Raw genomic sequence first — 243,823 nt, forward strand, 5'->3', positions numbered from 1 at the left:
ATTGGCTGTTGCTGCATATGAAAACCATCCTGGAATTCAGTGGTGTGAAGTAACCATTTCATTAGACAGATTCTGTGGTTTGTGAATTTGGACAGTGCATAGGAGGGATAGCTTGTCTCTGTTCTTCCATGTCTGGGGCCTTAGCTGGGAAGACTCAAAGGCTGGGTCTAGAATCATCTGGAGGTTCCTTGACGCACATGTCTGGCATCTGGACAGGGGTGACTTGAACTCTGGACTCAGCTGATAGTATCAACTGAAGAACCTACACATGACCTTTCCTTATGGTTTGGGCTTCCTCACAACATGGAGGCCTCAGGATAGTAAAACTCCTTACGTGGCAGCTCAGGTCTCCAGCATGAGTGTCCCAGGAAACAAGAAGGAAACTGCATCATGCTGTATGAACTAGCTTCAGAATTCATGTAGTTTCATTTCCTCTCAACTGTATTGTTTGAAGAAGTAAGAAGTGTGCCCAGTTTGTTAGGGGAGGGCACATAGATCTCAACTCTCAATGGGAAGAATATCAAAAAATTTTGTGGCCATTAAAAAAAAAAAAAGGTCACTGCCCATTCTATAGTTGAGGCATCTAAAAGTCAGAAGGTATCAATAACTTGCTATGTAAAGTGTCTAAATAAATTATAGACTTGGAATTTTTGAGCTGAAGAAAGCCTTAAAGATCCCCTAATCCAAACACTTGTTTAAATAATGAGGATGTTATCAAGAACCAGAGAGATTCTATGACTTTCCCAAGCTCACACAACTGTGTAATGGCAAGGCTGGGATTAGATCCCAGGTCATCTGACTAACAAGTGCTCTCCCCACCACACAGAATGAGTATCAGCAACTGGATGACACCCACTCCAAACAAGTCTCTCACTCATGGAAGAGAACTTTGGAAAGGCAAATGACACCAGCAGTAACATCAAAGACTGCAGAAAATAGTAACGGCCACCACTCCTGAAAACATGAGGGATAGAGTAACAGCTGGGAAATCCATCAGTATCCCAATTCTTGAATAATATTGCCTTCTATTTGATTAGCAATATATCTCTTTCACAGAGATACGTGTTTAATCACAATAATAACTCTAAATATTAAACAGTTGTTCCCGTTTTTTTCCCCCCAAGGGAAACTGGGGATCAGAGGAATTCAGTAACTTGTCCAAATTTGCCTAATTAGTAAATGGCGTGTAGGCCTCCCCATCAGGTCATCTGGCTGCACATCCTATGCTATTTTTTCCTAAATAGGAAAACTGTTTTAATATTTAATGTGTAACATACATAGTTAGGGGTATCCTGGTTCTATGAAAGTTTGTATTGTAAGAGGAAAGGGGGTGAATGTCATGGAATGCATCACAGAACAAGGACACAAAGCCAGCAGTTTTGACTGCAGCCCCTGAGCTCATCTAGTGAACTTTCCACTTCCCAAGCATGTCCTCTTTCCTTCAGAAGAAGGGAAAAGGAGTAACAGGCAAGCAATGCTATTTCTGCTGCCAGCAGTGCACCCCTCGCACCCCATGTTACAGGCTCCTACCCACGGCTCCCAGCCAAGCCAAGCAGAGGCTTTCAGAGATGGGTATTTGCTTCCTTCGAGAAGCAAGGCAGGTAAGGTGTGGTGCCTTCTGGAAATAAGACCTTAGAGGAGGAGACCCTGGAGGTGATGTTTGTCTCATAAGCTTGAAGGGTTGTTAACTGACCCCACAAGGTGATTTTAGAGATGGAAGGAAAAAGGGGATTAATAATATAAAATATAAATAATAGAAACAATAAAAAGTTAATAATATAGTTATTGTTATTATGTCTGTGTAGATGTTTATGTACAAGTTCTTCTCTATTCTGAAAGCTGAAGCTATTTTTGCTCTTGCAAAAATTTGGCCATGATTTCTCAAATAGTTTTTCGTTTAGAAAAGTCTTTATTCTATTTCTTGATTTTGATGTTTAAAAATACTTAAACGAAAGCAGCAAAAACACTAGAACTTTATTTGAACTCTGATCATGGAAATCTCATTTATATTATCTTTAGCACCTTTTTTTTTAAAGATTGTTTTGATGTGGACCATTTTTAAAGTCTCTATTGAACTTGTTACAATATTGCTTCTGTTTTATGTTTTATGTTTTGGTTTTTTGGCCAAGAGGCATGTGGGATCTTAGCTCCCCACCCAGGTATCAAACCCACACCCCTTGCATTGGAAGGCAAAGTCCTAACCACTGGACCGCCAGGGAAGTCCCTTTAACACCTTTTTAAAATAACTCTCATGATCAGAACATTCTGTGAAAATCTAGATAAGGCTAAACTTGTTTAAATGCTTAGAGCTCATGGTACTTAACCAAGTAGATGTGGGGAGCACAGAAGACAGAGCCCTTTCTCTATTTAGGAAACTGAGACTTGGGGCAATGCACAATGTGATTTGAAGCATATGTGTCTTCTTTATAGCAGCAAATTCCATTGAAATGGCCTCTCCTCTCAGCTAGTTAGTTAAATATGCAGCTAATGTTTCTCCACATAAAAGTGCACCAACTCTTGTCCTGCTAGCTAGGAGAAGGGTAACGGAGTGTGCCAATTTGTGAAAAGCCCCAACTAAATCCTTTTAAATTAAACTCTATAGGTATCTTGACGTGAGTGGATGCCAAAAGATAACTAAGGCAGGAATCCATGCATTGGCAAGAAGCTGCCACCAGCTCAAGTATCTGGACCTAAGCTCTACAGGGATTAGCAAAAGAAGGTAGGAATTTTGCAGATTATCCTTTTTAATCCAGTTTAAGAACTTGAATCATGAGTTTATCCATTTCAGCTTAACATCTTAAGGGCACTGCGAGTCTGTAATGTAGATTATGATATGATGGGCCAAAAAGATCTCTATAGATGCTAAATGAAAATATGAGTGGAGATTTGTCTAATCAACTGAGGGGAAAGTTGTTTGCCAAGAGGGATATACACCAATGATATATTGTATATAGTCTGGTATGAACTACTACACAAACTTGGAATTATAATATGATAATAATTATTTACTTTTCTAATTAATTGCTCATTTAAGCAGTTCCTGCTTCATTTATAGGAAATCTATTTTCTTTCTCTTTGGTCTGCCCCTTCGCTAAATTATACTGGGACCCTGGAGGCTTACACAGTCGCAGGAGGAGGGAGGGTCTGTCCAGCTTCACCCAAGTGAGGAGACTAGAAACTCATGAGTCCACTACTGACCTTGCTTCCTGCTTCCACAAAGGGAGATGCTGAAAGTCATCCTTCATGGTTCAGTAGATTCCAAGGTGCCCTGATGCAGTGATACTTAGGGAACTAGATCTCCATTGAAGCCAACTGGGTTCTTTGAGGGAGAATAGTCTCAATACCTCAGGCTGATGCAGCATGCCCCAAGACTGGGGTCTCAAGATTGTACCAATTGGTGTTTAGTTCCTTCAGTTCCCTTACACAGCTACCTCACAGGGTATTGGTTGACTGATTACATCCGGTTCTGACACCTGTCAAATCATGGTTCCTGAACTGTCATCTTCCTTTCCCTCCAAGTCAGCATTTCTTTCTAAACTCTCAAATCATAATCTCCCTTCCCCAGGGTATTGGAAGTAATAGACTGATGGAAGCTTGAGTCATTTCAAAGGGCCCTACATTTACCCATCTGAGGGAGATTCTCATTTATGCTTGGGCATGGGGCTACTTCCACTAAAATGTTAAGTAAAGTCAAATGTACAATGTAAGAGACAAGCAATTGTGAGTACCATTGTCAGGGTGCATGTCATTCTTGTAAGTAATCTTTATTAACCAGAACCCTTGTTCAAACAGCAATGTATAATCAGGTATAATTGACCCATTTAATGTTTAGAAGTGCCAGCCCCAGATGGGAGGTAACCACTAGCCAGATTCTCCTTTTTAAATACTTTCATTACGTTTTGGTCACGTTTGCTAATTATCAGGATTCTTTAAAAAGAAATCTCAGTATTAAGGAAATATAGTGACTTGCTATGTCTCTTTTATACTGTCCATACCCAACCTTAAGAGCTAAAATAAACCTGTAACTTTCTAGCGTGATAAACAAGATAAGGGTTTATAAACTGGTTTCAGATAATGACAAAATATTTCCAGGAAGGGTCTAGACAGTGCTTTCCAACAGATTTAGAAACCAATCCACATGTATAATTTTTTATTTTCTAGTAGCTGCATTAGAAAAGTAAAAAGAAATAGGTGAAAATCTTTTTAATACTAATTTTATTTAAAGTTAATATATTCAAAATATTATCATATCAGCATGTAATCAATTAAAATTTTTTTTATTCTAAGTCTTCAAAATCCAGTGTGTATCTTATGCTTACAGCAAATTTTAATTCAGACCAGCCACATTTCAAGTGATCAAGAGGCACATATGGCTAATGCCTTTGATATTATGTGGTACAAATCTAGACTATAGAATCTTAGAGAACAGGAATGACATCTCAGTGTGTTTCAATTCTTCTTTAGAATATTAGTCCCACAAAGCACCTGTGGGAAAAATAGTTTATATTTAAGTAAATTCAGAAACATGTAGCACATTATCTTCTTCATAGAGATTTATGATAGATGACTTTCATATCAAAATCAGTGAGACATTCCACAATGAGGACACTTGCTAAACATTGTTCAACCTAATGTTATACAACTTACTTGATTATGAGACTATTTTTGGGGTAAAACATCAGTTAACATTCATGGAGCTATCAATCTGTAAATATGCTTTCAAAATGCCATCTCATGCTAGAACATCTTTTTTTTTTTTTTTTTTTTTAATTTTTTAATTAGTTTCTGCTTTATAACAAAGTGAATCAGTCATACATATACATCTGTTCCCACATCCCTTCCCTCATGCATCTCCCTCCCTCCCACCCTCCCCATCCCACCCCTCCAGGTGGTCACAAAGCACTGAGCTGATCTCCCTGTGCTCTGTGGCTGCTTCCCACTATCTATCTACCTTACGTTTGGTAGTGTATATATGTCCATGCCTCTCTTTCGCTTTGTCACAGCTTACCCTTCTCCCTCCCCATATCCTCAAGTCCATTCTCAAGTAGGTCTGTGTCTTTATTCCCGTTTTGCCCCTAGGTCCTTCATGACTTTTTTTTTTTTTTAAATTCCGTATATATGTGTTAGCATACGGTATTTGTCTTTCTCTTTCTGACTTACTTCACTCTGTATGACAGACTCTAGGTCTATCCACCTCATTACAAATAGCTCAGTTTCGTTTCTTTTTATGGCTGAGTAATATTCTATTGTATATATGTGCCACATCTTCTTTATCCATTCATCCGATGATGGACACTTAGGTTGTTTCCAGCTCCGGGCTATTGTGAATAGAGCTGCAATGAACATTTTGGTACATGTCTCTTTTTGAATTATGGTTTTCTCAGGGTATATGCCTAGTAGTGGGATTGCTGGGTCATATGGTAGTTCTATTTGTAGTTTTTTAAGGAACCTCCATACTGTTCTCCATAGTGGCTGTACCAATTCACATTCCCACCAGCAGTGCAAGAGTGTTCCCTTTTCTCCACACCCTCTCCAGCATTTATTGTTTCTAGATTTCTTGATGATGGCCATTCTGACTGGTGTGAGATGATATCTCATTGTAGTTTTGATTTGCATTTCTCTAATGATTAATGATGTTGAGCATTCTTTCATGTGTTTGTTGGCAGTCTGTATATCTTCTTTGGAGAAATGCCTATTTAAGTCTTCTGCCCATTTTTGGATTGGGTTGTTTGTTTTTTTGCTATTGAGCTGCATGAGCTGTTTATAAATTTTGGAGATTAATCCTTTGTCAGTTGCTTCATTTGCAAATATTTTCTCCCATTCTGAGGGTTGTCTTTTGGTCTTGTTTATGGTTTCCTTTGCTGTGCAAAAGCTTTGAAGTTTCATTAGGTCCCATTTGTTTATCTTTGTTTTTATTTCCATTTCTCTAGGAGGTGGGTCCAAAAGGATCTTGCTGTGATTTATGTCATAGAGTGTTCTACCTATGTTTTCCTCTAAGAGTTTGATAGTTTCTGGCCTTACATTTAAGTCTTTAATCCATTTTGAGCTTATTTTTGTGTATGGTGTTAGGGAATGATCTAATCTCAAACTTTTACATGTCCCTGTCCAGTTTTCCCAGCACCACTTATTGAAGAGGCTGTCCTTTCTCCACTGTACATTCCTGCCTCCTTTATCAAAGATAAGTTGGCCATATGTGCGTGGGTTTATCTCTGGGCTTTCTATCCTGATCCACTGATCTATCTTTCTGTTTTTATGCCAGTACCAGACTGTCTTAATTACTGTAGCTTTGTAGTATAGTCTGAAGTCAGGGAGCCTGATTCCTCCAGCTCCGTTTTTCGTTCTCAAGATTGCTTTGGCTATTCGGGGTCTTTTGTTTTTCCAAACAAATTTTGAAATTTTTTGTTCTAGTTCTGTGAAAAATGCCAGTGGTAGTTTGATAGGGATTGCATTGAATCTGTAGATTGCTTTGGGTAGTAGAGTCATTTTCACAATATTGATTCTTCCAATCCAGGAGCATGGTATATCTCTCCATCTATTTGTATCATCTTTAATTTCTTTCATCAGTGTCTTATAATTTTCTGCATACAGGTCTTTTGTCTCCTTAGGTAGGTTTATTCCTAGATATTTTATTCTTTTTGTTGCAATGGTAAATGGGAGTGTTTTCTTGATTTCATTTTCAGATTTTTCATCATTAGTGTACAGGAATGCCAGAGATTTCTGTACATTAATTTTGTATCCTGCTACTTTACCAAATTCATTGATTAGTTCTAGTAGTTTTTCGGTAGCATCTTTAGGATTCTCTATGTATAGTATCATGTCATCTGCAAACAGTGACAGCTTTACTTCTTCTTTTCCAATTTGTATTCCTTTTATTTCCTTTTCTTCTCTGATTGCTGTGGCTAAAACTTCCAAAACTATGTTGAATAAGAGTGGTGAGAGTGGGCAGCCTTGTCTTGTTCCTGATCTTAGTGGAAATGGTTTCAGTTTTTCACCATTGAGGACAATGTTGGCTGTGGGTTTGTCATATATGGCCTTTATGATGTTGAGGAAAGTTCCCTCTATGCCTACTTTCTGCAGGGTTTTTATCATAAATGGGTGTTGAATTTTGTCGAAAGCTTTCTCTGCATCTATTGAGATGATCATATGGTTTTTCTCCTTCAACTTGTTAATATGGTGTATCACATTGATTGATTTGCGTATATTGAAGAATCCTTGCATTCCTGGAATAAACCCCACTTGATCATGGTGTATGATCCTTTTAATGTGCTGTTGGATTCTGTTTGCTAGTATTTTGTGGAGGATTTTTGCATCTATGTTCATCAGTGATATTGGCCTGTAGTTTTCTTTCTTTGTGACATCCTTGCCTGGTTTTGGTATCAAGGTGATGGTGGCCTCGTAGAATGAGTTTGGGAGTGTTCCTTCCTCTGATATTGTTTGGAAGAGTTTGAGAAGGATGGGTGTTAGCTCTTCTCTAAATGTTTGATAGAATTCGCCTGTGAAGCCATCTGGTCCTGGGCTTTTGTTTGATGGAAGATTTTTAATCACAGTTTCAATTTCAGTGCTTGTGACAGGTCTATTCATATTTTCTATTTCTTCCTCAGTCAGTCTTGGCAGGTTGTGCATTTCTAAGAATTTGTCCATCTCTTCCAGGTTGTCCATTTTATGGGCATAGAGTTGCTTGTAGTAATCTCTCATGATCTTTTGTATTTCTGCAGTGTCAGTTGTTACTTCTCCTTTTTCATTTCTAATTCTATTGATTTGAGTCTTCTCCCTTCTTTTCTTGATGAGTCTGGCTAATGGTTTATCAATTTTGTTTATCTTCTCAAAGAACCAGCTTTTAGTTTTATTGATCTTTGCTATCGTTTCCTTCATTTCTTTTTCATTTATTTCTGATCTGATTTTTATGATTTCTTTCCTTCTGCTAACTTTGGGGTGTTTTTGTTCTTCTTTCTCTAATTGCTTTAGGTGCAAGGTTAGGTTGTTTATTCGAGATGTTTCCTGTTTCTTAAGGTGGGATTGTATTGCTATAAACTTCCCTCTTAGAACTGCTTTTGCTGCATCCCATAGGTTTTGGGTCGTCGTGTCTCCATTGTCATTTGTTTCTAGGTATTTTTTAATTTCCTCTTTTATTTCTTCAGTGATCACTTCGTTATTAAGTAGTGTATTGTTTAGCCTCCATGTGTTTGTATTTTTTACAGCTCTTTTCCTGTAATTGATATCTAGTCTCATAGCATTGTGGTCGGAAAAGATACTTGATACAATTTCAATTTTCTTAAATTTACCAAGGCTTGATTTGTGACCCAAGATATGATCTATCCTGGAGAATGTTCCATGAGCACTTGAGAAAAATGTGTATTCTGTTGTTTTTGGATGGAATGTCCTATAAATATCAATTAAGTCCATCTTGTTTAATGTATCATTTAAAGCTTGTGTTTCCTTATTTATTTTCATTTTGGATGATCTGTCCATTGGTGAAAGTGGGGTGTTAAAGTCCCCTACTATGATTGTGTTACTGTCGATTTCTCCTTTTATGGCTGTTAGTATTTGCCTTATGTATTGAGGTGCTCCTATGTTGGGTGCATAAATATTTACAATTGTTATATCTTCTTCTTGGATCGATCCCTTGATCATTATGTAGTGTCCTTCTTTGTCTCTTCTAGTAGTCTTTATTTTAAAGTCTATTTTGTCTGATATGAGAATTGCTACTCCAGCTTTCTTTTGGTTTCCATTTGCATGGAATATCTTTTTCCATCCCCTTACTTTCAGTCTGTATGCATCTCTAGGTCTGAAGTGGGTCTCTTGTAGACAGCATATATATGGGTCTTGTTTTTGTATCCATTCAGCCAATCTGTGTCTTTTGGTGGGAGCATTTAGTCCATTTACATTTAAGGTAATTATCGATATGTATGTTCCTATTCCCATTTTCTTAATTGTTTTGGGTTCGTTATTGTAGTTCTTTTCCTTCTGTTGTGTTTCTTGCCTAGAGAAGTTCCTTTAGCATTTGTTGTAAAGCTGGTTTGGTGGTGCTGAACTCTCTCAGCTTTTGCTTGTCTGTAAAGGTTTTAATTTCTCCATCAAATCTGAATGAGATCCTTGCTGGGTAGAGTAATCTTGGTTGCAGGTTTTTCTCCTTCATCACTTTAATTATGTCCTGCCACTCCCTTCTGGCTTGTAGAGTTTCTGCTGAGAGATCAGCTGTTATCCTGATGGGGATTCCCTTGTGTGTTATTTGTTGTTTTTGCCTTGCTGCTTTTAATATGATTTCTTTGTGTTTAATTTTTGACAGTTTGATTAATATGTGTCTTGGCGTATTTCTCCTTGGATTTATTCTGTATGGGACTCTCTGTGCCTCCTGGACTTGATTAACTATTTCCTTTCCCATATTAGGGAAGTTTTCAACTATAATCTCTTCAAATATTTTCTCAGTCCCTTTCTTTTTCTCTTCTTCTTCTGGAACCCCTATAATTCGAATGTTGGTGCGTTTAATGTTGTCCCAGAGGTCTCTGAGACTGTCCTCTGTTCTTTTCATTCTTTTTTCTTTATTTTGCTCTGCAGCAGTTATTTCCACTATTTTATCTTCCACCTCACTTATCCGTTCTTCTGCCTCAGTTATTCTGCTATTGATCCCATCTAGAGTATTTTTTATTTCATGTATTGTGTTTTTAATCGATGCTTGATTCATCTTTAGTTCTTCTAGGTCCTTGTTAACTGTTTCTTGCATTTTGTCTATTCTATTTCCAAGATTTTGGATCTGGGAAATAGAATCTTGGATCATCTTTACCATCATTATTCTGAATTCTTTTTCAGGTAGACTGCCTATTACCTCTTCATTTGTTAGGTCTGGTGGGTTTTTATCTTGTTCCTTCTCCTGCTGTGTGTTTTTCTGTCTTCTCATTTTGCTTATGTTACTGTGTTTGGGGTCTCCTTTTTGCAGGTTGCAGGTTCGTAGTTCCCGTTGTTTTTGGTGTCTGTCCCCAGTGGCTAAGGTTGGTTTAGTGGGTTGTGTAGGCTTCCTGGTGGAAGGTACTAGTGCCTGTGTTGTGATGGATGAAGCTGGATCTTGTCTTTCTGGTGGGCAGGTCCACGTCTGGTGGTGTGTTTTGGGGTGTCTGCAGACTTTTTATGATTTTAGGCCACCTCTCTGCTAATGGGTGGCGTTGTGTTCCTGTCTTGCTAGTTGTTTGGCATAGGGTGTCCAGCACTGTAGCTTGCTGGTCGTTGAGTGAAGCTGGGTGCTGGTGTTGAGATGGAGATCTCTGGAAGATTTTCGCCGCTTGATATTATGTGGAGCTGGGAGGTCTCTTGTGGACCAGTGTCCTGAAGTTGGCTCTCCCACCTCAGAGGCACAGCACTGACTCCTGGCTCCTCAATTTGGGATGATTTGTTGTCTATTCATGTATTCCACAGATGCAGGGTACATCAAGTTGATTGTGGAGCTTTAATCCGCTGCTTCTGAGGCTGCTGGGAGAGGTTTCCCTTTCTCTTCTTTGTTCTCACAGCTCCTGGGTCTCAGCTTTGGATTTGGCCCCGCCTCTGCGTGTAGGTCACCGGAGGGCGTCTGTTCTTCGCTCAGACAGGACAGGGTTAAAGGAGCAGCCTCCTCGGGGACTCTGGCTCACTCAGGCCGGGCGGGAGGGAGGGGCACGGAGTGCGGGGCGAGCCTGCAGCGGCAGAGTTCGGCGTGACGTTGCACCAGCCCGAGGCGCGCCGTGCGTTCTCCCAGGGAAGCCGCCCCCGGATCCCGGGACCCCGGCAGTGGCGGGCTGCACAGGCTCCCGGAAGGGCGGTGTGGACAGTGACCTGCGCTCGCACACAGGCTTCTTGGCGGCGGCAGCAGCAGCCCCAGCGTCCCACGCCCGTCACTGGGCTCTGCGCTTTCAGTCGTGACTCGCGCCCGTCTGTGGAGCCCCTTTAAGCAGCGCTCTTAATCCCCTCTCCTCGCGCACCAGGAAACCAAGAGGGAAGAAAAAGTCTCTTGCCTCTTCGGCAGCTCCAGAGTCCTCCCTGACTCCCTGCCGGCTAGCTGTGGCACATTAGCCCCCTTCAGGCTGAGTTCTCGCCGCCAGCCCCAGTCCTTTCCCTGCGCTCTGACCGAAGCCCGAGCCTCAGCTTCCAGCGCCGCCCGCCCTGGCGGGCGAGCAGACAAGCCTCTCGGGCGGGTGAGTGCCGCTCGGCACCGATCCTCTGTGCGGGAATCTCTCCGCTTTGCCCTACCCAGGTATGTGGGGAGTTTCTTGCCTTTTGGGAGGTCTGGGGTCTTCTGCCAGCATTCAGTAGGTGTTCTGTAGGAGTTGTTCCACGTGTAGCTGTATTTCTGGTGTATCCGTGGGGAGGAAGGTGATCTCCGCGTCTTACTCTTCCGCCATCTTACCCGGCTAGAACATCTTATTATCTGGCATTTGGAGGGAAATAGTTTGTGCCACATTTGAAGATTTTCATAACTGAAGTTTTCCAAGATGCATCAGTGAAAATTGCAGAGTAAAGACCTTCAAAAATGTGCCCCTCCATCAAGGCAATGAAAAAACTGGCAAAAGTTGTCAGAATCAACTTTTTCAGAACTCTGACTTGAAGCAACCCTGGACACATTTATACAAAACAAAACAGCTGAATCTCTGTAGGAACAGTGAGCTTTGTAGTGTTTTAACTTACCCAAGTCCAATTCCCCCTCCCCAGCTCAGTCATCACCTTAAAAATAACAGTCCACATTCCTGGTACTAGAAGAAGCAGAGAGGACCTCATTCCCAAAGAATTGTCATTATTTCACCTGTCTAGTGAAATAATGGAAGACCTCAATCAAAAGGTTTGTCTTTATTTTGTCTCATTCAAACTTGGGTGCTAAAAGCTTCTCCCCAGGGAGCATTTGGTAAATATTTTAACAGCACAGCTGCTTGAGGCAGTGGAGAACAGCTGACACAAATAAGACACTAACCAAAAAGGTCAAAAGGAAAAGCTGAAGAATGAGATGTATATGTGTAAAGCTATGTGCATACTCAGGAAACACCTGAGATTGCCCATAATACTCACCACTGGCTGACCTTGAGGCTCTGTGAAAATATGAAGTGAAAGCTAAGGCAGAGTTGGAAACTACATGGCTGAATGTAGAAGGCACAGGGAGTCCCTTGGAGAATGTAACGGTTCCAGACATTTAGGAAACATTCTGTCCAGTCATTGGCTAACCACTAAACTAACTGAGCAGAGACTTCACAGCTGCATATGATAAAGAATACAGAATTTAAAGAATTAGTTTGGAGAAGTCACTAAACAACAAACACCAATAAGAAGTATAAACAGCAACAACAACAGACTCTGGGGAGGAGGAGAATTTAATTTTCAGAGTTGCCATATTATATTATTTTAAATGTCCAGTTGTTAACCAAAATTACATGACATGTAAAGAAATGAAAAAGTAAAGCCCTTACAAAGGGCATTGAATCAACTAATAAAAACTGTCCTGGAGGAATCTCAGCTATTGGGCTTCCTAGACAAGGACTTTAAATCAGCTATTTTAAATATATTCAAAGACCTAAAGGAAACCGTTTCTAAAGAAGTAAGGGAAAATCTGATGACAATGTCTTTATCAATAGGAAATATCCATATCAATTAGAAAATACCAATAAAGGGAATTATAAAAGGGAACCAAATAGAAAGTATGGAGTGGAAAAGTATAATAATTGAAATGCAAAATTCACTAGAGGGGCTTAACAGCATATTTGAGCAGGCAGAAGAAAGGATCAATGAACTTGAAGACAGGTTAACTGAGATTATCTAGTCTGAGGAAGACAATGAAAAAAGAATAAAGGAAAATGAACAGAGCCTCAGAGACCTGAGGGGAATCTTAAAGAAGATCAACATACACATAATGGGAGTTCCAGAAGGAAAGGAGAAAGGGGCAGAAAGAATATTTGAAGAGATAATGTCCCACATTATCCCACATTCCAAAATGTGATGAAAAACATTAATCTACACATCCAAGAAACACGATGAATTCCAGGTAGCATAAACTCAAACAGATCCATATTTAGATAAATCATAATTCAACTCTTGAAAGACTAGTACAAAGAGAGAAGCTTGAAACCTACAAGAGAGAGACAATTCATCACTTATAAGTGATGTTCATTAAGATTAAAAGCTGATTTTGCACCAGAAACTCTGAAGGCCTGGAGTCAGTAAGAGGATGTAGTCAAAGTACTGACACACAAAAAACTCAACCAAAAAATTCTAAATCCAGCAAAACTATCCTTCAAAAATGAAAGAGAAATTAGAACATCCTCGGATGAACAAAAGCTGAGAGAGTTCGTTGCCAGCACACCTACTCTACAAGAAATAATAAAAGGGTTCTATGAGCTAAATGAGAAGACAATAAATAGTAATGTGAGTCAACAGAAAGAAAGAGCACTGGTAGTAAATATTTATTACTAGGTAAATATAAAAGACAATACACACATATTTTGTGTTTGTAACACCTTTTTTTTCTATCTGATTTAAAAGAAATCTGCATAAGGCAGTAATTATTAATCCATGTGATGGGCTCAGAATCTATAAACTTACAATTGTGACAACAGCAGTATAAAAGATCAGGGTGAACAGGGCTATATGATATCAAAATTGTATGCTATTGATATTAAGTTGGTATTGATTCAAACTCGATTTTTATTATAAATTCATATGTTAATTGCAATTCACAGAGCAACCATTTTGAAAATAACGCAAGAAAAAAGTAGAAAATAAATTACAAGGGAATGAAATGGTAGATTAGGAAATATCTATTTAGCATGAAAGAGGCAGTGATGAGGGGACAAAAGAACAAAAAACACATGGACAGAGAAAACAAATGGCAAAATGATAGACATAAATCCTACATTTTTAGTAATTAAACATAGACAATATAGCCCTTAAGGTAAAATTATTAGAGACAAAGGCATTTCATAACGACAAAAGAGTAAATCCATCAAGAAGGTACAGCAATTCAAAACATATACACACTAACAACAGAGGCCCAAAATACACAAAGTGAACTTGGCAGCATTGATGGGAGAAATAGAGACTTCAATATCCCACTTTCCATGATGGATAGAACAGCTAGCTAGAGAGAAGATTAGCAAAATAGTAGAAGACTTGAACACCAACTAGGCCAAGCAGATCAATATGCAGAGAGAGAACACTCTAGTTAACTAGATATAACAGATATATTTATGCATCTGATATATATAAAACACTCCACCTAACAATAGTAGAATAACATTCTTAACTGGATATGGAACATTCTCCAGGATAAACCTTATGTTAAGTCATAAGACAAGTTAATAAATATAAAAGGATTGAATCATACAAATTTTGTCCTTTGGCCAAATGGAATAAAAGTAAATAATCAACAGAATAATAAAAATGTATAAATATGTGTATTTATAAATAGTATTAAACAATACTATATAATCAATGGGTCAAAGAAGAAATTACAGTGGAAATTAGAAAATACTTTCGGATCAAGGAAAATGCAAACACAACATACCAAAACTTACGGAATGTCACACCAGTCAGAATGGCCATCATCAAAAAATTTACAAACAGTAAATGCTGGCGAAGGTGTGGAGAAAAGGGAACCCTCTTGCACTGTTGGTGGGAATGTAAATTGATACAGCCACTATGGAGAACAGTATGGAGGTTCCTTTAAAAACTAAAAATAGAACTACCATATAACCCAGCAATCCCACTACTGGGCATATACCCTGAGAAAACCATAATTCAGAGTCATGTACCACAATGTTCATTGCAGCACTATTTACAATAGCCAGGACATGGAAGAAACCTAAGTGTCCATCGACAGATGAATGGATAAAGAAGATGTGGCACATATATACAATGGAATATTACTCAGCCATAAAAAGAAACAAAATTGAGTTATTTGTAGTGAGGTGGATGGACCTAGAGTCTGTCATACTGAGTGAAGTAAGTCAGAAAGAGAAAAACAAATACCATATGCTAACACATATATATGGAATCTAAAAAGAAAAAAAAAAGGTTCTGAAGAACCTAGGGGCAGGACAGGATTAGAGATGCAGACATAGAGAATGGACTTCAGGACATGGGGAAGGGGAAGGGGAAGCTGGGAAGAAGTGAGAGAGTGGCATGGACATATATACACTACCAAATGTAAAACAGATAGCTAGTGGGAAGCCGCCGCATAGCACAGGGAGATCAGCTCGGTGCTTTGTGACCACCTAGTGGGGTGGAATAGGGAGGGTGGGAGGGAGACGCAAGAGGGAGGGGATATGAGGATATATGTATACGTATAGCTGATTCACTTTGTGATACAGCAGAAACTAACACACTATCATAAAGCAATTGAGGCAGTGGATGCATTATTTCTGTTCACATCTTTCATCTCAAAGGCATCAGTACATACTTCTCACTCTTCCTCCAAAACATATTCCATATCATCTGCTTTTGTCCAAATCCCGTTTCGTCTGGCTTTGACAAATGTAAGAACCTTCTGATTGGTGACCCCTACTTCTACTTGAACCCTTCTATAAATTGTTCACTACACAGCAGCAAAAGTGATTTTTACAAAATATAAAGAAGACTCCTTTGATGAGAAATAGTGCAGGGCTTCTCATTGCATTTAGTACAAAGCAAACAAATTAATTTCTTTCCCATCTTTATATGACCCTATAAGATACATTTCTTTGAACTAACTTAATACCAATTTTCCCTTTTCCCTCTAGGCTCTCATCTAATGATGCTTCTTAAATTCCTAAAAAAAGTTAAGCCCATTTAGCACCATAGGGTCTTTCCACGATCTAGTTCCACTGCCAGGAATTGGCTTTCTCAATCTTTGTATGGATGTCTTCTAAAGATTATTTAGCTTAAATGTCACCTGTTAGGTCTTTCTGACCCCTAAGTCTAAAGTAGCCAGGCAGCCCTCTCCCTCTTGGAGTCTTTTCCTTTTTCAGGAACTTCATGGGAGAGGAACAAATTTCCTTGGCATATGTAATTACAAATGATGGCAAGTATTATGAAGGGAATTATGGAGTATTATGAAGAGTGCTATGGTGTACACATACTCTCCTCTGTGGTCCTACCTGTGACCCATGGGGGCTACCCACATCTTTCGATGATATTGACTCAAGTGGCTTAGTGGCCCGTGAGTGGTCTGGAACAGTCTAAAACCAGGCTCTCACACACATTTGTAAGCCATATTTGCATATTCATTAGCTTGGCACTTTGACCTATTCTTTATAGATAATAAGGTACCAGGAGCAGGTACTTTACTACTCATTCCCCTGAGCTGTGCACTAATTACAAGACTAAATGGTTGAGATTTAGAAACTGGGTGTCATTAGCACTAAATAGACAAGATTGCTCCAATGTCTTAACTTGAAACTCATTATTATTCCTCTATTTTATTTTTTGTAATTACTTTAGGAAATTGTAACAAATCTATTCTGGATTCCTTTGAGAAGTGATATAATTCCTAGAAAGAGAAGTAGCTTGTGTGTCAGAAAGAGGGGAAGAAAGGCCAACACAAACATAGACTGCACATCTACTGTGTGCTAGATTGTTAGGCACTTGTTATATGCTCCCAAACTGCACTGTAGATATCTCTTACACTCATTGCAGTTAATTTATATGATAATTTGATTAATGTCTAATTCAACAAGTAGATAATCAGTAAAATTAATGCAGGGATTTTTTTTTCTTTAACTTACTACCTGGCACTGTGTCTAATATGTAGAAAGTGTTGGAATAAAATTTTTGAATGTAAAATATGAACATATGTTATTTCATTTGATAATCTCAGTAATCCCATCAAGAGGTAGTGTTTCACAGACAATACCACCACCCAGAGATAAAGATAACATTTTGTTTCATGACACATATAAAAGTCTTGTGGACAAATAAAACTATGTCTACGTAAAACTGTTCAATAGGGCTTCCCTAGTGGTGTAGTGGTTAAGAATCTGCCTGCCAGTGAAGGGGACATGGGTTCAAGTCATTCCTCTATTGATGGACATTTTACCATCTCTTGGAGTTTCTAGAAATATACTTTTTGTTTTATTTCAAATCCTTCTCACCTCTAGAAAGCCAAGAAATGGTATACCCAGAACCTCTGCTCCCTGACCTTATAACTTAGGGTGTGAAGGGTCTGCTCAGGCTGCTATAACAAAATACCATAGACTGGGTACCAGAAAGCAATAAAATATATTTCTCGCAGTTTTAGAAGCTGGGAAGTTCAAGATCAGGGTGTCGACATTGTTGTGTTCTGGTGAGAGCTCTCTTCCTGACTTGCAGATCGAAGCCTTTGTGCTGTAGTCTCAAAAGGGGCGTGGGGGGAGGAGGGGGGAGAGAGAGAGAGAGAGGACTCCAACGCTCTGGTGTCTCTTTTTATAGGGGCACTAATCCTATCATGATGGCCTCACCTTCGTGACCTCACCTAATACTATTTACCACCCAGACACCCCATTTCCAAATGCCATCTCATTGGGAGTTAGGGCTTCAACGTATGAATTTTGCGGGGACATAATTCAGTTCATAACAGAGTGACTTTTGTCTTCGGTGTTCCTGCTACTCCTCCCTGTAATCTGGCTTCTATTGCAATACCCACCCCTTGATAGTCAGATATGCCTACTTATTCCTTATTGGGTTCCAGGCCCCAGGAAAATCAAGGGATGTAACAAAATACTTGCCTTAAGTGACTGATATTCTATCGCAGTTACTCTCTATGGTTGCCACCTTCCAAGATAGCCCCCCCAATAGTCCCCAGCACCTGTTATTCATACCCTGTGTAGTCCCTTCCAACAAAGTACTAGCCTTGCTCTGTGTGACCAGCAGAATACAGCAGAAGTGACAGTATCTCATATCTAGGATCAGATGACAAAAGATTGTTGGCTTCCATCTAGGGCAGCTCTTTCTGTCTTTCTATCTGTCTAATAATGTCTAGTAATGAAATAAGAAACATAGAGGAGATATTGGTTTGGGATGTATGCAGGGCCACATGCACATTATTAATTACTGTTTGAAGTTTTGCAGCTTTTTTTTTTTTTTTTTTTTGCGGTACGCGGGCCTCTCACTGCTGTGGCCTCTCCCGTCGCGGAGCACAGGCTCCGGACGCGCAGGGTCAGCAGCCATGGCTCACGGGCCCAGCCGCTCCGCGGCATGTGGGATCTTCCTGGACCGGGGCACGAATCTGTGTCCCCTGCATAGGCAGGCAGACTCTCAACCACTGCGCCACCAGGGAAGCCCTGCAGCTTCTTTTTAATGATGCTTAAATGATTTTATCTCATGAAAATTGAGATTTTATATCTGTAACTGATAATAGTTTAGAATAATTGATATATAGACAATCAACTCCCTATGATTATAAGAAGTCAATGGACTCCCCAGCTTCTGGGTATTATTACTATTACTATTTTTAGTTTGTAGTGGCGTGGGAGGGCATGGTGGTAGCTGTGGTTTACTGGAAGCAATTTACTTTCCTGGGAAGTTAAATGATGTTCTTGTACCTATTTGTTGTTATTGGTATATATCTTTTAAATATTTCATATAAAAGACTGCTTTGTTGTTAAGTCTTCTTTGTGGAATCACAAAGCTGAGTATTCTAGAATAGATGCAACAGTATAGTTCCTGTTATTTAATTTAATTGATATATTTTAAATATATAATAAATTCAAAATAATTATGATGAGCTATTTATAGTGAGGGATAGAAAACAATGTCCAAGACAAGTTCTTCCCTCAAGGTACTTATCATCTAATTTGAGAAAATAATGTCACACACACTCATGGGGAAATCTAAACGGCATGCACATCCTTTGAAGAAAAAGGAGATTGCTGGAGCTTTAGGAGTGGGTTTAACCTCAGTCCTTGAAGGACTGGTAAGATTTAGGTAGGCAGAAAAAAGGAAAAGGGACTCCAGGTGAGAGCAAATTCTTCCACATTGTGATATAATATATATCACACCTGCAAGGTGCCTAGGGCAGGTATTCCCACCTACTGAATAGGACATTTTAAACCAGAAAGCAACTTGAGAACTTACCAAGTTAGCTAATGTAAGACAGGGATTGGAAAATTGTAGTCAGCTGCCTGTTGGTTTTTTTTAACATCTTTATTGGAGTATAATTGCTTTACAATGGTGTGTTTCTGCTGTATAACAAAGTGAATCAGCTATACATATATCCCCATATCTCCTCCCTCTTGCATCTCCCTCCCACCCTCCCTATCCCACCCCTCTAGGTGGTCATGACCTACAAACTAAAAATGGTTTTTACAACTTTAAATTGTTATAATTTAAATGGTTATACAAAAACCTCTATTATACCTTTGAGTTTTCCTCTTAGCCTGTGATCAAATACAAACTAAATCCTGCAAAGCCTAAACTACTTACAATCTGGCCCTTTAAGAAAAAGTGTGTCGACCACTGATTTAGGATCTTCATTATCAAATAAAACATTTTTGGATTATTATAATGAAATTAAGATATGGAATTATTACAATACACTTAAATATGGATCATCCTGTAAATATAGTTTTGTATCTGTCTCTTTTCCATCTAAACTTATACCATGTTCTTATTATTCATCATTTTTTCAAAAACATTATTTTGATGCTTGCTTGCTATTCCATTATAGAAATTTGAGATAATTTATTTAAATATTATCCTATTGTTGAACATATAGAACGTACAGATTGCTTCTAATTTCACTCATGAAAAATACAACAGTAAAAAAATCCTTGCACATAAATATTAACATCTTTTAAATTTAATTTATATAAAGCCCTAGAAGCAGAATTACTAGTTCAAAAGTCACAAAATGAACAGTTTAAAGGATTTCAAATGAATATTGCTAAATTGCCCTCAGAAAGGCTGTATACTTTATTCTTCCAATAGTAATGTATGGAAGTGCCTAATTTTGCCACACCTTTGGAAACTCCAGTGCTCTCCTAAATATTTAGCCAACATTATATAGAGGGTGTCTTATTTTAATTTGTTTTGCTGATGATTCTTGACATTAATTTTTTTAATATTCTTAATGGCATTTTGCATTTCTTGATTTATATGTTATTTTGTGTGTGTGTATGTATGGATTTTTTGCCCCTTTTACTATTCAAGCGTACATCTTATTTCATAGATTTGTACATATTCTTTAAAAATGTTCACGTATTAATGCTTGGTCTTTAAAATATTTTGTGGGTGTTTGTCCAAATATATCATTTTATGAAAAGTTTTTCAGTTAATTCTCTTGGGTTTTCTTGATATACTGAATATATTTTAAGGTAGAATATATGATTATGTACAAAATATACATGCTTTTAAATGTCACAATGATAAAAACATAAAGTTCTTAAACTTGAAAATCTCTAGTTAAAGATAATATGTAAGACAATCATTCATCAATTCAGGAGAGTCACACACAAAGCTCTTTATGGAACTCATCTGCCCTAAGGAGGCGTTTAAGTTGTGACCCACTGACGTTCTAAAAGAAAGAAAGTGATTGTACTTTGTTACTTCCTGTGGAACTGTGTGTTTATTAGATACAGGGTCCAGGAATGGATCTGAATGAAAAAAAAAAAACCAAGCCACATTGAAGAGACATGAAATCAAACTACTTGGGTATTTTTCACTCATTTACCATAGATGTATTTACTGCAGATACATAGCACTACACTTGCAGATCACCCGGCTCACGAATTTCTGTTGGGTTTACAAAACTGATATGCTGCCCCCGCTCTTTGCTACTTCACAAATGTCATCCCTCTTTCTAGTTATACTTCCATCCATGATCTCTATCATTTATGCAGCAGTTGGTAGACCGAGTAAACTTTTGAGTCCTACAAACTTTTATATGAGAAAAATTGAACAAAGTAAATAGAAAGGAAGACATAATAAATTTACTTCATTATAGCCTTGAAGCCTCATTTTAATTGAGGCCCAATTTGTTATTCATGTTTAAGCCCTAAGATGGAAATTCTCTCTCTCTCTCTCTCTCTCTCTCTCTGTCTTTCCTTTTGTCTTTCATCTGTGAATATCTGGGTAAAGATTGTGGTTATGGTCCCGTCCCTTTGATCAGCTTGCTATACATATAAACTTACTAAAATATAATAAAGAAAAAAGTGAATATGGGGTATTCTGGGGCTAATGATAAGTCACTGTTAGATTTTTACTACTGATTTTGTCTATGAGATAAAAGTAACACCCTTGGGTGAATGCAGAACAGACAAAAGGGTGATTCAGTTAGAACAATAGTTTTCCTGTGTTACCGATGGTGCTGGGCTTCCGTGAATGATAGACAGGTCAGCTCAATTCCCTAATTAGGAGATCATCTTCATTTCAGAAGGAGGCTGTGTCTCTAATTACACTGATACGCAACAGAGTCTCCAGAGAGAGCTTCAGAAGGATAGAAGGTTGCCAACAGGCAGAACTGAAGACACTTTTTTTTCATTCTGGCTCGTTTCCAAAGGCCAAGATCACACTAATTAAAGCACAGAGGAAAGAATGACCCCTGATTTAAGAGCTTATTTTGCTGCATTTTCCCTTTTTTTCTTAATTTATTTATTTACTTTTATTTAATTTTGGCTGCGTTGGGTCTTCGATACTTCATGCAGGCTTTCTCTAGTTGCGGCGAGCAGGGGCTACTCTTCGTTGTGGTGCACGGGCTTCTCACTGCGGTGGCTTCTCTTGTTGCGGAGCACGGGTTCTAGGCACGCGGGCTTCAGTAGTTGTGGCGCATGGGCTTTGTTGCACGACGGCATGTGGGATCTTCCTGGACCAGGGCTCAAACCCGTGTCCCCTGCATTGGCAGGCAGATTCTTAACCACTGTGACACCAGGGAAGTCCCTTGCTGCATTTTCAATTTCCTTCTGACATTGAGATTACAGGCTGTGTGTTTCCTGGTAACTATGACAACATCCCCATTTTTGTTGTTGTTGTTGTTGGCTGTCCTGGTACTCTCTTAGAGGATTATCTGCTTCAGGCTTCCTCAGTATCTTCCATTTATATTTTACTCCCATGTCTTGAATAAAACATTCACTACAAACGTTTGATTCAAATGTGAATTCAAAACCAGTTACATTGCATTGTTTACTGCACCCAAGCCAGTACTTCAGTAGTTTAATTTATAGAGAGATGATCGAGTAGGTAAATATATGACAGCCACTTGGACATGCTGTTGTGTCATTGTTGTACCACAACTCTTGGAGCAGTGGTACCTCTTGAGCAGAGCCTGGCTAATTTTAGCAGGATTTACTCAATGATGAGTGAAAAGAATGTTCTATTCTAAAAGTAATAGTGATGGGGACTTCTAATGGTGGTTGAATAATTTGAGAGAAACATGTTACGGCATTATAAAACCTGTCCCGACATTGCATTTCTTACATCAGCGAATTTATTTTCCTAGAAGAAAACGTGAAACACCAGTCTTGTGCTCATGAAAACACTCAGTAGAAATCTGTGTCTGTATCCCATGGGGCAATCATGAAGCTTTTATTTTAACATCTAGGTTCAGCCCAGAAATGAATAAGAACAGTCATACAAAAACAGAGTCACGTCTGTTCATTTACTAACAGACTATCGGGAATGAGAGGCAGATTACTTTTTGTGTGAAGCAACATGATTTCTAAGTAAAATGTTTAGGAAAAGACTCATTTCATTCTTGTGCAAGTAATATGAATCATTTGATTCATTGGAGAGGCAGGATTGGTTTAGAGTGTGGACTCCGGGGTCCAATTCCCTGGTCAAAACCCCAGCTCTTTTATTAGCCGTGTAACCTTGGGTAAGGCACTTAAATCTCTCTGTGCTTTAGTTTCCTCATCAGTAACATGATAATGAAAATAATCGCAGCCACCTTAGGATTGTTATAGGGATTAAGTGAGTTAACCTAGGAAAAGATTTAGGGTCCTGGCACAAAGACAGTAGTCCATGTTAAGCATTATTATTTGTTTATAATAATATTAAGTTTTTCTTTACTCCAAATAATAAGTACTATTCATTGGACATAAAAGTTCATGCTACTGCTTTAAGGAAAGGTGGTTATTTCTTCTTTTAAAAAGGATTTTTTAAACATTTTTATTGGAGTATAATTGCTTTACAGTGGTGTGTTAGTTTCTGCTTTGTAACAAAGTGAATCAGTCATACATATACATCTGTACCCATATCTCCTCCCTCTTGCATCTCCCTCCCTCCCACCCTCCCTATCCCACCCTTCTAGCTGGTCACAAAGCACCGAGCTGATCTCCCTGTGCTATGCGACTGCTTCCCACTAGCTATCTATTTTACACTTGGTAGTGTATATACGTCCATATATACACTACACTCTCTCACTCTGTCCCAACTTACCCTTCCCCCTCCCCGTGTCCTCAAGTCCATTCTCTAGTAGGTCTGCATCTTTATTCCTGTCTTGCTCCGAGGTTCTTCATGACCTTAAAAAGGATTTTTTGAAAAGAAAGAAAAAATTTATTAGTATTACTCAGCTTGAGTAAACCCATTATGAAGAATTTTGAGTTTTCATTATTAATACACGGAAAACTTATTTCTTCAGTAGCACCAGTTTAATCACTCACTGGAACCCAGTGAGATCCCAGAATTTCAGTATTTATGGATATTACCATGAAATTTAAGTAACTGTATGTTATTAATTTGAAATTAGAGAAAATTTGCATTTAAAGATGACAGAAATGAGAGTTTTGTGTATGTATAATGTGTCTTAACATTGAAAGGCATAGATGTCTTACTAGATACACATGCTCTCACCATTATGGGAACTTGGAGAATTATTTTAGAGAAAGCCTGTGGAAGCTTTTTCTTGCCGCTGTTAACGTTAAGAAGCACCTTCCATGGTATGCTATGTGAAATGTTCAAAATCTCTAACCTGGGTCATCTTTGATAGTGTGCACAGACCACATATACTATCTGGGTCTGTCTTCTGGGGAGCAAAGATGATAATACTTAGGATTTAAGTTTGAAACTTACTTTGGGGCTTCCCTGGTGGCACAGTGGTTGAGGGTCCACCTGCTGATGCAGGGGACACGGGTTCGTGCCCCAGTCCAGGAGGATCCCACATGCCGCGGAGCGGCTGGGCCCGTGAGCCATGGCCGCTGAGCCTGTGAGTCCAGAGCCTGTGTTCCACAACGGGAGAGGCCACAACAGTGAGAGGCCCATGTACCACAAAAAAAAAAACAACTTACTTTGCTTTTAATGTTGGCATGGCCACATCTCTATGGGACTATCTTATGTTTCTGTTTATGCTCTTCCGAGATTGATGACTACCCCGTTTATACAACGGTTCTGGGGAAGTGGAAACATGTTTGCTCCAGGCCTACTCCTTCACTTTGTTACTATTCTCCCCTCTCACCTGTCTTCCTACAGTCCTCCAGTTTTTGTATTGAAACCTAGTAACTAGCCTAACAGAAGAGTTTGAAATGGACAGAAGAATTAATGCTTTTGGAAGGCATACATATAATATTGAACATGGATTTTGTTAAGTCAGAATTATTATTTTTAGGAAATCCAACCAGAAGACCAATTTAAAAATGTTTCTTAATAGAGATTTTTGATGTTTCTGTCAATAGACTTGTTTTCAAGAATCTGTTTCTTAGAAGTATAATTTGTTTATATTGGTGGAATCACTGAGAATGATTCTCTGGCATCAGGTTTTTTTAATCATCATTTCACAGGTGAAACTAATATGCGGCCAAACTGTGAACCATTTTTCCAGGTCAGTGGTTTTCAGATTTTATGTGCATCAGGATCACCTGGAAGACTTGTTCGCTTGGTGAGCACCACCCATGGAGTTGCTGATTCATAGATCAGGGGTGAAGTTCTAACAATTTCCCAGGTGACGCTAATGCTGCTTGTCTGGGAACCGTCCTTTGAGAACTAGTGATTTAGTTTTACAGAGAGCCCTTGTTCTGAAAGAGGCTCTTTGACTCCCAGGATCTAGGTAAACATTTGCTTAAGGTTGTCAAAATTCCATGCCGGGCATTTTGACAAATTCTGGGGTGGGACTTACGCTCTTGTGTTCCCTCCTGTCTTCTCTTGCCTCTTGGGTTCCTGCTCCCTCTCACACAGTCAGTATTAACTCAGCCTCTGCTAGTTCATATGTGAGCAAAATAAACTCCAGTAAAAATGTTTCAGGGAACCCTAGGAAGGGCTTACAACACTTTCACAAGTCCTTCCACTGGTTCCCCAGTAGCCTGCACCTCGCCGGCTCCAGCCTCTCTCCATTCTTCTGCCTTCTCTCTCTCCTCTCCACTGTCTTCCTTATTCACCTGTCAGGAAGAAGAAAAATCCATCCTTATCTATGAAAAGTGGCAGAACTATCACATTAGTTATTCCACAGATTCTTTTCTCCTGCAAGGTTTCCATGACCTCTCAAATAGCAGAAAATATATTAGTTCCTTTGTACTTCAGAATTCATAAAAATGTTCAGAAAAAATATTTGGAAAAACTTAAATGAAATACCTTTCAGTTATTTTGGCCTCTGTCCTTGGAACATCATTTACTAGAATTATACAAGCTAAGGAATTAAAAACATTTCAGAAATTACCAGAGTTGAAGTTACCATTTCAAGTGTTCCATATTTCAAGAATTATTTTATTAGTCCTAGTGAAATCTGAGCTCTTTGAATGAAATTTAAGATTTTTGTAATAATCTTTCATGAAATGGGGGAATCCATAGAACAAATGGGGAATACAAATACTTCTATACGGGGCCCTGGAACTTTTTAGGTTTCAAAACAAACAAAATATTGGAATAGTCTGTGGAAATTCCTTTTGCCAATTGTAAATATCTTATAAAAATTAACTAATAATTTGTTTATTACTGGAAGACATGAATTGAGAGCTTAAAAGACATAATGAAATCTATATTGTTTTAAAAAATCACCTCTAAAGGCATGGCATTCTCAACAGATGTGTTGGTGGGTAAGAATTCTGTCTCACTGTATGGTACAAGTGTGACCTCTTACTTATTTTTTTAAAGCTAACTTTTCATTTTATTCACTCATCTTCTATAACATTAAAGACTTGCAAATTAAGGAATACATGTAATAACATTAGAACTCCTGATTCTGTATTTCCAATTGCTACATTAGTAAAAAAAAATGAGCGTCCTAGTTCATTGCTAAGCTGAGGCTCTTGGCTCTTGGTGAAAGAACCTTATATGAATATCTCATCCTTTGAATTCTAAATTATATAATGCTTTCCAGAAGACTAGGAATGGCTTTAGAATTTTATAGATCTCTTTCTGACTGACCTAGTTTGTCTCATTTTGTACTTCAGGGAATAGGAGCTTTAATCATTTTTTGGTCTTAAAAAAGGCATTTTACAGAATTGGGAACGACTTTCAAGCCACACAGAGATGCACATTTCTCCATTATTTTGGATAAGTATAAATGTATCTCTGATCTAACAATGCACACACTACATTCCCTAGAGCTAAGAGTAATTTTTTTAGCTTATACTGATTTTTTAATAACTATAGAATCAAATATTTGGCTGTTAAGTTAAACTAGTCCCTGCACTCATCAGATCTCTGTTCTTTTTTTTTTTCCAATTCATCCGCCCTCCCCTTCCCCCTTTGTGTCCACCAGTCTGTTCTCTCTGTCTGCATCTCTACTCCTGCCCTGGAACTAGGTTCATTTGTACCATTTTTCTAGATTCCACATGCGTTAATATACGATATTTGTTTCGCATTAATATTGTGTATGATATTCTACATGTGTTAATGTATGATATTTGTTTTTCTGGCTTACTTCACTCTGTGTGACAGACTCTAGGTCCATCCACATCTCTACAAATGACCGAATTTCATTCCTTTTTATGGCTAAGTAATATTCCACTGTATATATGTACCATATCCTCTTTATCCATTCAACAGTCGATAGACACTTAGGTTGTTTCCAGGTCCTGGCTATTGTAAATAGTGCTGCAATGAACATTGGGGTACATGTGTCTTTTTTTTTAACATCTTTATTGGAGTATAACTGCTTTACAATGTTTTGTTACTTTCTTATGTATAACAAAGTGAATCAACTATACGTATACTTATATCCCCATATCCCCTCCCTCTTGAGCCTCCCTCCTACCCTCCCTATCCCACCCCTCTAGGTGGTCACAAAGCACTGAGTTGATCTCCCTGTGCTATGCGGCTGCTTCCCACTAGCTATCTATTTTACATTGGGTAGTGTATATATGTCCATGCCACTCTCTCACTTTGTCCCAGCTTTCCCTACCCCCACCCCTGTGTCCTCAAGTCCATTCTCTATTTCTCTGTCTTTATTCCTGTCCTGCCCCTAGGTTCATCAGAACCATTTTTTTTTAGATTCCATATATATGTGTTAGCATACAGTACTTGTTTTTCTATTTCTGACTTACTTCAGTCTGTATGACAGACTCTAGATCCATCCACCTCACTACAAATAACTCAATTTCGTTTCTTTTTGTGGCTGAGTAATATTCCATTGTATATATTTGCCACATCTTCTTTATCCATTCATCTGTCGATGGACACTTAGGTTGCTTCCATGTCCTGGCTATTGTAAATAGTGCTGCAGTGAACATTGTGGTACATGTCTCTTTTTGATTTATGGTTTTCTCAGGGTATATGCCCAGTAGTGGGATTGCTGGGTCATATGGTAGTTCTGTTTTTAGTTTTTTAAGGAACCTCCATACTGTTCTCTATAGGGGTTGTATCAGTTTACATTCCCACCAGTAGTGCAAGAGGGTTCCCTTTTCTCCACACCCTCTCCAGCATTTATTGTTCGTAAATTTTTGGTGATGCCATTCTGACCAGTGTGAGGTGATACCTCATTGTAGTTTTGATTTGCATTTCTCTAATAATTAGTGATGTTGGGCATATTTTCATGTGCCTCTTGGCCATGTGTATGTCTTCTTTGGAGAAATGTCTATTTAAGTCTTCTGCCCATTTTTTGATTGGGTTTTTTTTTTTAATACTGGGCTGCATGAGCTGTTTGTATATTCTGGAGATTAATCCTTTGTCTGTTGCTTCGTTTGCAAATAATTTCTCCCATTCTGAGGGTTGTCTTTTCATCTTATTTATGGTTTCCTTTGCTATGCAAAAGCTTTTAACTTTAATCAGGTCCCATTTGTTTATTTTTGTTTTTACCCTCATTACTCTAGGAGGGGGGTCAAAAAAGATCTTGTTGTGATTTATGTCAAAGAGTGTTTTTCCTCTAAGAGTTTTATAGTGTCTGGTCTTACATTTAGGCCTTTAATCCATTTTGAGTTTATTTTTGTGTATGGTGTTAGCTAGTGTTCTAATTTCATTCTTTTACATGTAGCTGTCCAGTTTTCCTAGCACCACTTATTGAAGAGACTATCTTTTCTCCATTGTATGTTCTTGCCTCCTTTGTCATAGATAAGGTGGCCATAGGTGTGTGGGTTTATCTCTGGGCTTTCTATCATGTACCATTGATCTATATTTCTGTTTTTGCACCAATACCATACTATCTTGATTATTGTAGCTTTGTAGTATAGTCTGAAGTCAGGGAGCCTGATTCTTCCAACTCCATTTTTCTTTCTCAAGATTGCTTTGGCTATTCGAGGTCTTTTGTGTTTCCATACAAATTGTAAAATCTTGTTCTAATTCTGGGAAGAATGCCATTGGTAATTTGATAGGGATTGCATTGAATCTGTAGATTGCTTTGGGTAGTATTGTCATTTTCACAATATTGATTCTTCCAATCCAAGAACATGGTATATCTCTCTATCTGTTTATGTCATCTTTGATTTTTTTTCATCAGTGTTTTATAGTTTTCTGAGTACAGGTCTTTTGTCTCCTTAGGTAGGTTTATTCCTGAGTGTTTTATTCTTTTTGTTGCGATGGTAAATGGGATTGTTCCCTTAATTTCTCTTTCTTATCATTTGTTATTAGTGTATAGGAATGCAGGAGATTTCTGTGCATTAATTTTGTATCCTGCAACTTTACCAGATTCATTGATCAGCTCTAGTAGTTTTCTGGTGGCATCTTTAGGATTTTCTATGTATAGTATCATGACATGTGTAAACACTGACAGTTTTACTTCTTCTTTTCCAATTTGTATTCCATTTATATCTTTTTCTTCTCTGATCACCATGGCTAAGACTTCTAAAACTATGTTGAATAATCATGGCAAGAGTGGATATCCTTGTCTTGTTCCTGATCTTAGAGAAGTGCTTTCAGCTTTCACCACTGAGAATGATGTTTGCTGTGGGTTTGTCATATATGGCCTTTATTATGTTGAGGTAGATTCCCTCTATGCCCATTTTCTGGAGAGTTTTTATCATAAATGAGTGTTGACTTTTGTCAAAAGTTTTTTCTGCATCTATTGAGACGATCATATGGTTTTTATTCTTTAACTTGTTAATATTCTTTAATTTGTATCACTTTGATTGATCTGTATATATTGAAAATCCTTGCATCCCTGGGATAAATGCCACTTGATCATGGTGTATGATCCTTTTAATGTGTTGTTGGATTCTGTTTGCTAGCATTTTGTTGAGGATTTTTGCATCTATGTTCATCAGTGATATTGGTCTGTAATTTTCTTTTTTGTAATACCTTTGTCTGGTTTTGCTATCAGCGTGATAGTGGCCTCGTAAAACAAGTTTGGGAGTATTCCTCCCTCAGCAATTTTTTGGAAGAGTTTGAGAAGGATAAATGTTAGCTCTTCTCTTAATGTTTGGTAGAATTTGCCTGTGAAGCCATCTGGTCCTGGACTTTTGTTTGTTGGAAGATTTATAATTACAATTTCAAATTCATTACTTGTGATGGGTCTCTTTATATTTTCTAATTCTTCCTGGGTCAGTCTTGGAAAGTTGTACCTTTCCAAGAATTTGTCCATTTCTCCCAGGTTGTCTATTTTATTGGCATAGAGTTGTTTGTAGTAGTCTTTTATGATCCTTTGTATTTCTGCGGTGTCAGCTGTAATTTCTCCTTTTTCATTTCTAATTTTATTGGTTTGAGTCCTCTCCCTTTTTTTCTTAATGAGTCTGGCTAAAGGTTATCAATTTTGTTTATCTTCTCACAGAACCAACTTTTAGTTTTATTGATCTTTGCTATTGTTTTCTTCATTTATTTCTGCTCTGATCTTTATGATTCCTTTCCTTCTACTAACTTCGAGGGGTTTTGTTGTTCTTCTTCTTCTTTCTCTAGTTGCTTTAGGTGTAAGGTTAGATTGTTTATTTGAGATTTTTCTTGTTTCTTGAGGTGCGATTGAATTGCTATAAACTTCCCTCTTAGAACTGCTTTTGCTGCGTCCCATAGGTTTTCGGTTGTTGTGTTTTCATTGTCATTTGTTTCTATGTATTTTTAATTTCCTCTTTGATTTCTTCAGTGATCTCTTGGTTATTCAGCAATGCACTGTTTAGCCTCCATGTGTTTGTGTTTTTTACAGGTTTTTTTTCCTGTAATTGATTTCTAATCTCATAGCGTTGTGTTGGAAAAGATGCTTGATATGATTTCAATTTTCCTAAATTTTCCGAGACTTGATTTATGACCCAAGATGTGACCTCTCCTGGAGAATGTTCTGTGTGCACTTGAGAAGAAAGTGTATTCTGCCACTTTTGGGTGGAATGTCCTATAAATATCAATTAAATCTATCTGGTCTATTGTGTCATTTAAAGCTTGTGTTTCGTTATTTATTTTCTGTCTGGATGATCTGACCACTGGTTTAAGGAGGGTGTTTTAGTCATATCACTCAATCTGAGATTTAGTTTTCTTGTCTCTGAAATTTGGAAACCTACCTCATGAAGGATGTTTAAAGGATTAAATATGATTGCATGGTGGCAAAATAGGAAAAGGATCCTGGGCAGAGGGAACAGCATAGAGGAAGTATGGAGTCTTAACATGAGTGCTTAAAGTTTGGGAGACAGTATAGCTGGAGGCAGGGCACATGTGCAGCAGGTATGGGGATAGAAATGGGCTCCTATGGAGATACTTAAAAGGGAGGCCTAATCTCTTTTTGGAAGGTCAAGGAAATGATATCTAAGCTGAGGTCTAAAGCAGAGAGGGAGGATATCTGGTCAATATGGTAGACTGAGCTGAAGTGACAAATATCCCATACCACTTCAAATATACAGTGATGTAGAAAAAAAATACAACAAGAAGGGTGTGATATGAAGCCAAACTCAAAGCAAGGAAGCTATGGTAGATTAAAGATGGTGACAAATTCTTTACTACTACCCATCTTGTTGAGAGGTGGTGACTGTTTACTCTCCCCTTGAGCTGGGTTGCCTTGGTGACTAGCTTGACCAGTAGAAGATGGCTGAACTAACAGTCTGGGACTTATGAGGCTAGGTTGTAAGAAGTCTTGTAAGTCTTGTAAGAAGCTTTGGCCCAAAACTCTTTGAAGAGTTCTTGGAGTCCTGAGGCACCATGTAAGAAGCCCAACTATCTTGAGGGAAAGACCATGTGAAGAAGCCCTGAGACTATATGGAAAGTGACAGTTGGATTAAAATTTGAAAATTCGTCAATATAATTTACCACATTAACAGAATAAGGGAGGGGGGAAAAGCCATGATCATCTAAATAAATGCTGGAAGCATCTAACAAAATACAAAATCCACCCATGATAAATATTCTCAGCAATGTAGGAATAGAAGAGAACTTCCTAAACCAAATAAAAGGCTTCTACAAAAAAACCTATAGTTAGCATCACAATTAATGGTGAAAGACTGAATGATTTCCCTCTGTGATTAGGAACAAAGCAGGCAATCTGTTCTTATCACTGTAATTCTATATTGTACTAGAAGTCTAAACCAGTGCAATAAAGCAGGAAAAAGAAATAAAAGACATATAGAGATGAAGAAGTAAAACTATCCTTTTTTTCCCCACAGATGACATGACTGTGTATGAGAAAATCCTAAGAATTACACCAAACAGTCACTAGACCTAACAAGTGAGTTCAGCAAGGTCTCAGGATATAAGTTCATCATAATACCAAAACCAATTGAATTTTTATATGTTGGCAACAAATAAACAAGAGATATATCATGTTCACTGATAGGTAGACTTAATATTAAGATAACAATTCTGCCAAAATTGATCTATAAGATTCAACACAATCATAGTGCCAGGATATATTTTTGTATAAATTGAAAAACTGATCCTAAAATTTATATGGAAATACCTAGGACCAGGAATATCCAAAACAATTTTGAAAAAGAGTAACAAAGTTGGAGTATAACAAAGTTATAGTACAGTACTTGATTTTGAGACTTATTAAAGCAATGTAATCAAGACCATATGGTGTTGGTAAAAGGACAGATATACAAATCAACAGGACAGAATAGAGAGTCCAGAAATAGACCCACACATATATGGTCATTTGATTTCTGATAGAGGCCATTCAATGGGAGAGGACAGTTTTTTTTTATGTAGTGCTAGAAGAACTGGCTATCCATATAGAACAAAATAAACTTCAACACTTAACTCACCCAATACACAAAATTCACTCAAAATGGATTATAGATGCAACAGTAAATGATAAATCTATATTTCTAAAACACATAAAGAATATCTTTGCAACTCTGGGTAGATGAAGATTTTTTAGGTGGTCACAAAAGTATAAACCATAAAATAAAACACTGATAAGTTGGATTTCATCAAAACGAAAACCATCTGCTCTTCAAAAGACACCATTAAGAAATTGAAGAGGCAAAGGAGAGAATGGGAGAAAAATTTCAAAGTACATATACATGACAGAGGACTTGTTTGCAGAATAGATGAAGAATGCTTACAACTTAATTAGATGGCAACCCAATAAATAATGGGCACATGACTTGAATAGAGATTTCCTTAAAGAAGATACAAGAATGGCTGATAAGCATATGAAAAGTTGTACAACATCATTAGTCATCAGAGAAATGCAAATTAAAACCACAATGGGATATGAGCACATATCCATTAGAATTGCTAAAATTAAAAAGACATACTACCAAGGGTTGGCAAGAATATGGAGCAACTAAGTAACTAGAACTCTCTTACACTGCTGATAGGAATGTAAAGCCAATCACCTTGAAAAGCACTTAGTTGCTTGTAGAGCTAAACATATACCTACCATGTGATCCAACCATCTCACTACCAGGAATTTACCCAAGAGAAATGGACACCTGTTCCTTCACACAGACTTGTACAAGAATAGTTATGGCAGCGTTATTCACAATAGTCAAAGTCTGGACATACCCCAAAAGCCAATCAACAAAGTGATGGATAAACACACTGTGGTATATGTATATATAATGTACTCCTATTCATTACTAGAAATGAATGAATTACTGAGATATACAACAATATAAATTAATCTAAAAATTATTATGCTGAGCAAAAGAAGCCATGCATGTTAGAGTACAGGCTGTATGATTCTATTTACATGAAACTCTAGAAAAGTCACAATTAATCACAGTAAATCTAACCCCTCAGGTCCTAGCCATAGGGCCGTCTCACAATACGGCAGCTACTACTTCTTCAAGACCAGCAGGGTAATTGTCACTCCAGGCTGCTCAGAGTCTTACATAACATAATGTAATCACAGGAATGACTCTCCCATCCAATTCACAAGGCTTGGTCACTTTGAAAAGGTGGGGATTATTCAGAGCATGTACACCAAGAAGTGGGAATATGGGGGCTACTGAAGAATTCTGCTTACCACAGTTGGCCTTGTTCTACTGTCCAAAAGTTGAGATGGATATATTTGCACTGGACTCAATTTCTCTCTATTTCCTGCATATATAATATGAAATGCAAACTTTTGTCTCAGCTGAGAGGCGCAAGATGTATCAGATACATGGTTTACCAATGTGGGGAAATGACATATGAGCTTTGCTTGGTCATCACATAATGGGATCAGAAGTTTGAAATTCAACACTTCTCACTCAGTTCTAGTACTGGAGGCCGACTCTGCTCTGGTCTGTAAAATGGTGTTTGATACTGTTTGGAGCATTATAAGAGATACTTAATTTTTTACAGTGAAAGGTTTACCAAAGTCTGACTGCCAGCACATACATACATATAACAATGCTATCTATTGATTACAGAAATGATAGGCAATCAAAGAGTAAGTTCAACTGGGTCCATAATTCTTTATTTTCTAAAAAAAAAAAAATCTGATGTGAATATGATAAAATGTTCCTATTTGTACTTTCTGTCTTTGTGGATGTTATTCTTTTTCCGTATTTACATAAAGAATAAGTAAATCACTATGATATAAATTTGCTGACATATTCTTCTTTGTAAAATATTCAAAATTTTCCTATAACTTCCTTAGGAATAGTAAGCCTTGAGTAGATACTCATGAGAAAACTCTTGCAGGGCTGTGTTTGTTTGAGACAGTTTGAGAGAGTTCCTGAACCTACTAATTGGTTCCTCAGTGGTATACCATTACTTGGATATCTAGTTCCATCTTAACAGGCTTATCAGATCTTTCTGGGTCAGAGTAACTTCAGTGTTAAGTAAGGCTCTGAAGAAGGCTCTTGTACCTGTAGGGGCTCCTATAGGGTAGATTACAATAGGCTTCTGTTAAAAGCCTCTCCCATTTACTGGGTGAAGAAGAGGTTAAGGGGTGGTGCTCATTCCCAGCTATAGAAAGTTGGATCAATTTATGATGTAGTGGCAAAGGATAATTTCTCGTGACTCATCATCCTAGTCATTGTCTATCACAAGATTTCCCAAAGTATGTTATCGAGAGCACAAACTCTGTGGAAAGCCCACAGAAACTGAAACAAAAACAAAAAACCCAAAACTAAAAGCTTCCATGGTCAAATACATTTAGGAAATATTAGATTAAACAAGTACAAACAGCTTTCTTTATCTCATCCAAGAAGGGATACAGTAGGATTCTTTTCCAAATGTATTTGTGTTTTAGAAATGTATTTGATCACAGTAGTATCTTTTCACTCTTTTGAGAAACATGCTCTAACAAGATTATCTCTGATTTTTAAAATCCTTGAGCAGCCACAAAGCAAGCTGATCTTTCTAAAAAGTCATGCTGATAACTACAAGCAAGCTCTCCTTACCTACCAATTCACTGGCTCTCAAAGGCTGCTCTGTTATCTCCAATTCCTCACTAGCTGTTTCTGGATGCTAAAACAGAAAAGAAATGCCTCCTATTTCTTTCTTTTCCTCTCTTTCCTCTTAATTCTTCAAAAAATTAGAGACAGATTATATAACCTTGGCCTTCCCCTGAGTATATTGCTGGAAATATTCAAAAGCACTCCTTAGTACCTTGTGAGGTACTTTAAACACTTAAAAATACAAAAGGCAACTCAATAGGACTCCTTTAGGAATCTTTTTATAAGCTCAAGATGTGAATGATTCCTCAATAGAACAGACTAGAAAGACCAGAAATAAGCTCCAATACATACAGGAATTTAGTATATGCTAAAGGTGGTGTTTAAATCCATGGAGAAGAGATTCTTGAATAAATGGTGTTGAGACAACTCGGTAGAAAGCCAGAAAAAAATAAAGTTGAATCTACAACTCACACCTGACCCAAAATAAATTCCAGATGAATCAGAGTTCTAACATAAAAAATAAAACCGTGAAAAAGACTAAAAAAGAAAAGAAAAAAACATTCCTATGGCCTGAGCTGACATAATACATGCTCAGCACTGTCCTTGTAAGTGACAGGCCGCAATGAAATTGACACTTTGATAGGAAAAGCAGGATCCAGCTCTTCACCTGAGGCTGGGAAATGGTTTGATTAGGCAGAAGAGAAAAAAGCTAAAAGATGTTTGTCGTCATGACAATGAGAAGCTATTAAGTTAATCATGTAATCAAGTGTGGCATATCTGGGGGACAGTAGGAGCCCTGATGGAGATAAAAGGGAGAGACGTTTGGATATATAAGATGGGACCAGACTGTAGAGGAATTTGGATGCCCAGATGAAGAGTTTACCCTTGAGTCTCTGGGGATTGATGAGCTAGGGTGCAGGATTTCTCAATCTCAGGACTATTGACATTTTTGACCAGATAATTTTTTGTTATAGGTGGCTGGGCCTGTGCATCATAGGATGTTTAGCAGCATCCCTGGCCTATACCTACTAGATACTAGCATCTCCCCCTTTTCGAATTGTGACAACCAAAAATGTCTCCAGATATTGCCAAATGTCTCCTGGGGAACAAAATTACCACTGATTCAGAACGACTGAGTTCCAGAATGACAGAATAATTGATGTTTAAGAAGCACTGTCCAGCTGTGGTTGTAGAATGAACAGGAAATCAAGGACAGGAGCCCAAGAGAATGTATTAGAGGCTAGGTATGGTATATTGTTATAGTAAGGGCCCCCGATAAACTACATCTCCCTGTATCCATGACCTTGTATAATCCCCTCCTCCATGACTTAGGGCTTGGCCATGTGACTTGCTTTGATCAATGGAATATCAACAAACATGACACAAGCTGAGGCTAGAAAAGCATTTGTGCACTGGGGCTTACGCTCATGAGACACTGCCACCATATGACAAAGCCGGTGCTAGCCTCCTAAAGACATATCCAGCTATCAGCCAGCACCAAATTCAGACATGAGTTAGACACTTAATATCATGCAGCCACAATAAAGCTATCATGACTACATGATCCTAGGCAGGCCAGCAGAAAAACCACCTACTGGAGCCCTGCCCAAGTTGATGGCAATGAAATTATGAACAAATAAAATGGTTGATGTTTTAAATCACTAGGTGTTTGTTGTGTTGTTATGTAGTGATAGATAACTGTTACAGTAGGTCTGGAGCAGATTCACATCAGTGGAAATGAGATGTGTACACAAGACATTTGGAATAATCCATGTTTCTTGACGACTCTTCAATGAAGGGGCTTACAGAAAGGACAAAGCAGGTGAAAGAATATAAGAATTTACAATTGAGTGCAAAGGTCAGAGTGAGTTAATGAAGGAAGTTGCATGAGCAGTCTTCAAAAAAAGCACTTCTGCCTAAGCAGTTAAAAATATTATTAACTCATCTATTTTGAAAAATACAGCTATTTATTAATTGCTAACAGAATAATGATAATATTTCAGTGATTCGGTTTAATAAGTAGATTTGTAAAGCTTTAAAGGCATTACCAAGCTAGCCATTTCTTTTTTTTAATAAATTTATTTATTTTTGGCTGCATTGGGTCTTTGTTGTGGTGCGCAGGCTTCTCATTGTGGTAGCTTCTCTTGTTGCAAAGCACGGGCTCTACGCACGCGGGCTTCAGTAGCTGTGGCTCACAGGCTCTAGAGCGCAGGCTCAGTAGTTGTGGCCCACGGGCTTTGTTGCTCCGTGGCATGTGGGATCTTCCAGGACCAGGGCTTGAACCCATGTCCCCAGCATTGGCAGGCGGATTCTTAACCACTGCGCCACCAGGGAAGCCCCATTTCTTCTTTATATGGAAAAAATCAACCTTTAGAATAAACAGGAAAGCACATAAACTCAAAAATCGGTAACAGGGCTTCCCTGGTGGTGCAGTGGTTGAGAGTCCACCTGCCGATGCAGGGGACACGGGTTTGTGCCCCGGTCTGGGAGGATCCCACATGCCGCGGAGCGGCTGGGCCCGTGAGCCATGGCCGCTGAGGCTGCGCGTCCGGAGCCTGTGTTCCACAACGAGAGAGGCCACAACAGTGAGAGGCCCGCGTACCGCAAAAAAAAAAAAAAAAAAAAAAAAAAAAATCGGTAACAATTTACATTGCACTGATAATAAAATTCATTTCAATGTATTAGGTATCTACTTGTACAGTACTGTATTCACTTAGCGATTAGATTGCTAAGTCCAGGGCTTCTAATGGAACACCTCTCATAATTTACCAGTTAAATTTACAGATGGCAATTATCAGTGGTATTTACAGCTTGACAGATGCTGTGAGTGTTGATTTTATTTATTGTACTATACAAGAAGAAACAGTTCCTCAGATGTTTAGCACTTAGTTTTCTGTTTAAGAACACAAGCTTGAGGAACTGTGCCAGTCAAATCCTCTATTTTTATTATATCGAAAACAAAATAGCAAGCAATAAAGAGAATCCAGAATGAGAATAAGTGAAATACAGAGTCATAACTAAAAGAAATGGAAATAACTAAAAGAAAATCTAAAAAGTGGCGGAGATTGACGTGAATAAAGTAAAAATAACCCAAATGCATTTTCACAGGCTATGAGAATCACCAAAGGGAACATATACATAAATCATGACAGAGTGAGGGTCTCTTGGAAATAAGACAAGATTTTTTTAAAGGATGAAAATGGATGAATTTTAAAGATCTTATACCCATGAAGCAGCCAATATTAAACAATAGCATTGTTGAAATAAATGTTTAAGATCAAAGGGTAACATACATCTGCATAATTTCCATAAGATTGGTTGAAAGGGAAAAAAAAGCTACCTCAGTGCTTGTTTAAATATTGCTGCCTGCCAAGGATTTTGGTTATTAATTTTTTCTCAGGTTGAGGAGACAAGGACCGAGAAAAATTATTTGGATTTGAGCATCTGGAAGACCTATGTGATTCCTACTGTGCATTAACTTAACCTTAACGTTGGAGGGACATGCATTAAAGAAAGCCAGTAAAATCAGAGAATGGGGTCTTCTGGTAAATCTCATACTTTGGTTTGTAAGAAAACTTGTATACACGGAAGTTTACCAATTTTCCGGAATCAGAAAATAATAAAATACACATAACGTTAACCAATTTGGAATCCTACCCCTGCCTTCCTTTCCCCTCTCTATCCAGTGAGTTAGCTTCTCATACCAGCTCTCGATTTACCCGAGCACACACTGTTTATGCCGAAGGGCCTGGCAACGCTTCTGTCTCACCCCCAGTTCTGGCCGGCCTCCCCAACTCCAGGAGCCCCAAACACAGGTTCCAGAGGCCAGCACGGAAAGCACAGCCGGACTCTCGAAGGCGTGGGAACCGGAGCGGGGCGCTCCTCCTCCCAGGCTGGGCGGAGCCGGGCCTCGCTGGGTAAGTGCGTGAGGCCGCGCCGGGCGCTCAATCGCGGCGGGCGCTGCTGCGCGGTGCGCGGGGCCAGGGGCGCGGTCGCACCGCTCTGGGGCTGAGCCCGGCCAGGGTCCGCGCGCGGAGCCTCTCGGAGCGCACCGTCCCGACCCACCCAGGCGCTTCGCCCCGCCCCGACGTTCCCGCCAGTGGCCTAACCTGCTTGACTCGCCGAACTCGCCGCAGCCCCCGGCGGCAGCAGGTGGCCTCGGACTAGCCTCTGTCACCGTTGCCCGAGTGGCCCGCGCGGCCCGGAGCCCTCTCGGTCGCCCCCGACAGGCGGGATGGAGCCGGACGGGGACCTGGAGGAGCTGGCCCGGCTGCGCTCCGTCTTCGCCGCCTGCGACGCGAACCGCTCGGGGCGCCTGGAGCGCGAGGAGTTCAGCGCGCTGTGCGCGGAGCTGCGCGTGCGGCCGGCCGACGCCGAGGCCGTGTTCCAGCGGCTCGACGCCGACCGCGACGGCGCCATCACCTTCCAGGAGTTCGCGCGCGGCTTCCGCGGGGCCCACCGCGGGAGACGGCGCTGGGGCCGGGGGCCGCGGGAGCCCGCGTTCACTGCGGCCCTGGTGGGGTCCGACCCCGGGGACAGCCAGGAGGACGAGGGCGACGAGGACGCGGCGGCGGCACTGGCCGCCCACTGGGACTCGGCGAGCCCGGGCCAGGCTTGGCAGGACTTCCAGGCGCGACTCGGGGACGAGGTCAAGTTCATCCCCAGGTGCGTGTGTGGTTTGCAGAGCGGAAGGTGGTGGTGGTGTTACCTCCCTGGGACGCTGCCATCTCTCCCTCTTACACTCGGAGTGTGCAGACCCAGTGGACCCCCCCCCCTCTGTCTCTCTCTGTCTGTCTCTCTGTCTCTCTCTGTCTGACTCTCTGTCTCTCTCTGTCTCTCTGTCTCTATCGCTTTCCTCCATTCACCGACGCACTTTTTTTTAAACATCTTTATTAGAGTATAATTGCTTTACAATAGTGTGTTAGTTTCCGCTTTATAACAAAGTGAATCAGCTATATGTATACATACATCCCCATATCTCCTCCCGCTTGCGTCTCCCTCCCACACTCCCCATCCCACCCCTCTAGGTGGTCACAAAGCTCCAACCAGGGTCCTTTTTTTTTTTTATCTTTATTGGAGTATAATTGCTTTACAATGGTGTGTCAGTTTCTGCTCTATAACAAAGTGAATCAGCTATACATATACATATGTTCCCACATCTCCTCCCTCTTGCGTCTCCCTCCCTCGCACCCTCCCTATCCCACCCCTCCAGGTGGTCACACAGCACCGAGCTGATCTCCCTGTGCTATGCGGCTGCTTCCCACTAGCTCTCCACCGACGCACTTTTAACTCTTCCAAGACGGGATCTCCTAGAGTTAAGGAAAAGGAATGCGTTCCGAGTCACAGTTCGGGGAGAAAGTTTCACTTGCTCATTTCTCAGTTTCACAAGCCAGAGTGAAATCCACAGCGTCCGGAGATTGTTCCGGGACGCTGGTTTAGGAGCGCTCCCCGAACCTCAGAGACTTGATTACATCACCTCCTACTCCTGGCCTCCAGGCTGCACCCGGAGCAGCAATGCTCGGTGACCCGGGCCGCTAGCCAATTTGCCATTCTCTATGGTGGTTTTTGTGTTTGTTGTTTTCCTGCTACTACGTAGAAAACAAGACATTGTTGCGCATTTATATTGCTGCACACAAAGATTCACCAATGCCTACTATGTGCTAGGCATTTTACAGGTTAATTCGTTTAATACTCAGAATAACCTTGGGGGTGGACGTTCTTATCTGTGATTAGTGGAGAAATTTAGACCTAAAGACGTTAAGGGACTTGCCCAGTTACTAAAAGAGCAGCATTTGATCCCAGATGTTGTGAATTTAAAAACTCTCACTTTTTATACCACAGAATAAAATCATACAGTAAACTCTCACTCTTGTGTCTGCGACAGAAATAACATAGTATCAAGTTACTTAATTCTCAGGGGGAAAGGGGATGCCTGCAGGTTTGGGGCATGGTGGGAAAGATATTCAGGTTTTATTGAGATTAATTTGCATCTATCTCTGCCTAGAGTCATGGTATGTCTTGAGCTATTTTCACTTCTTCCTCAGGCGCTACAAACATCTTAATACTGTAAAATGTTTTTCTGCTCTCTGGATTTTCATTGAAATTTTATGCATCTCTGGTTGTCATTATTAGGAAGATCTGAACATTTTGCTTGGCAGTTCACATATCTGAGACATAAGACTCAGAAAAGGAAATAGCCCTGGAAGGCAGCAGTGGCCTGGCTCACCCATTCACCGCTTAGACCTGCAGGGCTGGGAATCCTCACTTCCTCCTCCGCCCAGCTTCTCCCTCCTGTTTGGAAAGTTCAGGAATACTGGGCGTAGAAGGTTACTCACTGCAGTATAAGAGAGATTGTGTAGAGAAAGTGGGCGTGATACCCATCTTTTCTGTTATTTACAAATGAGTGAAAATGCAGTGTCTCCACCAGGGAAGTAGAAAAATTTAAACTTTGCTATAAGCCATACACTTTGAATCATCTTTCATCTGTAACTTGGTTTGGGTCCAGCTAGTTTAAAAAGGTAACAATATTAAGAATAAGAAAAGGTAAGACCACACCATATTTTATACACACACACATACACATACACACACACAGACACACTGAACTACTTTTCAGAGTTGCTAAGTCTCAGCAGCCAATATTTGACACTTAACCTTTAAATGATGAAAATGACCTTCTTAGGATCAGCATACAACCAGGTCTTAATATTATTGGTGACATTATTATTATCACGATGCCTTTCCGACTCTTGAGATGTTATTAAATATAATGGCACCAGCGTCACCTGGTAGACTTGTGTCCTAAGCCCCACCCCCGTCTTCTGCGAGATTAACAAGTACAATATTTGCCTTCCTGTACTCGTTCAAGTGGAAAAGAACTAAACTGAATTGCTTCACCTGATTGTTACTATGGCAGCCATTAGCTGTTTTGGTAAATTGAGTTGCTTCTATTCTACTTCCTCATACAGCTGTTCATCTTCCCTTCCTCCCATTCAAATGTGATAAAAATCTTTCATTATTGACAATGTCATTGCCATTATTTCAGCCAAATTAATTCTGCAAACGTTGAGTGCCTGTTTTGTGCCACTGTCTTAGGTACTGTCCTAGGTACTTGGAGACAAAGAGAAGGAGGAGATGTGGTTCATGCCCTCAAAAGTTCATAGTGTGGGTGAAATATTTCTCAAAAATTTCCTCAGAGGACATGTAAAGGCAGGAGAGTTATTTGCAGGAAACTCCGTGTATTGTGGACATAACCCAATAGACTGCCTGCAAGCAGGAACTTTCTTTGAATTCTTGAGTTTTTACCTTAAAAAAAAAAGAAGTCATGTTCACTTTATAATATACTGGGGCTTGGTTTAACATAAAATATTATATATTCTTCCAGGGGGAAAATTGTCTCTCTGGGAAGGTGTGCCATTTCATCTGGTTCCTTAGTTTCCCACCTGGCACTCCATCTTCCCCCAGGTGGCACCCTGTCCCATGCCTACCCTAGGGGGGTATTTGTGTACAGTTTAAGCAGAACAGATATCAGATATAGGAATGTTTGGTGCCTGCAAAGGCAAAACGTGGTAGTGATTTCCATTTCAAAGATCATTCAAACTCTTAGATCAAAATATTAAACAAATTTGGGTTAAAGTCCTCAGTCATCAATAATTGTAATATTAGAGAGAAAATAATCTTGCACTGTGAAAGAATAAAAATGGTCTCTGGGTGGTGTGTTAAATTCTCAAGTTGGTCTTCTCTTAGAAACTGAGAGACTCCTTTCCTTAAAGGTTGGGGAGGGGAGTATCCCATCATGTGACACTGTTAACCTGAGCTGGGCAGGTGTAAATGGTCCAGAGGGTCAGGATGGGCCGTTACCACTAGTTCCAGTAAGCTGAAACTAGGTCAGCCAGCAGGTGAAACCAGAATGGGCAAGGCAGTGTAGTTACGTAAGAGAATTCCGGAAGGAGGATTGTATCAGGCCAAGAAAAATCCATGAAGTGGGAAGAGAATGTCTGGGGAGAAACAGAGAGCAGAGTGTAATTACCTAGTGAAGCCAGTTTCTGGTGTCAGGGGCATTATCTTGGTGAAAGGGAGGTTTGTATCCAGTAGGTACTCAATAAATGTACTCAAATATTTGCTGAATGTTCTTTGATTCCCTCCTTCATATACTGAGAATGCAGTTAGTTCATGCTGCATGCATTCTCTTCATTTCTCTTGTTGGTTCCGTCCCTATATTTGCACATTCTGGTGAGAGCTGTTGTCTTCCGAGATTGGCAAGGAGAGAAGGATATAGGGTGTGTGTGTCTGTGTGTGTGTGCATTGAGCATTCGACTGAGGCGGGGTCATGACAGGAATTAACCTCTCTCCTCTAGTCAGAGCGGAAGCTTTCAGAATGTTCTCAATTCCATTTGTAGTGATGAGTGTCATCTGTGGGCTGATTCACTTTAACTTAGAACCCACGTTCTCACAAACAGAAACACGAGGGTCCAGCTGGCACCAGAACCACAGCGGACTTGTGAATGGGCACCAGTTTTGCCACAATAGCCAGATTAGGCCCAGGGTGGGTGGGTGCCTCTGGTGTAACAGGGGTTAGCGTGATTGGGGACCTGCCAGACAGGGCTGGGGCGGGATTTGTTCAGGCACCAAAATCAGACCTGTGTGGTCAAGCTGTTTCACATGATTTGTGCCCTTTCTACACACACAACGTTGAAGAAGAGTCTTCTGTTGAATAACTTAGAAACAGGAAATTTAATTGAGAAGAACCAAAACTACCCACATGTGAACTTTTATATGGATTGTCAAAAAGGTTTACTTCGGCATGTCCATGTAACTATGAAGATGATGTCTAAAATGGAGAGGAAAAGCAACAGGTGACACCAATCCCACTTAACTAGGACGTTTTAAAAAAACACGAAGCTACAAGTAGGCAGAGGCATAGTTTCATGGTCAGGGACTCCTTTACATTTCCCTTTCTTGGGGTCCACTTTAGGGCTTTTGCCTCTGATCGTCTTCTTGTAATAATGCAGTTGCTTCATAAGCCCGCTTCACCTTCATGACATGGTGCTTGGCAGGATGGGAAAGGGAGAGGAAAGATGGACGCAAAGAGAGAGGTAAACACGGAGAGGGCTGGAGACACGGAGTGAGAGGGGGACAGGGTGAGAGGAGGCAGAAGACAAGCAGACAGAGAGACTGATTGATTAGACAGTGCCTCAGTTTCCCCTCTCTTCCCACTCAGTGAGGGTATGGCCCTGAGACAGCTTGGGATGCGAGAGTTAAATCAGCTCTTCTCTGTTTGATCTCAGCTCTTGAGTATTTTCCACATGTGAGCATCTTGGTGCTTTGGACTGTGTTTTTAATGTTTGAAGATAAGTATATTTTTTTCATCCATATTGCCAGTTATATCTGCTGCTCATCCAAGGAGATAAAGATTGGTTCCAGCCTTGAGACACCATAGTGGGTTGGACTTCAGTCCTGGAAGAGGTTCAAAGATGTTTTTGACTGTGTGTGATGCTTACCTTTGGCACTGGCTTTGAGGCCTATCAGCATGCTAGCCACAGGCTCTCCAGAGATTTCCTGCCTCTTCTGCATTCAGAACTGGGGATATATATGTGTGTGTATGTGTGTGTGTGTGTGTGTGTATATGTATATCTTTATATGTCTCTATATATAGATTATATATATCTTTATTTTCTAACTGTTTCTGGTCTGTTGCTTTTTGTTTTTCCTCTTCAGTATATCCTCTATCACAATTATGTGTCATTACGCTACTGCTGAGTGGGAGACACCTGTCCATTTAAAGCACAGCTCTTCCTTGAACCATCCAAACCTTGCTCCTGGGCCCAGCAGGAGTCTCTGTATGGCTTATTTTTTTATGAGCTCTGGTTGCTGGTGGTGGCCCCTTCTGGTTCTGATATTTGAATTTCATCTCGAGGTAGTAATTTCTTTTTGGCCTCCTGGCCCCAGAAAGGTATTCTGGCCTCCCATCCTTAGAGGACTGCCAGTTTTGGCCATACAGACAGTGGCCTGCTCTGACCCTCAGATCTCACTGATTGTTCAGAGCTCTGCTGGCAGGTTTTGGTGAGAGATTGTTTACTCAGCCCTTATGGTATGGGTAAAAAGAAAAAGGCTTAAGATGGGGTGTCATTGGAAGACTTCCCTCCAAGGACCACAGACTCTTCTCTAGCTTGTCTTTTTGCCTGAAGTTTTCATTTACTTCTCTCCGGAATCACTGTTCAAATACATGGTCACTTTGAGCTTGTAAAACCTGTTTCTTGATTTCTTCCCAGATTACATGATTTTATTTCATTTGTAAAATGGAAGTAGCTGAATCGGGCTGATCTGCCTTGAATGGAAGCTTAGAGGCTGATGGCGGAGAAGAGAGCCTTTGATGATGGGGGAGGTTAGGATGCTGAGGTGATTCCAATGTCTGCTTTTTTCTCCTAAGAGGATATACAGTTTACTTTCTTGCTTCATGTGTAGCTTGTGAAAGCTTAGTTGCACCTGACAGCAGTATATCGTTGGAGGGAAGAAATGGGAAGAGAGTATTTATTGTGGGTATTTGGGCTGCTCCTCTCTGACTCTGTTAGTCTCATATCAGGTTGTAAAATGGAAAGTAAACACTGTTTCCCAGAGGAAAGCTGTAATGATGGAATGACACGTATGATTTCTTTGATACTAATTCCTCCAAAAAAAAAGTTTCACTGCTTCAACTGGTAAATATTTGGGGTCTTCCAAATTATAATTGCCTTTGTCAGAGTAATTATAAAAAGAGAAAAGTGAATTTTAGCCCTTAAGGCCTTAGTCTATATGTCTTAGAAAAACAAGACATATAGATGCAGTAGCTCAGACATGTTTCTTTCATTCTTTCTCTAATTCCCTCGGTATTCATGTGCCTGCCAGTGTCCCAGGCACTAGAGAGACTCCTTCGTAGACCTGACCTTCAAGGAGCTCATTGTCTCACGTTTTTGTTGTTGTTGTTTTTTTTTTAAGAAGATGTTGGGGGTAGGAGTTTATTAATTTATTTATTTATTTTTGCTGTGTTGGGTCTTCGTTTCTGTGCGAGGGCTTTCTCCAGTTGTGGCAAGCGGGGGCCACTCTTCATTGTGGTGCACGGGCCTCTTACTATCGTGGCCTCTCTTATTGCGGAGCACAGGCTCCAGACGTGCAGGCTCAGTAGTTGTGGCCCACAGGCCTAGCCGCTCCACGGCATGTGGGATCCTCCCAGACCAGGTCTCGAACCCGTGTCCCCTGCATTAGCAGGCAGATTCTCAACCACTGCGCCACCAGGGAAGCCCCGTCTCACGTTTTTAAATACCTAGGAGTTTCTGACATGTGAAGGACCTGAGATGCGGTATAATAAATGCAGAAAAATACCTCAGGGCACATCTCCAGACTATGGACATTTCACGTCAGGAGTGTTTCTCAGTCTTTATGTGTATGCTTGGCAATCTTAGAAGACTAAACATTTATGTTTTCATTTTATGTTATTATATGATAATATAAAACAAATTAATTTGAGCACATTTGGAATCACCTGGATGACTCTTACATGACAGATTTGGCTACACTGTTTCAAAACCTGCCTCTGTGTTTAAGATTGTATGGCATCTGTTCCTTGTCATGGGCTGATGAGGAAGGCACAACAGTGGACTTGGTGCAAATGATGTGTCCATGTAAATTGAACGTGACCAACAGCACAGGGTGTTGGGTTGTCTGTGTCCTCAATGGAAAAGTGATCAGGGAGTGGGGTTTTGATCCTGTAAGTGTGGCTGGAAAACGCAGCACACAAGCTGCCAGGACCATACTGACACTGGCTATGGGGGTGTAGTTTTAGTAGAAGTGCATCCCTTGTCAGTTTAAATGAATGTTGCTAATTCTCATTCCACTGATTTTGCAAATGCGTGTTGGTCACATAAATGTCTGGGAGCTATAAGTATAAGGGGTTTATATCTGGTTTATGTTTGTTTATAGTTAAGTGACATAATATAAACAATATTTACATCAACTCTGGAAGCCATAGGAGATATTTTCTTTAATAAGGTCTACATGTTTATCAAGTGTGAGAAATACTGTTCTAAAAGGACTTGAAATCCTCAAGAACTGTATAAGATTGAAAACATTAGTTTCTCTGTTTTTCATTGCTTATTGATCTCGTCCGTCATTTAAATCGAGGGCATAATATTGTGGAATAAGTTCATCTTAAATTGTTCCCAGTCTTAAGGATCATTTTTGTTATTTGCCCACAGAGGAAACTCTTCTTGCCGTTTTCCTATGTCATTCATTCACTCCTTCATTTAAAAAACTTTTTTTTTAATCCATGTGTGCCTGGGACTGCACCAGGAATGAGGTGCTTTAAAATGATATCCAGTCAAAAATCAAAAGTTTCTTAGACAGTTTCTCTCTCTCCAGAGGTGATGGCACCAGTGAGAGTAATGAACGGGAATAATCACAAGGTGGGTGGTCTGGGTCCTGCTTTCACTGGGGGTCAGAAATCAAGCAGACCAAATTGACAGATGAATGGATAAAGAAGATGTGGCACATGTATACAATGGAATATTACTCAGCCATAAAAAGAAACGAAATTGAGTTATTTGTAGTGAGGTGGATGGACCTAGAGTCTATCATACAGAGTGAAGTAAATCAGAAAGAAAAACAAATACCGTATGCTAACACATATATATGGAATCTAAAAAAAAATGGTTCTGATGAACCTAGGGGCAGGACAGGAATAAAGACGCAGACATAGGGAATGGACTTAAGGACACGGGGGCAGGAAGGGTAAGCTGGGACGAAGTGAGAGAGTGGCATGGACTTATATATATTACCAAATGTAAAATAGATAGCTAGTGGGAAGCAGCCGCATAGCACAGGGAGATCAGCTTGGTGCTTTGTGACCACCTAGAGGGGTGGGATAGGGAGGGAGGCACAAGAGGAAGGGGATATGGGGATATAAGTATACATATAGCTGATTCACTTTGTTTTACAGCAGAAACTAAACAATGTAAAGCAATTATACTCCAATAAAGATGTTAAAAATAATAATAAAGGCATTAATTTTTTTAAAAAAAGAAAAATCAAGTGGACAAACTAAATTCAGGGAGTTTCTTCCTCTCTTCAGTAGAGCAGTTATCTCCATTTATGTTGTGTGGTGGTGTCACAGTTCCAGCAAGAGAGACTCTAGGCCCTGTCAAATTATCTCCACGTTCCCTCCTCTTACCACCCTGTGGGCTGTGACTGATGTAATGGAGGGGGGCTCACAAACTTTGAAGCCTTCGGGGCCAGGCAGGTAACATAGACCTGGTGGAGTGGAGTTGGGGCCCAGTGGCAGCCTCTGCTTCATATGCTGGGGGGACGGACAGATGCTGCCATGCAAGACATCGGCCCAGTGTTGCCAGCGACGCCAACTTATAAAGGATGGTGAAAAATCCAGATTTTAAGTAGGAATCTCCAGTTTTGCATATTCCATGAAGGACAAAGCACAGAGGCGGGAAAGATACTTTTTCCAGTTTGCAACCCCTGTTTCCTACCTGAGAATGTGCCCTAGTAAATTCAAGTGTCAGGCGTGATCTTGCTTTGAAGGTTCGTGTTGATGTGAACATGTGGTTCCATGGTACCCTAACTTAGAATTTTAATCATGCTACTTCTTCCCCTTCCAAGTTTGTGGGATAGTAGTTTGACCCAAAGATAGTCTGTCTTTACTCTCTTTTTTGCTCTTGGGTGTTCTTGTAGTTTCCTGAGTTACCTTGTTCAGGCTTAACAGATGTTGCTGTACAGTATTTACTGCCTCCAGATTTGCTGCCCTGATGGTGTGTCCTTGGAGGAGGAGGGCTGAGCTCTGAAAGCATTGAGATGTCCAGAACACCTTTTACCCTGATGTCTTTCTTTCTCTTCATTTGAAGCTGAAAGTATTTGTCACAGTTTTAAGATATGTTAAAAAAAAAAAAAGGAATGAAATAAAAATAAGGGAATTTAGTGATGAGAGGTTATATTTTCTGGTACCACAGTGGTATTTCCTTTCATTATTGGAATATTTTGTCCTTCAGTCAAAAAAAATTTTATGGGGATGAAAAGATGCTCATCACTAATCATCAGAGAAATGCAGATCAAAAGCATAATGGAATATTGCCTCATACCTGTTAGGATGGCTGTTATCAAAAACACAGAAAGTAACAATTGCTAGTTAGAATGTGGAGAAATTGGGACCCTTGTACACTGTTGGTGGGAATGTAAATTGGTGCAGCCACTATGGAAAATGGTATAGAGGCTCCTCAAAAAATTAAAAATAGAATTATCATAGATCCAGCAATCCCACTTCTGCATGTATATCCAAAAAAATGAAATCAGGATCTAGAAGAGATATCTGCACTCCTGTGATCATTGCAGCACTAGTCACAATAGCCGAGAGGTGGAAACAACTCAAGTGTCCATTGATAGATGAATGAATAAAGAAAATGCGGTATATACATACAATGGAATATTACTCAACTATACAAAAAGAAGGAATTTCTGTAGTATGTGACAACACAGATGGACCTGAGGACATTATGCTAAGTGAAACAAGCCAGTCACAGAAGGACAAATAATGTATAATTCCACTTATATGAGGTATCTGAAGTAGTCAACTCTTAGAAAGTTGAATGGTGGTTGCCAGGGGCTCGGTGATTGGGAAATGAAGAGTTGCAGTTCAGTGGGTTATAGAGCTTCAGTCGTTCAACATGAAAAAGCTCTAGAGATCTGCACAATAAGGTGCATGTAGGCAACAATACCATACACTTAAGAGTTTGTTAAGAATAGAGATTTCGGGCTTCCCTGGTGGCGCAGTGGTTGAGAATCCACCTGCCGATGCAGGGGACACGGGTTCGTGCCCCGGTCCAGGAAGATCCTACATGCCGCGGAGCGGCTGGGCCCGTGAGCCATGGCCGCTGAGCCTGCGCGTCCGGAGCCTGTGCTCTGCAACAGGAGAGGCCACAGCAGTGAGAGGCCCGCATACCGCAAAATAAAAAAAAAAAAAAAGAATAGAGATTTCATGTTATATGCTTCTTAACCACAAGAAAAGCAGACATGGAATACAAAATTTCTTTTTTACAGAGATAAGAGATTGGGATAGCTACAAGCTCTGTGTCTCATATCTTTTTGGATCAGTCCCAAATACAGGCTCTGTCAAGGTTTGTCCTTTAAATGTATTCACACCTGTCGTTTTCAGGTGACCAAGCAGAAACACTCGAAATAATGATACCTTCTGAGAGCTCCCTCCCACCACATACACACTGAAGGCAACCGCTCTCTTCAATTTCAATTTTTTGGGGGCATTTTATGGGCATGTTCAGCCATGATACCCCCTCACGATCATTACAATTATGGAGCATGCTCAAGTGACCATTTTGTTATAATGGTATCTCTGACCTAGAGTGTTGGGTTTTTTTAATGTCTGGATAGAAAACAAGTGCAGATGAGTTATTCATTCTGAAATCTGGTTGCAGCGGTGGAAGTTTCACCTGCTGTGTGCCTCTTGTGGCTGCCTGGTCCAGAGGTGGAGGGGTGGTGGGAGGTTGAGGCAGCCGGCGCTGGCTTGTTGCCCATCTCTTTAGGCATGGGGGTTGCACAGTGCATCCCCTGGCGTGACCCAGTCACCTCGTAATTCTTGCTCCTGTAGAACAGTTACAGTCTGCTCTGGCTGAGGTGGACGAATTCCTGAGGAGTCAACCAACATTTGCTTAGAAAATCCATGTTTTAGGATGTTCATATGTCATGTTTTCTAATGGACATGCCATAAACTAGTGTTTGTGTTTGTGATGCAAATATGTTTTCTTTTCCTCCTTGGGGATCTGTTGGCATAGCATGTACTTCAGTCTGGCAGAGATGGTTAGCCTGGGGATGTCAGTGAATGAATTACAGTGCATGCATTTCTACTCTAACACAGCACATGTATTCCAGACAAACCTCATGTTCTGCAAACACACAAAGGACATATGGACCAAAAAAGTAGGGATGGGGCTGATCTCTCCATATCTGTATAGCTTTGCAACCAGCATACTCAAAAAACCAGTAACAATCTGAATAAGATATTAGCACAATAAAAAAGTCACATTAGGGCCTCCCTGGTGGCGCAGTGGTTGAGAGTCCGCCTGCCGATGCAGGGGATACGGGTTCGTGCCCCGGTCTGGGAGGATCCCATATGCCGCGGAGCGGCTGGGCCCGTGAGCCATGGCCGCTGGGCCTGCGCATCCGGAGCCTGTGCTCCGCAACGGGAGAGGCCACAGGAGTGAGAGGCCCGCATACCGCAAAAAGAAAAAAAAAAAAAAAAAAAAAAAAGTCACATTAGATGCTTAATAGAAACATACGACAGTCCAGGGTACCAGTACAGAAAAACTGTAAATGTTTTAATGCAAGTATAGGATTTTTCACTTTGTTTTTTAAGGTGAAGGTAACTTGGTGGATGGAGGTACATGGGTTGTGGCCGCTGGATTACAGGAACAAGGACAGAATGCACAAAGACAACGCATGTGTACCGTCTGTGCTGGGAGGAAGCCCCCGCGGAATGGGCATTGTGTCCAGACTGAGTTCACCTGCAGCCGGCTGCCTTCAGCTGTGGTAATGGGCTTGCACTTGGTGACTGTTACTTGGGCACAGAGCATCGACATGCTGGGAATTGCAACTTCCACTTCTGCGTCATTCACCTATTGACCTAAGGGATGAGCTAATTGATGCTATAGGAACATGTACTGTGTCCGAGCAGTACTAGTCTTGAGTGAAAATGCATGGGAGGCTAAAGCAAGGCACAAAGCCAGAAATGAGGGTTAGATTGATTCTGTGTGTACAGGTCCGGAGGTTTTATATTGGTCAAAAAGGGATAGTGCATTGCCTCTCTCCTAAAAGATGACAGTGAATGAGCTGTCTTCAGGCTAATAAATATCTGTCCACAAAGGTCCACAGATCTGTTGGATAGGCTGTTACAATCCTAATGAACCCTGGTGAGAATTATGTTATGTTGTAGGTGAGCATTTGGGCCATTAAAAAGTGACCTATTCTGTTGAATAATATTTTATACAGTATTTTTTTTTTTTTTTTTTTTTTTTTTTTGCGGTATGCGGGCTTCTCACTGCTGTGGACTCTCCCGTTGCGGAGCACCGGCTCCGGACGTGCAGGCTCAGCGGCCACGGCTCACGGGCCCAGCCGCTCCGCGGCATGTGGGATCTTCCCAGACCGGGGCACGAACCCGTGTCCCCTGCATCGGCAGGCGGACTCTCAACCACTGCGCCACCGGGAAGCCCAGAATAATATTTTAAATTAAAGTTCTTATTTAGCAACTGAATAAGAATTCAGTTCTTATTGAATTCAATTTATTCAACCAAGTAAGCTGAATAATCTTATTCAACTGTTTTAAGCAGTACTAGCATATATTCATGGTGAAGCTGGTACATTTGTTTATGTGATTAACCCCAGGAAAAGTACAATGATATAAGCCACTGTGTTAGTTAGTTAGAGAAATAGAGCCAATAAGATGTGAGCGTGTGTGTGAGCATGTGTGTGCGTGTGTGGAGGTGAGGGGGCGTGGATTTATTTTAAGGAATAGGCTCACACGATTGTGGAGGCTGGCAAGTCTGTAATCTGCAGGGTGGGCCAGCAGGCCGGAGACCCAGGGAAATGCTGATATAGCAGTTTGAGCCCCAAGGCAGTGGGCTGATAGAATTCCCTCTTCCTTAGGGGTGCTCAGTCTTCACTGAAAGGTCTTCAACTCACTGGATGAGGCCTGCCCATGTTCTGGAGGGTAATCTGCTTTACTCGAAGTCTAACTGATTGAAATGTTAATCTCATGTACAAAAGACCTTCACAGCAACGTCCAGACATGTATGACCAAATATTTGAGCACTGCAGCCTAGCCAAGCTGACACATGACGTTAACCATCGCAACTACTAAAAAAAGTTTTCCAGATACTCTGTTTTTGAGATTCCCTATGCTATGCGAATTGGTTCTGGTGAGATCAGAGAGCATTTTTTTATTGCTTCCAGCTTATAAAATACGCACCAGAAATTTTTCAAATATTTATTTGAATCTGGAAAAATCCCTATACATATATTATATTCCCCTTGTACCCCTTCCAAATTCCTAAACACTTCAAAACCACATATCAAATTTCAGGGGTGGTTTAAAGTTATTAATATTTTTCTATCTGCCAAGAAGAGGCTTACCCTCCCTGTGTTCATGGCTCTGAGATGCCCCCTGGGAGAAGAGGGCTTCTTCACCCTGGTGTCTACCCCTCCATTCTCACCCTACAACCTCACTCATCCCCCAAATATCCATAACTCCACACTGAGCCCCTCATGGAAGAGACATCTTGGATTTAAGCAGCCTCTCAGCCATCTGGCAAGTCACGCCAGCACTTTACATTGCTGCACTTTCCCAGGCAGTTCTGCTTGCTTGCTCGCTTCCTTCCTTTACCTCCTCTCCCTCTCTCCCTCCCTCCCTCCCTTCTGCAAATGCTGTGGGAAAAGCACTATGCTAAGAAGTCCAAAGGTGAAGTTTTCATGAGAAATTGTACAAAAATCCCTAGAGTAGGAACAGGTTCTTACTTTACTGTCCCCAACTGCTAGTTTTTGTCCCTGAGTTGGTAGAGCTAACAGGGATGCAAATTGAGAGGCACAGGGAAGCCCAAAATGTTCCACCAGATACAGGTCCTAAAACTCAGCCATAAGGAAGCCGTGAGTTCCATGCTCAGTTTCCCAGGACAGGCATTATTCAGCTCCCAGGAGCTCTGCAAACGCTGGTTTTAAATCACGTCTTTTCTCAGGCTCTGCAGCTCAGGGCCTCAGACCAGCAACACTGGCCACACCCGGGAGCTCTTCCAGCAACGCAGACTGTAGGCCCCACCACAGACCTACTGAAGCATCTGTGTTTTAACGAGATCCCTGGGAGACTCGTGCATGTCTTCAACTCGGCTGAGGAAATGAGAACTGAGGGTGTGGAATGCAGCCACATTTGGTTGGGAGCTGCTATTCAAAAGGTAGAAAAGCCCCGGAAAGAGAATGTGGAACTGAGGTAGAAAAGATAAACATCCCGTGCTTCACATTTTGCCTTGGGTTGCCTCTGACATGAAATCCAAATTGTGAAGTGTTCATGACTGAATTTCCCATGAAGATAAAAAATATATACTTCCTCGAATATATTGTGTAATATTTTGTGAACGTGTTCTTCAGAGACAAATACACCTACAGAAGAGTGCAAGGAGCTTGGTATACGGCTTGCTGACTCTTCACAGATGGAACACTCTCATATTCGGCGTCCAGATCTAGAAACAGCACGCACCTAGAAGCCCCGGTGCTTCCTTCTAATCACCACAGCCCCTCCCTGACCCCCAGGCATGATTTCTTGGGTGTTTTTTTTCCTTACTACATAGGTTTGGCTTCTTGCACTCACCATTATGCTTGTGAGCCTGTAGTTGTAGATCTGTCATTTTCTCTACTGTATTCATTGTGTGAAGATATCACAGTTTATCCATTTTACTTTTCATGGCCATTTGGGTCATTTCTACTTTGTGGCTATTACATAGCATGCCGCGATGGGCAGTCCATCTCTTGGTAAGCATATGGACTCACACAGTGCCTTGCTTTTAATAACTGTTTTCAGAATAACTTCAGCTCTCCTTGCTAACTCAGGGTCATCATTATGAAGCTGCGTTTCATCCTGGGTTGTGGTGTAGCATATCCCCAGGATTTGTGGGGATGGTAGTTCAGTTTGGCTTTTTGAGTTCCTGTGTGCATTTTCTGTTCTTGCTGCCAGGTGACGGTTTACTATTGTCAGTTCTTCCTTCCTTCCTGGGTACCTTTGTTTACTGAAGACGCAGAAAGCAAACTGATCAGATGTATTAGAACTGTGTTCAGAACCCCTTTGAATGCATGTTAGTCCTGTGCCAAGGAGGGGGCTCACAGGCTGCTCTTCGTTCTCTCCTGACTTTGTCTGCTTTTGTATTCTTCTCAGGGCCGGATGCCTGAGCTTCAAAGGGCTGGAGTGCTGCCGTCGTTTTGAAATTAATTTTTTTTGGCGGTTTTATTCCTTTTCCATTTTTATTTATATTTTAACTCCTTGCCCCCTTTCGTTCATTTTGAAAGTTCCCCAAGGTAGACACTGTAGTTCTAATTGTCTTTGTAGAAATTATCCCATGCAGAAGAGGTCCAAGAGGGAGGGGATATAGGTATACACATAGCTGATTCACTTCATTGTACAGCAGAAACTAACACAACATTGTAAAGCAATTATACTCCAATAAAAAGAAAAAGAAAAGTAAGCACAAAACATGGATTTATATTATTATGAATACATGTGAGAAGTATGCACCTAGCCAAGAGTAGGCATGGTGTTATGCTGAGATGAATCCACAGAAGTCTGGCAAGTCTTGCACCTGGGTCTTGGGCCCCAGACCAATAGTTGGTTATTGATTATTGATTATTTTTAATGCTCTTTTCTTTGAGTCTCGGGAAAATGCTACAAAAACTGTACCTGGAGGTAAACAGATACTGCTGCTTTGTGAGGTTCTCCTTGTCCACTCAGGCCGATTATTGTAATAACCTATTACAGCTCCTTCTTTAGTACCACTTGTATTTAAAGCAACCATTCAGCTTTTATTTCTATTTTGTTTAGTAGATTTTAGGCCAATTCTACACTCCAGAAGGGATGTTATCCACACAGGTGAGAGAGGGCAGCTCATACCTCAGGGAAGCAGAACTGGAAACAAGGGCAAAATAATGGTTTCAGATGAAAAATGTAAACTGAGATAAATGTAAATGCACAGTTGACTGAAATTGCTTTTTCATTATCTGATGAACCAGTGAATTAAGATGATGGCTCGAGAAAAGACCGGTTTCTCTTTTCTTGGCTCTCCAGAGGGGTTGAGGTCAGATTCCTTCAGGAGATAGTGTTTGCAAATCTGCAGGTTGGTTGCTCTTCCAGTGGACTATGGCTCTGGGAGCACAGAAGTGGACTAGTTTTCAGGGCAGCTGATCCTGGTATAATGTGGAAAAGTCCGATTTTAATAGCTTTTTTTGGCTACCTTCTTTTTTAAATCACATTCCAGAAAATCACCCTTTGGTTCTTCAGAAAATCAAATGAAAAAGTAATTAAACTCCCCTGCAGGTTGCTAGGGAAGCAATGAACTGCAAAGTTGATGAGCAGTGGAGTGTATCTCAAGAAACTTCTATCTTGTGGAAAATATACCCTGGGCATCGTTGAATGAGACCAGGAACCTCTCAAAGGGTTTTAACTGTTGAAATGTCAAAATTAAAGATGTCAACAACATTTTATTTTAGAGGGGAAGTGTGTTCAAGAAAATTTGTAAGAAAATCTCTACAACTAATTTTGCGTTATTTTGATATTTTTTCATCCATCTCTGCATAAACAGAGAGACTGGAAAACCTTTATTGGTTTTTCATGGTTAGGTAGCAAGGTAGGTAGGTAAAAGTCAATGGTTAGGTAGCAAGGTAGGTAGGTAAAAGTCAATGATTCTTAAAAGTAGATTAAAATTTTTTCTGTGATATTTTTGTACCGTAACTAAACAAACACTACATGTATACAAATAGTTTTAAGATAGTTCAAAGTCATAGAAAAGAAATTCTCATTTAACTACATGATTATCAGGGCTAACTCCTAAAACCTTTCAGAAAGACTTTTAAGAAGGCCAGAGCAGGTTGTGTACAATCTCCAACAGATTTCCTTGCCAGTATCATGTATACTCAAGCATAAGGTCGAGATTTAACTGTTGAAGACAATGTGACTGTAGCTTATGCACCTAACAGTTATCCTTTCATGATATCAATAATAATTTAGAGTTAAATGCCAGTCATTCAATAGTTAGTAGCAGTTATTCAATATATATTAAATACGAATTCAAGAAGTAAGTTTACTTAAAAAACTAAAAATAGAACTACCATATGACCCAGCAATCCCACTACTGAGCATATACCCTGAAAAAACCATAATTCAAAAAGAGTCATGTACCACAGTGTTCACTGCAGCACTGTTTACAATAGCCAGGACGTGGAAGCAACCTAAATGTCCATCAACAGATGAATGGATAAAGAAGATGTGGCACACGTATACAGTGGAATATTACTCAACCATAAAAAGAAACGAAATTGAGTTATTTGTAGTGAGGTGGATGGACCTAGAGTCTGTCATACAGAGTGAAGTAAGTCAGAAATAGAAAAACAAATACCGTATGCTAACACATATATATGGAATCTAAAAAAAAAAAAATGGTTCTGATGAACCTAGGGGCAGGACAGGAATAAAGACGCAGATGTAGAGAATGGACTTGAGGACATGGGGAGGGGGAAGGGTAAGCTGGGACGAAGTGAGAGAATGGCATGGACTTATATACACTACCAAATGTAAAACAGATAGCTAGTAGGAAGCAGCCGCAGAGCACAGGGAGATCAGCTAGGTGGTTTGTGACCGCCTAGAGGGGTGGGATAGGGAGGGTGGGAGGGAGGGAGACGCAAGAGGGAAGAGATATGGGGATATATGTATATGTATAGCTGATTCACTTTGTTATACAGCAGAAACTAACGCAACATTGTAAAGCAATTATACTCCAATAAAGAAGTTAAATTAAAAAAAGTTTACTGCTGAGTGAACAGATAGAATTCACTTATATCCCAGAATATGCTAATTTTAGGAGAGAAAATGAGTTCTTTGCTGGTACTCATGTTTCTGTGGTATATAGTAAGAAGTCTTTGGGAGATTTTAGACAAGCAAATCCTTATCTTCTATAGAAGCTGGTGATGGGTTATCTATGTAATGCAATATTTTAATAAGTCCATGTTGATCTTCATAAAATCATGTGATTTAATTTGTTTTTAAAACTCACATATATATAATAATATTTATAAACTTAAACATTATTTTGTTTAAAATGCATCCTAATTTATTATTGAAATATATTTAGGATTCACCATATTGTTTTAGCCATTTAGCTTGGATGGAGTTCTGATTTCAGCATCCTCAACCCACAAACACACAAATCTGAAGTGGAAGAAAATGAAGCGGTCTCTGTGTATCAGAAATATTAGTTAGAAATCCCCACAGGACATTTTCTCCAGTGATGATTTTTGACTCTCTTCAGCTTTCTTAGTGTATGTTATATAGCAGATATTGGCTGCTTCCCTGTTGGAAACAGTGTGAAAGGAGAAAGGGGAAAATTAAATCAAGGCAAAAGGCAGCCAGCAGGTTGAAGAGGAGTGTATGCCCTTGCATGTAGATTTTAGATGCAACCCGGTGTGCTTCTAGAATCTCTCCTTTCTCACTGTGTTCAGAAGGGAATTGACCCTTTTCAGTTTGGCAATCAGATATACTAGTTTGTCTCCTTCCTGACCCTGTGCCCAGCCAGTCTCATCTGCTCCCTCCTCACCACTGTCTTCTTTACCCTGCGTGAGGCAGAGTCCTTAGCCTGCCTCAGATCCAGTACAAAGCTCCACGTTCTCCACTCCACCCCGCACTGTGTCCGCCTTCCCTAGGCTCCGGCCTCATTCATTCATTAATGCAGGATCTGTTGCTGGTCATATCTCTGGGTGCTGCAAGGGATGTGGAGACTGATAGGGTAACTGGAAAGATAAAACATCCACAAAAAACTCAGTATATAGAGCTTCAGATAAAATGTGGCATGGGAAGGATTTCTTGTGGTTGAATCATTCAGAGCAGGCTTCATGGAAGAGGCAACTTTTGAGAGAGCCTTGACTGATGTGCAGAGTTTGATTTCTAGATAGGAGTTACAGAAAGTTTTGGTTTTGATCATAGAGTAAGATTAAAATATTCTTTGACTAGGGAGAGATAAAGCTGTTTCCCAACTCTTTTCAGTCTCAAAAATTGAGAAAAAAAATAGTTAAGGAATGGGATAATTTGAAATCAACCAAGATAACATATTTGTCTCCTTTTTTGAAAATTTATATATTGTGTGTTGGGCACTGTGCAAAATATTCGAGGACAGTGAACACCTAAGAGTGTTTAGAAGATAGGACGTTTGAAGGAAATGAGATAGGAAAGTAGAGTGGCTGTAAAATTGGTTCTCCAAACCAGAATTTTCCTATGAATAAAATGAGATCTAATATACTTAAAATTATCTAATATTACTGAAATATTATTTTGTCTGAAAATTGCTTTTATTATATATGTGGTCCTATAAAACAGTTCTATATAAAATTTTTTTAATAAATAAAAAATAAAGTTATTTCTAAAATATATAAAAATTTTTAGGTACATTAGTGCAAAGAAAATCTTTTAATAAATATGTGAACATTTAAAAATTGCAAAGCAGAGTAGTTTTGGAAAATATTTAAGTATTTTAATCTGTTGATTATTCATCTATCTCTAAAACTTTTCTGAAGAATATATATTTTTTCCAATGTGGTCTTATTATGCTTTTTTCCTCCATAAAATTGCTTGTAATCTTCTTTGGAGTTACATTTTATGATTATTAAATTTGAAATTGTTGACATCAGCAATTGACTCTTCTCTGTGGGTCATGTTTTTAATTAAGAAAATTATTCTGTGTACAAGGGCTGAAGAGCACTTCAAGAGCAAATCCTGTGATAAGGTTAGAGCAGATTCTACTAAACAGAGGATATTCTCAATTTTTTTTTGGTACTGACATGTATGAATATTGACTTTTGTTAATATTTCAGCCCTTGATTGTCACAAGTTCTGTTTTTACCTCCCTTCAAAGTACTTTCTTTGACAAATACTTTGACAAGTTTCTTAGCTTTTATAAGACAAGACTTGTAAAATAAATTATCTCCATTTATGACTCTTTTGAACATTTTCCCGTACTTAGATGCTTCAAAATTGTAGGCCTTTTCAACTTCATTTTATTTTGGTACAGAATATAAATTTAAAAGATGTAGATGCTGATGCTTCTTCAGGAGATTTGTGTCTTCTGGTTCATGTGGTTAATGATATCACTCTAATTCACTATAGTGGAGGATAAATGCTGACAAACTTTCTTTTAATAAGCCTATTTTTAAAGAATGTTTTCAGGTTTACAGAAAAATTGTGAAGATAGTACAGAGAGTTCCTATATAACCTGCACCCACTTTCCCTCATTTTTAACATTTTGCGTTGGTGTAGTAATTTGTTAAAATTAATGAAATGATATTGATACATTATTAGTAATTAAATTCCATACTTTATTCAGATTTCCTCAGTTTTTCCCTAATATCCTTTTTTTGGTTCCATCATTCCATCCAGGACACCACATTATACTTAGTTGTCATGTCTCCTGAGGCTCCTCTTGGCTGTGACAGTTACATATTTCAAGCAAGCTACACGGTTATCACCATCATTCTTGAGGAAAGGAAATTTGGTACTGAACTTTTTATTAAGCATGCATCTTTGTTTGTCTTGTGGGGTCATTGCTGCTAAAAGGATTTACTGCAAAATGTAAAAGCTTTACCATCCAGTAAAATAACTGGTTATACATTTAAAACACACTAAAAATGGTTAAATCACAGTAGCGAAAACATTCTAGTTACTTTCTATTGCTCTGTGGCAGGACTCTCCAACTTGTGTTTTCGGTACCTATTTCCTGTACACTGTGCCTGTAATTTCCCAATTTCCCATTGATGTGGCCAAATGGCTGCCCGGCAGCACTGTGCATCTATCTGCGGGTAGCGGCACAACTGGCTGGTTTTCCAGGTGGCCCGCAGTCAGACCCCTCCATCTTTCTCCATCACCATCGAGACCTGTAGGAGTTATCTGTCTCCAGCTTCTCTTGTCCAAGCTTAATTTGTTTTATCAGTGAGTATTCCTGTTTCCTGCTCCTGAAAGGAAAGTCTTAGTTACATTGTATCTAGAGAGAGTCAGGAAAGGAGAGATGGGTTTATCACTGATGGTCTTCTGATTTAGCGGCGCATTAGTGAGAAGCCTTTTCACTGCACACATGTCTCACGCTACCAGGTGAACGCTGAAGGTAAAAAGCGCACATCCACTAACTCACCCTGGTTTATTTTAATGCAGCTGTTAATGACTTTAATGCTTAAGAAAACCTTTAATGTATAGTTAGTACACAGTTTAATAACAATTACTACCTGTTAATGCAACTTTTTGATTACAGAAAAGGGGAAGTTCTGGATAAATGCTAAAGGACAACAGGCTTAAATTGGAATTGTTCCTGGCAAAACTGGGAAGGTGATAGATGCTGTCTAAAGGGAAAATTTAGCATAGAAACTGATATGGCACTCTTTATTTTCTCCCCAACCCCTATCTTTCCTGTCAAAATAGAAATTTTCAGTGAAAAATAACTATAATACACATAGTTGCACTAACATTACTAGATTAAATGCCTACATTTAACTTGACTCAAGGTAAATTGATAGAAATATTGGGAGAGTGAATGTGCATTATAAAGTAAGAACTCTGAAATAAAGACACATATTCCCACATATACCTGCCCACTGTCTACATATATAAGCACATTGATAATGTGATGTCCATAAATGAAAAACTTTGATATGGACTTAGGGACAGGGTGAGAGCAAAGGCCTGTGTTCCTGGGTACAGAAGGGTTAGGTCTGCATTGCCCCATCCCCATTCCTGTGCTCAGGGCCTTATGCTAATAGACTATAACAGGGATCAAAGTAAGGCCCATTTGGCCCTCTGCCTATTTGTGTAAATAGTTTTATTGGAGCACAACCAAGCTCATTCGTTGATTGTTGTCTATGGCTGCTTTCATGCTACAATGGCAGAGTTAAGTAGTTGCAACAGGGATGGTAAATATTTTATATCTGGTGCTTTAAAGAAAAGGTTTACTGACCCCTGGACTATATAAGCTTTGCAGACTGACCTCAGAGCATGACCCAACTCTCACTTTTCGGTGTCCCCTGCCCTGGCCCCATAAGACAACATTTCAGTCCAAGGGGCTTCCACACCACACGGCTTTCTTCCTTTCAGCCCTTTTCCAATACACAACATAGAAGCAGACAGGAGATAACCACCGACTTCTCTCTAACTCATTGGGGTAGAGGAGTCGAGAGGAAGCTTGACAATAGCTAATGTTTATCAATTACCTACAGCATGCCTCGCACTGTTGTCTGTGCTCCAGTTGGGTTAATCCTCACATTTCGCGGTAGGTTCAAGTACTCTACCCACTTTATAACTGAGGAAACTGGAGTTCAAGAGGTTAAGTGTTTCACCATGGGTCACAAGGCCAGGATGTGCTGAGGAAGCATGTGAATTTAGCCAGGCCATTACATTTACCCCGTGCACTCCTCCTTCCTGGCTTCAGGAGCCCTCAGCTGTTTCAAGTGTGCCATCCTTAAACCTTCAGCACAGTGCCTCTTGCTGGCTCTGTCTTCCTCCCTCCATTGGCAAACTCCCAGTAACTAAATTTCAGTGATTTTAAATAGGAAGCAATTTGCAATTTGAAATGTTTCTAGACTTTGCATAAATCTAGTTAACATGCTCACCTTCCAGGAAGTTTCCATTTTAAAACCTTTTGGGAAGTGTTTCCCAAATAAGTACTTAGGCAAGTAAAATATTTTTTCAGGGTGACATGAATCCAGGAGGAATTTTACCTGCAGGAGATGTATTTGGGCTGGGGGTCCTGGAGTAGGCAACAGTGGTTGATTACCTGAGCTAGATCATCCTCTGACTCAGCAGCAGCAAAACAGCTGAGAAAAGCCCAGGCCACTGGATTGGCTGTGTTTCCCAGTCTGTGGGGTTAGTGGCACCAGGTTGAATAAACCACTGTTTGTTTTCTCTAGAAGGGAGAGCCAGATCACCATTCTGTAACTGAGTTAATGAAGAGCAAAACCTGTTGTGAGAAACAGGTGGCCAGTGTGAGGCTGTTAGTGGGCAGAGGTACATCCTGTCTGGAAAGCAAGACTTGAACCTCCAAAAGAGAACTGATGCTGCCCTGTTCTAGCAGCACAGCTGGATTTTGGCTGTTGGAATTTATTTTCCAGTCAGTTGAGGTTTATTCTGAAAGTATGTGTACTATGTAATAAGAGTACATTTTGAAATCATTCATTTTCACTTAACTTGTAAGGGGGAAAGAGGCTAAGCCTTTCCCCCTCAACTGACTAAATGACAGTATGGTTTGTTCAGGGCAGCCAAAAAGATCAGTTGGTGTCACCTGAATAGGAATATACTCATTATCCTTATTCCCAAAGAGAAATAAACTATCAGATTTTAAAAAGACTTTATTATTATTACTTGTTGTTGTTGTTGTACGTGGGCCTCTCACTGTTGCGGCCTCTCCCGTTGCGGAGCACAGGCTCTGGACGCGCAGGCTCAGCGGCCATGGCTCACGGGCCCAGCCGCTCCGCGGCATGTGGGATCTTCCCGGACCGGGGCACGAGCCTGTGTCCCCTGCATCGGCAAGCGAACTCTCAACCACTGCGCCACCAGGGAAGCCCAAAGACTTTATTTTTTTAGAGCAGTTTTAAGTTCACAGCAAAATTAAGAGGAAGGTACAGAGATTTCCTATACACCCCCTGCTCCCACACATGCACAGCCTCCCCATTATCAACAACTCCCACCAGAGTGGTACATTTGTTACATTGATAAACCTACATTTTCACATCATTATCACCCCAATTCCTTACTTTACATTAGGGTTCACTCTTGCTGTTGTACATTCTGTGGATTTGGACAAACGTACAATGATATGTAGCCATCATTATAGTATCATACAAAGTATTTCACTGCCTTAAGAATCCTGTGCTCCACCTATTCATCCCTCCCCTCCAACCACTGGCAGCCAATGATATTTTTACTGTCTCCAAGTGTTTCCTTTTCCAGAATGTCATGTAGTTGGAATCATAAAGTATGTAGTCTTTTCAGATTGGCTTCTTTTTCTTAGTAATATGCATTTAAAGTTCCTCCATGCCTTTTCACAGCTTGATAGCGTATTTCTTTCTAGTGCTGAAAAATACTCCATTGTCTGGATGCTGAATAATATTCCATTGTCTGGATGTACCACAGTTTATTAAAATCCATTCACCTACTAAGGGACATCTTGGTCACTTCCAAGTTTTGGCAATTATGAATAAATCTGCTATAAACATCTGTGTGGACATAAGTTTTCATCTCTTTTGGGCAAATACCAAGGAACACAATTTCTGGATCATATGGTAAAAGAATGCTTAGTTTTATTAAAATTTGCCAAACTGTCTTCAAAGTGGCTGTACTATTTTGCATGCCCAGTAGCAATGAATGAGAGTTCCTGTTGCTCCACATCCTCAATAGCATTTAGTGTTGTCAGTGATCTGGATTTTCGCCATTGTAATAGGTGTGTAGTGATAGTTTGTTGTTGTTTTAATTTGTATTTCCCTGATGACATATGATGTAGACTATATTTTTTCATTAATTTTTATTGGAGCATAGTTGCTTTTTTATTAATTTTTATAGAGTATCCTTTTTATGCTTATTTGCCATCTGTATATCTTCTTTGGTGAGGTGTCAGTTAAGGTCTTTGACCAATTTTGTAATCAGGTTGACCAATTTTGTAATCAGGTTGTTTTTCTTACTGTTTTAAGAGTTCTTTTTATATTTTGGATAACAGTCCTTTATCAGATGTGTCTTTCTCCCAGTCTATGGCTTATCCTCTCATTCTCTTGACATTGTCTTTTGCAGAGCAGTTTTTAATTTTAATGAAGTCTAGGTTATCGATTATGTCTTTCATGGATCATGCCTTTGGTGTTGTATCTAATATGGCATCGCCCTGTCTGAGGCCATCTAGGTTTTCTCCTAGGCTTATCTTCTAGGAGTATGATAACTTTGCATTTTACATTCATATCTGTGATCCACTTTGAGTTAGTTTTTATGAAGGGTGTAAGATCTGTGTCTAGGTTCATTATTTTGCATGTGGATGTCCAGTTGTACCAGCACCATTTGTTGAAAGACTGTCTTTGCTTCATTGTGTTGTCCTTGCTCCTTTGTCAAAGTTCAGCTGACTATATTTATGTAGGTCTATTTCTGGGCTCTCTATTCTGTTTCATTGATCTGTCGATATGATAAGATTTTAGTTGTCTATACTTTTACACATTCTATAATAAAGGAAAGTAGAAGGTAGTGAAAACTCCTGAAGTCCCACATTTCTGGATTAAATTACAGTAGACTTAGATTTACCTTCCTATCTGCAAACCTGTTTCAAAATCCTTCGCTTAATTCTCTGCTGCAGCCAAAACTTTGAGAAGTTGAGAATGGTTAAGATGTACACTTGATCATGTTGTCTCTTCCTTTAAACCTTCCAGCGCCTTACCACCCTCTCAGAATAAATGCCCCTCTTCCATGTCTTTCCTGTGCTTTCAGGCTCTGTGCAGTCATCTGGCTCTTGCTAACTTCTCCCCCAATCTGGTGCTGCTGGTGCCTCCCCCACTCTAAGCTCTTCAGCCTCACCAGCTTCTTCCATTTACAGGAACTGCTGCGGGCCCCTCGCCTGCCCTCAAACCCCTCAACCTATGGTTATTGGTTCCTGGAACAGGCCACCCCCACCCCACTTCTGCCTAGTTGGCATCTACTCATCTTCCAGGTCATCAAACTGCAAGGCTTCGTCATGTTCACCTGCTCTATGCCATCAGAGCATCTTGTACTTAATCTTCTTGGTGAGCCTAGTGAGGGAAGATACTCAGTATGTTTCTTAGCATTTTATTTACACGATCTAACATAGTGCCCTTTGGATGGCCTGGATATTTAATTTCCCGTGCTCAGATGTTAGGGTCATAGCGTCAGTTTTCTTCCAGCCATCCCTAGTGTAGGATGATGTACACATTTAATACTATTTGCTTTTGTCTACAGACAACCATTTAGGGTTTTAGATCTATGTAACTTACAGTTTGAATAAATTGGTTACCTCTCTATTTCGGTGCTTAAGGCAGCAAGACTCTGACTCTAAGGGCCAATTTTCCTACCAACCTTACTGGGTCACTGTGTTCTTTAGCCTGGAATGATGTTGACTGCACTTGACTATTTCCCGGGGGTGTCCTAAGACCAGAGGTGTCCAGGCATTCTAAATACTGGCCTTACTACATTACAAATACATAAACATCGATAAATATGTGCTCTTCTAAGTAAAATGTAAATCCTATGGAAGTGTGTGACATTTAAAATTTTTACCAATCTTAATTATACCTATTTTTTTCCTCCTGAATTCAGATAATTTATCTCTCAGCTTCAGTGGGAATATTTGCAATTTACAATGCTTGTTTCCCAGGGATCATTTTAAAATTTTAAGTTGTGAATTTTTCATCAGCAGTTTGCCATTATCACTCTCTTTCATACAAATCGTCTTGTAATTTATTGAACAAAAAGATGAAAAGTCTCAGATCTTAAACATCTAAAACCAGTTGGTAATCCAGGGTGTGTCTTTCTCATTTCATTTGATCTCTTTCCTTAAGATATAAATTAGATTATTTTTAGCGTGAGTGGCTCTCTCCGAACAGAAGCAGAGACTGTTTTTCATCTTGGCTGACTAACGTGTATGACCTGACCCTTAATCTTTACCCAGTATTTGTCTAGTACACCTGTAAACAGGTTTGCATGGTATTTGTGAATCCAAGCATAGTTGTCTTATATGAGGCCCTGGACTTAAGTCTTGTCACTACCGGGCACCCTTTTCAGCACCCAGAGGCACCACCCTGGGTGAGGGTCAGGAGAAAACAGAGCTGTGTGTGCAGCATTGTGTGGTCTGCTTGTTTAACCTTTGACGTCAGGAGCAAGGACACTGGGAGAGACTGGTGACTCCTATAATCTCGGGAACAGAACAAAAAGACTGTCTTGGTACCAAGTAATGGCACCCAGTCTGTTGAGCTAAAGAATCCATAGGTGTTTAGCTGCCTGTACAGGGCAGAGCATTTAAATCTTACATAGAGGGACCACGTATTATCTTGTTAAGATAAAGTATTTTTTGTTTTTGTTTTGTTTTGTGCAACAGGTGTGAAAATCGCCACGTGCAATGCATTGCAGTCTCTAGACATAATCCAGATGGTTCTCTAGTTTCACAGATAAGGATCGAATGAACCAAGCAGACAAAAGGAGGGGGAGAAGGGAGTGTGCCTCACTGTGTATGGTAGTGCTTTCCCCAAATAGCTTTAGGTAAATAAGAATTGATCAGATTATCTCATCTTAATCTTAGTTGTGCCTTCATTCCTTAAAGGAGTCCCTTTGTAATGTAGATGGTGCTTGTAGCAATAATACCTATCCTCTAAAATAATTTTCAAAAAATCTTGGTACATCAAAGTTTTCTAAATGGAGACATGCACTTGGGATGCACTTTTGGTATGAAGAGCTAGTTCCTCTGGAGCCAGATGGGCTGAATTGGAATCCTAGCTCCGATACCAGAATGATACTTACCTCTCTTGACCTCAGTTTCCTCTGTGGTAAATAGGATACTAGTGATAACTTCTTCATAAGGCTGTTGTCAGGATTAAGTGAATAGTACATTTAAAAGCTGAGATCACTGCTGGGACTGCATATGTAAGGTGCTTAATAAATGTCTGCTTCACTATATGAATGCTTCAGAATAGTCTTTTATTCCCTTGAAAGAGAATGGATGGTGGCAGTAAAGACTCACCCTGGTCATAGAAGTTTTATTATTTATTTAATATGAAGCTATCAAGGAAGGAGGTAAGAAAGTAATTTAATCTGGAAGGTGATGATTAAAAAAACAAATTAGGGGGCTTCCCTGGTGGTGCAATGGCTGAGAGCCCGCCTGCTGAGGCAGGGGACACGGGTTCGTGCCCCGTTCCAGGAGGATCCCACATGCCGCGGAGCGGCTGGACCCGTGAGCCATGGCCGCTGAGCCTGCGTGTCCAGAGCCTGTGCTCCGCAATGGGAGAGGCCACAGCAGTGAGAGGCCCGCGTACTGCAAAAAAAAAAAAATTTAGGAAAGTATGAAGCCAACTTTTTAAGTTCAAGTTGAGTTTTACAAAGAACTTCCAAGCCTTAGGCTCTACAAAATGGAAACATTTCTTTCTCTCATATTGGGAAGATTGATGTGGTCAGGCATCCTTCCCGAGCAGTTTCCCTCCGTGTGGTGATCCAAACATATTTCATCACATGGTTTCGCCATACTGGAGTTTTTCACTTCAGCCATGAGGATGAGGAAATGAGGAGGGAGGCAGAGAAGGAGAGGGCTGGGAGGAGAGGGGAGAAAGAGAGAGAGAGAGAAATAGATATGAGAGAGGGATAATGAGAATGCATAAGAGCTGAGGATCTTACAAAGGATTTTAGGGGCCAAACATGGAAGTGGCATGCACATCACTTCTGCTCCTATTCCTTTGGCCACAACTAGTCACATGGCTCCAACCTACCTGCCCAGGGTTCTGAGGAGTCAGTTCTCCCCTGTGTGCCCTATAAAAAGAAGCAGCATAGATGAGTATCCAGCTAGCCTCTGACACAACAGTTAACCATGTAACTTATTTCCTGCTAGTGGCAGACATTTTCTATAATTAATCTATTTGTACACTTCACTGTAAACTATTCCTGAAATTCTGTGTAATACCAGGACCAGCAAAGGACTCAAGAGAATTTACAAACATTATGTTCCTTTCTTATTTTAGACATTTTCAGAAATTCAGGGAATTTTCAGAGACATCTGCTTCTGAACATTTTATTGCTGTGCAGTTAGCCAAGAAACAAGGACTCTTGGTGACAGTATCTTAATGGCAATCCTTGACAGTCAGGTCCCTATTAACGAGAAAGTTTTTATGCTTTGTATACCGCTGATGGTCAGTAAATGACAAGAGACAAGGAAGTTAATGATCCTGTTGTACATTGAAATTACATGGAACAATGTAAGAATAGAGGTTTTTTTTTTCTGCTGTTTAATAAATATGGCTCACTACTGTAGCCAGTATTTGTACTCAGCTCTGACAGGAAGATTGATGGCAACTTTCTATGTCTTATATCACCAAATAAAGTGACTTATTCCTGCAGGTTTATTAATAATATTTCAGTTGAGCAGTTCTTTTCAATCATAATTGGCCTCTGCACACATTGAGTGGTTTTTTTGGTTTGTTTGTTTGTTTTTGTTTTTTGGGGGTTTTTTTTGCGGTACGCGGGCCTCTCACCGCTGCGGCCTCTCCCGCTGTGGAGCACAGGCTCTGGACGCGCAGGCTCAGCGGCCATGGCTCACGGGCCCAGCTGCTCCTTGGCGTGTGGGATCTTCCCGGACCGGGGCACGAACCCGCATCCCCTGCATTGGCAGGCGGACTCTCAACCACTGCGCCACCAGGGAAGCCCCAAGCAGTTTATTTTTAAGAGAAAAGCTGGGAGAGTTTATAGCTACGTGGACACACCTCAGGGCCATGCCTAAATAAGCTTTGGGTTAATATATACCTTACATTTTGAAGTGTTTCATAGTTCTGTGTACTGATTTTGAATCCCATTTCTTCTGCCAAGGTTCAGATGTTTAACACCACTGGGAAGCAATATAATGTAATGGTTAACCATGTGATCTGAAGTATCAGACTGAGTTTGAATCCCAATTCTGCCACTCAGTCACTATGTGACCTTGGAAATGTTCACTGTTTGCTATGATTGCCTAGATATTTCTGATAACAAATATCAGACTGGGTGGCTTAAACAACAGACATTTATTTTCTCACCATTCTGAAGACTGGACGTTTGAGATCAAGGTATTGGCAGGGTTGGAGGTGAGAGCCTCTCTTCCTGGCTTGTCAACGGCGGTCTGACTTTGTCTTCACATGGCCTTATCTCTGTATCACCCAGAACATCAGCTCCCAAACTTGAGTCAAGGACACCACCAGCCTCACTGACTCACTCCTTTATCCCCTAGCAGAACAGCTGCCCAGTCTTACCAGGTTTTCTTTTGAAATGACTCTGAAATATTTGTCTTTTACAAATGTTAATAATAACAAGTATGAGGACTCTCACATATAAATATAATATATATGAAATAATTTTTAACTGACTATAAAACAATAGGTATATGTACTTTTATGATCATAAAGTCTGAAGTATGTCTTATAGGGATTGGTGGGACATATTATTAAGTAATTAGTTTGCTACCTAACTTTTTTTCTGTAAATCTATTTAACTTTCTATGAAAGAAAAAAAACCCAGCAGTGACAAAAAAATCCTTCCCTATCAATCCTTCCCTGTGCATGTCCACTGCCCTCACTGGCCTCCATCTTCTAATATTAAATCATCACATTGTACACCTTAAAAAATCACACTGTACAACCTAAATATGTACAATTTTTATTTGTCAGTCATATCTCAATAAAAAAATGGGGAAAAAATGAAGTTGCTGTTCCACTGTTAAAAATATAATAATAATATGAAGAATAGTGCAATAGCATCTCTGACTGCTATCTTCCCTCCATTCTGGTCATTCTATTGTTACATTTTTCTTCCTTGGTTCTTATGTGTCTCTTTCCTAAAAAATATTCTGAAATTTTGACTTTTTTTATTCGGTTTTATTTAATTTTTAATCTAATTTTTTTGGCAGAAAAGAGCAAGTTAGTACCTTGTATCAAAACATCAACCTCGTGGAGCCAAGACTAATTCAGCCATATGAACATGTTATAAAGAACTTTATCCGTGAGATCAAACTTCAAAGCACAGAAATGGAAAACCTGGCCATCGCAGTGAAGAGGTATTGTAGTCTTTCCTGTCTAAGGGGCAGAAGGGGTCCTTTAACTGGCTCTCTGACCAAGTGGCACAAAAATGGAACTGCATTATCATATGGTATGGGGGGACGACCCGAACCTGAGGAATCTGGAGCTTTCTAAACTAAGCCAGCATGAGGGAAGCTGAGTCAGACAGTACTTTGTAGGGTCAGCCAGCAATCCATCAGCAGGTCCCCATGATCCTATCATATAAACCCTTCAAGGCCTGTGATTCCATATAGAACAGTTCAAAGAGATTCGTTATCTTATATCCAGCCACTTGAAACATACAGTATACTTTTCATCCAGAGAGGCAGGCAGACTCCATTTGAAGCCTGGCCTTGTCACTGACAGAAGAGTGACTTTGGGCAGGTTACTTAATCTCCCTGAGTCTCAGCTTCTGCATCTGCAAAATGAGGCTGTAAATATTCACATCCTCGGGGTGTGGAGACCTCATAGTGAGGCTTAGGTGAAGCACTTGGCACTGGGCCTACCACGTGGTGGGTACTCGGCAGTGTTTCTTTCCCTCTCTCTAACCCTCCTCACCAGCTTGACCTGAAAGCCTAAAAACTGTTGAACCCTTACTCTCATACAGTTTATATAAGCCACAGCTGGCTTACATAGGATATCTTATTGGTTTTAACAGCAACCCAGTGCCAAAAGAGAATTTATATGTGTTGCAATCCAAACATCAGCCTCTTTGTTCCCTGGAAGACCACACTCCTTTGGCATATATTGGGAGAGAGGGCGTTTTGTTTGTCACAGTTCCTGGGTGTTCCGCCCCATAGATGCTTCTCACCTTCATGTGCTCTGCCACCAGCAGCTCCCAGTGTGCTGTGCACCGCACTGGTCTCTGCCCAGCACTTGTAAACGGCCCCTTTCATAGGATGCCCCCCATTTGCATGGGGGCAGGTGAAGGCCGTTCCTCTCTCTTTAGTCTTTCCCTCCACATGATGATAAAACTATCTAGCTGGCCCTGTGAAGTAATTAAAATATAGAAGAGAAAATGTTTTAAAACACTGATGCTAAATAGGACTGTTTTTATAGTCCTAGAATCATACAAGAGTTGAACTATTCACAGGGGGTTTTTAAGTGAACATTTTCAGTTCCTGACTCCAATCTTTTCCCTCAAGTTTGCCTACTAGAGGCTTTCAGTGGGATCATAGGGCGGTCCTCAGATCATAAGTTTCTGTAGAGCATTCTGGGGTGTGGATCAGAGCCCCAGATTTGGCCTCCTTTGAGGGGTGACTAGCAGACACACATACTGAGTTTTTAAAGAGTCCAGTGAATATCTGTGAAAACACACTAACTCCCCTGAACACACACAGGTACGTATACACAGACCCACACAAAGATACATGGGACACACACACACACACATTCACACATAACCTCTAAGTATAGTCCTGTGTAAACCCATAAGGGAAATAAAGAATGGCCTTCTCTTCCCTCTGCTCTCATTCCCAGCCGGGCCTCTCTGCTGTGGACCGAGTGCGTCACGTGATGTGGAGCTGATGGTGCTTCTCTCCTCCCAGCTTCTGTGCTCTGTGGGTGGGATCCGAAGTCGGGCTCTGTCCTAAGCCCAAGGCCTCCTAAAGGCCGCTCTCTGAGCTGACAGAGACCTTGCCGAGGTGTTTAAGTGACTACTGTAAATATTCCCTTACATCCTTAACTAAGGACCATGCATCCCCACCTCTTTTTTTGGTTAGGGGAGGGCCTCAGTCTTTTTGCTCAGCACTTGCACCTGAAGAAGGTGTTCCCAGTGTCCTGGTAGGAGCCCTGGACTAAGGTTAAAGTGGACATTCCCAACATGGTAGACGCTTTACTGGGAATTGGGAATTGCTGGGGCAAACAGTGTGTCATTATAGACTACCCTGATTTACTCCCCCTCCCCCAAAACTAAGAAAGAAAGAAAAAAGAGTTGTTCAGAAGTGAAAAAGGCAGACGGAACACATTTGGGAGAAGTCCTAGATGCCCAGATGTTTGGGACTGGATGTCTAGAAGGAATGGCTGGAAAAAAATGATCATAACAAAGGGAGAAATGGATGTGTGGCTTAGCTATTCCCAGTCCCAGAGTTGACCAAAAAAACCCCGAAAGTTGCTGTGGAGATACATAATGCCTAGATTTCAAACATCAAGTGTTTGTAAACGAACTAGAACTAGCTGACTGTCCAAACTTGGTTAACATAACCTCGGGCAGGCTGTAAGGTGAAGAGGAAGTTAACAGGAGCAGAAAATAGTGATAAGTCACTCAGAATTTTACTTCCGGGTCTTCCCTCCACCCATCAATGCTTGTTTGGAAGCTCATGTAGAAATTAAATTAATGCATGAACAAATTGTGTTGGAAGGGAGTAAATAAGTTGAAAGCAGGTAGGATGGTATAGCAGAAGCTATCAGACTGGAAGACAGAGGCCTTCTACTGAGGTCCTGTTTCTACTTTTATTAACAGCATGTCATTGGGCCAAGTAAATTGACTCTAAATCTCATGGTGGCTGCTTTCAAGTCACTTACAATCTAGTTGAGTAGGCAAGACATATGCATGTGAAAATTTAGATAACTGGACACAGAGCTTAGAAAGAACAAAAAATAAAATTTTTAGGGCTTAATCTGAAGCTTCAATCATTGTAAAGTGACAGGTGTCTCCATACTAGACAACTGCTAAATAAAACTATCTGGGTATCTTCTCAACGAAATTTTCTCATTTCTAACTTTCTGGCAGATCAGTATTCTCTGCCTTCACAGAAATATGATTTATTGATTGTATTAATAAAAGAAACAGGAATTTTCTCAAGGGCAACTATATCTACATTCTAGAACTTTAGGGAACCAATCAGAAATAATTTTTGAGGTCTCTTCTTTTTTTCCCTTCTAACTATGGCATTTAGCATTGTGTGTTTCCTATGATAAAATTTCAAAATTGTATCTAACCATCTCTTTGCCATGGAGTTCTTTTCTTGTCTGGGATTGTAGCTCAGTCATCGCAGCAAAAAAGGTTTTCAGAATTTATTGAGAGCCTCCCAGCAATTTGGTATCTTTATCTGTTCTTTGCTACAATCTAGTTTAATACCATTTAATCTACTCTATTCCATTTATTTAATATCTAGTTTTAATGTCCCTTTACACCCAACTGATCGAATTGCCAACATCATTTTATTATGTGGAAGGAACAGGGAATATTATTTTAAATGGTATGTTTCTCCTCATCTGTAAAATAGAGAGCTTGAAATAGATGAGGTCACAGTTTTCTGTTCATGTTACAAGGCCAAGAGTATAATGAAAAGGTGTGCATCCTCTTAAATTTCAGAGCCCAGGACAAGGCAGCCATGCAATTGAGTGAATTGGAAGAGGAAATGGATCAGAGGATTCAGGCTGCAGAACACAAGACACGGAAAGACGTGAGTTTGTGGGATGGCCCCTTCATGCGACGAATCCTCAGAGCACCTTTTATGGACAGGGCACCGGGCATCCTCTGGGTGCAGCAAGTCCAGACTGCCACAGGCGCTCTCAACAAGGGCATTGTTAGTGCTGGTGGTTTTATCGGGGTGTGGGGGGGGGGGTAGAGTAAGGAGAGGGGGAGAGAGGGAGAGAGAGAGAGAGGAGAGAGGGAGAGGGAGGGAAAGAGAGACAGACAGTGACAGAGACAGAGACAGTAAGTAAGTAATCAAATAAAGTGGCTAATTTCAGATGGCAACAAGCACAGTAAAGAAACGGCATGTGTGATAGACAGGCTGCTTCAGGTTGGGAGGTCAGGGGCCTCTGTGAAGAGGGGACAGGAGAGCTGAGGCCTGAAGGAGAAGGCAGAGCCCGCCTTCCTAAAGGATGGTGGCTCCACCCTTAATACCACTGTCTTGCTGCCCACGTCCACCGCTACTTTAAATCTAGATTACAATGAAGTTAAAATGCTCTCTGCTAATTTTGGTGTTGTTTTACAATGGGATATACTTTTACTCATCAATATAGGAACTCTTGTAGTTGAAAGTTGGGTGCTACCTTCAGTGATTTCCATAGGAGAAATAATTATCTTCTTCCCTTATGAAATATATTTGGGTGATTGATGTTTACTGAAAACAGAAAATAGACATATTTCTTTGAGGAGCTAACATCAGGTTGAACATTCCCTTTTTTTCTATTCATTTTCCCCATTAACTCTGAGAGGCAGAAAATTGAGTGAGAAGGGCCTGGGGGTTGGCATCCAGTAGACCTTAGTTTGCCTCTTGGCTCTGCCCCGTCTCAGTTCAGTGGCACTGGAAAAATAACATAACCTCTGAGCCTTTGTTGTTCCAGCTTTAGATGGGATAATGCCCCCTACCTGCTTTAAGGAGGGTTGAGCCTGGGGATCTGTATGCGTGCCTAGAGCAGTGCCTGAGGTATGGTAGGGGCACCGTGGCCATTGCTGTTCTGCTCTTTTCCGGTGCTCTGCGTACCTTGTGTCCTTTCAGATTCTTCACCTTAAATTGCTTTACTACATGTATGCCTTCGGGTCTCTTGGTTGTCTTATCTCTTAATAACACATTTAATAACTGTTTGGAAGTCATGTTCACAGAGTGAATAGCTCGGAGTCCACGGTCCAGCTTTATTACGATGATTATCCCATTCTTTTGTTAGCGCTTTATTTCTTCTAGTCTAGAAACAGTAACATCCTATTTTTTTCTGCCTTTTTCCCTCTCCATCCATTTAATCTGTGCATTCATTCATTCATCACACACTTATCAAGCATATGTGTTATTCTGTCATCAAATCTCCGCCTCTTCCAGCTAAGCACTTCCCAAACTGGTTGTTGGTGATGGATACCTGACCATGGCCCTACCCCTTATCACTTCATGTTTTGTTAATTATACCATCTTCCTCATTTTCCTTGGCTCTGGTACAGGGGTGATGAATACATGGCATCTTTCTCTGTTCCACAGCAATGGCATAAGTGGCTAGTGAGTCACTGCACAGATGTGGTCTCTGAAACCTCAGCACACTGCTGCCAATAGAGCAGCTTTGGCCCTGGGATGACACCTATTTGCCAGTCTGCCCCAGTCTCCTAGTCTCTGGAATAACACATCCACGCTGACTGAAGGTTTTCCCTAACTCACCTCCACTAAGCATGGCTTACCTTGGCTCCCCGCACACAGTTCTTCACCCTGCAGCTCTGGCCTGGCTCATTGCTCTGCTTTCACTCCAGCTGGGTTTTTTTTTGCCTTGATAACTCCTCTCCACTTTCCTAAATTTTGCAAAGATCAGGGAAAGTCTCCCCTTCTCCCCAGTGCCCTCCCCTAGTCCTCTAGCCACGTTCACCTCTTCCTGACCTTGACTCCTCTTGCACATATAGTGTTTATCCCATTGTTTCAGTTAGGGTTTTAAAAATATATTGTAACAGCTTTATTGAGGTATAATGGGCATGCAATAAACTTGTACCTACTCAAAGTGTAGAATATGATAAGATTGGATATGTGTATATACCGAGAAACCATCACCACAATCAAGATAAAGGTACGTTCACATACTGTTGGTTTCCATGCCCCTGTGTCGTGACATCCTTCTTTGCCCCTCGTCAGGCAACCATTTTATGTCTTCTTTGGTGAAGCATCTATTAAAATCTTTTGCTCACTTCTAAAACTATGTTGTTTGTTTTCTTATTATTGAGTTTTGGGAGTCCTTTATATTTTCTGATCTATAAATATTTCCTCCCAGGCTGTGGCTTATCTTTTCATTCTCCTAACAGTGTCTTTTGAAGAGTAGAATTTTTTTATTTTTATGAAGTCCAATGCATCATAGATTTAAAGTAGCGGTGGACGTGGGCAGCATGGATATGTTTTTTCTTTCATGGATATGTTTTTGATATTTAAGAAATCTTTGCGTAACCCAAGGTTGCAAAGATTTTCTCCTGTGTTTTTTCTATAAGTTTTATTGTTTTAGATTTCACATTTAGGATCTGTTTTGTAAGGTATGGATCAAAGTTCTTATTTTTTGCATATGCATATCTAATTGTTCCAGCCTATTTGTTGAAAATACTATCTGTTCTCTGCTGAATTGCCTTTGCACTTTGTCCAAAATCAGTTTTCTGTATTTGTGTTGGGTTTATTTCTGGGCTCTCCATTCTGTTCCATTGATTGATTTGTCTATCTTTATGCTGGTATTACATTGTCTTGATGATTATTGCTTTATGTCTTGAATTATTAGTTCCATAATGAGTCTAGTATTAGTTCTTCGCTGTGTTCTTTTTCAAAGTCGTATTGGCTATTTTAGGTCCTCAATTTCCGTAGAATCAGCTTGTCAATTTTGAAAAACAACAACAACAAAAACCCAAAACCTGTTGGGGGTTTGACTGGACTTCATTGCATCTACAGATCAACTGGGGGAGATTTGGCATCTTATTAATAATGAATAATCCACAAACCTGATATATTCTCCATTTATTTAGGTCTTATTACACTCAACTCCACTGGTTATAAACTTAAAACTTTTTTTGAATACAGAACATAGGATATTAAATTCCATAATGTGTTAAGAGAAAAAGGAAACTGAAAGATATTTGGGCTCATGGGAGCTGCAGCCCCTGACCTCCTGGAGTGCCCTTTTGCCATTCTCTGTACCAGGGGTGACACACATGAGAAGTACCAGCCTATGGGGCAGCACTTTGCATAGAAATTTGCAGGTGATGTGGTTTGAATTTAGATAAGGTGTAAACTCTTGGAAAAACAGTAAACCCATCAGGCCTTCCTGAGTCCTGATGACATGATAGGATTCAGCCAAGCACTGGGGCCCTTGATTGTGCCATAGCTTTTAATTAAACACAGCAGTATTTAATTAGCTAGTTAATTGATGTGCTGCAGCCCTCTATCACAGTTGAGTAGTGGTCTTAGAGGTGTCACCCCAGGTTACGGTGTGTATGTAGGTTGTGGGATTCTGCAGCTCTTTCAGTCTTGTAAGTTTCCATTCCGGAAGTGCTGGCCATCTAAAGTTTGGTTACTTCTGTTTTACCTTCTCACTATCTCTGTGTAGGAGACTTGGGGTCAGTCTTAGTTTGACACAAAATGTTTCTCACCTACAGGATTTTGAAGAACCTATTTAAATCAACAAAATCATTTTTTTTTCTTTCAGGAAAAACGCAAAGCTGAAGAAGCCCTCAGTGACCTCAGGCGTCAGTATGAAACAGAAGTGGGAGATCTACAGGTGACAATAAAGAAACTCAAAAAGGTAGGTATGTGGCAGCTGGACTTTGAGGGGTACTTTCAGTATCTCAATGTGTCTACATTTTTAGCAACTAAAAACATGTGGAATCATATTGAAGCAGTGGATAAATCAGATTTCAGAATCAAATTGGACTCCTTGGCAAGGATTTTTTTTTAAAGGCCTGTAATTTCTGTTTCTAAGGGCAGCCTATCTTCTGCATAGATCTAATAAATATTTCTGGTCCCTTGAACAGTTGTCCATCAAACCTCAGTTTTCTTTCCTTGGTCTTTACCAAGTGCCCTCAAGTCCCATCTGTCTAGTGGACTGTCTGCTCATGACAGCAGGGACACTGTCTTTCCTGGTCATGTAGCCCTACACTCAGCTTACCGCAAGGTATATGTATTCAGTGAATATTTATTAAATGAAATGAATATTTCTCTTCTCTGTGGAAAGTTCCAGATCTAGAGGACCACTGATCAGCAAGAAGTGGGAGAGAACCTGTTGACATGAAAGCAGAGGTGTGATTGGTTTTGGCCTCTGGTCTATTTGGTTTCTAATGATTAGGGTCCATTTCACTCAGTGGTATGCTGGTAGATGTTTAACAACAGGCTCTGGAGAGGGGAGGAAGGGAGGAGGCATTTGTAGCATTTGCCGATCTTCATGGTATAAATATTCCCACCATTACCGATTTCAAGCTACCAAGTTGACATCACTGAATGCAGAGTTTGGGAAGAAATGCTTAAAATAAATAGGCTCTCGCCTGCTGGCACACATTGGCTCCAGCATAATACTGGATTCACTTCCTGCATGTGGATGGTCTCCATAACTAATGGAAATACCTTAGCTAAAATGAAAATGGGTACTTAAAAAATAATCGTCCCCGAAAGTGGCATTGTGAATTTAGGCACATCACTTTGCTTCTCTGGTTGTTCATATGATAACCTTTAACGCTCCTTCCAGTGTTTATACCGAATGAGATTAAGTGACAATTAATGCATTTGTGGGTTACTGCAATTCAAACCTCTGGAATTATTAAGAATTCTCCCAGTATCCTTCTTGGAAAAGTATTATCAACGTCAACTTTATATCTGATTTCCAAAGGTCATTAGACCATAATATTATTCTTGTATTACAGAATTTGAATGGACCAATCCTTTGCTTAATGCTAGAGTCACAGATTCTCCTAGTCACTGTCCTCAATTATTTCTGTGTCATCCAAATCTTTAAGAGAATGTTTGCAAGAGGAGACACAGAGTTGTTTTTTCATATAGCATATGATGAAGACCAAATAGGCCCTGAACAGTAAGAGTCAGGAGTGACAAGACCCGAGTCCTTATCAAGACTGTGCCAATTTCCGACTTCCCTGGTGTTGCAGTGGTTAAGAATCCGCCTGACAATACAGGGGACACGGGTTTGAGCCCTGGTCCGGGAAGATCCCACATGCCGCAGAGCTAACAACTAAACCCATGCGCCACAACTACTGAGCCTGCGCTCTAGAGCCAGCGAGCTGCAACTACTGAGTCCGCGTGCCACAACTACTGAAGCCCACGCACCTAGAGCCTGTGCTCCGCAACAAGAGAAGCCACCGCAATGAGAAGCCCGTGCACCGCAACGAAGAGTAGCCCCTGCTCGCCGCAACTAGAGAGAAAGCCTGTGCATAGCAACAAAGACCCAACGCAGCCAAAAATAAAAATATTTTTTTAATTTAAAGAAGACTGTACCAATTTCTTCTATAACACCTGGGACAATTGGCTTCATCGTTCTTTTTTTTAAATAAATTTATTTAGTTATTTATTTATTCATTTATTTATTTTTGGCTGCGTTGGGTCTTCATTGCTGCACACGGGGGGCTTTCTCTAGTTGTGGCGAGTGGGGGCTCTTCATTGCGGTGCACAGGCTTCTCACTGCGGTGGCTTCTCTTGTTGCAGAACATGGGCTCTAGGTGCACAGGCTTCAGTAGTTGTGGCACGCGGGCTCAGTAGTTGTGGCTCACGGGCTTGGTTGCTCCGCGGCATGTGGGATCCTCCCGGAGCAGGGATCGAACCCGTATCCCCTGCCTTGGCAGGCAGACTCTTAACCACTGCGCCACCAGGGAAGTCCGGCTTCATCGTTCTGATCATTAGCTTCTCATCTGTAAGATGGGATTAATAATAAACTGTCCTGTCTAAACCACAGTGACTGACATTTTATTGACTTTGTAGCTTATTAAGGTCTTCTTCATAATTTAAAAAAATCAAATTCTTAAACTTTCTCTGAGAAAAGTGCAAACTTCCCACTTTTACAGATGAGAACACTGAGTTCCAGGTTAAATAACTTGCACAAAGTCACTCAGCTAATAAGCAATGGGTTGTCTTTCTGTCTTTACACAGTTGGTACTTTCTCACTTATACCAGACTTCCTGCCTGCCTGATAGGGTTGTTCTGCGAGAGAGTAAGAGATAATTTATGGGAGAACATGTTAAAAGCTGTAAAGGAATATACAGAAGTTTACAGATTTAGTATAATCGCCAGACATTACCTTATGCCAGTGGTTCTGAGAAACTCATTTTTTTCCCCACAATTTTTTTTCTCTGAAATTGGCATGATCTTAAAATCAGTGGCTCTTTCGGCTTCAGCCACTTGAAAACCTTCCACTGATGCCATCTGGCAAGATGAAGAAAGTCTATCATCAAAATACTTAGATTTTGATGAAATATCGCATTCATTTTGATCAATGCACGCATATTCTATTAATGGACACCCACAAATCCCCACATTTCCCAAGGGATGTAAGCTATGTGTAAGAAAGACATTTTTGTTATCCATGTTAGGGATGCTTCTGAGCCAATTTAGTCTGGTAATACTCAGTAATCAACCAGGAAGTAAAGCTCATTTGTGTATTTATATAATATTGTGTGTGTGTCTCTAACTTCATACCATACTTAAATATTATTGACTTAAATCATTAAATAAGCATTTTTTGACATCACCATGAAGAAAACATAGTTGATTTTTGACACCAATTCTGCTCTTAAAAATCTTGGACTCTAGTAAGAGAGTTAAAACACTCATAAGTAATTATGATATAGAATAGCAAGTGTTAAATGCAGATAAAGTTTAAGAGAATATAAAGGTCCAGACTCATACACAATATAACTGAAAAAGGGGGGACTGAATTGCTTGATAGTTGAATCGTTTCCCCAAAATGGCTTTTCAATTGTTTCAAAGAAAAATATACACACTACTATATATAAAATAGATAACCAACACGGACCTACTGTATAGCACAGGAAACTATACTCAGTATCTTATAATAACCTATAATGGAAGAGAATGTAAAAAAAGAATATATATATATGTGTGTAATTGTACATAAGTACATATGTATAATATGTACTTTACACCTGAAACTAACACACTGTAAATCAACTATATTTCAATTTAAAAAAAAAAGAAAAAAAAGGTACCTTGGCAAAAAAAAGAAAATTCATGAAATAAGAAAACCCCTTTTTTAAATGTTTAAATTAGTTAAAGCAAATTTTCAAACCCTTCTGGATTATATACAATTTAATGATTTATAAGGTTGTATAATGTTGAAAATTGGAGACTTCTAGAATTCCCGTATCTATATGCACATATATTCCTAAACTTAACCAAATCAATTCAAAGTGAGTTTGTAAATGCCCAACTTTATTTGCTTTTTCAGCTAGAAGAACAATCAAAACACATAAGTCAAAAGGAAGATGTGGCTGCATTAAAAAAACAAATTTATGACTTATCAATGGTAAGAATTAACTTTTCACTTACAGTAATATATTTCCTGTTAGACTACTGTTTCCTAAATAAAATCATGCTATGATTTCAATGTTCCAGGAATAAAAGCTTAAAGAGAAATTAATACTACAGTTAGAGAAAGTCTTTGAAATACCTCTGACTAAAGGTATTATATTTATGCAGCCTTTTTCCCTCAATGATACCTATTGTAAATGCTTTTCTTTTTTTATTTAAAGCAATAATGGCATGGCCTTTAAATTTTAAATAGTTAACCCCTGCATTCTTTTTTTTTTTTTTTGCGGTACACGGGCTTCTCACTGTTGTGGCCTCTCCCGTTGCGGAGCACAGGCTCCGGACGCGCAGGCTCAGCGGCCATGGCTCACGGGCCCAGCCGCTCTGCGGCATGTGGGATCTTCCCAGACTGGGGCATGAACCCACGACCCCTACATCGGCAGGCGGACTCTCAACCACTGCGCCACCAGGGAAGCGCCCCCCTGCATTCTTATAACATCAACTTTTATCTGTTTTCCCTGGCTTTGTAAGATGAGGTATTATTGCCCTGCCCTTCCTCCAACTTCTGTCTGTCCCTTTTCCATCTTCTGCTGACCATATCTTTAGTTTCTGTTGCCAAAACTGATAACATCTACATCTATTATATTATCGTCATTTTCTTTGTTTTCAGGTTGACTCTAAAAGTTGAAAACCAATAATGAACATTTCCTTTATCGTGACTCTAAATATTCTCCCTGCAGAGCCAAGAAGTGAGCTAGAATTGCAGTTCTTTCTCTCCAGTCATTATCCCTGTGCCACTCAAAAGAGAAGGTCCCCCAGCTTTGTGGTCAGATAAATCCCCTTTATGCATTACCAGTTTCAGATTTTGCTACCTCTTAGTTGGTTTTGTGCTTGGATCACAATGTTCTCGTAGAGTTGCTTACTTCTCTTGGACTCTCTGGTGGAGTTTTTGGTTTCTTGTAAGAAGAACCTGCCATCTTCACGATATTACCTATACCTTGCAACTTCTTATTTATTCTTTCCAGTACATGGAATTTGTTTTTTTTCTCCTTGAAAATATTAATTTTGGAGTCCAGGAAATTTCAGTTCTTATTGGACTGGCTGCTTTTTAAACTTGCTACCCAGATGTCATCTTGGAATTTCTGATCATTTTAGGTAGCTGTGGTAGGATTCCTGTACAGCTGGGCAAACATCTGTTTAGTTCAAGGCCTCCCCCCTGGAAGATGGCCTTCCTCAGAGCTCTATGTGTGAAGCTGGCTGTCAGACATAGGACCCCAATTACCAGATGCACGGGGCCTGGATGTTCAGAGAGAAGCCTTAGCTTTCCTTTTGGGAATCATTCAGTTATTTTTAAAAAGACGAACCCCATCTTGTTGCCTTTGGAATCAACTCTGGCTTATCTGCTCTTCTTTCTTAGGGTAAGAGCAGGTAAAGGCTCGAGAGCTACAGTTTTAATCTCTATTTCCAGACCCCCTTCTCACTCTCTGGGGTTCTGCCTGACCAGTTGTCTCTTCTTTGTTCTACAGCAGAACCTTCAACACACATCTTCTGGACCTCCTTTTCCCCTCCTCTCTTCCCTTTGTCAGCACATTGCCATCCAGTTTCCTTTTTCCAGCAATATGTTTAAATCACTTGACTGCTGATGGGCCCCTCTTCCATTCTTTTAATTTTTATTGGTTTATTTCCTTTGGTATTTCATGTTAATGGGGTCTCAAAAGGGGAAGAAGACAAATTCATGTACCCAGTCCACCATATTGAACTGGAGCCTCCAATGATTTTTTTTCTTCTTTCTCTTTTTTTTTTTTTGTTTTTAAGAAAAATATAGAAATCTCCTAATCACACTGGCTTATTTTCAAGTGCAAAATTAAAAATGTTAGGTGATAGGATTTATTGTGAAAAGTAGCCAGTCTACCTGGTAACAGGTATTGTTAATTCCACAGAGTATCTATCAGTAGTTCCACAGCTCTCATTAAGTAAAACAGATGTTTAAATGTTTGGTCTCCATTAATTTGCCAATAACATGTTAAAGTACATCATGATAAACTCTTGACTGTTGTAGTTTCACACCAAATGTCAAATATTTTTTAAAAAGCTTTGAGGATTTAATTTTTGACACTTTCTTTAATACTTTATGAAAATTTCAAATTACCTTGAATTGATAATTAGTTCTTTGAACACCAAGATTTGAAGACTTGCGGAGGGGAGAGAGTGATGTGTGGGAAGGTTACACTACACTTCACTTCACTTCACCCGGGTAGAAACTCTGAGTCTAATGACCTGCACTGTGCCTTTCCTCTAGGAAAATCAGAAAGTTAAGAAGGATCTTTTAGAAGCACAGACAAACATAGCCTTTCTTCAGAGTGAATTAGATTCTTTGAAAAGTGATTATGCTGATCAGAGTCTGAATTCTGAAAGGTATGAAACTTCACATTTTACTTTTCAGTTTGAGTGGAATGTTTATTTAGGTAACCATCCATGTGAATGAAGCTCAGTAATAAAGGGTTATTTATTAACTTTACTAATATGTTCTTTGCTTTCTAAAGATTTTACTTTTAGTGTCAGATTTCCTAGTGATTTTTGTGTTTTCAATTTTTTTAATTATTGGCTGCTCAGGAAAGTGCAGGGCTTAGTAATGTTTGAATTAACTGGCAGCAGAAGAATATACCTAAAGTGTCAAGAGGCAGCGCTAATTGAAGTGCTTTGAAGGTAGGAATCCTGGCCCTACAACAAAAAAAAAAAAAATAGAAAATGAGACATCTTAGGCAAGTCATTTTATTTTGCTGTGCTTTAGTTTTGCAGTATGGTGTTAATAACATATGACCTAACACACATGTACCCACAGAGGCATGTAATTATATATAAGGAAGATACCCATGTATATTTATATAGGGGTATTTAAAGATAAAATGCATCTATATGCATTAGTATATGTGTGTATCCCCTAGTACATGTATACTTGAGAGAAACACCTTGTGTTTTGTTTGTTGGTTTGCAGACTTTAATCAGAATTAAGGTCCTGTAATGGAAAGCAGTGAAACATTTATTAAGTGCTTACTGTATACAGGTCCCTGAACTAGATAAGGAGTTATGAGTGTGGAATATATAAAAAAAGAAAAGACGTGGCCTCTGCTCTTTGAGAACTTCAAATTTAGTTGGGAAAAATTAAAAGTTAAAAGGGTTATGGAGTTAAACAGCATAAGAACTCAGCAGTGTCAGAAACAATACCACTGCAATGTCACAGGTTGGGTTCATTGCCATGAGATGGTAGACAGAGTGTTCCTTTAGTCCAGAAAGGTGGAGACTTTATAAAAGAAGAGATACTTGAGATGAGTTTGTCAGCAAGCAACACAGGTCACACTGACAATTGCCTGGCACTGTCTTTAGTACTTTACTAGCATTAACGCATTCATGGTTTCCTATGAGATAGGGACTTTCCTTATCCCCATTTCACAGATGGGAGAAGAGTCTCAGAGATGTTCCAGGTGAGGCAGAACCCAAAGCAGGGGCAAGGACATGGGGAAGGATAAGACTGGTTTGGGGAACAGTGGTCATCCTGGTGGACAGAAAAAGATATTTGGAATGGAAAGGCAAACGTTTAAAAAAAGATTAAAAAGTATAAAAGCTAGTTTAAGGCTATGATGTAATGCCCCAGAATTTTTGGCTAAGGAACTTAAATTCCTACAGACAATTGGGAAACTTTTAGCCTCATCAAGAGAGCAAGTGGACAGCTTATTGTAGACAAAATTTGACAGCCTGAGGGTTTTTGGAAGCTAGTGATGGGGTTTTATCTGCTTTGAAATGGGGCAGGTGTGAGGTAGGGGCTGGAGGTAAGTGGCTGATGTTCTGAGTGGACCTTTTAAGGAGGAGGCCGGGGCTTCTTCATAATAAAGCAACAGAGGAATCTGTTGAGCGTGAGTTTACAGTGAACAGAGAAAGCCTGGTCCTGTGGATTCCTCTGTGGCTTAGGGTAAGGCAGGGAAGGCAGGGAGGGCAGGGAGGGCTGGGCGCACAGAGGTGAGAAGGAATCACAAGAAGGGAGAATATAGCTGGGGCTGAAGTTGCATATGGCTTGGAATGAGCAGAGAAGAGTCTGAGGTGAGAGAGTGAATTGGGTGGAAGGGACTGGTAATGTGAGTAGCTGGGGAGAGGGGACTTAGCAGAACATCAGGGGGTTCAGTCCCAGTGAAGAACAGAGTCAGGTCAGTGGGCTGGGGTGGAGGAGCTGGTGGGTGCGGGGAGGGGGATGGGGGGAGTAGAGCCTTGCGAGAGGAAGCAGAGGCGTGGGTGTGCTAGTGGGTCACAGGAGGAGAGGAGGCTGCTGATGTCTCAGAGGAACCGGGCAGCAGCACAGAGAGATAGAAGACCACGGTCAAGGACACAGGCCTTCGGAAAAGGCGGAAAGAGGTCTGGGAGGGTAGGTGTCAGTAAGGCAGGACTGAACATCTAATCCGCATTCAAACATAAAATATAATTTTACAGGGATCTGGAAGTAATCCGAGAGTACACAGAAGATCGAAATAGTCTTGAGAGGCAAATTGAAATACTCCAGTAAGTTCTCATATAAAGTCCTCATCACATTTACATTTAATTATATTTTGTTAGTAAAACAGGTGCCACATGTAACACGAGTTGCCATATATCAAAGGCTGGGTTCGCGGCTCCACGCATGTCCCTTCTCGACACGGTGTGTTCAGCACGTCAGCTTGGCTTTCTGATGCTTCTCATCCTACGTAAACTATTCAAATCCAGGGACTAGAGTATAATTCTCTAAAAGTCCTCGCAAGTCAGGTGATATGTCCGGCACGTCTTTATGATACCTTTATTTTACTGTAAAGGACAATGGCCCTGACCTCATCAGCTTTCTCTGCAGCTCAGCACACTGAGAGGTTTCAGGCGTCTCACATAGTGCATGTCACATCACTAGGCATACACGATCATTCTTTGGCAATTTATTGTGTCTGCTTAGCAGTATATTTTTCTTTTTTTTTTTAACCTCTTGGAAATATTATACCTGCTTTGTCAAATTTGCAGCTAAGTTTTAGGAATTCCATCCTCTGAGACCTTCCCCGCAAAACCTCCCCCTTTCCCACTGCCCCTTTCTCTCTTTTTCACCTAGGCAGTATTTTCTTCTGGTTTTAGTTCCCCCAAATGATGTCAGGTCAGATTTGACAATTTTTTGTCATCATTATGAATGCTTATTACATCTCACCTGTGGCAATGATAGAGTTGATATATTACAAGAATCCTGTTAATTCATTTATTCATTCATTCAGCAGGTTTTCACTCGGCACCTTTTATGGTTCAGGTATGCCAGGAGCTGAGGATACAGTAGCAAGTAGGCGAAAAAGGCCTCTCTCCTTATGGGGCTAGTCTAGGGGAAGAGGATGGAACCCGATCAATACTTACAGATGTTAGATGCCAAAGGAGAGGCAGGGGCCAAGGGGAGCCGAGTGTCTCGTAAGGGCATCCTCCTAACCAGGAAGGTCCAGGAAGCGTCTGACTGCTGAAGGATGAATAAGCCTGAAGCAGGGAAATAGTAGCCAGTCTCTACAGCAGAGACTTCATTTGATAGAAGAGGTTGCTCAGTCTCTGATAGCTTAAATGGCTGCTGTAAGGCATATAGAAAGTAAGTGCCTGAGTTGGGGTTTGAACCCTGAGCCAACATTGGAGCCTTTAACTGGTATAAAACAGTGTCTGGCAGTACAGCACCATGCCACAAGAAGGATGCAGGAGTAGCCAGGAGAAAGAAGTGTGACATAACACAGCATATCCGTGCAGGGGGGATAGAGAGTAGGTGGGGCCAGCTGGCTTCAGGCCTTTAGGGAACAGAGACCTGCACCAAACCCATCCAAACAGTGGAGCTACCTGAAGGAGCAGTGGGTTCCACAGCATAGCTGACTCACTCCTAAAATGCCTTGAGACCTCTAAAGAGAGGTGACACATTGTTAAGTTGCACTTCTAGTAATGAATTATGATCTCAGTTTATGAGGTTTGAAGGGAAGTGGTAGAAAGATACAAGCGGTGGTAATGCCACGTTCTGAATATCACAGCCTGAAAAGAAGTGGTGACTTTCACCCCCACTAATACTTTCCTTATCTATTTATTTACTTTGTAGAACAGCTAACAGGAAACTGCATGACAGTAACGATGGCCTAAGGAGTGCCCTTGAAAACAGTTACAGCAAGTTCAACAGATCCTTGGTATGTGATAGAATTTAATAACGCATTTCATTCTTTCTCATGGTAGAGTATTTTGATAAAAATCATGTATTTTCTTAGAAGAGAACTTATAATAATGAGAAACTATTTCATATAATAAAAGGAGACATTTTCCCAACTTAAAAAATATGCTATTCCTCTGCATAAATAAATGTCTAGATGTTAGCCAACTCTTTGTTCAATGTTCCAGAAAACCAAAGAAAGATGTATAAGGTGTGACCTGAGTCTTGGAAGAGTTTATAGTATAGTAGGGAGTTAAGATGTGCACAGATAGCAATAATAGAAGAAAAAGTGAGATGTCTCATGGAGGTTAAAATACATATTGCCCAGTTGAGAGGAGAGAGAGAGGGTGCTTCTGGCTGAGGAGTTTATTTAGACCCATTGGTTTGTTCTTTCTGGTAGTGAGATCATCAGAGTGGAGGCCTTGGGCTTTAACCCTCCTACAGAAACGAGCTAAGGCCCATTTGGAATTTTGAGGACCTTTCCCTAGACTACATGTGCCAGAAAGCCTCTTCCCCCACTTTTGGGGGTCAGCTTCAAGGTTGGGGTTCCAGTGCCACAGCTTTGGGTATGGATGAGTCAGTCACTAAGCCAAATGATGGTTTGAGAAGAGACAAATCCACAGTCGGTATTGCAGGGTCCTGGCAAATCTGGGGAACCAGGATTCCCCTTTATGGCTTATATGGTAGGGTTTGGACTTAAGACATGATGAGGAGAGAGTCCTACGGGCAGTTGTTGCAGTTTTTCCCTTGATTTCTGTGCTTTCGTTTTCTCATGTAAGACACCAAACTTTTAATTACATTAGTAAACTAGTGTGCTACAGTTTTTTAAAATGTACATAGGGCTTCCCTGGTGGCGCAGTGGTTGAGAGTCCACCTGCTGATGCAGGGGACACAGGTTCGTGCCCCGGTCCGGGAAGATCCCACATGCCGCAGAGCAGCTGGGCCCGTGAGCCATGACCGCTGAGCCTGTGCATCCGGAGCCTGTGCTCCGCAGTGGGAGAGGCCACAACAGTGAGAGGCCCGTGTACTGCAAAAAAAAAGAAAAAGTACATAAAATTTTTACATGGAATAACAAAATATTACATATGTATTTTATGTATTACAGCGCATAAATAATATATCACCAGGGAATACAATTTCTAGAAGCAGTCCTAAATTTAATGCTCATTCTCCTCAACCTCTGGGCTATGACAGGTATGTTAACACCTACTTACTTTCTGTTTAAATTCTGGAACAGAGTTAAAAGGAAAGTACATTTCCTTACAGGTGAATTAGAATAACAGAATATATTTGGGGCACTAATATCTGTTTTCTACTATCTTACTTTAAATTTCTGAAACATGAAACATGTAAAGATTAAAGTAAAAATGTTTGAGAGAGTAAAGTGATTTCTTTAAGATGTTATCGTGACTTGGTTTTATGTATGCTTACCCTTACCTCATGCCTATTAAGTCTTGTTTCTTAGAAGTGCCCTCAGTAAGAGGTGTTTCAGGGAAGCCAGTGGAACTACCATATGTGATGTTGTGATATACGCAGTATATGATGTTGAGACTCTTGGCACAATCTGTAAATGTTCAATAGCTCAGTATAATATTATGCAAGCTATGTTCAAGGAAAGGCAAACTTTCAAAACAAATAGAAATGTAGCAAGTAGATGTTTATGCGCTAATGTATTAAAGGAGTCACAGAGCCTTCCCAGAAGTGAGGATTTAGCTCTATTTTTAATCAAATGAAGTGAAATATTAGCCCTGTTATAACTTGAGATCTAGCAATAAAAACTGAAAGATTACATTTGTGTACACATGTGTATACATATACATGTCCAGTGTCACTACTTAAAAGGCTAACTTGGAGTATGTCAAAGTTTGATGGTAGACGTGAGTGCATAAACTGCAGGTCTCTGGCTCTCCATTTCTGATGCCACTTTCATAATTTATGTTCCTTCCCTTTTCATTTGAGGACTTTTGGTCTAAAGAATAATGTACTTAGTATCTTGGCATTAGCAAGATGGCCATATCCCCTTTCAGGAAGGTCTGTTTCCAAGGCTTACTGGTAATCACTTTTAATAAAATTCTATCCAAGTATCAGATGTTTTTATTATTCACTGATTTGTTTAATAAAAATTTTGAATAGTTTATCTATTTGTAGGCAACTGGCTTCTCTGTTTTTGAGAAATAGATATTACTTTTTTTGAGTTTAAAAAGGTATTATTCTTTATTTTTAAAAATAGTGATAAAATATACATAACGTAAAACTTACCATCTTCACTATATTTAAGTGTACAGTTCAGTGGCATTAAGTACATTCACATTGTTTTGCAACCGTCACCACCATGCACCTCCAGAACGTTTTTCTTTTTTCTTTTTTTTCCACACACACACTGTATTTTATTTTTACAAGAGATAAATAAACTGACACCAAGCATTGTAAATGGATGACCACAACAAAAGCAACGATGATTGCAATTACCAAACACGAAACACACTCATATTATGTCATAATCTTGACATTCAGTCCAGTAATCCTCCACTGTAACAGCTCCTTTACTTTGCAATGAAAATTGATTTGTATATTTTTTGCCTCTGAGTCCTTGTGGGATTTTTTTTTATTCAAACAGAAAGTCACAAAAATTATAATCATCCTCATCAGTTCACTCAGTCCCATGTAATTAATTTTTTTTTCATCTTGATCTTTTGTTAGCGCTTTTATGAATTCATCAGTTTTCCATTAGAGTTCTGAAAATGCTTCTTCATTCAGTTCAGCAGTATAGTCAGCTACCAGAAACCTGTACTTGTCAGAGTCTTTTCCATGAATTCCTTGAAGATGAAACCCTTTTATAGGAACATTTTTGCAAAAGCATCAGAGTACACCCAGAACTGGCTGTAAATGACAAAAGACTTAAAAATGACCATGGTTAAAGATTTGATGAAAGTTCATAATAATGCAATTGACAAGGAAATTTAGTTATTTCTGAGATATACATTTTAAAGTAATAACTAGAATTATGACTTATAACATTATACCAGAACATACAAGATTTTTGGAAATTTCATGTAATGTCTGAAACATTTATATTAACATATTTCCATACAAATAATCCAAAGAAAGTTTAGTATTAGTTGTTTTGTTTGTTTGTTTATATTGCAGGTTCTTATTAGTCATCAGTTTTATACACATCAGTGAATACATGTCAATCCCAATCACCCAATCCAGCACACCACCATCCCCACCCCACCGCGGTTTTCCCCCCATGGTGTCCATACATTTGTTCTCTACATCTGTGTCTCAACTTCTGCCCTGCAAACCGGTTCATCTGTACCATTTTTCTAGGTTCCACATACATGCGTTAATATATGATATTTGTTTTTCTCTTTCTGACTTACTTCACTCTGTATGACAGTCTTTGGATCCATCCATGTCTCAACAAATGACTCAATTTCATTCCTTTTTATGGCTGAGTAATATTCCATTGTATATATGTACCACAACTTCTTTATCCATTTGTCTGTCAATGGGCATTTAGGTTGCCTCCATGACCTGACTGTTGTAAATAGTGCTGCAATGAACATTGGGGTGCATGTGTCTTTTTGAATTATGGTTTTCTCTGGGTATATGTCCAGTAGTGGGATTGCTGGATCATATGGGATTGCTGGATCATATGGTAATGCTATTTTTAGTTTTTTAAGGAACCTCCATAGGTTCCTTAAAAAACCTATGTATCACTTATGAATATAGATGCAAAAATCCTCAACAAAATATTAGCAAACCAAATCCAACAATACATTAAAAAGATCATACATCATGATCAAGTGGGATTTACCCCAGGGATGCAAGGATTTTTCAATAGCAATGTGATGCACCACATTAACAAACTGAAGAATAAAAACCATATGATCATCTCAGTAGATGCAGAAAAAGCTTTTGACAAAATTCAACATCCACTTATGATTTTAAAAACTCTCCAGAAAGTGGGCATAGAGGGAACATACCTCAACATAATAAAGGCCATATATGACAAACCCACAGCTAACATCATTTACTCAAAGGTGAAAAACTGAAAGCATTTCCTCTAAGATCAAAAACAAGACAAGGATGCCCACTCTTGCCACTTTTATTCAGCATAGTTTTGGAAGTCCTAGCCACAGCAATCAAAGAAGAGAAAGAAACAGAAAGAATCCAAATTGGAAAGGAAAAAGTGGAACTGTCACTATTTGCAGATGGCATGATACTACACATAGAAAATCCTAAAGATGCCACCAGAAGACTGCTAGAGCTCATCAATGAATTTGGTAAAGTTGCAGGATACAAGATTAATATACAGAAATCTGTTGCATTTTTATACACTAACAGTGAACTACCAGAAAGAGAAATTAAGGAAACAGTCCCATTTACCACCTCATCAAAAAGAATAAAATACCTAGGAATAAACCTACCTATGGAGGTAAAAGACCTGTTCTTGGAAAACTATAAGACACTGAAGAAAGAAATTGAAGATGACACAAACATATGGAAGGATATACTGTGTTCTTGGACTGGAAGAATCAATATTGTTAAAATGACCATACTGCCCAAGGCAATCTACAGAGTCAGTGCAATCCCTAACAATGTAATCGCTAACAAAATACCAAAGGCATTTTTCTAGAACAAATAATTTAAAAATTTATATGGAAACACAAAGGACCCTGAAAAACCAAAATCATGTTGAGAAAGAAGAACAGAGCTGGAGGAATCATGCTCCCTGACTTCAGACTACATTACAAAGCTACAGTCATCAAAACAGTGTGGTGCTGACACAAAAACAGACACATAGATCATTGGAACAGGATAGAGAGTCCAGAGATAAACCCACACACTTATAGTCAATAAATCTATTACAAGGAGGCAAGAATATACAATGGAGAAAAGACAGTCTCTTCAGTAGCCAGTCCCGGGAAAACTAGACAGCTACATGTAAAAGAATGAAATTAGAACATTCTCTAACACTATATGCAAAAATAAACTCAAAATGGATTAAAGACCTAAGTGTAAGATCGGATACCATAAAACACATAGGGGAAAATGTAGGCAGAACACTCTTTAATATAAATCATAGGAGTATTTTTGGATCCATCTCCTAAAACAAAGGAAATAAAAGCAAAAATTAACAAATGGGACCTAATTAAACTTACGAGCTTTTGCACAGCAAAGGAAATTATCAACAGATCAAAAAGACAACCCACTGAATGGTAGAAAATATTTGGAAATGTATGACCAACAAGGGGTTAATATCCAACATATATAAACAGCTTATATAACCCAACATCAAATAAACAAACAGCTGAATTAAAAAATGGGCAGAAGAACTGAATAGACATTTCTCTAAAGAGGTTGCTGATGGCCAACAGGCACTTGAGAAGATGCTCAACATCTCTAATCATCAGGGAAATGCCAATCAAAACCACAATAAGATATCACCTCACATCTGTCAGGTGCTATCATCAAAAAAAATGGTATCATCAAAAAACACAAATAACAAATGTTGGCAAGGATGTGGAAAAAAGGGAACCCTCATACAGTGTTAGTGGGAATGTAAATTGGTGCAGCCACTGTGGAAAACAGTATGGAGGTTTCTCAAAAAACTAAAAATGGAACTACCATATGACCCAGCAATTCCACTTCTGGATATATATCTGAAAAAAACAAAAACACTAATTCTAAAAGACGCATGCAGCCCAGTGTTCATAGCAGCATTACAATAGCCAAGATATGGAAGCAACCTAAGTGTCCATCAACAGATGAATGGATAAAGAAGATGTAGTATATATATACAATGGAATACAACTCAGCCATAAAAAGTAATGAAATTTTGCCACTTGCAGCAACATGGATGGACTTGGAGGGTGTTATGCTAAATGAAAAAAGTGAGACAGAGAAAGACAAATACTGTATGATATCTCTTATATGTGGACTCTAAAAAATACAACAAACTAGTGAATATAACAAAAAAGAAGCAGACTCACAGATACAGAGAACTAACTAGTAGTTACTAGTGGGGAGGGGAGGAAGGGGCAATATAGGGGTAGGGCAGTAAGAGGTACAAACTATTAGGTATAAAATAAGCTACAAGGATATATTGTACAATGTGGGGAATATAACCAATATTTTATAATAACTGTAAATGGAGTATAACCTTTAAAAATTGTGAATCACTATATTGTATACCTATAATTTATATAATAGCGTACATCAATTATACTTCAATTAAATATTTTTTTAATTAAAAGCATCTTGTAAATTTAATTTTATTGCTTTTGTGGCCTTATTGGATTTTAAGTTGTATATCTGTTTTAGTTTTGAGATTTTTCTAAGAACTCTAACAAAAATATAACTTGTTTTGTATTTTTACATATTTAATTGTAATGAAAATATTCTTCAGGCAGATAAGAATAGTTTACTTTTAAAAGGGTATGTATATAAGTTGAGTTTGAGAAAGTCTGATCTATACCTATATTTTTTAGATTCTGTATTTTCATGGAAGTGATTTTTCAATCAGGATTTTTTTCTCCTTCATTCCTTATCAAAAATATGAATAGGTTAAAAAAATAAAGTTCTGACTAATCATGACATGGAGCTGAATTTGTACTATATTATAATGAGAATGGTTTCTTTAGGTTCCTTATAGATTGACCTAAAATCAGTGTCAGAAGGAGAGTTTTATAAGTGATGAGACAAACAAAAAAATGTACACAAAAATTCACACACAGCCAGCTAGGTAGATTGAGATGTGGTATGAAATTCCTGTCCCAGGAGACTTTATAATTGAGCAGCATATTTAGAAAGAGTTAGGTGATTAAATTACCTTTTTAGTTAACTTTAAATATTTGATAATGGCACCAAAATATTTTTGACTTCTCAGATTTATATGGCTTATATTTGTATTTATATTAAGATTACCCTCTCTTTTCTAAGAACATTCATCTCTTATTATTTCTCGTATCTGGAGACTTATATACCCTGCCCATTTCCTCTTTCTGATGACATCATGTAGGCCAAGTGGCTAGGATGCCCAGTGTGTAGTAGGAACTAAGTAAGTTGTAACCCTTGTTTTATTTCAGTATAAACTTAGATATTTATGGGAATCAAATGGAAAAGCAAAAGTAAATGAGGTAATTAACATTTATAAAATGTTGGAGTTTCCCAAGTGGAAAGATCCATAGAAGTCAGGAGTTCTAGCCTTTGTATGGGGCATCTCCCTATGAAACCTCTCCCATAGGAGTCTTTCCAGACATGTCCCCACTTAGTGGCAGAAAATTCATCTCGTATGCCAGACCATTCCAGGGCCACACATTTCTGATTGCCTGTCATTTTTCACCATGTTGATTAGAGATGTGATTCCCAGAAAAGTTTATCAGTTGGCACTGAGACAATATAGTCTTCCTGTGTCCGCTCTTCAAATATTTGAGGAGAGAAACCATTACAACTTAAGCCGAGTGCACTGAAACATTTCTCAGACTGGAGGGTTTAAAGTCTCAGGTCATAATAGAGGTATTATCCAGAAATGGACATGCTGTTCAAAATATGGTCTGACCACATTAGAATAAAAAGGTTCACATGTTCTATGTACATTTTTCTTAACACAACTTGAGATTGCATTTACATCCTGGGCATTCTAATTCTTTTTGTATCAGGAAATAAAGAAGGTGATTTTTTTTAAATAACTTCCTTTATTAAATGTTTGATTTAAATGTCTTTATCTTAATTGATTGTTGCATAGAATGAACTATTGCTCTGAGCATTTTATTTCCCCTGTTGCTTAATCATGGAATACACTGTGGCTCTTCGCAAGAACGAGAATATCAATCAGTCTTCTTGATTATGTTGCTGTCTGATTCCATTGCTGTGTCATCTTGAGCATCACCAGCCCTCAGGTACAGCAGTCCTCTCCTTTGTCACCAGGTCATCCCACTCTTCCTACATGGATGAGGACTGTGACTCTCTGGCCCTCTGTGATCCCATGCAGAGGATAAATTGTGATATTGACAGCCTGCCTGAGAGCTGCTTCGACAGCGGCTTGTCTACCCTGAGAGATTCCAATGAGTATGACTCGGAGGTGGAGTACAAGCACCAGAGGGGATTCCAGAGGTCACACGGCACACAGGAGAGCTTTGGGGGTGATGCTTCAGACACAGACGTAAGCCCCAAAGTCATTTCTCTCCTAGGCCTGATTTTCCATAGAAATACGTATCTCACCCCGTTTGACCCTTATCTGTCATGGGCATTGTTTTAAAGGTTATACATGTGAAACATAGTTGGGAGAATGTTTCTCCCTATCAAGTTAGGGAAAACTCTCACAGATTTCCTTTTGCAGCCACTCTGTTCCATAATTGCATTGACTGTTGATTCAGCAGCATATTTTTCTTCTTTTTATTTCATGATGTATGTATGTAATGAAAGACTTTGGTTTTTAACGGCTGACTTAAAAAAAAAACAAACAAAAAAACAGGTTCCTGATATAAGGGATGAAGAGACGTATGGCTCAGAAGGCATGGCTTCCATCCTGGACTGGAAGCCGCAGGAGTCTGCTAGTGAAGGCAGTGTCATTAGCTCCTTGAGAAAGCCCATCTCAGCACTTGCACCACAGGTAGGTGGTTTCAGAGACACTTTTATTCATGAACACTGTTCATCTTCATGCCATATAACTTACTAGGAAGAAAGCTGGCACTACCTTTGTCACTCACTGTGGGTTCCTTCCCCTAGACAGACATGGTGGATGATAACCATAAATCTTCCAGCTCACAGAAGGCTTACAAGATTGTGCTGGCTGGGGATGCTGCAGTAGGAAAGTCAAGTTTGCTCATGAGACTTTGCAAGAATGAATTTCAAGGAAACACAAGTGCCACCCTGGGTACAGTTCCTTTTTCCATGGATAATGGGAAAATGACCTTCTTTAGGTTGATTCTATTTTCGTTAGGGATTATATACAGACACACGGATCTCTCTCTTGATCTCTCTCTTTCTCTCTCTCTGTATAATAAATATGTATATAGGTAGAGGTGTGTGTGTGTGTGCACATGCACTTGCACACACACGTGTCGTCCTCTATAGAATAGCCCTTTGTTTTGGCTAAGGCCTAAATTTGGGAGAGGAAGACTAGCAAAGGACTTGAGGTATCTGCTTACCCAGTGAGATCAACCAAACAAAGTTTAGAGCCAGAGATGACAGATTCATTTATTCAGCAAGCATATCCTGAGTCCTGCTGTGAGCCACATACTGTTGTAGGCACTACGGATACACAATAAACAAAGTCGACTAAATCCCAGCCCACAATGAGGGAAATGGATGAAAAACACATTTTAAAAAATGAGGTTTGGGAGAGGTGCACTTTTACACAGGGTGCCCAGGGAAAGCCTTTCTGATCAGGTGTCATTTGATGTTGATAAAGTGAGCTTATCGATAGCCAGTTTGTCATTAAGGTCAAAATCATAGCCGGGTGTATGTTCCCTCCCCTCCTTCACAACGGAATACATGAGTAATACCTCTCAGAACAAGGAAAAAATAGGGTCCTCATTTCCCAAATTTGCATAGTAATCAGTAAAAGGAATTGAAAGAAGATATGCAAATTATCATTTACTTTTCTTCCTTATCTAAAGAGTTCTTATTTTGATAACCAGAAACCTTAGAACAGATTACCTTCTTCACAATGGATGTCCTTCTAAATTTATGGTTCTCTGTTACACCCTTCAAGATAACAAAGCTGAAGGTTCACTTCAATTTGATTCATAAAAAGCCTACAATATTTGGTTCGGTTCCTAGAGAGCCTGGCATATATATACATCATATACATGTACTTATATACATATACATACACATGTATATACCTGTATATATACATATACATAGGCACATTTATGTGCATGCACACACACAGATATAACTGAGTCCATCTAATTATGTGGACACATAAAACATAGATTTTCCTTTTGTCCATAGATTAAATCCTTCCCCAAGTCAGCCAACCTGCAATAAGCATCTGCACGCACATGTGTGGTCTGACTTATAATTAGTATGTGAAGGTCACTGTCCTTGAAGGCCAGGTTCATTCCTCTCTGTCTTGCCGAACTTTGGCTTATTAGATTTGTCTCATCCTAGAGAGGGCTTGAAAGTAAAAACCAATGGAATTATTTACATCGTGTTTTCCATGTTCTCTTATATTCCTTTTCAGGAGTTGATTTTCAAATGAAAACTCTCATTGTAGATGGAGAGCGAACAGTACTGCAACTCTGGGATACCGCTGGCCAGGAGAGGCAAGTGCTTTCCATAATGCTTTGGGTTCCGCTGAGTTGCACAGACAAGCCTTGTAGGATACTTGGGGGTTTTTGGGTTTTTTTTTTTTTTTTTTTTTTTTTTTTTTGCGGTACGCGGGCCTCTCACTGTTGTGGCCTCTCCCATTGCGGAGCACAGGCTCCGGACGCACAGGCTCAGCAGCCATGGCTCACGGGCCCAGCCGCTCTGCGGCATGTGGGATCTTCCCAGACCGGGGCACGAACCCGTGTCCCCTGCATCGGCAGGCGGACTCTCAACCACTGCGCCACCAGGGAAGCCCCCTTGGTGGTTTCTGTACTCATATAATTCTGATAGAGCACGTTAGAATTTCAAGAATGCTTGTTTTTTTCCACATCCTTTCCTCCTTCGCTGATCCATCAGTCATGTGAAGAGGATCTTTAAGCTTCCTTTGAATTGGTGAGCCACTGAGAAAAAGAGAATGCCCTATCCTAAGGAGAAAATTTCGGAGAGGCTGCATTCCTGAATGTGGCAACAGCGTGAGGAGCTGCATAGCTGGGGCACCACAGAAGATGGAGAGGAGGACCTGTCAGTTCCCCGGTTCAAGGGCAGGGACACAGACCATTGATAAATAGCAGACTCGCATCTGGCCACAGACAGTACCCTGTCTTTCACTGCTGATGGCCAGAGCATCAAGCATAGGTTTTAATCATATCTAACTCTTAGGGAACAGACTGTATCCAATTGTGCACCAAACAAGTATGGGGGTACCTGCCGACCTCTGTAACCAGGCACCATTCAGGGTGTTTAGATGCAACGGTGAACAGGTGGACACAGCCACCTGCCCACATGGAGCTCATATTTTCTAGCAGCATTTGAAAAATATGTGTGGTTAACATAGCTATTTAAGATCCTGTAAAATACTGCACTCAGTTTAGGACAGATAGGGTGAGGTGTCCTCTTCGCCTGGTGAGCCCCCGACACCCTGTGTGTGTGCCCTGTGGTGTTCCACATGGTTAGTTCTTCTACCACCCACCTACAATACTCCCTACCCACCAGCCAAAAAATAATTTTTCTCTGATGTGCCTCTCCTTCCATCCTTCACACACACCCTTCTGTGTCCCACAGCTGGGTTCTGGTAGTGTGTTGCTGAGGCTGAAATTTTTAGAAATTATGATCTCAACCTTGTCCTGGCTATGCTCTGGGGTTTGTAGACTTTCTTGGGATTATTTGGTGGAGAAAATGATTGGCTTTTCTAAATCACTAGCCCAGATTCTTATCCTGTTACCTTTCACCAGGTCATTCTAGGCCTCGGGGATGACTATTTCACAGTAAGAGGTTGCCATTAGATTCTTCTCAATGGGGGCTTGTTTTAAAAGATGAGGGAAAAGGGTGAGCATAAAGGAGATGAAAAATGAGGCAGCACCAAACTGACTGATGAGAACCATTACGTGCTTTTCTCTCTTCCAGATTCAGAAGTATTGCCAAGTCTTATTTCAGAAGAGCAGATGGTGTTTTGCTGCTGTACGATGTTACGTGTGAGAAAAGCTTTCTTAATGTACGAGAATGGGTAGATATGATTGAGGTAAGAATTCAAAACAGAGAACCAAAAAATTACATAGGAGAGCTACAGCCTGTCTCAGGAAATGCTGTTTCTCTTCTTTGTCAAAACGAACTCAATTACAAGCCACTGATCCAGGCTCTCAGGAAGAACTGGATGTGAGAAGCGGGATTCCCAATGGCACTTGGCAGTACTGGTCTCCTCCTCAGTAGCTGGGCAAGTTCCCACAGAGCTAAGGACACTACTAAAGTGAGCTTCTGGGGTGGGGAAGGTGGGGGAAACTCCTGGGTTTTCTTTTTTTTTTTTTGCGGTACACGGGCCTCTCACTGCTATGGCCTCTCCCGCTGTGGAGCGCAGGCTCAGCGGCCATGGCTCACGGGCCCAGCCGCTCCACGGCATGTGGGATCCTCCCAGACCGGGGCATGAACCCATGTGCCCTGCATCGGCAGGCGGACCCTCAACCACTGTGCCACCAGGGAAACCCTCCTGGGTTTTCTTATAGATATAATCAGAACCTGATTAGCAGCAACTGAAAATTCAGGCAACCCAAAAAGGGGAAGCAGCTCTCACAAACAAGGGGGGTGATGGGGCTGGGTGTGTAGTGTGACTAGAGGTGTAATAGGGGTTTCCACATGTGCTAGAAGTATAGGTGAAACACTACCTGGGTGTGAGCTTGCACCAGGTCCAAGTTCTATAGGAACTGTGTTCTCAACCTTATTCTGGCAGTGATTTGGGTCTTTACACACCCCCAAGGTACTACTGAAATACCAACTGGTATTTTAAATGTGTGGTAACTATCTGTGCTTTCTTTTGGTCAAATGAGATGGTGTCTTCCATCTGAGCCACTTTCATATCCTTTGTTTCATGGTAAATAATTTTTTAAAGTAGGAAATGATTTTGCCCACATGTAGTGTGCTACCAACGGTTATTAATCACCATAAAACTACAGTTCAAGCCATGGTTCAGCATACTCTTGGAAAAAAAAACAAATCTAGTGGTTAATACAATTTTTCACGTACGTCTATGATCTATAATTTTTAACGGCATTAAGTGCAGAGGTGGCTGAACAGAGAACACTGCTGCCTGATCTCAGGTTGGCCTCTAGTTTCTTGAGTTGGGCCTATTTCATACCCTATAAAACACCAGAATGAATGTTCTCTTTCTAACTAAAGAAATGATGCAAGAAATGACTGATTGAAATTGGCAATAAGACTCAATGATGAATATAAATAAGCATTTTGTTCAACTGAAATATCATGACTTCAAATTATTATAAATACATCGTAAGGGTTGACATTTATGTAGTATTTTTATTTCACAAAGTTTTCCACATGTTATATTCATCTCTGTAACATATCTGAGAAAGGAAGAAATGTAATGTTATTCTCACTTTTTATGAGAAACCTGAGGCAGAGAAAGTGTATGACACTGGCTTTTAGTTATTTAGAGGTTAGGAGTGGAAGAGGAATTGGACCTCCTGATTCAACACTGGTTGCTCCTTTAATTAAGCTCCAGAGTGAGCAGCAGGTTAAGAAAAAATCCATTGATGTCAAGAAAGAATCTCCGAGGTAGTTAGTGCATAGAGGAGAGGGATCTACTCAAGGGAACAGATTAACCTCCATGGAATAGGCTGGTGAGTTCAGAGAAGAACAAATGATCCCAACTAACTCATACCCACAGATATTTAAGATCTATAGCAAAACGTTTTATTGTTGAAACTGTTGGACTTGGTCTTCATTTTAAGACTTTGGATTATACTCAAGAAAAGGAGGCACAAAAGGCAGGGTCATCCACAGGGTTGAAATAGCCCCCTCAGTGACCAGCTGTGGCCTGTGCCAGGGGCCCTACTGCCATAATTTGCTAAATGATTAAGCACCTACATGTGGTAAGTGACCTTCTTAGCTATTCATGTTACCTTTCATAGGGTCTAAAAAGGAAGAAAACTGTATTCAAGATGAATTCTTGAATTTGTTATTGGAGAAAAAATTAGATACCACTGGGCATTTGACTTTCACTTATCACAATGAACCTTCACCACGGCTCACCTTTTCTAATTTGCGGAAATTCCATGGGGGCAATTTATATAGCCACTATAATATAGGTCGGAACTAACTGTGAGGTTGTTGGGATAGGCAAGAGGATTGAGAAGCAGTAGAGTGTCAGTGGTGAATGAACGCTCTGAATAATACACTTCAACTGAAAACCACTGGGTTGACTGGTTCAGGATGGTGGAGTAGAAGGACATGCACTTACTCCCTCTTGTGAGAGCACCAGAAGCACAGGAAGACACTGGAACTCACCAAAAAAGATACCCCATATCCAAAGACAAAGGAGAACCTGCAACGAGATGGTAGGAGGGGCACAATCACAATAAAATCAAATCCCATAACCGCTGGGTGGGTGACTCACAAACTGGAGAACAGTTATACCACAGAAGTCCACCCACTGGAGTGAAGGTTCTCAGCCCCACGTCAGGCTTCCCAACCTGGGGGTCTGGCAATGGGAGCAGGAATTCCCAGAGTATCAGACTTTGAAGGCTAGCGGGATTTGATTGCAGGGCTTCGACAGGACTGGGGGAAACAGAGACTCCACTCTTGGAGGACACACACAAAGTACTGTGCGCATTAGGACCTGGGGGAAGGAGCAGTGACCCCATAGGAGAGTGAACCAGACCTACCTGCTAGTGTTGGAGGGTCTCCTACAGAGGCAGGGGATGGCTGTGGCTCACTGCAGGGACAAGGACACTGGCAGCAGAAGTTCTGGGAAATACTCCTTGGCATGAGCCCTCCCAGAGTCCACCATTAGCCCCACCAAAGAGCCTCTAGGCTCCAGTGCTGGGTTGCCTCAGGCCAAACAACCACCAGGGAGGGAACCCAGCCCCCCTCATCAGCAGACGAGCAGATTAAAGTTTTACTGAGCTCTGCCCTCCAGAGCAAAACCCAGCTCTACCCACCACTAGTCCCTCCCATCAGGAAACTTGCACAGCCTCTTAGATAGCCTCATCCACCAGACAGCAGGCAGCAGAAGCAAGAAGAACTACAATCCTGCAGCCTATGGAACGAAAACCACATTCACAGAAAGATGGACAAAATGAAAAGGCAGAGAACTATGTACCAGATGAAGCAACAAGATAAAATGCCAGAAAAACAACTAAATGAAGTGGAGATAGGCAACCTTCCAGAAAAAGAATTCAGAATAATGACAGTGAAGATGATCCAGGACCTCTGAAAAAGAATGGAGGCAAAGATTGAGAAGATGCGAGAAATGTTTAACAAGACCTAGAAGAATTAAAGAATAAACACCTAGAAGAATTAAAGAACAAAGAAACAGAGATGAACAATACAAAAACTGAAATAAAAAATACACTAGAAGGAATCAGTAGCAGAATAACTGAGTCAGAAGAACGGATAAGTGACCTGGAAGACAGAATGGTGGAATTCACTGCTGCAGAACAGAATAAAGAAAAAAGAATGAAAGGGAATGGAGACAGCCTAAGAGACCTCTGGGACAACATTAAACACACCAATATTCACATTATAGGGGTCCCAGAAGGAGAAGAGAGAGACAAAGGACCTGAAAAATTATTTGAAGAGATTATAGTCGAAAACTTCCCTAACATGGGAAAGGAAATAGCCACCAAAGTCCAGGAAGTGAAGACAGGCCCAGGCAGGATACACCCAAGGAGAAACACACCGAGACACACAGTAATCAAATTGACAAAAATTAAAGACAAAGAAAAATTATTAAAACCAACAAGGGAAAAATGACAAATAACATACAACAGAACTCCCGTAAGGTTAACAGCTGATTTCTCAGCAGGAACTCTACAAGCCAGAAGGCAGTGGCACAATATATTTAAAGTGATGAAAGGGAAGAACCTACAACCAAGATTATGCAACATGGCAAGGATCTCATTCAGATTCGACGGAGAAACCAAAAGCTTTACAGACAAGCAAAAGCTAAGAGAACTCAGCACCACCAAACCAGCTCTACAACAAATGCTAAAGGAACTTCTCTAAGTGGGAAACACAAGAGGAGAAAATGACCTACAAAAAAAAAAACCAAAACAATTTAAAAATGGTAATAGGAACATATATATCGATAATTACCTTAAATGTGAATGGATTAAATACTCCAACCAAAAGACACAGGCTTGCTGAATGGATAGAAAAACAACACCCATATATATGCTGTCTACAAAAGACCCACTTCAGACCTAGGGACACATACAGACTGAAAGGGGACTGAAAAAGATATTCCATGCAAATGGAAATCAAAAAGCTGGAGTAGCAATACTCATATCACATAAAATAGACTTTAAAATAAAAAATGTTACAAGAGACAAGGAAGGACACTACATAATGATTAAGGGATCAATCTGAGAAGAAGATATAACAATTATAAATATATATGCACCCAACATAGGAGCACCTCAATATATAAGGCAAATGCTAACAGCTATAAAAGAGGAAATCGACAGTAACACAGTAATAGTGGGTGACTTTAACATCTTACTTACACCAATGGACAGATCATCCAGACAGAAAATTAATAAGGAAACAAAAGCTTTAAATGACAAGATAGATCAGATAGATTTAATTAATATTTATAGGACATTCCATCTGAAAACAGCAGATTACACTTTCTTCTCAAGTGCACACAGAACACTCTCCAGGATAGATCACAGCTTGGGTCACAGACCAAGCCTCAGTTAATTTAAGAAAATTGAAATCATATCAATCATCTTTTCTGACCACAATGCTATGAGATTAGAAATAAATTACAGGGGGAAAAAAGTAAAAAACAAACACATGGAGGCTAAACAATACGTTACTAAATAACCAAGAGATCACTGAAGAAATCAAAGAGGAAATCAAAAAATACCTGGAGACAAATGACAATGAAAACACGACGATCCAAAACCTATGGGATGCAGCAAAAGCAGTTCTAAGAGGGAAGTTTATAGCTATACAAGCCTACCTCAAGAAACAAGAAAAACCTCAAATAAACAATCTAACCTTACACCTAAAGGAACCAGAGAAAGAAGAACAAACAAAACCCAAAGTTAGTAGCAGGAAAGAAGTCATAAGGATCAGAGCAGAAATAAATGAAATAGAAACAAAACAATAGCAAAGATCAATAAAACCAAAAGCTGGTTCTTTGAGAAGATAAACAAAATTGATAAACCTTTAGCCAGACTTATCAAGAAAAAGAGGGAGAGGACTCAAATCAATAAAATTAGAAATGAAAAAGAAGTTACAACGGACACTGCAGAACTACAAAGCATAATAAGAGACTACTGTAAGCAACCCTATGCCAATAAAATGGACAACCTGGAAGAAATGGACAAATTCTTAGAAAGGTATAACCTTCCAAGACTAAACCAGGAAGAAATAGAAAATATGAACAGACCAATCACAAGTAATGAAATTGAAACTGTGATTTAAAATCTTATAACAAACAAAAGTCCAGGACCAGATGGCTTCACAGGTGAATTCTATCAAACATTTAGAGAAGAGCTAACACCTATCCTTCTCAAACTCTTCCAAAATATTGCAGAGGAAGGAACACTCCCAAACTCATTCTACGAGGCCACCATCACCCTGATACCAAAACCAGACAGATACTACAGAAAAAGAAAATTACAGACCAACATCACTGATGAATATAGATGCAAAGATCCTCAACAAAATACTAGCAAACAGAATCCAACAACAAATTAAAAGATCATGTACCGGGCCTCCCTGGTGGCGCAGTGGTTGAGAGTCCGCCTGCCGATGCAGGGGATACGGGTTCGTGCCCCGGTCTGGGAGGATCCCATATGCCGCGGAGCGGCTGGGCCCGTGAGCCATGGCCGCTGGGCCTGCGCGTCCGGAGCCTGTGCTCCGCAACGGGAGAGGCCACAACAGTGAGAGGCCTGCATACCGCAAAAAGAAAAAAAAAAAAAAAAAAGATCATGTACCATAATCAAGTGGGATTTATCCCAGGGATGCAAGGATTCTTCAATATATGCAAATCAATCAGTGTGATACACCATATTAACAGATTGAGGAATAAAAACCATATCATCTCAGTACATGCAGAAAAAGCTTTTGAGAAAATCCAACACCAGTTTATGACAAAAACTCTCCAGAAAGTGGGCATACCTCAAGATAATACCTCAACATAATAAAGGCCATATATGACAAACCCAAAGCAAACATCATTCTCAATGGTGAAAAACTGAAAGCATTTCCTCTAAAATCAGGATCAAGACAAGGATGTTCACTCTCACCACTATGATTCAATGTAGTTTTGGAAGTCCTAGCCACAGCAATCAGAGAAGAAGAAGAAATAAAAGGAATACAAATTGGAAAAGAAGAAGTAAAACTGTCACTGTTTGCAGATGACATGACGCTGTACATAGATAATCCTAAAGATGCCAACAGAAAACTACTAGAGCTAATCAATGAATTTGGTAAACTTGCAGGATGCACAATCAATGCACAGAAATCTCTTGCATTCCTATACACTAACAACGAAAGATCAGAAAGAGAAGTTAAGGAAACAATCCCATTCACCATTGCAACAAAAAGAATAAAACATCTAGGAATAAACCTACGTAAGGAGGTAAAAGACCTGTACTCAGAAAACTATAAGACACTGATGAAAGAAATCAAAGATGACACAAACAGATGGAGAGATATACCATGTTCTTGGATGGCAAGAATCAACATTGTGAAAATGACTCTACTACCCAAAGCAATCTACAGATTCAATGCAATCCCTATCAAATTACCAATGGCACTTTTTACAGGACTAGAACAAAACATGTTAAAATTATGGAGACATGAAAGATCCCGAATAGCCAAAGCAGTCTTGAGGGAAAAAAACGGAGCTGGAGGAATCAGACTCCCTGACTTCAGACTATACTGCAAAGCTATAGTAATCAAGACAAATGGTACTGGCACAAAAACGGAAATATAGTTCAATGGAAGAGGATAGAAAGCCCAGTGATAAACTCACCTACCTATGGTCAACTAATATATAACAAAGGAGGCAAGGATATACAGTGGAGAAAAGAGAGTCTCTTCAATAAGTGGTGCTGGGAAAACTGGAGAGCTCATGTAAAAGAATGAAATTAGAATACTCCCTAACACCATACACAAAAATAAACTCAAAATGGACTAAAGACCTAAAGGTAAGACCAGACACTATAAAACTCTTAAGAGGAAAACATAGGAAGAACACTCTGACATAAATCACAGCAAGACCTTTTTTGACCCACCTCCTAAAGTAATGGAAATAAAAACAAAAATAAACAAATGGGACCTAATGGAACTTAAAAGCTTTTGCACAGCAAAGGAAACTATAAACAGGGAGAAAAGACAACCCTCAGAATGGGAGAAAATATTTGCAAATGAATCAATGGACAAAGGATTAATCTCCAAAATATATACACAGCTCATGCAGCTCAATATTTTTTTAACTGACAGTTAAAAGGTATGACTTTTTTTTTAACATCTTTATTGGAGTATAATTGCTTTACAATGGTGTGTTAGTTTCTGCTTTATAATAAAGTGAATCAGTTATATATATACATAGGTTCCCATATCTCTTCCCTCTGCGTCTCCCTCCCTCCCACCCTCCCTATCCCACCCCACTAGGTGGTCACAAAGCACCGAGCTGATCTCCCTGTGCTATGCGGCTGCTTCCCACTAGCTATCTATTTTACGTTTGGTAGTGTTTATATGTCCATGCCACTCTCTCACTTTGTCACAGCTTACCCTTCCCCCTCCCCATATCCTCAAGTCCATTCTCTAGTAGGTCTGTGTCTTTATTCCCGCCTTGCCCCTAGGTTCTTCATGACCATTTTTTTTCTTAAATTCCATATATATGTGTTAGCATACAGTATCTGTTTTTCTCTTTCTGACTTACTTCACTCTGTATGACAGACTCTAGGTCCATCCACCTCACTACAAATAACTCAATTTTGTTTCTTTTTATGGCTGAGTAATATTCCATTGTATATATGTGCCACATCTTTATCCATTCATCTGTTGATGGACACTTAGGTTGCTTCCATGCCCTGGCTATTGTAAATAGAGCTGCAATGAACATTTTAGTACATGACTCTTTTTGAATTATGGTTTTCTCAGGGTATATGCCCAGTAGTGGGATTGCTGGGTCGTATGGTAGTCCTATTTTTAGCTTTTTAAGGAACCTCCATACTGTTCTCCATAGTGGCTGTATCAATTTACATTCCCACCAACAGTGCAAGAGGGTTCGCTTTTCTCCACACCCTCTCCAGCATTTGTTGTTTGTAGATTTTTTGATGATGGCCATTCTGACCAGTGTGAGATGATATCTCATTGTAGTTTTGATTTGCATTTCTCTAATGATTAATGATGTTGAGCATTCTTTCATGTGTTTGTTGGCAGTCTGCATATCTTCTTTCGAGAAATGTCTGTTTAGGTCTTCTGCCCATTTTTGGATTGGGTTGTTTGTTTTTTTGATATTGAGCTGCATGAGCTGCTTGTAAATTTTGGAGATTAATCCTTTGTCAGTTGCTTCATTTGCAAATATTTTCTCCCATTCTGAAGGTTGTCTTTTCATCTTGTTTATGGTTTCCTTTGCTGTGCAAAAGCTTTTAAGTTTCATTAGGTCTCATTTGTTTATTTTTGTTTTTATTTCCATTTCTCTAGGAGGTGGGTGAAAAAGGATCTTGCTGTGATTTATGTCATAGAGTGTTCTGCCTATGTTTTCCTCTAAGAGTTTAATAGTTTCTGGCCTTACATTTAGGTCTTTAATCCATTTTGAGTTTATTTTTGTGTATGGTGTTAGGGAGTGTTCTAATTTCTTACTTTTACATGTACCTGTCCAGTTTTCCCAGCACCACTTACTGAAGAGGATGTCTTTTCTCCACTGTATATTCTTGCCTCCTTTATCAAAGATAAGGTGACCATATGTGGGTGGGTTTATCTCTGGGCTTTCTATCCTGTTACATTGATCTATATTTCTGTTTTTGTGCCAGTACCGTACTGTCTTGATTACTGTAGCTCTGTAGTATAGTCTGAAGTCAGGGAGCCTGATTCCTCCAGCTCCATTTTTTTCCCTCAAGACTGCTTTGGCTATTCGGGGTCTTTTGTGTTTCCATACAAATTGTGAAATTTTTTGTTCTAGTTCTGTGAAAAATGCCAGTGGTAGTTTGATAGGGATTGCATTGAATCTGTAGATTGCTTTGGGTAGTAGAGTCATTTTCACAATGTTGATTCTTCCAATCCAAGAACATGGTATAACCCTCCATCTGTTTGTATTATCTTTCATTTCTTTCATCAGCATCTAATAATTTTCTGCATACAGGTCTTTTGTCTCCTTAGGTATATTTATTCCTAGGTATTTTATTATTTTTGCTGCAATGGTAAATGGGAGTGTTTCCTTAATTTCACTTTCAGATTTTTTATCATTAGTGTATAGGAATGCAAGAGATTTCTGTGCATTAATTTTGTATCCTGCTACTTTACCAAATTCATTGATTAGCTCTAGTAGTTTTCTGGTAGCATCTTTAGGATTATCTATGTACAGTGTCATGTCATCTGCAAACAGTGACAGTTTTACTTCTTCTTTTCCAATTTGTATTCCTTTTATTTCTTCTTCTCTGATTGCTGTGGCTAAAACTTCCAAAACTGTTGAATAATAGTGGTGAGAGTGGGCAACCTTGTCTTGTTCCTATCTTAGTGGAAATGGTTTCAGTTTTTCACCATTGAGGTCAATGTTGGCTGTGGGTTTGTCATATATGGCCTTTATTATGTTGAGGAAAGTTCCCTCTATGCCTACTTTCTGGAGGATTTTTATCACTAATGGATGTTGAATTTTGTCAAAAGCTTTCTCTGCATCTATTGAGATGATCATATGGTTTTTCCCCTTCAATTTGTTAATATGGTGTATCACATTGATTGATTTGTGTATGTTGAAGAATCCTTGCGTTCCTGGGATAAACCCCACTTGATCATGGTGTATGATCCTTTTAATGTGCTGTTGGATTCTGTTTGCTAGTATTTTGTTGAGGATTTTTGCATCTATGTTCATCAGTGATATTGGCCTGTAGTTTTCTTTCTTTGTGACTTCTTTGTCTGGTTTTGGTATCAGGGTGATGGTGGCCTCGTAGCATGAGTTTGGGAGTGATCCTCCCTCTGATATATTTTGGAAGAGTTTGAGAAGGATAGGTGTTAGCTCTTCTCTAAATGTTTGATAGAATTCGCCTGTGAAGCCATCTGGTCCTGGGCTTTTGTTTGTTGGAAGATTTTTAATCACAGTTTCAGCTTCAGATGCAGCTCAATATTAAAAAAACAAAAAAACCAATCAAAACATGGGCAGAAGACCTAAATAGGCATTTCTCCAAAGAAGACATACAGATGGCCAAGAGGCACATGAAAAGCTGCTCCACATCACTAATTATTAGAGAAATGCAAATCAAAACTACAATGAGGTATCACCTCACACCAGTTAGCACGGGTGTCATCAGAAAATCTACAAACAACAAATGCTGGAGAGGGTGTGGAGAAAAGGGAGCCCTCTTGCACTGTTGGTTGGAATGTAAATTGATACAGCCACTATGGAAAACAGTATGGCGGTTCCTTAAAAAACTAAAAACAGAATTACCATATGACCCAGCAATCGCACTACTGGGCATATACCCAGTGAAAACCATAATTCAGAAAGACACACGCACCCCAATGTTCATTGCAGCACTATTTACAGTAGCCAGCTCATGGAAGCAACCTAAATGCCCATCGACAGACGAATGGGTAAAGAAGATGTGGTACATATATACAAGGGAATATTACTGAACCGTAAAAGGGAATGAAATTGGGTCATTTGTAGAGTCATGGATGGACCTAGAGACTGTCATACGGAGTGAAATAAGTCAGAAAGAGAAAAACAAATATCATATATTAACGCATATATGTGGAATCTAGAAAAATGGTACAGATGAACCAGTTTGCAAGACAGAAACAGACACAGATGTAGAGAACAAACTTATGGACACGAAGCGGGGAAAGCTGGGGGGTGGAAGGCATTGAATTGGGAGATTGGGACTGGCATATATACAGTAATATGTATAGAATAGGTAAGTAGTAAGAACCTGCTGTATAAAAAATAAATAAAATTGTTTTTAAAAAACCTTAAAAAAACCACTAGGTTACAAAAGCTTATAAATAAAATTATGTCCATTTACCTGGCATGAATAATTTATTGATTGAATATTTTGGGTAAAAGCTTAATGGAGACACTTGAGATGTGAGATGTTTTTCCGACTTTTACACATTCAAAAATATATTGGGCATCCCTGCTTTGTGCATGTACTGTGCTAGTGCTTGTAGTATATCCATTAATAAAATGAAGAGCCCTACCCTATGGATCTTGTACTCTAGTGGGGAAGACATAACATGCCACAGACATAAATAAACAAAATAAATAGAATGATAGGAAGTGCTAGATATAGGAACCAAACGAGGCCAAGGTAAAGGACCTTATGGTGAGGCAGTGCGCTACAGGTAGTGTAGTCAGGTTAGTCACACCAGAAGGTGATATTTGAGTCAAGACTTGAAGGAGGTGGCAGCATTTATCTGTATGACTTTAAGTCATTTAGATACTCAGATTCTTGGCTTACCTAAGTGAATATTTGATGAATGGCTTCCATATGATGCCCCCTTGAATACCGAGCAGTACCCCACCAAACGCAATTACTTAACACATTAATGGGTAGGGCATCTAGTTTTGAGGAGGGCCTTTCATTTCCTTCTCCCCTTCGGTTTTACTTCACTCTGATGCATTCAGTTGGAGGAAAGTGGTTTGAAGAGAAAGGAAGTCGAATATAATTTCATTGTTTTTTTTTATGTACTCTTTTTAATTTCCATATATTTAACATTTTGGGGGCACTTCATTTCTTCTTGTGGATTCAAGTTACCATCTGTGTCATTTCCTGTCCACCTGAAGGATTTCCTTTATTATTTCTTAAAAGGTAGGTCTGCTAGCAACAAATCCTCTCAGATTTTGTCTATCTGGAAACAGCTTTCTTTTGTCTTCATGTTTGAAGGATGGTTTTGCTGACTCTATAATTATTTGTTGACTTTGTTATACAGCAGAAACTAACACAATATTGTAAAGCAATTGCACTCCAATAAAGATGTTAAAAAAAAAAAAGAATCCATACCTAGACACATCATGGTTGAACTGCTAAAAGCCAAAACAAAGAGAAAATGTTGAAAGAGAAAATTCACTCATTGTGTACAGAGGAACCACAATACAATAATGACTCATCATCAGAAACGAGTCCAAAAGGCAGTGAAGTGGCATAATTTCATTGTTTTTGAGGCTCATTTCTTGATGCTGTATCAGGTGTGGTACCAAAGTGGATGAGCACCTGGATGTTTTTAGGCATCACAAAGAGTCATTTCTCAGTGAGGGCTGCTGCTTCGCTTGTTTAGGAGCTATAAACCTGTTTTTCTAGTCAGGTTGTCTTCTGTTCTCATCATAGCCTGCTCAGGGGGATGTGTCCTTACTGACCCCTTCGTTTTACAGATAGGGAAATGGAGGCAGAAACAGGAAGAGATTGCCTGATTTCATGCAGCCGGCAAGCGGCCAGGTGGTGGGAGGGACAGTCTCAAACTTAACTCTGCCTCTCACATCTTACATTCTGCCAGCCAGCTCCTCTATGAATGCTGGGACAGACAGTGCAACAGTATGCATGTGCTGGTTTGGGAGCATTATCCTGAGAATCTGTTACTTTGAATGACTGCTCCTTGACTCTTCACAAGAAAAATGTTGACATTTAAGGCCTTCTTATTTTGCTTTTGTTGTAAGCCAGCTAGCAGCGAGTGTGGAACTCTCAGACTCCATTTTTGTTCCATTATAGCTGAGGGAATATTTGTGTGTTTTGTACCTGCGATAATGAAGTTGTCTTGTAATCACCACTGTTTGGAGTGAAAATTATAGAAAATTATGTGGGCACTACAGCCAAATGTAATTCTGGGGTTGTGCCTCTTGAGTTCGGTATTAGTTTGTATAGTGGCAAGGGTGATGGAGTCAGTTTGGACCACCCCTGGCCCTTACAATGTCTTATTTAACCTCTCTGAATTTCAGTGTTCTGATGAAATGGGAAAAGGTTTGGCTCCTTTTAGAGATATTTTGAGGTTTAAAGATATTGTCTGTACATCATGTGGCATATAAGGGGCATTCAGAAATGGTAGCTGTTGTCGTCATCAACCTCATAACTTGTCCAGTGTTTCATGTATGCACAATTTCTTTCTTTTCTTCATGGTAGGATGCAGCCCATAATAGCATTCCTATCATGTTGGTAGGAAACAAGGCTGATCTTCGTGATGCTGCTGAAGCGGAAGGACAAAAATGTGTCCCAGGGTACTTTGGAGAAAAACTGGCCATGGTAAGAGTAAGAGTGGGTCCAAATTGGGAGGGACCTTTCACTTCTGTCTACATTTGCTGAAGAGGCTGTTTGACAAACTCCACTCTGTTTGATAAGTCTTCTGTCCCTATACAGGCAGAACTCCCAGTGGCCCCCATCCGTCCCATAAATGTAAATAATTACACCAAGAGTTAAATCCCTTGTGGAGGTAAAACAGTCACATGATCATTTTCCCCCACTGAGTATCAATGACAAAGAGAATGCAAAATTATCCTGTCTTCCTCCTCACTCTTCCCCAGTTCCTGGAATCCTTCTCTAGTCCTGGAACCTAGGTAAAGGAAGAAGAATGGGTGTCCTGTTTTGAAAAGATGGGTTTGGTTCCAGAGGGTCACTGTGCCAAGGGGCAGCAGATGGTGCAGTGTGTCACCTGGGTAAAGGGGTGAAGAGAATTGGAAGATTCATTCTTTTCTCTAAGATTTGTAGTCAGTTGGAATAGTATAAAATTATTTTTGGCTATGCATTTGTACAAAGGATGGACCTCATTTCTGTCCAGATTATTATTGTGGGCAGTGTTTATTCTCTCATTATTATCATTGTGTCAGAATGCTATGTGGCCCCTCTTATGACTTGTCTTACCCAAACAAGGAACCAGATGCTCCTTAGGTCAAATATGAAGTTCTTATCATAACAGTCCAATCTGACATTGCTATCACGTTGTCTGTCATCAACATGAAAGGACTGCTCTGTAACACATACATGTGAACTTTAAAAAGAAGTTTCAATTCCACTATTCTAAGTTGGAATTGTTTCTTGTTTTAAATTTTAGAACTGTGAGCCAAATAATGATAAACATCAAAACTAGGCAGTGAAATACAGAAGAGATCCATTCAACACATATTTAATTGTATCCACCATGTGAAAAAGCACTTCATCGTGAGCTGAGCAAAGGGTAGAGAACAAAGGAAACCGTCCTTGTCCTCACGTAGCTTACTGTCTGGGGGAGACAGATGTTAAACCCATGTAATCCACATATTCCCCTAGAGAGCTCATAATTCCTGGCCACATGCCAATTTTATTCCCTCCCCCATAGTTTCTCAGGTTTCCCAAGGTTTGCTTATTTATTATGCATCTCATGTCCTCCACCCTGCTGCATCCTCAAAGGCCATCTCTATTTCACCCTGTAACATCCTGGCTATGAAATTCAGCAGCAGCACTACCCATTTCTACTAGAAATACATTCATTTGGTGTATTTTTTAGATTTTCTATGGATTTGGGGGCTCATGGGTAAAGGTTTCACAGTAGCCTTTCCCCATTGTTTGGTTCTTCCTTCTCTCCCTGCTCCAGAGCACCCATCACATCCTGCCCGTATCCCACACAGGACTGTGTCGCCCACACCCAGCCCCACAGCACACATAATTTTCCTTTCCTAAAGGAAACTGTCTCCAGCTGTTAGACAAAGACACACAAAAATAACCTCATCATTTACAACTGCGGCAAGTGCTATGCTGGAAAAATACATGCATCAAGAGGTTTTACAGTAGGAAGACCTAATACCAACTTTTCAGAGTTAGAAAACAATCTTAACTTCAAGGGAGGATTACCTAAAAATCTAGAAGGTAGGTAAAAGTCAGCCTGGGGAAAGGGTTACTAGGGATATGGGATAACCTAGGTAGTGGTAACAGCAGGTGAAAAGGTCCTGAGGTGGGAGGGAATTTGGAGTGTTGGGGAAATAGAGGGACGGCCAGGGTAACTTGAGCACTATGAGTGAGGGAGAGTGGTGGCAGGTAAAACTGGGAGGTTGGCTGGGGCCACGTACAAGCTAGGCCTTGTCGGCCAGGTAAGCATTTCAACATTGCTTGAGAGGGATAGGAAGCCTCGAAAGGTCTGAAGCAGGAGAGTGATATGATCAGTGATTGTATGTACAACCACTGGGAGGTTAAATAATAGACTAGAAAATGTCCATTGGTTTTAGCAACACAGAGGCTGCTGAATCTTGATAGGAAAAAATGATAGGGTGAAGGGGGGGCGGGATGTATGTTAGCTGCCAGCCAAAAGGAGACATATTTTTTTTTTTTTCCGGTACGCGGGCCTCTCATTGTTGTGGCCCCTCCCGTGGCGGAGCACAGGCTCCGGACGCGCAGGCTCAGCGGCCATGGCTCATGGGCCCAGCTGCTCCGCGGCACGTGGGATCTTCCCGGACCGGGGCACGAACCCGTGTCCCCTGCATCGGCAGGCGGACTCGCAACCACTGCGCCACCAGGGAAGCCCTAGGAGACATATTTTTGATGGACATTTAATTCCTAAGTGGTTACCTTAAGCTATCATTTTTCTCTCTCTCAAATTATTTGATAGAGAACATTTGGTAGTATGTGTGACACTTGGATATAAGAGCCTTAAGCCATGAAATTTTGTACTGTGGGATTTTTTTTTTTTGGATGCAAAATAAAAATCCTCTGACTAGGAACTGTTCCTGACATAACTAGGCTCAAACCTGTTTTTTTTTTAAAGTCCTGAAACTCAATCCAATTTTTTAACTATTAGTTTTAGCATACTCAACAGGGCAATATTTTTATTTTATTTTATTGGTTTTAAAAGCGAACATTCCAGGAAACCTAATCAAAGCCTTCATTTAATGGTATGTATATGTTTTTTACAGACCTATGGGGCACTATTTTGTGAAACAAGCGCCAAAGATGGTTCGAATGTAGTGGAAGCTGTTCTCCACCTTACTCGGTAAAGTTTTGCCTTATATTTGGAAAACTGGATGTAGGATTGAATTTTCACTTAGCTGTTGTATGTGTCAAATTTCTTGACCATAATGTGAATCTACATTATGGGAAAACAATGTCTTGTCTTTCAGTAGTGGTTGGAGAAACAAACATAGTTTTTATAAAAAACTGGTATGCTGCTTGTTCACTGTGAACATTGGGAAAATACCTCTACTGCCAAACAAAGCAGGTGCATCTGAGGTGTCATTGACATTTCTGCAAAATGTCCCCACAGAGCTAATAGTTGATGTGTGTGAATCACTTCTAGGAACCAGATATTAAACACAAGAGACTATTATGAATATAACTATCTATTATATTATGACATTTTCCAAGGTAAAGGAAAAAGAACTCAACAAAACAAATTGTATATCATGCCAGTTGGAAGCACTTTGTTTACATTATTAACCAGGTAATTATTAAGCTAAGGCAATGGTGTTAATAATAAATAACATTTTGGGATGTGGATTAGAATGAAAATTGCATCATTGAGGAACTTGGTTTTAACTGTATTTTAATCCTTGCAGTATTCTTAGGAAATAACAATGTTTTCTGCTGGATTTACTTCTTCTGCCTAGTTTTCTGCCACAGATGAAAAGATGATTCTTTGCTGATCTAAAGGGATTCAATACGCCCCCAAAAAAGAAAGAAAAAATATAAAAATGCGCATTAACAAAATCCAGCCAATGATCTTTAATTGCTGACAAAGCAAAAACATAATTTTAGGCATGTAGAGATTTGTGAGATGATTTGTGAAATTCTGATTTTATAAGAATCTTAACTTTAGTACAGTAAGGGGCTCCGTGCTACCTTAGTTTCAGGCAGGGAGTGCTGAATTGCTGCCTGGGCTGAGCAGGAAAGGATGCTGCAGGCCAGGCCCTCCACATGGCTGCTGGCTTCTGCCCAGCACGTTGGAGGACTGTAGTATCAGGAGGCTCAAAGTCCAATCTTAAATCTATCCCGAACAGCTGTGGAGTCTTGACTAAGTCCCTGTCTTGCTTTAGGCATCTCTAATCTGTACAATGAGGGAAAGGGCTAAAGAAAATGATCCCTAAGGCCCCTTCTAGTTCTGACAGCCTATGATTCCATATATAATAGCCTGGACTCTACTGAATAACATAATCACTATTTAACGTGGAATTGTCTTGTGGGGTCATGTTACAGTTAAATGACTCCAAATCGCCCTGGTCACACCCCGAGTGCAGAATCGATCCTCTTTATTATATCATAAAGATAGGAGAGCCAACGGCCTTTTCTCCTGGTGCTCCTGCTGGCATGTTGGGTCAGCCCAGCAGCCTCCCTGTTTATACAGTGTAGCTTCTTTACTTAAAACACCTGTGTGCAGGAGCAGTCTGATAACAAGGTCACTTCTTGTGAATCACTTATCAAGGAGATTTTTAAATTGTTGCTATTGCATCATGGGCTGGTTTGAGGCCTCTAGGTTAGTTATGTTAACAATGTGTTAAATAGGAAAATTATAAACAAACCAAACATGTAAAGACTTTAATCTGCTTTATACTGTGTCATCAGACTGCTTGTCAAAGTACTCAAGTCTTAAATGAAAATGGTAGCATTTCCACAAGTAAAATTACCACTTTAAAAAGTTTTACAGCTTTCAGAATGTTATGTATAATAGTAACTCCCCTTCATACCATGTCATGTCATAAAACTTGAACTAGAACAGTTTATGGGTTTGCACTGTCTGAAACGGTATTTGTTTTTGAAGGAAGGCCATAAATGTTTGGTTAACAACCTGAACTCCTCTGCTTTTTCTTGGAAAAACCTCTCTATCCCAGGAAAAGTTTCTCCTAGAAATGCAGTTTCCCTGTAGGGCTGATAGACATTCATTCCAACCATTGTCCACTGGTAAGTAAACCTGCCATCACTAGAGCCACAGGCTTGAAACATTTTTCAATAGATTCAAGTACAACAGGCATTAAACTGGTCAATGGCCTAAAATTTGAGAAAAACACAAAAAGCTCGGGCTGATGTATCGGTTCAGCGCCATTGCTGAGCCCATTGGGGATAAATCTGTCCATAAGATTGAGTCATTTAAAATGCAGTTGTTAAGCATATGGCAGTTTGGGGTGAGGTAATTTAATTTTCCCAGCCTTAAACCTGTTTTAGATGTTTGGAATTATATCTTCCTGATTTCCTTAAAGTGGGAGGTGCCTGCATCTTTGGTAGATTAAAGAAACTGAAGGTCAGGTGAACTATATGGGTACCTATTTTTTCTCCTTTAATATCTGCTTTCAGTGTTCAGTAATATCTGCATTATTATCATTTCTGCTCAGCATGAAAGCCCTGTAGAGATATCAGGGTATGTAAGATAGGCTGTGCAATTTAACATTAGAGAAAAAAAAAGAAAACAAAATACATGACCAGGCAGCCATATGATATGTAACTTACAGAGGCCTTTTAGACCTTCCAGAAGGGAGAGATGTGAGTTGTCTTGTGAAGATGCTATGTTTACTAAACCCACTGTACAGATAAGAAAATTGAGAATTAGAATGCTTCATCAGCTTGCTCAAAGTGACACAGTACTAAATGGCAAAATTGGGACTTTTCACTACTCTGAATTTCTGGCTTGCCTTTTAAATGTTGGTAATCTCAGGATTCTATTCTGCACTCTCTTCCTCTTACTCTTTCTCTGTCTGCCTAATGTCTTCCACCCCCATGGTTTCTAGAACTGTGTCTAGAAGGTGACTTCTAATTTCTGTATTTTTAACTCCCATCTTTTTTTAAACTTCCACAACTATATTCCCACCCACCAACAAATGAAAATTCCATAGGCATGACTGTTCCAACATATCTAAACCCGAATGTGTTCATTTTTCTTTAAAATTGTTCCTTATTCTATACTCCGGTTCTCAGGAAACTACTAACAAACATTATAATTCAAAAAGAGTAACCTAGAGTCAGTCTTGGCTCCTTCCTCTTTCTTCATCATCTGCCTCTAGTGGGTTCTGGGGCCCTACTGATTCAGTGACCTCTGCAATCTTCCTTCAATCCCTCCCCCCCGCACACACCCTGTTCTGCTTCAGGCTTCAAAATTTCCTACCCCGTTTAGTGTAGGAGGGACCTAAGTTTCTGCCTCAGAGTTTCTCCAACATCAGTTCATCCTCCACCCTGTAATCAGGGTAATCTCTGTAAATAAAAATCCAATTAAGACCTTCTTGCTTGCACCCCACACTGGTGCCCTACCTACAGCATAGAGTCCAGCCTCCTTAGCAAGTGGCTAATGGTCCCCCAGAGCCCAGTTCACCTACCTTTCTATTTGCATCTCTTATCTTGCTTCCCAAATGAATGATAATCTATAGACACAGCAAACTTTGCTTCCGGTCATAGCCAAGTTCTTTTATGCCTCTTTGCCTCTATACATGCTGTTCCCTGCACCTGGAATCTCTCTTCCTCATTAAATGAAAGTGAATTCCTATCCCACCAAGAGGTCAGCTCCACTGTGCTTGTGTGTTAGTGGCTCTTGGGGACCTGGTAACGATTTATTTAGAAGACATCTGGCTCTCTCTCAAAGCTCACTAGTTGAGAGGGACTTCCCTGGTAGTCCAGTGGTTAATACTCCATACTCCCAATGCAGGGGGCCCAGGTTCGATCCCTGGTCAGGGAACTAGATCCCGCATGCCACAACTAAAGATCCTGCATGCTGCAACTAAAAACATCCCGCATGCTGCAACTAAAGATCCCCTGTGCCGCAAGGAAGATCCCGTGTGCCACAACTAAGACCCGGCACAGCCAAATTAAAAAAAAAAAAAAAAGTACAATTAAAAAAAAAAGCTCACTAGTTGAGGATCCCAGAGTTTGGCATAAATCGGACATCTGTTGAATGACCAAATGGTCAAGATTTTGCATTTGGAAGTTGTATTAGTTTTCTATTGTCACTGTAACAGATTCCTACTAGCCTAGTGCTTTAAGCAATAAAAATATAGTTCTGGAGGTCACAAGTCGGAACCAAAGTCTTACAGGGTGTTATGGGGTTGAACTGTGTATCCTCCTTCTTCTCCTGAGTCTTTATTTCCTCATCTGTGAAGGGAAGACAGCGATGCTCACCTGTTACCTGTCAGCATGTGTGTGTGTTGTGTGTATTAAATAAGGACTATGTGAAAACATGTAACATAGCATGTATTAACTGGTCTCCAGCAAGAACCAGTTTCCCTTTTGTTTCCTACTCACAGTGCAGTGGTTTTCAAAGGTTAGCACGTATCAGCTCCTTTTGGGGCTGTGCTGACCAGTTTAGTAGCCACTAGCCACCTGAAGTGTGGCTAATCCAAGCTGAGATGTGCTGGATGTATTAAATAAATACTGGGTTTTGAAGATAGTATAAAAATTGTAAAATACCTCATTAATATTTTTATTGGTAACATGCTAAAATGATATTTTTGTAATATTGAGTTAAATAATATATGTTAATAAAATTAATTTCACCTATTTCTCTTTACATTTTTTACTGTGGCTGCTAAAAAATTTTAAATTACATATGTGAATTACATTCTATTTCTATTGAACAGCGTTGCTGTGCCGGGAATATGCCAATTCCCAGGATCTACTGCTCTGTAACAAGCCACCCAAAATGTAGTCGCCTAGAACAACACCACTTTTTATTTTTTGAAATTACCAGAAGTGACTGGATCTCACTGGAGGGTCCGTGACTGCTCTCCCTCAGGCGTCTCCTGCATTCGCGGTCATGGACACCGCTGTGGCTCGGTCTGATGTCTGTGGCCAGGGTGCTCCTCCCTGTGGCATCTCAGCCCCCAGGACCTCTCTGCTGCCCTCTCTCCAGTGAGGAACACTGGGCTTCGTAAATGGCAGCTCAAAATGGTCAGGCCTAATGCCTGGCTTGGAAGTTTTAGCACACCATTTCCTCACCATTCTATTGGTCTGAACAGTCACAGAGCCAGTGCTGACCACGGGGGAGTGGCACAAGCTTCATCACTTAATGGGGGGCACCAGACACTGACGGTGGAGGCAGAACTCTTTGGGGTTGTCTTGGGGACAAGCTTTCACACTCTCCTTACCCACAGAGTTTGCCATTCAGCTTGTCTAAGGTGGGACTTCAGGATGTGTGTATTTCACAAGCATCCCCAGGGATAGGAGACTTCCCTAGGGGGCTTTCATAAGATCATGGAGATCTTTGGTCCAGTGTTGCCTCTAGCAGTTATTTCTAAAAGAAATTTAGTAAGAGGCAAAAGGAAGACATTTTTTCTGGATTTTAACCATCTGTTGTTATCTCCACTATCTTGTATAATTACAGAATGGTTATAAAGTCATCATTGCTTTTGTTAATGTTAAGCATTAGCTGGGGGTGGGAGCCAGGTTCCAGAGTCCTAAGGAGTGACCTGTGCGTGTGCAGACTATAAGCCATGCAGAACCACAGGAGAGAGCAAGAGTAGTCTGTGTGTGTGCATGCGTAAGTGTGTGGCCTGGTACTCAGAATGTGAGCACTGGAGCCCACCTGCGTGGCTGGAATCCCAGCTCTGCCACTTCTCCAGCTGCGTAACCTAAGGGAAATTTCTTAACTTTTTTTTGCCTTTGTTTCCTCACATATAAAATGGGGCACAACAAAATCATATAGTTGGTATGAGGATTAAATAGGTCAACACCTACAAAGCACTTAGAACACTGTCTGTATGGCACACAGCAAGTGCTCAGCAGTGCTGTTTTATTTCTACAGAGTTGTTTATGGTTCCGTTTTATACCTCAGCAATCTCCTTTCTCTCTCTGTCTCTCTTTCTCTCCCTCCAGGGAAGTGAAAAAAAGAACCGATGAGGATGACAGCAAATCCATTACCAATCTGAGTGGGACCAGTTCCAAAAAGTCAACCCAGATGAAGAATTGTTGCAGTGGTTAAATCCAAAAGATCCTTGGCCCACGAAGCCTTCATTCCCAGAGTACTGAATGTATGTGACTTATTTGCTTCCTACATGGGGTGGTACATCCTAAGGGCCCTGTCATATGGAGAGTTAGTGTGGGAAGTCTGAACTGTGCTCTCGGGTCCCTCCAGAACCTCGGCTCTTTTTTGCTATGTTTCAATGAGTGATTTGGGCCCCCTGGTTAAATATACCTGTCTTATCCTTACAAAGTCTTAACAGATAATGTGTAAACGTTTTTAAAGTGGTAAAAAAAAAAAAAAACACATGCTCAGATCAAAGCTATAGAAGAAATTCACTGACGTAATTAGGTTCATGTGGTAAATAACCTATGACATTTACTTCCAATATTCAATACTAGAAAACTAATAAAAGGGGGTTACCATCCTAGCTTTGCTGTAAACTAGCCTTGTGGTTTCAGACATGTCGCCAACCCACATTAGATCCATTTCCTCATCTGTAAACAAGCAGCTTGGCCTTTCAGGCCTCGGCCCTCTCAGCTCTGTAGCTCTTTAAGGAGTGAGAAGGAGAGCATGATGGCCCACAGTTAATAAGGACTCTGCTCGTCTGTACTTTTTAAATATTGGGGTATTAATTTTTCTCACTTCTTGTACAAGAACAGAATTTGAGAAAAAATGGTCATGTTTTAAGCTCCAGTGGAGACAGAAAAATCTATTTTTTATGTATAAAGAAAGAAAACACAATAGTTGTTTTGGGGGACAAAAATAGTTTGTATATAAAAGAGGGTATTTTTAAATCTCAGAATACTTATAAAGTCAATGGTTTGAATTCACTGTTAAAAATTCTAATGAAAAAATATAAAGCTACATGCAACTGAAAATACAATGCCCAGGAAAGTTGTCACACTTCACTTAAAAAAAAAAAAAAAAACACCAGCAAGAGACTGCCAGGGGCTGGTAAAAGGGAGGAACTGAGAGTGACTACTAATGGGTCTATGGTTGCTTTGCAGGATGATGAGAATGTTCTGGAATTATATTGTGGTAATGTTGCACAACTTGGTGAATATACTAAACCCCACTAAACTGTATACTTTAACTGGTGAATTTTATGGTATATGAATTATATCTCATTCAAAAAATACACTAGTATTGATTTAACATTTTGCTGAATGAAAATATGCATGCTCAAACCTCCCCATGCTTTACCCATGGTTTAAGAGCATAATCTTCAGAATAACGCAAATCCCCTAACTCCCTGGTTGCCAGCATTCTCCTCCTTAAATAATGAACAGTGAAAGAAATGTTATGTGTAGTTTTGGAAAATCACCTCTTTTAAAGAGGAATTGTGGTTAGGGTACAGGTAACTCAGAGTCCTTTGTCTCAGGTGATTAGGGACTCATCCTCACCAACAGCCTGATAGGTTTTGCCCTCCTAGAAGCCGTACTGCCTCCCAGACTTCCCCACTGAAATGTCTCCAAAAGCCAAAGGAGTCAATACCTGACCCCAGGGTGGGTTAGCAAGGCATGCTCTTTGGTTTTTGCTTTTGGTTTTCAGTGGCCTGAACCAGCTAAGTTATTCCCAACTAGAGTCTTGAACTTACCTTTGTTCATAGGTCCAGGCCCCAAGTAGCCTGCTGAAAAAACTTAAATAACAGCTCTTATTTATTGTAATACATAAGCTAAAAACATCCCTCTTGTAGAATTAAAACAATTCTATTTATGATTTTTATGATCAGACCTTAAATTTTCCAAGCTTTTTTTTTTTTTTTAACAAAAATTGGCCAGTATGTTAGCACACAGAAATTATAAATAGCCACAAACGTCCGTTTGGCTTTTCAAAGCGTGCCTTCTCTCTACTGGTGAGATCTAGTTGGGTTTTTTTTTTGTTTTTTGTTTTTTACTGGAAAGTTGGTTCTGTCCTCAACAACTCTACCATGGATTCCTGTTTTCTGTTTTTTGGTCCCAGGAGAAAAAAAAAGTTTACATTTTTTACCAAAAAGAATGCCTTGCTGGTGGGGAATTGTCGAACTGAACCAGGGAGGGATGGTTATTTTTGTGCCATGGTGTGATGAAAGTTTTGCCACTGCTGTTTGCCTAGGTGGCATCTATAGAGCCTAGGTTAGAATAGACCTGACACCTGTGTTGATATATGGTACTCAAGTTTAGGTGTTTGGTGCAATTGCACAAAACTGTGTTAGTATACATGTTATTGTGTTGTCTTTATTTATTTTCCCACAAAGTGTCTATATTTGTCTTACAATCTGTATATAATAGTATACCTTTGATACAGAAGTATTATCTTGGTCTTTGCTTCTGGGTTGTACAGCCAGCACACCCAAATTGATTAGATTACATAGGTGCCTGTGACAAACAAAGCAATCATCTTTAACTAATTAAACCTGAACAGATATTTTTGCAACAAAATCCAAATTAGAGACTTATAGCTCCGGTTAGCAATCTTGTTTAAAGAAAAGCTACTTATAGATCTTTCAGTTGCCTTGCTAGGAAACCAAGATTACTAACATTTGATTTCGTGAAGGTGTTCTCAAATTTAGAGTATATTTTTGGTAAGAACAAAAATAGCTAATGTTTTTAACTTGAACTTAATTTGCTACACTTGCATAGTTCTAATGCAAGTAACTCACCTTGTCTCAATTTTTCCTTGGAGAGCTTTTAAAATCACAATTATACTACACTCTTTTTTATGTATCCTGACACATTGGATAATATTTTAGTTTTGTCATGGAAAAGAACATTGGCTATGGAGACATTTTTCACTGTTAACTTTTAGCCTTATGCATTTTCATAATTTATTTTTTCCACTTGCTGCTTTATATGACATATGTGACATTTGATTATTTAATATTAAATGTGATTTGCATGAAGCCAAACCATACAACCCTCTTGCTGAAGATAAAATTGAGTTTAAAGATATTTATTTTCATATTTGTACAGTGATTGGCTTCAGAGTCACGGTTTTTGTGGGCTTTTATTGTATATGTGTATGAGAAATTTCATATGTATATATTAAGAAGGCCTCTGAGTACTGAATAATTATTTTATGATTTTGATTTACATGGTTTACATTTTCATGGTATCAGCTATATTTCGTTTATACTGTTTATTTCTCTTCAAACTATTAATAATTATCCCATGAAGTGTAATTTTTATAGCAATGCAAATGTCTAAGGAACTACAAATATTTTCTACATCATAAATTCAATAAAGCATGCTTGCTTTGGCCTTCTGGTGTTTCCTTCCTTCAGCTTGAAGTAATGTTAGTCCTACAATGTGCCTACATGAAACCCTGCCTCTAAAACACTGACCTGGGCAGCTGGCTGGGAGAGAAAAGGATGAACACATGGTGTGTGGTACTGTGGCACATCATGTCATCTCGGCCAGCGGGGCTACAGGTCGACCAGCTTGGGGTGTGACAGCCAGCAACAGTAAGGCTTTCGGAAAAATTTCAGGACGTGCTCTGGCAGCTCTCATGACCTCAGGGGTTAGGCCCCTCCTCGGACACCCCTGCGTGGCCCCCCACCCTGCCTAGCTAACTAACTCCGCTCATCCTTCTGCTTTAGTTTTAAACATCACTTCCTTCAGGAAGTTTCCCTTCTCAACCCCAAGCCAGGATGAGGCTGCCTGCTTTCACCTGTAAAGCACCCTTTCTAACTGGTCGGCATCCTTATTGCCCTCATACTTGTTTAACTAGACGTGTCCTCTGAGCTTTATCCCTCTTGTCTGCTGCTGCCTCCCCTCTGCTATACACAGTGCTTGAATGGGAAATCAAAGAATTAACTGTTTAAAGGCAGGCTTTGCAGAGTTTCTGCAGACGCACATACACAGAGACATACATACGCAATAGACAAGGACAGTATAAATAAGAGGCAACATATTTGGGTGGCCACAGGTCTGAGCTCTGCAGCCAGCTTGCCTGGGTTTGAACCTGGCCTCATGTACCTACTAGTCGGTAACTGTGAATAAGGGGCTTAATCTTTGTGTACCCCAGCTTCTTCATTGGTAAAATAGGGGTGACAACAGTACCTTTCTCATGGAGTGGTTGTGAGGACTAAATGAGTGTACGTATGGAAAGGGCTTAGAATAGTACCTGGCACTTTGATCACCCTCAATGAAAAAAGAAAAACTTTTGAAGCACCACTGATCACACTGGTCTTCCTCAGGGCCCTGGGTACTACCATCAATATGTGACAGAACTCCCAAAATTTACCAGATTACTTGGGGGAATGGGGCATTGTAGAGGATTCACTTGGACATAAGTTCATTTACCTCCCACGTATATTCTTGGTATTTCATTAGGCACAAAGTTGGGGTATCATATAGGATAGAATATTCTGTAAAGAGTAGATTAAAAGAGAAGGAAATCACTGAGAGAAAAATGAGGGCCTGAAAGTTAGAATGGAAAGTTGTGAATGGAGTCCTTATAAGTGTATGCTCTCCATTTATTAAGGGGTGACTGGATGAAGTAGTTGAAAGGATGAAGAATGTAACAGAGCTCTGACTAGGCTTTCACATCTAAATGACAGTAAAAATGGTGGTGGGTATTGGGGTTATTTAAATGGAAACTAACCTTTATACTATGACCAACAGCCTGTTGACAAGGATTTCCTGTGTATATATCCAGAAGTCCACAGGATGGGAATGAATCTCCAACAAAGCATATTGTTTTGCAAGCCTTAAAATAAAAAATAACATCTTTTATTTCCAGATCTAGACATTAAGATGTTTTCATAGCTGAAAATGGAAAATAGGCACAAATGCTTCAACTTGAATTACAGGTTAAGATAAATTTTCAAGTGCAAAATTCTAAGAATAATTACCCCGTTTTAAATATTTTTCTGCATTTCAGGTTTATTTGTGAATTTCTATTTCTTAAATTTCCGTAGAGTGGGAATTTAATTGTAAGGCCCATTACCTCATGACCTCTCAGGCTGGCAGTTCAGGAACCATGTTTCGTGGTATTTGACATACATTTTTATAGAGTCCCTCACTGTCCTTAGGATTTGGGCTTTCTGAAAATTTCTCAGTCCCAGTTTTCTGGCACATCTTCCCATTGCTGTGCAGCAGGGTAGAACTCAAGAGCTGGATAAAGATCTCTTCAGAGGAAGTTTTATGAGTTCCAGTGTACTTTTAGGAGTAAAACTAATGCTCTTTAATTCACCACAAATTAAACAGATATATTTACTCTTAGATAATATCCAAAAATTTCTTAACATGACCTCTCAGGCCCTCTGTGATCTGACTCCTAACTGTTCCTTTGCTAATTCAGTTATGTTTATTGAGCCTGACTGTGTCATGGGTGCAATTCTAGACCCAGGGGGTGCAGAGTGAGTAAGACAGATCTGAAGCCGACTACATTCTCGTGGAGGCTGACAACAAACTTGTAAACAAAGAAGATCCACATTCTGCCTCCTCCCCCTCTTTCTCCACCCCAAAGTCCCCAGTCGGGCACAGGAAACTGTCCCTCCGTCAAGCCTTGCTCTCTCCCCTCCAGCCCTTTACTCAGCTCCACTTTCTGCCTGGAACACCACTCTGTCTGCTCTCGTCATCTGCCTGCTCAACTGCTGTCTGTCCTGCACATCTCATTTCAGAGACTGCTTCCTCCCAACAGCTCTACCCAACCCTGGGGTCTGAGCTAGAGCCTCTCCCCCATGATTTCTACCCCCAGTGCCCATCATAGACTTGGTGAGACTGCATGTGATGAGCAGGTTACTTGTGTGCCTGGCATGCTGGATGATTTCTGTCTCCTGCAGCCCTTTAGACTTTACTGAGTGGGGGTAACCTTTCCCCACTCTCAGTGCACACTTCAGCAGCCTCATGACTTAAGATTCCTCTAGATCAGGGTCTCAAGGCTTTTTTTAATGTCACAGACTCCTCTGAAGCTGAGGAGCCCCTTGGAATAATGTTTTTAAATGAATAGAATGAAATACATAGGATTATTAAGGAAACCAATGATACTGAAAGACTGTTCCCAAGATATTTAAAATTTTGTGGGGAATTTCCTGGTTGTCCAGTGGTTAGGACTCTGCAGTCTCACTGCTGAGGGCCTGGGTTCAATCCCTGGTCGGGGAACTAAAATCCCACAAGCTGCACGGTGTGGCCAAAAAAAAAAAAGAAAAGAAAGAAACAAGTTCAAAGAAGTAAACATTTTTTAAAAAATAAAATAAAATTTTGTGATATCTGACAGTATTGGTGCTGCTTTATTGGCACATTAAACTACAAGATCTGATGGTAGGTCTATTACTTACCATAATTTTGACATCATGATGAAGGTAAATGGTATTTTGTGACATCTGCAAATAATCTAACGTAGAGTATAAATATCTATGATTTCTATTGGTGACACAGTCACAGATACCAATAATCCTATTGGGGTCTGTTGCTAGCATTTTATATTAAATGAAATGCTAAATTCCAATCAGTTTAGTAAAAAATAAACACGTAATTTTTTCCCATCCAAGGTAGAAATACAGATTTTCACCCACAGACCCAATGGGTCCGTGGCCCTAAGTAAGAACCCCTGCCCTGGGTGAGAAGCTGCAAACATAGTACATTCAGAAGAGAATTCCCACATAGTAATCAAAACTCCAAGCTTGACTTAGTGGTATTAGTCCTCTCCCTGATCCAGTTCAGTTCTGCTTCAGCCTGGAAGCTCGCTGTGGGAAGGGGGGCTTGGTCCCCCTGCTCTGTCCTACATCCCTGACTACCACTTACTGGTGATACACTCCCCTCCAGGTTCCAAGCAAGGGGAGCATGATGTTAACATTATAGATGCTGTTTTATATGTTAGCAAGCCAAATCTCACAGAAGAAAAAGAATGTATGTGGCCAGTTGTTCTTGACCATCAAGTGTGCTAAAGTTTAAGGATAAAATGTCCTTGCAGGAATGTGTAGTAATCCACCTCCTGCCTTTATAACTGCAGCTCTGAAACTAGTCTGATTTAATCATCCCTCTTATAGCCATGAACATGGGCTGAGGAAGTAAGAAAAGTTAAAGATTGAGGATAATTGGGTTAAGAAGCAGAAATATTGAATGTTTTCTGGGGTGAGATAGCATATCATTTTTCTCCTCTCTAAAACCCCACTGAAACTAGAATCAAATGAGTTTTTCTTTTAAAGATACAGAGCCACAAAGGCAGAAGACAATAGGAACAAAATAATGAAGCTGGAGAGTAGATGGAAAACTTGGAGCCCAGTTAACAACCTAAGAAAGCTGAATTCTAAGCCAGTGGGGGAAAGCTGAGAGCAATCTAGGTTTACATTGCCAATTTCCCAAAGGCAGAAGCACATACCTCTGGAACTGGGAGTATAAGGGAAGGTGGGGTGAAAGTAGTTTGAGAAGCAGTTTTATCCTTAAGTATTGTTCTCTCATGCTGCGCCACTACTACTCTGACCAAAATCTGGAGATGTATTTTCTGGAGTGAAACAGAGGGATGCTAGATTGGGGGCTATATAAGGCATGGTTGAGTGTGTTGGTACTGTTCAAAAAGCAGGGGAGTTAAATGACAATATGTAATCTGAGCGCTCAGTGCTAAAAGCTAATACTACCCACTCAGCTTTCAGGACACTGATGCTTTTATCTTCCAGAGATTGAAAGACTTTTCCCTGGAGTACTGACCAGATAAGAGGAAAAACCTTTTCTAAGAAATGCACCCTGCCTCCATCACCCTACAGTAAAGTTCAAACTTAGCAAGTCGCCCCCATCACTCAGAGCTTTCAATCAGGATGTTAGCTCCCCTGAACACCTGAAGGATCACTGGATTTTTGTGGAAAGGTTCTAACATGGAAAACGGAGACCAAATAAAACAGAAAAATATCAACTTAGGGAAACAGAGCTTATGCAGAGGAAAAAATCTATCATTAATATATTTAGAGAGATAGACAAAACTACTACAGCCATGAAACAAGAACAAGATACTATCAATAAGGAACATTCATACATCAAAAATAAGATCTTAGAAATTAAAAACATGACAACAGAAGTTTACAAAAAAGTAAACAATATAGAGTTTGAAAGACAGATTTGAGGAGTCTTACAGAAAGAAAAGTGCAAAGGAAGAGAAACCAGGAGAGGAAGGAAGTCCAATATCCAAAAATAGCTGTTACAGAACAGGACAACAGAGAAAGCAGGATAACACAATCAAATGTCAAAAGTAAATGATAGAACCTCCCCTCTCTGCTCCCTGTTGGTTATTGGTTAGATCTTTGTGGAGAACTCACCTGGGAGGTTGCTGTAGCTCTCTTGCCTATATCCCACTTCCACTGCCTATCAGCTGCATGGAATGAATGACACCTGGAATGAAGATCACAGTAGGGCATGGTGAGGGGCTGGACCCCACCCCCAAGGGTAGGCAGGGAGAGAAAGAGAGAGGAAGACCATGTAGATGGGGGTCTGAGTACCTGGGACAGAAGCTGGGATGTTCCTAACCAGGGCATGTAAGGGAGAAAAGCCAATCTGCTTTGCACTCAAAGGAGCTTAGAGCCAGGAAGCCAACTCAAGGTCCAATACTTTTGGAGGAAGGAGCTGAGTAAATCTCAGCTTCAATCTGTTTGCCCATAAAAGAGCAGTGGGTTTAGCATTGAAGCTTCGGGAAAGAACCACAAACACAAGGGGTTTTCGAAACATACTGGGTTGGCCAAAAAGTTCATTCGGGTTTTTTCCATAAAATGTTATGGAAAATACCTGAGCTGGTCGAGTTCCTGCCAGCAGCCTGTACTCAGCCCTGCACTGTGTCTCATTTCTACACCACCTATACCTGGGATCCTTCACCACTTTCCTCCTCTCCACCAGCCTTGCCTCCCTGAATATTCATGTATCCTTTTATATATACGTATATTTATATGTATTTTGTGTATATTATATGGTGCTAAACTCAGTCGGCTGTATCCCTTCCCAGGATTTGCCTGGTGCCTTCCCCTTAGAGGATGACTTCTGTCCTTTCCCCAACCAAAGACTGCATCATATAAGCTTGCCAGCTCCAGCCCTTCATTCCTGTCATCCTTCCCCATTTCTTCATTATGTCCCACTGCATTTCAGAAAGCACCAGAACTACTCACCTTGACTGTCAAAAGAAAACTTTAAGGCTTTTGGAAACTGTCCTGTCCCATTAACCAGACCAGAAAGTGGCCAGGAATCTAGAATTTAATGCCACACGTACGTCTTTATCAGATAAAAGGCTCAGAACTGAAGAGAGTCTGTGGCCCCTTCACCTCTCTCTGAAGATGTCCAATAATTGGCTATTTCAGAGAAATATCTGTTTATCATTCATGTAAATATGTGAAATTCTCTAAAACCCTTGGATTGAAATGGAGAAAGCTGGGGAGGGAGGTGGCTGAGAGGCAAGCTGAGATCTGTAAGCATCTACTAAGAAATGTAAGCCCCTCCAAACTACGTTGTCTCCACGCTCCCTCACTCACAGACTGAACGAAGTTCCTCCTACAGACTGTTTTAGGAGGTCATTCTGAGACATTCCTAGAGCTCCTTCCTGCTTCCTGTTCAGTCAGCCTGCATCCCACCCCCACCCCCAGCACCACCACCGGATGGGTGATCCACCACCACCGGCAGCCTGGCCGCAGAATGGATCTCTTAATGGTGGCAGTCATACTCATATTCCCTTGAGCTCCTGAGAAGGCATAAGCGGACCCTGTCCTAGCTTCTTCTGTTAACTGGGTTGGAGCAGGAACTTGTCTCCCTGGAAGGAAGGCTGGAACCCCAGACCCTTCAGAAGGCCATGGCAGAACAGCATAGCTCAGGGCTGTGCTTGTTCCACTCGATGTAGGTTAAGTATAAGTAAAAGATTCGGATCACCCCTTTCCCTTTGGAAGGAAACTTCTGGCTGAAGTGGCCAGAGAATGATTTCAGAGAAAGATGATAAACATGAACAAAGGGCAGCAAAACTACAACACAAGCAAAACATTACAAAATCCTTGAGCATGTGGTTTTTACAATTTTCAGGCTAAATGTGTGACCCTTGGAGAGGATGCAAATTTTAAGGTCAAAGTCACAAGGATGGAATATGGAAAAAATCATGAGAGTTAGAATCCTAACTCTGACATTTGACAAGTTACTTAACATTTCTGAGCCTGTTTCTTCATCTGAGAAAGGGAGAATAACTGTACATCCATACCCAAAACATCATTCACTATTAATGTGCTGGTGATTCCCAAAGCCACTTCTCTGCACTGTCCTTTCCTCTGAGCTCCAATTGTACAGCCAACAACCAGGGGAAGCTCCATCTTGCTCCAAAGACAATGCAAATTCATTCAAATTTTCCAAACATCCACCACCCCACCAAACTGTTTTCTAATGTCAGGGAATGGATGTCACTATACATCTACTCAGACCATACACCGAGTCAGTCACTGGGTTCTAATTTTGGTATCAAGTTGCCCCTTTTCCTCTATTTTTTACTGCCTCTGCTTATAGTTCAGTTTCTCACTCTTTCTTTCCTGAATAATTACAATAGAGTCTCATATCCCCAGGGCTTAGAATAGTGGCTGGTATACAGCAATACCTTAATACTACTTGAATCAACCCAAAGTCTGGACTGAGGGGAGATAAATTACTACATCAGTGTGATGAGTGCTATGGTAAGTGAGGTCCTGCCACAGGAGGAAGTAGTCACTGATGAGGAGGACCGTAGGGTCACATAAAGGGGTCACAATGAAAATGACCTTGAGAGGCATCTTGCATTTAACAATTAAAATATTTGAGTACTTACTATGTGCCAGGAACTATGCTAGACATTAACAGTCACCAAGACACAGGCCTTGCCTCCATGGAGATCATTATCTGATGTAGCAGAAAGTCTCACGTGCTCAAATTGTCTAATCAAAATATACACTTGGATGTCCAAAGTTTATCTCAAAAGTGAACTAATTCCCTCTGCCACCACTGCCACCACCCAACCACACATACAAAACCTGCTCCAATCACAGTACTTCCCACATCAGTTAATGGCACCTTTCTCTTGCCAGTTTTTCAGGCCAAAAATATTGGTGTCATCCTTGATTTTGTTTCTAACAATCTGCTTCTGATCCATCAGTAAATCCTATTATCCCTACCTTCAAAATGAATCCAGAATATAACCTCTTCTTGCCTCCTCTGCTACTATGATTACTGCAGTAGTTTCATAACTATAATCACTCTGCTTCTTCCTGAGACCAAGAGAATGTGGTCTATGTTGAGGATAGACCAGGTCTATCCTCAACATAGAAGCCTTATAGTGCTCAGGGAGGGTACTGGCTACAGATGATAGATGGATAGAAAGATAGACAGAGGTATATAAAACCAAGAGACCAGGTAAAGTCACCAAAGGAATGAGTATAAATGAAGGAGAGATCTAAGGACTGGGCTCTGGGACATTCCAACATTAAGAAATTGAAAGGGAGGAACTTCCCTGCCAGTCCAGTGGTTAAGACTCCACGTTTCTACTGCAGGGAGCACAGGTTCTATCCCTGGTCTGGGAACTAAGATCCCACATGCCATGAGATGCAGCCAAAAAAAAAGAAAAAGAAAAGAAACTGGAAGGGAAAAGAGGAAACAGTAAGCAGAGGAGACTGAGAAGCAGTAGCAGGGAGGAAGAAGGAAATCCAGAAGAGTGTGACATACTGGAAGCCAAGAGGGGAAAATATGGCAAGGAGAAAGTGATCAACTGCATGAAAAATTCTGAATTGGCCAAGTAAGATGAGGATCCAGAGTTGAACACTAGATTTAGCAACACAGAGATCACTCATGGCTTTGAGAATAGACACACATGTGATGGAGGTGAAGGCATGACTGGGGTGGATTCAAGGGAGAATGAAAGAAGAGCAGTTGGTGATAGCAAGTGTAATCAATTCAAGGAGGTTTGTTCCACAGAGGTGCAGAAAAACAAGCATACAGCTGTAAGAGGAAGTGGGACGCAGAGACGGTTTTTTTTGAAGGTGAGAGACGTAAAGTATTTGATGTTGACACAAATGATGCACTTGAGGAGTGAAAAACTGATGATGCAGGAGAGCAAAGGGAGAATGCTGGAGCCCTGTGGTGGTTACAGGTCAGGGGATGAGAGCAAATGTCCAAGTCCAGGAGATGGCCTTGGAAAAAGCACAGAAATTTTGCTGGTGGTTAATAGAGAGAAGGAAGCATTAATGAGGTAAGACTTTGAATATTAGAAGAAAGATTGTTCCCACATGTACGAGAGTGTGGGCAAAGACTCAAAAGGGTAAGTGAGGAGCTGGGAAGGGACCATAGCTGGGGGTGGATGGAGGGGTATGAAGAACCAAAGCTGAAAGCCACAGGTGGAGATGAATTCTGGAAGTTACCAGGGAAAATTACTATTACAGCCTATGCAGTGGGTGTCCAAGGTGGTTGAGTTGCTGATCATGTGTGTGAAGAAGGTGCTCTTGGAAGACAGGTGGCAAGAAAGATTGCAGAGAGGTTCTAGATGCAGGCAGCCTTGGGCATGAGGCTAGAGGCACAGTGCAGGTGTGGCATCCTAGTGTCCATCCAGAGACTGGGGATGTCTGAGGGTAGGAGGAGAGAACTGGGAAGCAGAAAGACAAAGAGGCTGCCATGAGTGGATGGAAGGGACCTCTGTTTTGGACACTTCATTTCTCTCAGAAGGTGGCACGTCTGCATTTCCACCTTCTGACCTACCACAGAGGAGCCAAAAGCTGAAATAAGGGCAGGAAGTGCTGTAGCTTCCTCGTGGTGTGGTATGGCAGACTGTGGGATGCCCCTGCCTCACTGATTCCTAAGGAAATCCAGGATGGCTCCACATACCATCAACCCAGGAGGTGGGGCAGGACTCTTCCTCTGATAGGACCCAGCACTTAGCACAATGTGTCCTGTTAGCAGAATGCAGAAAAGCCAGGATGCGGACAAGCATGACTGTGTCCCTCCTCTGAAGGGTGATCCTGTGCCTAACAGATGGGAGTTCAGGCCCTGCTGTGGCCCCCCAAGGTGAGGAGGCACAAGGCCCAGGCCTGCTGAGCCACACCCTCCACTGTTTTCCCAAAGCATCCCCAAAGATCATAGGAGGTCTTGTGGCAGGCACATCCTCCATAACTGGTGGGAGCTGGGCAGAGAGCCACAGAGCAAGGAGAGGAGAGGGAGGCCCGGAATGAAGGGAGTTGACTCAGAAGGGTCACAGCAGCGTCACGTCACATGGGAAGCTGAGGTTAATGTGCACACATCCTGGCTTAGGTGGAGCGGGTCCTTCCCATGTATCCTACCTGCCACGTGCCAGCATTGGCTGATGCTGCTGACCAAGTTCTGCAACAAAGGGCTAGGGGCAGAGAGATGAGCTGGAACCAAGACCTTCAGGATTCTCAGTTCTCAGCAAAATCAAGAGCTGAGAGAAGACAGGGTCAGAGCCTATGATTCATGCAGGATGTTGTAGAGGGATGAAGCCTTGCTCATCCCATCCTATAACCCTAGCCCAGGCCTCACCTTCCAGCTCCCCCTCAGCTCAAGAAGTAAAATCAGAATGAAAGCTCTCACGGCAGGGCACAAAATCAGGTATTCGCTACTCCAGAATTGCTGCTAGATGCTAGGGATATAGCAATGCTTGCTTGGGAACTTTGGAGCTCGCCTCTGCCCTCTGAGATACCATGCTGTCGTGGCAAATGGCTCTGACCTTCTGGAGCCCTTCTCCTGGGCTCTGCAGAGAGCATTTCAGAATTCTACAGAGAGCACTTCAGGCAACCGAGTTCCTGCTGTGCGGGAGAATGGCTTCTCCACAAAATCACTTCTCTTGTTAAACACCAAGTCCCAGCAAATAGGGACCGGGGCTGCTTTGTTATTGTACCTCCTCACTGAAGCCCACGCAGAGAGGGCAACGACCACAGGATGCACACAGGAGCAAACCCCAAGGCGATGCTGCTTCCTGCACCTGCGAGAGGGGCGGAGCCTCTGCTCCTCACCATTCGTCCAAAGCCTGCTGCTCCACCTGCTCCAGACACAGGCCTGGGCTGTCACAGAATGAAGGACAAGAGTGGTTCCTGTGTCTACGGCAGGGGCAGGAAATAAGGGAGGACAGCCGTGAGTGTGGGTGGGGAGATGAGGAATGAGTAAGGTGCTGGGGGATGCAGAGGACCAGATGCCTAACGGGGCTTGTGGAGGACTGTCCATTCCCATGCGCACAGACAGTGAGGCCAGGACCCTGAATACTTGATCTGGATGAGAGCATGGGGAGGAAAGAGGGGGCCTGAAGGACATCTCTGTTTCCAGAAGGAAGGGTGCATGCTGCCAACTGCCCCCCCTTTCCCGCCTTGTCCCACTCCTCCACTGTAACTTCTCTGGGCCCACAGCCGGGCAAAGAGCGTATCGGGGGCTTTCCAGAGTGTATCATTCCCAAGCTCAAGCCCCACACAGAGGCCTCAGGGGCAGGGCCCTGGGCAGGCAGCCGGACACATGGGAATCCAGAGAGTGGGAAGAGAAAGGAAGCCAATCTCTTGCAGTAAATAGTGCTGGCAGCTGGGGCGCATCAGGGGAGAGGGTCAGGGGAAAGTGAGAGGCCAGAGCAGAGTCTCACACACAGTCAAGAACACATGCGTACAGACACCTAGCCACACAGACACATACACAGGAGGACATAAAGTCAACAATGCCACTCAGAAGCTAACTCAGAGTGCCCAGAGACATGTTCAGGAAACACACCTACATAGACTCATGAATACCCTGAGTCAGACATGCCCCAGCAGACTCTGGCACCACACACATGCAGACAGACACAGCCCATCTTGCAGGCCCACAAACACAAATGCATTCCCAATCCATCCTTCCCAGCCTTTCTCCCCGATAAAACTTCTAGGCCACCTCAGGCCAGGCCTGTTTATCCACCTCTAAACTCTGGTTTGTCATTTCTGTCCCATTGCCTGTCCTTTAATAAGGACAGTCTTGCATCCACGCGCACACCCCTGGTCTCAACAACTTGGCTGTGTGCTTTTAAAGGAACATAAAGGTCAGCAAGTGAGTCCCCTGCCCTCTTCAGCAGCCCCGTCCTTCACCTACACTCCCATCCCTACCCCCGGGAGCGTCCCCAGTTTACTGCAGGCTCCAGACCCTCAGTCTCTCTGATGCAGCAGAAACAGAATCTAAAGGAAGAGTAAACCAGACAGACCTACTCTGTCAAATTCCCCCTCAGGAAACTGAAGAACCAGCTCCTAACTCCTCAGGAAGGAGCCCTTGATACAGGGCATGACCACATGGGTCGTCGCACCTAAACTCAACTCCAACTGCATTCACAAACAACTCTAAAACCAGTCTTTCAAGTGAGACCCTCAGAATAACTGTACCTCGTAAAGGTAATGCTGGTGGGTATTACCCAAAAAATGTCTACATGGCCAGTTAAGTTCAGGATAGAAAACTGTGATGTTCCCTCTCCCCAGGAGCTAGATGCCTACTTCCCTCTAGTCGATCGCAGCTTCAGGGATCATATAACCATTTATAACTCAAGTGCAGAAGACCAGAAAATGTCCAAAACCTCTCATTTAAACCAGATCAGTATCACACAATATGCATAAGGTTAAGTCCCCCTCCAGACTATCTTAGAAGCTTAAAACTGACCCCCAACACAAAATTTATCTCCTTGACCCATTTTGATCCCAATTTTAAACTCAAACAGTACCCTACTCCAACCCTAACACAATCCTAATCTAAGATGCACTAGCTCTTTTTTTTTTTAAAGATCGAGTTAGCTTTATTGAACAGCTCATGAATTGGGCAGCATCCCATTTAGCAAGTAGAGGGGAGCTTTAAAAGGCTATAGAAAAAGAGAGGTTTTCAAGAGTATGACAAGGAAGTCAAAAACAAAAAAAAGATTATTTCAGGGTTAGGTAATCTATCTAGAGGGGATGAAGGAGATCTATGTGCCAGGTTACCTCATCTTCCTTTGGGGGATGGAAAGGATTACCTCACTGGTGCGGACCAGAAATTTCCACACTGATCAGTTTGGATTACATTCTTGGAGAAGGTTGTAACTTCAATAAGGTCAGGCATTAAGTCTTCCTTTTAGCACAAGTGACTCCATTTTGGGCCTGTCATTTCTTTTTTAACAGGGAAATGGTGCCAGATCAACTCAGATAAGACACCCCTACTCCACCCACACTTCAGAGTGCTGGAGAAGAAAGCAGACTTTTATAGAACCTTTCAATTCTCACCATGTAGATAAGCAGATTCTCCAGCTACTATAGGTGAGATCTACAAGATGCACTAGCTCTTATCAACAGGAACCATAAACACAATTCCAAATCCTACTTTAACATCATCGTGATTCCAGCCCTATGCTTACCACTACCTACCTCCAATCCGTAACCACTATGTTAGTGCTGTTCCAAGCAAGGCCCTAAGTCTAACCCTGTCCCTAGGTAGCCACACATTGAGTAACGTGTGCAACTACACTGGGCACACAAATATCACACACTTATGAAGGTAATGGGTCATCTGCAGTCCAGGAAAACAGTAGCTCCCTCAGTAACAGCTGCACAGTCATCAGGGTAGCTTTTCCCTGCCGGGCTCAGTGCTCAACTGGGAACCCAGGCGCACCAAGACACCCAGGCCCTTTGACCCTTGTTACACATACAAGTGTACAGGGGCCCAGCTCACCCCAAGCCCTGTTCTAGCCCAGCTTCTGAGCTGAAATTCCTGCCATACCCCTCCCCGGCTCCTGCCTGCCAAGCTGGGAGCATCTGTTGCCCTGAAAGCCCCACCAGCCAGGAACAAATGGGCCTGGGGCCTGGAGCTGAAGGAAATGTGGCCTCTTCCCAATGTGGGCAATTCCAGACTCCTGCAACACCCGCACCTAGGACCTCTACCCCAGAGCCTGGCCCAGGTGCCCGTCCTAAAGAGCTAGTGGGTCTGCCGACACTGGGGGTGAGTAGGGGTGGATTAGCACACCTCCTCTCCCCGGCTCCAGGGTCTCAATCTGGCATTAGGGTGTGTTCACTCTGCGCTCATCAGCAGAGGTAAAGCTGAAGGGAGCCACGTGCACCTCCCTCACCTCTCACCCTCGGCACCAGGACCTCCGCTGTAGCATTCCTCTGTACCTCGGCCCCCGCAGAGACTGTCAAACACTACCTAGGCTCTCTCGAGAGTTCACACCAAGCCAAAGCCTTCACCCAACAGACTGGAACACTTAGGTGGATACTCACAGGTCAGATGTGTAGCCATCCGAGTCTCTGCATCCCCTTCCTTACCGTCTACATCCAGGCTGGCCTGAGGACCAAGAGAGGGGCTTGGTTCAGGGCTGCAAGTTCCAAGATATGCAAGTGAGGTGCTTGAGAAATTAACAAAATCAGTTTCTAGAAAAACAAGTGATAAGGACTGTCAAGATCTGTGCAGGGTGTGAGATTTTACTCTATTTGTAAGTTAACTAGCTATCCTATTACTGTTCCATAAATGCTGGCAGAAGACACAAGACTCCTGGATCAGATATAAAGGATTTTATTACTCATAGCACAGCCATAGCAAGAGCTTTAGCATGGTTTTTTGTGTCAGTTTCCCATGTCTACCAAGTGCCATGGGGGTGGCACAGGATCTATGATAGATGCCTGCACATACAGTGGGCTGTGTTACAAGAGAGGAACATCTGTAAGGTAGTAAGGCATATGTGTGCAGCACTGAGGTCTGTGATTCACAGCTTATTTTATAGTAAGAAACAAGCCTGATCTTTGTCCAGGGGGAAATGTTGCCTTATCTGTCAAGGTTGATTGTTGCAAATACAATCCTGAGAAATTGCATGGAAAACAATCAGGGCCTTGTATTCTTGGCATACCCAGTAAGAAAAACATTCAGGAATACTAAAGGTCCATGATGGTTTGCCTCTCTCAACAGTGATTAGCAATGGGTAAAAACAAATGGTTCGTGAAAAAAAAAAAAGGCTTTCCCTATGCTGGAAGAAGTCCCAGGAGAGACACTCTGGTTAAAAAAGAAGTCAATTAACAAAGACCCTACAAATTATGCTTATTCATTACTTCTTTAGCTGATAGCTGGAACTAGGGATTTATCTGTCCTTATCAAGGAAGAAAAGAGAGAAGACATTATCATAGGGACAACGTGAATGTTGAAAAATTTGTGGTAACTTGAGAAGGGTTTGGAAAAAACTTCAAAGGTCAGGGGCAGGTGGTGGTAAATAGCAGTGAAACAAGGAAGTAGAATAGGCCCATGTGGCTGAATGAAATGGAAGAAATGAGAGCAGATAACAACCTAAACCTTTCCTTGTTTGCAGAGGCAGTCTCTAAGGTGGCTTCCCCTCATGATTCCCACCTCCTGGTATTCATGCTTTGTGTAATCCCATCCTCGCGAGTGTGGATGGACATATGATTTGATTCTAATCAACAGCACACAGCAAAGGTGATGGGATGTCATACATATGATTATATTACATTACATAAGACTGTCTTCTAGCATACTCTAGAGACTACTTTCTGGCTTGATGAAGTGGCCACGTTGGGAAACCCCACGTGGCAAAGAACTGCAGGTGGCCTCTAGGAACTGTGGTGGCCTTTAGATGTTGAGAGTGGCCTCCAGCTGACAGCCAGCAAGAAACTAGGGCTATCAGTCCCACAACTGCAGAGAAATGAATTCTGCCAACAACCAGAGTGAGCTTGGAAGACTCTTCCCCAGTCAAGCCTCCAGATGAGAACACAGCCCAGCTAACACCTTGACTGCAGACTTGTAAGACCATAAGCAGAGGACCAAGCTGGACAACTGACCCACAGAGACTATGAGATAATAAATTGTGGGTTGTTTTAAACCACATTTGTGGTAATTTGTTACACAGTAATAGAAAACTAATACACTGCTGTAACCATGAGAGTACGAGAAGCATCTGTAAGGCAGTAAGGCATATATGGGCAGCATGGAATTTGCGTGTATGCAAGGCACACCCTAATTCCACAGTATGAGCTAGGGAAGAAATAGGGAAGGAGAAGGCATCTAGAGAACTCCTCTCCCTCAGCTCATTCTATAAAGACATGTAGCTATGGAGAGCCTGAAGCCCTCCTAATAGGCTGTAACCATCTCATCCTGCATATTAAATGTAAATTATCCTTTTGTGCCTTCATTTGATTCTTGATATGGGACAGGCAGACATTTGTAAAAGGCTCAAAAATGTAACTAACAGTGATCTTTAAAACATGGGGAGGGGTAAACCCCAGGCAGTAATAAAGCGAAAGAAACCTTTGAAAAGGGAAGTAGGGATTTCTCTGATCCCAGGAGAAAGCTACTAAATTTTGGAATTTAGTCAGTTTCCATAACACATCACATTTCTTTTGGATATTTACCCAAGAGTAGAACTGCTAGGTTAGATGGAAGTTCTTTTTAACATTTTGAGGAACCATGAAACATTTTCCACAGCAGCTGCACCACTTTACATCTCTGCCAGCAATGCAGGAGAATTCTAATTTTTCCACATCCTCGCAAACATGTTATTTTCCTTTTTTTTTTTTCTTTTTGAGAATAGCCTGCTGTGGACGCGAAGTAATATCTCATTGCGGTTTCCATTTGCATTTCCCTAATGACTAATGATGTTGAGCATCTTTTCATGTGCTGGTTGGCCATTTGTATATCTTGTTTGAAGAAATGTCTATTCATGTCCTTTCCCCATTTTTGAATTGGGCTGGATTTTTTGCTGTTGTTGAGTTGTAGGAGTTCTTTTTTTAATTGGATATTAATCCCTTATCAGCTATATAAGTTGCAAATATTTCCTCCCATTCCATGGGTTGTCTTCTCACTATCAAATGATAGTGCCCTTTGAAACGCAAAAGATTTAAATTTTGATGAAGTCCAATTTATCTATTTTCTTCTTTTGTTGTCTGTGCTTTTGATGTCATACTTAAGAAACCATTCCCAAATCCAAGGTCACGGAGATTTTCAACTGCTTTCTTCTAAGAGTTTTATAGTTCTAGCTCTTAAATTTAGGCAAACATATACTCTTGCTTCTGTCTCTAATATTTCTTCCCAAATAAAACCTGAAAAACAGATTTCATGATTCCAACCTTTATGACCTTTTTCAAGTTGCTTAATCTAAGTCTCAGTTTAATTATCCCTCAAGGGATAATTTCACGTTATTTTAAGAGTTATACGATTAAACATAGCTAGTATAGTGCCTAGCACACTGGTGCTCAATAATCCTATGTATCCTTTCTTTTTTCCTTCAAAGTACTTTCTTTATAGGACCTGCCAGAGTCAGTTATTCTGCCTGATTTTACTGTTTGCTTCCTGAGAGTCAAGCCCAGAGCCTCAAATCTCCTTTCTTTGCTTCAGAGGTCTCTCTGGTCCTCTCCTCTCTTACACCTTGTTCTCTTACATAAGTTCCTGCCTCCACTAAAATCCAGCTTGAAGCCAACTGGGCTACCACGGAGAATACACATTCTAACGGGGTTCGGGGAGGAATGGACAAAGGCGCAGTCCCACAGGGCCCCTGCCTCTCGACCACGTTGGAGGGAGGGATCACAACTTAAGGCACACTGAACCCTCAAGGAGGTCAAGGTCAAAGACCTTTGGGCTTAAGGGATGTTACTCCTGAACCTCTCCTTCCAGTTAGAGATTCCCTCCAGGCAGTTCTTTGGAACAGTCTCAGGTCCTCCTGTATACAGAGGTCCTCTGTGGGGTCCATCCCCATGGTGCAGGCTCCCGAGGCCCCCCATGTTCCCAAATGCTCTTCCACTGAGACAACACCAGAGACCACCCTTGCCGTACCGTACGTACACAGCTGGTCTCTCTGGGGCTGCTGTCCTGCACACAGGGACTCCCCGTGGCAGCAAATGCAGAGTGAGCCCTGAGAGTCTCCATTCGCACGTGCGTCTTCCATGGGGGCGGCTCCGCACACCGTTTCCGGGACGCTCCCAAGGGGTAGAGGCAGGGACACTCGTGGTTCATATACACAGGGACCCCCTCGGGGGCGGCTCCCATACAACACCTCAGAGTCCGCTGCCCGCAGACCCGCCCCTCACGGTGCCTGCCAGGTCCCCGCCGACCCCGACCCCGCTTACCGGGACAGCCAGGATGCGGGACGCTGGTCCGGGGCTGGCTGACTCTGGCCTACCCGGGTTACACGAGTTACCCGAGCGCTGGGAGCAGGCGGCGCGGGCGGAGCAGGACGGTAAGATGGCGTCAGCCCGCGCGTCCAGAGCACACCCACGCTCCGCGCCCCACGCAGGTATGGCGCGTACTCACGCGCGAGAAAACATCCGCGGGCCTGGAGATGTGCGCCCCGCCCCGCCCCGCCCTCCTGCTCCTCCAAGCTCCTCTCTCGCGCTTCACTCGGCGACAGCAAGCGGGATGAGGCGCCAAAGGACGGCTGAGGAGCGGCGGCCCACCCCGAAGAGCTGTGGGTCCGGGTGCCAGTGGGCGCTCCCCACTAGCGCCGCGGCAGGGTTAGTGCCCGCCCAGAGGAGGCGACCCGGGAGGGGGCTCCTCGGGGGCTGCGGCACCTCCCAGTACCGCCCGCGCCGGGGCGAAGCGTCCGGCCGCCCGCTCCTGCCTGGGGAGGTGAGAATGACTCACCCAGCGACCTCAGCTGAAGCCAGCCTCTCCTCCCGAGGCCAGCTGCCCACTCAGGCCTCCGGCCCCACGACCCTGGCATCAGGGCATAGACTTTAGCAGTACCGCACAGCGGAGGGTCCAAATGAGCCTCACAAAGTGCTTGGCTGGCCCAACTCTTTCTGTGCGCCGCTTTCTGAGATGATTGGTCTTCTGTCTCCACCAGCAAAGCTATACTCTGATGTGGCCCACATTTTGCTGCAGCACCCTTATCCTTCAGACTATCCAGTTAGCCGTTCGGAGGGCTGTAATGTGCATTTATACCGAACTAGGTACTTTGAAGAAAGTGGGGGTAACAAAAAAAGTTAAAAGTCAAGGGGGCTTCCCTGGTGGCACAGTGGTTGGGAGTCCGCCTGCCGATTCAGGGGACACGAGTTCGTGCCCCGGTCCGGGAGGATCCCACATGCCGTGGAGCGACTGGGCCCGTGAGCCATGGCCGCTGAGCCTGCGCGTCCGGAGCCTGTGCTCCGCAATGGGAGAGGCCACAACAGTGAAAGGCCCGCGTACCACAAAAAAAAAAAAAAAAAAAAAAAAAGTCATGAAGCCCCCCAACAACTAATTATAAAGCAATAACTAAAGAAATACAAACGATATGCTGAGGCTCTTTTTATTTAAATTATTTTTTCATTTTTTAAATATTTTATTTATATTTTAATATACCCCATGTTTCCAGATGAATTCAATTTCTATGTCACAAGTACAGTTCACTTCATCGTGTGGGGAATACAAAGAGGAACTCATTTTGTCCTTACCACCGTGAAACTTACCAGTAGGGAAGACAGTATAAGGTAAGTACAGTGCTATATATTGCTCTCACTTTTAAATGAAATGCCAGACACTAAACAGTGTACATATTAAGTAATTTAAACTTCACAACATCACCATGAAGTACCATACTTTCATTGTTTACATTATACAGATGTAGAAGCTGAGGCACAGAGAGATTAAACAACCTGTCCAAGGTCACCTAGCTAACAAGTGGAATCTGGGTATTCTGACTCCAGAGCCCATACTCCTAACCGTTGCTTTTACTGTACAGCCTCCAGGACCATGTTTACAATATGCAGGATCCCAAGTAAATGTTTTTGCAAGGACCCTGATTATGTAAACAATTTGATTAAAATATGTATTTTGAAATTCATGACCCCATGTGAAGTATAATGTTTTATTAATGAAGATTTGGGGTAATGGGTAAAGAAGTGGGACTTACATATTTGCTTGCTGTCATATCAGTGCACATAAAATTCTTGGTACTAAGAACCATCTCTTTTTGTCTTTATTTCAGATGCATCATTCCTAGCTAATTTCACATCTCACACAAGAGAAAAAGGTAATGATGGTATTATTACTCACAAGGTCATGACTTTAGAACCTTTTTGTTTTGAAACAATACAGGTCTTCTTGCCTCTCTAGTTTCCTAATACCATTTATTTAATGCTAGTTACATCATTACTTATGCCACCATATCATCCATCTTGCCACCTGTGAATACAGGCTTCTAAAGACTCTTTCATTGGTTGCTACAGTGTTTCATTAATGATGAGCACAAATGCAAATCTTACCCAGAGTATATAGTCAAGTTTGAATGGTAATTTGTTTTCTAGATTGTTAAATTTACCCTTTGGAATTTTATAATGTAAATGTAGAACAATGTACCTCCAACCATGTCTTTTCTTGAATTCTTTAGGCCATAAGCACAACATTCCTAGAATAATCTTTTAGTGTTGACTGAACCCATAGCTTACTCACACTGCTACCAGCAGGGAGAATAGGTGAGAGGCCATTGGCTGATCAAGAAGAGTAATCCCATGGCACAGGATTATCCATCTGTCTTCCAGCATGACATAAGAGCAACCAGGGAACAACCCTTCGTGATAAACACACTCAAAAAACTAGGAGTAAAAGGGAATTTCCCCAGCCTGATAAAGGGCATCTACGAAAAAACCACCACTAACATCACTTAATGGTAAAAGACTGAATACTTTCCCCCCTAAGATCTTGAAAAAGAAAAGAATGTTCATTCTCACTACTGATATTCACATTGTACTGGAGGTTCTAGCCAGGTCTATTAGGCAAGAAAAAGAAATAAAAGGCATCCAGATTGGAAAGGAAAAAGTAAAACTATATCTATTCACAGAACACATGATCTTATACATAGAAAAGTCGTAAGAAATGCACTTAAAACTACCAGAATTAATAAATGAGTTCAGCAAGGTTGCAGATTACAAGCTCATTATACAAAAATCAGTTGTATTTTTATATACTTGCAATGAATAACCTGAAAATGAAATATTTTAAAACTTCCATTCTTAATAGCATCCGGAAGAACGATACTTAGGAATAAATTTACAAAAGGACTGTGAAATGTACACTCTGAAAACTGAAAAATTATTGAAAGAAATTAAAGAAGATCTAAGTAAGGATTTTTTTATGAATCACTTCACTATATACCAAAACTAACAGCACTGTAAATCAACTATACTTCTATTTTTTAAAAAAGAAATTTAAGGAAAAAAAAGATTTTAAAAAAAATCTCAGGGGCTTCCCTGGTGGCGCAGTGGTTGAGAGTCCACCTGCCAATGCAGGGGACACGGGTTCGTGCCCCGGTCCAGGAAGATCCCACATGCCGCGGAGCGGCTGGGCCCGTGAGCCATGGCCGCTGAGCCTGCGCGTCCGGAGCCTGTGCTCCACAACGGGAGAGGCCACGACAGTGAGAGGCCTGCGTACCACAAAAAAAAAAAAAAAAAAAAAAAAAAAAAAAAAAAAAATCTCAGGTTCATGGATTGGAAGACAACATTATCAAGATGGCAATACTCCCTAGATTGATCTACAGATTCAACACAACACCTACCAGAATCTCAGCTGACTTCTTTGTAAAAATTGACAAGCTGATTCCAAAACACACATGGAACTTCAAGGGACCTTGAATAACCAAAACAATTCTAAAAAAGAATAAAGTAGGAGGACTCACATTTCCCAATTTCAAAACTTATTACAGGGCTTCCCTGGTGGCGCAGGGGTTTAAGAATCCGCCTGCCAAGGCAGGGGACATGGGTTCGAGCCCTGGGCCGGGAAGATCCCACATGCCGCGGAGCAACGAAGCCCGTGAGCCATAACTACTGAGCCCACGTACCACAACTACTGAAGCCTGTGCGCCTAGAGCCCATGCTCCGCAACAAGAGAAGCCACCGCAATGAGAAGCCCGTGCACTGCAACAAAGAGTAGCCCCCGCTCGCCGCAACCAGAGGAAAGCCCGTGCGCAGCAACAAAGACCCAACACAGCCAAAAATAAAATAAATTAAAAAAAAAAACTTATTACAAAGCAACAGTAATTAAGTCAGTGTGTTACTGGCACAAGGAGAGACATATACATCAATGAAATAGAATTAAGAGTCCAGGGATAAACTATCTATGGCCAACTGATTTTTGACAAGAGTGCCAAGACCATTCAATGAGGAAGAACAGTCTCTTCAATAAATGGTGCTGGGACAACTGGATATCTACATACAAAAGAATGAAATTGAACCCTTACCTTACACCATATACAAAAATTAACTCAGTGGACAAAGACCTAAACATAGGAGCTAAAACTATAAAACTCCTAGAAGAATATATAGGGGAAAATCTTCATGACATTGACTTGGCAATGACTTCTTAGATATGATACCAGAGGGGCAGACAATAAAAGAAAGATAAATTGGATTTCACCAAAATTTAAAACTTCCGTGCATCAAAGGACACTACCAATATTGTGAAAATACAGGACTTCCCTGGTGGTCCAGCGGTTAAGACTCTGCGCTCCCAATGCAGGGGGCCCAGGCTCCATCCCTAGTTGGGGAACTAAGATCCCACATACTGCAACTAAGCCCACCAACTAAGCCCGTGCACCCCAATGAAGACCCAGCACAGCCAAAAATAAATAAATTTTTTAAAAAAGATTGTGAAATGGAATGGGAGAAAACTATTTGCAAATCATGTATCTGATAAGGGACTTGCATCTAGAATATTTAAAGAACTCTTACAACTTAATAACAAAAAGACAACCAAATTCTAAAATGGGCAAAGGATCTGAATAGATGTTTCTTCAAAGATATACAAATAGCCAATAAGTACATGAAAAGAGGCTCAACATCATTAGACATCAGAGAAATGCAAATCAAAACCACAGTGAGCTACCACTTCATAGAATGACTCAAACCAGAAAGTCAGATAACAACAAGTGTTGACAAGGATTTGGAAAAATGGGACTCATACACTGCTGATGATAATGTAGAATGGTACAGCCACTTTGGAAAACAGTCTGGCACTTCCTCAAATAATTAAACATAGAGTTACCATATGACCCAGCAATTCTACTCTTAGGTATATTCCCAAGAGAAATGAAAACATGTCCACACAGAAACTTGTACACAAATATTTATAGCAGCATTATTCATAATAGCCAAAAGGCAGAAACAACCCACATGTTCATCAGATGAATGGGTAAGCAAAGTGTGGCGTATCCATACAATGGAATATTTTTCAATCATAAAAAAGAATGAAGTACTGATGCATGCTATGATGCACCTTGAAAACATAATGCTAAGTGAAAGAAGCCAATCACAAAAGATTACATACCATATGATTCCATTTATATGAAAGTACAGAATAGGGAAATCTATAGAGACAGAAAGTAGATTAGTGTTTGGTTAGGGCAGGGGTGGGGAGGACATAGCTAAAAGGTATGAAGTTTCTTTCTGAGGTGATGAAAATGCTCTAAAACTGTAGTGGTGGTTAAACATATCTGTGAATATACAAAAAGCATTGAACTGTATACTTTAAATAGGTGAATTTGGTATGTGTGGTATGATATGTGAATTATATCTCAGTAAATCTGTTTTTTTTTAATTGCATGTGTTCTGGAGTAGAAAGATCTATGTTCATATCCCAAAACTGTAATTAGTAGTTATCTTTCCTTGGGGTTAGCTTCTTAATACCTCTGAGTCTCAGTCTCCTCATCCTGTGAAATAGGAATTAATTAAAATAAGGCATGTAAAGCACTTAGCATAATGCCTGGAATAAAATATATTTAATAAGTGTCAGCCATTATGTTGCCCAAGATTACCAACTTGTTCGATGCTGGAATCCTAATTTCACAAACATTTCTCTGTCCTTTATATAAACTCTGTTTAAGCCTATAGACCTGAGGACATAGTAGGGATGGTATATGGGAATTTGTGTATTTTATGTGATCATGTGTTAGCTTGGAAATGTAGACTTTCTTATTTTGCCATTAACTCACTGCTTTAAATCTTCTTCCCATCACCTCAAACTTATTCATCAAATCAATTCGCTCTTCAGATTAATAAACTGATTTGCAAATGACAGTCAACTCAAACAAATTTGAGGGAAGAAGATACATTTATTGGTTCATATAACAGGAAGTTGGGAAGTCCAGGGATGGAGCTGAGTTCAAGTACTCAAAAAATATAATTTCTCTCCAATCTTGGGTCTGATTTTCTCTCTCTGACCCCCTTCACAGAGAGAGAGAAAGAGTCGCTCCTTAACTCTTTTTCTTGACTGAACTCTCTTCTCAACTAAGCCCAGACTTTTGGGCTTCCATGTTCATCCCTGCATTGTCCAATTTTAGCAAGAATTCTGCTAAGTCAGTTTAACCAGAATCTCCCATCCTTGATATCTTATCACCCTCAATGTCTCATTAGGTTCCTTATCTTCCACCATCCCCCAAGTGATGTCTGTTCTCCCTGGCCTGACTTCAGCAAGAATCCTGTTAAGTTGGTTTAGCAGGAACCCCCCTTTACACCTTATGTTTCCTCTTAGTAATTTTCTATCCCCTATCTATCCCCAACCTACTCCTTAGCTATAAATTCCCACTTTTCCTTGTTATGTTTGGAGTTGAGCTCAATCTCTCTCCCCTACTACAAAATCCCACTGTAGTGATGCCCAAACCTATCTGATAGTAACCCTGAATAAAGTCTGCCTTATCATTCTTTAACAAGTATCAGGAATAATTTTTTTCTTTAACATCACTCCTACTGAGCTTGGGTTTTGCCAAACTGGGACAGCAGGAACATTGCTACAGACAGTTTCAGGATTATGTCATCCCAGTTTACCAGCCCCAGAAGAAAGAGAAAACATCTCTCTCATCATCTGTAAAAAAAAAAAAAAGATTTCTCACAGCAGCTATGTGAAAGATGCATTTTCAAAGAATGCTTAGGAAAATTTTATCAAGATAGTGCATACTAATGCCATATACAATATTATTGCTTTGGACTATGTGTATTGTTCTTCCCCAGTACTAAAATATTTATCTTGTAGTACTTAAGAGTCTACTACAGCACTAAAATGTATATCTTGTTTTAGTACTTAAAAGGTCTACTATAAGGAGCCAACCCTTACCGACCAATGAAGAGTGTAAAAGGTGCCTATTTCAACTGCGAATCGCATTCTGGCCATCTCTTCATCCTAAAGCATTTTCTTTGAGGCAGGCCCTTTTAATTTTAGACAGTCTGGTGAGATTCTTGACCCTGCTTGATACACCCAGTAGGATAATAGAACCACTCATGCTTCGTGCTGCCAAGCTCCTTAATTTCAAAAGAAACAGGTCCTGGCCCCCTCTTCAACTCCTGTCTTCACATTCCACACCTCACCCCTTTGCTTTTCTTTGACCTAACTCTGGCCTCTTAACTGATTCAGAATATGCTGAGTCCAGAATGTTAGTGGCCTGCTGGGTTGTTGTTTTTGTTTTTGTTTTTTAATACACTTTTTTTTTTACAGCAGTTTTAAGTTCACAACAAAATTGAGTGGAAGGTAGAGAGATTTCCCATATACCCCCTGTGGCCCCCCCACCAGCCTCACACATTGTTAACATTACCCACCAGAGGGGTACATTTGTTACAACTCATGAACCTACATCAACTCATCATCCAGAGTCCATAGTTTATGTAAGGATTCACTCTTGGTGTTGTACATTCTATGGGTTTGGGCAAATGTATATATATGTATAATGACATGCATCCACCATTATAGTATCACACAGAGTATTTTTTTTCACTGCCCTAAAACTGCTCTGTGCTCCACCTGTTGATTGCTCCCTCCTCCCTAACCCCTGACAACCACTAATCTTTCTACTGTCTCCACAGTTTTACCTTTTATAGAATGTCATATAGTTGGAATTGTACAATATGTAGCCTTTTCAGATTGGCTTCTTTCACTTAGTAATATGCATTTAAGTTTCCATCATGTCTTTTCCTTTTAGAATTCAGTAAGATATGACTTGCCCACTAAGAAATTACACTTTGACTCAATACCTCTTGGTATATCAAAAAAAAAATGTTTATCTGGAACGTACCAAGTGTTCTAAAAGATCTGCTCTTTACTCCAGTTTCCCTAGGGTATTTTTGGCAAGGAGTCTTTAATACACATCCAGCTGAGTTGATGCTAATATTTGTCACCACCTGGAATGTAGTTCTTGTCAACCTGAACATACTGCAGATTCCCCAGGGGCTTCTTTTGTACTTGAAAAATAGATAATATTTTTAGATGGCTCACTGCTAGGGCATGGGATATGCATGTCCCCTGAGATACACTATGAAGAAACACACTGAGAGAGTGGGACAGGTAGGTGAGAGAACAAAGTTTTGTTCCAGTTGAATCAGGGACCTATTAGAATTCTGATGGCAGGAAGTCTGCAGACAGGCCATTTGAAGAGAAGGATTTTGGGATGAAGTCAGTAAAGGTCAAAGTGAAACAGAAAAACTCACCCTCAGGACTGTAAGTTTATATTTTGAGGCAAGGTTTGAAGTTTTATAGTGGGCAGCCAGATCAAACAGAGGGGCCACAGAGTCAGCCTTCTTATCATTTAAGATACTGTTACACAGTCCATTCACATTTAATGTTGTTATTGATATGGTTAGATTTATGTCTGCCATTTTGAATTTGTTTTCTCTATGTTTCATATCTTTTTCTTTTCCTCCTTACTGCCTAGTTTCACATTAAGTGAATATATTCTAGCGTATCCTTTAATGACTTCTTTTGATGATCATACTAGGTAATAAAGTTTTTATATACACTGAATTATTTCCTTAAGATAAATTCCTAGAAGTGGAATTATTGAGTCAAGAAGTTGGCACAGGGGCTTCCCTGGTGGCGCAGTGGTTGGGAGTCCGCCTGCCGATGCAGGGGACACGAGTTCGTGCCCCAGTCCGGGAGGATCCCACATGCCGCGGAGCGGCTGGGCCCGTGAGCCATGGCAACTGGGCCTGCGCGTCCGGAGCCTGTGCTCCGCAACAGGAGAGGCCACAACAGTGAGAGGCCCGCATACCGCAAAAAAAAAAAAAAAAAAGAAGAAGAAGTTGGCACATTTATAAGCCTTTGATATCCATAGCCACATTTCTCTCCTAAGGAGTCATTGCAGTTTACATTCCCACTAGCATGGCCTTTATGTGTTGTTGACTGATCCTAGGTATCAGTCTCATAGAGAGTTAAACTTAAGTCATTATAACTGGCTCTTATATAAATGTTGAAATTTGAGCTGAAATCTAGTAAGTTAAGGCTGATTTAATGTTCAGAATTGAGGATCAGCTATGAAATGAGCTTTCTTGGTATTTAGCACCTGTTGTTATTTAATGGTAATTATCTTGATGAATTTCCATGATAAAGTATAGCTTTTCATCTCAGATCCTACCATGTCTCAGCCAATCTCAGAATGAGAATGAGGACAAGGACATATTATTGATCTATTTGACTAAACCTCAACCAAAGTTAATGTTGGAGAGATGTAGCACTTGCTTTCTTTAAAGCAAGTCATTCTGAGTTTGAGGCCTAAATTCCTAACATCTTTCCCTCCATAATGTACAATCAAAATTTTTCTCCTAGTAGTAGTGATGGTTACACCAATTTACATATGTGATGAAGTGCTTAGGACCACACAAACACACATTTTATCAGTGTCACTTTACTGCTTTTCATATGTTACCATAATTGTGTAAAACATAACTATTGGGAGAAATTGGAGAAGGGTACAGGGGACCTCTGTACTATCTTTGTGGTTTCCCATGAGTCTATAATAACTCCACGATAGAAAGTTAAAAAAAAAACCTTTCTCTAAGAGTTACCAGAGGAGCATTTTAAATTTACTTTTTGCATAGATAATGCCTTCACATGGTTCCAAAAGTCTTGCTTTCTCCCCGCGACCCCATTTCTATTGCTTCTCTTAACTTATTTTCATCTATACTGTTCTAATATATTTTTATGTAATACAAGCAAATATGGATGTATATTCTTACTTTTTCCAGCTTTCCCAAACAAAGGATATATGTTAGTCTGAGTCCTCTGAAAAGCTGTTGCCAAGACGGAATTAAATGTAAGAGTACTTCCCAGAGTTGTATTTGTTGGGTCAAAGGAAAAAATGTATTTGAAATTTATAATATTTCTAAAATTGTTCTCCATAGGTACTGTAACATTTTGTACTCCCACCAGAGAAGTAAGAGATGTTGGTTTCTCTTCAACTTGCCAAAAGCATGTGCTGTCAAACTTTTGGATTTTATGAATCTGGATTTTGTGATGTGATTTTAATTTGCATTTGTGTTATGATGAGTAAGTTTGAGCATCTTTTCATGGTTTTTTCTTTTTTTTTTTTTTTTTTTTTTTTTTCTTTTCATGGTTTTAAAAGTCATTGGTATTTCTTTTTCTATGGACTGTCTGTTCTTTGCTATTATTTCTACTGGGTTAGTAGGTACTCTTTATGTGTAAAGGAGATTAGCCTTTGTCTGTAATGAGATTTGCAATTTTTTCCAAGTTGTAATTTGTCTTTTGTCTTTGTTTATTGTGTGTTATGCCATTCAGAAGTTATTCTATGTAGTAGAATAAATCCTTTATTCACCAAAAGACAAAATGTATTTGAATGTTCAAAGCAGCATTATTTAAAATAATCTCAAACTAAAAGCAATAAAAATTTTGTTCATCAACAGCAGAATGGATAAATTGTGGCATATTTGTACAGTGGAATACTATACAATGAAAATGAATAAATTACTCCCACATAAAACAATATGAATGAATCTCACAAATATAATGTTGAATAAAGTAATACATATTATATGATTCCATTTATATAAAGTTCAAAAACAGAAATGTTAGAAATCAGAATAGAAGTTACCTTTAGGGAGAAGAGAAGTTGGGAGGTGATTAGGAGGGGATACAGTAGGGTTTTGAGGTGCTAGTAATGTTCTATTTCTTGGATATCATGGAGGTGGATATTTAGGTGTGTTCACTTTGTGCTAATTTATTGAGATGTACACTTAAGATTTGTATATTTTTCTATATGTATGTCATACTTCAACTGAACTTTAAAAAGTTAACCATGATTGGGCTTCCCTGGTGGCTCAGTGGTTGAGAGTCCTCCTGCCAATGCAGGGGACACGAGTTCGTGCCCCGGTCCGGGGGGATCCCACATGCCACGGAGCGTCTGGGCCCATGGGCCATGGCCGCTGAGCCTGCGCGTCCGGAGCCTGTGCTCCGCAATGGGAGAGGCCACAGCAGTGAGAGGTCCACGTACCGCAAAAAAAAAAAAAAAAAAAAAAAGTTAACCAGGATAATCCAAAATTGGAATTAAGAAAACAATTCCATATGCACTAGCATAAAAGAGAATACTTAGGAAAAAGTTTAGCAAATGAAGTATAAAATTTATGCTCTGAAAACTACAGAACATTATTGAAAAAATTTTAAAAGACCTAAATAAATGGAAAGATATTCCCTGTACATGGATCCTAAGATTTAATATTGCTAAAAAGGCAATACTCCCCCAAATTGATGTACAGATTCAACATAATCCCTATCAGAATCCCATTTGGCTTCTTTGCAGAAATTCACAAGCTGGTCCTAAAACCCATAAGAAAATTCAAGGGTTCTAGAATAGTCAAAACAATCTTGAAAAAGAATGTAGAGTAGTGTAGAAGACTTACACTACCTGCTTTCAAAACTTACTAAAAACCTACAGTAATCAAGACAGTGTGGCATTTCTCTTGGGTATAAACTTAGGGGTGGAATTGCTGGGTCATAGGGAAATGCATGTGGTAAGCTTTAATAGATGCTGCCAAACAGTTTTCCATAGTGATTGTACCAGTTTACACTGCTACCAGGTCTCTGTGGGAGTTTCAGTTGCTCCAGAACCTTGTCGTCTGTTGGCATTGTCAATATTTTTAATTTATCCCTTCTGGAAGCCTATAGCAGTATCTTATTCTGGTTTTAATTATTTATATTTCTGTGATTTCTTTTTTTTTTTTTTTGCGGTATGCGGGCCTCTCACTGTTGTGGCCTCTCCCGTTGCTGAGCACAGGCTCCAGACACGCAGGCCCAGCAGCCATGGCTCACGGGCCCAACCGCTCCGCGGCATGTGGGATCTTCCTGGACCGGGGCGTGAACCCGTGTCCCCTGCATCGGCAGGCAGACTCTCAACCACTGCGCCACCAGGGAAGCCCTTTCTGTGATTTCTAATGAGACTGAGAACATTTTCATTTGTTTACCGGCCATTTAGATATCTTTTTCTGTGAAGTGCCTATTCAAGTCTCTTGCACATTTGTCTACTGGGTCGTCTGCCTTTTTCTTATTGATTTAGATATTTTTTCTTTAGATACTCTGGATATAATACATTTATTGACTAAATGTTATATATATATTAAAAACATTAAATATATTATATTATTAATATATATTAGTAATATATAATAATAATATATAATTATAAATTTGTATATTTATAATTATATATAATTATAAATATATAAAAATTATACATAATTATATAATTATAAATATATAGTTATATATTTTTAAAAATATATAATATATATTAATATATGTTATATATATTATATATAATATATGTATGTATATATGTGTATAATATATAATATATTGCATATTATTATATAATATATATTATTGTATAATATATAATATATATAACATATATATAATGTAACTTCCAGTAGAATGCATTAGAGGTTCTTCCACCTCTGTTTATGGCTTGATAGCTCATTTCTTCTTAGTGCTGAATAATATTTCATTTTCTTAGATGTACCATAGTTTATTTATCCATTCACCTATTGAAGGATATCTGGGTTTCATCCAAGTTTTGAAATTATGAATAAAGTTACTATGAACATCTGCGTGCAGGTTTTTGCATGGGCATAAGTTTTCAACTCCTTTGGACAAATACCAAAGAGTACAATTACTGGATCATTTAGTAAGAGTATGTTTACTTTTGTAAGAAACTGCCAAACTGTCTTACAAAGTGGCTAGATCATTTTGCATTACCACCAGCAATGTATCAGAGCTCCTGTTGCCCCACATCCTCAACCAGCATTTGGTGGTGTCAGTGTTCCATGTTTTGGCCATTCTAACAGGTGTGTACTGGTATCTTGTTGTTTTAATTTGCATTTCCCTGATGACATATGATGCGGGGCATCTTTTCATATGCTTATTTGCCATCTGTATTTCTTTGGTGAGGCATTTGTTAAGGTCTTTGGCCCAATTTTTAGTGGTGTTGTTTATGCTTATTGTTGAATTTTAAGAGGCTTTTTTGCATATGTTAGATAAAATTTCTTTTGCAAATATTTTCTCCCAGTCTGTGGTTTGTCTTTTCATCCTCTTGACAGTGTCTTTCACAGAACAGAAAATTTTAATTTTAATGAAGTCCAGCTTATCAGTTCTTTCTTTCATAGATCATGCCTCAAACAGGGTTTTTTTTGGCTGCGCCGTGTGGCATGTGGGATCTTAGTTCCCCCACCAGGGCTTGAACCTGTGCCCCCTGCAGTGGAAGCACGGAATCTTAACCACTGGACCCTCAGGGAAGTGCCCAGATTTTTTTTTAATTTGTCAGTCTTTCCTAGTTGTTCTTAGGAAGGATGGTCTGAATAAACTTAATCTATCATTGGATTGGCAGCTCCCTAATTGTTTTCTTTGAAATGCTTTTTTTTTTTTTTTTTGCGGTATGCGGGCCTCTCACTGTTGTGGCCTCTCCCATTGCAGAGCACAGGCTCCGGATGCGCAGGCTCAGCGGCCATGGCTCATGGGCCCAGCCACTCCGCGGCATGTGGGATCTTCCCGGACCAGGGCACAAACCCGTGTCCCCTGCATCGGCAGGCAGACTCTCAACCACTGCACCACCAGGGAAGCCCCTGAAACGCTTTTTTAAACTATAGAAGTACAGTAGCATGTTCCAAAAAATGGAAAAAATGTACTCACAACTTTATCCCCCTAACAAACACTGCCAACAGTCTGGGCTGTCTCTTTCTGGTCTTTTTTCTTATGGGTACATTTTTACATAGCTATGCTTGTGTTGCTCAAATAATTTCACATGCTGGTTTTTTTCCCTTACCCTTATCTCATCAGTATTCTACCTAACTACTTCTTATTGTAAATATCAATTTTTTCCAAAAGCTATTAAATTTTTAATCATTGTCCCAAAAGAAGACCCACAACTACTTCTTACACCCAGTGAACCAGCTAGCCTATGCACAGTGAAACTGAGTGATGGATAGAACATAGAGTGGCCCACGCTGCTGGTCCTCTTGATCATGGCTAATCAGGTTTTGCCAGTGGAGCTGTGGAGCCAAGAAGCCAGGTATAGGGGAGCAGGAATAGGAGATATTATCATAATTAACAATGCCTTAGCTGAGGAGACCTCATATTCAGCCTATTTCAGCTTCCTGCCCTTTACTCTGAGCCACGGAAGTCTGTCAGCCTGCAACTTCCTCTAATCCCTCCTCTGCTTCAGTCTGCTCAGTACGTCCACCCAGCTCCTTTAGTATCCATCCCAGCAATGCTATCAGCTTCTGCCCAAGCCTTCCAGTTAAGAGATGGTCTTATCTTTTCAGCCCCATGCTAAAGTATTCCCATCAGTTTATACTTAAACCCGTCTTCTTCAACACCTGTCTATCTGGTGGAGCCGGTGATTAATGAGTATATTATAGGCCTTAATTTAAAAAAAAAAAACCTTGCCAAGTCACGACAGTTGATACTCTCTCCTTCATCTACTAGGAATGTTCCTGTGCCAAAGATTGCCTGATTTTTGCAGGACCTGTTCTTTAGAAAAGCAGCTCTCAACCTTTTTTCTGCTCTGATACATTTGACAAATGATATTTAAATGCTCAGTATACCCCAGTGCACAATTTTCAGCATATGTGCTGTAACTCTACCCCTTTCTGTCTCACACAGCGAAGCACACCTGAATGGAAGTGAGTAAAAATGGCATATTACAGAGATAAACTTAAATTGTCTTTATCTTTCACTGGGTAAAACATTCACAAAATTTGACATGATATTATTTAGTAACAAATCATCAAGGTTGAAAACCACTGCTTTGGAGAAGAGTAGTGATTCTTCTCATCAGAAAGCAGTTACTGAGCACCTTTTGATGCACAGCACAGATCCATGTTGCAACCCAATATGTGGTTGGTCATAAGCAAACTAATTTTGTTATGGTTTTACCCTCAATATAAATTAAACTTACAGCTCCATGATTTTATGGTTTATACTTTTCTCAGTCTTATATATATGTAGTTTATTGGTTCTTCAAAGCCCCAAGCCTGTTTATTTTCCAGTGAAGTCATTGATACAATTCCTAGAATCAGGAATCCAATTGTACTTTGCTCCCCACTGACTGCCCCATGGTCCATCCTTATTTCTAGCCCCTAATCTTGGGTACTTTTGCCATCTTAGAATTAAGATTGCTTGGGATAAATATGGAAAAAGTGAGGACGGGACAAGCCATTTCTCTAAGGGCAATGATTTGTTAGGCACCTCTACAGGACCCATAGAGTAATGTAAATTCTTTGCCCAAACTCAGGAAGAGCTATATATATAAAAAAGACACTCCTAGGATACTTGAGAGGTGTTTCCTGACATGAGAATGATGGCTAATATCATGGGTCCTTTCCAAAATCCCAGGCAGTTAAAACTATTTGTGGAGGAATTCCCTGGCAGTCCAGGGGTTAGAACTCCATGCTTCTACTGCAGAGGGCACGGGTTCGATCCCTGGTCAAGGAACTAAGATCCCACATGCCTCGCGGCTCAGTAAATAAATAAATAAATAAATAAGCTGAAGTTTAAAAAAAAACCTACTGTAAGTCCCCTACATACGAATGAGTTACATTCTGAGAGTGAATTTGTTAAGTCCAATTTGTTCATAAGTCCAACAGTTAGCCTAGGTACCCAACTAACACAGTCGGCTATATAGTACTGTACTGTAATAGGTTTATAATACTTTTCACACAAATAATACATAAAAAACAACCAAACACAAAAAATAAAGAAAACATTTTTAATCTTATGGTACAGTACCTTGAAAAGTACAGTAGTACAGTACGACAGCTGGCATACAGGGGCTGGCATCAAGTGAACAGGCAAGAAGAGCTACTGACTGGAAGAGGGAGAGGAGGTAGGAGATGGTAGAGCTGAAGGATCGTCAGCAAAAGGAGACGGAGGGCAAGCTGCAGTTTCACTCAGGCCTGACACTGATGACACAGTTCCAACAAGGAGCCAGATACACGTTCGCATCTTTGAAAGTTCACAACTTGAAGGTTCGTATGTAGGGGACTTACTGTATTTGTGGCCTTTGTATTTCCAAGGGATAAATGCAGATGAAAAGAAATTGTTAAATAGCTTAAAATACTCATTTCTGCAGTTACCTGGAGAGGTGAGAGCAAGAAGCCAATGTGAACATTAGGGTTTAATATGGTTGTAAATAATCCTCCAAAATGGACACTCTGGAGGGGTTTTTACCCCTTTCTGTGTTCAAAATTCAACCTTTCTCATTCTGTATTAAATTGTCTCTTCTTCAGTATAAAAACTGGTGCTAACCTAAAGGTGCTTTACAGAGCTCACTATTTTGTAGAACTGCAATGCCATGTGTCAGGCTTCGATTAAAATATTTACAAAAGATTTGTAAATTTTTTTTTAAATTTGGCCGTGCCACGGGACATGTGGGATCTTAGTTACCTGACCAGGGATCAAACCTGTGTACCCTGCATTGGGAGGGTGGAGTCTTAATGACTGGACCAACAGGGAAGTCCCAAAAGATTTATAATTTTTGATGAAGGAAAAACTTTTTTACAGCGTTTATACCTAGAGATATAAAGTCTTTGAGCACAAGGTATACACCTGCCCAAGGGCTTAGAGAAGATGTGCAATAGAAGTGAGAGAATATATCATTACTGAAACTATTTCTCACAGGGTGCCTTTACCTATAGTGCTGTTGTAAGCCACATTTTTCAGATAGTAAATATTTTAGACTCATGGGTCTCTGCTGCGTCTATCCAACTCTGCCCTTGTAGTAAGAAAGCAGCCATAGACAATACTCAACAAATGGGAATGAGTATGTTCCAATAAAATGTTATTTACAAAAACAAGCAGCTTGATACTCAAACTGTACTACATTTTTATGAAGCTTGCCTTTATTATAGGTAATTGTCATGTTAAAGTATAACTGATTTTTAAATGCAAGTGTTCAGTGCAAATTTGTGTAAATAAAGTGCATAATTTTTCACCTGGCACAAAAAAAGTGTGGGCCCACCATATTCACTGATGTAGTTAGTGGTTATTTTTTTCCCTGTGATAGTTGTGGCAATCAGAAATTAGCTGAGGCAGAGCTCTTTGCTGGGGAGCCTGTAGCAATGTTCCTGATTTGCCTAGAGGTATCTTACACTGTGGAAATGCTGAGAGAGACCATGGTGAGAGCTGCTACAGGACTGGGCCATGGAGCAGGGTCCAAGTTCATTTTGTTCTTTCTCCCTACTATCCCATAGCCCACTCTCACTCCCAGCTGTGTTATTCTGATCTTGGATTTGTGGAAGAGTTCTGTGGGGGACTTTCATCTACTTATTTTCCAGGTGAGATTCTCTTCTCTATTCATGAAATTGAAAGCTGATTAATATTCCCTTCAGTCTAGACACATTTGCACTGTATCTTGCTAAAATTTCACAAAATATAAATGCCCTTCCTGTACTAAAATAGATTTTCTCCTACTTTTATATTTCCTTGGACATTTCAATAGTGATTTTGAAGAGAAAAGAATGAAATGGAAAAGGAAACTTGTTTAAATGGGTCCAGTGCCCATTGGCAGTTCTTTTATACCATGACTTCTCTTCTCTCAGTACTTTCAAGAGTTTTCTCAGGAGGACAGTACACGGATGGAACACACTGAGCCCTTGCATATCTTAAGAGCACTTTCTTTTCTCTTTCCCCCACCCCCCCTTTAAAAATTTTGTCATGAAACAGTTAAGTTATACACTTGGTATTAGCTCCATTTCTCTAGAAAACAGATCCCAGGGAAAACTTAAGTACTAATTCCTTTTAAGGAGAGTGAGGGAAAAGGGAAACGAGGCAGGAATGCCTGGAAAGCAAATATAAGGTGGTGCATTATAGAACCAGCCCAACTGTCACTTAGCCATGCCAGGATGTTTCTGGGCAGGCAAAACAGAAACAGTGTGCTTCATAACAATCTGATAGAGATGGAGAATAGAGATAGAATTCATCTGCCTGTCTTGTAGCCAGCCTCCAAGATGGCCCTTAACCACCCCATCATATTTATATTTATTTATATTGTATTTGTAATATAAATGTACTACTTATAAATATTATAATTAACATAAATAAATAATATTTGTGTATTTCCCATACTTTTTTCTTCATAAAAATGAGAGGAGGGCTTCCCTGGTGGCGCAGTGGTTGAGAGTCCGCCTGCCGATGCAGGGGACACGGGTTCATGCCCCGGTCTGGGAGGATCCCACATGCCGCGGAGCGGCTGGGCCTGCGCGCCATGGCTGCTGAGCCTGCGCGTCCGGAGCCTGTGCTCCGCAAAGGGAGAGGCCACAGCAGTGAGAGGCCCGCATACCGCAAAAAAAAAAAAAGAGAGAGAGAGAGGAAACTATATACACTTGTTTCACTTATGTACAAGAGCATATATACCTACCTCATCCTTTTTAATGGCTGTATAGTATTCCATTGTGTGGATATATCATAATTTATTCAGCCAGCCTCACATTTAACTTGTTTCCACTCTTTCACTATTATAAATAATGATGCAGTGAACACCCTTACACGTAAGTCATTGTGAGTTTATCTATTAGCTAGAATAATTCCAAGAAAGGGAAATGCTTGGTTAAAGGCTATGAGCATTAGCATTATACATTTCCACAGGTACTCCTAAATGGCACTCCAAAAGTTTGTTTCTATTTATGTTCCAACCAGCAGCATGTAAGAAAGCCTCTTTCCACACCGTTCCTAAACATATTTTATAATCAAACATTTTTATTTTTGTCAATCTGAAAAATGAAGGTGGTATCTTATTTGGGTTTTTTTGTTTTGTTTTATAAATTTATTTTTATTATTTATTTATTTATTTATTTTATTCATTTATTTTTGGCTGTGTCAGGTCTTTGTTGCTGCATGCAGGCTTTCTCTAGTTGTGGCGAGCAGGGGCTACTCTTTGTTGTGGTGCACAGGCTTCTTATTGCGGTGGCTTCTCTTGTTGCAGAGCACGGGCTCTAGGCGCACGGGCTTCAGTAGTTGCAGCACGTGGGCTCAGCAGTTGTGGCTCACGGGCTCTAGAGCACAGGCTCAGTAGTTGTGGCACACGGGCATAGTTGCTCCGTGGCATGTGGGATCTTCCCAGACCAGGGCTCAAACCCATGTCCCCTGCATTGGCAGGTGGATTCTTAACCACTGCGCCACCAGGGAAGTCCTCTTATTGTTTTAATTTGCATTTTCTTGTTATGAATAAGGTTGATCAGTTTCAAGATGATGAATAAATAGGTTTCTTCTAGAAAATCACCTCAGGGACTTCCTTGGTAGTCCAGTGGTGAAGAACCCGCCTTCCAATGCAGGGGACATGGGTTCAATCCCTGGTCAGGGAACTAGGATCCAACATGCCACAGAGCAACTAAGCCCGCACACCACAACTATTGAGCTCACGTGCCTCAACAAGAGAGCCCATGTGCCGCAAACTACAGAGCCCACGTGCCCTGGAGTCCACACACCACAACAAGAGGGAGAAAACCTGCATGCCACAACTAGAGAGAAGCCCAAGCACCGCAATGAAGAGACCGCATGCTGCAACAAAAGATCCTGCATGCCACAACTAAGATGCAACGCAGCCAAAAAAATAAATAAAATTTAAGGAGAAAGAAAATCACCTGAAAACAAGGAAAATGAGAATTGAAAATTGTATCTTAGATAAAACTAGGAAACAGATATAACTCAGAATTATGGCACATGAAAAGTAGTTGGAAGGAATGTAAGTGCTCTGGCTCAGAAAATGTAGTCAAACCCAGGAAGTTCCAGAGTTCCTTTAGGGATTTATTGATGCCATCAAACATCAGGGTCACAAGATGGCTACTCTAGATGTAAGCATTAGTCCAACTTCTTATTCAAAGGCAGAAGGCGAGAGGTCATAGGTTGGGAAGCTATAAGCACGCTCTCATATCTTGTCTCTTTTAACAGAAAATGAACTCTTTCCCAGAAGACCCCCAGCAGATTTCCTCATATGTCTTATTAGTCAGAACTGGGTCCACATGTCCATCCTTAGATGGACATGTGGAAATTGGGAATCTGGAAGAGGGCATCAATTGTTTTGACATATATTATTGATTAATAAACCACTCCCAAAGTGAGTGGCTTAAAAGACAATTACAGTATTTTATTATTACCTCTCATTGTTTGGGTGATTGGGTGAGGTCAGCTAGGCAGTTTTGTTTGGGATCTGTCCACAATTGCAGACAATGCTGGTGTGGGAATCATCAGAAGACTTACTCATCTACACATCTGGTATCTGTGTTGAGAAGATAATCAGTTGGGGCTGGAACCACTGGGGCTCCTTGGGCATCTCACTCTATTTCTCTTACTCATAGTTTTCTGGACTTCCAACATGGCTACTCAGGAACTCAAGGGTACATGTTCTGAGAAAAAGACCTTGGCAGAAGCCATATTGCCTTTTATGACATAACATCAGAAGTCACACATTACTTACTCCATCTTCTGTTTGTCAAGTGAGTCACAAAAGCCTAACCAGTTTCAAGGGGAGAGGAAAGAGAATCCATCTCTTGATGGTGAAGTGACAAGTTTCAGGAAAAGCATGTCACACCGGAAATATTAACATGGCCATTTTTGACAATATACTATCCCTCAATTGGCTTTTACCAATCATGATTCATCCTGAGGAACTAGGCATATTGCAGCCCTGAGTAAAAATTAGCATTCATCATACATTGCTGGTGGGAATGTAAAATAGTACAGACACTGCTGAAAACACTTTGATGGTTCCTCAAAAAGTTAAACGTAGAATTACCATGCTACCCATCAATTCTACCCCTACATAGATACCCAAGAGAACTGAAAATAAAACCTTGTATAAAGAATGTTCATAGCAGCATTACTCATAATAGCCAAAAGGCAGAAACAACCCAGCTGTCCATCAGCTGATGAATGGATAAACAAAATGTGGTGTATCCATTAAATAGAATATTATTCAGCCATAAAAATGAAGTACTGATACATTCTACAGCATGAGTGAACCTTGAAAACATTATGTTAAGTGAAAGAGGCCAGACACAAAAGGCCACATATCATATGACTCCATTTATATTAAATGTTCAGAATTAGAAATTACATAGATATAGAAAGCAGATTAATGATTGACAGGGGCTGGGGAGACGACTGAATGGGGATTGATGCTTAATGAGTACAGGGTTTATTTTTGAGATGATTAATTTTACCTCACATTTTTTTTAATTGGGGTTCTGTTAGATAAGAAGTGGGAGAATCACTGGTTGGCAGCCAATTTCCTGTTTTATGAAGAAGAGAAAGTTTATTGGTCTAAAAAAGTCTTTATTTCTCTTTAATCTGAATTTTTTTTTTTTTGCTTAATGTAGAATTATAGGTTGACATTTTTTTCCTTCCAGCCCTTTGAAGGAGTCACTGCACTGTCTTCTGGCTTGCATAGTTTTTTATGACAAGTCAGCTATATTTGTATCTTTGTTCCACTTTATGTAATGTTTCTTTTTTTCTCAAGCTGCCTTCAAGACCTTCTCTTTGTCTTTAGTTCTCAGCAGTTCAAACATGATATCTCTAGCTGTGTTTTTAGTTATCCTGCTTAGTAGTCTCTGATCTTCTTGGATTTGTGGTTTGATATCTGTCATTAATTTTGGAAAATTCTTGGCCATTATTTCTTCAAATATTTCTTCTGTCCCATTTCCTCCCTCTCCTCCTCTTCCTCCCTCCCTCCCTCCCTCTCTCTCTCTCTCTCCCCCACCCCCGCCAACTTTCTTCCCTCCCTCCCTCTCCTGGGATGCCAATTGCATATATGTTAGACTGTTTGATATTGTCCCACAGCTCTTGGATACTCTGTTCTGTTGGGGGGTTTTTTTCCCACTTTTTTCTTTGTGTTTCAATTTGGATAATTCTATTGAATTATCTTCAGGTTCACTGATTCTTTCCGTCTCTGTGTCAAGATTACTGATGAGCCAGACAAAAGAAATCTTTATCTGTGTTACCAGGTTTTTCTAACATTTCCATTTGATTCTTTCCTAGCATTCTCATCTCTCTGCTAAAATTGACCAATCTGATCATGAACTCTGTCCACTTTTTCTACTAGATCCTTTAACCTATTAATCATAGTTCCCTTCATTTCCCTGTCTGATAATTCCAATATCTGTATCATATCTGAGTCTGATTCTGTTAATTGTTTTGTCTCTTAATAGTGTGTGATTTTTCTCTTCCTTCTTTGTATGCCTTATAATAATACTTTGTTGAAAGCTGGACATCTATTGCAAGGCAGTAAAGACTGAGGTAAATAGTTTTTATGCCTGGAAATGGGCACACCTTTCCTTCTACTAGGATTTAGTGTGAAAGATTGAATCAACCTACTCAGACACTGACTTGTGTTTGGGTTTTGTTTGTGCTATGGATACTGTCAGTGCATAACAGGCTTCAAGTTTCTCTAACATTACCTGTGTTTATGGTTGAGGCAGGTTGTCCACAGGCAATGTCTACCCCAGCCTCAGCTTTACACCTTCCCACAGTGCCTGCTCCTCAAAAAATGTCTCCCTCTATACTCTTGATGCTATTTTAGCAGTAGACTGCTGTTGCGTGTTACTTGATACTTACAAACCTCCTTGGCAGGGCAGGGGAGGCATTCTCTGTTTTTCTGATTCATCATCAGTTTAATTTTTTTTAAAGACTGGTTTATTATGTTTGATTCAAATTTGTTATATGTAGATTTTTGTTTTGAGACATGTTTTCACATTTTTAAAAAATTATGTTATTTATTTATGGCTGCATTGAGTCTTCATTGCTCTGCACGGGCTTTCTCTAGTTGTGAGTGGGGGCTACTCTTCGTTGTGGTGCGTGGGCTTACTGTTGCAGTGGCTTCTCTTGTTGCGGAGCATGGGCTCTAGGCATACGGGCTTCAGTAGTTGTGGCTCGCGGGCTCTAGAGCACAGGCTCAGTAGTTGTGGCACACGGGCTTAGTTGCTCCACAGCATGTGGGATCTTCCTGGACCAGGGATTGAACCTGTGTCCCCTGCATTGGCAGGTGGATTCTTAACCACTGCACCACCAGGGAAGTCCCTCAGCATCAGTTTTATATAGGCACTGTACCCCCCGGGTCTTACGGTTAGGGCCTCCTTTACGATCCTACCCCACCCTCTGTTGGAAGACCTCTAATGATCTGGGTCTCACAGGGGTAAGGGGTTTTTTTCCCCTTTCTCCAGATGTAGCTGGTCTTCACCAATACAAGATTTGCTACCTGATGACAGGATTTACTGCCCTTCACCCAGTGGCTTAAGGCTTTGGTTCTATAGGGAAGATAGAGGAGAAGGATCTGGGTAGGGCTTGATGCCTTTCCCTGCAGTGGCTGTCCTTCCTTTCCCACAGGCCTGTATACCACAAGGGAAACTTTCTCAGGACTTGCACGCTGCCCCGATCTTTCTTGTGAACACATAGTAAGGTCCATGGAGAAGAGTCTGCAAATGAGTGTGAATTGCCCTTGTACTTGTGGCTCCCAGAGTTTCTGTATTCTCACACTGGCCTATATTTGGCATTTAGTGATTCCTTAAAACTTATAGCTGAATTCTTACTAGCTTGATGGTGTCCGGGGATGGAGTCAGCCCCAAACAAGCAAGTGCATCTGTGCTATATCTCCTTGGAGGCACCTGTCTTTCCTAAGATTAAGATTAGATTGCCCTGGAACATCAGCTCTCTGATAAATTCCAAAAAGTTATGAATTTGCAGATTGTCTTGTGATTTTTTTGTTGTTGTAATAGCGGAAGCAATGCTATTTCCAGCTTCCCTTTGTCCTAAGCAGAATGCAAAAACCCCCGAGAAACTGTTTTATAGTTAAATCTGTTACATGTACTTGAATGCAATTCATAACTAATACAAGTACCAACTAGCAACATTACTCAAAAATAAATTCTAAATGGAGCAAAGGTGTAAGCATAAAGAAATAAAACCGTGAGTACCTAAAGAATTGGGGAGAACTTCTATAACTTCAGAGAGCGCAACCTTTCTAAGTTTTCTTAAAACACAGAAGCCATAAGACAAAATATTAAGGCTAATAAATTTGACTACATAAAATGCAAAATTTTCTGCATGGCAAAAAAAATCATCATTAACATCAAATAACAAAAAAATATTTGCAGAGGGCGGAGATCAAGATGGCAGAATAGAAGGACGTGGAGCTCACCTTCTCCCACAAATACACAAAAAATACATCTACACGTGGAACAATTCTCACAGAATACCTACTGAACATTGGCAGAAGACCTCATACAACCAAATCTGCAAGAAAGATCACCACGTAACCGGGTAGGACAAAAGGAAAAAAAGGAATTGGTACAAGACCTGCGCCCCTGGAAGGGACCTGTAAAAGGGGAAAGGTTCCCTCACTGGGAACCCCCTTCACTGGCTGGGAGATCAACCAGGACAGATAGGGAGCTTCAAAGGCTCAGAGGAGAGTGCAGCAGCTGGCTTGCGGCAGGCAGAACAGAGAGAGACCAGCACAGACAGTCCCAGCCACCTCGCTGCACTCCCCAGCCCGAAACACACGTCTGCTGGTGTGCATTGGGGAGTGGGTGCTGAAACTTGGGCTTCAGCATACGGACCTGGGGAGAGGACTGGGGTTGGCTGCGTGGAGAGGGTCTGAAGGGACTGGAGTGTGGTCCAGGCCACAACCAGGGATGTGCACAGTATGGAGCCCAGGTCCTGCATAGAAGTCGCATTGTTAACAGGCATGCAAAGGGAGGGGCAGGGCCCCCGCCCTAGTAACCTCACTCTCTGCGTGTTCACAGTGGGCGAGGGTCCACCTCTCCGAGCTGTGGGAGCACACAAGCACCAGCAGGCTTCCCACACACAGAATCGGGGCTGAAATCTGAGCCAATTCCCAGTGGCTGTGCGACTTTTGCAGATTTGCGCCACCAGCGGCTTTGTAAGTGCAGGGGCTGCAGAACATTCAAGAAGATTACTGGTGCTCCCGTGGCTGGAGCAGGTCCAGCATTAGCAGTGGCAGGCTTTGTGGGCCTGCACACACAGAGGCAGGGCTGGGGTCTGGGCTGATTCCTGTAGTTCCCATGGCAAGTCCAGGTGTACAGCTACAAGAGATCTAGGTGCTGGACGTCAGCGGATCTGCACCGGCAGCTTTGTGAGCACAGCGCCTGAGGGACATCTAGGCAGATTGCCAGCATTCAAGGTGGGGCCAAGGACAGTGCCAACAACAGTGTACTTTGTGAGCACACAAAACAAGTGACAGGCGACACCACAGAGTGCACTTCCTAGTGGACAGCTCCTGCAAAGGAATACTCAGTGGCTCCTCTCCCAGTGGGAGCGCTCCAGTCCCACCTACCTCATACTGCAGCTTAGAACCAGATCTGGGGGCTTCTACTCCCACAGCTAGGGAGCAGACCCTGCCCCCGACAGGGATGTGACAACCACAGAGCAAAGAGGAGGCCCAATTCAACATCTGGTGCAGGCTGTGGTTCACCAATACCAATCACACCCCCTATCAAGGGGATAACAGCCAGCACACACTGAGGAAAGCTGTGGAAGGCATCCATACTAAAAATAGCCCTCACACCAAAAACATTAGACTTATGCAGGCTACACAAAGATGCTCCCACATAAAAACAGCCCTTACCACAGTAGATAACTGTTTCTCCTAAATTCATAGTCAGAGAAATATAAGTAAAATGAAGAAGCAGAGAAACCACTCCCAATTAAAAGATAAAGAGAATTCCCCTGAAAGAACAAACAATGAAACAGACCTCTCCAGTCTATTAGACCCCAAGTTCAAAAAGGAGGTAATAAAAATACTGAAGGAATTAAGAAAGTCTATCGATAGAAATGCAGATGACTGTAACAAGGAATTAGAAACTACAAAGATGAGCCAATCAAAATTAGAAAACTCACTTGCCAAGATGAAAACCCAGCTAAAGGCAATAAATAGCAAACTAAATAGTGCAGAAGAACGAATAAGTGATCTGGAAGACAGATTAATAGAAATCACCCAATCAAAACAGCAAATAGAAAGACAATTTTTTAAATGAAAGCAATATACGAGACTTAAGGGATGATATACAGCAAGCCAATCTACACATGATAGGGATCCCAGAAGGAGAAGGAAGAGAAAAATGGATCAAAAATATATTTGAAGAAATTATGGCTGAAAACTTCCCAAATCTAAAGAAGGAAACAGATACCCAGGTACAGGAAACACAGAGGGTCCCAAACAAGATGAACCCAGACACATCTACACCAAGATGTATTATAATAAAAATGGCAAAAGTTAAAGAGAAGCAAGAGAAAAGCAAAATGTTAATCACAAGGGAACCCCCATAAGTCTATTAGCTGATTTCTCTACAGAACATTTCAGGCCAGAAGGGAGTGGCAAGATATATTCAAAGTCCTGAAAGAGAAAAATCTGCAACCTAGTATACCCAGCAAGATTATCATTTAGAATAGAAGGAGAGATAAAGAATTTTTCAGACAAGCAAAAACTAAAAGTATACAGCAATACTAAACCTATCCTAAAAGAAATATTGAAAGGTCTTCTCTAAATAGAAAAGAAGCAAGAATCTATAAGAAAGAGAAAATCACAATAGGAAAAAAAATCACTTAAAAGAAGATGTGAAAGGGAACACTCTTGCACTGCTGGTGGGAATGTGAATTGGTACAGCCACTATGGAGAACAATATGGAGGTTCCTTAAAAAACTAAAAATAGAACTACCATATGACCCAGCAATCCCACTACTGGGCATATACCCTGAGAAAACCATACTTCAAAAAGAGTCATGTACCAAAATGTTCATTGCAGCTCTATTTACAATAGCCCGGAGATGGAAACAACCTAAGTGTCCATCATTGGATGAATGGATAAAGAAGATGTGGCACATATATACAATGGAACATTACTCAGCCATAAAAAGAAATGAAATTGAGCTATTTGTAATGAGGTGGATAGACCTAGAGTCTGTCATACAGAGTGAAGTAAGTCAGAAAGAGAAAGAAAAATACCGTATGCTAACACATATATATGGAATTTAAGAAAAAAAAATGTCATGAAGAACCTAGGGGTAAGACAGGAATAAAGACACAGACCTACTAGAGAATGGACTTGAGGATATGGGGAGGGGGAAGGGTAAGCTGTGACAAAGTGAGAGAGAGGCATGGACATATATACACTAACAAACGTAAGGTAGATAGCTAGTGGGAAGCAGCTGCATAGCACAGGGAGATCAGCTCGGTGCTTTGTGACCGCCTGGAGGGGTGGGATAGGGAGGATGGGAGGGAGGGAGACGCAAGAGGGAAGAGATATGGCAACAGATGTATATGTATAACTGATTCACTTTGTTATAAAGCAGAAACTAATAAAAAAATAAAATAAAATAAAAATAAAAATTCAAAAAAAAAGATGTGGTATATATATATACACACACACACACACACACACACAATGGAATATTACTCAGCCATTAAAAAAGAGTGAAATAATGCCATTTACAGCAACATGGTTGGACCTAGACATTATCATACGAAGTATGTCAGACAGAGAATGACAAATACCATATGATATCACTTATATCAGCAGCCCCCAACCTTTTTGGCACCAGGGACCGGTTTTGTGGCAGACAATTTTTCCACGGCCCACTGGTGGGGGTGGGGGGGAGGGTTCAGGCGGTAATGCGAGCAATGGGGAGTGATGGGGCGTGACAGGTGATCTCTAGAGAATGGGGATGGACTCTCAAGAGATGTTGTGTACACCCTTTAATCCCCAGAACACAGAATTCCCAAAAGGATCTCCTTTTCTACAGTTTAGAAATACTGAATACCAGGCTGTGGCCTAAGCCCCAAAAGAGAATGACTCCAGGTTCTACCTGGTGATGTTCCTGGTGCTGCCCCATCAGCTAACCATTGGCTCCCCCATCTGCCTGGTTCCTTCTCCTAGTTCAGCTTCTCAACACAGGTCAGCAGGGAACTCACCCACCTCCCAGTCTCTCAAGGCCCTGTGCTTCCAGCTGTTGTCTGAGACCTTGCCCAATAAGCCCCAGGCCCTCAGCCCAGCCCACCATAACTTGCCAAATGGCATTTCCCTAGGAAAAAAAAAAAAAAAGTATATGAGTAAACACCCAGCAGATGCAGGCCTCAGGGTTTACAGGACTAGGGGAGGGCAGGCACAGTCTCCAGGCCACACACTTGCGAAGAGGCAGATGTCACTTCATCAGTAACAAACAGTTGCCATGTTTCCCTCCCAGCCAGGGCTGGCTTCCTCAGGAGGGGAGCGTGCGGCAGCTCCTTTGTGCAGATTCCTGCTGCCAAACCTGCGATGCCATAGCTCTAGAGATTCAGCAGGTGGTGGTGGGTGAGAACACCCTGATCTCCCCCACTTCAAGGAGGCCGTCGCAGGGCTGCTCTTACCTAGAGATTTTGTCCACGTCTAAAGTGTCTTCTGAGCAGAGTCTGGAGCATCGTTCCCCACACTCCAAAGACCTTTCACTTCCATCTGCAACCCTCACAGTGTCAGAGAAATCCTTAACCCAGTCAGCTGCCCAGTCAACTGGTGCAGCCAGCATCTGTGATTACTGGGCTGAACACCTCAAGCTAAGGCAGGGATTTCAAGTACCAGAGGTGCCCAAGGGCCCAGAGACTATGTTTTCTTCAAGGTTTGAGGAAGCTAAGATTTCAGTGAACCTGCAGATGATGCAGAGCAACCCCAACATTGTCTATGGGAACCAAGGCCAGCAGCCCTTGAATCCTCAGGTTTCTCTGCTGACCCTGAACCAAGAAATCACAACCTTGACACATGCTATGGCCTTACATATGGTCACTGTCCTCCCTGCCCACCTGTTATTCCTCAGTACTGAAGTCTGGAGCCTTCTTGAGGTACATGTAAAAGGACTGATGCACTTCCAGAGGTGGGGGCTCCCCAGACGTGTGGAAGAGTCCCTGAGGCAGCTTATACCAGATCTGCCATTATTTTACCACCCTGTACATAACCAACCAGTTTCTTTCATCCAGAATACTTCTCAGTTCTCTATTGAGAAATTTGGGACCGTTTCATACCAGAACTGGGGTTCATATATGGCCGGCCAGCCCAGCCAGGTCTTCTGGGTTTCTAAATGGTCCATTATGGACCCAGAACAAAGACACTACTACCAGCAAATCCCAGACAATATGGCTCTAGCCTTGCCCTCTCCAGCCCTTAAAGAATTAAGTGGCCTTTATCTAATGCCTGGGCAACAGACTAACGACTCAGTGGGCCATGTGCAGCTGAAATACAGCCAGCTATTCTGTGGCCTCCCTTCTCTGCACAGTGAGTCCCGGGTTGACACTTTCTTGGGTTCTCAAGGCCTCTCCATGAACAGGAGCATGTCCAAGTCCCCCTTGAAGGATCCTTTTCTCTTCAAGGAGCTTTCCTTCCTCCCTCTGATGCCTAAAACTCTACCCCAGTCAGCTCCACCCTCTTCTCCATCTTCCCCATATTGGATTGCTCCACCTGAGCACCAACAAGCTCAGATCAATATCCCGTTTCTGACCCTGGATGAGTGTGAAGCCTTGGAGTGGCACCTGCTGCAGAGGCAGCTCCAGCTTCAGTGGGGCTTACCAGATGTTTTCCAGAGAAATCAGCACACCCAGAGCCCCATGCAGTATAAGCCCTGTGACAAAGCCCAGTCTTCTGAGACTGTAAAAACTTCCTGGTCAGGGCAGCCCATCTCAGTCCTCACAAGGGAACTACTCTTCTTCCCAGAGCATGCCAGGAGGCTGCTGGAATTCCACCTCCAGAGACAGTTGATTCACCATCGCTGGGGCCTGCCCCAGAAGATCCAGCAGTCCATCCATTTGCTCCTGTCCTCTGCTGATGAGCAGACTCTCTCCTGGAGCAGCACAGCCCTAGACAATCTGAACGTCCCCCAACCTACAGCTCTAGAGGGCATTGGCGTTGGCAACCCATTCCCAGACGTCAAGGACCCAGTGTGTCAGTCCCTGTGCTGCACTTGTTTGACCAGGCCAAGGCAATACTGCAGAGCCACATCGACTCCAAATGTGGGCAGATTCACCAAGGCAAGGTTCCTGTGTGCGTATGTGGCTCCTGGGAATGCAGAATTCCTGGGGGCCTGGAAGTGGCTCCCTTTACCTGCACCCCAGAAAGCAAGCCCCTAGAACTACAGGCAGCAAATGATCCAGACAAACAAAAGAAAATTACACCCTGGATGCCAACGGCCCTTGACCAGCAGCAGCAAGCCTCACCAGATGCTATAACTGAACATCCTAAGCTGCCCCAAGCCCTGTCCGAGGGAGCCATTGAAAAACTGGAGACAACTTTACGGCACAAGTATCTGGCCTTCTTGTCAGGAATGTCTGCTCTTTATTATGTGGCTCTCTCCATGACCATGGCCCCAGCAATAACTTCCCAAGCTATGAAAACAGAGATGGTGCCTGGCCTGTCAAATTCCCAGTAGAACCTCTGACTCAGATAACCTTACCTGAAGAGCAGGGTCTAAGTCCTGGGCCAGGCTTTCAAGATGCCAATGAGACTTGTGCACACATTGCAGGTGAATTCCAGGCTGAAATGCAGATGGAAGGAATAATCAAGATGGTGCCTCTAGAAAGCCAGACAGAGCCTGCGAAGCCCTACTCACTCGGGGAACCCATCTTGGCCAAGTTAAATTTCCATCTGAGAAAGAAGATCCTAGAGATACAATTGGGAATTCCCCTAAAGGCAAGGGAGTCCAGGGAACAAACTGTAGCAATGCCAGAGAACATATGGAGACAGGAGTCTCTTGGGAGTCTAAACAACTACGGAAAAACACTGCTCCACGAACTCCCCATCCCACCAGATATGCCACATGCCCTGGATCCAGAATGGCTCCACCTCAAACAACAACTGGCCACTGAGTTAAAGGCAGTGCTTCAGAAACAGAAGCAACCCAGTTCCAGGGCAGTACCCCATGATTCTGTCCACTGGGCCTCCAAGATCTCACAACCCAGTGGGGACATGACAGAGACCCAGGTGCTTTGTGTTCAGCTGGAGGCCAGTGTGAACAACCCCAGTCTAGAGGAGCCCCAAAGCTCTGACAAGAGCAAGGACTCAGCCTAAGACCCCACACTGGCAGAAAAGAGAGACAAGCCAGGCAAACCCAAAATGGCAGGGGACCACGGAGAAGGGGATGCCGGGTTTGCAGTCTTCTCCACAAGAGAAAAAAAGCCACTCTGCTGAAGCCCAGAGGCCATAAGGGATGCTTCTGAACAGGACACCCTGCAGCCCCTGGCAACAGAGACATCGCTATCACCTTGGTGCTCCCTGTCAGCACAGTCCCCAGCATCACCCTCAGCTTAAATTCCCAGAGGTACCTCCTGGAGTCCCTGAGGGGAAAGACCCTGAGAAGAATGACCTGCAAGACAGTCAAGCCAAGCTCAATGTCATCTTCAAACCAGCAAGGGTTCCTGAGAATGTCCAGCCTGTGGTGCCCCAGGCATCATAGGGCCAGCCTTTCCTGGGCCAACTCATTCCAGGTAAGCCATTGCAGGGCCAAACTCTACAAGGTCAGGTTTTGCAGGGGCAGATGATGCCAGGCTATACTCACAAGAGACACAGCCTTCCAGAATCTGGCTTGAGAAATAAGATGAAATCTTTTCTACACTGTATTAACCCCAAAACAAAAGGCAAAGGGCATGAGGAATCCATGTCCTCCACATGTGAGAAAGTGGCTAACACAAGAAAAGAAAATGTAACAAAGAGCCTGGCTCCAGCCAAAAGTCCCAAGGGGCGAACTAAGACAGAGGAGGCAAGAGGGGACCCAAAGGCCCAATTTCTGCCTACTGAGAAGCAGGTGGGCCTGGCCTTCTTGGATGGTCCCCATTCCCCAGACAGTAAGCTCTGGCACCGCTCCCATTCCCATCAACTCCACTCTGCCTCAGTCCTGGGCATCCTCCGTCGCTGCCCTCAGCACTGTCCTCAAGTGGCTTGTGCCATCCAACCAGGGGACCCACCCTCACTCTCACCTCTCACCTTGGATGGAAACATTGGTCTGCTCGAGAAGACCCAGAGCATTCGAAAGACTCTGTAGTCTCCTCAACGTCTGCATCCCTTGAAGAGGAGTGCTACTGTCGTTTTCATTAATGTACAGGTGGGCAGAGTGCCACCCAAAATATACTCAATATCTCTAAGCAGAGAGGTGTCTGTCTGCTCCTTCTCTCTACTGTGGTGTGTTCAGGGAAGGCATAAGGGAGGTAAATGTCCTTCTTATCTAGGGAAGGAGTTTTAACTCACACTTAAGCTGGGTAGCACTCCACACAACAACCCCCCCTCACTGGACTGTGGATAAAGGAACTGGAGCAGAGAAGGAAGGTCCTTGTCTAAGGTACATTGAAGGTAAAGGTCAGGCTTGACTTCTATTATGGCGTCCTTGGGCCCAGAGGAGCAATGTGGACATGAGGATAGTACTGCCAAGAAGGAGTGGCCAGGAATCCCACAGGCAAAATTCACTGATGACTTCTATATATGCCCACAATCTGGAGGGGAGTGCCAGGTTTCCTCCCTTGAGGAGGTGCTTTGTGTTTACCAACAGCATATAGCTAACATGACTAACGTCAAAAGCAAATGGTAGAGGGCTTCCCTGGTGGTGCAGTGGTTGAGAGTCTGCCTGCCGATGCAGGGGACACGGGTTCGTGCCCCGGTCCGGGAAGGTCCCACATGCCACGGAGCAGCTGGGCCCGTGAGCCATGGCCGCTGAGCCTGCGCGTCCGGAGCCTGTGCTCCGCAACGGGAGAGGCCACAACAGTGAGAGGCCTGCGTACCGCAAAAAAAAAAAAAAAAAAAAGAGCAAATGGTAGAATCTCCCCTTTCTGCTCCCTGTTTGTTATTGGTTAGATCTTTCTGGAGAACTCACCTAGGAGGCTGCTGTAGCTCTCTTGCCTAAATCCCACTTCCACTGCCTAACAGCTGTATGGAATGAATGACACCTGGAATGAAGATCACAGTAGGACATGGAGAGCGGCTTGTCCCCCACCCCCAAGGGTAGGCAGGGACAGAAGCAGAGAGGAAGACCATGTAAATGGGGGTCTGAGTCCCTGAGATAGAAGCTGACATGTTCCTGGGACTTCCCTGGTGGGCCAGTGGGTAAGACTCTGCGCTTCCAATGCAGGGGACCCAGGTTCAATCCCTGGTCGGGGAAGTAGATCCCGCATGCTGCAAGTAAGAGTCTGCAGGCCGCAAATAAGAAGTCCGCATGTCACAACTAAGAAACCCGCATGCTGCCACGAATGTCCCGTGTGCTGCGACTAAGATCAGCACAGCCAGAATAAATAAATAAATAATTTTTAAAAAGAAGCTGACATGTTCCTGAAGAAGCCATGATAATAGAAAAGGCTGGTTTGCTATGTACTCAAAAGAAGTTGAGCCAGGAAGCCAACCCGATACCCAAGTGCTTTTAGAGGATGGAGAGGAATAAACCGAGTTTTAGTCTGTTGTCCATCGTGTGATGAAAAGCAGTGAGTTGAGCCTTATTGTCCAAAGGCAATGCAAATTAATTCAAAATTCCTGAACACTCACCCTCCACCCAACAAACCTGTTTCCCAATGTCAGGGATTGGTGTAACTATAAATCCATGTTTTTGCTCAGCCCAAACATGAAGTCAGTCACTGTGTTCTAATCTCGATATATCTCAATTTTGCCCTCTTTCTCCTGTGTTTACTGCCTCTGCTTGTTAGGTTTCTCATCCATAGGTAGTTCATTCTTGCCTGAGTAATACAATAGTGTGTTATATCCCCAGGACTTAGGATAGCGGCTGGTGCATAATAATACCTTAATAGTACTTGAATCCAAAGTCGGGGCTGGGGAGGCAGACAAATCATTACATTCATATGATGAGTGCTATGGAATAGGGAATACTGCCACATGATTACTGGGGTACTCAGCTGATGAGGACCCCAGAAGGGTCACCATAAAAAGAATCTTGATTATGCTGTACACCTTAAACTTATACAGTGCCGAATGTCAATTATATCTCAAAACTGGAAGAAAGGAGAATTCCCTGGTGGTCCAGTGGTTAGGACTCCACACTTGCACTGCAGAGGGCACAGGTTCAATCCTTGGTCAGGGAACTAAGATCCCACAAGCCGCTCGGCGTGGCCAAAAAAAACTGGAAGAAAAAAACTTAAAAAAAAAAAAAAACAACCTTGAGAAGTGTCTTATATTCAATTAAAATATTTGCTTACTTACTATATGCAAGGTACTACAGTAAACACAACAAAGACACAAGACTTAAACCATAGAGTTCATGATTTGATGTGATAGACAGTCTCACCTGCCCAAATTGTCTAGTCAACATAAATACTTGAATGTCCAAAATTCACCTCTATAGAACAGTGAACCCCTGATTCCCTATTCCAACCATCATCTAATTACACATCCATGCTCCAGTCACAGTATTCACAACATCAGTTAATAGCAACTCCATCTTTCCAGTTTTCTGAACAAAAACATTGGTGTCATCCTTCACATTCTTTTTCTAACCATCCACATCCAATCCATCCTGTTGTCTCTACCTTATGAAATGAATTCAGAACATGACCACTTCTCACTCTCTCTGCTGCTATGATTACTGCAGTAGTATCAGACTAATCCCCCAGCTTCTGCCTGAGACCATACTTCCAACAGTCTTTTCTCAACAAAGAAGCTTGATGGTCCTCAGGGAAGGTCCTGGCTGTAGATGATTAGATAGAAAGATAGATTACATAATGATGATGATGATGATGATGATGATGATGATGATGATGATGAAGAAATGGAGGAAGGGGTGAGGGAGGGGAGGGGAAAAATGAGGGGGAGGGGAGGGGGAGGAGAAGAATTAGGAGAATAAGAATAAGATAGATAGTGGGAACAGATGTATATGTATGACTGATTCACTTTGTTATAAAGCAGAAACTAATTAAAAAAATAAATAAATAAACTTTAAAAAAAAAAAAAGAATAAGATAGATAGATAGATAGATAGATAAATGGAGATGTAAAACCATGAGACTGGATAAGATCACCAAGGCAATGACTGCAAATGAAGAACAGATCTAGGACCAGGCTTTGGGACACCCCAACATTAAGAAATTGGAGAAAAAAGTGGGAACCAATAAGCAGAGACTGAGAAGTAGTAGCCAGTTAGGCAGGAGGAAAACCAGGAGAGTGTGGCATACTGGAAGCCAAGAGAGGAAGGTGTTTCAAGAAGAAAGTGATCAACTGCATGAAAAGTTACCAATCTGCCAAGTAAGATGAGGACTCAGAGTTGGTCATTAGATTTAACAACACAGAGATCATTCATAGCCTTGAGAAGAATAGACTAAGGTCAGAGATGGAGGTAAAGGCATAACTGGAGTGGATCCAAGACAGAGAGGAAGAGCAACTGGTGATAGCAAGTGTAATCAACTGCTTTAGGGAGCTCTGTTCCACAGAGGGGCAGAAAAATGAGGAGATAGCAACAAGAGGGCTTTTTAAAGGTAGGAGATACAGCATGTTGGATGTTGATGAAAAAGATCCAGTCAAGAGGAATAAACTGATGATGCAGCAGAGAAAGGGGGAACTGCTAGAGCAATGTCATGGTGCGGAAGTAACGGAATAGGAGTGAGTCCCCAGGTTCAGGGGTTGGCCTTGGCTAAAATCGGTAATCAGTAATGAGGAGGGACTTTGTGTATCATGAAAAGAACGGTTTCCCTACAATTAAGAGAACAGGGCAGGGCTTCCCTGGTGGCGCAGCGGTTAAGAATCCGCCTGCCAGTGCAGGGGACACGGGTTCATTTCCTGGTCCGGGAAGATCCCACGTGCCACGGAGCAACTAAGCCCATGCGCCACAACTTCGGAGCCTGCGCTCTAGAGCCCGTGAGCCTCAACTACTGAAGCCCGCATGCCTAGAGCCTGTGCTCCACAAAAAGAGAAGCCACGGAGATGAGAAACCCGTGAACCACAATGAAGACCCAACTCGGCCAAAAATAAAGAAAGAAAGAAATTTGAGAAAAAAAAAAAGAGAACAGGGCAAATACCTAAAGGGATGAATGAGGAACTGGGAAGGATCGTGGCTAGGGGGAGTGCTGATACAGAGAGTCAAAGCCAGAGATGAAGAGGAATGCTGGAAGTTACCATGGCAAGAGGTCTTTTTAGGGCCTAAGAAGTCAGTAACAGCATGTGAGCCCAGGTGGGCAAAAAAAAAAATAGTTGAAGTTGGTGATCACATGTGTGAAGAGGGTGTTCTTGGAATATAGGGGGAGAGATGTCAGAAAAAGCTCTAGTTGCACAGAGCAAGAAGAGGATGGGGCTTGAGACTGGGAAAGAGGGCAGGTATGGCATCCTAGTGTCCATCCAGAGACTGGGGATGTCTGAGGGTAGGAAGCAGAGAGACAAAGAGGCTGCCCTGAGTGGATGGAAGGGACCTCTGTTTTGGACACTTCATTTCTCTCAGAAGGTGGCACGTCTGCATTTCCACCTTCTGACCTACCACAGAGGAGCCAAAAGCTGAAATAAGGGCAGGAAGTGCTGTAGCTTCCTCGTGGTGTGGTATGGCAGACTGTGGGATGCCCCTGCCTCACTGATTCCTAAGGAAATCCAGGATGGCTCCACATACCATCAACCCAGGAGGTGGGGCAGGACTCTTCCTCTGATAGGACCCAGCACTTAGCACAATGTGTCCTGTTAGCAGAATGCAGAAAAGCCAGGATGCGGACAAGCATGACTGTGTCCCTCCTCTGAAGGGTGATCCTGTGCCTAACAGATGGGAGTTCAGGCCCTGCTGTGGCCCCCCAAGGTGAGGAGGCACAAGGCCCAGGCCTGCTGAGCCACACCCTCCACTGTTTTCCCAAAGCATCCCCAAAGATCATAGGAGGTCTTGTGGCAGGCACATCCTCCATGACTGGTGGGAGCTGGGCAGAGAGCCACAGAGCAAGGAGAGGAGAGGGAGGCCCGGAATGAAGGGAGTTGACTCAGAAGGGTCACAGCAGTGTCACGTCACGTGGGAAGCTGAGGTTAATGTGCACACATCCTGGCTTAGGTGGAGCGGGTCCTTCCCATGTATCCTACCTGCCACGTGCCAGCATTGGCTGATGCTGCTGACCAAGTTCTGCAACAAAGGGCTAGGGGCAGAGAGATGAGCTGGAACCAAGACCTTCAGGATTCTCAGTTCTCAGCAAAATCAAGAGCTGAGAGAAGACAGGGTCAGAGCCTATGATTCATGCAGGATGTTGTAGAGGGATGAAGCCTTGCTCATCCCATCCTATAACCCTAGCCCAGGCCTCACCTTCCAGCTCCCCCTCAGCTCAAGAAGTAAAATCAGAATGAAAGCTCTCACGGCAGGGCACAAAATCAGGTATTCGCTACTCCAGAATTGCTGCTAGATGCTAGGGATATAGCAATGCTTGCTTGGGAACTTTGGAGCTCGCCTCTGCCCTCTGAGATACCATGCTGTCGTGGCAAATGGCTCTGACCTTCTGGAGCCCTTCTCCTGGGCTCTGCAGAGAGCATTTCAGAATTCTACAGAGAGCACTTCAGGCAACCGAGTTCCTGCTGTGCGGGAGAATGGCTTCTCCACAAAATCACTTCTCTTGTCAAACACCAAGTCCCAGCAAATAGGGACCGGGGCTGCTTTGTTATTGTACCTCCTCACTGCAGCCCACGCAGAGAGGGCAACGACCACAGGATGCGCACAGGAGCAAACCCCAAGGCGATGCTGCTTCCTGCACCTGCGAGAGGGGCGGAGCCTCTGCTCCTCACCATTCGTCCAAAGCCTGCTGCTCCACCTGCTCCAGACACAGGCCTGGGCTGTCACAGAATGAAGGACAAGAGTGGTTCCTGTGTCTACGGCAGGGGCAGGAAATAAGGGAGGACAGCCGTGAGTGTGGGTGGGGAGATGAGGAATGAGTAAGGTGCTGGGGGATGCAGAGGACCAGATGCCTAACGGGGCTTGTGGAGGACTGTCCATTCCCATGCGCACAGACAGTGAGGCCAGGACCCTGAATACTTGATCTGGATGAGAGCATGGGGAGGAAAGAGGGGGCCTGAAGGACATCTCTGTTTCCAGAAGGAGGGGTGCATGCTGCCAACTGCCCCCCCTTTCCCGCCTTGTCCCACTCCTCCACTGTAACTTCTCTGGGCCCACAGCCGGGCAAAGAGCGTATCGGGGGCTTTCCAGAGTGTATCATTCCCAAGCTCAAGCCCCACACAGAGGCCTCAGGGGCAGGGCCCTGGGCAGGCAGCCGGACACATGGGAATCCAGAGAGTGGGAAGAGAAAGGAAGCCAATCTCTTGCAGTAAATAGTGCTGGCAGCTGGGGCGCATCAGGGGAGAGGGTCAGGGGAAAGTGAGAGGCCAGAGCAGAGTCTCACACACAGTCAAGGACACATGCGTACAGACACCTAGCCACACAGACACATACACAGGAGGACATAAAGTCAACAATGCCACTCAGAAGCTAACTCAGAGTGCCCAGAGACATGTTCAGGAAACACACCTACATAGATTCATGAATACCCTGAGTCAGACATGCCCCAGCAGACTCTGGCACCACACACATGCAGACAGACACAGCCCATCTTGCAGGCCCACAAACACAAATGCATTCCCAATCCATCCTTCCCAGCCTTTCTCCCCGATAAAACTTCTAGGCCACCTCAGGCCAGGCCTGTTTATCCACCTCTAAACTCTGGTTTGTCATTTCTGTCCCATTGCCTGTCCTTTAATAAGGACAGTCTTGCATCCACGCGCACACCCCTGGTCTCAACAACTTGGCTGTGTGCTTTTAAAGGAACATAAAGGTCAGCAAGTGAGTCCCCTGCCCTCTTCAGCAGCCCCGTCCTTCACCTACACTCCCATCCCTACCCCCGGGAGCGTCCCCAGTTTACTGCAGGCTCCAGACCCTCAGTCTCTCTGATGCAGCAGAAACAGAATCTAAAGGAAGAGTAAACCAGACAGACCTACTCTGTCAAATTCCCCCTCAGGAAACTGTGAAGAACCAGCTCCTGACTCCTCAGGAAGGAGCCCTTGATACAGGGCATGACCACGTGGGTCGTCGCACCTAAACTCAACTCCAACCGCATTCACAAACAACTCTAAAACCAGTCTTTCAAGTGAGACCCTCAGAATAACTGTACCTCATAAAGGTAATGCTGGTGGGTATTACCCAAAAAATGTCTACATGGCCAGTTAAGTTCAGGATAGAAAACTGTAATGTTCCCTCTCCCCAGGAGCTACATGCCTACTTCCTTCTAGTCGATCGCAGCCTCAGGGATCATATAGCCATTTATAACTCTCAAGTGCAGAAGGCCAGAAAATGTCCAAAACCTCTCATCTAAACCAGATCAATATCACACAATATGTATAAGGTTAAGTCCCTCTCCAGACTATCTTAGAAGCTTAAAACTGACCCCCAACACAAAATTTATCTCCTTGACCCATTTTGATCCCAATTTTAAACTCAAACAGTACCCTACTCCAACCCTAACACAATCCTAATCTAAGATGCACTAGCTCTTTTTTTTTTTTTAAGATCGAGTTAGCTTTACTGAACAGCTCATGAATTGGGCAGCATCCCATTTAGCAAGTAGGGGGGAGCTTTAAAAGGCTATAGAAAAAGAGAGGTTTTCAAGAGTATGACAAGGAAGTCAAAAACAAAAAAAGATTATTTCAGGGTTAAGTAATCTATCTATAGGGGATGAAGGAGATCTATGTGCCAGGTTACCTCATCTTCCTTTGGGGGATGGAAAGGATTACCTCACTGGTGCGGACCAGAAATTTCCACACTGATCAGTTTGGATTACATTCTTGGAGAAGGTTGTAACTTCAATAAGGTCAGGCATTAAGTCTTCCTTTTAGCACAAGTGACTCCATTTTGGGCCTGTCATTTCTTTTTTAACAGGGAAATGGTGCCAGATCAACTCAGATAAGACACCCCTACTCCACCCACACTTCAGAGTGCTGGAGAAGAAAGCAGACTTTTATAGAACCTTTCAATTCTCACCATGTAGATAAGCAGATTCTCCAGCTACTATAGGTGAGATCTACAAGATGCACTAGCTCTTATCAACAGGAACCATAAACCCAATTCCAAATCCTACTTTAACATCACCGTGATTCCAGCCCTATGCTTACCACTACCTACCTCCAATCCATAACCACTATGTTAGTGCTGTTCCAAGCAAGGCCCTAAGTCTAACCCTGTCCCTAGGTAGCCACACATTGAGTAACGTGTGCAACTACACTGGGCACACAAATATCACACACTTATGAAGGTAATGGGTCATCTGCAGTCCAGGAAAACAGTAGCTCCCTCAGTAACAGCTGCACAGTCATCAGCGCAGCTTGTCCCTGGCGGGCTCAGTGCTCAACGGGGAACCCAGGAGCACCAAAGCACCCAGGCCCTTTGACCCTTGTTACACATACAAGTGTACAGGGGCCCAGCTCACCCCCAAGCCCTGTTCTAGCCCAGCTTCTGAGCTGAAATTCCTGCCATACCCCTCCCCGGCTCCTGCCTGCCAAGCTGGGAGCATCTGTTGCCCTGAAAGCCCCACCAGCCAGGAACAAATGGGCCTGGGGCCTGGAGCTGAAGGAAATGTGGCCTCTTCCCAATGTGGGCAATTCCAGACTCCTGCAACACCCACACCTAGGACCTCTACCCCAGAGCCTGGCCCAGGTGCCCGTCCTAAAGAGCTAGTGGGTCTGCCGACACTGGGGATGAGTAGGGGTGGATTAGCACACCTCCTCTCCCCGGCTCCAGGGTCTCAATCTGGCATTAGGGTGTGTTCACTCTGCGCTCATCAGCAGAGGTAAAGCTGAAGGGAGCCACGTGCACCTCCCTCACCTCTCACCCTCGGCACCAGGACCTCCGCTGTAGCATTCCTCTGTACCTCGGCCCCCGCAGAGACTGTCAAACACTACCTAGGCTCTCTCAAGAGTTCACACCAAGCCAAAGCCTTCACCCAACAGACTGGAACACTTAGGTGGATACTCACAGGTCAGATGTGTAGCCATCGAGTCTCTGCGTCCCCTTCCTTACCGTCTACATCCAGGCTGGCCTGAGGACCAAGAGAGGGGCTTGGTTCAGGGCTACAAGCTCCAGACCCCTACACCAAACTTAAGGTTCAGGTGGGACTGTGAGGTGAGATGAGCCCAAGCCAGCAACCGAGGGCAGAGGAATGGCTGGATGACAGACCTGGGGCCCCAGAGAAGGATAAGGATAACAACCCCTATCACCATCTCCGGTCCTTCCCTGGGGACTGCATCTACACCTAAGCTCCACTTCCTTCCAGGTTCTCTTGGTGCCTCTCTCTCCTGCCCCCACCTCAGACACCTGCACCCTAGTGTATGGCAGGGATTTCCTGTCATCTTCTTGCTCTGAGAGTAGCTATTTCCAGCCCTGACTTTATGTCCAGCCAGGTATCTACCTATGGCAAAGTCCCCACTCTTTCCTTCCCTTCCTTTAGGGCCCCTAAGTTAGGTTCTAAGCCCCAGGAGCAAGTAAGGAGGTCCCAATGCCTCCAGTATGGAACATCCCCCTGAGGCCGGCCTACCACTACAGGCTCAAGTTCAGAAGTAGGGACTTAGGGTAGATCCTAGGAAGAGCTTCCCAAATTGAGGAAAGGCAGTTGAGGATGGGACCTAAAGGGGCTGTGGACACCATCTAACAAACAAGAGGCCCTAAAGATGGCATAAACAAGGGGAATGGGGCAGTATGTCCTGGGAAAGAGAGGGAACCTAAGATTTTAGAAGAGGAAACTTCATAGTCCCCAGCTCTTCCCTGTCATGTTCTCCCTCTTTCCACAAGCTGTGCCAGGGCAGAAAGTCCTCCCCTCAGGAAGATTGGGGGTACATCAGCCCAGCTTCCTCTTCCCCCAGACCACCTTTGTTCCCTTCCACTGGCTCTGTGCCCATCTGGAATTTGGGATGGGGAGCCAAATAGGCCCAGGTGGCTCTCCCAGCCCCACCCTACCAAATTCTTGGAAGTACCTGGACAGCTTGGTAAAAATACAGATAAATATATACAGCTTGGTAAAAATACAGATCCTTTGGTCCTATTCTGAGATTCTGTTTAAGATGGTCTGGGGTGGTGCCTCTAATTCTGTATTTTTAATAAGCTCCTTGAGTGATTCTGAAGCACAGCCGAGTTTGGAAACAGTGTAAACAATCTAATATGATATGACTCTGGAATCATATACATGTCCCCCCAAGCCCATGCTATCCCACCTCTCTGGGAACCCTGCAGAGACAGGCTGCTCACTACTTACTTAGCCACTTCCACAAAAGGTAGGGCAAGTGTGGAAGGGGAGGCTTTAGAGATGGGAATTAAAAGCTTTCTCATGCCAGGATTTGCCATAAGACCAGGTAAAAGACGCAAGAAATCTTATCTACTTGTTTTTTCCCGGTCCTGTTCCAGGAATGCCAGCCTCTTGCCAACTGGGGCTCTGCCCTGCTTAAGGTCTCAGCCTGTTGTAAAACCGCAGACTCAATATCTCAATTATCTCTCTTCTAATTCACTCAGATTCCAGCCCCTCTGTTCTGTGGGCCTTGGGAAGGCCCATACCACATCCTCATCCCCATCCTAACAATATCCCCATCTCCAATCTCCATCCCCTCTGCATCCCATCCTTCCCCAACAGCAACACCCTTATTATGGGCACAATCTTTCTATCACTATCTTGTACCTGGCCCATGCTGTCCTGACTGCATCCCTCCCAATCTGTCCTCTCTATATCTCCCTATGGTCTCCCATTTCCATAAAGCTGGGGTGAGCCTGTGGGTGAGGGGCACGCTGGGTTTAGCACTCTGGGAACCAGATGGATTTTCCAGTCCTAATCTGGTGATCACAACTCTGAGGTTCTACACTGGTTTTAAACATAGATTCTAAGTCAGGACCTGATGATCCTCACACACTACACCCCAGCATAAATTCCAAATGGAGGGCTTCCCTGGTAGCACAGTGGTTAAGAATCCGCCTGCCAATGCAGGGGACACAGGTTCAAGCCCTGATCCAGGAAGATCCCACATGCCGCAGAGCAACTAAGCCTGTGCGTCACAACAACTGAGCCTGCACTCTAAAGCCCACGAGCCACAACTACTGAGCCCACGTGCCACAACTATTGAAGCCTGTGTACCTAGAGCCCATGCTCCGCAACAAAAGAAGCTACCACAATGAGAAGTCCATGCACCACAACAAAGAGTAGCCCCCACTCGCTGCAACTAAAACTAAAGAAAGCCTGTGCAGCAACAAAGACCCAATGAAGCCAAAAATAAATAAATAAATAAATGTTTAAAAATTCCAAATGGATAAAAGATTTAAAATGTTAGAAATTAAATACAGGAATGACAGCATGCAAAATGTCAGACTAGAAAGCTCTAGGGTCAGTCCCTCCACGGAAGCAACCACTGAGCTGAAAAGAGCAATTGGAATCACCTATTTCAGAATTCTGGAACCTAACTGGGCACATAACAATCAGGGGAGTGCTTGATGAAGGCAGAGGATGTTGATCTTTCATAAGAGAACATCATGCATGAACTAGCTACTAGTCAATGCTGTGGGGACAGCAGCCAACATTCCCGGAGTGGCTGGCTGGCGGCAGAGAACCTTGTCCTCCAAATATTGGGGAGTTTACACTTTGGTTGGTCTGGGGGTTCCCAGAGAGATAGGTGCAGATGCTTGCCTTGGTTTTAGCCCTCTTGGGCTGCAGTAGCTTCCACAGTGGCATATATCAGAATATTTAAGGGGACATAACTCTTTTGTGGGAGACGGGGAGAGAAATCTTTATCAGGTCATTGGCTGACCACAGAAGTAAGAGAACAGAAACCTCAGGGACCACACACAACAAAGAATACACTTGGCAAAACTTATTTGGAAAAGTCAAAATGGACAGCTACAGCCCTCAACAAGTAAATATCTGAAACCCCTAAGGAGTGGAAGAATCAGATTTCCAAAGACACCACATTTTAATACTCAGAATGTATAGTTCTCAACAAAAAATTAACAAAGCATACAAAGAAACAGAGAAGTATGACCCATGCACAGGAAAAAACAGAATTTGACAAAAACCATCCCTAAGGAAGCCCACACATTGGACATACTAGATGAAGACTTTAAATTAACTGTCTTAAATATGCTCAAAGAGCTGAAGGAAACCATGGGCAAACAACTAAATTCTAGAGCCAAAAATACAATAACCAAAGTGAAAAAATTCACTGAGGGAGTTCAGCAACAAATTTGAGAAGGCAGAAGAAAGAATCAGCATACATGAAGATAAGGCAATTAAAGTTATTGAGTCTGAGGAGCAGGATAAAAAGATAAAGAAAAACGAACAAAGTCTGAGAGACCTATGGGATATCATCTAACATACCTCACCACAGGAGTCCCATGAGAGAGAGAACAGAGCAGAAAAAAGTTTTTGAAGAAATAATGGCTGAAAACATCCCAAATCTGATGAAGGCATGAATTACATATCCAAGAAGTTTAAAAAATTCTAAGCAGAATAAACTCAAAGAGATCCATACCAAAACACATTACAGTCAATTTGTTGAAACCCAAAGATAATCTTGAAATTTTGAAAGCAGCAAGAGGGAAGTGACTCACTAAGTACAAGGTATTCTCAGTAATATTAACAGTTGATTTCTTCTCTGAAACTATGGAGGCCAGAAAGCAGTGGGATGATATATTTAAAATCTTGAAAGAAAAAACTATCAAACAAGAATTCTGTAACTGGAAAAACCATCCTTCAAGAATTAAGGAAAAATTAAGACATTTCCAGATAAACAAAAGTACAGGAAGTTCATTACCAGTAGACTTGCCTATGAGAAAGGCTAAAGGGAATCCTTCAGGATGAAAGGGCAGGACAATAAAGGGTAACTTGAAGTAATACAAAAAAATAAAGACCTCTGGCAAAGATAACCACATAGGTAAATATAAAAGATAGTATATTATATTTTTGGTTTATAACTCCTCTTTTTTTCCTTTGAGAATTGAAAGGCAAAAATAATAATTATAAATTGATGTTAATGGGTACACAATATATAAAGATGTAATCTGTGACAATAACTATATAAAGGAGGTAGAACTAAGATGTATAGGAGCAGAGTACTATTTGTTTGTACTATTGGAACAAAGTTGGTATTATTCAAACTAGATTATTATAAGTTTAAGATGTTAATTGTAATCTCCAAGGTAACTACTAAGAAAATAACTTAAAAATATACAGAAAAGGAAAAAGAAGGGAATCAAAATGGTACACTAAAAAAATCAACTGAATACAAAGAAAGGCAGTAATGGAGGAAATGAGGAACAAAATCATATAAGACATACAGAAAACAAATAGCTAAATGACAGAAATAAATCCTTCCTTATAAGTGATTTAAATAAATGAGTCATGAGTATGAAATATACAGTGTCAATATAATCAATAATTATGTAATATTTTGTATGGTGACAGATGGTAACTAGACTTATTGTGGTGATCATTTTGAAATGTATAGAAATAGTTCCTGCACCAGGAACTAACATAGTGTTTTAGGTCAGTTGTAATTCAAAAACAAACTCATAGAAAAAGAGACTGGATTTGTGGTTACCAGAGGTGGGGGTGTGGGAAGGGGAAATTGGATGAGGGTATTCAAAAGATACAAAATTTCAGTTATAAGTACTAGGGATGTGATGTACAACATAATTATATTAATTATAATTATAATTAATTATAATTATATTAATTATGTTGTACATCACATAACTGCATAACACTACTATATGTTGTATATGAAAGTTGTTAAGAGTAAATCCTAAGAGTTCTCATCACAAAGAAAAAAATTTTTTTCTATTTCTTTAATTTTGTATCTATATGAGATGATGGGTATCCACTAAACTATTTGTGGTAATCATTTCATGATGTATGTAAGTCAAATCATTATGCTGTACACCTTAAATGTATACAGTGCTATATGTCAATTATATCTCAATGAAACTGGAAGAAAAAAATAAACAACATGAAAAAATAAAGCAAATGAGTTCAACTCTCTAATTAAAAGGCAGAGATTATCAGAATGGATAAAAAAAAAGCATGATCCATCTATATGCAATCTACAAGAGACTAACTTGAGATACAAATACAGAGCTTTAAAGTAAAAGGATGGAAAAAAATATCCCATGCAACTAGTGACCAAAAGAGAGCTGTGGTAGCTATATTACTGTCAGACAAAATACGCTTTTTGTCAAAAAAGGTTGTAAGAGACCAAAAGGACATTATATATTGATAAAATGTTTGATACAGCAAGATACAACAATTATAAACAACTGACAGCCAAGCCTCATAATATATAAAGCAAAAATTGACAGAATCAAAGAGGAGAGTTGACAGTTCTACAATAATAGTTTTAGAATTTAATATCTCACTTTCAATAATGGATAGAATAACCAGACAGAAGATCAAGAAGGAAATACAGAACTTGAGCAACGCTATAAATGAATTAGACCTAATAGATATACACACCAAAAACACTCTGCCCAACAACAGGAGAATATGTATTCTTCTGAAGTTCACATGTAACATTCTCTAGGATAGGCCATATGATAGGCCACAAAACAAGTCTAAATAAAATTTTAAGACTGAAATCATACAGAGTATCTTTTCTGATCACAACAGAATAAAACTAGATATCAGTAACAAAAGGAAAAGTGAAAAATTCAGAAATATATGGAAACTGAACAACACACTCAAACGATGCTTCAAAGAAGAAATCACAAGGCAAATTAGAAAATACTCTGAGACAAACGAAAACAAAAACATAATATACCAAAACTTTTGAGATCCAGTGAAATCAGTGCTAACAGGAAAATTTATAGCTGTAAATATCTACATTTAAAAAGAAGATTTCAGGTACTTCCCTGGTGGTCCAGTGGTAAAGGATCCACCTTCCAATGCAGGGGACACAGGTTCAATTCCCTGGTCAGGGAACTAAGATCCCACATGCCGCAGGGCAACTAAGCCCATGCGCCACAGCTACTGAGCGCGTGTGCCTCAACGAGAGAGTCCGCGTGCCACAGACCACAGAGCCCACATGCTCTGGACCCCGAGTGCCACAACTACAGAGCTCACGTGCCCTGGAGCCTGCACACCACAACCAGAGAGAGAAAACCCGCACACCACAACTAGAGAGAAGCCTGCGCACTGCAATGAAGAGCCCAAGCTGCAACAAAAAGATCCCGCACGCCTCAGCGAAGACCCTGTGGGCCACAACTAAGACCCAACGCAGCCAAACAAATAAATAAATAAAATGATTTCAAATCAATAACCTAAATGTACACTTTAAGAGACTAGAAAAAGTCAATAAAACCAAACCCAAAAATAGCAGAAAGAAGGAACTAATACAGATTAAAGCAGAGACAAATGAAATAGAGAATACAAAAAATAGAGAAAAATCAACAAAACAAAAAGATGGTTCTTTGAGAAGAACGACAAAACTGACGCACTTGAGGTTAGACTGACTAAGGAAAAAGAAAGAAGATTCAAATTAGTAAAATCAGAAATGAAACTGGGGGCATTACTACAACTTCATAGACATGAAAAGTGTTATTAGAGGATAATATGAACAATTGTACATCAACAAATTGGGTAATCTAGATGAAATGGATAAAGTCCAGAAACACAAAAATTATCAAAACTTACTCAAGAATAAATAGAAAATCTAAATAGATCTATAACAAGTAAGGAGATTCAATCAGTAATGAAAACTTCCCAACAAAGAAAAATCCAGGACCAGATGACTTCACTAGTGAATTCTACCAAATATTTTTTTCTTCCAAACATTTAAAGAAGAATTAGCATCAATCCTTCTCAAACTCTTCCAAAAAATTGAAGAGGAGGAAATATTCCCTAACTCATTTTATGAGGGCAGCATTACCCTGATACCAAAGCCAGACAAGGACACTACAGGAAAATAAAAGTACAGGTCAATATCCCTGATGAACATAGATGTAAAAAGTCTCAACAAAATACTAGCAAACCAAAGTCAACAGCAGATTAAAAGAGTCATACATGGCAATCAAGTGGGATTTATTCCAGGGATATGAGGATGGTTCAACATCCACAAATCAATCAATGTGATATACCACATTAACAAACTGAAGAATTAAAATCATATGATCATCTCAATAGATGAAGAAAAAGCATTTCACAAGTTTTAACACCCATTTGCGATAAAAACTCTCAATAAAGTGGGTATAGAAGGAACGTACTTCAACATAATAAAAGCCATGTATGACAAGCCTTCAGCTAACATCATACTCAAATGTGAAAAGCTAAAAGCTTTTCTCATACGATTAAGAACAAAAGACGAGTGTTTATTATCACCACTTCTATTCATCTTAGGACTAGAACTCTTAGCCAGAGCAATTAGGCAAGAAAACCTATATATGTACATAAAATCCCAAAGACTTCACCAAAAAACTCTTAGAACTAAGAAACAAATTCAGTAAATTTGCAGAAATCAAAATCAACATACAAAAACCAGTTGCATTTCTATACACTAACAGCAAACTATCTGGAAAAAAAATTAAGAAACAATCCCATTTACAACAGTATCAATAACAATAAAATACTTAGGAATAAATTTAACCAAGGAGGTGAAAGACCTATACACTGAAAACTATAAGACACTGATGAAAGAAACTGAAGACACAAATAAATGGAAGGATATCCTGTGCTCTTGGATTGGCATATTAATATTGCTAAAATGTCCATAACTACCCAAAGTGATCTACAAATTCAATGCAATCACTATCAAAATTCCAATTACATTTTTTCACAGAAATAGAAAAAATCCTAAAATTCATGTAAAACCACAAAAGACTCCAAATAGCCAGAGTAATTTTGAGAAAGAAAAACCAAGGGGCTTCCCTGGTGGTGTAGTGGTTAAGAATCCGCCGGCCAATGCAGGGGACATGGGTTCAAGCCCTGGCCCGGGAAGATCCCACATGCCGCGGAGCAACCAAGCCCATGCACCACAACTACTGAGCCTGCGCTCTAGAGCTCGCGTGCCACAACTACTGAGCCCGCGTGCCACACTACTGAAGCCCACATGCCTACAGCCCGTGCTCCGCAACAAGAGAAGCCACTGCAATGAGAAGCCTGTGCACCGCAACAAAGAGTAGCCCCCGCTCACTGCAACTAGACAAAGCCCATGCACAGCAATGAAGACCCAACTCAGCCAAAAATAAAATAAATTAAATAAATTAAGAAAAAAATGGTGTTAAAAAAATGGATAGCCACATGTACAAGAATGATACTAGACCCCTACTGTACACCACTCACAAAAATTCAAATAAAAAACTTAAATGTAAGACCTGAAACCATAAAACTCTTAGAAGAAAACACAGAAGAAAATCTCCTTGGCATCAGTCTTGGCAATGATATTTTTGGATATGATAACAAAGGCAGAAATAAACAAGTAGGAGTACATCAAACTAAAAAGCTTCTGTATACTCTTTCCCTGCCTCTGCTGAGTAGCTCAGAGGTGGAGGTTGGTGTACATTCAAGATTCAGTTCCACCCATTACCCACCACCATGGCTGAGGAAGGCACTGGTGCTGGAGGTGCAATGGACGTTAATACTGTTTTGCAAGAGGTGCTGAAGACCACCCTCATCCACAATGGCCTAGCACATGGAATTTGCAAAGCTGCAAAGTGTTAGACCAGTGCCAAGCCCATCTTTGAGTGCCTGCATCCAACTGTGATGAGCCTGTGTAAGTCAAGTTGGTGGAGGCCCTCCATGCTAAACATCAAATCAACCTAATTAAGGTTGATGATAGCAAGGAACTAGGGGAGTGGGTAGGACTCTGTAAAACTGACAGAGAGGGAAAACCCTGTAAAGTGGCTGGTTGCAGTTGTGTGGTGGTTAAGGACTATGGCAAAGATTCTCAGGTCAAGGATGTCATCAAGAAGAACTTCAAATGCAAGAAATGAACAAATTAAAGACTTGGCTCTTTAAAATAAATAAATAAATAAGCAAGTTTCTACACAGCAAAAGAAACAATCAACAAAAAGAAAAGGCAACCTAGGGACAGAGGAAATAGGAGAAAATATTTACAAACCATATATCTGATAAGGGGTTAATACCTAAAATATATAAGGAACTCCTACAACTCAATAGCAAAACAAACAAAAAAAACTCTGACTAAAAACTGGGAAAATGACCTGAATAGATAGTTTTCCAAAGAAGACATTCAAACAGAAAATGGCTATAAGAAAAGATGTTCAACATCAATAATCATCAGGGAAATGCAAATCAAAACCACAGAGATATCACATCACACCTGTTAGGATAGCTATTATCAAAAAGATAAGGGATAAGAAATGCAGGGAAACGTGTGGAGAAAATGGGAACACTTTTGCATTGTTGGTGAGATTGTATATTGGTACAGCCATAATGGAAAACAGTATGGAAGTTCCTCAAAAAATTAAAAAAGAAATACCATATGATCCAGCAATCCCACTTCTGGGCATATATCCAAAGGAAATGAAATCACTACCTCAAAGTGATATCTATACTCCCTTGTTCCTTGCATCATTATTCACAAGAGCCAAGATATGGAAACAGCCTAAGTGTCTGTTAATATAATAGATGAATGGATAAAGAAGATGTGAGATATATATATACACACAATAGAATATTATGCAGCCATAAGAAAAAGAAGGAAACCCTGCCATTTGTGACAACATGGATGAACCTGGAGGGCATTATGCTAAGTGAAATAAGTCAGAGAAACACAAATACTGTATGGTATCACTTACATATGGAATAAAAAAAAAAGGTCCATACACATAGAAATAGAGAGTAGAATGGTGGTTGCCAGGGGCTGGGGGTGGGGAAAATAGGGAGATGTCTATCAAAGGGTACAAACTTTTAGTTATAAAATGATTAAGTTCTGAGGATCGAACGTACAGCATGGAGACTGTAGTTAATAATACTGTATTGTGTACTTGAAATTTGCTAAGAAAGTAGATCTCAAGCATTCTCACTACAAAAAAAAAAGGAAAAGGTATAACTATGTGAAGTGATGGAGGTGTTAATTAACTTGATTGTGGTAATTATTTCACAATGTATACATATACCAAATCATCATGTTGTATATTTTAAATATATACAATTTTGTCAATTATACCTCAGTAAAGCTGGGGGAAAAAACATAAGGGGAAATCTTCATGGCCTTGGATTTGGCAATGGTTTCTTAAATATGACACTAAAAACACAGGCAACCGAAGAAAAATAGATAAACTGAATTTTAAAATTTTGTGCATCACAGGACACTATCAAGAGAGTAAAAAGATGGAGCTGGAGGAATCAGGCTCCCTGACTTCAGACTATACTACAAAGCTATAGTAATCAAGATAGTATGGTACTGGCACAAAATCAGAAATACAGATCAATGGAACAGGATAGAAAGCCCAGAGATAAACCCACACACCTATAGTCACCTAGTCTATGACAAGGGAGGCAAAAATATACAATGTAGAAAAGACAGACTCTTCAATTAAGTGGTGCTGGGAAAATTGGACAGCTGCATGTAAAAGAATGAAATTAGAACACTCCCTAACACCACACACAAAAATAAACTCAAAATGGATTCAAGACCTAAATGTAAGGCCAGACCCTATAAAACTCTTAGAGGAAAACATAGGCAGAACACTCTGACATAAATCACAGCAAGATCTTTTTTGACCCACCTCCCAGAGTAATAAAAATAAAAACAAAAATAAACAAATGGGATCTAATGAAACTTAAAAGCTTTTGCACAGCAAAGGGAACCATAAACAAGACGAAAAGACAACCCTCAGAATGGGAGAAAATATTTGCAAATGAAGCAACCGACAAAGGATTAATCTCCAAAATATACAAGCAGCTCATGCAGCTCAATATCAAAACAACAAGCAACCCAATCCAAAAATGGGCAGAAGACCTAAATAGACATTTCTCCAAAGAAGGCATACAGATGGCCAACAAACACATGAAAAGATGCTCAACATCACTAATTATTAGGGAAATGCAAATCAAAACTACAATGAGGTATCACCTCACACGAGTCAGAATGGCCATCATCAAAAAATCTACAAATGATAAATGCTGGAGAGGGTGTGGAGGAAAGGGAATCCTCATGTACTGTTGGTGGGAATGTAAACTGATACTACCACTATGGAAAACAGTATGGAGGTTCCTTAAAAAACTAAAAATAGAACTACCATACGACCCAGCAATCCCACTACTGGGCATATACCCTGAGAAAACCATAATTCAAAAAGACACATGCACCCAAATGTTCACTGCACTATTTACAATAGCCAGGATATGGAAGCAACCTAAATGTCCATCGACAGAGGAATGAATAAAGAAGATGTGGTACATATATACAATGGAATATTACTCAGCCCTAAAAAGGAACAAAATTGGGTCATTTGTAGAGACGTGGATGTACCCAGAGAGTGTCATACAGAGTGAAGTAAGTCAGAAAGAGAAAAACAAATGTATATTAACACATATATGTGGAATCTAGAAAAATGGTATAGACGATCTTATTTGCAAAGAGAAATAGAGACAGAAACATAGAGAACAAATGTATGGATACCAAGGTGCAAAGGGAGGTGGGTGGGAGGAATTGGGAGATTGGGACTGACACATATACACTATTGATACTGTGTACAAAATAGACAACTAATGAGAATGTACTGTATAGCACAGGGAACTTTACTTAATGCACTGTGGTGACCTAAGTGGGAAGGAAATCCAAAAAAGAGGGGATATATGTATATGTATAGCTGATTCATTTTGCTGTACAGTAGAAAATAACACAACATTGTAAAGCAACTGTACTCCAATGAAAATTTTAAAAGAGAATGAAAAGACAACCCACAGAATGGGAGGAAATATTTGCAAATCATATATTTGATAAGGGTCTATTATCCAGAATGTACAAAGAACTCTTACAATTCATTAGTCAGATTTGTATTTTAGGAACAGTCGTCAGCCTGCTTGAAGGAACAGGAGAGTGTGGAGCCTGGAGTGAAACAAGGAGGCAATCACAGTGTTCCAGAGGAGAGGTGGTAAGGCCTGCACCAAGACAGTGGCTGGGGATAGACGGAGGGCCTTTCAGGGACTTCCCTGGTGGTCCAGTGGTTAATAAGGCTCCACACTTCCACTGCAGGGGGTGCAGGTTCGATCGCTGGTCAGGGAACTAAGATCCCGCATGCCACCTGGCACAGCCAAAAAAAAATTAAAATTAAAAAAATTTTTTAATTTTTCAAAAAAAGAAGGAGAGCCTCTCAGATTCAACTAATATTGAGGAGGTAGACTCGGGCAGCTTGGGGGACTGAATGGCTGTGTGAAGTTTTCATTTCCGCATACTAGTGAGGCGGGTTGCCAGTACAGGATCTGTCTTTCAGGAAGGAAAAGGAGGGAGATCCCTATACTTGCCTGGACAGAGTAGCTGGGATGGGGGAAGTGAAAGTGTCTGCCTGCATAAATAGGCGGCACACCAGTCCCAGCCCACACACAGACCCCCAGTTTGGAGCTCTCCACCTCGCCCGAGCTCTACCGTGGCCATGGCTCAGTCACTGATTCTGAGCATCCTTGTCCTAATCCTGGCCTTCTGCATCCCCCAGACCCAAGGTATCAAGGAGGGAGTTGCCTAGGATGGGGGCAAGGGGGTGGAGAGGCCTGGGTAGGAGCCTCCAAGCAGCCCCTCACCCCCTGTGAACCCCACCTGCAGGCAGTGATGGAGGAGCACAGGACTGTTGCCTCAAGTACAGCCTAAGGAAGATTCCCACCCACGTTGTCCGCAGCTACCGGAAGCAGGAACCAAGCCTGGGTTGCCCCATCCCAGCTATCCTGTAAGTGGGTACAAGGGGGTGGGTGCAGGCTGGCAGCTGAGTGGGAGGGCATGATGGGCAAGACTTAAGACAGGCTTACTAACCGCCGAACCCTAGGTTCTCGCCTCGGAAACGCTCTCAGCCAGAGCTATGTGCAGACCCTAAAAAGGCCTGGGTGCAGCAGCTGATGAAGCGTCTCGACAAGCCACCAGCCCCATGGAAACCAGCCCAGGACTGTAAGAAGGACAAGGGGGCCCCCAAGTCTGGCAAGAAGGGAAAAGGTTCCAAAGGCTGTAAGAGGTAAGGAAGCTAAAGGGACGGGGGGTGGGAAGTGAAAGGGAGCCTTAATCATCCATCCCCTCAAAGCCCTCTTCTGCCCTCCCAGGACTGAGTCCCCAAAAGGGCCATAGCCCAGTGACGAGCCCGGAGCCCAGGAGGTCCCCACCAGTTTCATCAGGGCTTGGAGCCCCAGCCCAAGGGACAAGAAGTGGGCTAGGAGAGAGGGAGGACTCAGGGGGCCCAGAGCAGCCACCCCATGCTGGCCTTGCCTCACCCCTTCTCCAGCTTCAACCACCCCTTCTGTATACCCACCCTACCCTGCACGGCTGAGCTGCCCACATCAGGCCACATCAGGCCAGGCCTAGAGAGGCAGAGAAGGGAAAGTCCCATAGGAAATGTGAGGTGGCAGCAGGACTGTCCCCTCTGAGGAAAGGTCACCCAGGGCCCTGGACCTGACCGTGCTCCACACTTCACCCACCTCTTCTTTGTAAGTATGATTTATACCTAACTGAATAAACAGCCATTCTGGCCTTCTTCCCAAGTATCTGTTCCTGTGTGTTTGTGTCCACAGAGAAGCCACTGTCACCACAGGGTGGAGTCACACACTCTGGGGTCCCAGCCAAGAGCTCAGGCTGGCAAATTCTATATCCTCACCCACCCCAAGAGTTTCCTTGCTTCCCAGGTGCCCAGACCTGTGGGCAGTAAAAGGGAGGCTGACAGACAGGGTGGGACCTGGGTTGCCCCTGGTCTCTGAGAAACCCCTGCCAATGAAGAGACAGTGGATCCCAGGCACACGTCCCCAACAGCTCCACAAGCCTCTGAGACCCTGAAGAGATCCCTTTCCTGATTCCGCCCAGCATTCTTTCACTCCCAGCTTCACCGGGGACTGCCTTCCCTTTCCTTGGGGTCTACTGGAGGGAGGCGGGAGCCTGAGCCTGCCTGTAACACAGGTGGACACAAGTTCTACTGAAACCTGCCCTACAGAGAGTTCCAGCCCTGGGAGCCCTCGAGAGCCCCCATCTCCTCCCAAAGACCCCAGAGGACTCCCTTCCGCCCTGACCAGTGAAGCAGGGTCTGTGGCCTCTCATTGTTTGATGGGGCTATGTGCTCTTTATTCCTGAGTTCTCTATTCCCCCCTCAGCTTCCTTCCAGTTCGGAAAGCATCCTCCCCTTCCCTTTTCTCCTTTCTCCCCTAGGTGGGGCCTGGGGCTCTTTAGCCCCTTTAACCTCTTGAGGCCAAGGAATAAGTCTCCAGTGGCAGTAATTTGGAACCCCAGAACTCAGATGTAAATTAGTCTCCTCTCCAAGAAGACTCCAGTCTGACTCTCCTCTACCTCTCCCTCCCCAGAGCAGAGATCCTCCAATTCCCCGCTTCGCCCTTAGGCTAGGAGAGAGAGGACCATTAGATGGGGCCAGGCCACGTGGGAAAGGAGGGAACAGATCCTGGGAGAGGGGCAAGGAACTAGAGGTGGCTGCCACCACCTCCTCCTTCCACCGGGGCCTGAGCATGCCACAGTACTTGCCGCTTATTATAGTCATTAAAATATTTGCTCTCTGCTCCTTCTGAGTCCAGTGAAGACAGGGGCTGCTCCCTATCTATCATCATGCAGCAGGTGTGATCTTAGTCTACAAACTCAGATGTTCAAGATTTACTGCACTTTAAAATGTTCTTTCAGGAGTTCCCTGGCAGTCCAGGGGTTAAGACTCGGCACTTTCACTGCCAGGGCCCAGGTTCAATCCCTGGTCAGGGAACTAAAATCCTGCAAGCCGCATGGCATGGCCAAAAAAATAAAATAAAATGTTCTTTCAATGAACCTACTCCAAGCCCCTGCACCGGAGCGCTGGCATTCTTGGGGTCCCATCTGCCAAGGGCTGTGCAAAGGTCAAAGAAACAGCAAGGCACAGGAGAGGCTTCCTACATGCCCTCTACACCATCCCATCATTGGACATCAGTCTCACCAGTGAATGCTGTGGCCCCTGTGTTCCCAGCAGGTCTGACTCCCCAGGTCCTGGGCTCTCAAACTCTTAGCTCTGTGCCACATTTGAGCCATGGGAGCTCAGCTATGAGAGCCTCCAGGCTTGGACCTAGCTTCCCCAGACATCTCCCCAGAGCCATCTACTCAGGTGGCTTGCTTGCTTCATCCCAGTCAAGGATTAAAGCCCACTGCCCATACTGGCTGGACATACACACCAATCCCCTCCACAGTCTTCAAGAACTCTCTCCAAAACCCTCCCTCTTCCCAGTTCCTCCAAGGTATAACCTCTTCCCAGGTTTGCTTTAGACTTTTACAAAGGCAGAAGGGACTCTAATATCAGGGTGCTACTGCTCTCAGCCCTACCAAAACCCTCGCTTGCTCTAAAGAGAAAAGAAAATCATCAGCAAAAAGAGAAAAAAGGGAAAACATAGGCAAAACAAAGCAAAACTTCGTATTTCACTAAATTATCCTGCCACACTGCATAGCTGGTATTTGCCTCAAGCCCTGCCCTGATTAGCATATAATATCTATCTTATCAGAGAATGAGTCCCTACTCTCCTTTTCTGACTTCATCTTTGACAATATTGTCCTGTTCTTTCTGTAATATCCATAATTCAAAAAAATCAAATAATACATACTCATGGTTAAAAAAAGTCAGAAAGGGCTTCCCTGGTGGCGCAGTGGTTGAGAGTCCGTCTGCCGATGCAGCGGACACGGGTTTGTGTCCCGGTCTGGGAGGATCCCGCATGCCGTGGAGCGGCTGGGCCCGTGGGCCATGGCCGCTGGGCCTGCGTGTCCGGAGCGTGTGCTCCGCAACGGGAGAGGCCACAACAGTGAGAGGCCCGCGTACCGGAAAAAAAAAAAAAAAAAAAAGTCAGAAAGTACCAAAAGGCTCATTCTGAACAACAATTTCCTGCAACTTTTAACTCTTAAGCTACTTCCTCTAGGACTTAGTGCCATATGTCTAAATACTTTGTTCATACTTCTGTTTCTTCATTTACCTGTTTTTAAAGTTATCAACTGAGGGACTTTCCTGGTGGTGCAACGGTTAAGACTCCACGCTCCCAATGCAGGGGGCCCAGGTTCGATCCCTGGTTAGGGAACTAGATCCCACATGCATGCCACAACTAAGAGTTCATATGCCACAACTAAGGAGCTGGTGAGCCACAAGTAAGGAGCCCACCTGCTGCAACTAAGACCTGACGCAACCAAATAAATAAGTTTTTTTTAAAGTTACCTATTGACTTCCTATTATAAAAAGTGGAGATTTAGCTCTCTTACTAACCCTCTTCTCCTGTCACCCTATCCTCTAAATATAGCTATACCACTATATTTAGACAATGATCAGAATTTACATTATGATGACCATGTAAATGTTGTTCACTGCAGAGCAAAGTAGCGTACTGTGCTTACTTTCCTTTTGTCACTCAGCTTTTTGTTTTTCTTAAAGATTCAAATTGTTCTTCCTTTTTTAAAAATACCTCTACCTTCCCATTATCATAGCCTCAGTATTTTTCAAACACTTCATCATAGGATTAAAGACCTAATGTTTAAAATATATGTTATAGAAGACAATATAGGTGAGGGTGGTTATAACCTTGAGATAGAAAAAGAACTTCTTAAACATAAAACCATAAAACACAAACCACAGGGGGAATGATCAACACCACCGAATTCAAAGACAAGTAGTAGCTCAGGGTAAAGATGGCAAATTAAACACATGCATTTATTTTCACTCCTTCTTGAGCTCCAACTAAAACTAAAGTAAGTGTTTCTAAGGACTTCCCTGGTGGTCCAGTGGTTAAGAATCTGCTTTCCAATGCAGGGTATGTGGGTTCAATCCCTGGTCGGAGAACTAAGATCCCAAATGCCGCGGGGCAACTAAACCCACGCTCCACAACTAGAGAGGCCACGTTCCACAACAAAGACCCAGCGCAGACAAAATAATAATAATAATAAAAATAAAATAAATAAAGTAAATGTTTCTGGTGTGTGTATACATTTGTAAAGGCATCAAATCACAAAGACCCAAATGGGAGGGGAGATAAAAGTAACTTTCCAGAAGATTGCTGTTTAGATAAGTAAATATTTCAGTAAAAATAAGTACAAAGCATAAAATGAAATTATAAACTTGGAGGACTTCCAAACTGATGCTCATGCATACAGTAAAAAGAAATATTTTACTGAATACTAGTCTGCCAGTGTTCAACAGTAAGACAATTAATGGCTTTTACTAGAAATGTGAAAAGAAAAAAATTCCAAACATCAGTCATCCCCCAAATTTACAAAACCATCATCCTACAAACATGAAAACTCATTGTAACCCCTGGAATTTCCTTTAACAGCAATTACTATCTTCTAACAATGTCACCCTCAGTGCCATTCAGAAAATTACTAATACCACGTTTTCAAATGATTTTAGCACTATCTCTTACATGAAATGATAACACACACACACACACTTACAAAATGGTGGACCAGCTTCCTCTTGTCAGTGTTGCTTCAAAGTCTGAAGCCTTCTGCTTCCCCTGGCTCACTCCTTCTTTGTAAATCCTTTAAGGGCCTCTTTGACACAAATGTAAAGGATGGAAGGGGCTAGTAAGAGCTCCCAGAATTACAGTTAATAGAAATGTCTTAACAACCTCAGTCATATGAACTGGAAACTAATTCCAAACTGAGCAACCAGATTTCTTAACACTCCTCTCCCTCCATGTTACCTGGGCCACACTTTCGCTAGCCACTATTTCATTCTTTACTCATCAGTCATTAGAGGGACATGATCACCAATGACAGGATCTTTCTTTTGACATCTTCAAAAATGGGGTACTATGGGGCTACCAGCACAGCACCAATGACATATTTGGCATCTTCTGCCCAGCTTTATGGCACAGGAAGATCAGGAGGACTGGGTCTATACTTGCTATTTATGAAAGCTCAAAATTAATTTGTTTCCTAGCTTTAATCATTTACCTGTGAAAATGTCTTCAGCTTCAACTGACCTCTTTTGTGAAGTTCTTTTTCTTTGCATGTCCAGGTGTTATTTATCCTTGTATTTGGGGACAAAGTGATGCTATTTTGTTAAAAATCATCAATGTATCCTTCCTTTGCCATCAATCTTGACCAATGAATTACCACCTTTATGGATGTTGAAATTGCCAAGCCTTTTTCTAATGCCTATATCTGGTATTCTTCTAGCGGTGGCTATTCTGCAGTTCCCCTACAGAGATTGTGTTAGCTATGTCAGGAAGCTGAAAACTTCATTTTCTTCAAGAAAATCCATTTCCCAGTTGGTGGCAAACTCCCAGGGAAACTCTGCTGCCATGTTCTTGAAGACTTTTGCTTTAGAGTCCTGGATTGTGCTAATAATAAATTTCAATCTAATATTAAATGAATAACCGAACTCCACCTGTGATTACCTGAGCAGCCGGCGCCAATTTCGGTTCAGAATACCCACAGCAGACGGGATGTTAAACTCCACTTGGCCTCATTGCCCGGCTCCGCCACTAGGAGGCAGCATCGTCGTCGCGGTCCTCGGTTCTCCAAAGGCAAACAGGCTTGTGGGTTGAACACTACTGTTCTCATTTCCTTCATCTTTCTGGGATTCCCCCCCACCTTTATTATTTGTCCTCAAATGTGTCTCATGCTAGGCCAGGGGTCTAGAATTTTCCCATGTCCACTGATGAGCAAGACAAACTCGTTTTCCGCCCCTGTCCAGGTGAAAGCACTTCATCCCCCGGCACCGAGCATCGCGCCGGGCACACAGTTAGGCTTTCAATAAACCTTGAAAGCCTATGGTTTCAACCTAAAGGTTGAAAGAAACCTCTCTTAGAGTTGGCACCGTAATTACGTGGTTTAAGGAATCAAACGAGTGCGGGTTATTTATGCTGCGAAGGAAGTCCCGGAGGTACTGTGAACTTCCTTCAGCCTTTACGACAGACATTGCTTCCTGTCTTCCACGTTGGGCGCCCTGGCCTCAGGATAAGTTGGGAATACTTGGGGTGGGGAAGACAAATACTCACGGGAAAACACCGGCCTCCGGCCGCCCATGCGTCCCAGCCTGCCCAGCCGAGTACCCGCAGATTTAAGGGCCCGAGTGGCAGAGATTTGGCGGGACAGCCGCTGTGCTCGGCCCGGGGTAATCGCCGCCCGGGGGCTTCCCGGGCCCACGCCGACCCCAGGTCCTGGGGCTGCGGGTCCCACCCGCAGCCCGAGTCTCCCTTCTGCACGTTCCGCCCGTGTGCCGGGACCCGCGCGCTGGGACCCGGGGCCGGACCCTCGGCCTCGGGACCAGGGGGCGCCTGGAGCGGGGACAGCACCAGAGGCCGTGCCAGGCCCACGGACTTTGGGCCCAACGCCCTTCTCAGTCTCTCTGAGCAGCCCGCCGGGTCGGGCCCGCACCCCGCCCTTGCTAGAGCATCCCCCACCCGCCAGCGCCCACCCACCCCTCAGTCAGAGCGGCGCCCACTCCAGAGCCTCCCTTCCCAGGCTGGTGCGCCCTCTGCAGGCCTGGGAGGGGAGACACATCAGGCGCAGACGTGGACACAGAGCCACAGCTCTCTCTCTCTCTCTCTCTCTCTCTCTCTCACACACACACACACACACACACACACACACACGGATGACGGGCACACCAGTCACGCTCAGCCCCACGGACACAGCTCCTGATACGCACATTCATCCATCCAACAAACATTTATTAAGCATCTAATCGAGATGCCCTCCACAATCATTTACTCCCCGGTACTCCCACTCCTACCACGGCCTTGGTTGACTTTCCCGGCCTCGCTGCTGCCTTACCTGCCTCAATGGCTAAAGTGCCCTCCACCCAAGATCTCCGACCCCTGGGGCATGGATTTGATCAGACCAGGGAGCATGAAGGCTGAGCGGGCTCCTTGGGAGAGTGTGGTGCCAAGATGAGCTGAACTGCCTTGAGCTGGGAGATTTGTCCAAAGCTCACACTGAACCAGGAACCCCACGAAGGCCACGTGGCTGAGAAGAGGGTGAACTAGGTAAAGCAGGTAGCACACTGAGGGCTCTGTGGGTGTGGTCAGAAACTGTTTCAAACCCACCTCCCTGGTCTCCACCACCTCACCACTGGATCATTTAAACCAGTGGCTGGGGAGTTGGTGCCTTAAACCTTCCACGCATAGAGCCTATGCCCTCCCCCTTTTTGCCATGATAGAAGGTACCATCAGAACACCTGACGGCTGTCACCTTCCCCGATTCCTCTTCTTCTCCCTGATCTGTCAGTGTTAGGGAGCTCCAGGCCTTGGAACTTGACCCCTTCTATCTACACTCACTCCCTTGATGACCTCATTGTCTTATGGTTTTAAATACCATCCATATGCTCCCAAATTTTTATCTTCAGCTAGAATCTCTGGCCTGAACTCTAGACTCATACTACCAACTACGTACTTAACATCTCCACTTACATGTCCAAAATGCAGCTTCATCTTAAAAAGTCAAAACAAGGCTCCTGGAGGGAGAGATAAATTAGGAGTTTGAGATTAAAATATATATGCTACTATATATAAAATAGATAACTAACAAGAACCTGTATAGCACAGGGAACTATACTCAATATCTTGTAATAACCTATAATGGAACAGAATCTAAAAAAGACCAGCAGGACCAGTAGTCCCCTGTATATATACAACTGAATCACTTTGCTGTATACCTGAGACTAACACAGCATTCTAAATCAACTATATTTCAATAAAAATTGTAAAAAAACAAGGTTCCTGACCGTCTCACAAACCCATTCCTCTACAGTCGTCCACATCTTGGTAAATATAACACCAACAATCACACTGCTCAAGCCAAAAACATTGAAGTATTTTCTCTGTCTCTCTTTCTCTTCTTTCTCTCATATCCTATGCTGAACCCCTCAGCAGAGCCCACTGGCTCTACATTCAAAACATTTCCAGAATCTGACCACTTCTCACCAACTCTCAGCAACCTCATGTCCTCCCTGGATTATTGCAGTTGCCTCCAAGCTGGTCTCCAGGCTTCCATTTTTGCACCACTTTGGTCTATCTTCCATCCGACAGCCACAGGGAGCCTTTAACACATGCCAGATCATGTCACTGTTCAAAACCCTCCAAAGGTTCCTCAACTCATTCAGAGTAGAAATAAACCCTGCAGTGGCCTACAAAGCCCTACACTATCTGGCCCATGTTGTTATCTGATTGTCTCTCCTACCACTCTACCCTTTGCTACTTCCCTCCCGTAACACTGGCCTCCTTTCTATTCCTCAAATACACTTTTGCCTCAAGACCTTCATACTTGCTATTTTCTCGTCTAAAGCATCTTCCCCAGATCTCCACATGGCTCTCCCCATCACGTTCTTCAGATCAGCTCTCTGCTCAAAGGTAATCAGACAAGACTTCCATTACCACCCTCCCCAATACTCCCTATCCCTCTAGCCTTCTTTATTTTTCTTCATAGCACTTACTGCCATCTGGCATACTATTTTTTTTTCTTGTTTGCTTATTGCCTGTCTCCTTGATAAGAATAAAAACTCCAGGGACTTCCCTGGTGGTCCAGTGGGTAAGACTCCATGCTCCCAATGCAGGGGGCCTGGGTTCGACCCCTGGTCCGGGAACTAGATCCCGCATGCATGCCTCAAATAAGAAGTCCAAATGCCGCAACTAAGAAGCCCGCATGCCACAACTAAAAGATATCACGTGCAGCAATGAAGATCCCACGTGCCACAACTAAGACCCAGCTCAGCCTAAATAATAAATATTTTTTTAAATGGAATAAAAACTCTGCAAGAGCAGGAATGTCTTTCTGTTTCGTTTACTGCTGTGTCCCAGTGCCAAGAACAGTGTCTGGAACATAGGACGCCCTCAATAAATATTTATTGAATGAATGTGGTGTAAATCCCTTGTTTATTATTATTTCATTATTTCACCCTTTGCTGCTGATTCTCAGGATATTTCCCAACAGGCATTCCAAGAAGACAGTATTGAAATTTATTTGAAACCTTTACGCCAGCTCTGCACTATATTCTTGTATCATATAAGATCTTGGAGGGAAACAAATGGCATGACCCAAACGTCTTAATAGAAAAGAATTTAGTGAAGAGTCAATTTACAGAGGTGAGGGCAGGGTTGTTGTGGGCAGCCACTGCACATGAATTTGTATAGCTCCAAACTTCAGGCTATCTCTCCTTCTGGACAAAGCAGACATTAAATGTATTGCCTGAAGTTCTGCCCACTGAGAGGACTTCCCTTCACCACTGTCTTTCAGGGCCACACCTGAATGTAAGCAACCGTCTACTTTTGACTGATGCCAGCATACCTTAGGGACCCATCTGAAAATCAAGACCATACACTTCCTCTCTCTGTTAACTGTTTATAGAAAACTTCTCCATGAAGGCATAAGTACGATCAGAAGAAGAAGCAGAAAACAATTAAAGTAGGAATCTGAGTCACCACCCCACGCTTTTACTCATGCCTTCTGAAATTTCTAAGGCCTGGTCTCAAATGTACAATGTTCCTTCGACAGTGGAACACTGGCCACGCACATCCGACTATATGACTTGCTATAGATAACACCCTAGGTTGCGTTGTCACTGGGTGATCTATAGTCTGAGTTTTAAACCAGGGCCCAGTGGCAAATCAGGACTGATTTTCAAAGAGTAAATAATCGTTAGCAGAAGAGGTAAGTCCTTACTCCAACACCCTAAGGGTCTTTCCTGTAATGCTCCTTCTGGGGCTCCTGTCGCACCCTTCTCTGCCACAGACAATCTGAAATTCCCTGGATTTATGAGTCATAAGGCCCAAGTAGACAGGCAACTTTTCCCCAGAGCCTAGACCTGCTGCAGACCCCTTCCTTGCTCTGGGCCTCATTCGAAACTGTCAGCTTTATGCCATATCCAACAAATATTTTGCTGTACTACACCTAACTATGATGTATGTTGCCTCCAAAATCCAAATAGCTCTTTAAGCATTGTGCCTCTTCACGGTAAATGTGCAACATTCCCCAGATCACTGTTTTTCAGCTTCTCCCTACCTCTAATAGCCTAGAAACTTTACCTATGTTGTAGGATCCTGAATTTTCGGAAGATTTCTTTCTCTCCCTCTGACATACATAGGTCTTACTGAGGCATTTAGGGCAACTGCTATTTCTTGTGTGCCAGTAAACATAATGTCATCAGTTTAACGGACTACTTTGATATCCTGTGAGATATCCAGATTATCTTATGATAATCAGAGCAGGAAAGCTGATAATATCCCTGAGGTAAAACAGTGAAGGTGTATTTCTGTCATTATAGTTGAAAATGAATGGATTTCAATGGTCTTTAAGTGACTGGTACAGAAAGAAGGCACGTGCTAGATTATTAGCTGTAATATGCTGTACCAAGGGCTGAAGCATCTTTAAGTCTTTGAAGGTGCTCTCTTCTATGCACATTCTCTAGCAACAAAGCATTGCTTTAAGTTTACTATTGTAGGGGGGAACATGGTGGGGCAGGCACAGTTCAAAGGACTTCCACTTGGCCCTTCCTACCATAATTTTCCTCACTCCTTGGTCAAGGAACCAGTGTGGAGACCTTGCTAATTAATAAGTATAGTTATTCCCACTATACATTCTGAAACTAGAGAAACAACCACTGGATAGGTCTTACAGATTCACTGTGAGATGGACCTGAACCAAGATCGTTCTACCACCTGAACTCCATAAACCCTTACTCTGACTAGTGGACCACAATGGGGTTTTGGGTCCCCAAGACTAGTATTAACATGAGACAGTATCTAATAATCCCCCAAAGATCTGAATATTTTCTGTTCACCATTCATAGTCACCCTGGCAAACGGCTACAGATCTCTCTAAGGAAGGCTTAGAGAAATGATTCTCCATTAGCATACATCAAAATCACCAGAAAGGCTTGTTAAACTACAGATGGCTAGGCCACTCCCAGAGTTTCTGATTCAATGGAGTTGAGGCAGAGCCCGAGAATTTGCATTTCTACCAAGTTCCCGGCTGATGCTGATGCTGCTGGTCCAGGGACCACACCTTGAGAACAACTGACTAGAAGAAAGATGTATAGAGTCCACCTGTGAAAAGACTCAAGCCTTCCCACGCCCCCACCAACCAATCAAGGGGCTTCAGGTCTGGGGAACTGATTTAAGTCAAGGAAATGGGTAAACACTGTAAATCCCCAATACAATTTGAATCAAGTTTCTCCCTACCAGGCCTAGACATTTTACACTTATATGGGTCAGTAAGTTGTCCATCTATTTCATTCCTAGGAAAACTATGATCAATTAGCTACCACCACAGATCCTTATGGGCAAAGCACAATGATTACCACTTGTCCCTGCAGCTTATTTAGTAATTTCATTCATCTTATTGATCAGAAGGTGAGCATCTAGACTCTACCACTCAAAGATTCCATTATTCTCCTTGAAATGAGATTGCCCAGTCCCAAGAGAACATCTCCCATCCTCATCTCCTGCCTACTAAAGAAACCACTACAGGGCTTCCCTGGTGACGCAGTGGTTAAGAATCCGCCTACCAATGAAGGGGACACGGGTTCGAGCCCTGGTGCGGGAAGATCCCACATGCCGCGGAGCAACTAAGTCCATGCGCCACAGCTACTGAGCCTGTGCTCTAGAGCCCGCGAGCCACAACTACTGAAGCCCACGCGCCTAGAGCTCGTGCTCCACAGCAAGAGAAGCCACCGCAATGAGAAGCTCCTGCACCGCAACGAAGAGCAGCCCCCACCCGCCGCAACTAGAGAAAGCCCGCACGCAGCAACAAAGACCCAACACAGCCAAAAATAAATTTTAAAAAATAAATAAATTTATTTTTTTAAAAAAAAGAAACCACTACAGTGCTTTTCATAGTTAGTGTTCTCATCACCAGTGCTTTTCTTATGGCCTTGGAGAAGGAATTATCTTCCTGGACCCTTCAGAGTTAGTGGTTGCACATAAGAGGGGCCTCCAACATTCCTATCTCTGTAACCTTTGCACTCTTTCCTCTGTTTTGCTACTCAAGGTATATTCTGAGGACCAGCAGCATCAGCATCACTTAGAAGTTTGTTAGAAACACAACATCTTGGACTTCACCCAGACTTACTTAATCAGAATCTGCAGTTTAATGAGACCCCCCAGTGAATCATATGCACCTCAGATTCTGAGGAAGACTGTTCTACAATATGCCAGTGAGGTTCTAGCACCCCAACCTCATTGATCATAGGCCACTGTTGAGTCCAGGCTTCCAGTAACCAACTCAACAGATTATTAACACCATTCCCAGGTGCTCAGCTAATACAGTAATACCCAAATCCTGGATAAGGGCATACATATCAATAAATTTGTCCTCACTGGTCCCCAAGATTCTCCCAATACAGTTGACAAGTTCTTGCAACTCCTTCAGTGTACACGCTATTGTTCTTGGAGCATATCTTGTACATTCCCATCCAGGCTATGTTAGAATCAAACTCGCACTATGGGCCTGGAGGCTATGAAGGGTGGTGAGGGTGGGTCCTGAAGAGGACCCCTGCATGCCTTTTGCCAGGGAGTTATTAAAAACATTTTTTAATGAATGGGAAGGCTGGATCATTCACGGTTTGCAGGGGGAGGAGTGTTCTTCTGCCAGCAAGGAAGGTTTAAGGGAATTTAAAGGTCCAAAATTCTCAGCTTTGTTCATCTCTGCCTAAATGTCCCTATTCCAAGTCTCAGAGTCCTTCTCCTTCCCAAGAGTGCGCTTATTCTAGTATTAGGAATATGGTGGGGTTGTGCATTTACCCGGGGTTGCAACACTACCACACATACAATCAGTTTTGGGGCTTGATCCATAGCCATATCTGCCATGTGGCTAGGGATCACATACATTAAAGATGACTTAAGAATTCCATAGTGAAGGGGGATAAATTAGGGGGAGAGGGATAAATTAGGAGCTTGGGATTAACAGATACACACTACTATGTATAGAATAAATAAACAACAAGGACCTACTGTAGAGCACAGGGAACTATATTCAATACCTTGTAATAACCTATAATGGAAAAGAATCTGAAAGAGAATAGATATATAGATATATATGTAACTGAATCACTTTGCTGTACAACAGAAACTAACACAACATTGTAAATCAACTGTACTTCAATTTTTAAAAATTCCATAGTTTTCTGAATCTCTACCCATAACTTGAATTAGAATTTCATGTTCTTAAACTTCTCTTTTTCTTATGTAATTGTGCCAGCACAACCAGAAACAGGCAGCCCACCCAACCATGTATGTAATGACCATTTGAAATCACCATTTGTGGCCATAGCAATTAAGTACCTGGGGCATTTTATCTCCTAATGTCTTTCCCTCCATCAGCATCCTACACTGCACCTCACTTAGTGATAGTCCTAAGTGATGGTGATGCTTCTTCATGTTCTGGATTACTTGTGTCCTCTTTCCCCATGCAAGGAGGTTTGTGCACTCAGCAAATATATGAGCAACGCAATCCCAGGATCCCATTTTGGAAATCTATTTCCTGGGATGTCTTCTGGTACCATTTACTGTATCAGTTAGGAACCTGGCAGGAAACAGATGGCACACTCAAAAAAAATCTAACCAGAAAGATTTTAATAAAGGGGCTATTTAAGAGGTGGGGGTCAAGATTCAGGAACCAACATGGAAGAGTGAGGCACTCAGGGTTCAGCAATAGTGGGAAACCATCACCACACCAAGGCCTGAAGAGGCCAGACGAAGGAACAGTGTTTCGGGAGCCTCAGAGATAAACCCACGGAGATGAGGCAGCCCAAAAGAATCTAACTGTAGATCAGTGGTTCTTAAACTTCAGCATGTATCAGAGTCATCAAGGGTGTGTTAAAATATGGATTGCTCCAGTAGCTCTGGAGTAGGACCTGAGAATTTACATTTCTAACAGGCTCCCAGGTGATGGTGATGCTGCTGCTGCTGTCTGAAGACCACTCTTTTTTTAAATTAATTAATTAATTAATTAATTATTATTTTTTTTTAGCTGCGTTGGGTCTTCGTTGCTGCGTGCAGGCTTTTCTCTAGTTGCAGTGTGCGGGGGCTACTCTTCGTTGCAGCACGTGGGCTTATTGCGGTGGCTTCTCTTGTTGCAGAGCATGGGCTCTAGGTGCGCAGGCTTCAGTAGCTGTGGCATGTGGGCTCAGTAGTTGTGGCTCGTGGGCTCTAGAGCATGGGCTCAGTAGTTGTGGCGCACGGCCTTAGTGGCTCCACAGCATGTGGGATCTTGTCGGACCAGGGCTCGAACCTGTGTCCCCTGCATTGGCAGGCGGATTCTTAACCACTGCGCCACCAGGGAAGCCCCCGAAGAACAACTCTTTAAGGACAACTGCCACAGAGTAAATTATTCACTGTCAGAACTATAGCAGGATGAAGGATTGGGAGAATAAATACCCCAACTCCTCTCTCCTACCACTGATCTCCTGCTGCTGCCTCCCACGGCCAAGCCCAAACAGAAGCTAAAGGATAAGGGATCCTGAGTAATACTGTCTGTAGAGGTCACCCTTCCAGAGAACAGAGCAGGTCAGAGAAGAGTGGAGAATGGACGGGGGTGGGGCAACAGAGAATAAGCAGAACCACCATAAAGAGAAGGATCCATGGAAAGATGGAGAGATAGATGCACTGACAGACATCTGAATAAAAGGATAGAATAATAATAATGGTTAATACTGAGTGTTTATTGTGTACCAGCCTCTAAACTAAGGGTTTTGCTCAGATTACCTCATTTAATCTTAAGAATTAAAAGTTATTACCATTCCTCTTTTACAGATAAGGACACTAAGACACAGAAACTAGATACTTTGCACATGGTCACACGGCTAGCAAGTAATGTAATCTAAATCCCAACCTAGGCATGCTATGTGTAGAGCCTCACTCCCCTGTGCTGTTCTGTAATCAATGGCAGACAGGCAGTGTGGGATGGTAGGGAAAGAGTGTAAATCTTAAAGATGCCTCGGCTCAAGACACTTATCTGCTTTGTGACCTTGTGCTCTGAGCCTCATTCCTTATGTGTTAAAAGAGATAATAATATGATAATAATAAAAACTACTTCCTAGGGTTTCCCTGGTGGAGCAGTGGTTAAGAATCTGCCTGCCAATGCAGGGGACAAGGCTTTGAGCCCTGGACCGGGAAGATCCCACATGCCGCGGAGCAACTAAGCCCGTGCGCCACAACTACTGAACCTGTGCTCTAGAGCCCACGAGCCACAAGTACTGAAGCCTGCGCACCTATGCTCTGCAACAAGAGAAGCCTCCGCAATGAGAAGCCCGCGCACAGCAACAAAGACCCAACGCAGCCAAAAATAAATAAATAAATAAAATTTTAAAACTACTTCTTAGTTTTTTGGGGAAAGCTAAGCAAGATAACAGTGGTCAAGTCCTTGGTATGAAGTCTAGCACCTAGTAAACAATCAGAAATACTATTACTACTATTATTATTAATGGATGGAAAGAAAAATAAGTCAGAAACTTATGAGTGAAACACTCTCCCATCGAAAAGAGGGTTCAGAGCTTGGGCAGGGATGGGTGAATAGGTGTCCCACATATTAATTTCTCTTCTGAGGACTTCTCTTCTGATCTATCTCCGGTTTTTCTCATAAGGATGGGAAATCACTTGTCCCCTCCCCCATCTGTCTAGAAATTTGGGGATTTGTGTGAATATGAGCTGGCCAGCCCCCTTTCCTTAGAAATCCCCTCTTGGTTTCCAGGATCCAGAGGAAGGGAAAGATGAAGGGAGTTATGCCAGGCCAGGCTCCCTCCAGCTGTTCTGTTGACCCAGGTGTTGGGCATGTGAAAACGATAACTCTAGAAAGGGACAGTGCTGCTGAGTCAGGAGGTTGAATCCCAGAGGCCTGAGATGTGGGAAGAGGTGGTGGGCCTCCTTCCAAGGAACATTCCTTCTCAACTCTGCTTGTCCCAAGGGAGAGAGTGGTTCCCAGACCATGGATGGGCAGGCACTGTAATGACCCGGGGAGGCTACCCCAGGCTCCACGGTTGTTCTGAGGGCACCAGGGAGTCTTCTTCATCACCACCAGCACCAGAGAGAAGAATCACAGAGAAGAGAGTGAGGATAAGGGATAAACCTAGGGAAGGGCACGCAGCTCCTCACTCGGGCCCCTCCATCCTAACCATCACCTCTAGAGGCCAGCCCTGTGGCTGATGACACAAATGCCACCAGGGGGGTGATAGTGCAGACTCTCTCTCTGGAGGTGACATCACAAGGTCCCCTTCTCTTGGCCAGACTGCAGGCTGCTTAGGTCCTTAGAGCTGAAGCCAAGGAAAGCAGAAGAGAAGAAAAGAGGGAGGGCAGGGTCAGTTTCCGTCAGAAAGAGGGGGGCTGAGGGGAATCCACGGAACGGACTTGAAGGGGAATTTCTGAGCAGAGAAAGTGAAAGTTCCGGGCCATAAATGGGTGGCAGTGGCAGCTTCCTCCAGCTTCGTCCACTTTCACGTTCCCAGACCCCTTCACACCCCGCACTTGCCAGCACTCTCACCCACTCCCAGCCAGGCCTCGGCTTCACACAGACTCTGCCCAGATTCGCTCACGCTCACAGCTTGCTGGCAGTCAGTCTCCACTCATCCTCCATGGCATCCCATGCAGCTGCACTACTAGCCCTCAGCCTGCTGATTCTCTGGACCTCCTCTGGTAAGGCTGAGGGGAGGCTTAGGATGGGGGGCAAGTAGCAGGGGTGTCTAGGGCTCAGACTGCTTGATGCTGGACGTGAGGGACTCTGTGAGTTAGGACTGCATGTTTCAGTGAACCTGGGTTGTGTCCCGTGTGTGTGCCTGTGAGTGGCGGTGTACCTGGGCTCCTGAATTCCAATGTGTATCTGTCTCTTGGTGTATCCAGGGCCTATGACTAGCCCCGTCTCTTCAGGCTCTATTTCCTGCTGCCTCTGTTTCCCAGGCGGGAGAGAACAGTATATACTTTCTTAAGGTGGAGAGAATGGGAGACACTGGTCTAAGAAGGGTCAAAAAATTTAATTAACAGTGGTCAAAAAATTTAACAACTCCTAAGTTCTGCTAATGCCACCCTCCTGTTACCCACCCCACCCCGTTCCCTACCCCACATCTTTCCCCCCACTGACACTGTAACCAGCGTGAACTCTTCATTTGTGGGGAAGTTGAAAAGACTTGGGAGAGAAGTTGGGGTGATCAGGGCAGCAGGAGGGCATTTGTGGGGCTCAGGACGGCGGTCGTTTGCCGAACTGCTTAGAAGTGCTTCAATATATTTAGCGAATATCAGGTCTAGCTGCCGCCACACACAGACAGGCATCCTTAATGCCAGTGAGGGCTGTGGCCTCCGTTCCTCAGTGTCCCTGTGTCCTGACACTAATCCTACCCCAGCTCTGGGAGATGCCAACGACGCTGAAGACTGCTGCCTGTCTGTGACCCAGCGCCCCTTCCCTGGATTCCTGGTGCGAGCCTATCGCTACCTGCTCATCAACAATGGCTGCAGGGTGCCTGCCGTTGTGTGAGTTGCGGGACAAGCCTGACTAACCTCACGTCCCCCATCAGCCCCTGGGGAAACCCACCCCCACCTTCTTATCTCTCTTCTCCTTGCCAAGCCCAACCTCTGCAAGGAAGCCCCTGAAACAGGCTCCCGGGTGTGGTCCCCAGCCGCTGCCCCTCACACCAGGGCCTTCCAGGAAGCTGGGTTCCAGGGCTCTATTTTCTCTGACCTCTGACCTCTGTCTCCAGGTTCACCACGCTGAGAGGTTACCAGCTCTGTGCACCCCCAGACCAGCCCTGGGTGGGCCGCATCATCCGGAGACTGCAGAAGAACTCAGCCAAGGCAAGCCTGGCCCTCCCCAGACCTGCCTCCTCCCTCCAAGCCCCTGCCCAAGACCCCAGCCCATGACCTTGCCTCTCCTTCCTCCCCCAGGGAAAGCGCTACAGCAGGTAGCCCATGATAGTCCCAGAGGGAGCCCTGTGTCTGAGGGAAAGAATGTGAATCACTGAAGCCCTGGGGAACCGAGGACCAGAAGGGAGGACCAGGCCTCCTGCTCCCCTGCACCAGAACTGACCCAGCTGGGGTGGGGCAGGAGTGTGAGTGTGAGTGTGGATGAGTGTGGTGGAAGCACAACTTCTCCATGCCCAGACTGCAGTGTTTCCAATAAAGCCCAGCTTGTACCCACAAATCCGTCTGTCTGCTGTCTGTTTGCTGTCTGTCCAGGAGGACTGTGATGGGAAGGGGGAGGTGGAATGGCCGGGTTAGTTTCCACCCTGCAGTTCCAAGCAACGTCCTCATCGACCTCCACCTAATATGCTGTGTTCTTAGGATCAGCTCCCATGATCAAGGCCCCACATCATGTCTCCTCACAGCCCTATCACACTCCACGGCTCAGCAACACTAAACCTGTGCCCGTCCCCTGAATGACCCAAACTCTCTCAGGCCTCTGAGTTTTTGCCCTCCAGGACAGGTGCTCAAGCATCCAGGTGTCTCAGGGATCTGGTATCACTGGGGGCGGGGAAGGGAGTTGTTGGGAACCAGCTCTCATGGCTGGGGAGGGCCAGGAGGCCCAACTCTGTTGCCTGGGGGGAAAGAACCCATCCACCCAAGCCATGCCCTCTGTCTGGAACTCTTCTCTCTCTTCTGCCTGCCTGGCTTCCCATCTGGGTCTGGATGACTCCTCCTCCAGGAAGCCTTCCCTGACTCCACGCTGGGTTAGGCAGCCTCCCTCCCTCCCAAGCTCCCAGGGCCCTCTGCCCCTCTCCTCTTGCAGCACTCAAGATGCTGAGTTGTAATTGTTAGTTTGTCAGCCTTCCTGCACAGGGATCTTGTCTATTTTGGTTTCCACTGTCTCCCTCGTATGAAGTACACGGCTTGGCACAAGGTAGTCACTCAATAAATATTTGTCTTGAGAGCAGATAAATATATAAGAAAAGGGTCAGCAGCCAGAGGTGAGGGCCCATCTGTCCATATAGAATCTGACCTCCAGGCCAGCCCTCTTCTCTCGCCCAGTCACTCTGGGCCAGGGCCAGCCCCATCTGGGTCCACGTGGCAATCCTGGGGCCATGCTTCTCAGGGATACTGACAGACATACCTGGGAGCCAGAGGTCAGAGTGGGAGAGGAAGGAAAAAGGAACAGCCAGAGAGCTGGGGAGATTCAGCATGGGGGGACCCCCACCACCTCATAACCACATGGGCTCCAGGGCCAAGGCAACACTGAGACCAGAGGAGTCACAGGGAAGGAGTCTCAGCTCTGGGAGACAAAAGCCCTCGACTCTTGGGACATCTCACAAGACTGCTCTGGGAGGAATGAACTCCTCGTGCTCGGGAAGTCCTCTGGGAAAGCTGGCTGGTTGCCCAACTATGGCCCCTAAGGGCCTGTCCAGCTGGGAGCAGCAAGTCTGTGCCCCTGGGGTTGGGATGACAGCTAGTACACCAGACTGAGCATCCTCACCTGGGAACAGGGGCCACCACTACACCATATACCTTATCTGGTAACAAAAGCAGGACTGGGCAGGCTGGGGCAAACTTGGAAGGGGAGCAGCAGTGAGGGTTTGTGCCAGCCCGTCCTCACTGAGCTGAGAGCATGGCAGCTTCTTCCTCACCTCTGCTCCTAGGACGAGGTGTCCAGAACCTCAGATAAATCAGGTCTTGGAGTCACAGGAGTGGGTGGAATGCGGATAGTTTGCAAGAACAACTGGTATAGCCCGGAAATTTGGCTCCGCTACCTGGGGGAAATTACCTATGCATTCATGCATGCATGCAGCCATTCATCTAGCTGTCTCTGCATCCATTAGACCTCACCCATCCATCCACCCACCCCCCACCAACTCATCCATCCATTAAGTGAGCCAACCATGGAGTTCCAGAGTTCACAGCTGTGGACACTCTTTGGACCTGTGCCCTGCACCACAGCAGGCAGAGGACAAACACAGGTGTGAGGGGGGTGTACATCCCCTCAAATCCTTCTGGGTCCCCAGTGAAACCAAGCAAAGTTCAGCCTGCCACAGAGGCAGACACAAACCCACCCTCTGGACGCTTTCAGAAACACACAGATGGAGGAGAGGAGGTGAGGGTGGGAGCCCTGAGTAGGTGCTACCAGGAGAGAGGCACCTGGACACCACCTCCCTGACACTGCCACAGGTGGGGGGGGCAGGGATGCAGGAACAGGTCATGAGCTCAATGCCCGGTCCGCAATCCCCCAATCCTGTTTCTGCCCCTGACTGTGCAACTCTGGGGAAGTCCCTTCCTCACTGCCCCCTCCAAGACCTTACTTCCCCCATCTGTCAGGTGGGGGATGGGGGGGCTTCATTTTTAAGGGTCCCTCCAAACAAAGACTTAATTCCTAAATCTTTGGGTCTTAGGCTAATCCTCTCCAGCATTCACACAGTCTCCCCAAAGTCATGCACATTCAGAAAGGTCCCTGGTGGCACAGTGGTTAAGAATCCGTCTGCCAATGCAGGGGACACAGGTTTGAGCCCTGGTCCGGGAAGATCCCACATGCCGCCGAGCAACTAAGTCTGTGTGCCACAACTACTGAGCCCGCGCTCTAGAGCCCGCGAGCCACAACTACTGAGTCCATGTGCCACAACTACTGAAGCCCGCACACCTAGAGCCCTTGCTCGGCAACAAAGAAAAGCCACCGCAATGAGAAGCCCTCACACCACAACGAAGAGTAGCCCCCGCTCGCCGCAACTAGAGAAAGCCCGCGAGCCTCAAAGAAGACCCAACGCAGCCAAAAATAAATAAATAAATAAATAAATAAATTTATTTTAAAAATAGAAAGAAAGAAAAGTCTTCACTTCCCAGGGCCCCAGGGACCAGACTCTGGGAATAAAGGGAAAGCTGAGGTCCAGGAAGAAAGAAAATAATCCAGGTGCTAGTGAAGTGGCTGGAACAGCCCCCTGCTGGACCCTGGAGGCCTGGAGGGTGAAGAAGCCTGAGCCCTCCCCACCTCTTCTTCGGCCAGTGCCTTTCCTCCCGGCTTTCTCTCTCCCTCCCTGTTTTTCCCACCCCCAGCCACCAACCCTCCCGGACACTAGGTCTTTTTCCCTTATCTCCCTGCCAGACACAGGAGGGCTTAGCCCAGCAATCTGTGACTTGTCCTGATCCACTTAAACATTCTCAGCACTCTGATTTCATCTAATCAACACCTGCCCTGTTTCACAATGATTCACTGACAAGTGTTGAGTCTTTATTTATTCCAAGTTCTGACAGGCCTGCCTACCTGACAATGATGAAGCTGCCCGCTCTCTGAGGGGTGGGGTGGACTCCTAGCTCCCTAACCAGGATATGGGGGCCTTGCTGCCTGCCTCTAAGTAGCCACCTTCCTCTCTCAGGCACACGGCCCTTGCTACAGGTTTAAGGCGGGCAGCTGAGTGACACCTCCCTACCTGAAGTTCTGTGGTCCCAGCAGCCAACATCTCCCTAAAGGGACCTGACATCCCTACTTAGGGAGCTCCCAGCCTTTTTGTCCACCTCTATGGCGGACAAAAAGCTTCCTATCCACGGGGGAATTCCCTGATGGTCCAGTGGTTAGGACTTGGCGCTTTCACTGCCGGGACCCCAATTCAATCCCTGGTCGGGGAACTGAGGTCACACAAACCTCTCGCCCCCCCCCCCCAAAAAAAAGGCTCCCTGATAGAGTTCCCAGGGAACTACCATTGCCAACATTGCTCTGCCCAGGGCCTGGCACAGAACAAGGCCTAGTACACATCTGAGTAACAGAAAATGGAATTGAACATGACCCTTTCCCACGATTACCCCAGCACCGCTCACACCTGGAGCACATCCAGTTCTCGGGGTGGGGGCTGTCTCGGTTACATGGCTAAGTGTTTGGTCAGAGCCAGCTCCATACGGTTTTGATCAGATTTTCATCATCTCATGTTCAATTTCTCGGCAAGCCTCCACCACATACTCCCTTCTCCGGCCTCCGGGAAACTCAGAAACAGCCAGAAAACCTTGGGAATGAGAGCTTCACAAGGGAGCAGGACTCCCAAGTGGGGAGTTTCCTCCAAGAGGCCCTCTGTCAGAAGAAACAGGCACTTTTCTGGTCAGAGAACTTTCGTGATGGCCCCTGAGACTCTGTCCACGTGGGAGGACTTGGTTCTGTAGTATTAGCTCTATCACCACTAGTGCTTACTAGGTGCTGGGCACTGCTTTAAGCACTATTATCATTCTTAGGTTGCAGCTGAGGAAACTGAGGTGCAGAGGTTAAATGACTTACCCAGGCTGGATGGCCGGTAAAGTGGCAGAGCTGGGGGTCCTGGCTGGGCAGACGGGCTCCAGAATCTGACTCTTAGCTACCACACATACCACCTCTCTGAGTCGATCCACCTCCTAAATAAAAATGGGAAATAGTACAGCAGGTGCAGGTCTGTGGAAGTGGCCCTCAGAAAACAGGGAAAACCGTTCCTTTGAGATGCTGACCATGTGCCAGGCTCCAAGCTGAGTCCTTTATGTGCATTATCATTGCATCCTCAAACAACCCTATGAAGTGGGGATCGCTAGTCCCATTCTATGTATGAGGAAATTGAGGCACAGAGAGGTAGAGTGATCTCCCAAGTCCACTCAACTGGTGAGTGGCAAAGCTGAGACTGCAGCCCGTCTGCCTGACGGGTAGCACTTAGGCTGAGGGCTGGGGGCTGGGATGTCCAGATGGGGTAGAAAGGCTTGGCTTCCTCAGAAGAGCTGGGAAAAAAACAAGAGAAGGAGCTGAAGGTCTCAGGCAGGACCCCAGTGCTTGAGCTCAGACACAGATATGCCCCTTGGAGGCCTCCTGGGCCGGCCTCTCCAGCAGAAGGGGAGCCTGCTTCCCCAGAGCCTCCAGGAGGAAGTGGGCACAGGTTCTCAAGGTCTGCTCAGGTCTCAGTTTTTCCAGGAGTGGGGCAGAGGAGAAGGGGCTCAGCCTACAACTATGCCCACCTTCTTACCTCCATTCCCAGGGGAATAGCAGAGGCCAGGACCTGGTAATGTTGAAAGGAAAGGAGGAACGGAGGGCAGGGTTGGGATCTGGAGGGTAGGGATAGGGGAAGGACTAGGGGTTCTGTGGGCGGGACTTCTGGAAGGAGTGGGCCTCTCAGGGGGGCCTTGAGCCAGCCTGGCTGGGGCTCCTGTAAGGCAGAGCTTCTGGGGACTGCAAGGGTGGGATCAGATCCTGAAGGACCCGCTTCTGAGGGCTGCTTCCATCTCCTGAGGGGCCAAGCATGGGGTGGAACCTCTGAGGATCAGAGTAGGTGGGGGAGTCAGACCTCCCAGCCCACTTCTATTCCTAGGACCTTTGATTCTTCCATGCTTCAGAGGGGAAGCATAAGACCTGAGCTGCCCTGGGCTCCAACCCGGCCGAAGTAGGATGGCTGTAACCCCAGCAGCTTTGACACTGCCCTATCAGACAACAGGACCCCCCCACCCCCCCACCCCCCCAGAGTTCTGGATCTCAGAATCGCACTCACTGGAAACCTGGGCTCATTACCATCAAAACCTCAATCACCTTACCGACCTCATACCTGTCAGACCATCATTTCAAGGGTCCTCCCCCAAGAGGAAGACGCCCCTTCCTACTAGGGACCCAACACTGTAAAGCTCTCCATCAATTCAGGAATCCTGGCAGGACATCCCAACACCTATTGGTGTCCCCACTGCTGACAGGAGCCCCATTCATGTCAAGGTCCCCCCATTACTATCAGGCCACCATTCCTCTTGGGAAATCCTATCACTGTCAGGAACACCCAAGCCTGTCAGGCAGGACAGCAGCGACACACCACTCCAGGAACACCATTTTCCATGTAGTCTATGTAAATGGCACCTCTTGGCATGGCAGCCCTAAGCGTCAGAGCATCTGTTAACACAGGGTCTCCAGTGGTCTTAGGGCTGCCATGACATAGAGTCCCAGCCCTGGCAAACCCTTGTGTCTAAAGTGATGCTACATCACTGTCTGGAACCCAGAAATAGTTATTCACGCCAGACACTGTTCTGGGTGCTGATGGTACAATATTTTCTTGGGATTCAGGGAGCTGAATGTAATCCTTTGGGGATTCTACGATGGAAGGCAAGATCTACTGGTAAGTTAAGACTAATATAATAGGAAATTCCTCAAACACAGAAAGGGGTTAAGATTGTGGGCAGTGAAAAAAAAGATAAATACCTTGATAGTCCACCCTACGGCTGTCCAACATCAACATGCATCCTTCTTACCAAACCCTAGACTTAACATTTTAAGGGTGTCACCTAACATAAGATCACTTTTGTTTATAAAACCAAAAAGATTCACTGCTCCCCAAAAAGAGACTCTTCAGAGCCTTAGCAATTACCACACCTGTCTTAGCTTGGGCTGCCATAATAAAATACCATGGACTGAGTGGCTTAAACAACAGAAATTTATTTTCTCACAGTTCTGGAGGTTAGAAGTTCAACATCAAGGTGCCAGCATGGTAAGTTTCTATTGAGAGCTCTCTTCCTGGCATGTAGATGACCACCTTCTTACTAGGTCCTCACATGGCAGAGATCTCTCTCTCTCTTCCTCTTCTTTGAAGGCCACAGTCCTATAAGACTAGAGCCCTACCCTTATGATCTCATTTAACCTAAATTACTTCCTAAATACCCTATCTCTAGATACAGTCACATTGAGGGTTAGGTCTTCAACATATGAATTCTAGGGGACACAGTTCAGCCCATAGCAAAAGCCAAATCTAAATCCAAGAACTCAGAATGACAGCCATTTCTCCTCTAGTTTTGTTGTAATCTCATCTCTCTATTCTACAACACCTGGTGACCACCAGCAGCACACCTGATTGGTCAGGATAGGTTGGGTGATGCTGCAATAACGACACCTAAATCTGAGTGGCTGAACACAACAAAATTCTATGCTGCACACATACCAAGCCTGCTGTGGGTCTAGGCAATCTCTAGCACAGCTGTACTCCATGTGGTGGCTCAACATTCCAGGCTGCTTTGATCTCTTGGCATGTTCTTTCATATCAACACATGTTTCCATGATGACTCCAGCCAGGCAAGACAGCAAGGGGAACCCTTCCTTAAATGCTTCTATCCACAAATGGCACATTCCATTTCTGCATGCATTTCATTGGCCAAAGTGGGTCATACCTCCATGTTTAACTTCAAGGGGGCAACTGCCAGGAGGAGAAGCAAACCAGAATCTTGGTGAGTAGTAGTAATATGTCCACAACAACCTATATTCAAGAATGGAATAAAGGAGGATGAAAGAAAAGAGGAGTCAGTTAAAGAAATGGAGACATTTCAGAGCCAGGAAGGAAATATGAATAAAAGCTGTAGTCAGTAGTTCTGAAACTAGTCCTGGGGCTTAACTAGAATTTATTACTTCTTTCTTATATTAGTTTTCTATTGCTGTGTAACAAATCACCACAAATTCAGCAGCTTCGAACAATCCAAATTTATTATCTCACAGTTTCTGTGGGTCAACAGTCTGGGTACAGGTTAACTGGGTCCTCTGCTCAGGGCCTCACCAGGCTAATCTCAGGTGTCAGCCAGGCTGCCATCTCATCTCAGGCTCTGAGTCCTCTTCCAAATTCACTGGGTGTTGACAGTTGTGGTTTTAGAACTGAAGCCCTGAGTTCCTAGAGCTTCCTGCAACTCCCTGCTCCATGGCCCTCTTCGCAACGTGGCAGTTTGCTTCTCCAAGGGCAACATGAGAGCATCTGCTGCTGCTTTTTATTTCTTAGCCCTAGACACTTTTTTAAAGGGCTCACCTGATTAGGTCAGGCCCACCCAGGGTAATCTCCCTTTCGACTAACTCAAAGTCAACTGATTTTGCATCCTTAATTACATCTGCAAAGCCCCTTCATTTTTGCCATATAGCATAACCTAACCACATCACTGATATTCCATCATATTCACAGGCCAGAAGGCCAAGGGGATCCCCTCAAAGCAAGATTATACAGGACATGCACACCATGAGGGAGGAATCTTAAATTCTGTTTGCCACACTTCCTCTATGATTCATTCCTTTTACCTCCAACTGGCACTTCAGCTGGTTGACATTCTATGCCTGCTAAGGGACCCAAACCTTCATGCCTAGGGAACACTGGTCCCGGATGGTCCTGCCTGATTAAGGTTACAGGGGTCTTCCATGAACTTTGACCACTGGGCATGGCATCACCAGGAGGTGCCCCAAGTACCCAGGGATTACCCCCACATACATAGCTTCTCACACCACTTGCCTTCCGCTGCCTCACCCACATCAGGATTAATCACAAAGCCCTGTCCCTCCTGAGCCTCTGTGCTTGCTGTTCATTCCACCTGGAATGTCCTACCTCCTGCCTCACCCATCCTCAAGGCTCTGCAGAGCTCCCTGTTACATGGAGCCTCCCTTGCCTTCCCTCTGGCCCCCCTAACCCCCAGGCTCATCACCTGCGACACAGGTCACCTTCTGCTTGGTTTCAGAGGCCCTTGCTTCCTGCACGTCTCCTGAGAAAGCTCAGTCCAGGCCCAGAAATCCTGGGGCCCAGAGTGGCCCAAACTGCAGAAAATGAAGGAGAGGGGGTGTTCAGGAAATCCTGGCAGTGGCTGAGGCAGTCCTTCAAGCTGCTGAGGGCAGGAGGCAGAGAAGGAGGGTGTACTATTGCTCAAGACTTCCCCCCATCCTGATGTCCAGTCACCTCCAGAAGTGCTGTGCAATATCCTACCCACACTTGGACTAAAGGGACAAGCTCTGCCCTGCAGGCTGGGCCGGGACCCTCTGGATGTGGACAGAGGGTTTGGAGAAGGATTTGCAGGGGGAAGCAGACCCCCTCCTAGGATCAGGGACTTTCAGAAGCTGAGTCATCAGGCTTCTTGCTCATTTCCAGCTTCTTTCTGGAATAACAGAGCCCAGGCTCCTCAGACCAGAGCCCCACTTCCACAGGCCACACAATCCATTTTTCTCTAGACACTAGGTGCCCTCTGCAGGCCCCATGAGGTTGGAGCACAGGCCAGGAGACTCTCATCCCCTTTCCCTATGCACTGGATGCCCCCTGCAGGCCTTGTGAGGTTGAGAGCCACAATGGGATGGATTAAACAGAACACACATATACACACAAACACAAAAGTTGAGACACCCTTATCCACTTACATACGTCCATACCCACACACACATACACAGGCATATAATCAATCACACAGCCAATCATTCACATCTACCAAGGACACACCACAGACATTTAAGCATATAATCACAGTATGGACACAGGGGGACATATAGACACACATACACAATTACACACAAACCGTCACAGGCACACAGACACAAGGACACATATGGACACAATCTTTCCTCCTAGAGAAGAGTATTTGTTTGGAATAAATAAGTTAAAAAGCCACCTGGGGAACAGGGTAATATCATGAATGGTGGACTTAATAAAAGAAGGTATCTAAACTGCCTCTCAGTCTAATGGGGCCTGTTGACTAGAGAGCCTTTTGTTTTGCTGGGCACTTGAGTGGTTACAGTTGTGGAACAGTACGGACAAGAGTTGGGGTAGAGATACTAAAAAGAGAAATTTGGAGTTTGCAAGAGCTTAATCTATATAACTTGTATGAAAGCACATTCTTAGAAGTTGGGCTCCTGAACTCAGAAAGCCAGATTGAACTATCCTCACTGCACCCCAGGACACCCTAAAAAGAGAGAGGCCTCCTGATGCTGGTAATATATGGGAGGTGATGAATGAGAATAGGGGATGGCCCTAACTACCACTGAATGCACCCACTGTGAGTCAGGCACATGGACTACCTCACAAGATACACATTATTCCCATTTTACAGATCCTGTTCCCTCGACTGTCCAGGGTTCTAAAACCGGATTCAAATACAAGAGTTTGAGTATAAAAACCCTGTTGTTTCCACTACATTAGTAATGGCAAATGCAAGGAATGTACGTTTCCATTCCCTACTCATGTTCCCAACAATGACAGAACGTATATGTCTTCCCCACTGATCCAGATCAGTGATTGGCAAACTATGGCCCAGCCAGCCTGCTGCCTGTTTTTGTAAATAAAACTTTATTGGAATATAGCCATGCCTGTTCATTTACATATTGTCTCTGGCTGCTTTGGGGCTACAACAGCAAAGCTGAGAAGTGACTACAGAGACAGTATGGCCTGCAAAACCTTATTTACTAGCTGAACCTTTAACAAAAAAGTTTGCTAACCTCTGATCCAAACCCAGCCTCAAATTGGAGTTGGCAAGTCTTATTGCCTTTGGTGCCTTAGCATTGAAGGATGGTCAGATAAATAAATAACTGGGATGGATGGATAGATGGATGGACTGAACCAACAGATGGACAGACATATATGGGTAATATATCAAAGTTTTGCTCCAAATATGTACCAATGTTCTGCCATTTATAAGCAGTGAAACATTGGGTAAATTAATCTTTCTGGATCTTAGTTTCCTCATCTGTAAAATGGGGATAATAATACAATGATCATTATCTAGGGCTCTTTCTATTGCAAGTGACAAAAACCCAACTTAAAGTAGCTTAAGCAAAAAGTTAAATTTGTCATATCACATAACTAGATTAAGATTTGGTCTACTTCAGCACTGGTTGGGCCCAGGGATTCAAATGATGTTATCTCCATCTTTTAACTTGACTTCTCTCTAATTCTTTTCTTTTTTTGCGGTACGCGGGCCTCTCACTGCTGTGGCCTCTCCCGTTGCGGAGCACAGGCTCCGGACGCACAGGTTCAGCAGCCATGGCTCACGGGCCAGCCGCTCCACGGCATGTGGGATCTTCCCGGACCGGGGCACGAACCCGCGTCCCCGGCATCGGCAAGCGGACTCTCAACCACTGCGCCACCAGGGAAGCCCCGACTTCTCTCTAATTTTTTTTATGTGGAGGCCTCATTCCTGTTATAGACAGGTGATCTTCTAGCAGCAGAAAATATGACCACTGGAAGCCTGAAGTCCACATTTGTATAGTGAGTGATCCAAAACAGAGGGCCTCTTTCTCCTAACATCAAAGCTCATGAAAAGCTTTGAACTGTGCTTGTGACACATACTCAGTTCTTCAATATATTACAGTGGCCAGGGAATGGAGCACTCTGATCAGATCACTATGGTGAACACAGCCACCAAGACCACGTGAAGTGAGAGAGAACTTCCCTAAAGGAACCAGGAAAAGGAGTATAAAAAAGTGTCTGCATGAACACAAACATCACTCACAGCATTCTACTTCATAGATTTGTCATGAGGAAATAATTTTAGAGCATTTAGCATGGTGCATGGCACTTAAGTATCAACAAATGTTCATTATTACCATAACTGATAAATAGATGAATGGATGCATTAAATAGACAGCTAACGGTTAAACATACAGATGAATAAATGAAGAGGAAGATGTGAAAAGATAGATGAAAGGAAAGATGGGAGAATGGACCAATGAAGAGACAAAGATGGGGAGACATATGGACACATGGGTGGATGGATCGATCAATTGATAAATGGATGGATGGATGATGGAAAGATAAGGCAGAAAAAAAAGGGGTCACAGTTAAGTGTGTCACATCATATGCTCTAGGGCTGGGAAAGGGAAAGGGACAGCACTCTACAATTGGTGTCTCCTGAGAGGTCTCCTCCTCTGGTCTCTGTCTCTTGGGTCCCTCTCATCAGGTGGGGGAAATACTTGCTCCCCTCCCTCATCTCTAGTTTCCTTGTGTCCCTGGGAGCTAACCAGCCCCTCTCCTCAGAAATCCCCTCTCAATTCCCAGAATAGGGAAGGCATGGCAGAAGGGGGTGTTCTAAGCCAGGTTCCCCTCATGCTGTCGATAATTCTCTGACTCAGTTTGGGGCACAGGAAAATAATGGGGGAGAGGGACAGTACTGGCTGGGCCAGGAGGGTGAAGCCCTAGAGTCCCGAGATGAGAGATATGGGAGCTGGACCTGCTTCCAAAGAACTTGCCCTTTGCCCTGCTTGTCGAAGAGAGGAGTAGGTCTCAGATGAGGGATGTGTAGTCACTGTGATAGGCCTATGGAGACCTGGGAGGAGATCTTCTCCAGCCTTACCCTGTTACTTGCCATTGTCCTCAGGGAATCTGGGGGACCAGCTGGGTCCCATCTTTCCCACTCCAGTAGTCTTAGGACCACAGAGAAGAGGTGGGAGTTAGGAGAAACCTGGGAAAGAGGGAGCCCCCCCCATATTGCTCTGACCTCTAATCCTGAACCAAGCTCTGACCCCTAGCCTTAAAACTCATGTTCAAATGCCTTCAAGGGGACGACACTGCAAACCTTCCCCTAACAGGGACAATGCAACCCACTTCCCTTGTCCAAAATGTTGAGTGCTGAGGTTCTCAGAGCTAAACACAAAGAGTGGGAAATGGGGACAGGGAGGCTACTAAGGAGTTATGAAAGGGAGAAAAGGTTCCAGATAGATGGAGACAGTGGGGAGTGCACTCAGTGGAAAGGTATTCTGCTACCAACTCGTGTACTGCAATTCAATGCAGACACTAACTACCCAGAGCTAGAGTTAGACTCCACAGGTTTAAGGGCACAGTCCCAACAAACCTGCCCCCACTTGAGATGCCAGTCACAAGTGGGGTCCCCAGGCCACCTGCATTTCTGCCTAACTAGCTACAAGTCCAGAGGTCTTCAAACCCCCCTCAGGTCCAATAGTTCACTAGAATGACTCACAGAACTCAGAAGTGCCATACTGACAACTAGTTTTTTATAAAGTATATATATCAGGAACATCCAAATGAAAAGACACACAAGGAGGGTCTCAGTGCAGAGCTCCCATGCTCTCTCCCCATGGAGACACAAAGGGCATGTCACCCTCCCAGTACATCAATGTGTTCACCAACCAGGAAGTTCCATGAGCTTTGGTGTCCAGAGTTTTTACTGAGATTTCATACATAGGCATGAATGAATTGTTGGCAACATGACTCGATCTCCTCTGACGGATTGGCTCAAAGCCCCAGTTCTGCAATGATATGGTTGGTCTTTCTGCTGACCTGGCCTCATCCCAAGTCACCTCATCTCTTAGCATCAACTCAGGTGTGACCCAAGGGGCTCACAGATAACAAAGACACTCGTATTACTTGAGATATTCCAAAGATTTAGAGTCTCCCTCTCAGGAACAGGGACAAAAGCCAAATTCTTTAGTATACAACAGACAGAGCCCTACATCTGAGTGAAGGGATGTGAATTACTGAAGCCCTGGGGACCAGGCCTCCTGTTCCCGTGCACCAGACTTGACCTAGCTGCAGCAGGGCAGGAGTGTCACTGTGAGTGTGAGTGTAAGTGAGGGTGAGTGCGGTGGAAGCACAGCTTCTCCATGCCCAGACTGCAATGCTTCCCACTGGCATCCGTGGATCTGTCTGTCACCTGTCTGTATGTAGCCCAGGCAGGGGAAGATAGGTATGAGAGGGGAAAAGAGTGTGGGATGGTGGGAAGAGGATAGGTGAATCCATTCTCCACACTTCAGCCTGAGGGAACTTTTACTTCACTCATTTCTGGTCATTCTCTCCCATACCATCCAGCCACAAGGCTCCCTTCCCCCCTCCCCAGACCAAATAGGGCAGCTATTTCCAACCTCCCACACTGGGTTAATTGCTCTTTCTTGGCTTTACCAAAGCACCCTCTACTGCCCCCAGCCAGTCAGCTTCGTCTATTGTAGCGATCTTATTGTCTCTTTTGATTCTCCTCCCCCCTCCAACCCAGATGACAAGCTCTCTGAGGGCAGAATCTGTGCCTGTCTTCTCTGCTGTATCCTCATGCCCAAGCACATCACCCGGCACATAGTAGTCACTCGATAAATATTTGTTGATTAGTGACTGCAGGAACAAAAATCACATGAAAGGAGCTCTCAGCTCAGAGAGGAAGGGCTGTGAGCCTCTAACCATGAAGTGACTTGGCCAAGGCCACTCAGCCAACAAGTATTCCCATAGCCTGGCCTGTCTAGACTGGGCCCTCTCTGGAGTCCTATTCCTCCTCTGCCCAGAATCATAAAAATAGAATGGGGCAGACAAGAAAGGTAACTGTCAGAGCAGAAGCCAGGAAGACAGAGAGGAGAGGGGATTGGCAAAACAGTACTGAACAGCGTCCCAAAGCTCTTTTCTTGCTGCCTGGTGCTGAGGTCTCCGTCTTCCCAGGGTGCAGCTCCGAAATCTGACTCCACCCTTATAAAAGAGGGTCCGTGCCCTGCCTCTTAGTAATAAGCCCTAACCCCACCCCTTTATTGATAGGCTCTGGCTCCGCCTTCTGGACTACGACTCCTCTGAAGAAATGCCCTGGCTCCGCCCCTTCCGGGTAATAGGCCCACCCCTAATAAGCCCCACCCCTAGTGCGTGAGGGTGTCCTTGTGACGTAACGTACCGGCCTGTTTCCAGGGTGGAGCCAGAGAGGGTGGGCATTTAGGCTGTGCCGACCCCTCAACCCCCATCCAGGTGACCCCCAATCCCCGAAAATCCTCACCCGGGGCCCCAAATATCCCAGCCCCATGACCTCGAAGGCCTTTGGCTCTAACCCCCTAAATGCCCCATGCCCCCGAGGTGCCCGACCACCCAACCCCTTAACGTCTAGTGCCTCCCAAATCTTCAATCCAACCCTGTCCCGATGTGGCAACTGAGTCTTCCCGGGGGCACATGTCTCATATTACCCGAGAACAAGTCAGACTGGTCCAGAGAATGACAGAGAAGGGGATCCTCCCAAGGATTTGGGGAATCCTTGATCCAATCATGCCGCTCCCTAGGAGATGTTCGGAACCCAGGACATGTCGGGATTGAGGAGATACGAGGTGACGCTGGAGGCTGAGGAGGAGTGAGTGGAGGCGGGGTTCTGCGGAGGAGGAACCTAACCGCTCCGGGGTGGTGGGGAAGGGGCGGGGAGGGCGCGAGTTCTCTGGGGCGGGAGAAGCGGGAGGGGTGGGGCCTCTTAGGGGGCGTGGGCTGGAGGAACCGCCTCTAAAGGGCTGGGCGGAGCCTTCCACGAGAGGGGCGAAGCGTCCAAGGGGCGGAGTCGGTGGGGTCAGCCCCGCCCCGCCCCGCCCGGCTCTGCCTTCTCTTTGCAGGATCTACTGGGGCTGTTTCTACTTTTTCCCCTGGCTGCGCATGTGGTGGAGGGAGCGGAGGTGAGGGGGTTGCGATACCGCGGACCCGCCCGGGGCATGGACGAGGCTCAGTCCGGGAGAACCGATCGCGGGGAAGCCGGGAGCCCCCGCCCCGCCTCATGCCTGTGTCGGGTCGCCCCACAGCTCAGCGCACCCTCGCGAGCAGAAGCTGGAGCCTCTGCGGGGCCTGATGAGCTGTTTGTCAAGCGGACTGGGCACTGCTCCCCAGCGCTCCGGTCGCAACCTCCCCCGCCGCACCCCCGCTGCCACTGCCCAGCCAGCTGGTGCATTAAAGATTTAAACCGAAGCCACCGTCCTGCCCTCCTGATTCTGCCGCCGCTGCTGCCATTCGGGCTGGGAGCCCCTCTCCATGCCGGCTGCTTCCGAATTGACAGGGCCTCTCTCCCTGATAGGGTGTCCATCCGTGTCCAGGCTCCCATTATTCCTAAGGGCCCCTCATCAGAGTCAGGCCTCCCCTTACTACCAGTGATTGCCTTCCACCACCTAAGCCCCCCGCCCCACCACACACGCACACTCATCTCTGTGAGTGGCCTGTATGGAGGGAGCTAAATAATCCTGGCTTTATCTTCCTCCCAGCCTTGTCCCCACATCCATAAATGCTCACAATCCCAGCTCTCTGCTGCCACCTTCCTCCTAGACAGGACTTTGCCAGGTGCCTGAAGAATCTTCTCCTCCTGGGAGTGGATCTAAAATATTTTAAGCCCATAGTTGTAGGAAGTAGGCTGTGAGAGGAGGGAAAGATTCCTAGAAGCTGCCACCCTCGGCCTGCCATAGGGGGGAATGACTGAGAACTGTTGGAGGTCTTTCCTACAGTTAACACCCCAGCTTCTGGCTCCTTCAGTTGGATCCCAAGTTTAAAGATACTTGGCATCAGGGACTTCCCTGATGGTCCAGTGGATAAGACTCCATGCTCCCACTGCAGGGGGCATGGGTTCGATCCCTGGTTGGGGAATTAAGATCCTGCGTGCCGCACGGCGCAGCCAAAAAAAAAAAAAAAAAAGGTACATAGATACTTGGCATCAGCCCCCCGAAGTGTAACCTCCCTGGGAGAACCCAAGGGCCACTGCTCCCTACCTTTCCTTTCTGTCTTGTCACCGAGTTGGGCTGAAACCCACTAGCTACTGAAGTGATGAAGGGTCAGGGACTCCTAGTGGGTCTGCTTTCAGTTAGGGACTGGCCCCAGCACCAGGGAGGACACCACAGAATTAAGTTAAAGGGACAGACCAGTTTGTGGGTGGGGTCAGAGCTAACTTCCAGCCTGGTGCTGACCCTGCCATAGCAGGTTGTAGTTGGGAAAAAGACTTGGCCCTATCTTTGGAGAAGCCAAAGGGGAGAGATGGGTGCATACCTGGAAGAATTTGTTTCTTCCCTCCCAGGCCTCTGGATTGACTGGTCCAGGCAAGACTCCAAAGTGTGTGATAGCCAGCCAGCTGAAGATTTGTGACTAGATGATGATGCTTCAGTGGGTGCACCCGAGCTCTGGGGTACAAGTCCAGACTGGAGGGTCGGTGAGAGACCCTAAGGCCTCTGGTACTAGAAATTCAAGATGAGTGACCTCTGGGTTGTGGCCACCTTCAAGAATGGACCCAGGCTCTTGAGGCATTTCCTCACAGTGTCTATATCGAGAACCCTGACAAAAGAGTACCCTGTCCAGCCCTGGGCCTACACCTCAGAATCTCTCAGGATACTCAGATTTCCTGAGTATCCATAAGACAAACTCCAGGGAAGGAGCCCCCAAGCCTTACCCTGGACAGGAGTGGGAGAAGCTCGAGTTGTTCAGCCTGGGAGGGGGATTAGTCCCTACTCTCCGAGCTTAGGGTCGCTCCTGATTGTTGCAGCCGTCCTGCAGCAGAAAGATGCCCAGGGAGGTGTGAGTCCCCGTCCCAGAAGTAGGCCTGCCCCATAGAGGGTAGCTGGTGACAGAGCAGAAGGTTGCAGAAGGCACCCCTGCAACAACCAGATAAGGGCTGGATTATTGGGTGATGATCAGTTTATGTTTAAAATATAGAGCAGGACAGGAGGGTTCAAATCTCCAGACCAGGAGTGGGAAATTCTTCAGGGTGCCAGGGGCACTAAACTTAGCAGCTTGCCCCCACCCTAGGCTGTCCCCAGCTTCCTGGAAAGGACAGGAGGAGGAAGATAAGGAATAGTTTTGCATTGGGTGGGGAGGGGGGTGGCTAGGGGAAGAGGGGGTGAGGGCTGGATATGGGATTTAAAAAGAAGGGACAGGAAGGTAAAGGGAGGTTGGGGCTTTAGCAAGAGGATGGGATGCAGAGTGTGTAGGGGTTGGGAGGGGGGGTTTCTTCCAGGCCCACAATAGAGAGAAACTGGGATTTGAATAGAACAAAGGAGAGATAACTGAGCTCCTGAATCTGATGTCTCAATAAGCCAGGGGCTGGAAACCCCAGGCCCCTGCTGGTAAGAGGCTGGCATGTCTGGGACAGGACTAGGCAAAAACAGGAACGTAAGATTTCTTGGGTCTCTTACCTGTTGGACAGCAGCAACCTGGCACCAGAGAACTTTTATCTTCCCTCATCTGCCCTCCTTATCCACCCCATCCTTCCTCCCTATCTCATCTTCCTGGGGAAAGCAACCCACACCTCAGTATCCCCAAGGCAACCCATTACCACCATAAAGGGCCTTCTCCCAGCTTCTCACTCTGAATGTGACTGGCCCAGGCAAGACTCCTCTTCAGTCAGAAGGGCCTGCTTTAGGGAGCCATTCCCATCCATTTTTCCTGATAAGACAAGCAGGCTAGGGCAGGAAGTGGGCAGGGGGAAATGAAGGCAAGTTGGTGCTGGCCTGCCAGCTGCTCCCAGCCCACCCACAACTCCATCAGAATTTGGGTGTGCTAGTGTGACTGTGTGGTTGGATGACTGTGAAAACACAACCGTGTGGGAGTGGAACTTTGAGTATAACTGGGACTGCATGATTCCATCTGGGGTTGTCTGACCATGTGAGGTTGATCGAGTGACTGAGGTGTGACTGTGAATGTGTAACTATGAGTATGTTGAGTGTGAATGTCCATCATTGGATGCCACTGTGGCTCCTTGGCTGCCCTTACTCAGTTACTGTACCATCAGTCCCCACATGTACAACCCCCCTCCCCAGCTTCTCTGCCCAGGATTTAGGAGCCCATGGGAAATTACTGTCCTAAAAGAGGAAGGGGTCTGTGGCACAGGGGTCTCTGGTAATTAGGGCCCAGGAGTGTCACAGGATGAGCAATACATCTTCACCTGCCGCTGACTCCACCTGGTGCCCCAGGTAAAAGGCACCCAGATAAAACTAGGGAAGGAGGCGGAGAAAGAAGGAAGTATCCAGGCTGAGCATCATGAAGGGGCCCTCACCCACCAGCAGCCTCCTGCTGCTACTGTTGCTCCTAAGCCCAGACCCTGGAGGAGGTGAGTGTTTGGGGGTCTAGAAGGTCAGGGGTCTGGGTGAATGGGATGGAGGGGAAGGGGCCCAGGAAGCCCAGCCTCCAGCTGTCTGATGGAACTTAAGGTCAGAAGCCCTCTGAACACATGGTCCTGTTGTCCCCTAGCATTGCCACTGGCACCCAGCACTACATCATGCTGTACTCAGTTCTACCGACAGCCACTCTCAACCAAACTACTGAGGAAGGTCATCTGAGTGGAATTTCAGGAAGCTGATTGGGACTGTCACCTCCAGGCCTTCGTGTGAGCTTTGACTCTGCCCCTGATTTGACCCCTGACTCTGACCTCAGTCCCAACCCCTGGTGCTGATCTCAACCCCGCCCCAATTGCTAATTCTGATGCCAACTCAGGTTTTCATCTGGCTTTTGCCTCTAACCCCTGGGCCTTACCCTCATCTCCAAGCTATGACCATGGCTTTGGACCTTTCCTTTCCCAGGTTTCACCTGTCTCGACGCAGCGTCTGCATCCACCCCCAGAACCGCAGCCTGACTCTGTGATTTCACTGCCAAGGGAAGAGGCTCCAGGGGACTCTGCCCAACTGAGTTTGGAGATGATAGGGAAAATGGGCCGGGGCCCCCAGTAGCCAAAATAATAAAGCAGCATCGCCCAATAGTCTCTGACTGTGGTCTCCAAGTTCTGTGTACTCTCCTGTGAGTCCCGAATCCGGAGCTGTGAAACATGTCAATAAACAGAAGAACCTCCTCATTCTTTTTATTCACACCTTCACAACCCCCGCCAGGGGCAAGGCCGAGAGCCAAGGACCCACACACACTCCCCAGGTACCTATATACATACATGCAGAGAACACATGTTCCCTGCCTCACATACACTTGGATACACATGGACACAGACATACACATCTATGCACATTCCTCAGGTGGACTGCCAACTCTCAGATGAAGCCAGAGGTCCAGGCACCTTTCAGCTGGCAAGTTGGGAACACAGAGTCTCATAGAAATGAGCTCCAAACAGAACTTCCAGCTGAGAACCCCCCTCCATGAGGATCTACTGTCCTGCCTGGGTTCCACCTGTCTGTCCATCCACACCAGCAAGACAGAGTTATAGGTGGAATCAGCTGAAGCCTTCCAAGATCCTCTACAGGTTTGGGACTCCTAGAAGAAGGAGGAAAATCAAGGGAGATAGTAGGACTGGATCTTGTCCCAGATTCCCTGAGAATGAGGGAGGAGACCCAGCTCTGAGCCCAACACTCCAAAAATGAATAGGGGAGCCCACTCTGTGTAAGCCCCAATACCCTGAAGATGAGGGAGTGGACCTAGCTCTGGGCCCTGGCACGTCAAGAATAAGGCAGGGGATCCAGCTCTGATCCAGACATCCTAAGAATAAGGATGGATATACAGCTCTGAGCCTAATACCCTGAAAATGAGGAGGGAGTCCATCTAGGAGCCCCAGTATCCTGCAAGAGACAGAAGAGACCCAACTCTTGAGTCTGGGACTCAAGAACGAAAGGCCCATCCCTGAGTCCAGAAGTTACAAGAATGAGGAGACCCAACTCTGATTCCCAAAACCCTTATGACTAAGGCACCTGGTTCTTAATCCAGACACTCAAAATGAGGGCACACATCTCCAAGTCCAAACCTCCCAGAGGTCATACTCACCTGGAAGCTTGTCCACCGGAATCATCGGGGCCAAGAACACAGACTTTTGGGGTCCATCCTTCTCATCTGGTCTCAACCTCAGCCTGGAGCACAAAAAGGAAGCTGTCTCCCTGACAATGTGGGGCATCTCAGCCTCTTCCAAAAAGGTTTGTTAGTAAAGGGTCAAGAGAGGAAAGGGTGAGAATCATGAAGTTGGGGGCGGGAGAAGGAGGAGGAATGGTTCCAGAATCAGACACGTTCAGTGCAAAGTCATGAGGGGTGGGAACAGGTGTGGTCTATGGGTATCAGAGCCCCTGTGTGGGATCAGAGGATGAGAGGCCAATGGCAGTCACTTACCAGAGCCCCAGTGCCAGGGCCCCAGCCACCAGTCCCAGGAAAGAGAAGATTCCCAAAGATGCCAGCATAGCCACCTGCTCCAGGGCGTCTCTGTGGTCTGAGGGGTAGGGTCACGTGCCAGCTGTGAGAGCAAGCCTGACTGACCAAACTCGGTGCCCCCTTCTCTCTGGGGCTTTCCCATCCTCTACCACCTTTGCCCATCTGCCCAAGCTCACCAAGTGGCCGCGGGTCTGGTAGGAGGGACGGTCTTGGGGGAGCAGGACTATCCGCCTGAGGTTCTTCCTCTGGTTGCGCATGTTGCTGGCCCCCAGCTGGTATCTCCTTCGGTAGGGGCCCTGGAGGGAGACGAGACCTGAGGAGAACTATCCACGCGGGGTCGGTGGGGAGGCCAGGGCCCGCCAGGCGAGGCCAGGGCCAGGGTTGGACACAGGGGCGCCTCGGAGGCGGAGCTTGAAAGGGCAGAGCCAGGGCTTCCCTGGTGGCGCAGTGGTTGAGAGTCCGCCTGCCGATGCAGGGGACACGGGTTCGTGCCCCGGTCCGGGAGGATCCCACATGCTGCGGAGCGGCTAGGCCCGTGAGCCATGGCCGCTGAGCCTGCGCTTCCGGAGCCTGTGCTCCGCAACGGGAGGGGCCCCAACAGTGAGAGGCCCGCGTACCGCAAAAAAAAAAAAAAAAAAAAAAGAAAGGGCAGAGCCAGCTTCCGGGGATGTAAGCAGGGGTGGAGGCTGAGGGGCGGGGTTTAATCTGGGGCAGGGTTTAAACTAGGGCGGGGCTGCAGGCAGCTACGGGTGAAGCCTGGGGCCGCAATTGCCACGCCGCCCCGTAGCGCCTGCAGTTCCACCGACAGATGCTGGGCAGCGGGGCCCCTGCCCTTTCCCTAGGCTCTGTCTCTCACCGGTGCTTGGAGTACCCCAGGCCTCGGGGCTCCAGGCGCTCCAGGTGCCTGCGTCCAGAAAGTCCCGGGCACTGACCCGCACGGCATGGGGCAGCCCAGCCACAGCGTCCGTGATCACCTCCTCCAATCCAGCCGGTTCCACCTGGGAGTGCAGATGGTTCGTCGGCACGTTATCCAGATTATAAGCACTCAGCCTATCTGCCCCCCAGAGCCAGTCTGCAAAGAGCACCCCTTCCTCCCAGTCCTGTCCCTGTCAGCCTGATGCAGCTGTCTGGGCCTCACATAGGGTGGCTGGTGGTGTCAGGTCTACACCTAGTGTTCAGAAGACAAAAGTGCACAGTGGTTTTGTAGACAGGCTGTGACTTCAGACTGCCTGGGTTCAAATCTTTGCTGTAGCACTTACTGAATGACCTTGGACCTGTCTCTGTGCCTCGGTTTCTTCATTTGTAAAATAGAGGTGAATACACCTAAACGAGACAATACATGTAAAATGTGTAGCACAGTGCCTGGCAGACAGATGGTGTTCAATAAGTATTGGTTATTGTCGGAGGCAGCAGCTCCCCAGGCCTGATGCTGGCCAATCTTTGCCATCTCCAGATGTGGGAATTCACCTCGATCCACATCTGAGTATATGAGTGTTTGTATGAGGCTGTGCCTCTGGCTGAAAGGCACTCCTTTTCCTAGAAAAGCTATTTGTAAAAAATCACTGCTGTCTTCCCACAGATGGGCTGAGATCAGTTACAGCCCTGCAGGGCAGAGGCTCGGTCCCTTGGTCCCTGCTACAACCCCAGCACCCAGCACAAGGCCTGGCCCATGGAGAGTACTCTGTAGGGGAAGGCCACGGGGTGTCAGTGACCTGCCAGATCTGGTCACACAGAACACCCAGGAACATGAAACTAGAGACAGGACCCATAGCCCCAGATTGGGACGCACTCCAAGGGCCTCACCATGGACCAAGCTGGATGCTGTGCTGGACGGTACTGCAGCCGGAACTTGAGCAGGAAGTGGGGCTGGCGGGGCCAGGAGGCAGGGTATGTCCAGCTGGCACGCAGGCGGCGAGGATAGCCAGGTACCGACTCTACCCGCAGCCCCTGGGGTGGGTCAGGGCGCACTGAGGGCAGTGGAGACACAAATTCAGGGCACAAGGCAGGTACTCATCCCTTCCCCACCACCTCCCAAGGGAAGATGGGTGTGTGCCTAAAGGTCCCTGAGGGAAGGCACTTCCAAGGAGGTTGGGGAAATCTTAAGCTTGATCGTCCATTAGGCACAGGACCTATCTGTCATCCCTATTATAAAGTAAGCTAAGATCTGAGGACGGATTTTTGAAATGTTTGTTGAGTGAGTTAAAGAGTGATTCTGGGACTTCCCTGGTGGCGCAGTGGTTAAGAATCCGCCTGCCAGTGCAGGGGACACGGGTTCGAGACCTGGTCTGGGAAGATCCCACATGCCACGGAGCAACTAAGCCCGTGAGCCACAACTACTGAGCCTGTGCTCTAGAGCCCACGAGCCATAACTACTGAGCCCGCATGCCACACTACTGAAGCCCGTGCGCCTAGAGCCCATGCTCCACTACAAGAGAAGCCCATGCACCGCAATGGAAAAGTAGCCCCCACTCGCCACAACTAGAGAAAGCCCGCGTGCAGCAACGAAGACCCAATGCAGCCAAAAATCAATACATAAAATTTAAAAAAAAAAGTGATTCTGCTTTCCATCCAAGGAAGATGAGTTGGCCCAAATTCCAGCCAGAGCTTTGGTGACCCCCTTCCACACACAGATCAAGAGGAAGGAGAGGCCAGCAAGGGCTTCCACTGGGCAGGGAGGACATGAGATAGAACTGCCTTCAGCACAAGGCCTAGAAGCAGAGAGGCAGCACTGGGGCTAGGCAGCCAGGAAGGACTAGTAGGGAAGGGGGTAGTGGCAGCAGTCTCTAGAAGCTGATGTAACCCTGCCTCCTGGGCTCTGATCTCCTTGGGTTCTTAGTCTCCATGGGGGCCATCTGTGTGCCGAAAAGGGTCTATGTTGGGAGGGAACTATGTGGTATCTCAGGGGAGGAGAGTTCTGAATTTGGGGGGTACCTGTACTCTGGGGTCCGTTTGGGGTCTCTGTGGTAGGGATTTGGGGAGAGCTCTAGGAGTGGGTACTCACAGATGCTCTGCAAGCTCACATCCAGCAGGCGTGTGCTGGCCCCCAGGGGGTTCACTTCAGTCACATTGATCCGGTACTGGCTCCAGAACTCTGCCCCATGGACTACACAGTGGGCAGCCCCTGGGGGGTCCTGTGGGCATGGCCAGGGCCCTGTGGATGGACTCATCCTAGGAGAGAGGATGTGGCCATGAGCTTTGGAAATGCTCACTGTGGGACCCAGCTAGAGCCCCCAGCTTCCCCCTCATGTCCTACCTTTGGCCATCAGCTCCTGGTACCGTCTTCTTCCTGGCAGGGAGGAGGCCATCTGAGGTCAGGAAGGAAAGGAGGGTCCTCCTTCTCTCTCAGGCCTTCCTCAGGACCTCCTTACCTACCTCCCACACCCACATTTTGCTAAATACCCAAACGTATAGGTATACACGTCGATCATGCACACACCTGTAGGAGGTGAGGTAGCGGGTGGGTAAACCGCTAACCTGGCTGGGACTCCAAGTGCAGGAGAAGTTCTCATAGTCAGCTGCTCGGCAGGAGACAACAGGGCGGACTGGGGGGTCTAGAGGCAGAGGGTGCAGCTGGAGACTGAGAAGTCCCCAGCCCCTCCCCATCCCAGAGGGCTTACTCAGGGCCTGGATTCCCCCAGGAGCCCGTCTCATCATTGCTACCGCCAACACTCCCTCCCCAACTCACAGCCCAGCTGCAGGGTCACCATGCCCCCAAGTGCACCATCCAGGGTCCGGCAGATATAGGTGCCCTCGTCAGTGCTTTCTGCCCGGGCCAGGACCAGTTTGTGCCCTAGACCAGAGTCAGGTCCCTGGAGCAGCCTTGTCTCCCCGTCCCGAAACCAGGACACTGGAGCCCTGGGGGCGAGATGAGATGATGACAGATAGAGGGAAGATTTAAACTATGAGGCAGACCATGTCACAGCTCTCCACTGGCTTCTCACTGTGCTTGCGGTAAAGCTCAAACTCCTTTTGCTGGCTTACAAAGCCCCTGGTGATCTAGCCCTTGCCTTCCTTTCTTTCTTTATTACCTTCCTGTCTCCCCCTCCCCCACTGCACTCCAGTCAGGTTGTGCCTCTTTTAGTTCAAGAGTGTGGAGCTCACTCCCACCTCAGGGCTTTGCACTAGCTGTTCTCTCTGTCAGGAATGCTTGCTTATACCCCAACCTTCAGAAATCAGCTTCAATGTCACCTCCTCAGAGAGGCCTTCCCTTATTACCAATAAAAAGTGGTCACTCAGTTATCCTCTTCCACCTCACTCTCTTTTGATTTTCTGCCCTGCAGCTATTACTACCTGGCATCTTGCCTGGCTTGTGCACTGCTGCATCCCAGGGTCTAGAATAGACCAGGCACTTAGCAGGTGCTCAATACATGTTGGTTGAATGTTCTGTTGAATAAGGATGGTTTGAGGGTTAGGACAGACAGAGAGGCGAGGATTACAGATACAAGGGGCAAGGATGGGAGGGGTGTGAGGACTGGGCAAGGTCAAGAAATGGGTCATGAAAGGGTCCTGTCAGCCCAGCAGGCTGGTGCAGCACTTACCCAGCAGTCACTCCAGGGCAACACAGCGTCATGGCCCTGCCAGGCTGCCCATACTGGACCCCTGTTGAAGGCACTTCTGAGCAGAGGCTCTTCCTTTCCCTCTCTCCCACCCCACCCCACACTTTGTGAGAATGACAGGATAAGGGGTGGACTTTTAAGACCTGAGTGGGGTCATGGGGTCAAAACATCATGTTGTAATCTGGAGACAGAGGTCAGAGAGCAGGGTGGAGAGATGTTGCCAGATTGGATGTCAGGGGTTGGGAGGATGACAGGTTAGGCATGAGAGGGGCCACGGTGATGGTGGCAAGTCACAGGTCAGAGTTGGGTCATAGAGCAGAGTTTTTCTCACCTGGGGGGCCCCAGGCCTGGGGGCAGGAACAGGAGGCACACACCAGGGCTGTAGCCACGGCCACCAGGACCCTGCTCAGCCCTGAGCGGCTGCTGCTCATCTGTGGGGAGAGAGGCAAGGTCAGCGATCCCCCATTCCCAAGATGGGAGGCTAAAGCCTGCCTCCTCCTCTTCCAGACTGGGGCTTTCTAGGAGGAAACCAGGTGCCCAGTGGGGTAAGGACATCAGACATCACTGGGGGCTCTGATGTAAGGTCCCCTTTCCACCATACGCCCAGCGCTGTGAGTGCACACACACGCACACACACACCCCCTCACACCCCCCTTCTCAGTCATGGGCTTAGGGCCCAGAACAAAAGCTGGAGGCGACAGACTGTGCCAGCACCGCCCCCCGCACCACCCTTGGCGCCCACCCCTGGCACCAAGTGTTGGCACCGGCTCAGTCACTCCCATTAACTCCTCCAATCCAGCTGTTGGGAATTCCATGTCCATCCCACCTGGCCCAGGGATAGTCATTGCCTCTGACTGACCTGAGGCAGCCCTCATCACCCTGGGATGGGACTGTCATGGTGGGTCTGAGCCCACCCTGTACCCCTGCCATGAGGCCTAGCACTGCTCTGGCTGCCAAGCCTCTTCTTGCCTGGGCCTGGCTCCTTGCTCTGGGCCGCTCATCTGGGCCTGACTCTGGAATCTTGCTGGTCTTGAGCCTGCGAGGCCAGATGGGGCTAGGGTGCAGGCTGAAGCTGTGGAGTTAAGCAGATCCAGATGCCCTGACTGCTGCCAGAGGCTGGGAGCGGGCGAGGAGCCAGAAGATGGAGACAGGGTGGCGGGACGGGAGAGGAGGCTTAGAGAAGCTGGGAGGCTGAAGGAACAGGAGGCTGGGGTGGGGGCCACAGGACAAAGAGATGCTCAGAGATCAGGACTGGGAGGCGGTGAGAGCTCAACGAGGTGAGGGCTGGGTTGGGGCAGCAGGATCTCAGAAAGGCCAAAAAGGTAACCAACCATGTGTGTATGGAGGATGGAGGTGCTAGGAGAGAGGGAATCCTGGATGGGAGAAAGCAGGATGAGGAACGCAGTGGGGAAGAGGGAATGGGGGCAGGAAAAGGGGCAGATGGGCAAAGGGCCCTGGGCGAGGGCTCCAGAAGAGGGAGAGCCCAAATCCCTCCCAGGTAGAGCTGAGCAGCGACCTCCATGTGTCTGTGTGTCTGTCTGAGTGTGTCTAGTGGCTCACCCCGGCCCCCCGGCCGCATTTACCCTGCTTAGCCCTGCCCTACCTCGATGATTCCAGTGGTTGAGTGTCCATGGCCTCCAGGACTTCCTCCCACCAGCTACAGCACCCGTCTCAGCTCTACTCAGTTCTGGGACCCCAGAATCGTCCCCTCCTTCCCCTTCCCTGCCCCCGCCCCTCTGGGCCATGGAGCTCAGCCGCCCCTAGCCAGGCCCCCTCCTCTCTCCTTTCTCCTCCTCCCTCCTACTCTCCCACCCCCTCCCACCCAAGGCCCTGGGAAGGGAAGAGGCCTCCCCCGAGTCTGGAAAGGAAGCCACAGGCACAGCCAGGCACAGCCAGGCACAGCAAGAGGGAAAGGAGAGCTGCTGTGTCCCTGTCAGCAAGAGGTTCCTGTGTTTTCACACAGCAGAACACAGGTACATTCACGCGTGGACTCCCCAGGCACAGTCAACAAAGACACTCCCTTGAACACATGCAGACACAGTCAAATCAAAAAGCAGACACATACTCGTGCTCCCACTCTTTTCACTCCCCAGCAAATATTTCCTTAGGGCACAGCTGTCTGTGTTTTAAGGGGAAGAGGGCCCCATGTTGGGGGATATAAAGAAAAGCCAAAGAGTCCAGTTTCCCCCTCCCCTGGATGTTCCAGCCATTTCTCACCTCCCCCTCTACTCTTCAGGCCCCAGCACCAGGAAATGCCTTTGGTCCCTTGGTGCCAGAAACACAAGACCCACACTTACCCTCAGACACACACTCTCAGACACAGCCTCTCACAGTTACACCGATACACTCAGACATCCTCACCCAGACTCAGACACTTAAACATTTACACATACCAAGACACACACACAGACACACATCTCCCTCTTCCTTGTACAGCCACACACACACACTTAGCACTCCACCCTGGAATGGGGGGTCACAGCACTCTCTAAAAGCAACTCCTCATCATAGTGTAAGCCCCCTCTTCCAGGGAGCTCTTAGCACGGCAGATCCCCCATCTCATCACCATTTCAGGCCCCCAGGTAGCCAAAGAGACAAAGGTGAACAGGGGAGTCAGGCACAGGGGCACAGAGAGAGACAGAGATGCAGAGAATATGAGAGGCAGGACTAAAAAGCAGATACACAGAGATACCTGGGGAGACGAAAGTGTGAAGACACACAGAGCACTAGCTCTAGAAAGACAGTAATAGAGAGAGAAAAAGAAACATAAGGAAACTGAGTCAGACAGGGAGACAGAAAATAAGGAGCAGTGGACCAGTGACAAGGATTCTCAAGCACTAAAAGAAGGAGGGAGAGCCAAGTGTGCTGGGGATGGTCTGCTTACCCTGGCCACTAAGTAGAAAGGTCAGTCCCATTGGCTACTGAAGTGGGTCCCCAAAATGCAAACCCAGCTCCACTCCTCCACAGTCTAACAGTTAGGACACAGGACACACGCCGAGTGCAAGTCTCATCCTTCCTCTGCCATGCTTAAGTCACACACTAGCACACGCAAACCCAGCCATCCACTCTCACACTGGCAGACACAGTGTCAAACTCCGCAGAGACCTTCCCAAAACACACTCCCTGATGTGGTCACAGGCCCTCTCACACACACACAAACACACGACCCGGTCTCTGCCCCCAAACTGCACACTGACACACACACATAATCCCACACAGGCACAGCCACATGCAGACTCAGCCACAGCACAGCGACACCCGCAGTCACACTAGCTGACAGTTTCACCAAGCGACACTTGCGAAGTTTCGCACACTGACAGCGTCACACACAACCTTGCAGTCTCTCTCTCTCCCTCTCGCTCTCTCTCTCACACACACACACACACACACACACGTACTGACAGTCCGTCAGTCACTCCGGGCCCTTCAAATCCCACATCCCCAGGCCCCGCCCTCTCCTCCGCGGTCCCATCAGGCCTCACCTTCTGCGGCCCCCGCCGCCAGCGCCCTCCGCCCTCGCCCTCTGCCCCGGTCTCTACTCCCTGCCGCCCTGGGCCCCCGCCGTGGGGCGGCCCCGCCCAGGCACCAATGGAAGGAGAGGGGTGAAATAGGGGGGGCTCGACCCATTGGAGCCTCCAACTGCCAATCACCCCCATACCCACCTCTGCCGGACACTTCCTGTCCCGTCCGGGACTGAGGAGGCTGCCGGAGACCGAGTCTGGAGCCGGGTTCTTGGGTCCTGGCCTGAAAGCCTCTCCTCCTGGGACAGCAGGACCAGAGCTCTCAGGCCCCGCCCCGTCCACCCCCGAGCTGTCCTCAAACAAAGCCTCAAGTTCAGTGGCTTAGGAGCTACTGGGCAGGTGACCAGAGAAGCTGAAGGTGCCCCTGTCTCCAGATAAGGAAGGCGGTGGACTGGTTGTAAGGCAGTGGGTCTCAAACGTCGCTGGACACTGTAGTTTTAAAACTGTCAAGCCACACTCCAATTAAGTCAGTACTGTTTAAAACTCCCCAGATGATTCCAAAATGCAGGCAAATAAAAG

At 43.1% G+C, this 243,823-nt stretch overlaps 9 protein-coding genes and 1 pseudogene across 20 annotated transcripts; 7 read left to right on the forward strand and 3 right to left on the reverse strand.

Annotated features, from left to right (window-relative positions):
* Positions 1–39,234: 39,234 nt before the first annotated feature.
* On the forward strand, positions 39,235–124,813 carry RASEF (RAS and EF-hand domain containing; the record flags this gene model as incomplete). Its single annotated transcript, XM_081236784.1, has 17 exons — positions 39,235–39,665; positions 70,442–70,588; positions 73,906–73,996; positions 77,691–77,786; positions 81,447–81,524; positions 83,826–83,941; positions 86,006–86,074; positions 87,642–87,726; positions 88,852–88,940; positions 95,682–95,916; positions 96,229–96,366; positions 96,483–96,630; positions 97,948–98,029; positions 99,477–99,591; positions 112,874–112,993; positions 115,630–115,706; positions 121,499–124,813. The coding sequence occupies 17 exons, from the start codon at positions 39,235–39,237 to the stop codon at positions 121,602–121,604; spliced, it is 2,223 nt and encodes a 740-aa protein (XP_081092910.1). The 3' UTR covers positions 121,605–124,813.
* LOC308618776 (uncharacterized protein) lies at positions 96,672–203,456 on the reverse strand (the record flags this gene model as incomplete). The annotated part of the gene is made up of 4 exons (XM_081237053.1): positions 96,672–97,007; positions 183,656–183,718; positions 202,802–203,190; positions 203,395–203,456. 3 exons carry the CDS (start codon positions 203,454–203,456, stop codon positions 183,696–183,698), a joined length of 474 nt encoding a protein of 157 aa, XP_081093179.1. The 3' UTR covers positions 96,672–97,007; positions 183,656–183,695.
* On the reverse strand, positions 100,069–229,482 carry LOC308618645 (uncharacterized protein). The gene is made up of 5 exons (XM_081236786.1): positions 229,332–229,482; positions 218,958–219,070; positions 129,820–129,892; positions 126,171–126,275; positions 100,069–101,904 (listed from the first exon to the last, which is right to left on the reverse strand). The coding sequence occupies exons 1-5, from the start codon at positions 229,410–229,412 to the stop codon at positions 101,788–101,790; spliced, it is 489 nt and encodes a 162-aa protein (XP_081092912.1). The 5' UTR covers positions 229,413–229,482; the 3' UTR covers positions 100,069–101,787.
* On the forward strand, positions 170,042–174,742 carry LOC308618775 (protein SPATA31F1-like; the record flags this gene model as incomplete). Its single annotated transcript, XM_081237052.1, is given in 8 exon segments — positions 170,042–171,032; positions 171,132–172,643; positions 172,646–173,111; positions 173,114–173,769; positions 173,773–173,874; positions 173,876–173,905; positions 173,909–174,154; positions 174,158–174,742. Coding segments are annotated over 8 exon segments (3,819 nt in total). The 5' UTR covers positions 170,042–170,810.
* On the forward strand, positions 192,233–192,798 carry LOC308618688 (small ribosomal subunit protein eS12-like; annotated as a pseudogene). The gene has a single exon. The product of its transcript is annotated as a small ribosomal subunit protein eS12-like (transcript).
* On the forward strand, positions 196,185–197,555 carry CCL21 (C-C motif chemokine ligand 21; the record flags this gene model as incomplete). 3 transcript variants are annotated; one of them, XM_081236855.1, is made up of 4 exons in its annotated part: positions 196,185–196,327; positions 196,428–196,548; positions 196,645–196,827; positions 196,894–197,555. In XM_081236855.1, the coding sequence occupies exons 1-4, from the start codon at positions 196,261–196,263 to the stop codon at positions 196,916–196,918; spliced, it is 396 nt and encodes a 131-aa protein (XP_081092981.1). In that variant the 5' UTR covers positions 196,185–196,260. The 3 variants fall into 3 exon arrangements, with proteins under 3 accessions (XP_081092981.1, XP_081092980.1, XP_081092982.1); XM_081236854.1 differs by having other exon boundaries at positions 196,913–197,555; XM_081236856.1 differs by lacking the exon at positions 196,894–197,555 and having other exon boundaries at positions 196,645–196,831.
* CCL19 (C-C motif chemokine ligand 19) lies at positions 212,603–215,734 on the forward strand. 2 transcript variants are annotated; one of them, XM_081236448.1, is made up of 4 exons: positions 212,603–213,424; positions 214,093–214,252; positions 214,480–214,573; positions 214,664–215,734. In XM_081236448.1, the coding sequence occupies exons 1-4, from the start codon at positions 213,187–213,189 to the stop codon at positions 214,682–214,684; spliced, it is 513 nt and encodes a 170-aa protein (XP_081092574.1). In that variant the 5' UTR covers positions 212,603–213,186; the 3' UTR covers positions 214,685–215,734. The 2 variants fall into 2 exon arrangements, with proteins under 2 accessions (XP_081092574.1, XP_081092575.1); XM_081236449.1 differs by having other exon boundaries at positions 212,614–213,424; positions 214,126–214,252; positions 214,664–215,054.
* LOC308618647 (uncharacterized protein) lies at positions 228,970–230,242 on the forward strand. Of its 2 annotated transcripts, XM_081236788.1 has the most exons (4): positions 228,970–229,119; positions 229,425–229,492; positions 229,743–229,802; positions 229,926–230,242. In XM_081236788.1, exons 2-4 carry the CDS (start codon positions 229,428–229,430, stop codon positions 230,080–230,082), a joined length of 282 nt encoding a protein of 93 aa, XP_081092914.1. In that variant the 5' UTR covers positions 228,970–229,119; positions 229,425–229,427; the 3' UTR covers positions 230,083–230,242. The 2 variants fall into 2 exon arrangements, with proteins under 2 accessions (XP_081092914.1, XP_081092915.1); XM_081236789.1 differs by lacking the exon at positions 228,970–229,119 and having other exon boundaries at positions 229,436–229,492.
* Positions 230,243–232,986: 2,744 nt separating this feature from the next.
* Positions 232,987–233,823, forward strand: CCL27 (C-C motif chemokine ligand 27). The gene is given in 5 exon segments (XM_081236787.1): positions 232,987–233,203; positions 233,344–233,429; positions 233,433–233,479; positions 233,673–233,730; positions 233,734–233,823. Coding segments are annotated over 5 exon segments (306 nt in total). The 5' UTR covers positions 232,987–233,133; the 3' UTR covers positions 233,779–233,823.
* Positions 233,824–233,931: 108 nt separating this feature from the next.
* On the reverse strand, positions 233,932–243,522 carry IL11RA (interleukin 11 receptor subunit alpha). 7 transcript variants are annotated; one of them, XM_081237438.1, is made up of 13 exons: positions 243,446–243,522; positions 240,115–240,214; positions 239,766–239,826; positions 238,913–239,082; positions 238,664–238,778; positions 238,481–238,513; positions 238,229–238,395; positions 237,031–237,194; positions 236,084–236,225; positions 235,404–235,523; positions 235,189–235,285; positions 234,853–234,935; positions 233,932–234,348 (listed from the first exon to the last, which is right to left on the reverse strand). In XM_081237438.1, the coding sequence occupies exons 2-13, from the start codon at positions 240,212–240,214 to the stop codon at positions 234,332–234,334; spliced, it is 1,269 nt and encodes a 422-aa protein (XP_081093564.1). In that variant the 5' UTR covers positions 243,446–243,522; the 3' UTR covers positions 233,932–234,331. The 7 variants fall into 7 exon arrangements, with proteins under 7 accessions (XP_081093564.1, XP_081093570.1, XP_081093567.1 ...); XM_081237444.1 differs by lacking the exon at positions 243,446–243,522 and adding an exon at positions 243,266–243,369; XM_081237441.1 differs by lacking the exon at positions 243,446–243,522 and adding an exon at positions 242,001–242,023.
* Between the last annotated feature and the right edge of the window lie 301 nt (positions 243,523–243,823).

The sequence above is a fragment of the Mesoplodon bidens genome (assembly GCF_964165515.1).
Source record: "Mesoplodon bidens genome assembly, chromosome: 6".
NCBI classification, from domain to species: domain Eukaryota; kingdom Metazoa; phylum Chordata; class Mammalia; order Artiodactyla; family Ziphiidae; genus Mesoplodon; species Mesoplodon bidens.

Excerpts from the sequence above, each read along its gene's own strand:
- LOC308618645 (XM_081236786.1), bottom strand. The coding sequence starts at position 229,412 with ATGATTGGATCAAGGATTCCCCAAATCCTTGGGAGGATCCCCTTCTCT. Across the intron at positions 219,071-229,331 it reads CCAGTCTGACTTGTTCTCGG|GAGGTGGATCGACTCAGAGA; the intron begins GTAATATGAGAC and ends ATTTTTATTTAG. Across the intron at positions 129,893-218,957 it reads TTACCGGCCATCCAGCCTGG|GTGTCATTCATTCCATGCAG; the intron begins GTAAGTCATTTA and ends TCTTCATTCCAG.
- IL11RA (XM_081237438.1), bottom strand. The coding sequence starts at position 240,214 with ATGAGCAGCAGCCGCTCAGGGCTGAGCAGGGTCCTGGTGGCCGTGGCT. Across the intron at positions 238,779-238,912 it reads GGTGACCCTGCAGCTGGGCT|ACCCCCCAGTCCGCCCTGTT; the intron begins GTGAGTTGGGGA and ends CTCTGCCTCTAG. Across the intron at positions 237,195-238,228 it reads TGTGAGCTTGCAGAGCATCT|TGCGCCCTGACCCACCCCAG; the intron begins GTGAGTACCCAC and ends CACTGCCCTCAG.
- CCL19 (XM_081236448.1), top strand. The coding sequence starts at position 213,187 with ATGGGTGGCAGTGGCAGCTTCCTCCAGCTTCGTCCACTTTCACGTTCC. Across the intron at positions 214,253-214,479 it reads TGCAGGGTGCCTGCCGTTGT|GTTCACCACGCTGAGAGGTT; the intron begins GTGAGTTGCGGG and ends CTCTGTCTCCAG. Across the intron at positions 214,574-214,663 it reads TGCAGAAGAACTCAGCCAAG|GGAAAGCGCTACAGCAGGTA; the intron begins GCAAGCCTGGCC and ends TTCCTCCCCCAG.
- LOC308618647 (XM_081236788.1), top strand. The coding sequence starts at position 229,428 with ATGTTCGGAACCCAGGACATGTCGGGATTGAGGAGATACGAGGTGACG. Across the intron at positions 229,493-229,742 it reads ACGCTGGAGGCTGAGGAGGA|GATCTACTGGGGCTGTTTCT; the intron begins GTGAGTGGAGGC and ends TTCTCTTTGCAG. Across the intron at positions 229,803-229,925 it reads ATGTGGTGGAGGGAGCGGAG|CTCAGCGCACCCTCGCGAGC; the intron begins GTGAGGGGGTTG and ends GTCGCCCCACAG.